General features: G+C 38.0%; 5 protein-coding genes and 1 pseudogene across 6 annotated transcripts; 5 read left to right on the forward strand and 1 right to left on the reverse strand.

Annotated features, from left to right (window-relative positions):
• The first annotated feature begins 13,065 nt into the window (after positions 1-13,065).
• LOC114236812 (DNA-directed primase/polymerase protein-like) lies at positions 13,066-13,964 on the forward strand. The gene has a single exon (XM_057531907.1). The coding sequence runs from the start codon at positions 13,066-13,068 to the stop codon at positions 13,906-13,908; it is 843 nt and encodes a 280-aa protein (XP_057387890.1). The 3' UTR covers positions 13,909-13,964.
• A 17,242-nt stretch (positions 13,965-31,206) lies between these two features.
• LOC103019681 (short transmembrane mitochondrial protein 1-like) lies at positions 31,207-32,214 on the forward strand. Its single transcript, XM_007164927.2, has one exon. The coding sequence runs from the start codon at positions 31,287-31,289 to the stop codon at positions 31,428-31,430; it is 144 nt and encodes a 47-aa protein (XP_007164989.1). The 5' UTR covers positions 31,207-31,286; the 3' UTR covers positions 31,431-32,214.
• A 13,543-nt stretch (positions 32,215-45,757) lies between these two features.
• Positions 45,758-106,481, forward strand: VIRMA (vir like m6A methyltransferase associated). Of its 2 annotated transcripts, XM_007164924.3 has the most exons (24): positions 45,758-46,010; positions 54,322-54,437; positions 58,154-58,240; positions 59,341-59,389; positions 60,912-61,080; positions 65,473-65,595; positions 66,166-66,438; positions 68,321-69,461; positions 72,914-73,405; positions 74,432-74,586; positions 77,375-77,457; positions 79,569-79,662; positions 79,806-80,350; positions 80,871-81,106; positions 81,606-81,858; positions 83,771-83,988; positions 89,814-89,946; positions 99,637-99,789; positions 100,565-100,725; positions 101,390-101,486; positions 103,156-103,322; positions 103,774-104,105; positions 105,005-105,148; positions 106,140-106,481. In XM_007164924.3, exons 1-24 carry the CDS (start codon positions 45,948-45,950, stop codon positions 106,292-106,294), a joined length of 5,439 nt encoding a protein of 1,812 aa, XP_007164986.2. In that variant the 5' UTR covers positions 45,758-45,947; the 3' UTR covers positions 106,295-106,481. The 2 variants fall into 2 exon arrangements, with proteins under 2 accessions (XP_007164986.2, XP_007164988.2); XM_007164926.2 differs by lacking the exon at positions 99,637-99,789.
• On the reverse strand, positions 91,642-92,338 carry LOC103018775 (nascent polypeptide-associated complex subunit alpha-like; annotated as a pseudogene).
• A 10,376-nt stretch (positions 106,482-116,857) lies between the features above and the next one.
• RAD54B (RAD54 homolog B) lies at positions 116,858-228,302 on the forward strand. The gene is given in 16 exon segments (XM_057532318.1): positions 116,858-116,968; positions 128,718-128,868; positions 140,387-140,555; positions 181,001-181,195; positions 184,335-184,616; positions 195,788-195,950; positions 199,079-199,304; positions 199,572-199,779; positions 205,592-205,731; positions 210,007-210,297; positions 213,321-213,415; positions 213,417-213,485; positions 221,020-221,281; positions 222,784-222,850; positions 223,040-223,237; positions 226,781-228,302. Coding segments are annotated over 15 exon segments (2,718 nt in total). The 5' UTR covers positions 116,858-116,968; positions 128,718-128,733; the 3' UTR covers positions 226,999-228,302.
• FSBP (fibrinogen silencer binding protein) lies at positions 158,071-164,008 on the forward strand. The gene is made up of 2 exons (XM_007164921.2): positions 158,071-158,491; positions 162,413-164,008. The coding sequence occupies exons 1-2, from the start codon at positions 158,118-158,120 to the stop codon at positions 162,936-162,938; spliced, it is 900 nt and encodes a 299-aa protein (XP_007164983.1). The 5' UTR covers positions 158,071-158,117; the 3' UTR covers positions 162,939-164,008.
• Positions 228,303-288,358: the final 60,056 nt, after the last annotated feature.

A 288,358-nucleotide genomic window follows, 5' to 3' on the forward strand; every position in this document is an offset into this window, starting at 1 on the left:
GCAGTGAAATCGCCAAGTCTTAACCACTGGACCGTCAGGGAATTCCCCGCGTCTTCCTCTTCTAATAAGGCCACCAATCCTGTTAAATTAGGACGCCCACCCTTATGACCTCATTTAATCTTAATTAGCTCCTAAAAGCCCTAGCTCCAAATACAATTACATTGGGAGTTAGGGCTTCAACATACAAATTTGTGGGGGGGACACATAGTTCAGCCCATAGCAGGCAGCGTATGAGCTGGATAGTTGTGTGCTGTGCACTCCGGAGATGGTGTAGATCACATTCTCAGCTGTATTTACTCTTTATTTCCCAACTGTTGTTCTTAAATCTTTGGTAAAGACTTTGTAGTGAATAGCAAACTTAACAACAGAGCAAACAAGTTGAAATTATGTAGGGGGTGCATTGTCTGTATTTTTAAAGCCAAAAATAACCTTTGGCTGGAGTTTTGTTATTACTATGTGCTAGTAATTCTAAACAATGTAAGCAATAACATACTCCTCTAAAAAATCTTTTGTTGCTCTAAATTCTAAAGACTTGCTGCAGTTACTGTTGAGAGCTTTAATAGCTTCAAACTGACTCATTACTATTAGTTATCTTTTAATAAACATGGTATTCTACATGGAAGTGATTTGGGAGAACTCCCAGTTAAACAGTTGGCTCCTGTCATGCATACACTCAACTATACGAATTCATTTCAACAGTAAGTTCATGGGAATTCCCTGGCAGTCCAGTGCTTAGGACTCGGCTCTTTCACTGCCACAACCCTGGTATCCCGCAAGCTCCTCGATGTGGCCAAAGGAAAAAAAAAGAGTAAGTTCATAAAGGATCAGAAAGATCTGAGCTCACTCTGAGCTTAGTTCGTGTCTCCACCCCTAGTGTTATTAGATATCTTTGTGTTTAAAAAATAGATTTAAAATAAATAACGATGGCACAGTAATTGTATGGATACACAGAATTTTAATGACTTCATTTCTGCCGTTCCCTGTGACCTCTTGAACTTGTTATTTGTGTTTAACATTTAAAACAGTAAAAAGGAGTATAAACTGCAAGTTGTGATATTTTGGTTTGGTAATGCAAGTTTTAGTTCACATATAAAATATTTTGCCAAATTTGAATAATATCTTTATAATTGAAATGTATTATTCTTTTGGACTTCCCTGGTGGTGCAGTGGTTAAGAATCCACCTGCCAATGCAGGGGACATGGGTTGGATCCCTGGTCCTGGAAGATCCCACATGCCGCAGACCAACTAAGCCCATGTGCCACAACTACTGAGCCTGCGCTCTAGAGCCCATGAGCCACAACTACTGAAGCCCGTACACCACAAATACTGAGCCCATGTGCTGCAAATACTGAAGCCCGTGTGCCTAGAGCCCATGCTGCGCAACAAGAGAAGCCACCACAATGAGAAGCCCATGCACCGCAACAAAGAGTAGCCCCCACTCACCGCAACTAGAGAAAGCCCCCGCTCAGCAACAGACCCAAAGCTGTCAAAAAAGAAAATACTATCTATATTTAAAAAAAATAAAAATAAAATAAAATTATTGTTTGTTTTAAACCTAGAAAAAGAATCAAGGAAACACAAAGTTATATCAGTGGTACAATTTAGTATAGTTGTCTAAATTGTATCTTTTGCAGGTGCTTTGATTTGTTTTAAATGTATTTATTAGTTACTGGATGATTATTTACAAAAATATTATTGTATCAGGATGTAACCAAAGGGTTAAAATTAAAACTAGTAGGTAGAGCCTGAACCAAGATGGTGGAGTAGAAGGACGTGCTCTCACTCCCTCTTCTGAGAACACCAGAATCACAACTGCTGCTGGACAATCATTGACAGGAAGACGCTGGAACTCACCAAAAAAGATACCTCACATCCAAAGACAAAGGAGAAGCCACAGTGAGACGGTAGGAGGGGTGCAATCACAGCAAAATCAAATCCCATAACTGCTGGGTGGGTGACTCACAGACTGGAGAACACTTATACCACAGAAGTCCACCCACTGGAGTGAAGGTTCTGAGCCCCAAGTCAGGCTTTCCAACCTGGGGGTCTGGCAACGTGAGGAGGAATTCCTACAGAATCAGACTTTGAAGGCTAGTGGGATTTAATTGCAGGACTTTGACAGGACTGGGGGAAACAGAGACTCCACTCTTGGAGGGCACACACAAAGTAGTGTGCACATTGGGACCCAGGGAAAGGAGCAGTGACCCCAGGGGAGACTGAACCAGACCTACCTGCTAGTGTTGGAGGGTCTCCTGCAGAGGCAGGGGGTGGCTGTGGCTCACCGTGAGGACAAGGACACAGGCAGCAGAAGTTCTGGGAAGTACTCCTTGGTGTGAGCCCTCCCAGAGTCTGCCATTAGCCCTACCAAAGAGCCCAGGTAGTCTCCACTGTTGGGTTGCCTCAGGCCAAACAACCAACAGGGAGGGAACCCAGCCCCACCCATCAGCAGTCAAGCCAATTAAACTTTTACTGAGCTCTGCCCACCAGAGCAACACCCAGCTCTACCCACCACCAGTCCCTCCCATCAGGAAACCTGCACAAGCCTCTTAGATAGCCTCATCCACCAGAGGGGCAGACAGCAGAAACAAGAAGAACTACAATCCTGCAGCCTGTGGAACAAAAACCACATTCACAGAAAGATAGACAAGATGAAAAGGCAGAGGGCTATGTACCAGATGAAGGAACAAGATAAAACCCCAGAAAAACAACTAAATTAAGTGGAGATAGGCAACCTTCCAGAAAAAGAATTCAGAATAATGATAGTGAAGATGATCCAGGACCTCAGAAAAAGAATGGAAGCAAAGATCGAGAAGATGCAAGAAATGTTTAACAAAGACCTAGAAGAATTAAAGAACAAACAAACAGAGATGAACAATACAATAACTGAAATGAAAACTACACTAGAAGGAATCAATAGCAGAATAATTGAGGCAGAAGAATGGATAAGTGACCTGGAAGACAGAATGGTGGAATTCACTGCTGCAGAACAGAATAAAGAAAAAAGAATGAAAAGAAATGAAGAGAGCCTAAGAGACCTCTGGGACAACATTAAATGCAACAACATTTGCATTATAGGGGTCCCAGAAGGAGAAGAGAGAGAGAAAGGAACAGAGAAAATATTTGAAGAGATTATAGTCGAAAACTTCCCTAACATGGGAAAGGAAATAGCCACCCAAGTCCAGGAAGCGCAGTGAGCCCCATACACGATAAACCCAAGGAGAAACATGCCAAGACACACAGTAATCAAACTGGCAAAAACTAAAGCCAAAGAAAAATTATTGAAAGCAGCAAGGGAAAAACGACAAATAACATACAAGGGAACTCCCATAAGGTTAACAGCTGATTTCTCAGCAGAAACGCTACAAGCCAGAAGGGAGTGGCATGATATACTTAAAGTGATGGAAGCGGAGAATCTACAACCAAGAGTACTCTACCCAGCAAGGATCTCATTCAGATTCGATGGAGAAATCAAAAGCTTTACAGACAAGCAAAAGCTAAGAGAATTCAGCACCACCAAACCAGCTCTACAACAAATGCTAAAGGAACTTCTCTAAGTGAGAAACACAAGAGAAGAAAAGGACCTACAAAAACAAACCCAAAACAATTAAGAAAATGGTCATAGGAACATACATATCGATAATTACCTTAAACGTGAATGGATTAAATGCTCCAACCAAAAGACACAGGCTTGCTGAATGGATACAAAAACAAGACCCATATATAGGCTGTCTACAAGAGACCCACTTCAGACCTAGGGACACATACAGACTGAAAGTGAGGGGATGGAAAAAGATATTTCATCCAAATGGAAATCAAAAGAAAGCTGGAGTAGCAATACTCATATCAGATAAAATAGACTTTAAAATAAAGAATGTTACAAGAGACAAGGAAGGACACTACATAATGATCAAGGGATCAATCCAAGAAGAAGATATATATATAACAATTATAAATATATATGCACCCAACATAGGAGCACCTCAATACATAAGGCAACTGCTAACAGCTGTAAAAGAGGATACCGACAGTAACACAGTAATAGTGGGGGACTTTAACACCTCACTTACACCAATGGACAGATCATCTAAAATGAAAATAAATAAGGAAACAGAAGCTTTAAATGACACAATAGACCAGATAGAATTAATTGATATTTATAGGACATTCCATCCAAAAACAGCAGATTACACTTTCTTCTCAAGTGTGCACGGAACATTCTGCAGGATAGATCACATCTTGGGTCACAAATCAAGCCTCAGTAAATTTAAGAAAATTGAAATCATATCAAGCATCTTTTCTGACCACAATGCTATGAGATTAGAAATGAATTACAGGTGAAAAAACGTAAAAAACACAAACACATGGAGGCTTAACACTACATTACTAAATAACCAAGAGATCACTGAAGAAATCAAAGAGGAAATCAAAAAATACCTAGAGACAAATGATAATGAAAACATGATGATCCAAAACCTATGGGATGCAGCAAAAGCAGTTTCCCTAAGAGGGGATTCCCTCCCTAAGAGGGAAGTTTATAGCTATACAAGCCTACCTCAAGAAACAAGAAAAATCTCAAATAAACAATTCAACCTTACACCTAAAGGAACTAGAGAAAGAAGAACAAACAAAACCCAAAATTAGCAGAAGGAAAGAAATCATAAAGATCAGAGCAGAAATAAATGAAATAGAAACAAAGAAAACAATAACAAAGATCAATAAAACTAAAAGCTGGTTCTTTGAGAAGATAAACTAAATTGATAAACCATTAGCCAGAGTCATCAAGAAAAAGACAGAGAGAACTCAAATCAATACAATTAGAAATAAAAAAGGAGAAGTTACAACAGACACCGCAGAAATACAAAGCATCCTAAGAGACTACTACAAGCAACCCTATGCCAATAAAATGGACAACCTGGAAGAAATGGACAAATTCTTAGAAAGGTATAATCTTCCAAGACTGAACCAGGAAGAAGTAGAAAATATGAACAGACCAATCACAAGTAATGAAATTGAAACTGTGATTAAAAATCTTCCAACAGGTTTCCCTGGTGGTGCAGTGGTTGAGAGTCTGCCTGCCAATGCAGGGGATGTGGGTTCGAGCCCTGGTCTGGGAAGATCCCACATGCCACGGAGCAACTAGGCCCGTGAGCCACAATTACTGAGCCTGTGCGTCTGGAGCCGGTGCTCCGCAACGGGAAAGGCCACGATAGTGAGAGGCCCGTGCACCGCGATGAAGAGTGGCCCCCACTTGCCGCAACTGGAGAAAGCCCTCGCACAGAAACGAAGACCCAACACAGCCATAACTAAATAAATAAATTAAAAAAAAAATCTTCCAACAAACAAAAGTCCAGTACCAGATGGCTTCACAGGTGAATTCTATCAAATATTTAGAGAAGAGCTAACACCCACCCTTCTCAAACTCTTCCAAAAAACTGCGGAGGAAGGAACACTCCCAAACTCATTGTATGAGACCACCATCACCCTGACACCAAAACCAGGCAAAGATCCTACAAAAAAAGAAAATTACAGACCAATATCCCTGATGAATATCGATGCAAAAATCCTCAACAAAATACTAGCAAACAGAATCCAGCAACATATTAAAAGGATCATACACCATGATCAAGTGGGATTTATCCCAGGAATGCAAGGATTCTTCAATATATGCAAATCAATCAATGTGATACACCATATTAACAAATTGAAGAATAAAAACCATATGATCATCTCAATAGATGCAGAAAAAGGTTTTGACAAAATTCAACACCGATTTATGATAAAAACTCTCTGGAAAGTGGGCATAGAGGGAACCTACCTCAACATAATAAAGGCCATATATGACAAACCCACAGCAAACATCATTCTCAATGGTGAAAAACTGAAAGCATTTCCTCTAAGATCAGGAACAAGACAAGGATGTCCACTCTCACCGCTATTATTCAACATAGTTTTGGAACGCCTAGCCTCGGCAATCAGAGAAGAAAAAGAAATAAAAGGAATACAAATTGGAAAAGAAGAAGTAAAACTGTCAGTGTTTGCAGATGACATGAAACTATACATAGAGAATCCTAAAGATGCTACCAGAAAACTACTAGCACTAATCAATGAATTTGGTAAAGTTGCAGGATACAAAATTAATGCACAGAAATCTCTTGCATTCCTATACACTAATGCTGAAAAATCTGAAAGAGAAATTAAGGAAACACTCCCATTTACCATTGCAACAAAAAGAATGAAATACCTAGGAATAAACCTACCTAGGGAGACAAAAGACCTGTATGCAGAAAACTATAAGACATTGATGAAAGAAATTAAAGATGATACCAACAGTTGGAGAGATATACCATGTTCTTGGATTTGAAGAATCAATATTGTGAAAATGACTATACTACCCAAAGCAATCTACAGATTCAATGCAATCCCTATCAAATTACCAATGGCATTTTTTATGGAACTAGAACAAAAAATCTTAAAATTTGTATGGAGACACAAAAGACCCCGAATAGCCAAACCAGTGTTGAGGGGAAAAAACGGAGCTGGAGGAATCAGACTCCCTGACTTCAGACTATACTACAAAGCTACAGTAATCAAGACAATATAGTACTAGCACAAAAACAGAAACATAGATCAATGGAACAAGATAGAAAGCCCAGAGGTAAACCCACGCACCTATGGTCAACTAATCTATGACAAAGGAGGCAAAGATATACAATGGAGGAAAGACAGTCTCTTCAATAAATGGTGCTGGGAAAACTGGACAGCTACATGTAAAAGAATGAAATTAGTACACTCCCTAACACCATACAGAAAAATAAACTCCAGATGGATTAGAGACCTAAATGTAAGACCGGACACTATAAAACTCTTAGAGGAAAACATAGGAAGAACAATCTTTGACATAAATCACAGCAAGATCCTTTTTGATCCACCTCCTAGAGTAATGGAAATAAAAACAAAAATAAACAAATGGGACCTAATGAAACTTCAAAGCTTTTGCACGACAAAGGAAACCATAAACAAGACGAAAAGACAACCCTCAGAATGGGAGAAAATATCTGCAAACGAATCAACAGACAAAGGATTAATCTCCAAAATATATAAATAGCTCATGCAGCTCAATATTAAAGAAACAAATAACCCAATCCAAAAATGGGCAGAAGACCTAAATAGACATTTCTCCAAAGAAGACATACAGATGGCCACGAAGCACATGAAAAGCTGCTCAACATCACTAATTATTAGAGAAATGCAAATCAAAATTACAATGAGGTGTCACCTCACACCAGTTAGAATGGGCTTCATCAGAAAATCTACAAACAACAAATGCTGGAGAGGGTGTGGAGAAAATGGAACCCTCTTGCACTGTTGGTGGGAATGTAAACTGATACAGCCACTATGGAGAACAGTATGGAGGTTCCTTAAAAAACTAAAAATAGATTTACCATATGATCCAGCAATCCCACTACTGGGCGTATACCCAGAGAAAACGATAATTCAAAAAGACACATGCACCCCAATGTTCACTGCAGCACTATTTATAATAGCCAGGTCATGGAAGCAACCTAAATGCCCATCAACACCGAATGGATAAAGAAGGTGTGGTGCATATATACAATGGAATATTACTCAGCCATAAAAAGGAACGAAATTGAGTCATTTGTTGAGATGTGGATGGATCTAGAGACTGTCATACAGAGTGATGTAAGTCAGAAAGAGAAAAAGAAATATCGTATATTAACGCATATATGTGGAACCTAGAAAAATGGTAAAGGTGAACCGGTTTGCAGGGCAGAAATTGAGACATGGCTGTAGAGAACAAACGTATGGACACCAAGCAGGGAAAGCCGCAGGGGGGTGGTCGTGGTGGTGTGATGAATTGGTCAATTGGGATTGACATGTATACACTTATGTGTATAAAATTGATGACTAATAAGAGCCTGCTGTATAAAAAAAAAATAGAAAAAACCTGTTTAGTAGGTTTATAGACATGTGCAATTAAAAAAAAAAACGAACACTACTGTTACCTTGGGAAAAAAAAAAACCGGTAGGTACTTTATTACTATTATTACGTTATTATTTAATTAATTATTATTATTATTTTTTAACTGACACACACACATATAAAGTTCAGTAGAAGAAATTTTTCATTGTCTCTATTTCTCTTCTGGTCATTGCTATCATTCATTTAATTTCTTTCTTTTTTCTTTTTCCTTTTTTACTTACAGTAAATGCAGCAGTAAATCAGCAGTTGAATTCCATTACAATTGTTATGTTGGAAGAGGAAGAAAGGGGGAAAAAGTCAAATGCTTTCTTAGTAGAAACACACACACACACACACACACACACACACACACAAACTGAGCAGAAGAAAGAAAATGAAGAGCTGGGAAATAAACACTAAGATTCCTCAAGCCCAGCAGAGCTCACCGGAAAGCAGAAGAGCTGGTAGGGAGCAGAAGGAAGGCAGCAGGGCTTCCCTGGTGGCGCAGTGGTTAATAATCTGCCTGCCAATGCAAGGGACATGGGTTCGAGCCCTGGCCTGGGAAGATCCTACATGCCGTGGAGCAACTAAGCCCGTGCGCTACAATTACTGAGCCTGAGCTCTAGAGCCCGTGAGCCACAACTACTGAAGCCTGCGCGCCTAGAGCCCATGCTCCACAACAAGAGAAGCCACGACAATGAGAAGCCCGTGCACCGCAACGAAGAGTAGCCCCCACTCACCACAACTAAAGAAGGCTTGTGCACAGCAACGAAGACCCAACACAGCCAAAAATAAATAAATAAATTTATTAAAAAAAAGAAAAAGAAAAAGAAGGAAGGCAGCAGATAGGTCCAGAAGCTAAGGCCAATCCTGTTCCTAAGGGGGGTGGGGGAGGGGACAAGAAGCCTGGAGAAATGGTTTCCCAGTCCCAAGGCAATGAAACATCTTCGCTCCTGCTCCACGGAGAAAGCAGCACAGAGAAAAACTTCATTTTTACGAAATTTGAGAGCTATCCTAGTTCTTCCACTTGTAAGGATGCACTCTGGGTGCCAGGAAAGGAAGGGGGAAATGTATGTGTGTTTCAGGGCCACGGGCACTAAGGCTGCCCCTGGAAAGGAAAGGAATTGAAGGCCTAAGTGGGGGAACCTAAGCTGGGTCCTTCAGAAGTTAAGCTTTATGGCTTTCTCAGCTGCTCTGGGACAGAAGGCAGTCTGTAGGCCAAGAAGGCAGAAAAGTTCCATCCTAAGTCACTGTGGTCCCTCCTATCTACTTCCCACAATTTTCTCAAAACTCTGGGCTGGAACAAAAGGAGTTGAGAGTTCTCTTTTGCCTTGATGGCTTCCCAAAGACATCCTAAAATACCTGATGAGGGATGTGAAGAGAGGCTAGAGATTTAGAAATCTCTAAATCTGCTGCTGTGAGACAGCTGTGGGGGACCTTCAGTGCCAGTTGTTCCCTGCCCACAGGAACACGTGTTATGATATAAGGGGCCACAGGTAGGCTTCTGTGGTGCTACCTGCAGTAGTACAAGGATTAAACCACTGGTTGCATGGTGGGTGGGTTTGGACATAAGCTGGCGGGACCAAACTAAAATTACTAACAAAGGAGGAAAGAAATAGGGCTCATGGGAGGTGGGGGACAGAACAGACTGTACAGTGGAACTGAAGATCATACCTATTTACAGGGAAGTAGAAAAAGCTTGGTAATCAGTGGATCAAACTGAATGTGAACCCTGGGAAAGGATAGAAAACCCTTCCCTCTTGCCTGACTCCTCTTCATTCCCCTACTATGGTCTACACTATCCTGAGATCCCTCTCCAGTTGCTCAGTTAATTCCCCAGGAAAGGCAAACCTCTACCCAAGAGCTGGTTTGGCAAGAATACAGGTGAAGTAAGAATCAGAATTGGAGAAAGCTGACAGTGGAGACTGGGTTGGAGTAGCTGCCGTCCGTACTGTTTTCTACAGCCCCTCCCCAAACCTCAAATACACCTTGGATTCCATTTAATTAAAAAGGTAAGGGACTTCCATGGTGGCGCAGTGGTTGAGAATCTGCCTGCCAATACAGGGGACACGGGTTCGAGCCCTGGTCTGGGAAGATCCCACATGCCGCGGAGTAACTGGGCCCGTGAGCCACAATTACTGAGCCTGCGCATCTGGAGCCCGTGCTCCGCAACAAGAGGCCGCGATAGTGAGAGGCCCGCGCACCGCGATGAAGAGTGGCCCCCACTTGCCACAACTAGAGAAAGCGCTCGCGCAGAAACAAAGACCCAACACAGCCATAAATAAATAAATAAATAAATAAAAATTAAAAAGGTAAGAAGGCAGGTAAATCAATCAGAACCCTCATAAAACAACTATCACAACTGAACTACCATTAAAGAACAAAGTGCAGGGGGATTTAGTGCCTGGGGCTAAGGCCATCTGCAGGTCAGAGGGGAAAAAATGCTTATGTATAAATCAGAGTATGGGTATCAGAAACTTGTCCCTCCTCCAATTAGATCACAGCAGCACCCAAGATTCAGGCAACCAATGAAGATTCTTTGGAGGACTCTGGGGTCCAGAGTCTCCCCCACTATGGGGGAAAAGCTATCTAAGAGGTTGGGTGAGGGGAAACTAGGTCTTGGAAGAGATCCAGAGGCACAGATGACACTGCATCTCCACCGCTTCCACCTCTGCCCAGTTACTAAAACATGACTCCCACCTGGTGCCCAAGATTTTTCTTCCCATTCTCACCTCTACTTAGAAACACCCTCCACATGGCCAGCTCATGAATACTGCAGTGTTTTCAAAGATGAGAAACTCCAACCAAATAAAAACAAAAACTCCCTCTTGCTCTGAGCTTTACCTTCCGCCAGGGCCTCTAATGTCATTGAACAGAAAACCTCCTTCCTCAGTTCCTGGGTTCACCACCTTCTCCATCCTGGGGAGAGGAGGAAAAGGGGATGCAGATTGACCAAAAGCAGAATGGGAAGGGGCAGGAGACAAAAAGTGTTTTCTGAAAAAATGGGGAGGAGGAGGAAAGATAAGTAGGTCACTGTCTTGTACCTATAATGCAAAGTAAAGAAAGTTTGTTTTAGAGGGTGAGTCTTGGGGGATCTGACCCCCAAGCCCCAGGGTAGGTAACAGCTGCCTGATGTTGGTTGCTAGAGTGGTAAAAAGTGCCATGATGGAGCTGTTAGGAGGCAGCCCTTGAGAGCCAGGGCTTAGTGTGCTTCTACCGTGGGGGCTGTGTGCTGAGCGGTGGGGATGGAGGTTACTTCTCAGTTCTCATGCTAACTCTACACTTGTTTGCTGCTAGCCACCTGCTCAGTTGCTACAACACTGGCTCTTATTCTGCTGGGACTGCTCTTGGAGATCCATACCCAGGCTTTGGCCCGAGGCGCCCCCAGATTCTAGGGTTCATTCTGGCAGCTTCTTAGCTGTTGCCAGGAAGGAATAATTCACGTTCATAGCTGTCTTGGCTGAAGTCTCCATAAACAATAAGCTGTTTTCATCTTCATACACCTGGGCCTCTCCATATTCTACCCTGTGCTTGCTGCCTGGGTCAGCTTTGGTCCCTGACAGGGCAATAACCATGCTAGGACTGGCCTGTCACTGTAGTTCCTTTATTCATAGTCTAGTGAAATATAAAGACAAACGTATGGAGTGGCACTCAGTAATTCAGGACAGATTTGTCATTTGTGGGTTTTATATGCTGGTAAGATAAAAATTTCAGTCTTAGGGAATTCCCTGGCCATACAGTGGTTAGGACACAACACTTTCACTGCTGGGACCCAGGTTCAATCCCTGGCTGGGGAATTAAGATCCTGCAAGCTGTGTGATACGACCAAAAACAAAAAATAAAACAAACAAAAAATATACATATATATATTTCAGCCTTAATAACCTTCTCAATTTTAAGACCATTTGTATAGAGATAAATATTCTGTGAACTTTTCTGGCCAAACTAGCCTGTTATCCTGGTGAAGACACAGCCATATCAGAAAAAAAAAAAAAAGTAATAATTTAATTTTAAAAAAGTCATGTTCTGGTTTTACTTGTAAATCAAAAAGAAAAAAGATTAGGACATGTTAATACATGTTTTGGAAGATATAGCTACTTTCATTCAGTTTGATAAGTCACTAAAAAATTCTTTAAAATTTGTAGTTTTAATCTTTCTTTGGATTTTCTGGGTTTTTTAAAAACAATTGGTGAATTTTTTAATTAACCAGAATTAATTATAGTTATTATATAAATTTATGCTTATGACACAAATGATAGTGACTGAGATGTATGCTGAGAGATTGTGTGCTTAAAAAAAACTAAATGAATTAAATAATCAAAATTTTAGTATCTGAAACTGTTCACTAACTGATAAATAAGCCAGTATTTTTCAAGCCTTTATATGTGTTCAAAATGTCAAATAGGTGGCAGGACTTTCTAGGCGTGTTAAACTTGTGATTGAAGTTATAAAATATTGTTAAAGGTGTTTTGTTTACAGTTATAAAATGCTTTAGAATGTTGTTATGGTTATTAAGTGTAGAAGGTTGGTTGTGTGTACAGTTATAAAATGTTGTAGAAGGTTGTTTTGCTGACTATATCGTTATTGGAAATAGTCTACTTTAAAAATACTCGAGGTTATTATATTAGACAAAACTCTTTTTGTTGCAAGTCATAGCAACTCAGTTTGATAGCCATTGACCTTCTTAGTTTCATGTGCTTGCAGCTTCTCTGCATCATAGGAGTGGGTAGTCATGGGAAGGGCTGTGGCTCTCCCAGGTTGAGTTGTGGACTCAGCTCTGAAGCAGTCACTGTTGCCATGTGGACAGGTTAATCCACAGGTATCCTTTAGGGCATGGGGTTCAATGATTGCACTCCCACCTGGACCATAAAGAGTGAGGAATGGGTGGTTCCCAAAGGAAGGCATATTGGGCAGATAAGTCACATCTGTCCACTCAGGTTTCCTTTCAAAATGATTCTTATCTGTGAACAGCCTTGTGGGGCCTAAGTTTGGATTGTCTTCATTTGGGAAATGACAATACTGCTGGATTTACTCATTATTTTTATGAAATCATAAAAAGAATAAAGTTGTAATTTGCATCGTTATGGATCTCAGGGTTTGTGGTGAAACTGAAGAGACTTTCTTACAGGATCATCAAAAATCATCAAAAATAGGAAAGTATGTGCCTTTGGAGGTTGCTGAAGATAACAAATTTTATCCTATACAATCAAAGAATATTTCCATAGAAAATCAATATTTCCTCTCTGCTTTGGTCAGCAATGTCAGATTCTCAGATACTTTACGAATTCTGACATGTGACATATCTCAAAATAAACAAAAACGAGTTGAGTATTTTAACCATACCAGTACTTCAGAAACCATTGAAGGTTTTCAGTGTTCACCTTACCCCGAAATTGATCAATTTGTTCTCTTGTTGGTGAATAAAAATGGCATTAAAGGAGGAATTCGGCGTTGGAACTACTTTTTCCTGGAAGAATTATTGGTTTATGATATTTGTAAATACCGCTGGTGTGAAAACATTGGAAGAGCCCACAAGAGTAATAATATCATGATTTTGGTTGACCTGAAAAATGAAGTTTGGTATCAAAAATGTCATGACCCTATATGTAAAGCAGAAAACTTCAAATCTGACTGTTTCCCATTACCTGCTGAAGTGCGTCTCCTATTTCTTCTCAAAGAGGAAGAGGAGTTTACAGCAGATAAAACAAGGAACAGTGAAACCAAGAATCCTCGTGAACCATCATCTAGTGTATCGTCAAAAGGTACATTTTCTGATGCTGACTGGGATAATGGCATTGATGATGCGTATATTTTGGAGGCTACAGAAGATGCTGAATTGGCAGAAGCTGCAGAGAACAGTCTTCTGGGTTATAATGGAATTGATGAAATTCCTGATGAACTAATTATAGAAGTATTACAAGAGTAGCTAATTATGGACACTTACATAAGTAGGCTGTAATTTGCTTGAAAACAGATTTAATAACAAACAAACATTTACGTTTGGTAGGAAAGGTATCTCCAAAATTAATTATGTTCGTTATCTTATTATTTAGAAATAGCATATCTGACTTTTTATTTTTTATTTATTTTATTTTTGGCTGTGTTGGGTCTTAGTTGTGGCACGCAGGATCTTCACTGTGGCACGTGGGATCTTTCGTTGTGGCACTCGGGCTCAGTAGTTGTGGTGCATGGGCTCCAGAGCACGTGCACTCTGTAGTTGCGGCATGTGGGCTCTCTAACTGTGGCTTGTGTGCTCAGTAGTTGCAGCACATGGGCTAAGTTGCCCCATGGCATGTGGGATCTTAGTTGTCTGACCAGGGATCGAACCTGCATCCCCTGCATTGGAAGGCGGATTCTTAACCATTGGACCACCAGGGAAGTCCCTTAACAGAAGAAAACCATAGTGAATTTATATAATGCTCCACTATTTAAAAATTCTTCTCTAGAGTTTGGTAGGTTGTGTTAGTTTGTATAAAAACTTACTTGCAAAATTTAATTTCATTTAGCAAATGTAAAATTTAAAACTTAAGATGATCAATTCAGTTGTATTTTATTCAATAAACAATAGTTGAGGGTAGACTACAGGCCAGGGACTGTGCTGAAAGCTGGGAGTACAAAGATGAACCAGGGCACAGGGCAGAGCCAGGGCACAGTCTCTGCCATCAAGGAGCCAATTGTGAGAGGGAAGAAACATACACATAAGTTTAATATAATATGCAGGGTGCCATGTTAGAAGATTGCCGAGACATAGGGCAGAACTTAGAGTACCCAGCACATTCAGGAAAGGCTTCATGGAGGAAATGAGCTGAACCTTGAAGAAAGAACAAAATTGATCTGGAAGAAGACCCTGAGAAAGGCAAGCCTGGCAGAGGCTCAAGCCTCGAGCAACGGCTCAGAGGTGTAAATTAATATGGCACGTGTGCAGAAAGCTCAAAGAGCTGGATACAGTTAGAACATAAATGTCAAGGTGAAGAGTGACAGGAGACAGAGAGAGGAGTGTCTTGACATTCTTGGCTATGATGCTAGAGAACTTGCGCTTAATGCAGGTTAGAGTTACATTTCAGATGGGCTACTGTGCTGCAGTGTAGCCGAAGGCTTAAAGAGGGGTAAGCCTGGAGGGAGGGAGTCTAGTCAAAATACTAACGTGACAGTCCGGTGAAAAGATGATGAGGGATTGAACTGGGTGAGACAAAAAATATTTTTTATTCATCTTTGAATCTCTAGTGCCTGGTATAATTCCTGGTACATGGAATGAACTCAAATAATATTTACAAGTTTAGCTACATTTATTTTTTCTCTTCTGCATTCCAATGAAATCTCCACCTTTTGGCTTTAGAACCACATTTCTAGTGACTATCATAATACAAACTGGAGTTCTAGAAGCTAACTCTACAAATACATCATGCAATATACAGCAAGAATATATATGCTGCTGAAGAAAATCTGCTTAACATGACCATAATTCATTCCACAAACATCACACTTTCCTTTGCTTTTCCTGGACCACAGGGTTGTGGATAAGAATATAGATTTAGAAGGATTGTTTAAATGATCATTGCAATAAAAAAAACTAAAGCCAAATGGCCTATCGACTAAGCAATGATTTGTGCAGAAATAAGCAAATCTGCAGCTGTGTTGCCTATAAAAGACCGTATACCTTGCTGGGCACTTGATTGATTTGTTGGAATATGTTTTAAAAAGTCTCTGAAACCAGCGTTTAGTCTGAAATTGGGCATTTCATATAAATATATTACCGAAGACTGAGGTATCAAGATGAGGAGAACTAAACAAAGCTAGTGGGTGAGGGCAGGAAAGGAGTAAAGAATCCTATGAGGCCTCAAGCAGGTTAGATTATTAACCACTGGGAATCTGACACCATTCAAGCCCTTCACTGGATATCAAAGGGAATTTCATCTGTGCCCACATTTCTTTTACTTTTTGATAAAGAATCATAGTTTTCACATTTCTTTTACATTACTCACTTTTGGACTTTTTTTCTCCAATGCCCTCTAAATCCGTGAGATATTTTGGGAGAAAATTTACTAATGGTAATGGCATATTTAGCATCTACCTTTTTTTTTAATAAAGGGAACATTCTCATAAGATATTTTACCAAGACATGTGTGAGATCTCTTCACTTTGTGAAATAGGGATGGGAGTGGAACAAGGACAGTTTTTTTTTTTTTTTAACATCTTTATTGGAGTATAACACACACAATGGTGTGTTAGTTTCTGCTTTATAACAAAGTGAATCAGTTACACATATACATATGTTCCCATATCTCTTCCCTCTTGCGTCTCCCTCCCTCCCACCCTCCCTATCCCACCCCTCTAGGTGGTCACAAAGCACTGAATTGATCTCCTTGTGCTATGCGGCTGCTTCCCACTAGCTATCTATTTTACGTTTGGTAGTGTATATATGTCCATGCCACTGTCTCACTTTGTCACAGCTTACCATTCCCCCTCCCCATATCCTCAAGTCCATTCTCTAGTAGGTCTGTGTCTTTATTCCTGTCTTGCCCCTAGGTTCTTCATGACAATTAAGGACAGTTTTTTTTTTTTTTTTCAAACATCTTTATTGAAGTATAATTGCCTTACAATAGTGTGTTAGCATCTGCTTTATAACAAAGTGAATCTGTTATACATATACAATATGTTCCCATTTCTCTTCCCTCCAGCATCTCCCTCCCTCCCACCCTCCCCATCCCACCCCTCTAGGTGGTCACAAAGCACCGAGCTGATCTCCCTGTGCTATGCGGCTGCTTCCCACTAGCTATCTATTTTACATTTGGTAGTGTATATATGTCCATGACACTCTCTTACCCTGTCACATCTCACCCCACCCCCTCCCCATATCCTCAAGTCCATTCTCTAGTAGGTCTGTGTCTTTATTCCCGTCTTGCCACTAGGTTCTTCATGGCCTTTTTTTTTTTTTTTTTTCCCTTAGATTCCATATATATGTGTTAGCATACTGTATTTGTTTTTCTCTTTCTGACTTACTTCACTCTGTATGACAGACTCTAACTCCATCCACCTCATTACAAATACCTCCATTTCATTTCTTTTTATGGCTGAGTAATATTCCATTGTATATATGTGCCACATCTTCTTTATCCATTCATCTGTCGATGGACATTTAGGTTGCTTCCATGTCCTGGCTATTGTAAATAGAGCTGCAATGAACATTTTGGTACATGACTCTTTTTGACCTATGGTTTTCTCAGGGTATATGCCCAGTAGTGGGATTGCTGGGTCGTATGGTAGTTCTATTTGTAGTTTTTTAAGGAACCTCCATACTGTTCTCCATAGTGGCTGTATCAATTTACATTCCCACCAACAGTGCAAGAGTGTTCCCTTTCCTCCACACCCTCTCCAGCATTTATTGTTTCTAGATTTTTTGATGATGGCCATTCTGACCGGTGTGAGATGATATCTCATTGTAGTTTTGATTTGCATTTCTCTAATGATTAATGATGCTGAGCATTCTTTCATGTGTCTGTAGGCCATCTGTATATCTTCTTTGGAGAAATGTCTATTTAGATCTTCTGCCCATTTTTGGATTGGGTTGTTCGTTTTTTTGTTATTGAGCTGCATGAGCTGCTTGTAAATCTTGGAGATTAATCCTTTGTCAGTTGCTTCATTTGCAAATATTTTCTCCCATTCTGAGGGTTGTCTTTTGGTCTTGTTTATGGTTTCCTTTGCTGTGCAAAAGCTTTTCAGTTTCATTAGGTCCCATTTGTTTATTTGTGTTCTTATTTCCATTTCTCTGGGAGCTGGGTCAGAAAGAATCTTGCTGTGATGTATGTCATAGAGTGTTCTGCCTATGTTTTCCTCTAAGAGTTTGATAGTGTCTGCCCTTACACTTAGGTCTTTAATCCATTTTGAGTTTATTTTTGTGCATGGTGTCAGGGAGTGTTCTAATTTCATACTTTTACATGTTCCTGTCCAATTTTCCCAGCACCACTTATTGAAGAGGCTGTCTTTTCTCCACTGTATATGCTTGCCTCCTTTATCAAAGATAAGTTGACCATATGTGTGTGGGTTTATCTCTGGGCTTTCTATCCTGTTCCATTGATCTATATTTCTGTTTTTGTGCCAATACCAAACTGTCTTGATTACTGAAGCTTTGTAATATAGTCTGAAGTCAGGGAGCCTGATTCCCCCAGCTCCATTTTTCGTTCTCAAGATTGCTTTGGCTATTCGGGGTCTTTTGTGTTTCCATACAAATTGTGAAATGTTTTGTTCTAGTTCTGTGAAAAATGCCAGTGGTAGTTTGATAGGGATTGCATTGAATCTGTAGATTGCTTTGGGTAGTAGAGACATTTTCACAATGTTGATTCTTCCAATCCAGGAACATGGTATATCTCTCCATCTATTTGTATCATCTTTAATTTCTTTCATCAGTGTCTTATAATTTTCTGCATACAGGTCTTTTGTCTCCTTAGGTAGGTTTATTCCTAGATATTTTATTCTTTTTGTTGCAATGGTAAATGGGAGTGTTTTCTTAATTTCACTTTCAGATTTTTCGTCATTAGTGTATAGAAATGCAAGAGATTTCTGTGCATTAATTTTGTATCCTGCTACTTTACCAAATTCATTGATTAGCTCTAGGAGTTTTCTGGTAGCATCTTTAGGATTCTCTATGTATAGTATCATGTCATCTGCAAATAGTGACAGCTTTACTTCTTCTTTTCCGATTTGGATTCCTTTTATTTCTTTGTCTTCTCTGATTGCTGTGGCTAGGACTTCCAGAACTATGTTGAATAATAGTGGTGAGAGTGGGCAACCCTGTCTTGTTCCTGATCTTAGTGGAAATGGTTTCAGTTTTTCACCATTGAGGACAATGTTGGCTGTGGGTTTGTCATATATGGCCTTTATTATGTTGAGGAAAGTTCCCTCTATGCCTACTTTCTGCAGGGCTTTTATCATAAATGGGTGTTGAATTTTGTCAAAAGCTTTCTCTGCATCTATTGAGATGATCATATGGTTTTTCTCCTTCAATTTGTTAATATGGTGTATCACATTGATTGATTTGCGTATATTGAAGAATCCTTGCATTCCTGGGATAAACCCCACTTGATCATGGTGTATGATCCTTTTAATGTGCTGTTGGATTCTGTTTGCTAGTATTTTGTTGAGGATTTTTGCATCTATGTTCATCAGTGATATTGGCCTGTAGTTTTCTTTCTTTGTGACATCTTTGTCTGGTTTTGGTATCAGGGTGATGGTGGCCTCGTAGAATGAGTTTGGGAGTGTTCCTCCCTCTGCAATATTTTGGAAGAGTTTGAGAAGGATAGGTGTTAGCTCTTCTCTAAATGTTTGATAGAATTCGCCTGTGAAGCCATCTGGTCCTGGGCTTTTGTTTGTTGGAAGGTTTTTAATCACAGTTTCAATTTCAGTGCTTGTGATTGGTCTGTTCATATTTTCTATTTCTTCCTGGTTCAGTCTCGGCAGTTTGTGCATTTCTAAGAATCTGTCCATTTCTTCCAGGTTGCCCATTTTATTGGCATATAGTTGCTTGTAGTAATCTCTCATGATCTTTTGTATTTCTGCAGTGTCAGTGGTTACTTCTCCTTTTTCATTTCTAATTCTATTGATCTGAGTCTTCTCCCTTTTTCTCTTGATGAGTCTGGCTAATGGTTTATCAATTTTGTTTATCTTCTCAAAGAACCAGCTTTTAGTTTCATTGATTTTTGCTATTGTTTCCTTCATTTCTTTTTCATTTATTTCTGACCTGATCTTTATAATTTCTTTCCTTCTGCTGGCTTTGGGGTTTTTTTGTTCTTCTTTCTCTAATTGCTTTAGGTGCAAGGTTAGGTTGTTTATTCGAGATGTTTCCTGTTTCTTGAGGTAGGCTTGTATTGCTATAAACTTCCCTCTTAGCACTGCTTTTGCTGTGTCCCATAGGTTTTGGGTCGTCGTGTCTCCATTGTCATTTGTTTCTAGGTATTTTTTGATTTCCCCTTTGATTTCTTCAGTAATCACTTCGTTATTAAGTAATGTATTGTGTAGCCTCCATGTGTTTGTATTTTTTACAGATCTTTTCCTGTAATTGATATCTAGTCTCATAGCGTTGTGGTCGGAAAAGATACTTGATACGATTTCAATTTTCTTAAATTTACCAAGGCTTGATTTGTGACCCAAGATATGATCTATCCTGGAGAATGTTCCATGAGCACTTGAGAAAAATGTGTATTCTGTTGTTTTGGGGTGGAATGTCCTATAAATATCAATTAAGTCCATATTGTTTAATGTATCATTTAAAGCTTGTGTTTCCTTATTTATTTTCATTTTGGATGATCTGTCCATTGGTGAAAGTGGGGTGTTAAAGTCCCCTACTATGATTGTGTTGCTGTCAATTTCCCCTTTCATGGCTGTTAGTATTTGCCTTATGTATTGAGGTGCTCCTATGTTGGGTGCATAAATATTTACAATTGTTATACCTTCCTCTTGGATCGATCCCTTGATCATTATATAGTGTCCTTCTTTGTCTCTTGTAATAGTCTTTATTTTAAAGTCTATTTTGTCTGATATGAGAATTGCTACTCCAGCTTTCTTTTGATTTCCATTTGCATGGAATATCTTTTTCCATCCCCTCACTTTCAGTCTGTATGTGTCCCTAGGTCTGAAGTGGGTCTCTTGTAGACAGCATATGTATGGGTCTTGTTTTTGTATCCATTCAGCCAGCCTGTGTCTTTTGGTGGGAGCATTTAATCCATTTACATTCAAGGTAATTATCGATATGTATGTTCCTATTCCCATTTTCTTAAATGTATTGGGTTTGTTATTGTAGGTGTTTTCCTTCTCTTGTGTTTCTTGCCTAGAGAATTTCCTTTAGCATTTGTTGTAAAGCTGGTTTGGTGGTGCTGAACTCTCTCAGCTTTTGCTTGTCTGTAAAGGTTTTAATTTCTCCATCGAATCTGAATGAGATCCTTGCTGGGTAGAGTAATCTTGGTTGTAGGTTTTTCTCCTTCATGACTTTAAGTATATCCTGCCACTCCCTTCTGGCTTGCAGAGTTTCTGCTGAGAGATCAGATGTTAACCTTATGGGGATTCCCTTGTGTGTTATTTGTTGTTTTTCCCTTGCTGCCTTTAATATGTTTTCCTTATATTTAATTTTTGACAGTTTGATTAATATGTGTCTTGGCGTGTTCCTCCTTGGGTTTATCCTGTATGGGACTCTCTGTGCTTCCAGGACTTGATTAACTATTTCCTTTCCCATATTAGGGAAGTTTTCAACTATAATCTCTTCAAAAATTTTCTCAGTCCCTTTCTTTTTCTCTTCTTCTTCTGGTACCCCTATAATTCGAATGTTGGCACGTTTAATGTTGTCCCAGAGGTCCCTGAGACTGTCCTCAGTTCTTTTCATTCTTTTTTCTTTATCCTGCTCTGTCGTGGTTATTTCCACCATTTTATCTTCCAGGTCACTTATCCTTTCTTCTGCCTCAGTTATTCTACTATTGATCCTATCTAGAGTATTTTTAATTTCATTTATTGTGTTTTTCATCATTGCTTGGTTCCTCTTTAGTTCTTCTACATCCTTGTTAAATGTTTCTTGCATTTTGTCTATTCTATTTCCAAGATTTTGGATCATCCTTACTATCATTATTCTGAATTCTTTTTCAGGTAGACTACCTATTTCCTCTTCATTTGTTAAGTCCAGTGTGTTTTGAGCCTGCTCCTTCATCTGCTGTGTGTTTTTCTGTCGTCTCATTTTGCCTATCTTACTGTGTTTGGGGTCTCCTTTTCACAGGCTGCAGGTTCGTAGTTCCCGTTGTTTTTGGTATCTGTCCCCAGCGGCTAAGGTTGGTTCAGTGGGTTGTGTAGGCTTCCTGGTGGAGGGAACTAGTGCCTGAGTTCTGGTGGATGAGGCTAGATCTTGTCTTTCTGGTGGGCACGTCCACGTCTGGTGGTGTATTTTGTGGTGTCTGTGGCCTTATTATGATTTTAGGCAGCCTCTCTGCCAATGGATGGGGTTGTGTTCCTGTCTAGCTAGTTGTTTGGCATAGGATGTCCAGCACTGTAGCTTGCTGGTCGTTGAGTGAAGCTGGGTCTTGATGTTGAGATGGAGATCTCTGGGAGATTTTTGCCGTTTGGTATTACGTGGAGCTGGGAGGTCTCTTGTGGACCAGTGTTCTGAAGTTGGCTCTCCCACCTCAGAGGCACGGCCCTGATGCCTGGCTGGAGCACCAAGAGCCTTTCGTCCACACGGCTCCAACCGGGCAGCCCTAAGGCCGAGGCTGGACCTACAAGCGACCTCATCCAACGGGAAAGATGAGAAGTGTGTAGCAGGCAGGGGTGCCTGTGTTTTGCTCGGCGTCCAGAGAAAGGGCAGCAGCGAGCGCCTGGTCCCGAAGACGCTGGAACGTGCTGGGCCGCGCCGGTACGCTCCTCCTAAGGACAGTTTTTAACAGGGAACATTTTCTGGGAATATTGGAAAGTCTGGGTGTCATTTTCTTGTAAACCTCTTGTGATTTTAGAGTCTACAATTTACCCTGTGACAGTGTCCTTAAAAGTTTGCCATTCCCAGAGATACCTATTTAATACTGTTTCATTTCTTTCTAACCACGGTGTCACAAACGAGATAGTAAAGATTAAGCATGGCAATTATTGGCAGACAAAAGGCTCGTGAAATTGTTGCACAATAATCTCATATTGCTAAAAAAATTGTAAAACAGCATTAAATCTTCTGGTTGCAAAACCACTCCTGGCTCTGTAATTTCTGTAATTGTTTGTTTGTTTTTATAGATTTATTTATTTATTTTTGGCTGCGTTGGGTCTTCGTTTCTGCGTGCGGGTTTTCTCTAGTTGTGGTGAGCAGGGGCTGCTCTTCATTGTGGTGCGTGGGCTTCGCATTGCAGTGCTTGTTGCAGAGCACGGGCTCTAGGTGCACAGGCTTCAGTAGTTGTGGCACACGGGCTCAGTAGTTGTGGCTCGCAGGCTCTAGAGCGCAGGCTCTAGAGCACAGGCTCAGTAGTTGTGGCGCACGGGCTTAGTTGCTCCGTGGCCTGTGGGATCTTCCCGGACCAGGGCTCGAACCCGTGTCCCCTGCATTGGCAGACGGATTCTTAACCGCTGCACCACCAGGGAAGCCCTCTGTAATTGTTGAGTTGGTGACTAAGTAGAAAGAATTTGCTGCCACCAAAGACAGAGCCGAGTCTGAAGACGTCAGACTTCTGCAATGACACAGTCTTTTTCAAAACATGTTCCATTGTTCCATGGCTGTTATTAGGTGTTGCTCAAAAAGAGGTTCCTTCAGTCAAAGAAGCTTGTGAAACAGTTGACTAAACAAAGTTCATCGGCCTCTCCGCCAAAGCATTTCTCAAAGCCTTCGCTAAACTAGTGAGCAAAGGGAACCTCTAAGAGGGGGTTACAGTATATGTTATTTGCCAGCTTTGTTTGATCAGAGGACTTTTTCTTTGAGGAGCATCCCACTGGACTAATATTAAGTATAACTGAGTTTGGGCTTTAGACCGTAAACGTGAGGTGGATTTTAAAATGTAGCTTTAAGATAGTTTATGTCGTGGACTTTTGTCAGTTGCCTTCCCAGCAGTATTCTCATCCTCTCCTTTCCTCCAATCCTCAGTTTCCTTTTTGGAATCCCAAGGTTCTGGGGAGACTGATTCTATCCTGAACCCAGGGATGAAACATATGACCTAGGCTAAGCCTGGGAGTGTTCCATGCAATAGGCTACAGTGCTTGGTTGGGGGTAGGCAGTTGACAGAACCAGTCCAATCAGAATTTTTCCTGAAAATGCTGATGGGAGAACTGTGTTGGCTTCCTCCTGCTGGATGTGAGAAAGCAAGCTATCCCAGGAACTTTACAAAAAAGGCAGTGTACAAACAGCAAGAAACTGGTCCTCAGGGTTAGGCTTGGAGTTAGCCCTACCTTTGGGCATTTTGTATGTAAATTCCCTTTACTGTTAAACCAGTTGAGTTTGGTTTTCCATTATTTGCGACAAAATTCCTGCTTCCTGGTAGAGTTTGCTTACTGTAGTAAGACATATACTATAAGGGGTTACCACTTCTTTTAAGAAACCAAATATTGATTTAACCATAAAAAAATTTACTCCTTTGTCCCTCCAGTTGAATTTGAGTCTCACTTTCCTTTGTGATCTGTAATTGTTTACTGTTGCTATGACAAGGATGTTCCAAAAAAAGTGTATTGTTCCCATTTTTACACTCCTACACAAGTGTAATCAAAACCTCCTGCTCTAATTTCATCAAATCAGCATTTCTAGAACCCACTATGTACCAGGCTAAAAGGGTTCAAAGATATGACAGTTCTTGACTTTCAAGAAACTCACAGCCTAAGATAGTTTCCCAAACTTTACAAATAATTTTACTTGAAATTGTGGGAAATAAACATAGAAACTGGAAGCATTATAAACAGTCTGTTTTACAAAGAAGTTTCCACATTTAGCACAGGTAATCTCTTCCCATTCTGCTTGCCCTTTTGAGATATTTTCAATCTAGCTCCAAAGAGTTGGCCCAAAGTAGACTGTCTGGGTCCCTCACCTCCTGGCTCTCCCTTTTCTCTCCATGGAAGAAGCCATCTTCATTTAATACCCAGAAGTAGCTTCCTAGGCATCTTGGTTTTATTTATTTTATTACTTTATTTTTTGAGGTAAAATTCAAATAACATAAAATTAATCATTTTAAAGTGAACAATTCAGTGACTTTTAGTTCATTTACAATGTTGTACAACCACTACATTTTCATCACCTCAAAACATTTTCATCATCCCCTATCTAGTTCCAAAACATTTTCATCACACCTCAATAAACTCTGTACCCGGGAATTCCCTGGTGGTCCAGTGGTTAGGACCCCTCTCTTCCACTGCAGGGGGCACAGGTTCGATCCCTGTTCGGGGAACTAAGATCCCACAAGCCAAGTGGTGTGGCCAAAAAAAGCAAAAAATCCAGAAAACACTCTGTACCCATTAAGCGGTCATTCCCCCTTCTCCCCTACCCTTAGTCCTTGGCAACTACCAGTCTGCTTTCTAACTCTGTGGATTTATCTACTCTGGATAGTTAATATAAATGGAATCATGTGAGGTCTTTTGTATGTGGCTTCTTTCACTTAGCATAACGTTGTCAGGATTCATTCATGTTGTGGCATGTAGTAGTACTTCATTCCTTTTTATGGCTGAGTCATATTCCCTTGTATATTATACCATAATTTTTTTTTTGGCCACGCTGCGCAGCTTGCAGGATCTCAGTTCCCTGACCAGGGATTGAACCCAGGCCACGGCAGTGAAAACGCAGAATCCTAACCACTAGACCACCAGGGAACTCCCCATAATTTGTTTATCAATACATCAATTGATAGATATTTGGATTGTTTCCACTTTTGAGCTATTGTAAACAGGGCTGCTATGATCATGTGTACACAAGTATTTGAGTCTCTGTTTTCATTTCTTTGGGTATATACCTAGGAGTGGAATTTCTGGGTCATATGGTAATTCAGTGTTTAACTTTTTGAGGAATTGCCAAAGTGTTTTCCACAGCAGATGCACCATTTTATATTCTTACCAGCAACATATAAAGGTTCTAATTTCTCCACATCCTCACTTCATCTTACACTTATTTTTGTTTTTTTGACTATAGACATATTATTGAGTACAAAGTGGTATTTCGTTGTCGTTTTATTTGCATTTCTTAAGGATCAGTGATGTTGAGTATGTTTTCATGTGCCTGTTGACCATTTGCAGATCTCCAAAGAAATGTCTTTGAAGTCTTTTGCTCACATTTTAATTGAACTGTTTGTTTTATGTTGTTGTTGTTGAGCTTTAAAAGTTCTTTATATATTCTGGATAGTAGACGCATATCAGATATATGATTTGCAAATTACTTTCTCCCATTCTGTAGGCTGCCCTTTCACTTTCTTGATGGTGTCCTTTGGTTTCTAGGCATTTGACCCTTCATTCAGCAAAACCACATTAACTATTTATCTTGGACTGCCCTCTTTGCTTCAAGCTTCTGACTGAAAAACAGACTTCTTTCTTCAGTATCTGACATCAGAAATGACCTCACCCTTCCTGGGAGACCTGCAAGAATGTAGCTTCATCCCTATAGTGTAATACTATCTGAATATAAGAAAGCACAATAATCATTCACATAAGAGGGAATTGCACATATATGGTAATAGAGAGGTACTTTTGTTTCTTGCAGACATCCTCAGGGAATAGCCATAGGGGGTTGTGGGAAACTATTGACCTGGAATTCTGTCACCTTAAAGCTAGAAATCTTGAAAACTGTAGTGGGTCATGAGGTGATATTGTATTAATCTAAGTTTCTAACACTTCGTGAAGGGTTTAGATAAGGAAAGTTAGAGAAAAATTGGTCATTGTGGACCTAGCCCTGCCTGGGGAATATGGTGTGCTAACCGACTGACAACAGTGTTATTACATCTGTTAAGATGTTTCAGTTCCAAATAACAGAAAACCTATCTCAGAAGGACTTAAACAAAAAGGATACCGTAGTGTCTTATAAAACAAGAAGTCTGGAAGAATAGCTGTACCAAGGATCATTAATTCAGGGACTTAAGCCTATCATCAAGAGCCCAGGTTCTGTCTTTATGCTCTGCTCCCCTCAGAGTATTGTGTAGTCCCCTCATGGCTGCAAGATGGTTACTGAAACTCCAGCAGCTCCAGGCATCACTCCACATTAAAAACTGGAGTTAGAAAAGGAACTGTTTCATTCTTGGGTCTCTCTCTTTTTAAAAATTGTGGCAAAATATATATAACATAAAATTCACCATCTTAACCACTTTTTTGAAGTACACTCACATTTTGTGCAACCATCATTACCATTCATCTCCAGAACTTTTTCATCTTGCAAAACTGAAACTCTGTACCCATTAAACAGTAACTCCTCGCTCCCCACTCCCCCCGAGTCCCTGGCAACCACCATTCTACTTTCTGTCTCTGTGAATTTTACTATTCTAGGTACCACATATAAGTGTAATCATACACTACTTGTACTTTTGTAATGGGCTTAGTATAATGTCCTCAAGATTCATCCACATTGTAGCATGTGTCAGAATTTCCTTCTTTTTTTAAGGCTGAATAATATTCTACTGCATGGATATTTGTTTATCCAGTCATCTATCTGTTAACGAACATTTATGTTGCTTCTACGTTTTGGCTATTGTAATAATGCTGCTGTGAACATGAGTGTATAAATTTATATTCGAGTCCCTGCTTTCAGTCTTTTTGGAAGTGGATTTGCTGGATCATATAGCAGTTCTATATTTAATGTTTTGAGGACCCACTATACTGTTTTCCATAGTCTCCACACCATTTTCATTCCTACAGTGTACAATGGTTCCAGTTTTTCTACATCCTTACCAACTCTGTTCTTTCTTCTTTTTTACACTATCCATCCTAATGAATGTGAGGTGATATCTCATTGTGATTTCAATTTGCATTTCTGTGATGATTAGTGGTATTGAGCATCTTTTCATGTGCTTATTGGTCATATTGTCTTTGGAGAAATGTCTAAGGCCCTATCCCTGTTTTTTTGTTTTGTTTTGTTTTTTTAAAATATTTTAAAAATTGAGATATAGCTGCTGTACAACATTATATAAGTTTCAGGAGGCTTCCCTGGTGGCTCAGTGGTTAAGAACCCGCCTGCCAATGCAGGGGACAGGGGTTCAAGCTTTGGTCCAGGAGGATCCCACATGTGGCGGAGCAACTAAGCCTGTGCACCACAACTACTGAGCCTGCGCTCTAAAGCCCGCGAGCCACAGCTACTGAAGCCCTCATGCCTAGAGCCCATGCTCCGCAACAAGAGAAGCCACCGCAATAAGAAGTCTGCACTCCGCAACAAAGAGTAGCCCCCGCTCGCCGCAACTAGAGAAAGCCCACACGCAGCAACGAAGACCCAACACAGCATAAATAAATAAATAAATAAATAAATAAATAAATTAAACAACAACAACAAAAAAGTTTCAGGTATACAACATAGTTATAATTTTTACAGGCTATACTCCATTTAGTTATTATAAAATATTGGTTATATTCCCTGTACTGTACAATATATCCATGTAGCTTATTTATTTTATACATAGTAGTTTGGACTTCTTGATCCCCTACCCCTATATTGCCCTCCCCTCTTGCCACTGGTAACCAGTAGATTATTCTCTTATATGTGTGTCCTTTTTGTTGTTGTTATACTCACTAGTTTGTTTTATTTTTATTTTTTTAATATAAATTTATTTATTTATTTATTTATTTATTTATTTATTTATTTATTTAATTTTGGCTGCGTTGGGTCTTTGTTGCTGCGTGCGGGTTTTCTCTAGTTGCAGCGAGCGGGGTCTACTCTTCATTGTGGTGTGCGGGCTTGTCATTGTTGTGGCTTCTCTTGCTATGGAGCACGGACTCTAGGCGTGCAGACTTCAGTAGTTGTGGCATGTGGGCTCAGTAGCTGTGGCTTGCGGGCTCTAGAGCTCAGACTCAGTAGTTGTGGTGCACGGACTTAGTTGCTCACAGCATGTGGGATCTTCCCGGACTAGGGCTCGAACCTGTGTCCCTTGCATTGGCAGGCAGATTCTTAATCACTGTGCCACCATGGAAGCCCTGTTTTATTTTTTAGATTCCACATATAAGTGATATCATATCTCTATCTGACTTACTTCACTAAGCATAATACCCTTCAAGTCCATCCATGTTGTTGCAAATGGCAAAATTTCATTCTTTTTTATGGCTGAGTAGTCGTCCATTGTATATATATATGTCACATTCTTCTTTACCCATTGATCTGTTGATGGACACTTATGTTGCTTCCACATCTTGGCTATTTTAGGTAATGCTGCTACAAACATTGGGGTGCATATATCTTTTTGAATTAGTGTTTTCATTTTCTTCAGATGTATATCCAAGAGTGGAATTGCCGGATCATATGGTAGTTCTATTTTTAGTTTTTTGAGGCACCTCCATGCTGTTTTCCACAGTGGCTGCACCAATTTACATTCCCACCAACAGTGTATGAGGGTTCCCTTTTCTCCACATCCCCACCAACATTTGTTACCTCTGGTCTTTTTTTTCTAATTTATTTTATTTTAAATGATTTTTTATTACGTAATTCTTTTTTCTTTTTTGGCCATGCCACGTGGCATGTGGGATCTTAGTTCCCTGACCAGGGATGGAACCCATGCCCCCTGCAGTGGAAGCACAGAGTCTTAACCACTGGATCACCATTGTGGTCTTTTTGATGATAGCCATTCTGACAGGTATGAGGTGGTATCTCATTGTGGTTTTGATTTGCATTCCTCTGATAATTAACAATGTTGAGCATCTTTTTTTTTAATTTTTATTTTATTATTTATTTGCTTATGGCTATGTTGGGTCTTCGTTGCTGCGGATGGGCTTTCTTCAGTTGTGGTGAGCGGGGGCTACTCTTCGTTGCGGTGTGAGGCTTCTCATTGTCATGGCTTCTCTTGTTGTGGAGCATGGGTTCTAGGTGCATGGGCTTCAGTAGTTGTGGCATGTGGGCTCAGTAGTTGTGGCTCACGGGCTCTAGGGCACAGGCTCAGTAGTTGTGGTGCACGGGCTTAGTTGCTCCGCAGCATGTGGGATCTTCCCAGACCAGGGCTTAAACTCCTGTCCCCTGCATTGGCAGGCAGATTCTTAACCACTGTGCCACCAGGGAAGCCCTGCCTATTTTTAAATTGTGGTTTTGGTGTTGTTGTTGTTCTTGAATTATATGTAGTTCCTTATATATTCTGGATATTAACTCCCAATCGGATATATTGATACACAGAAATTTTAAATTTTGATAGTCCAATTCATCTGGTTTTTTTCTTTAGTTGCTTCTGCTTTGATGTTTTATCCTAGAAATTATCGCCAAATTCAACATCATGAAGCTTTCCGCCCATGTTTTCTTCTAAGAGTTTTATAATTTTAGATTTAAGAGCTAAGAAGTCTCTTCTGGAAGCCCACTTAGTCACCTTCCCTGAATATCTCATTGGCCTAAGTGGAACCACATGCTTCTCCCTAAATCAATCACTAGCATGAAGAATATAGTAGCCAAAAAAAAAAAAAGAATGTAGTAGCCATGAAAGGAAATTAGGCCAAACAAGATGCGTTCTCTCAGGCTAGAACTGATGCCAGCTTTCCTAAAATTCATGGTTTTAGGGGAATGAGGAATGTGTATCCTAAACAAATTAGGATTCTCAGCATAAGAAGAAGCAATCATGGGAATTCCCTGGCAGTCCAGTGGTTAGAACTCTGTGATTCCATGGCAGGGGGCATGGGTTCGATCCCTGATTGGGGAACTAAGATCCCGAAAGCCACACAGTATGATCAAAAAAAAAAGAAGAAGCAATCATCTATTTCTACTACAGTTGTCATCTCCCTTATTAGATATATCCCAACGGAGGGAAAGGGCATTTGGAGCTAGCTCATTCATACTGGGCTTTGGAGTTTCCTGAGTCTATTAATCACCCCTACAACTGTGATTCCATAAGGTCTATCACAGTGAGTTAACATATGTTCTGGTTTTTCAATGAAAATTTAAAAATCGAAATTTGTTTGTAAGTTTATTTGTGTGATTTATTTTTAACTTAAATTAAAAATTTTTTTTTTAATTTATTTTTTTGGCTGCATTGGGTCTTTGTTGCTGCGCGAGGGCTTTCTCTAGTTGCGGCAAGCAGGGGCTACTCTTTGTAGTGGTGCGTGGGCTTCTCATTGTGGTGGCTTCTCTTGTTGCGGAGCACAGGCTCTAGGCGCACAGGCGGCAGTAGTTGCAGCACACGGGCTCAGTAGTTGTGGCTCTCGGGCTCTAGAGCACAGGCTCGGTAGTTGTGGTGCACGGGCTTAGTTGCTCCATGGCATGTGGGATTGAACCTGTGTCCCCTGCATTGGCAGGCGGATTCTTAACCACTGGACCACGAGGGAAGTCCCCTGTGAGTGTGATTAAAATGGCTCTATTCTGATCACTCCTGAGGAAACCAGTTAACAAGAGTTTCTAATCCTATGGGGTCAAAGACAAGCTCCTATATGCAGATCAAGTACCTAGACAATGATCATGCTAAGATGCTGCACCCCACCATGACTCTTGCCTCAGTCAGTCCGCCACACCTATTTACATTCTTATGGATTCATGGCTAATATTCTGACACAGATTCAGAATACATGGTCTCATTTGGGAATATCAAATAATGAAAAGATGAAAATATTCCATAAATTAGTAAGAATAAAAATATAAAGCAGCGCGGGCTCCGCCCGTCGCGCCGGGGGAGGCACTTTCGGACGGCCCACGGAGCTGCAGCCGACCTACGAGTCTTCCTTGCTGACATTATGCTCCAGTTCCTGCTTGGATTTACTCTTGGCAACGTGGTGGGAATGTACCTGGCTCAGAACTATGACATACCAAACCTGGCTAAAAAACTTGAAGAAATTAAAAAGGACGTGGACGTCAAGAAGAAACCCCCTAGTTCATGAGGCCGACCCCAGCACTGCCTCCTGGATAAACTGATTCTACTGTTCTTGAGGGCCTCATTTACCATCTGAACCAAAAACTTTTGTTTTCATCTCCAGCCTCAGCAATTTTCTTCTTTGCTAGACCCTGCATTGCCTTACAGCACAAATGGGGCCACAAGTTAAGAACAGCCCTTACTTTTCCAACATCCTCACTTCTTTCCTTCCTCCTTCCAGCCACTTGGGAGGTCCTGAGAATGGAATTATGGTGCTAGATTAGTAAACATGACCTTTAATTAGTAGTCTCTCCCTTATTCTTCGGGATTTCTACTACCGTTTTCAAAAGAAAAATTGATGAGTTTTGTATAGCTGATGAGATATAAATAATGCTGATTTCACAGTCTAGCAATTATATTGGGTGTTTAAACCTTTGGTACTAAATTATGTTGTTTCAAAGTAGTAATTAAAATGAAAATCTAGAAGCCAGTTTCTGGTGAATTATCCACTAATTTTATGTTGTTGTCAGGAAGCTCCATAGTTGCTAATTTAACCAATAAATCCATTTGCTGTTCATTAACCAAGAAACCCTGTTCTGAGAACCCTATCAGGAACTGGGGAATTAAAAAGTATTTAAAGTAATGGCCTTTGTCCTCAGTAGAATTCATAGTCTAGTATGCATGTTTTTTCCTAATGATGCATTTGATCTGGCTCTGTTCTCTCATAAGAATCATACTTATTTTATGGGATTACAGGCACATTTGACATTACATGGTAGATAAATGAGAAGTTGTCTATAAAGGAAATTTTATGCCTTTTTACATTTAAAAAATGTATTTAAATTATAACTTTATAGAGATTCTCATAAGAAGACTTATTGTGTTTTTCTTTCTGCAACCATAAATTACCCTTGTAATTTTTCAAGTGTATAATCAATCAGTCCATTAATTTTTCAAGTGTATAATCAATTAATTTTTTTTTAATTAAAAAAGAAGTTTAAATACCTAACTTTCCCCCTGGGTCAATACAAAGTGATTTGCGTTGTCCCTTATCTCCTAGTTCCTCTCCCTGGAGTCAGGCACTCACTAGTTTCCTGTATCCTTTTGCGAAAGATTTTGTGCCTGAACAAACACATGTACATGGGGGTTTTTATACAAATGATAACAAACTATATACAGTTTTTTACCCAGTGGAGGTTATTCCATATCAGTAGGTAAGGAACAAAGAACCTCTTTTCTTTTTTTGGCTACATAAGGTTCTACTGAATGAATATACCATAATTTATTTAATCTGCCCCTGAGGAACATTTAGGTTGTTTCCTATCTGTTGCTATTACAGTGATAACCTTGAACCTAATGTTATTATACATATCTGTGCAGGGGGATAGCTCCAAGCTCAAGTCCTGGAAGTGTATTTTGCACTAAATACAAATAAAGGCCCATTTCACTGGGTGTTTTGTTCCAGAGGGCTTGTTAGACAGCTTCACTGATGTTGCCATTTCTGAAGACATTTCTGAATGTCTGAAGACATTTTAGCAGAATTAGTAAACTGGAAGAATGGTTTAGAGACCTTTTTTTTCAGACAGTGATGCCACTGATACTAAATGTGATTATAAAATGAAGTGATCTACTTCTCTTTGGAAACATGGATCTTTCATACATGGAGATAAGTTTTGTCCCTGTCAGGTTGTACTGGTGCGTGAGACAGGTTAGGATCATATTATGGTTGGCTTCTCCCTTGCAGTGTGATCAGGGGCAAGCAGCTTATTTTTCTGAAACTGTTGTGTTCTCTGTAAGATGTGGATACAATACCTACCTCATAGGGCTTCCATGAGAAACAGTTGAAATAATGTATGTGATGTGTAGCACAGTGCTTAGCAATGTCCAATAAATAGTAGATATTAGTCCAAATATATATATATATATATATATATATATATATATATATATATATATAAATAAAGCAATACACATAATCTCTCACCACTCCCAGGAGTGGTTAGGTAGAAGAAAGAAATGAATATTTATTGAATATATAATATTTGTTAGGCACCCATATGGGATTTTAGTAATTCACCATGGAGAATGGTGAATTAGAATATAATAATTTTTTAAAATGTTATGTGTATTTTGGGACTTCCCTGGTGGTCCAGTGGTAAAGAATCTGCGTTACAATGCAGGGGACGAGGGTTCCACCCCTGGTAGGGGAACTAAGATCCCACATGCCTCGGGGCAACTAAGCCCGCGTGCCACAACTACTGAGCTCATGTGCCTCAAAGAGAGAGCCCACGTGCAGCAACAACAGAGCCCCCGTGCCATGGAGCCCTCGTGCCACAACTAGAGAGAGAAAACCCGCATGCCACAACTAGAGAGAAAGCTGAGCACTGCAACGAAAGATCCCACGTGCCTCAACAACCTGACGCAGCCAAAAAAAAAAAAAAAAAGTTATGTGTATTTTAACACAATTAAAAAAAGAAAAGAAAATGATATTCATAGTCAAATAACTCTGACCCTTGGTATATTGCTTTCTAGTTTTTTTATATGCATGAATTCTTAAAATTTTATTTTGTTTTATATACAATAGTTGCAACCATAACACGCATTTTTCCAAATAAAATAATTTTCACATGTAATTCTAAGTTATTTATGAATATCATTTTGATGGCTGTAAAATATTTTGTTTTATGATTATAGCACTGTTTACAATTACTATTTTATTGAATATTTACATTATTTCCAATTTCTTTTTATTATAAATGATGCAATACAAATTTTGTAAATAAAGCTATTTCACCATTTTGTGATTGCTTTCTTAAGTTTCCAAAATGAAAAGTATTGGATCAAAGGGCATGACTATTTTAAGGATACCTGTATGGATCCAGCATTATCAACACTAACATATCAATATTCATTTAAATGTAGTATCCCTCTACTAGATTTTAAAACATATTACTACAACATGGCGAAAATAAAAATGTTACGGTATTGAACAAAAATTAAAAAATAATCAATTTGTAGAACAAAACTGATGCCTGGTACAAACAAGAGTATCTTTACCTTTCAACATGTTTTTTCTCCATTCTTTCTTTCAATAACCTTGTAAAAGCAACCAGAAAAACTTCACCATTTCAAATCTTAGAAGTGAGGAAACTGTAAACCTAAGTAAATCCTAAACACAACATTGTAAATCAACTATACTCCAATAAAAATTAATTAAAAAAAAAACAACTAAGGAAATCCTACAACCGCTCAGTAATAGGGGTAAAATTAAAATGGGATAAGATACCAAGCTTGATCAGCCATTAGCAGGTTCCCAGGGTCTCTTGATCTGGTAGTGATACAGCAATTAGAGCATACAATAAAGAATAGAAACCCTTATACCATCTAGCTGCTTGACATTTCGATGACTGTATAACGTTAACCGTGACTTAAGTTTGTAGATTTGCAATTAGGAGATTATAGTCACTTCTCCTCTGCCAGCAGGTGGCAGTAGATATTGTAACAGCGCCTTGGAGTCCAAAATGTAAAACCTTTGCCTGAGATTTAAATTTTCCACATGGCTTTTTAAATTTAAGTAATAACAATAATAAACTTTATTAAAACAGCTGAATTTATTAACTCATTGTTTTGTACCATCTTTATTTCTGTCCTTAGTACTGACTAGAATTTTAGTGTCGAATAATCAGTAAACATTGAGTTCCATGCATTTATGCTACTCATTAAAGACCATTATTTTAACAAATTTTTACAATTTCTTTTTTTATATTTATTTATTTATTTGTTTTTTGGCTGCGTCGGGTCCTAGTTGAGGCACGCAGGATTTTTGTTGCAGCGTGAGGCTCTTCCTTACGGTGCGCAGGCTCCAGACCTCATGGGCTCTGTAGTTGCGGCACGCCGGCTTAGTTACCCTGCGACATATGGCATCTTAGTTCCCTGACCAGGGATCAAACCCCCAACCCCTGCATTGCAGGATCAATTCTTAACCACTGGACCACCATGGAAGTCCCTATAACTTCTTTCTTTTTAATGTCTCTTCTCATTCGTTTCCTTTCCATATCCACTGCAAACAATCCAAATCCAGACTTTTAACTCCCTCACATGAATTATTTTAAGAATTTTCTTAATGACCATTTTGCTTCTAGTCTTTTATTTCAATTCATTGTAAACATCCCAGGAAGAGTAATCTTCCCGACACATTATTATATAATTTCATTCTTCTTTCAAAAAGATCAAGGCTCAACCTCAACTCCTCAGTTCACTCCCAGTTTACAAAACAAATTCCAATATGGAATTCACGGCAATCTTCCATTGGACCTCAACTGACCTCTCCCATCTTTAGCTCCTACATTCAAACTCATCTACTCACTAATCACACTGGTCTTTCTGCATCTGCTCAATTTGTTAAACCAACCAGAAACTCTCTCCCCTCCTCTTTGGCCATCTCAATTTTATCTATTCTTCAGAAACCATTTAGCTCAAATTCCATTTCCATAAAGACTTAGCTGACCATCCCAATTCTCATTTATTCAACAACTCATTCAACTATATATAGAGGGTATATATATATGTGTGTGTGTGTATATGTATATATATGGTACTAATTGTGTTCAGGTACTATTAGGCAAGGAAATACAACCATAAAAACTGTGTAGTTCCTTCCTTCAAGGAGTTTGCAGTTTCTAAAAGGAAGTTTAATTACAATGCAGGAATAAGTGATGTAATAAAGTGTACAGTAAGAGCATTTAGGAGCCCCCTGCTTGTAGTGGGTGTGGTGGTCAGACAAATTACCCCAAGTTTTAAAAAATGAATAGGGTAGGGAGTTAGCTGACAAAGAAGGGGCACGGGCATTTCAAACAGAGGAAAAGAGCATGATTAGAAGCATAAGAAAACATTTATAACCTGAGGACCAAAACCAAAACAAAACGAAACCACTCGAGCATTCTAAACACTTAAGTAGTTTTAAATGCTCACTCTCAAATTCTGTACTTAAGCTAGGAAATTAGTTGGCCAAATCTGTATTTTAAAAGATCCCTCAGGGGACTTCCCTGGCGGTCCAGTGCTTAAGACTTCGCCTTCCAATACAGGGGGTGCAGGTTCATTCCCTGTTCGGGGAGCTAAGATCCCACATGCCTAGGGGGCCAAAAAACCAAAACATAAAAAAAAAAAGAAGCAATATTGTAACAAATTCAATAAAGACTTTAAAAATGGTCCACATCAAAAAAAATCTTTAAAAAAAATAAATGAAAGATCCCTCAGGTGTCATTCTGGAGGATGCATTGGAGGAGAGCAAGACCAGTCAGAAGGCTGCTGCAGCACAATGGACAAAGGCAGAGGAGCTCAGCTCAGGGAGGGCAGTAAGGATGGAGAGGAGGGGCCACGTGTGAATGTCATTATGGAGGTGAGATGCTCAGGACTGACTGGATGGGACCTGAATGACTGCCATGTCTCTGGCTTAAGCAAGTGAATGAAGCGTGGTGGAATAAGTGGCTGGTGGTCTAAGGATCCCCATTTTATGGGATGGGGGGAACTGAAGATCACTGAGACGAAGTAACTCTCCCAAGATCACAATGAGTGTGATGAGTGTCATCACACTGTGTTGAGTGTGATGAGTGTCATCACAGCGAATGAGTGTCACAGCCCAGAGCACAGTTAATTCACTGTTTGCTCCACCAGATCCATTTCCTGTCCTTCTCTGCCCTGCTCCATGACCTGGTTGGCTGTACACTGTATCACCTGGGCCTTTCTGCCGTCTGGCTTCTAATTGGGTTTGGCCCCAGGGAGAAACAGAGGTCAGAGTGTGGGAGGAAAGAGAGACTGAGGAATGCATTTTCCCTAGCTCTCTCCTGAAGCGAGGTAAAGCTGAAGTTTTATCAGAGGTTGAATTCCTCCAGACCAGTGTTTCTCAAACTATCAGTGGTGAATGATCTTTTTAAAAAATTACCACCCACTCGGTGGTTAAGAATCCGCCTGCCAATGCAGGGAACACGGGTTCGAGCCCTGGTCTGAGAAGATCCCACATGCCACAGAGCAACTAAGCCCGTGTGCCACAACTACTGACCCTGTGCTCTAGAGCCCGCGAGCCACAACTACTGAGCCCGCGCACCACAACTACTGAAGCCTGTGCGCTTAGAGCCTGTGCTCGGCAACAAGAGAAGCCGCCGCATTGAGAAGCCCACGCACCGCAACAAAGAGTAGTCCTCACTCGCTGCAACTAGAGAAAGCCTGCGCACAGCAACGAAGACCCAACACAGCCAAATAAATAAATAAAATAAAATAAAATAAAATAGACAGGATCCCAGAGTGTTATGCCTTTATGAGGTTGGAAAAGAGTTAGAAAATAGCTAGGGTCATTGAATCTTTCTGAACAACTGGCACTAATGGGTGTGCTTATTTCGAAATAGTTTGTGTAGATAATAGTTTACAATCTCTGCTTCTCAAATCTTTAGGTAATCTCCAGACTACATTCTGAAGAATGATGTGGAAGTTTCACAGCAAGCCCTTGGCTTGTAGGGAATTATCATAATAAAGTCTCATGGAGAAAGGGGACAGCTGTTACTTTTAATCAGTGTGCTCAGAGACAGAGGAAAATGAAGGCCCTTTGTGTTCCCACTGGTGAATGGGTGTCGTGCAGTTGGCAGTTTGCCAGACTCCCAACTCAGTTGTTCTTGATGTACTTGCTCTCTGGAGAGGCTGAAATGCTTGGCAGTTCACTCCAACCCTCCTCCCGCTCTGTGTACTGATATACATGTCAGTCACCTTGGAAAAGAGCTCATCTGTTACCAAACGAATGCAACATGGACTTATTGTGGACTGCTTAGCTCTCTCCCACCATCTCTGCCTTTTTGTCACGTTGCCCCTGGCAAGTGTTCAGATTTGCATAAGTTGCTTTTCACATTAGAGGCAATTCTTGTTTTTCTTCAAATGGCTCTTTTCACTGCAGGGTGGTGAAAATCAAAGAAGGAAAGACACTGCAGCTGGTAAAACAGCAATAGCTACTATGGGCTGTTTACAGAGCACTGTTACGGGGGAGTTTCTAATCTGATGAGCAAAAGAGACAGAAATGAAAGAAAAAGAATAGTACAGATCAAGCATTTGATATATAAAACATGCATAATACATAATTCTGTATCTGATTTGAAATAGTGAAAAAGAAATCAATTCATTCAATAAATATTTTTGAGTATTTAGTGTGTGCCAGGAACAGGGTATTATCACTACTTTGGAAGGAGGTCATAGGCTAGAAGGGGGACACTAACCTATGAAGAAATGGCAAAAGCTAGTTGGGCACTAGACCTTAATCTGTTGAATATACTCCAAAGTACAGATAAAAAAATATCAAATCTGAGGAGTCAGGGAGCCGTGTGGTACAGGAAGTATATATACACCACATTTTGTTTATCCATTTATTCATGGATGGATATTTGGCTTCTTTCCACCTTTTGGCCATTGTGAATAGTGCTGCTATGAGCATTCATATACAAGTATTTGAGTACTTTTTTCAGTTCTTTTGGTATATGCCTAGCAGTGGTAATATGGAAATTCTATGTCATATGGTAATTCTATACTTTTTTTCAGAAACTGCCAAACTGCTTTCCACAGTGACTGTACCAGTATACATTCCTAATGTACAAGGGTTCCAATTTCTTTACATCCTCACCAACTCTGATTTAAAAACAAAAACCAAAAAACCTGTAGCCATTCTAATGGGTGTGAAGTATCTTACTGTGGTTTTGAGTGGTCTTTCCCTAATGACTTAAGACGTTGAGCATCTTTTCATGTATGTATTGGTCATTTGAACTTCTTTGGAGAAATGTCTATTCAAGTTCTCTGCCCATTTTTTCATTGGGTGGTTTGTCTTTTCGTTGTTGAGCTGTAGAGTTTGTTATATATTCTGGAGAATAGACCATTAATATACATATAATTTGCAAATATTTTCTCACATTTTATAGATTGTCTTTTCAGTCTCTTGATAGTGTCATTTGATGCACAAAAGTTTTTAATTTTGATTAAGTCCAATTTATTTTTTCTTCTGCTCAAGTTTTTTGTGTCCTAAGAACCCATTGTCAAATCCCAGGAAATATAGATTTACCGATATGTTTTCTTCTAAGACTTCTATGGTTTTAGTTTTTATATTCAGGTTCTTGGTCCACTTTGAGTTCATTTTTGTATACGGTATGAGTTAAGGGTCCAATTTCACTTTTTTTCTTATAGACATCCAGTTATCCCAGCACCATTTGTTGCAGAGATTATTCTTTCCTCCATTGAATGGCCTTGGCACCCTTGTTGAAAATCAATTTACCATATATGTAAAGGTTTATTTCTGACTCATTTAAAAAACTTTATTGAAGTATAGCTGATTTACAATGTTGTGTTAATTTCTGCTGCACAGCAAAGCGACTCAGTTATACATACTTATATTCTTTTTCATATTCTTTTCCATTATGGTTTGTCACAGGATTTTGAATATAGTTCCTCGTGCTATACAGTGGGACCTTGTTGTTTATCCACACTATATATAAAAGTTTGCGAATTCCCTCGTGGTCCAGTGGTTAGGACTCCGCAATCTCACTGCCGATGGCCTGGGTTCAATCCCTTGTTGGGGAACTAAGATCCCACAAGCTGCGTGGCGTGGCCAAAAAAAAGTGCATTAATTAAAAAAATTAAAAAATACAAGTTTGCCTCTGCTAATCTCAAACTCCCAATCCTTTCCTCCCCTACCTCCCCCTTGGCAACCACAAGTCTTTTCTCTATATCAGTGAGTCTGTTTTTGTTTTGTAGATATGTTGATTTGTGTCGTATTTTAGATTCCACATATAAGTGATATCATATGATATTTTTCTCTTTCTGACTTACCTCACTTAGTATGATAATCTCTAAGTCCATCCATGTTGCTGCAAATGGCATAATTTCATTCTTTTTTCATGGCTGAGTAATATTCCATTGTATATATGTACCACATCTTCTTTATCCATTCATTGGTCGATGGACATTCAGGTTGTTTCCATGTCTTGGCTATTGTAAATAGTGCTGCTATGAACATAGGGGTGAATGTATCTTTTTGCATTATAGTTTTGTCTGGGTATATGCCCAGGAGTGGGATTGCTGGATCATATGGCAACTCTATTTTTAGCTTTTTGAGGAACCTCCATACTGTTTTCTATAGCGGCTGCACCAATTTACATTCCCACAGTGTAAGAGGGTTCCCTTATCTCCACACCCTCTCCAACGTTTGTTATTTGTAGACTTTTTAATCATGGCCATTCTGACCAGTGTGAGGTGGTACCTCATTGTAGTTTTGATTTGCATTTCTTTAATAATTAGTGATGTTGAAAATCTTTTTATTTCTGACTCACTTCTATTCTGTTGGTCTATATGTTTATCCTTATGCCATTACCACAGCTTTAATTACTGTAGTTTTGTAGTAAGTTTTGAAATAAGGAAGTGTGTATCCTCCAAATTTGTCCTTTTTTTCAAGATTGTTTTGGCTATTTGTGGCCCCTTGCCCATATGAATTTGAGGGGCAAATTTTCCATTTCAGGAAAAAAATAAAGGCTGTTAGACTTTTGATAGGGATTGCATTGAATTTGTAGATTGCTTTGGATAATGTTGTCATCTTAACAATATTAAGTCTTCCAATTCATGAACATGGAATGTCTTTCCATTTATTTAAGACTTCGTTAATTTTTTCAGCAATATTTTGTAGTTTTCAGTGTATAAGCTATTCACCTCATTGGTTAAACTCATTCTGTCATTCTTTAGGTATTTCATTCTTTTGGATACTATTGTAACTGTACGTAGGTTTTTGAAAGCCATATTGAGGGAGTCATATTCAAAGTAGAGGAAAACATGTAAGCAAGGGCACAGAGATGTGAAATACCTCTGGATTAAGGGAGCCATCTCTAAATGGGAATCGCTGAATCATCAGAGTGGGAAGAGGTGAAAGAGTGAGCAAGGAGAAGTAAATTTGGGGCTCTACACACTGTGAGAGGTGATGGATAGCCAATCAGGGATTCTCAGCTCTCCCAGAAGTCTGGCTAATACATCTCTCTTTTTTGACCTCCTCTACATCTTTCTGCCCTCTCAATGATAGCTGATGATCGCACAGAGACAATAGAAACCATCAAAAAGGAACTCCCTTATTTCCACATACTAAATCATTACTCCCACCTGCTGTGTACCCATGGACTCCTTCTTGCCCCTGGTTACTAGGCAGCCGGTGTTCTAGCAAAGGTCACTTTCTACCTGTCTACAAGATACCATCCCTCCCTCCACTCAATACATTGCTTCTTGAAATATCCCCCTTCTTTCTTCATCATCACTGTTTCTCCATTGCTTTATTCCCAGCAGTCTACATGCTCTATTACCCTCCATCTTAAAAATACTCTTTGATTCCATTTCCCCTCCAACAATTACCTCATTTCTTTTTTTTTTTAAACATCTTTATTGGAGTATAATTGTTTTACAATGGTGTGTTAGTTTCTGCTTTATAACAAAGTGAATCAGTTATACATATACATATGTCCCCATATCTCTTCCCTCTTGCGTCTCCCCCCCTCCCACCCTCCCTCTCCCACCCCTTTAGGTGGTCACAAAGCACCGAGCTGATCTCCCTGTGCTATGTGGCTGCTTCCCACTAGCTATCTATTTTACGTTTGGTAGTGTATATATGTCCATGCCACTGTCTCACTTTGTCCCAGCTTACCCTTCCCCCTCCCCGTATCTCAAGTCCATTCTCTAGTAGGTCTGTGTCTTTATTCCCTCTTGCCCCTGGGTTCTTCATGACCATTTTTCTTTTTTTTTTTTTAGATTCCATATATATGTGTTAGCATACGGTATTTGTTTTTCTCTTTCTGACTTACTTCACTCTGTATGACAGACTCTAGGTCCATCCACCTCACTACAAACAACTCAGTTTTATTTCTTTTTATGGCTGAGTAATATTCCATTGTATATATGTGCCACATCTTCTTTATCCATTCATCTGTTGATGGACACTTAGGTTGCTTCCATGTCCTGGTTATTGTAAATAGAGCTGCAATGAACATTTTGGTACATGACTCTTTTTGAATTATGGTTTTCTCAGGGTATATGCTCAGTAGTGGGATTGCTGGGTCATATGGTAGTTCTATTTTTAGTTTTTTAGGGAACCTCCATACTATTCTCCATAGTGGCTGTATCAATTTACATTCCCACCAACAGTGCAAGAGGGTTCCCTTTTCTCCACACCCTCTCCAGCATTTATTGTTTGTAGATTTTTTGATGATGGCCATTCTGACCGGTGTGAGATGATATCTCATTGTAGTGTTGTTTTTTTAAAAAATTATTAGCACCTTTAATTAATTAATTAATTAATTATTTGTCTGTGTTGGGTCTTCGTTTCTGTGCAAGGGCTTCCTCTAGTTGCGGCAAGCGGGGGTCACTCTTCATCGCGGTGTGCGGGCCTCTCACTATTGTGGCCTCTCTTGTTGCGGAGCACAGGCTCCAGACGCGCAGGCTCAGTAGTTGTGGCTCACGGGCCTAGCTGCTCCACGGCATGTGGGATCTTCCCGGACCAGGGCTCGAACCCGTGTCCCCTGCATTAGCAGGCGGATTCTTAACCACTGTGCCACCAGGGGAGCCCTCTCATTGTAGTTTTGATTTGCATTTCTCTAATGATTAATGATGTTGAGCATTCTGTCAACACTCCCTAACACCATACACAAAAATAAACTCAAAATGGATTAAAGACCTAAATGTAAGGCCAGACACTATCAAACTCTTAGGGGAAAACATAGGCAGAACACTCTATGACATAAATCACAGCAAGATCCTTTTTGACCCACCTCCTAGAGAAATGGAAATAAAAACAAAAACAAACAAATGGGACCTAATGAAACTTCAAAGCTTTTGCACAGCAAAGGAAACCATAAACAAGATAAGAAGACAACCCTCAGAATGGGAGAAAATATTTGCTAATGAAGCAACTGACAAAGGATTAATCTCCAAAATTTACAAGCAGCTCATGCAGCTCAATATCAAAAAAACAAACAACCCAGTCCAAAAATGGGCAGAAGACCTCAATAGACATTTCTCCAAAGAAGATATACAGATTGCCAACAAACACATGAAAGAATACCTCATTTATTTGTTCTATGCAACAAAAGTTCTCGAAAGAGTTGTTTATACACGTTTTTTATACTCAATTCTTATTCATCTTAAAAAGTTTTATTTTTTATTAGGTAATACATGTACATGGAAATAAATTCTATTTCTATACCTTAGCCATCAAGCTCCCATCACTGGAGGCAAAAATAACGATCAGTTTCTTGCACAATTATTTCAGAGATAGTCTATAAATTCAAATACACGCATGGTATGTATGTGCAACACAAACAGTGAAGCCTAATGTAATATATGGACTTTAATTAATAATAATGTATCAATACTGGCTCATCAATTGTAATAAATGTACCATCCTGGGAAATCCCTGGCAGTCCAGTGGTTAGGAATTGGCACTTTCACTGCTGTGGCAGCCCGGGTTCAACCCCTGGTTGGAAAACTAAGAGCGGCGCAGTGCGGCCAAAAAATAAATAAATAAATAGATAAAATAAATGTACCCCCCTAAATAACGCAAAATAATAATAATAGGGGAATCCTTGATAGAAAAAAGGGGATATATAGATAGGAACTCTGTACTATCTGCTCAATTTCCCATAAAACTAAAGCTGCTCTAAAAAATAGTTTATTATTACTATTATTAGGCCATGCCTCTTGCGGGATCTTAGTTTCCCCACCAGGGATTGAACCCGCACCCTCGTCAGTGAAAGCCTGGAGTCCTAACCACTGGACTGCCAGGGAATTCCCCCAATATTATTATTTTTTTAAATCTACCTCACACTACTCTTAGGTCAAAAAGAAAATCAAAGATAAGAAAATCAGACTATGTAAAAAAATACCAATAATAAACGCACTACATGGTATACTAGTTTCAGTTAAAGCAGAGTTTACGGAAGAGTTGGTAGACATAAATATACAGTAATAAATAAGAATATACGTAACTTAAGTATCACCATAGAAATTAAAGAACAGCATATAAGCCTAGAGAGCAGAAAGAAGGAATTAGCAAATTCAAAAGCAGAAACTAAAGAATCAGAAAACAGAAAAATGATAAAAGTAATAAAGATAAATGCAAGAAGTGGTTCTTTGAAAAAAACAAATAGAAAAAGAGATAAACTGTTAGCTAATAGAGGAAAGTGGATGGGAGATTTACTTAAAAAATTAAAAATTAATTTATTATTAAATATTTCAGACATACCGAAAGGTACAAACAATAATGTTAGGCACACCTGTGAAACAACCACCAACCTAAAAAATAAAACATTACCAAAGCATTTGAAGCCCATGTGCACTTCTCAATTACATCTCCCTCTGGTTCACCACTATCTTGAAATTTCAGTGTTTATCATTCCAGTGCATTTCTTTTTAATTTTATAACATTTATGTTCCTAAAAATTTGTTATTTTATATCTTTTGAACTATTTAAATGCTATATACTCTTCAATGTGTGAAGAATAAGTGTTTGCTTAACCATTTGTTAGATTATCCATGTTAGTAGATATAGCACTGGTTCATTCTTTCTACATGTTTTATACTAGTGCATTGCATAAATATACCAGAGTTTACTGATTATTTCTTATTAATGACAATTAAGTTTACAGCCTTTTAAAACTATAAACTGTTGCCATGAATATTCTTGTATCTGTAGGTATTTCTTTGGGCACATGTGCAAGAATTTTCCTAGAAGTGGGGTAGGCACATGTAATTTTACTAGATAATTCCTAATTGCTCTCCCAAGCACTTGTGCCAATGTAGACTACTAAATAATTCCAATTGCTGCAATGTTCATCAACAGGGAGCCAGGGAGGCTTACTTTTCACTCGACATTTTAACTGTTCATGGCATTTCACGTTTTACAATTTTTTGAATTTTATTTAAATAAATTTTCACAATAAGCCTGTGGATTAGGTATTATTATTGACAATGCACCGTCTCCAGATGAGGAAACAAAAAATCTCTTCGTTTCGAGACAGTTTCCTTTCTTTTTTTTAAAAAAAGTCTTACTTTCCAACCTCGCTGACTGCACCTTTTTCCTGCCAGCCTTGTAAAGGTTGCTTTTTGGCCGGTTCACTGGGCTGGGAGTCCTGAGTTGGCTGCGTTCCCCACCCCTCCTCCTCCTCTCCTAAACCTGCTCCACACTCCGCCCCCCCGCCCGCGGCTGTCGTGGCTCTAAAACGCGGTAGGACGACGCGGTTTGAACCACTGGAGACCCCGTAGTCCCTCCCCTTCTTCCTCTTCCCCTCTCGGCGCTCTGAGGGCGCCCTCCGCCGCGCTGGAGAAGGCTGGGCCGGCGACTTCCGGAGGCGCGACGCGTCGCGATAGGTTCAGGCGTGGGGCGCCAGCGCTCTGGTCAACGGAAGTACCGCCGTCTCTCCCTCTCCTGAGCCGCTGTCGCCGAGCTTGGAGGGCTGCCCCGGAAGTCCTCCCCTTTCCCCGGCCCGCGGCAAACATGGCGGTGGACTCGGCGATGGAGCTGCTATTTTTAGACACTTTTAAACACCCGAGCGCTGAGGTAAGCCTTCGCGACTTGATTCCGACCCTTTTTCTCGAATTGGGGACTCTTACAAAAAATCGTTAGGCGTGTCTCGACTGTTCCTCGTGCCGATTGCCGCTTTAATTCCTCACACACACCCTCCCTTCTCCTAGCTTGGGTGTGGGCGCCGCGTCTGGGGGGTGGGTGGCGGTTGCCACCCCCAACCCCCTACATTTCCCTGCAGTAGTTTCGGCCCCGCGTCGTCTTTGGTTGAGTTGGTTGCTCTACTTGCTTTGGTCCCCCACCCACCTCCCCAACCCCCTGGGTCCGCTTTGGGCCTTGAAAAGGATCATGGTTCTCAGGTTTACCTCAGGTGATGTTTTGGAAGTGGTCTCGGACACCTTGTGTTTGACAGTAGTGTTAGTGACCGAGCGGGTCACGTTGGCTTCCTGGTTCCCAAATCCCTTTTCCTAGGTCTCTTTTCTAACGGGAGTTATGCCACCCAGATGTGACACTCATTCGGTTTAGGACTGCGGTGTTCTCCAGTTTGTCCTGAAACTTTAATAGAACTTATCTCTTGGAAAGATTTCACACGTTAGGACAAGAAGAACTTACACAGAACGTCCTTTGTGTGCAGCATACTTGTGAAGAGGAGAGAATTGTAGTCAAACTGTAAAGGACAATTGTGTTGTCGTTTTGAGGGGCGAGAGTGGGCTGTTGTAGAGTAATCGTTCTGTATGAACTTGAGCGCCCCTGAATGCATGACTGTTTCTGCCATATGTAAATTGAATAGTCAACCGGCCAAGAACGTACAGCAATGAAGTTCATAGAGAAATTCAAAGAAACCCCAGAGCTCACATTTCTCTTTCAGTGTAAACTTAATTTAGAGAACTTTTAGTTGTTGTTGTTTAAATTTGGCTGCGCCGGGTCCGGGATCTTCTTTGCCGCATGCGGGGTCCTTTTTTAGTTGCGGCATGCGGGATCTAGTTCCCTGACCAGGGATCGAACCCGGGCCCCCCGCATTGGGAGCGCGGAGCCTCAACCACTGTGCCACCAGGGAAGTCCTCTAGAGAACTTTTTTTAAAAAATTGAGGTATAGTTGATTTACAATATTAGTTTCAAGTGTACAACATGGTGATTCACAATTTTTATAGATTATACTCCATTTAAAGTTATTATAAAATATTGGCTGCATTCCCTGTGCTGTACAATATATCCTTGTAGCTTATTTGTTCTATACATACAGTAGTTTGTACCTTAAGAGAGAACTTTTCTGTCTTCAAAGGTAGGGATGGTAGTGGGTAGCAGTTGTACTTTGGTACTTGTTAAATAAAAAGTTTGACAACCTTGGTCTTCTGATTATTTTAACGAATGGTTTATAGGTCTATAAAAATCAAATATTTGGAAACTTTAGCATATCTTACTAACAGTGAATTACCTTGTGGTCTCTCATTTCATGTGGGTCAATTAGCTCTGTTTGTTCAATGACCATACTTTTCTGACTGCAGTTCCAGCTAGGCTTTAGAAAACTCACAGTGGAGGCAGTAGTTGGATAAGAACAAACCTATCATGCGTACAGAGATAGAGAACAGTTAAAAACGAAAAAAAAGCATATGATGAATTAGTTTAGTAGTTTACTAGATCAGGAAAGTTAGCATTCATTCACTTACCATATATTTAGAAATCTAGTATCCATTCATTCTTAAGCAAGCATTGAGGACCATGGAGAGGATAGGACCGGTAGTAAATACCTTCTGGCATTGATGGAGGAAGGCTTAGTAGAGATCATATTTGAACTGAGTCTTGAAGTAGGAGTAGGGGTTTTTTGGGGATATGGAATATTGGGATGTTTGTTCTCAAGGAGTTTATAACTAGTATTGGACATGAGGTCCACAAAATTATGATTCAAGTTAGATTATGATGAGTGCATAGAGACAGAGTAGAAATTTCTTGAGGTTTGTCTCCTTTATTTCCAAAATGCTTATGAGTGTCTGATATATTAGGACCCCAGTCAATATTTATTTAGCTCCCTTTGGTGGTACAAAAAAAGGCTACGTGATTTCAGAGGAGGCACAGATCACTTTTCATTTGAGAGTATCAGGGAAGACTTCATCAAGGAAGGTGGCATATGAACTTGGTCTTTGGTGGAAGAGAATATGTTCCACAGTTATATATAGGAAAGGAGGGCATTCTCCTGGAGTAGTCAGTCCTTTGGAAGGGTATGCTGAAGTAGTAGTGTGAAGTGGCACCTGATAGGTAGTTTGAAGCCAAATCACAGAGTTCCTTAAATGGTCAGCAAAGGAGTATGGGCTTTATTTTGTAAGAAATAAGTAGTTTTTGAGCAGGCAAATGATATGATTAGTAAAATTAAGGTAGATTAGTACACCAGTACATTGGTACATCAGTAATGCCTAAAATGGTTCAGAATAATTAGAGGTGGCAAATTGAGAAGAAAAGGTGAGACATAATGAAAACTTGAGTTAGCAGATGGGCAGTAATCATTGATAGCATTTATTTTTTAATTTTTTAATTTTTTTAAATTTTTAAAAAATGTTTTGGCTGCGTTGGGTCTTCATTGCTGTGCGCGGGCTTTCTCTGGTTGTGGCGAGAGGGGGCTACTCTTCGTTGTGGTGCGCGGGCTTCTCATTGCAGTGGCTTCTCTTGTTGCGGAGCACGGGCTCTAGGTGCGCGGGCTTCAGTAGTTGTGGCTCGCGGGCTCTAGAGCGCAGGCTCAGTAGTTGTAGCGCGCACGGGCTTAGTTGCTCCGCGGCATGTGGGATCTTCCCGGGCCAGGGCTTGAACCCGTGCCCCCCGCATTGGCAGGCGGATTCTTAACCACTGCGCCACCAGGGAAGCCCGATAGCATTTATTGAATGCTTATTTTGTGCAAGACGCAGTGCTTTAGTAATTTAAATACATTATCTCTAATTCATGAATCAATTTTGAAAGATAGTTATCCCCATTTGATAGATAAGGAACTGAGCATGAGAAGTTAGGTGACTTTCCTAAAGTGGCATAGCTGAATTAAGACATACCAATGCACATTTCCTGGCTCTAAACCTGTGCAGTGCTGTGTCCCAGTGGGATTAAGGAGGAGGGAATAGGTACAATATAAATTTTGGTTGTAGAATTGACAGGATGGCAACTGATTGTGTGAGAGTAGTTAAAAATGATAGAATTCTAGTTATAGAGAACTGGTGGAACTAGCGAACTGGTGGGGCCATTGTTAGTCATAGAAGAGTCTGGAAGTGGGTTTGAAGTGGCTTTGATGGGAACAAAATATTTTAGTTTTTGATTTGTTTAGTCAGACACCAGATAGATTCTCACAGTAGGAAGTTGGGAATCTGTTTAACAATTATTTATGAAAAACACTTTTGAAGGTGAGGCATAGCTCTAGGAGGGGCAATACAGGTAGCAAAAAAACCCAAAATTTACTGCACTTGCTTTCAAAGGAATTTGTAACCTGGTAGGGAAGACAGGCATTTATTCAAGTTTCACAAGGGGAATATGTAAAGGGGTTTGAGTAGTGCTAAATGAATTATAAATTGTGTTGTGGTTTGTATGCCACTTTTAAAAAAATAAAAAATATGTTATTTTAGTAAATTTTAATTTTATTATAGAATAATTAGAATTTACAGAAAAGCAAAGGCTTTCATTCATAGTTCCATCTTTCGTAGTCTCATCTATCATTAACAACTTTCTTAAATTTTTCACAAGTCCTCTAGTAATTAAAAAAATATATATATACATACACACGTACACTTAAATGTATACACCAACCACACACATTAAGGTACTGATAACTATAATACTGTTTTCTGGTTTCTTTTCTCACCTAACAATGTGTTGTGCATCTTTATAAATGAAGAAGTACACCTATACAACATTTTAAAAGTAAGCTTCATTTTCAAACATTCTCTCTCTTTTTTGACTAGGTAACACACGTATGAGGTACCAATTCAAAAGTGTGTACAGTAAAAAGTAAATCTTTTATCCCTGTCCCAAGCCATCCTGTTTTCTTCCCAAGATATAATGTATAATATCTTTTTTTTGGTTGTGTAATAGTTCTTTAAGTGGTAATGCTATTATTTATATATTAAATTCTCATACATTTAGGCTTCTGACTTTTTACAGTGATATGATATTCTTGAGGCTAAATTGTTTTGTATGTCTTTAATTAGTCCTTTATTACTTTCCAGAGTGAAATTGCCGGCTTAAAATTCAGTCTTACGAGAGTGATTGATGTTAGAAAGTCCTACTTCATTTTAGAGTTTAGGAAGCCAATTTGGAACTCATGCAAACAGCAGTGATAATGGAAGTGGCAGGAATAGATGACATAGCCTTAGTTTACCCTTAGGAGAGGATAGGGAAGAGAAGATAGTTGCAGGAATAGGAAAGTAAGGAGAGACAGCTATACTGTGACCTTTAAACACACAATGACTTCTTCCTTAGATAGATGTGGCTGAGTCATGGAACCTGACCAGTCTGTCCTTCACTTTACAGGTACCTCTCTAATCATAAACCTTCCATTCCATGGTTTCCCACTGTCAGCCTGTCTTCCTAGGTTTAGGTACTCTAGATATTTTAAGCCCCTGCTTCATTGTAATATTTTTAACTTTGAAAACACAATTCAGTCAACTCTTATTAAGCACCTGTTAAAAGTCTTTCAGGCTTCCCTGGTGGCGCAGTGGTTAAGAATCCGCCTGCCAATGCAGGGGACACGGGTTCGAGCCCTGCTCCGGGAAGATCCCACATGCCGGCAGGGCAGCTAAGCCCGTGTGCCACAACTACTGAGCCTGCGCTCTAGAGCCCGTGAGCCACAACTACTGAAGCCCGCGCGCCTAGAACCCGTGCTCTGCAACAAAGAGAAGCCACCACAGTGAGAAGCCCGTGCACCACAATGAAGAGGAGCCCCTGCTTGCTGCAACTAGAGAAAGCCCGCGTGCAGCAAGGAAGACCCAACGCAGCCAAAAATAAATAAATAGATAGATAAATAAATAGATAGATAGATAAATAAATAAATAATTTAAAAAATTAAAAAAAAAGTCTTTCATTCATTAAATGAATATGCTCAGCACTATGAATATAACAGTAAACTGAGACTTGGTTCTTGTCTTCTTGAAATACCACTCCAACAGGAGAGTTAAAAGAAGCAATTAGAATTTAGTTTGATAAGCACTCATCTAGACTTGATCTGACTTAGCTTTTAAGAGAAAGTTGACATCTGAAAGGAGTTGGGAGAGGAGCGTGGAAGTGTTCTAAGCAGAGACAGTGGCATGAGTGACGGCATAAAGATGAGGAAAACCAGGGTATGTTGGGGCTATAAATTTGGAGTGGTGAGAAGAGACCATACTTGTTTATAAGACCAAGGAATTTGGCCTAGTGTCTAGAACTAGAGGAGTGACAGCGGAAGTGGAGGGAAATGCACAGATCTGAGAGCTGTTTAGAGGTTTAATCAGTAGGACTTGATGTTTGGGTGAAGGAATTATTTAGGTGAGAGAGAATGAGAAAGAATCCAAGGATGATAATGTTTTCTCTCTTGGCCATTGTCTGGATCGTGGTGCCATCACTGATGTAGGACAGTTTAGTTTTGGACTTGTTGAGTTTTTGGTGCCAGAGGGACATTCGAATGGAGATGTCTAGTTGACAGTTGGATATAGTGGTCTGGGGCTCAGGAGAGAGGTCCTAAATGGCGATACAAATTTTTGGAGTTGACTTCTGGCAGTGAATGAAAAACTTATTTCTTGTAATTCTATTGATTGTGTTTAGCTACTCTGCCCTATTTTCCTCCCACATTTTGCCCTCTAGGCTTGGTGAACTATGCTTGTAATTTCTTGAACCTTCCAAGTTCTTGTTTGCATTCCTTTTGCACATGCTTCTCCCTTTGCCTAGAAAGCTCTTTCTCCCTCTGTTCCACTGATTCTTGTTTTCCTTAAACACTTACTTAGATCAGGTGCTACTTCTTTTGGGAAGCCTTCCCTGACACTCTTCTTTTCTCCCCACAAATATTTGCCCACAGTCTGATTTAGGTAAGTACGCTTTTGAATTTTCATAGTTTCCTGTGTGAGTCTGTATCATAGCAATTTATCTATTCATCTGCTACAGTAGATTGTACCTTAATGGCAGGGATTATGTCTTGTCTTTATATTCTCAGGACCTAGCATACCTTGGAACATTATAGACATTTAGTAAGTGTTTCAAAATAAATGTTGAATAAAAGTGGTAGCAACTAATATAAAAACTCTTCTACTTACAAACAAAATAGATTTTGAAAGGCTATTTGTAAAACCTCAAGTTCATTTTTTTAGGTCCACAGTGACTACACCCTAACTACTACTAATACCATTCATTAATTAGCAGGGGGCAGGGTGGAAGGAGGTTAGAATAAATAAAGTTTTGTTCTAAGTTTCCTTTGTAAATATTAATGAGAATTTTTAACCATATAAGCAAAGGAGCTTCTGTATAGTAGACTTTTTAAGTAGAGGAGTTCTTTACAGGACGGAAACAGAACCAAAGTTTGAGGCAGAATGCTTATTTCTTCTATATAAATCTACTGTAATATTTATTGAATACCTACAGTATATTTGTAATAATTAGGATACAATTTCAGCTGCTTTCATAAAGTCAGGATAACAGTGGGTTAGATAAAATAGGGTTTTCTTTTTCAATCTGGTTTTAAGTATTCTAGGGCTAATGTGACAGCTCTGCATTGTCAGAGACAGGTTCCTCTCCCATTCTTAGGGAATTGCCTGCATTGTCCAAGACAGCTTACCATAACATGTGTTCTAGAAAGGCAGCAGAGTATAGAAGAAGAGGTGGCAGGAGTTTCTGAAGTCTGAATCTTCCCTTTAAGGACATGACCCAGAGTTGCCTACATCATTTCCATTTCCATCCCATTGATCAGAATCTAGCAATCACATGTTCACACTGGCTTCCCAGGATATGGGAAATTCAGTTTTTAGTTTACTTTTGCCCAACTCAAACTTCTCTAGAAGAAGAGTTGTATTGGAAAACAAACAGCAATCAGCCACACTTTGCATTCATCCTGTTTCTTTTATATCTTTGAGAGTATAAAGTGCACTTGAATAGTTAACATTATGTTAAGATTTCTATACCTCTATATTTAATGATATTTAATCTCTGAGCTAAAAATGCAAAATTGGAAAGTCATCCTCTGTCACATTTTAGGAAAGACTCATTTGACTAGTCTTTTGGTCTGTTGATAGGCACAGTATTCTTTGCAGCTTCAAGAGGCACTTAGGACTCAGTCTTTCTAGATGCAAATAATATGAACCATTCTTATTATAAACTTTGACCACTAGGTAATGATGTTTAGCTGAACTGCTAGGAAAAGTTGATATAAAACAGTCGTCCAAAAACAATGTAAAAAATTTCTTTTTAAATTATTGATTGCAAGAACTACATTTGTCTGATCTTGTGTCAAATGATACATAGAAATAAATGTACACTAAATTTATGCTATCCATTTATGTTATTATAATAAATTCTTAGTTTGTGGATTTTTTTTCCTTTTTTAAATTTGAGAGGGTTTACCTTAACTGTTCGGTGCCTAAATGGCTTCCCTTGATCTCTTGATATTAGTATGTAAGTTTGGTAAATTAAGTTAAATTAAGTAGAGATTCACAATCTCTCATCTATAATTCAGAAATTCAAAAATGGCAGAAAAATCTGCCCTAAATACATCTGGCCACATGCTCTGATTTGAACTGATATGATGCTAGTTATAATCTTTATTTAGTGTGACTGTTTATACGTGTTGCTGCAGAAGTATTAATGTTTTGGTTACAAGGTACTGCCCCAGAAGCCACTGGGGGTGTTAAGTAATATGTAGTGTTTGTATCATTTGCTTTCTAAAAATCTGAAAAGTCAGGATTCTGTTTTGTCTTTGGCTGGCGCTGCCTGGTGTGCGGGATCTTAATGCCCTGACCAGGGATCAAGACCGTGCCCCTTGCAGTGGAAGCGCGTAGTACTCATCACTGGACCGCCAAGAAATTCCAAAAGTCAGGATTCTGAACGGTGTCTGGCTCCAGAGGTTTCCAGTAAAGGATTGTAGGTCTATATTGGCCTAAGCAAAACATCAGCAGGGAAGCAGATGCAGGAAATGTTGTTATACAAATGGAGAAATTTAACTAGGTACATTTGATCGTCAGATATTTTTAGGAGTGATTTTTAATACCATTATAAATAATGTAATAGCACTGTTTCAATGATGTGGTGTTTATTTTAAAATTATTTGTGGCATTCTGAATGAAACAAATTGAAGTGAATAAATTTTGAATAGACAAAGTGTTTTGCTTACAGTATATTCCTCTCCCCCTTTTTCTTAAAGCAAAGTTCTCATATAGACGTGGTTCGTTTTCCATGTGTGGTTTATATCAATGAAGTCCGAGTCATACCCCCAGGAGTAAGAGCCCATAGCAGCTTGCCTGACAGTAGAGCATATGGGTAAGTCAGTTTTCTTTTTTAAAAGTACTTTTGACTAAAGTTGATCTAGAAACATACTCTTAAATGCAAAAATTTAAGGTAATATTTTGTAAGTAAAAAACAAAAAACCTAAAACTTTATTCAGTTATGGTTATGCTATGTTGCATTGTAATTGACTTTAGGTTTTCTGTATAATTCATATATTATTATAAACTTGAAAAGAGTTATTATTTGACCTGAGTACTAGATTAAGTTTTTCTTTCTTCATTTCTTTTTTTTTAATTGGTGGAAATAGGTTTATATTTTCCAAACCATTCTAGGGTGGCACAGTATAGTAGAAGAAGTATTTTTAACGTGACTTCTTCCTTGAAAGTAAATAAAAATGAGTCTGAATATTTAGAAATATATCTTTTATTATGTTGCTACATTTTTTATTATTTTATAGTATCAGTTTTCATGACTTATTGGTGATATCCTTAGCCTGATATGTCTTTTTATAAATATGTAGCTTCACATTAGCCATTAGTTGTACTCAGCACGTAGTTATTTGAGCATCATTTCTCTTTCTTAGGCTCTTTGTGAAATAAACCAAATGTAAGACATGGTTCCTGATGTAGAGGTTTTTTTTGTTTGTTTTTTTTTAATCTTTTTTTAATTTTTATTTTTTGGCCATGCAGTACGGCTTGTGGGATCTTAGTTTCCTGACCAGGGATTGAACCTGGGCCATGGCAGAGAAAGCACCAAGTCCTAACCACTGGACCTCCAGGGAATTCCCTGTTGTGGAGTTGTTGATAATTTTAACAACTGACATAAAACAGAGGAATTTGATCTTTGTTGTAACATGAATAATCATCTTCTTTTGATTTTAATTACATGAATTGGAGATGAAAGCTAAATTTTGGTTATAGAAACATGAATATATATAATAAATATATCTGTGGGTTTTTAGCTTATGGCCTATGTGTTACTCTTATGTATCAGTGCCACATTTTGTTATGTCCATGCTGTGATAGCTCAGTTTCTATTACCTGAAAGAGTTAAGCCAGCTACAGGGGTGACTGTTAATGGTACAGATTCAAAGTTAAGGGCTCATTTCTTCATAATTGTGAAAAGTAGTTGGTTATTCGTAGAGGTAGATATAAAAATCTTCAAATGTTTTCAGGTCATTAAAAGGTAAAACATACAAAACAAAACAGTGAGAATGATTACTATTTATAATGACAAATCATTGTAATTGACTTCATATCTTTTTTGCCATGTGTAAGGAAGTAAAAACTCCTGTTTTCCTGTATTTCTTTCTACTTTTCCTATGTGTGTAGAATGAGAAAGATGGAGTAATGATAGTGTATCCAGCAGTCTTCTCTAACTGTACTGCTTTTGGTCAAGAAAGGTCTATTAGTTATCTGTTGCTGTATAACAAACTGTAGCAAATTTAGCAACCTAATCCCCCCCTATTTCTGAGGGTCAGGAACCTGGGAGCTGCTTGATTGGCTCAAGTTCCCTCATAAGGTTATAACTAAGATATAGGCTTTGGGTTGCAGTCTCAGATTTGACTGAGGCTGGGGAATTTTAGAAGCCTGTTCACATGACTGTTGGCAGATCTTCAGTTCTTTGCCAGGAGATCCTTTCTATGGGTTGCTTATGTCACAGCATGTATTTTTGCAGGGTGAGTGATCCAAGAATGAAAGTGAGAGAGCATGCCCAAGAAGGAAGCCACAGTTGCTGTATTTTATAACTTAATATCAGAAATGGCATACTGTGACATACTTCAATATACTGCTTTTACTATATTCTGTTGATTACATATTCTACTGGTACAGTGTGGGAGGGAACTACACAGGGGTGTGAATACCAGGAAGCAGGGGTCTTTGGGGGCCATTTTGGAGGCTGGCTACCACAGCAGGCAATATGAATCTCTGCCATTAGCTGCAGTGGGTAAGAGTATTTGTTACATTTCCGCTCTTCTTATCTCTCTCCTTTTTCTTAGCTGGGCGTGAATGGCTGTTCATGTTTTAATAGTTCCAAATATGAAATTATTATCAGAAACAACTTGATACACAGTATGTTGTAGAACAGTAAAATAAGGTATTGATTCAGTAATACAAATATGTAAGATGTTGGGAAGCCTGAAATCTCAAGGTTGAAAGTAATGTTAGAGATGATATATTTGTGCAGCACACTTTATGATAGTATTTTTTCTCATTATGAAATTCAGAACTATGTCAGGTAAAATTAAAACCCCTGTTATCCCTCCATTCTGAGAGAATCTTAACATTTGAAGCCATGTGTTTTTAAATTTATATGTGTGCGTTTGTATATATATTTTGTTTTTTTGTGTTTTGTAAATGTGGTATCTTATGTGAGGTTAGGTTTTAGAGTCAACAAGTTTTAAGATGAAAGTCTAGTGGAGTCAAATTACCATTGATTCTTTAAATCGCTTTTCAGTGACCAGGACCTGAGTCTTTGGTGCTTCCAGAGGAAAGAATTTGCATTTCAGTCCTTTTTCCTTTCCTTGAGATATTGGAGGCCAGGGTCTGGTTTGAAGAGGAAGGATAGGACAGAGAGACTAGAGCTGTTGAGCACATATAGTTGAATTTGTGTAAGATAAAATGTATGATTCTGCTCTGATCCCACTGCATGCTATTCTGTGTATTCCTTTATTTCATTTAACATTATGTCAGGAGTACTTCACATCATTTAAATTTATTTGAAAATATGATTTCTAATGACTGCATAATCTAACAAATCAATGTACTCTTATTTATTTGGCTAGTTCTTAAAGTGGAGACCATAAGATGGTTTTTAGTTTTCAAATTATTTGTATAATGCACCTCCTCTTGAAAAAAAGTCTTTGTATATTAGTGTTTCCATAGAAACACTTAGTAGAGAAAAGTATTTTTGGATCAAATGGTGTGAACATTTTCTCAGTCTCCTGAATTTTATTGCCGTATTGTCTTTCAGAATGATTGTACCTGTTTGTACTTCTACCAGAAATACATAAGGGAATCTCTTTCAGAGTACTCTGGGCATTACGCTTTTTACCATTTGGATTTTTTATAAATAAACAACAAAGCATGCATTGTTTAAAAATCAAGGTTTTAGTTGAGCCTAAGGAATTTCACCAAGGGTGTAGCAAGGTTTCATTCTAATGCAAATTAAATAGGCTTTATCTTGATTATAGAAGTCTATAGAAAAATCAAAATATTTATGTAAATTAGTGCTATACAAATTTCAGTCTGGGCTTTAAGTCACAATTTAGGACTCTGATGCTCAAATTATTATTACAGTCCTGTATGAATGTGGGTTAAATTGAAATTAAATGGTAATTATTATTTACAACTTAAAGTTAGTTAACGCCTGATTCTTTTTGCTAATAGAATAATGATATAAGGAATTATAAAACTAGATATCATGATTAATTAGCATTTGCATTAAAATACATTAAAAAATTTAAATATCTGTGTGTTTTAAAATGGTCCAAGTAGCAGGCGAAAGATATTTTATGGCTAAAAATTTTTCAGTAATACTCAAAGTGAATAGTTGACTACTTGAGAATTGGATGTGAATAAAATTACAGGAAATATTGCAGTTAACTCCGTGTTTTTGTTATTTACATATTAGGAATATTTTATCTTAATTCTAGAATTGCTCTTAAATTTGTACTTACTTTGTTTTTTGTTTTAATTTAGGAACTGATTATTGTAAAGGCTGACGTTTCAACTTTGTTTCATTCACAGGGAGACATCACCGCACACATTTCAATTAGACTTATTCTTTAACAATGTAAGCAAACCAAGTGCCCCAGTTTTCGATAGGTTGGGAAGGTATGTACTTACTAGGTAATTTCACCAGAAACTCATAAGTTAGTAAGCAAAACCTTTTTATTCTTTAGATAGAAGAAAAGGCTATGTATGGTGGTAGACCCAAGAACTCAGGGTTTAATTTTCTCAATCGACAATATTAAGGAAATGTCAAGCTCCTAAGAACATGTTGAGTTTATTGATAAAATAAAATTTTAAATGTGTGAAACATTAACCATCTTTTGTTTGCTTTTTATTGATGTATGCATTATACATATCACATGATTTGATAATACCCTTCTAATTTGGAAAAGATTACTTTTTGATTCTTAAAAAAACCTATATAAACACATTGAGATTTTGTCTATGTTTTTTACATCACACTACTACGTAATTTAAAATTCCATAGTCACATTTTTGTAAAATGAGAATTTTGTTAATAGTTACTCCTATTTTGAATTACGTGATACATGCTAGATATGACTAACACTAGTTGTTTTGATGTCTACGAATGAATTAACCATCAGATGGGTTTACTCATTTATAAAAACTCATTTATAAAATAAAAATTTTTTAAAGGCAGCTTAAAAATGGAAAATTTTCTGTCCCTGTCAGGAATTAAGTTTTCTAGATTTTGCTTATTCTTTTATTGATTCTCCACTCATTTATTATTAAATTATATTGATAATTTAACCTCTTTTTAAAATGAAGGGAACCTAGGTAATCTGAAGCAGCTAATTTTTAATATTATAGAATCTTATTCTTATGTCAGTACCTGATAAAAATAGGTGCTTTTTAAAAATTTTGGTCCCAGTATACATTTTTTGGAAGACTATAATGCTATGGGTCTCTGCTCTGGCTGTACATTAGAATTACCTGGGATGCTTTTAAACAAACATTGATTCTCACACACACCTCAAAGCAATTGGACCAGAATCTCTGGGGGGTTTGTTTTATACTTTTTCTTGATATCATTTTGTGGAGAGTAAATTAAACCCAAACTTTGTAGTTCATTAAAACACAAATCTAGCATTTGATTGAAATATATGAATCTAGAAAAACTTCTTCATGAACTGTGATGTTCAGTGTTTGAGCCTATATATTTATTCCTACTCTTTTGGCAGCCTGGAATATGATGAGAATACTTCCATCATCTTTAGACCCAACTCAAAGGTAATTGTAGAAGTCAGTTTTCAACTTGTTACTACCGTTGTTCTCACCTCCATTCAGAGTTTTTGATCCAGATAAACCAGTGATGCAGAATGTGAACTTACTTGGTTCTAGTTCTGCAGAATATCATCATTTCTTGTCTGATTCCTCTTGTATTCCAGAAGCTATTTTAAAATGGAGCAAAGACGTTGTAATGCTATTATCTACCCATATAGCCGTTTATTCTAATTTTATACTTGGGTCAGGAAGAAGCCAGCATCTGTGCTTTTCCTTCTTTTCATTTAGGTGGGCAAATTCAGAAGATGACAGGCAGGTAAATTATTATTAAACACCATTGTACCTTAATTAAGTTTTCTTTAAAAATTCATATTTCATACTTCTTCCTTGTGTATCAAAAGTGTCTTTTTCTTGATACCAAATGCCATTCTAAAAGCATCTAAAAGATCTGAATCACGGAAGAGCCAAAATCCAAAAATAATGGTGATCTAATATGGAACTACTCAGCCTGCTGTTTGTTTTTGGTGGGGGATGGGTATTTAATCCTCTGCACCTTGTTTAGACTAAAAATTGTATTCTTTATCTATTTATCTTCCTTCCAGTGGTATTTCTGTTTAGAGTTTGTCAATCCGTGGGCATAGTCTTTGAGCCTTTCTTCTGGTCCCCGATTTCCCTTTGCTAGAGTTTGCTAAGGTTAGCAAGGAGAATAATAATTTTTTTCTTCCTCTAGAACCCTCTAGGGTTCCATTACCACTTATTATTTCATCTTTACCCAACACTGTAGAGTGGGAGGAGAACTCAGAAGTCAGGGGCTTTGGTTTCTAGCCAAATTTTTCTACTGACGCTCTCATTTTCTTATTTGTTGATAATGTTTGCTCTGATTACCTATCATAGTTATTGTGAAGATAGAGTGATTAATAGATAAGCTCTGAAAAACATAAAGTTATTTTATAAGGAAATATTGAGGGTTAATGGCATTGATAAAGTCTTTTGATCTTTTTAGGATAAAGTTTCTTAGCAAAAACAATTTGTTTAATGCCTCTGGTTACCCTTACTTTTTAAGTACAATGTAGATACATAGAATATACCTGCATGTCATGTAAAAAGAATGCTGTATAATTTTATAAGCTTTATAATTCTTGAGACTGGGCACAATTTGTACTTTTGTGTGTCTCCATGACCCCTGTAACTATTTGGGTTTAATTTATGAATTGGCAGTAGCTCCCTCGTAATTTCCTTCTCATTTCTCTTTTCTTGGTTGGGAATCTGGTTATGCTTTTTGAATAGGATTGGCCTAAAGTATAGAACTGGGGAGATGTAGTCCTGAGACAGTTTTAGGTATGGTAACTCTGGAGGGCCATGCAAAAGTTGTGCCTCTGGGTGAATTTCCACCAGTATTGACCTTTGCATTTCAGCATACTTTTATACTTTAGTTGAACCACAAACTAATTTGATATCAGTTTACTTCTGACATAGTAAAACATTCATTTGAAAGATATCTCTTCCCCTCCCCCTCCCCCCAAATCAGGTGAATACTGATGGTTTGGTGCTAAGAGGCTGGTACAACTGTCTGACACTGGCAATATATGGATCAGTGGATAGAGTCATAAGTCATGACAGAGACTCTCCACCACCTCCACCTCCACCTCCACCACCTCCCCAGCCACAGCCAAGTTTGAAAAGGAATCCAAAACATGGTGAGAATTTAATTTAATTTAATTTAATTTTTATTATTTACTTTTGGCTGTTGTGGGTCTTCGTTGCTGTGCACAGGCTTTCTTTAGTTGTGGCGAGCAGGGGCTACTCTTTGTTGCAGTGTGCGGGCTTCTCATTGCGGTGGCTTCTCTTGTTGCAGAGCATGGGCTCTAGGCGCGTGGGCTTCAGTAGTTGTGGTGCATGGGCCCAGTAGTTGAGGTGCATGGGCTCTAGGGCAAATGGGTTTCAGTAGTTGTGGCACACTGGCTCAGTAGTTGTGGCTCATGGGCTTAGTTGCTCCACGGCATGTGGGACCTTCCAGGACTGGGGATCAAACCCATGTCCCCCTGCATTGGCAGGTGGACTCTTAACCACTGCGCCACCAGGGATGTCCCCTTGGTGAGAATTTTAAATTTGCTTTTATCAGTGACACTTATGTTCATTATAGTAGGAAAAGGTAACTCAAAGGACTCTTATACTTTTTGAACCTTGTTTAAGGCTTGACAAGTTATCTGTCAGTCTCCCATTCTTTCCTATAAGAGTGTCTTTTATGTTGAAGTGGTTGCATTTTATTTTCTTCCTCTACTTTGCAAGAATGCTTTTTTAATTGACCCAAGGTGTTTTTTTTTCATTTAAAATATGTATATGATAATATAATCCATGGTTATTCATGGTTTACTATGAAAATGTCTTTCAAAGAATTGAAGAATAGGCAGTAAATTTGGTAGGTGTTTTTGGAATACTCATGTTAATGGCATTTGTTTTATCAGGACTGCATTTCAAATTTCCTTAGATGTCTAAATCTTAGCTAAGGCAGATTTTCCTGCTTTTGAGAACCTTTTGCTTATTAACTCAAGACAAGAAAAATAAAAACTCTAGGGACTTCCCTGGTGGTCCAGTGGTTAAGACTCCCGCTTCCAATGCAGGGGGCATGGGTTCATTCCCTGGTCAGTGAACTAAGATCCCATGTGCCTCATGGCGGGGAGAAAAAAAATAAAACAAACAGGGGCTTCCCTGGTGGTTCAGTGGGTAAGACTCTGCGCTCCCAATGCAGGGGGCCTGGGTTCAATCCCTGGTCGGGAAACTGATCCCTCATGCATGCCACAACTAAGGGTTCATGTGCCACAACTGAGAGTCCACATGCCACAACTAAGAGTCCACGTGCTGCAGCTAAGACCTGGCACAGCCTAAATAAATAAATAAATATTTAAAAAATAAAAATAAAGCACAAGCAACTTTATAAAAAAACAAACAAAAAACCTCTAATAAGCTTTAGTGACTTTCATTTTATAGACTCATGTTTTCCAGGGTCTCTTTTCCTCACTCTAGTATTACTCGTAAGCTGTTGAGCTAAGGAGATTTGGGAATAAATTTTGAAATTATAGTTGAGGTCATTGGGGAAAATATTTTGCTTTACAATTAGTATTTTATGAGCACAAATAAAATGACCATTGTTTCTCTTAAATCCTTATATAATAGTGTGGTCTGAGATCTTTGCTCTGATGGTGGTCACACACTGTAGTTTAATCTTTTTTCTTATATCTTACCTGCTAAGCACAGGTAAATTAATTGACCATATATGCATGGATTTATTTCTGGGCTCTCTGTTCTGTTCCATTGACCTTTGTGTCTCTTTTTATGCCAATACCATACTGTTTAAAGTACTACTGCTCTGTAACGTTGTTTGTAACATTGTGTGATACCTCCAGCTTTATTCTTCTTTTCTCAAGATTGCTTTGGCTCTTTGGGGTCTTTGATGGTTCTATACAAGTTTTAGGATTGTTGTTCTATTTCTGTGAAAAATGCCATTGGAATTTTGGTAGGGATTGCATTAAATTTGTATATTGCTTAGGGGAGTATGGACTTTTTTTTTTTGGCCACGCTGTGCGGCTTGCGGGATCTTGGTTCCCTGGCCAGGGATTGAACCCGGACCCCCTGCAGTGGAAGTGTGGAATTCTAACCACTGGACCCCCAGGGAAGTCCCCCTAGTATGGACATTTTAACAGTATTAATTCTTCCAATCCATGGGCACAGAATATCTTTTCATTTATTTGTGTCTCCTTCAGTCTCTTTCATCAATATCTTGTAGTTTTCAACATACATGTATTTCATGTCCTTGGTTAAATTTATTCCTAAGTGTTTTATACTTTTGGATACAGTTGTAAATGGGATTTTCTTAATTTCTCTTTCTCGTAGTTCATTATTAGTGTATAGAAATGCAACCTATTTTTGGGTATTGATCTTGTGTCCTACAGATTTACTGTATTTGTTTATTAGTTCTAATAGGTTTTTAAAAATTTTTTATCTATTTTTATTTTTGGCTGCATTGGGTCTTTGTTTTGGCATGCGGGATCTTCATTGCAGCATGCGGGATCTTTCATTGCAGCATGCGGGCTCTTCATTGCAGTGCATGGGCTTCTCTCTAGTTGTGGCAAGCCGGTTTTTCTCTCTCTAGTTGTGGTGCGTGGTCTCCAGAGAACGTGGGTTCTGTAGTTTGCAGCACGCGGCTCTCTAGTTGAGGTGCACGGGCTCAGTAGTTGTGGTGCGTGGGCTTAGTTGCCCCGCAGCATGTGGGATCTTAGTTCCCCGACCAGGGAATCAAACCAATGTCCCCTGCGTTAGAAGGTGGACTCTTTACCACTGGACCACCTGGGAAGCCCCTCTAATAGGTTTTTAATGGAGTCTTTAGGGTTTTCTTTATATTATACAGGTTTCCCCTGCTGTCTGAAATAGAGTGTTCCTATGAAACCTTTCATACACCAAAATGGTATAAAATGAAGAAACAATTACCTTAGGACACATCTTGCTAATGGACGCACAAAATAAATTGAGATAAAGCCCAGATGCTCACAGACATAGTTCAAAGCTATGGTGGCTAAATGCTGAGATGCTGAGTGTAGTTGCCAGGGAAGGAGCTTGGCAGTGCCACTCTCACTCTTTGGGGTTATGTTGCCTCTATAACAGCTCAGTGCAAAACAAATGCTTAACACTTATTTTCTCTTTTCACATTTTTTTGTAAAAGTGAAAATCCACTTTGGATTTCTTTTGGTTAGTGAAAACAGGTACTAAGATAGGTCTTTTGTAAAAGTGAAATGGCATAAAATGAACTTCCAAAAAGCAGGGTATACCTGTATCAGGTTATCTGCAAAGAGCGACAGTTTTACTTCTTCCTTTCCAATTTCGTTGCCTTTTATTTCTTTTTCTTGCCTAATTGCACTGGCTAGGACTTCCAACACTATGTTGAATAAAACTGGCAAGAGGTGGGTATCCTTGTTCTGTTCTTGATCATAGAGGAAAAGCTTTCAGTTTTTTACCATTGAGAATGATGTTAAAGCTATGGGCTTGTCACATATGGCCTGTTATGGTGTGGTACATTCCCTCTCTACCTGTTTTGTTGAGAGTGTTTATCATAAATGATTTTGAATTTTGAAAAATGATTTTACTGTATCTGTTGAGATGATCATATGATTTTTAGCCTTCATTTTGTTAATGTATCACATTGACTAATGTGCAGATGCAGAACCACTCTTGCATCCCTGGAATAAATGCCACTTGATCATGATGTATGATCCTTTTAATGTATTATAGAATTCGTCTTGCTAAAATTTTGTTGAGGATTTTTGCATGTATGTTCATCAGGGATATTGGCCTGTAACTTTCTTTTCTTGAGGCATCCTTGTCTAGTTTTGGTATTAGGGTAATGCTGGCCTTGTAAACGAGTTTGGAAGACTTTGAGAAGGACTGGTATTAATTCTTCTTGGAATATTTGGTAGAATTCAGCAGTAAAGACGTATGGTCCTGGACTTTTGTTTTTGGGAGGTTTTTGATTACTGATTCAATCTCCTTATAGTAGTTGGTCTGTTCAGATGTTCTATTGATTATGATTCAGTCTTGGTAGGTTGTATGTTTCTAGGGCTGTATCCATTTCTTCTAGGTTGTCCAGTTTGTTGGTGTATAATTGTTCATAGTAGCTTGGTATGATCCTTTGTTTTGGTGGTATCAGTTGTAGTATCTCCTCTTTCATTTCTGATTTCGAGTCCTCTTTTTTTCTTGGTGAGTCTAGCTAAAGGTTTGTTAATTTTATCTTTTCTAAGCTTGTAGTTTCATTGATCTTTTCTATTGTCTGTAGCCTTATCACAGCGTCTGACAAAGTCTCCATTTCTCTGGGATAATGCCCAAGAGTTACATACATTATATTTTGGTATATGGGACATCAGAAATTCTAACTTTCCCATTATAAACTAATTAGCAAAATTTCTGTTACATGTCAGGAAGGAAAAAGTTAATAAATTCTGAAGATGAAAACTCAAATGAGGAATAGCATTTTTGTCATGCATTTATTTCGCTATACTTAAGTCATTTGAAAGTTCTTTTTCTTTTTCTAATAAAATTAGCTGATGGGGAGAAAGAAGATCAGTTTAATGGAAGTCCTCCGAGACCACAGCCAAGGGGACCAAGAACTCCACCAGGACCCCCTCCACCTGATGATGATGAGGATGATCCCATGCCATTGCCAGGTAGAAATAATATCAGTGATAGTTTTTTTCCCCCTCTTGATTAATGTTAATAGTACTTTTTGATTAAAGAAAAAAAATTAGATGCTGGTAATCAAATCTTGATGAATATCCTCTGCCCCCATTCTGTGCAGTGTTTTCTTGTGTTTTTTTTGTTGGCAAGTGAATTTGTTAAAAGAAAAAAAATCAGTTAATTTAATTTGAAGCTGAAGCAACATTACTTTGAAAATAAAATGTTAATGTGCTATAGTGGTACGTACAGAACAGCACCAGTAAAAATAAACAGTAGGTATCGGAAGAGATAAAAATCTGTACGGTTACTTAATAGCTAAAAAAGAAGAGGATTATTGTATTAGAACATAACATAGCATACTTTATTAATTTTCACTGTATAAAGTTGTGTACTGTATACTCAATATTTTTTAAAAGCAAGTAATTCTACCACTTTTTCTTTTAAGGATGTTATGAGCTAAATCATCCAGAATGTCATTAAGTAGTTGCAGTATCCAATCCTTCTGCCTCATGTTATTTAAAAAGTCAAAATAATCTGTGCCTTAAACCTCAATTTTTCAGTGTCTGGTGACAAGGAAGAGGATGCTCCTCATAGAGAAGATTACTTTGAGCCCATTTCTCCTGATCGGAATTCTGTTCCCCAGGAAGGTCAATATTCTGATGAAGGAGAAGTAGAAGAGGAACAACAAGAAGAAGGAGAAGACGATGAAGATGATGTGGATGTCGAGGAAGAAGAGGATGAGGATGAGGATGATCGCCATACAGTAGATAGTATCCCTGAGGAGGAAGAGGAAGATGAAGAGGAAGAAGGTGAAGAAGATGAAGAAGGTGAAGGTGGGTTAAATTAGCTAGGACTTTTTGGTTTTAAGTGCTAGAAACTAGCTTGATGTAGCTTTTAGTAATGCAAAAGAATTTGTAGCAGAGATAAATGGCTTTCAAGAAACCTAAGAGTCAGACTGTAGCTGGGCCTTAAGACTCGACTAGAGCTGGGATTTCCATCTTTTCTTTGTTTTGTGTTTCTAATTTATATTCTGTTAACTAACTGTTATATCTCTATTTACCCCACATGTTTAATCTCTCTTTAACCAGCCAGTCTAAACTACCTGGCTGTGTCTCAGATCCAGATCCAGTTGTCTGGGAGAGAGATGCTGTTTGGCTTGCTGTGGTATCAGCTGCCCCTTGATACCATCAGCTTTGTCCAGGGAAGCAGGGATATGCAGCAAATACATGGTGATTAGGGATTTGGTGATCTGTTTTGAGAGTAAAGGAGTGGTGTTTTAAGCTGGGTGGAATTGCTAAAGATGTCTGCCACCTAGATATTTTGGCAAAATGCTACATTAGTTTTAGAAATTCAGAAGGAAAAATCTCAATTACGCAGGGACATATGGCAGCATTATGCAGTCCTTTAGTTAGGCTTTATTTTTCCTTTGAAAACAAAAAGAGATATTTAAGCTAATTGGCTCTTAATTTCTCCAATAAATGGAATGTAGTGTTAAAGTATTTATGTAAAATGACAGATTATCTGCCTTGTTCTTTTATAAGATAGTAAGGGTGAGCGTCATTCTACATGAGAGAGAGGACCATTCTAGTATCACAGGGGCTCTTTTACAAAATATAAATAATTGGGTTATTGAGTGATAACCTTTTTAGCTTAACCCCATTTCCATATTACCACAAAATCCTTTTTAGATTTATTGTATTTGACTGGCAAGTAGTAGTTAGATTTCATGCAGGCTTTGTTAATCAGATGACATTTTTATAGAGAAGGTGAGAGAATGAGGCTGGTTAATTTGATTTTTACCAGAAGACATCTGGTGGTTGTTCCAGAGTCAAGTCTCTATAGGCCCTTCCTTTTCAAATATGAGTGTATTGCTATGGCTAAATTGTTTTGAGCTAAAGAATGTCAAAAGAGGGCTGTTACTCGAGGAATACTGTGGAACCATTTCCTTTTCTTTCTTAGGCTGTAATTGCACATCTCTGTTTTACCACAGCCAGGTAATAGTAGTGTTAAAAAGTAAAACCAACAAGTTTTCTGTCTCTAGTCCTGTATTACTTCTAGTCCTGTATTAATAAATAGAGGAAAAAGCTGCACGTGTCATAATATGAAAACTCTTTGTTTTGGCAAAGCTGAGCACTTTATATGAACAAATTTTCCCTAAAAACATAATACAGAACTGGGGAAACTGTGTGACAGGTAAATACAGAGACGTGAAAGTGAAGGAATATGAAATTCGTGTTATAAAAAGAACATAGAATGTTCTTCCTGGAAATATTTGGTGTAGCTTGGCATTTATGGTACTAATTCTTAGTTAATTTAATAATTTTGGCCCATCAATTTATTTTTTCCATCTTAAAAATACTCTCTCATGAGGGCAAGCTTAATTTCTTTCCTCCTGAGAGAGGTATTTTTGGTTTGTTTTTTGAGGCATTTCTAATTTAATTTTGTGAGGAAAAAGATCTGTAGCAGAGTTAGTTGTAAAGCTGAACAGATATAATAGAAGACTTCACTTATGAAGTTTCTCCATAATTATTCTATTAGAAACTATAAAATGTTAGTAATTGTTGATAAGATATTGGGGCAGAAATTAATTTTGTTGAGGAAATCATTAATTTTTATTTTTTGCCACACTATTAAATGATTTTTTTGACAAACCAGATTGTTCTGCATTAAACAACAATGATGTAACAACTAAATATTATTCAAACTGATTTTCAGGGGATGATGGTTATGAACAAATTTCCAGTGATGAAGACGGAATTGCTGACTTGGAACGTGAAACATTTAAGTATCCAAACTTTGATGTCGAATACACTGCTGAAGACTTAGCTTCAGTTCCTCCTATGACGTATGATCCATATGACAGGGAGCTTGTACCACTTTTATACTTCAGCTGTCCATACAAGACTACTTTTGAAATTGAAATCAGTAGAATGAAGGATCAAGGTCCAGATAAAGAAAATTCAGGGGCAGTAGAAGCCTCAGTGAAGTTAACTGAACTGTTGGATTTGTATCAAGAAGATAGAGGTGCAAAATGGGTAACAGCTTTAGAAGAAATTCCAAGTTTAATAATAAAAGGATTAAGTTATTTGCAATTGAAAAACACAAAACAAGACGCCCTTGGCCAGTTGATAGACTGGACCATGCAAGCTTTAAATTTACAAGTAGCCCTTCGCCAACCCATTGCCTTAAATGTCCGACAGCTCAAAGCTGGGACCAAATTAGTATCCTCACTAGCAGAATGTGGGGCCCAAGGAGTCATGGGACTGCTGCAAGCAGGAGTGATCAGTGGATTATTTGAGCTCCTGTTTGCTGACCATGTCTCATCTTCCCTTAAGTTAAATGCATTTAAAGCTTTGGACAGTGTCATTAGTATGACAGAAGGAATGGAAGCATTTTTAAGAAGTAGGCAGAGTGAAAAAAGTGGCTATCAAAAACTGCTGGAGCTCATACTTTTAGATCAGACTGTGAGGGTTGTCACTGCTGGTTCAGCTATTCTTCAGAAATGCCATTTCTATGAAATTTTGTCAGAGATTAAAAGACTTGGTGACCATTTAGCAGAGAAGACTTCTTCTGTTCCTAACCACAGTGAACCTGATCATGATACAGATACTGGACTTGAGAGAACAAACCCAGAATATGAAAATGAGGTAGAGGCTTCATTGGATATGGATCTTTTGGAATCCTCAAATATAAGTGAAGGGGAAATAGAAAAGCTTATTAACCTCTTAGAGGAAGTTTTTCATTTAATGGAAACTGCACCTCATACAATGATCCAACCTCCTGTTAAGTCTTTCCCAACGATGGCACGTATTACTGGACCACCAGAGAGGGATGATCCGTACCCTGTTCTCTTTAGGTAAGACATTTTTGGCTTTGGGAAATATATTTTACCAGTCATTAGAGGCAATTTTATGTGGTTGGTTTTTTTTTTTACTCTGTCTGTAGGTCAAGGATACTTGATATTTTAAAATAAGTAGTAGTGGAACTGAGAAGTATGTTACTATGGGTGAGCTGTATTTAGTTAATACTTAAAGTTGTAATAGCAACTTAAGTTAAAGATAGTAATAATCAACAACAGTGCTTATATAAGCATGTCTGTGAGCAAGAATAAATGAGAAACCGCTGAGTGGCTTCTGGGAAGGTGGTACAAAGAGCATGGAACAGGAAGGAGAGAGCTTTTCAGTGTAAACCTCTTTGTACCTTATCACTGTAATACATTGTAGATTACCTGGTTAAAGATATATTAAAGGTTTAATTACCACTTGTTTCTGCCGTCTAACTCTCTAGTTATCTATTGGTACAGTTTTGCCATTATTAGGTACCCACAGTAGATTTTTAAAATTTTGTTTTAATTTTTGAGTTTCTTTTTTGGCATTTTGCCTGTAAATAATTTTTTAACTAAATGCAAAAATTGCATTTTTATTATTTTATTCCTTATTTCTGTGAGTATTTTTTGCCTTGCTTTGGAACATAGTGCATTAACAGAAAATCAGTACTTGTCCATTCTAAAATCTGTACCTATCCATTCCTATTTTTAGCTGAAAATATCAGATCTTGCCTTAGTTTGAGTTCTTACAGGAGTGTAAGATGGTAATTGCTAAAGCAAGGTCTGGTAGGAGATGAGGTCAAGAGTACAAAGTAGGAGTTTGGCTTTGAACAAGAGAAAGGAAACCTTATATGTATACAAATACAGATATCTTTGTAGTGTGGAGACAGTAGAGGAGACAAGGCACTTCTCACTGATCCTATTTTTGATAAAGTAGGAATTGAAGTCATGCACTGAGGATGACTGAGTGTCAGAAAAGGGTGATGCTCTCAAATAGTCATTGAGGGGAAACTAGTAATTAATGGCCTACTAAGTCTTGTTTTTCTCCCCATAATTGGAGGAGGTATGTTTGGGTATCAGACTTTAGGAAATAAAGGGCTTTGAATGCTGTGCACTAAGGAATTTGGATTTTTTTTTTTTAAATTTATTTGTTTTGGCTGCACTGTGTAGATTGTGGGATCTTAGTTCCCTGACCAGGGATCAAACCCGGGCCCCTGGCAGTGAGAGCACCGAGTCCTAATCACTGGACTGCCAGGGAATTCCCAGGGATTTTGTTTTTAGAATGTGGGAAGATCTCGAATATTTTGGAGTAGCAGATCTGGTATGATCAAAGTAGTGTTCTAAGATTATATTATAGTTACAAGATATATTGCAGTGGAAGAGAAATTGGAGTTATTAGGTAGATAAGCCTGTCTGAAGATTCTAGGTGGTAGGTGTTGTGCTAAGTACTTGGCCTGATATAGTGGCATTTACAGAAAATGGGAAGACAAATATTGTGCTAATATTGAGAGTTTGTGAAAAAGCATTACTAGGACTTGGCAACTGAACCTAGTAAGAGAAAGTAAGAAGGAGCTTTGATGTTTCTAGCCAAGGTAACTATTGGAACTGTGGTTTTATGGACAGAAACTGGTAAATTAGGAGGGAGAGTGAATTTTGAAAGGAGAAATAATTACATTTTGGAAGGATTAGTTTGAAGTGACAGCAAGGCTCTAATGTCCCATGTTGGGGTCTTCAAGATAACCCCCGAGATTTGCTAGATGGAGTCACAGGACTGTGTTGTAATCACGACCACGATTTATTATATCAAAAGGATACAAAACACGATCAGCAAAGGGAAGGGGTACATGAGACGAAGCCTGGGGAAACGAGTCATAAACTTCCAGAGTCCTTTCTTCATTTAGGCACACAGGACCCGCTTAAGTCCCCCAGCAACAAATTGTGACACGTGTGAAATGTTACGTACTGAGGAAGCTCATTGGAATCTCAGCATCCAAGCTTATTATTGGGGGATAGCCATGTAGGCACCCAGTACCTAGCATGTATCAGAATTCCAGACTCCCAGAAGGAAAGCAGGTGTTCAGCGTAAACCATATTATTTGCATAAACAGTTTAGGTGCAGTGAGTATTCTTTCCAGTTGGTGGGCGGAAACCCTCCCAAAATCCAAGTCCCCAGAGGCCAGCCAAGGGCCAACCTTGCCAGCAGGCCTTTCTAAGAATAAACATTCTGAGGCCTGCCATGTTAACTATTTTCTGAACGTTCCATGAGGTGCTTAAGGATGCTCTTAGAGCATAATAATGTTTACTTTTGTGGTAAGAAGTTAGTGGAGGTGTTTTTATCATGATACAGAAGCCTGAGTTTAGGCAGAAGTATGATTGAAGAGGCAATTTTATGCTATGTGATTACAACTATATGACATTCTGGAAAAGGCACAACTGTGGAGACAGTGATTGCCAGGGATTGGGAGGGAGGGAGGGATGAATAGATGGAGCACAGAGTATTTTTTTTTTTTTTTTTTTTAATGAGGATCTTGAATCAGATGCGTATGTTTTTGATTGATTGATTGATTGATTTTGGCTGTGTTGGGTCTTCGTTTCTGTGCGAGGGCTTTCTCCAGTTGTGGCAAGCGGGGGCCACTCTTCATCGCGATGCGCGGGCCTCTCACCGCCGCGGCCTCTCTCGCCGCGGAGCACAGGCTCCAGACGCGCAGGCTCAGCAGTTGTGGCTCACGGGCCCAGCCGCTCCGCGGCATGTGGGATCTTCCCAGGCCAGGGCTCGAACCCGTGTCCCCTGCATTAGCAGGCAGACTCTCAACCACTGCGCCACCAGGGAAGCCCAGCACAGAGTATTTTTAGGACAGTGAAAGTACTCTATCAGTAGCAGTTGGGTCTATTTAGGGGTGTTAGGTAAATTCAGACTTTTTCTACTAAAACTACGTGTACTAAAAACTGGTTCTTGGATTTGATTAAAGAGTCTATTGTATTAAATACTGAATATTGATAATTTGAGGTTTTTTTCCCCTAGAGGTACTAATTCAGATATACTACCTATAGTAAATCTGAATATACTATAAGTTTTTTATAGTATATGTACTATATTCTCCCTAGATATACTAATTCAGATATACTGATATGCCATGGGTCGAGTAGGACCATGGTTAAAAGGAAGGAGCATTTGATAAGTGGCCTGGAAGGAAGTCCCAGATCTTAAAGTCGTGGTTGATTCTGGAAAGAGAAAACTTGTCACAGTTACTTATTAAACATCCTTTGAATGCTAGGAAAAAGCCTTACAGAACTTTCACTTCTGTTTGGCCTAGTGTATAGAAGACTTGCTACTTACAGTACTATTTTAGTTAAAGCAGTATATTGCTGAAGATAAGGATTATTGCCATTAAATTTTTTACCTCTCTCCTGTCTAATGAATACTGAATAAATGAAGAATGTTTTACACTGACTTAACATATATTTTATTACTTCTTCTACAGGTATCTTCACAGTCATCACTTTTTGGAGTTGGTTACCTTGCTTTTGTCAATTCCAGTAACAAGTGCACACCCTGGTGTGCTGCAAGCCACAAAAGATGTTTTAAAGTTTCTTGCACAGTCACAAAAGGGTCTTCTTTTTTTTATGTCAGAATATGAAGCAACAAATTTGTTGATCCGAGCTCTGTGTCACCTTTATGATCAAGATGAAGAAGACGGTCTCCAGTCTGATGGTGTTATTGATGATGCATTTGCCTTGTGGCTACAGGACTCAACACAAACTTTGCAGTGTATTACAGAACTGTTCAGCCATTTTCAGCGTTGTACAGCCAGTGAAGAAACTGACCATTCAGATCTCTTGGGAACTCTTCACAATCTTTACTTGATTACTTTTAATCCTGTGGGAAGATCAGCTGTTGGCCATGTTTTCAGTCTTGAGAAAAATCTCCAAAGTCTTATTACTCTAATGGAGTACTATTCCAAAGAAGCCTTAGGGTAATTTTATGCTTAATCCTTAAATTTTCTATTTTATTGGAAAACTACATCACTAATGGGGTAGTTTCTTGAAAGAATGTGTTTTGAAAATAAAAACTGTAATTTTTTGACATAACACATAACTTCTTAATTAAGGATTAGAATGATGAAATCTCTAAGATGTGGCTATAAAGAAATGAAATAGCAGCTTCTTCCAGTTTCCCCACGGTGTTAACAAAGATTGCAGCTGTAGTACTCCTGCTAATTTTTGTGGAGGGAAATCCTAAGGTACAGGAATATACGTATACCTTAAGAGTCATGAGGACTATCTTGCTGTCTTCTGCGCTCACCTTCTAAGCTATTCATGGTGCTCGGATTTCAGAAGTGTTTTGACTGGATGAGGGGGATTGAGAATGACAGTAGTTTTCAAGAACTTGCCCTATAGGGCAGAGGGTTTTAGTGTATGAGAAGAGAAACATGCTCTTCCTGGTTCATGCCATGCAAAGCAGTGGCATCCTTTGCATCGGGGTCTTGATATGACTCCTTGAGTGATGGATCTTTTGGGGGGACCTATAAAAGGCAAACAACAGTGACTTCTATGCCTAGCTGTATATTAACAGCTCTGTAGTGGAAGTCTGAATAATCATGGTGGTATCATGAATTGATGAATCATGGTTGATTCATCACACTTGTTCCTATTTATCCAGAGTGAACAACCATTTTAAAGGAGACCGATGAAGTGTACTTCCTAATCTTTCATTGCTAACGAAGTACACTTATTAATATTTCATTGTTCTGATCTTATTTCTTAATAGAATTTCACTTTCCATTTTGATGCATGCGCTTTGTTATTACATACTTTTAAGTAGTGGTGTCAGGTGAATTGAAGGTGAAACTTTAAAATGCGATTTCCCGTTTTCAGGAAGTCAGTCATGTTTCATTGTGAAATTCCTTGATCCCTTTAAAACCAAGTAGAAAAAAATGTTAAAAATTGTTCCTAAAAATTTATTTTCATTTCAAAAACTTTAAAACCTTATTTTGTTTCAGTGATTCCAAGTCTAAGAAGTCAGTAGCTTATAATTATGCATGCATACTTATTTTGGTGGTGGTTCAGTCTTCCAGTGATGTCCAAATGCTAGAACAGCATGCAGCATCTCTCTTGAAGCTTTGTAAAGCAGATGAAAATAATGCTAAATTGCAAGGTATGGTACTTGAAGTTATTTTAAGCATTTATGATATGTGAAGAAAAAAAGCCTTTGAATGTCTGTTGTTAGTACTTTATCATGTTTTGATTATATACCTGGTAATACCCTGTTTTTAACTTTCTGAAAGTTAAGATACCTTTTATGGAGGTATTTTATATGGTGTTCTTAAAAAGATTTTTAGGAAATTGTTCAAAGTACCTTTTTCTGAAAAGCCATGGAAATTTGTGGGTGGTTGAAGTTCCTAATCAAAGTAGAATTAAAGATGAACTCAGAAGTTCAGTTTTGTGTATAGTTTGCATGTGTGTGTGTTTTCTATATATGTATTTCTAAGTACAACACTGTTCTAAGTACAACTTAGAAATCCATTTTTATGGCAAACCTTATGTGGGCAGTCTTGAAAAGTTTAAGGTATTTAATTACAATTTTTTATTATTTTATTTTGGTTCTTGGCTTTCTGACCTTGCCAAGTAGAAAATTTGGTAACATTGAGTAAATGTTATGATAGCATGTGGCCTCTTTTCTTTCCTTCTTTTTTGTTTTGGCCGCACTGCATGGCATGCGGGATCTTGGTTCCCCAACCAGGGATTGAACCTGTGCCCCCTGCAGTGGAAGTGCAGAGTTTTAACCACTGGCCCTGGACCGCCAGGGAAGTCCCAGGCCTCTTTTCTTTTTAATCCTAAATTTTATGTGCGATACCACCAGTAAAAGTTGGGTACTGCACTCAACTTTCTATATTGAAAATAGATTTTTTTCCCCCGAAGTATGCCTTTATAAAAGGAGGGTATGCAGCGTCTTCAAAGGTATTATTAATGCTTTACTACGTTTTCTGTGTGATGGGTACACTAGTATTTGTTTTATTATTCCTTATATCTTTCATTTGAGCACTGTATAGTCTACATATATGAAAGAGTTAATTTAAAAATGCGTAGGAAAATACTCAGATGTAAACAGTTGTAATCCTCAGTATTGTAGTACCAAGGAAGGGTGACTACTATTTGCAGTTTCCGTCAGTCATTCCTATAAAGTGTCTAGAACTTATTACGTGAGAATGCTTTTCTAAAAACATTTTTGGTGATAAAGTATAGGTTTTATGGCATAGCTTCTAGGAGAGTTTTGAGTTTGGTTACAGTAAATGGTATATTTCATGTGTTTCTTTTATAAACAAAGCTTGCTGTTATTAGTTTTGGGGCGATAGTGATTACTTTTAACTTTATAAAGGCAAATTAGGAAATTGATAAAATTTAAAATTCATGATAAGGGAAAAGGCACTCAGCAAATGTCCCCCCATGGGTTTGATCCTGTTAGAAATGAATACATTTTGGGTATACTTTTTTGGGGGTGTGGGAATCAGTGGCAGCATTAGGTGAATAAACATTATGTTATTATATTGGTTTATGAATGGTCAATTTTATAATTCTTTTTTAATGTAAGTTGATTGCTGCAAAAATATTCGGTATAGTTAGATGGTTTAACCATGTAAACGTTTAAGTTTTCAGAAACCAAAAAACTAAGGGCGGTAACCTCTTTTTTTTATATATATATATATATTTTTTAACATCTTTATTGGAGTATAATTGCTTTACAATGGTGTGTTAGTTTCTACTTTATAACAAAGTGAATCAGTTATACATATACACATGTCCCCATATCTCTTCCCTCTTGCGTCTCCCTCCCTCCCACCCTCCCTATCCCACCCCTCTAGGTGGTCACAAAGCACCGAGCTGATCTCCCTGTGCTATGCGGCTGCTTCCCACTAGCTATCTGTTTTACGTTTGGTAGTGTATATATGTCCATGCCACTGTCTCACTTTGTCCCAGCTTACCCTTCCCCCTCCCTGTATCCTCAAGTCCATTCTCTAGTAGGTCTGTGTCTTTATTCCTGTCTTGCCCCTACGTTCTTCATGACCATTTTTTTTTTTTTTTAGATTCCATATATATGTGTTAGCATACGGTATTTGTTTTTCTCTTTCTGACTTACTTCACTCTGTATGACAGACTCTAGGTCCATCCACCTCACTACAAATAACTCAATTTCATTTCTTTTTATGGCTGAGTAATATTCCATTGTATATATGTGCCACATCTTCTTTATCTATTCATCTGTTGATGGACACTTAGGTTGCTTCCATGTCCTGGCTATTGTAAATAGAGCTGCAATGAACATTGTGGTACATGACTCTTTTTGAATTATGGTTTTCTCAGGGTATATGCCCAGTAGTGGGATTGCTGGGTCATATGGTAGTTCTATTTTTAGGTTTTTAAGGAACCTCCATATTGTTCTCTATAGTGGCTGTATCAGTTTACATTCCCACCAACAGTGCAAGAGAGTTCCCTTTTCTCCACACCCTCTCCAGCATTTATTGTTTGTAGACTTTTTGATGATGGCCATTCTGACTGGTGTGAGGTGATACCTCATTGTAGTTTTGATTTGCATTTCTCTACTGATTAGTGATGTTGAGCATCCTTTCATGTGTTTATTGGCAATCTGTATATCTTCTTTGGAGAAATGTCTGTTTAGGTCTTCTGCCCATTTTTGGATTGGGTTGTTTTATTTCTCAGCCATTATAGTAGGACATTACATTTCATTTTGAAGCTTGTTTAAATTATTAGACATAAGTTCATTCCTGTATAAAATTTAGTTTATTGAAATGAACATGGATCTGATAATCTAAAACCATGGTTTTTCTCAGGAAAAGAATACCTTTACCTCCCTTGTTTTAAAGGCTTTGTTATAAAGGCTTTTATTTTAAAATATTATATTATGAATTACTGTTTTTGTTTTTAAGAACTTGGCAAGTGGCTTGAACCTCTGAAAAACCTTAGATTTGAGATTAACTGCATCCCAAACCTAATTGAATATGTTAAACAGGTAAGTAAAACTTAAAAGTGCCTTGATTTTATAGAACTGTGTGGTAGTATTTAGTAATACTGTTTTAAATCACTTGTATAGGTAATGCAGTTAAGTGTACTTGATTGATTTACTAGTCTTGTGGGTATAGATTGGTACTGGGTATAGATGGGTATGTAATTGTGTGTATACATGAACACAGATGTACACAACCTTATTGCTTTCTATTACCAGCTTCTGTCCTACTTTTTTCCCTCTCAAATAGGAATAATATCACCTACCATTTTGATCACATTTACAAAGTGTTTTAAAGTTAAATGCTATGATAATGTAACATATAATTATAGTTAAGCTTTAGTGGAAAAGAATTTCCCTCAAAATTTGTACTTGAAAATTGGTAGAGTCAGTACCAGATAATTGCAATGGGGACTAGTTCTGTTAATTTGGTACGGTTAAATCTGCAATTGACATAATTAATGAGAGTTGAAAATCATATAATTCATAATATTACAGTTGAAAAATTCATATACACTTCAAGTAATTCATAATGAAAAAATTCATTAAAATCATTGCATTGTTAGTTTTGGAAGTTTGAAAAGTTTTCTTTGCTCCTTAGCTGATCCAATGTGTATCATAGGAAGAAGGGCTAAAAGTGCTCATAGATGCATAAAAAGTTTTAAACTAGAGGGGCAGAATGGATCTTGAATTATCTCCTTTTTCATTTAACAGATGAGCTATATGTGTTGTGTATGTGTGTGTGTGTCTGTGTGTGTAAACCACCTTGGTCTTGGAGCTACAGTGTGTTATTGAAGTAATGTACGTGTATTATCTAATCTGTTGCTGTCTTGACCCACCAACAAAGAGCTATTTGGGTTTTATCTGCTTCAGATTTTTCTTCACTAACTTGTCTCTCTTCTCTTTTTCCTCCATCTCCCCTAAGAGTACTTTTTCCTCCTATAATGCCATCATATTCTTCTGTTCTTTATGCCTCAGATGATATCTAGAGTTTTTCATTATGTTCGGTCTTTTATTTAGCAGAAGTACAGTAGTGTCCTGTAAATTTAGATGGTCAGGTATTTAGGGTACTTGTGCATGGTTAGGAGAATATATAAAGTATCCAATAAATATCAGATGGTTTCACTTAAAGTATTTAACCAATAAAAAGTTCAGTACTAGAAATTTGAATTACATGCTGTAATTAAGAGTTTTAATTTTTATGTAAATCCTTGTCCCATTAATTATGGTTATTATAAATGACTCTCATTCTAAGATGTACTAAAGACAGTTGATCTAAGACTGAAACTTCACTCTGTGGCTCCCTGCTGCCTTATGTAATTTGTGAATTATTGAAAGGCAGCAAGGAAGAAATTAGAGGAAAAGATAACCTAAGATGGGAAACATATGAGGAAAAGGATTTTCTTATTTTTAGGTTTCTCCTCTGAGGTTTAGAAGCTGAAATAGTAACATTTTAAAGTGCTATTTCTTTTAAGTTTTTTTAACCATCTGTATGCTGCTCCTTGGAAACTACAAAAATAAAGCAACTTAAACATAACTATTTGTTGCCAGGAAGCATAGCGTGGGCAGGTGCTAAGGACATAGGCAACTGTATTTCTTTTTCCTCTAGCCATGCCCCAAATGGCCATCATAACTAGATTCTTGTGGTATCTGCATTTTTTAAAATGTATGTTATGTAGTGTTAAAACATTCCGTCATGCTTCCTCAGTTTTCAAAGAGCTTTAGTACCCACAGGGCTTTGTAAAATCAGAGTCATTTCTTCCTTTTTGGGAAAGAGGATGTATAGTAAGAGTATCCAAAAAGGAGCTATTTTAAATTCTTAATCCAGAGAGTTTCATACATAATCTGTATGTAGCCTTTGTTTTAGCCAGTACTTTTTAATATACTTGTGTTTGCAATTACTCATTTTATGTTCAAAATGTCATATATGGTACAACATATGCCAAAGATTATATAACCTTTATAAACTTCATTAGCCTTATTCATGTTTTAAATTTAGTTAAGAAGTTTAAAATGATGTAAGCACTTAACTTGAAACTCATATTTTTAACTAATACCTTCTCTGGGCCTGATAGGTACCAAGAAATTAAACTTTCTGTTCATTTTTATTTTTGAAGAATATTGATAACTTGATGACCCCAGAAGGAGTTGGCCTTACAACTGCCTTGCGTGTTCTCTGTAATGTGGCATGTCCACCACCTCCTGTTGAAGGTAATGTGGCTACTATACTTAAAAACTACTGTTTTTTAGGCCTGGTATAAATATCATTTATTAAATAAAATATTCAAAATCTTAACCAATGATTAATATGTAAGTAATTAGAGTTTTTTTTTTTCTCCCTTATTTATATAAAGGTCAACAGAAAGACCTGAAATGGAATCTTGCTGTCATTCAGCTTTTTTCTGCTGAAGGAATGGACACCTTTATTCGGGTGCTGCAAAAATTGAACAGTATTCTGACTCAGCCTTGGAGACTCCATGTCAACATGGGGACTACCCTTCACAGAGTTACTACTATTTCAATGGCTCGCTGCACACTTACTCTTCTTAAAACTATGTTAACGGAACTCCTGAGAGGTGGATCCTTTGAGTTTAAGGACATGCGTGTCCCTTCAGCACTTGTGACTTTACACATGCTCCTGTGCTCTATCCCTCTCTCAGGTCGTTTGGATAGTGATGAACAGAAAATTCAGAATGATATCATTGATATATTACTGACTTTTACACAAGGAGTTAATGAAAAGCTCACAATCTCAGAAGAGACTCTGGCCAACAATACTTGGTCTTTAATGTTAAAAGAAGTTCTTTCTTCGATCTTGAAGGTTCCTGAAGGATTTTTTTCTGGACTCATACTCCTTTCAGAGCTGCTGCCTCTACCATTACCCATGCAAACAACTCAGGTATCACTTCCATATAACATGCATCTTATAAATGACTGCAATAACACTTTTTAAAAAGCCAGTGATTTTGTTTAAAAAACCCTCATCTCCTTCCCCTAAGAAAGACATAAGATAACTGGATGAGGGTGAGATAAAACTGAAGCAAGTTGGTCATTAAGGAAATATGGGAGTAACATTTTAAATAAATTTTTGTTAATGTGAATTTTATTATGCTGTTATGTATACTTGTACTTTTGTTATTTTTAAATCCTTTCCCCCCACCTTTATCATGTGTTAGAATTTGCCATTAACTAGGTTGCTTCACCAATGGACTCTGCTCTACTGACTGCTAACCTGAGAACAATAAGATTTTTTAGATGCATTGAATTCAAGCAAATGTTTAATTGTAAACAGAAAATTAAATGTTTTAAGCATGCAGTAAAGATGTTCTTTTCATAACAGTTCTTCCTGAACAGTTTTTGTGACTATAAATAAATATTTTAAAAAATCTATGTACACACACATTATACTTTTTTAACAGGTTATTGAGTCACATGATATATCAGTGGCACTCAACACCCGAAAATTGTGGAGCATGCACCTTCATGTTCAAGCAAAGTTGCTCCAAGAAATAGTTCGCTCTTTCTCTGGCACAACCTGCCAGCCCATTCAACATATGTTACGGCGTATTTGTGTTCAATTGTGTGACCTTGCCTCACCAACTGCACTTCTGATTATGAGAACTGTGTTGGATTTGATTGTAGAAGACTTGCAAAGGTATTTTCATTTTGCATTAAAAATTTTTTTCCTCAAGTTATTTTTGACACATTCATTTTTTTTTAACTTAGAATTTGGAAACCAGGGTTTAGTGTGCTCAGATAATATGTGTACATATAAATATACACATATACATATATACAGACACACAGACACATGAATATATATAGATTAATTTTAATTAGGAAACTATTTCATTATTTCATGTGCAAGATATCTTGAAGTGTTTCAAGATTTGGGGTGTTTGAAAGGTGAGCTATGAAGTACTCTGATTTAAGAAAATACATTATTAAAAACCTGAAAAAAAAAAAACAAAAAAAAAAACCTGAATTTACAAAATTTTATAGTAATTGTAAAATTCCAGAGAAGTTGTCATACCCAAGGAATGAAGTTTTTTTATATAAGATTTGTGTAAGTTGATATGTGTTGAAAAACAAATTATTAAATAATGCCTTAAAATCAAGAATTTTGTTTACTAAATGTGTTGATTTTATTTCAGCACTTCAGAAGATAAAGAAAAACAGTATACTAGCCAAACCACCAGGTTGCTTGCTCTTCTTGATGCTCTGGCTTCACACAAAGCTTGTAAATTAGCTATTTTGCATCTAATTAATGGAACTATTAAAGGTGATGAAAGATATGCAGAAATATTCCAGGATCTGTTGGCTTTGGTGCGGTCTCCTGGAGACAGTGTTATTCGCCAACAGTGTGTTGAATTTATCACATCCATTTTGCAGTCTCTCTGTGATCAGGTATTTATAGTTATTTTTATAAATTCTTTGTGTGTGTATGTGTTTTTTAAAAGCTTCTCTTGATGTAAATCTTGGCTGTTAACAAAGAGATCACATCTGTTTCATTACTCTTACTGTTGTTTAGGGAGATAAATTTGACCAGTGAACCAACAATAAAATGATTTGGTGCTATATAACTTTCTTTGACTTTGTACTTCACAGGTTTCTCTGAATAGCTCTTTTCATTTTCTTTATGAGACACTGTCTTTGGATATTTACTTTACGTGCCCTTGTATTCTTTGGGGTTGGTTATGTCTAGTATGTTCATTTTCCTTCTATAATTATATTATACACCAATTCACTCTTGAATATTGTAGTTTTGTGATTGGTCGAATTAATACCATGATTTCTTGTTTGGACAATTTTTTAAAAAATCTTTTTTGGCTGCACCCCACGGCATGTGGGATCTTAGTTCCCTGACCAGGGATCAAACCCGTGCCCCCTGCATTGGAATCATGGAGTCTTAACCACTGGACCGCCAGGGAAGTCCCTGGACAACTTTTGAAGGCGTCACAGGCTGCTACTACATTTTAGTGTGTTTCAGACTACTGTGCTATAAACATCTATAAAGATGTTGACTAAAAGTAGTAGTATTTCTTCCTGCTGTTTATATTATTGACTTCCAGTTTATAGTTCCATGAGTTAATGAGAATTGTTTTAACTTTTAGAGCCCATTGTTATTGCGATATTTGGAGATTTCTATGTCTAATGGCATTTTAGCTTGTCAAAATGCTCCTACTATCTAAATCAATCAAATGTGATTTTTCCAGGCAGAATATTTTTAATAGGATCCCATCATAGAAGATTACCTTTTTCTAGCTAACCAAAATCCAGTTTGGTTACATTTGACATTCAAGAAGGAACATTTTTGGTGTGACTTGTTTTCACAAAAAGGGGATCTGGTAGAAAATAGTTTTGGACCTGGTAAAAAGGCTTATTTTAAGTCTTTATACCTCAGAATGTGCAGTCAACTGGTGTTTGTTAATATAATTCACGGTGGGTTGTATGACTGTGATGAGTTACGCTTTAGCATCCTAGCTGCCCTGATCACTTAAACCTCATTCTTGGCTGGCTTCACCTTACTATATTTCCATTTTGTTCAAGCTTTGTTTTATAGTTCTAACCCAAGTTGAATACTTGTTTCCAGTGTGTTGAAGTGATTAAAGGTGGTAACACATACTTAAAAATGTTTCTGTAATGTCTGCTTTACTTCTATAAAAAGAGTAGTGTGAGTTTTTAGTTATTTTTAGGTAAACTTGCTGACATTGAAAAACTTGAATTTTAAACATATATGAAAACTACAGGAAAATATTGGAAGACTGTGCCTGAATGTTTTTTTTTTGCTCCATCCATTTCTTTTTGTGATGTTTTAAATTCAAATATGGATATATTTATTAAAATGTATTTCTCTGATGCTTTCTTTATAAATTTAAAAATATTCAAATGAATGAATAATACAGTAATTTAAAATATTTTAGTACCAAAAGTACTAACCTAACCATCTGAAGATAGAAATTACACTCAGTGTAATCCAGAAGGAAAAATTTTTCAAAGAGATGTTCTTTTAAAATAAGAATACTGTGAGTCAGGTGCAGTTGCCAAGTGGTAAGGCATCGGTCTCATAAAGTAAAAATACTGTGAAACAACATATTTGTCTTTATTTCTTTAGGTGTGTATCCTTGTATTAACCTTTATAGAAGGACAAAACAACTCCTTTGTTCTTAATGTGTTTGAATCTATGTTTGGGATGGGACAGTAACCATAGTATTTTGATAATTACTAATTGCTGTGTATTTCAGAAATAAAAACGCTAAGTGATAGTGACAATCATTTAAAAAAATTGTTTTTTCCCAACTCCCCTCCTCCCTCACAGGACATTGCACTAATTTTGCCAAACTCTTCTGAAGGTTCTATTTCTGAACTGGAGCAGCTCTCCAATTCTCTACCAAACAAAGAATTGATGGCCTCAATCTGTGACTGTCTCCTGGCTGTGCTAGCTAACTCTGAGAGTAGTTACAACTGTTTACTGACATGTGTCAGAACAATGATGTTTCTTGCAGAGCATGATTATGGATTATTTCACTTAAAAAGGTAATGCTTTATCTAATTTTATATACTCTTGTATTTAAATCCCCCCATATTAATTAATTCATAGCTGTTGTAGAAGGTTGAAGGTATGATTTCTTTCATGTGCAGAAATTTCGTATTTATGGAAAAGATTCATTAGCAATGAAAAGTGCTAGTAATAAAATCTTTAGGATTAAAAATATAAATTGAATAGATAGACATATTAATGTGGGCATCTTGCAGTATTTAACAAGGAAATCTTATTGTTCCAGGGTCATTAATTCATGCTCTAAGATATTTGTTTTGTTGGTATATTCACTTGTAGTTCTTCAAAGATGACGGTAGTGTGATATTATGGACCCTAAAGCCGAAAGTGCTGATTCTGTGTTTTTTATTCTCTAGAGGAATGGCTGAGATGAAATTTGTTTGAAATGATGTAAATCTCATGCTGCTCAGTCTCTCCAGTGTAATTTCTGCTCCCGTCTCTCTGTCCATGCCCTCATCTTTTTCTTCACTAGGGAGATAGCTGGCTACTACATAGTTTTCCTTGGAATTTGTGGAAGTATGTAGAATTATGAGATAGAAAGGATTAGGAAACATGTATTTGTACCTCTCATTAATTCTTATAACATTGGTTGAAAACTTATGTTCCAGCTACTGTGCTTGGTGCTGGCTGCTACCTTTTCCACCTGCTTAGTCTGTCTGTTCTCCTGTATTCTCTCTCAGTTGATGGCGTCTGCTGAACATCCAAGTTCTCCCCCCCACCACCTCCCAGTCTCTCACCAAAAAGTCTTTAAATTTTACTTCTTGAATGTCCTTATTGCCTGGATATTTACTCTATATCCTTTACGACTCATACATTACACATACAAGAAAACCAAAAAGCTTTCCTTGATTCCTCCATTCCTAGCTGGGTTAGGTGCTCTCACAAATACCCTTTGCATACCTCTGCCATAGCATGATATGTGATGTCGTTGGCTCTGCTAGATTCATGTAAGTCATCATAACCTATTCCCTTTTCTTTCTTTAGCTCTGATCTTTCTGCTAAGCTCCAAGTAACCCATGTATCTGTTTGACATCTCTACTTGGCTATCTAATGGGCATCCAAACTGAACCTAAAGCAGAGCTCTTGATATTCTTGCTTCAAACATGTGTCTGTCCTGCTTGTCCTGGTAAATGTTAAACTTCAAGATTCTTGATTCTTCTCTTTTCCTCACTCCCTACATCCAGTCCATCAGTAAGTCCGGTTCATTATGTTTCCAAAATACCTCCTGAATCTGATGACCCTTCTCCACCTCCATAGTTACCACCCCTATCCAGTCCACTCTTTTCTTTCATGACCCATTGCAGTAGTCTCCAATCTTCTCTTCTTACTTCAACTATTGTCCCCCTAAAATACATTTTCTTAGCACTCAGACTGATCTTTTTAAACTTAAAACAATATACGTGTCATTGTTTTGCTTAAATCCTTCTTAGGGCTTCCTGTTGGCACTGCAAATAAAATTCAAACTCTATAATGATCTTTAAGCCTCTATACAGTCTGACCCTTGCTTATCTCTTTGACTTATCTCATAGCTCTTTTATCCTCAGTTTTGCTCCCTTTCAGGCTCGTTCCTACCTCCAGACTTTTTTTTTTTCCTAAATGCTTTTCCCCTAGATTCTTCTAGGACTTATTTCCTCACTTCACTCAGGTATCTGTATCAATATATTTCCTGTCTAAATGCCTGTCTAAAATAGCCTATCCTTTGTGTCCCCATTCCTTATTCCCCTTATATTTTTCACTGTATTTATACTGTTTGACATTACATTACGTAGACTTACTGCTTATTTGGTTGTCTCCCTCACTAGAATATAAGCTGCACAAGGACAGGGACTGTTTTCTTGACTGTACTCCCACCAGCACCTAGAACCTGGTTCATAGTAGACATTATGAAGGAATACAAGTCATTTAGTCCACAAATATTTATTGAATGCCCTCTTCTCTGGGCCAGACACTGTTCTAGGTGCTGGGGATTTAATTAAAAAGAAAAAAAAATCCCTGTCTTCTTGATGCTTTCATTCTATTAGAGGTAGACAGATGCTAAACCTGTAAATAAATACATAGTATGTTACAGAAAAACATAAAGTAGGGCAGAGGGATAGTGAGTGCCAAAGTGAGGGTGAGAGTTGTCATTTGAAGTATGGGGAGGTGATCAGGGAAGTCCTCACAGAGAAGGTAGCCCTTGAACAAAGAACTGAGGGAGGTGAGTGAAACATGTTAGTATCCTGGGGGAGAGCAATTGCAAATAGCATGCCTAACTTGTCTGAGAAAAGGCCTTGAGGCCATGGTGGTTGCTCCTAAAGTGAGTAAGCAAGGAGAAAAATGATAGGGCCTAGGGTCAGAGAAGTAATGGGTGGGTGTGGGGAGGGCAGATCATCAAGGGCCTCTAGAGTTATTTATAAGGGCCATTGTAAGGTTTTGAGCAGAGGTGTAGTATGATCTGGCTTTTTAAATAAACAGATCACTATATACTTTTCATCTAGTCCTGAAGAAGGCCCCACTCAAGAAAAAAAATTTTTTGAGATAATTTTAGACGTTAAGAAGAATTACAAAAATAATAGTACAGAGTTCAGATATACCCTTCATCCAACTTACCCTTATGTTTATGTCTTATATAACCATTGAATATTTACCAAAACTAAGAAACTAAGCTTGGCATAATACTATTAACTAAAATACAGAATTTATTTAGGTTTTACCAGTTTTTCTAGTAATGTTCTTTTTCTGTTTCAGGATCCAAGATAGGATCCTACATTGCTTTTAGTTTTAATGTATCCTTTGTCTCCTGTATCCTCATTTTTCATGACCTTGACATTTTTGGAGAGCGCTTGTAGAATGTCCCTCAATTTAGTTTTGTCTGATGTTTTCTCATTATTAGATTGAGATTATGCTTTATTGAGAAGGATACTACAGAGGCAATGTACCTTTCTGAGTACATCATATCAGGAAATACGTCATGTATTAGTGACGATATTAACCTCGATCACTTGACTGAGGTGCTGTCTGCCAGGATTCTGCACAGTAAACTTACTAATTTTCTGTTTTTAAGTACTAAACATTTTGAAGAATATACTTTGAGACTATGTAAATGTCCTATATCTACTTAAAACTTTCGTCCACTCATTTTACTATCCATCAGTGAATCTTGGCATGTGGCAGTTATTACTGTGGTGTTCTAATAGTGATTTCCTATTTTTCTCATTTAATTGTCCTTCTGTAAGAAAGAATTCATCACTTTTCCCTCATTTATTTACTTATTTGGGTATGTCAATATGGATTCGTGGACTATTTTTTCTTGTATAATTGAACACTATTGTTATTTTATTTTGTTGTTCAACTTAATGTTACTGATTTTGGTTCTTCTCGTTGGCTAGAGCTGGGAAATATATATGTGTCCTAAATCATGTGTATACACAAATCTACGTTTAGTTTTTCATCTACTTATTTTATGTATGTACTTTTAAAAAATATCTTTCCATTTATCTATCTATCTATCTGTCTGTCTGTCTGTCTGTCTGTCTGTCTTTCTGCCTGCCTGCCTGCCTGCCTGCCTGCGCTGGGTCTTAGTTGCAGCATCTTTAGTTGCGGGATCTTTAGTTGCGGCATGTGGAATCTTTTAGTTGAGGCATGTGGAGTCTAGTTGTGGGATTCGGGGTCTTTAGTTGCGGCATGTGAACTCTTAGTTGCAGTGTGTGGGATCTAGTTCCCTGACCAGGGATCGAACCTGGGCCCCCTGCATTGGGAGCGTGGAATCTTAGCCACTGGACCACCAGGGAAGTCCCTGTATGTATGTATTTTTTAAAATGAGTCCATACAGATACTTTGATTCTAATACAGTATCAGAAGGTTGATTCTAGCTTTCCCCCTTTCTTTGTAACCTCACCCATGTTTTATGATATACAGTTCTGTGGATTTTGACAAATGTGTAGAGTCATGTGTCTAGCATCTCATTTCCATGCAGAGCTATCTCCGTCACCCCAGCAGTCCAGTGTGCTACCCTTTTATAGACAACTTCTCTGTAAGTTGACCAACAAAATGCCAGATTTTGGTATTGCTAGTTTTTTTTTTTTTATTGTAGACATTCTAAAAGGTGTGTAGTGGACCCCAGTTTTTTTTTTTTTTTTTTTTTTAAAGAAATTCACGTTCTTTTATTTATTTATTTATGACTGTGTTGAGTCTTCGTTTCTGTGCGAGGGCTTATCTCCAGTTGCGGCGAGTGGGGACCACTCTTCATCGCGGTGTGCGGGCCTCTCACTGTCGCGGCCTCTCTTGTTGCGGAGCACAGGCTCCAGACGCGCAGGCTCAGTAATTGTGGCTCACGGGCCCAGTTGCTCCGTGGCATGTGGGATCTTCCCAGACTGGGGCTCGAACCCGTGTCCCCTGCATTGGCAGGCAGATTCTCAACCACTGCGCCACCAGGGAAGCCCCTGGACCCCAGTTTTTGATAGACCGTCTAAGTAAGGTTCACTTTCTTAAGGTTATAAGTAGAGGCTAGTAATTGGTGTAGTCCAATTTTGAACCTTTGCCTTTTCCATTAATTGTATTATCTCTGTATTTAATCTCATTCCTGTTGGTTGTGCCTTGTCCATTTCATTATTTTATAAAGTTCTCAAGAGCATGAGTCTTCTTTCTCTCTTTTGTATTGCTTTACCCAAGTCTTGAAATTTTCTTTTGATCAACTATGAACTGTGTAAATGCAGAGGATAATTTTAGCAGGACTGTATATTGTCATGATTTTGAATACATATCATGATTGTTTCTTATGCTGAAATCTCTTTATATCAGGGGTTGGTAAATTGTGGGCCACAGGCCAAATCCAGCCTTTCTTGGAACATAGCCAGTATTTATGTGTTGTCTGCAGCTGCTTTCCCACTACATCAGCAGTTGAGTAGTTGTGACTGAGACTGATGTTTTGTGTAGAGAGAAACAGATTGAGTTGTGTATAACCCCGTAAAGCCTAGAATATTTATCATCAGGCTCTTTACATAGAAAGTTTGCTGACGCCTACTCTGTACCCTTGATTTCTTTCTGTCAGATTACAATGTCATAAAGATAATTATTCTTTGTAGTTACATAAGTTAGGTTTTCTGGTCAGGCTTTTGAGACAGCTATAACCTCACGTTAGAGAAATCCTCAGGTTATAAAAAGTGTAAAAAAGGGAACCTGCAAGTTTATTTTGCTAAGTTTTATAGCTTTATTATTGGGGGAAATTTTTTCTTTCAGTGCTTTTGAAGTTTATCTTTTTTAAAAGGAGATATCAACTATAAAAAATGCTTTGTTAAATGGTTTGTGTGACAGATACACCAAAGTACTTTTTTACATTCTTGAAATGTAAAATTTTAATTTTACTAAATTTTAGGCTGTCTGAACTGATATAGTTCATTTTTTAAAAATTAATTAATTTATTGTTTATTTTTGGCTGCATTGGGTCTTTGTTGCTGTGCGTGGACTTTCTCTAGTTGCGGCAAATGGTGGCTACTCTGTTGCAGTGCACGAGCTTCTCATTGTGGTGGCTTCTCTTGTTGCGGAGCACGGGCTCTAGGTGTGCGGGCTTCAGTAGTTGTGGCACACGGGCTCAGTAGTTGTGGCTCGCGGGCTCTAGAGCGCAGACTCAGTAGTTGTGGCACACGAGCTCAGCTGCTCGATGGCATGTGGGATCTTCCCAGACGAGGGCTCGAACCCGCATTCCCTGCACTGGCAGGTGGATTCTTAACCACTGTGCCACCAGGGAAGTCCCGAGATAGTTCATTTCTTATACTAGATTTATATGCTCAAATTTTAAGAAATTGCCTATTTTCTTTATTTACAGTGCTTTAAGGAAAAACAGTAACGCTCTGCATAGTTTACTGAAACGAGTGGTCAGCACATTTAGTAAAGACACAGGTGAACTTGCATCTTCATTTTTGGAATTTATGAGACAAATTCTTAATTCTGATACGATGGTAAGTATATATATGTATTTGGTATTTCTTATAAACTTTTACATATGTTAAAAAAATCGCTTGGGTTCAAAAATATCTTGGAATAACGTTTTTTGGAACTTGGAACTAACAGTACTGTTTTTTTCTATGTCCTCACCCCACTATAAGTACGGGGTTTTGATTTATCAAAAAAGTAGATGTTTAAGAGTAAAATTTATTGAACTCTAATTTATTAGGCATCATTATTTGTGAATACTCTATGATTTGCATTTTCTTAAAAGAGTGAAAAATACTACCTATAGTGCATTTATTTTTTTACCTAATTCTTTACATTGAGTTACCTTGCTAGGGTCACTCAGAATAGTCAAGTTTTATCAGTCTCTTAATCAAGTATTTACTTACTGTCACTTAATTGTACATTTACTGGCTCTGTTGTGGATGTTGTGATTTTTGGGGTGAATGTAAAGTTTATTATACTGGAGTATTTCGGATCCATCATAGATACGAATTAAAGATTATTTCCCCAGCTTTGAAATCTTATTGTTAAAATCTAATTAAAAATTTCTCTCATTAGTATTTATCAAAATTGTGGTATATGTTGTGGACACAATTCTAGAAGCCACTTAATAGGCCTGCCTTTAAAAAGTGTCAAATAAGTTTGGAAATGTCTCCCCAGATGGAGCTCAGCTGCACAGTAGTATATTAAAAGCTCTAAAAGGCCCTGGATGAATAGAAACTTGCTTTACTGCAATTTAATCCAGTTTTGTCCAAATGTATTGCCTGCAGAATACTTGTGCGTCTGTGTGTATGTGTATGTGTGTGTGTGTGGCTGTTAACATCCTATGGGTTTGATATTCTATCAACATTGATTTAAGAAATGCAGCTCATAATTAAGATTTCTGTTTAGAAAGAGTTATAGAGGACCTGTTTAGTACAGTATTACCAAAATAAATGTATGTGATGATTTCATAAGAAAAAATTAAATTTACTGTTTAGTATATTTCTCTTAGGCATACAATTTATATTGAGAATATTTCCTCCAGTAAGCCCTTCTTGGCTGCCTGTTGTGTTTGTAGTTATTGTTGTGCCAATTTTATTGGCAAATTATTGTTTGTTCTGTGTCATATGTAGTTTATTAAAGTGATTAAATTTACCAGATGCTTTGATTCTGAAAGATTGGTATACTTAACAGTAGGACTGTAGCTACTCTAAAGAGATTTTAGTGTCTTACTTGATGGAAGACCACTTATTAGTTTTACCAGATGCTAAGTGACATGTTGTTAATAAATCAGTTTGACGGATTTTTTTTTCTTTTCTTTTTTTTCATCCAACAAGAAGCCATAACTTTATTTTTTATTTTTATTTTTTTTAAAGGCTTTTCTTTTTTTTTTTTTTTAATTTTATTTATTTATGGCTGTGTTGGGTCTTCGTTTCTGTGCGAGGGCTTTCTCTAGTTGCGGCAAGTGGGGGCCACTCTTCATCGCGGTGCGCAGGCCTCTCACCATCGCGGCCTCTCTTGTTGCGGAGCACAGGCTCCAGACGCGCAGGCTCAGTAGTTGTGGCTCACGGGCCTAGTTGCTCCGCGGCATGTGGGATCTTTCCAGACCAGGGCTCGAACCTGTGTCCCCTGCATTGGCAGGCAGATTCTCAACCACTGTGCCACCAGGGAAGCCCCATAACTTTATTAATGATAAAAACAGTACAGATTTCCAACCCAGCTGCAGTTACTCTTTTGAAACACCAAAAAAAGGCCCTCTTTTCAGATGGTTACATTGTTAATTTCATAATAGCATTTACAGTATCATTACTGTTGTTCTTCAGGGCTCGGACTGCCTTTGCTCTTGACACATTTGCTTGTGACATGACCAATTCTGTGTCCTTAACTTCCTCACCTGTTTCATCAGTCTCTTCCTCTTCACTCTCCTCTTGTACAGTTGGAGTCTGTGTGTTTTCTTGAATGTTTGAGACAGCTTCACCTTGAACTTTGAATTTCTCAGCAGCTGCTAACTGTGCTTGCTGAGGTAAATCCTCGATCTTGGCTTCCCCCAAAACTATGTAGGTATCTGAAGCTGGGCTCTTGTATACTTCTGGTTTTGTGATGACAAAAGGATATTCTTAGATTTCCGGATAGTGACTCTAGTAACCCCTGTAACCTGTCGAAGATTCAGTTTGGACATATCCTTCTGTGCCTTCTTTTCACTCTGGCTCTGTTTTGCTTTACTGACTGGTTCGTCATTGATTTCAGCTGCTGCTGCCAGCTGGGCTTGTTGTGTGGTTGCCTGTGTAGAATCCTGTTCCTCAAGCTCTGGTACTGATTCATCACTATCAGATTCTGTTCCAGACCCTGTCTCACCCTGGGACTGTGGCAACTCTGCTCTGTAGCAGGGATGGTTTCTGTGGCTTCACCAGGCATTTTGTGCGGGGAACGTGGAGCCAAGATGGTGGCAGAAAGAGAGCCAGTGAGAGCGTGACCCATGCCTGTTGCAGGACAGTTTTCTTAAACATGTCATCAGTTAAACAGTTTCTAATCAGAAACCACTAACCAGTGTTCATTCATGCTGTCCAGGTTCTTCTGGGCCCTCAGGACTGCTAATTAATGCTTTTATTCATCCCTCATCAATGCATTTGCTTTTCTTACTTCCTTCATTGAGAAGATCAATGCCACCCTGTTTAATTTCTAAATTCTTTCCCTCTCCCTTAGGTTCTTTCCCTGTTCTTTCTGCTCTGTTGTGTTCTTCCTTAATCAGAGGAAAATGTACCCCTGTATCACTTCATTTCTATCTATGAGGTAGATCTTACCCCTTTTAATAACCTGCCTGATTCCTTTTCCCTCTTCTGTGTTTCCCTCTCCTGTCTACCCTTGCGTTCTAGTGGATAGAATCTCTGAATATCAAAAATCAAATTTGTTACCTTTCCCCGTAAACTTGGCTCATCTTTCATGTGCCCTGCTTTTATACCATTGATCTTTCCTGACCTTCAAGTTAGCAACCATGAACACTGGCTAGCTTTCCCCCTTTTGTTCACCATCTTCAGCAGCTGCACATTCTTGTCAATTTCATTCACAAAACCTTTCATACTTCATTCCTTATGTTGTATTTCACTGCTGTTACCTTGGTTTCTCCTTTTTGCTCCTTTTTGTATAACATTTTCATAACATCCCATAAAATTCACCCTTTTAAACAATTTGGTGGTTTTTAGTATACTCATAGAATTGTGCAGCCATCACCACTATCTAATTTCAGAATGTTTTCATAACTCCACAAAGAAGCTCTGTGTGCCCATTAACAGAAACTCTCCATTCCTTCTTTCCCCTAGCTCCTGGCAACCACTAATCTCCTTTTCCATCTCTATGTCAATTTCTGCAAAAAGACTGCTGGGATTTTGATAGGGATTGTATTGAGTCTGTAGGTCAATTTTGGAAATATAACTGTCTTAGTACTATTAAGTTTTCATATTCATGAACATGGCATGGCTTTCCATTTATTTAGGTTGTCTATATTTCTATGATGTTTTGTAATTTTCAATGTATAAGTCTTGTACCTCTTTTGTTAAGTTTATGCCTCTAATTAAATTGGGAATTTAAAAAATGCTGTTGTAAATGGAATTGTTCCTTAATTTCATTTCTGAATGTTCTTTGCTAGTGTTTAGAAATGCAATTGATTTCCATATATTGATATTGTGTCCTGAAACCTTGCTGAACTTGTTTATTAGTTCTGAAAGTGTTTTTAGTGGTTTCCTTAGACTTTTCTAAATACAAGGATGTCATCTACAAATAGCCATAGTCTAACTTCTTCCTTTCCAATTTGGATACCTTTTATTTCTTTTTCTTGCTTTATTGTCCTAGCAGGAACCTCCATTGCATGTTGAATAAAAGTAGCAAGAGTTGACCTCTTTGTCTTGTTCCTAATCTTAGGGGGAAGGCTTTCAATCTTTTACCATTAAATACGATGTTAGCTATGGTTACTCATAGATATCCTTTATCAGGTCAAAGAAATTCCCTTCTATTCCTAGTTCACTGAGTGTTTTTATCATGAAAGGATGTTGGATATTGTTAAATACTTCCTCTGTGTTTATTGAAATAAATGATCATGTTGTTTTTCTCTGTATTATATTTTACATTGATTGCCTTTTACATGTTGAACTGACCTTGTATTGCTGGAATAAATACCACTTGTTCGTTGTGTACTATCTTTTTGATATGTTGCTAGATTCAGTTTGCTTTACTTTATTGAGGAATTTGGGGTCTATATTCAATAGGGATATAGGTATGTAGCTTTCTTGTGATCTCTTTGGCCTATGTAGAGTGAGATAGGAAGTATTCTCTCCTCTTTTATTTTTTGGAAGTTTGTGAAGGATTGTTGTTAATTCTTTAAACATTTGGTAGAAATCATCAATAAAGCCACCTGAGCTTTTCTTTGTGGAAAGTGTTTTTGATACTAATTAAATAGCTTTACTTATAAATCTGTTCAGATTTTCTGTATCTTCTTGAGTCAGTTTCAGTAGTTTGTGTCTTTTTAAGAATTTGTTTCTCTTCGTTCAACTACATGACTAATTTGATGGTACACAAATGTTTATAATATTTCCTTATAAACTTTTTTTATGTCTGTAAGGTTGTTAATGATGGCACTTTTTTCATTCTTGATTTTAATAATTTAAGTCTTCTCTCCTTTTTTCTCCCCTTTTGTTAGTCTAGCTGAAAGTTTGTCAGTTTTGTTGATCTTTCTAAATAACCACATTTTGATTTCTTTGGTTTTCTTCTATTTTCTAGTCTCTATTTTATTTATTTCTGCTTTAATCTTTATTGTTTCCTTCCTTTTACTTGCTTTGGGGTTAGTTTACTCTTCTTTTGCTAGTTTCTTAACTTGGAAGGTTAGGTTATTGATTTGAGATCTTTCTTCATTATTAATATAAGTATTTACAGCTATAAATTTCCCTCTGTGCACTGCCTTTGGTATGTCATGTTTTTGGTTTTGTTCATCTCCAAATATTTTCTAATTTTTCTTCTTCTTTGGCCCCTTCGTTATTTAAGAGTGTGTTTAATTTCCACATAATTGTGAATTTCCCAAATTTCCTTCTGTAATTGACTTCTGGTTTTATTCCGTTGTGGCCAAAGACCATACTTTGTATGATTTCAATCCATTTAAATTTATTGAGGCTACTTTTACAACCTAGGGGTATTTTCTATCCTGGAGAATGTTTCATGTGCAGTTGAGAGGAAGTTGTTTTCTGCTGCCATTTGGAGGAATGTTCTATACAGGTCTGTTAGGAGTATTGGTTTATAGTTGTTAAAGCCTTCTGTTTCCTTGTTGCTTTTCTGTCTAGTTGTCCTATCCACTGCTGAAAGTGAGGTACTGAAGTCTCCAACTATTGTTGAATTGTCTCTTTCTCCTTTAACTTCTGTCAGTTTTTGTTTCATGCATCTCCGGGCTCTGTTGTCAGGTGCATATATGTTCATAATTGTTATATCTTCCTGATGGATCAACCCTTTTGTTGTTATAAAATGTCCTTCTTTGTCTCTAGTAATAGCTTTCATCTAAACATTTATTTTGTATTATTGGTATAGCCACTCTAGCTTTATTTTGGTTATTGTTTGTATGGTATATTTTTTCATGCCCTTTTACGTACAGCCTATTTGTATTTTATAATCTAAAGTGTGTCTCTTATAGACAGCATAGTTGGATCATGTTTTGTTTTGTTTTTTTACATTCTGCCAATTTTTCCCTTTTGATTGGTATATTCAAACCATTTATGTTTAATTATTGATAGGTAGGATTTATGTCTGCTGTTTTGCTCTTTACTTCCTACATATCTTTTTGTTTTTCTTTATCTCTTTTTTTTTTTTTTGCTTTAAACAGATGTTTTCTACTGTGCTCTTTTAATTTCCTTTTTCTCTCTTTTACCTTTTGTAAAAAAGTTATTTTTTTAGTGGTTGCCCTGGATACTACATTTAACACCTTAATTTAATAGTCTCTTTCTGATTAATCCCAACATAATTTCAGTTGTATACAAAAACTGCTACAATATAGCTTTGTTCCCTTCCCTTGTGCTGTTATCATACTAATTAACATTTTTATACATTGTGAGCCCATCTTCACGGTTTTATTATTATTGCTTTATTCTGTTGTCTTTTAATTCAGATAGGAGAAGAAAAGAGTTACAAACAAAAATACGTTTATACTGCCTTTTACCTAGCCTTTACTGACACACTGTTTCTTCATGTGGGTTCAGGTTACTGTCTAATGTCCTTTCATGTCACCGAGCAGGACTCCCTTTAGTATTTTTTGTAGAGTAGGTTTGCTAGTGACGGATTCTCTCTCACTTAAAAAAAAGAATTGAGAATGTCTTTATTTCTCCCTCATTTTTGAAGGATAGTTTTGTCAGTTATAGAGTTCTTTGTTGATAGTGTTTTTCTTTCAGCACTTTGAATATGTTTTCCTACTGCATTCTGCCTTCCGTGGTTTCTGACAATAAATCAGTTGTTAATATTTTATTAGTTGAGTCACCTCTCTCTTACTGCTTTCAAGATTCTCTCTTTTTTTTTTTTGGCTTTTGACAGTTTGATTATGATGTGTCTAAGAGTGGATCTCTTTGAGTTCATTCTACTTGGAGTTTGTTGATCTTCTTGAAAGTGTAATGTTTTCATCATATTTGGGTAGTTTTCAGTCATTATTTCTTTTGATATTTTTTTCTGACTCTTTCTTCTTCTTCTGAGACTCTTTATTATGTGTGTGTTGGTGCTCTTGATGGTACCTCACAGGTCTCTGAGGCTATGCTTGTTCTTCATTCTTTTTTCTTTCTGCTCCTTAAAATGGATAATCTTAGTTGACCCTATTCAAGTTCGCTGATTCTTTTTTTTTTGCCAGCTCAAATCTGCTGTTGAGCCCCTCTAGTGTATTTTTTTTTTTTTAAGATTTTTTTTGGGAAAGGCACATCCTTGGTGGTCCAGTGGCTAAGACCCCATGCTCCCAGTGCAGGGGGCCAGAGTCTGATCCCTAGTCAGGGAACTAGATTCCACATGCTGCAACTAAGAGTTTGCATGCCGCAGCTAAAGATCTTGACACAGCCAAATTAATAAATAAATAAACGAATGAATGAATGAATGTATATTTTTAAAAAGATTTTTTTTTTGACGTGGACCAGTTTTCAAGTCTTTATTGAATTTGTTACAATAATGCTTCTGTTTTATGTTTTGGTTGTTTGGCCAAGAGGCATGTGGGATCTTAGCTCCCTAACCAGGGATCGAACCCACACCCCCTGCATTGGAAGGCAAAGTCTTAACCACTGAACTGCCAGGGAAGTCCCTCTAGTGAATTTTTTGTTTCATTCATTGTACTTTTCCACTCCAGAATTTATATTCAGTTTTTGTATAACTCTTAGCTGTTTATTGATATTTTCTTGCAGAGTACTGTATCAGCCTTCTTTCCAGTTTCCTTCCAAACATTTACTTCTTTGGTACATTCTGAATAGTTCTGTGTGAGTTCATAACTTCCTAAAGCAGACATCAGATCATATCACTCTACCCTACAATACCTTTTCATATCTGTAGAATAAATTCCAAACTTTTTAGCATGGCATTCAATACTATTCACTGTATGGCCAAAAAGCTACCTTTGCAAACACTTCTCCCTTACTGGGAGCCATCGTCCGTAAGTCTCATCTACTATATGTATCTCCTTGGCCATGCTTCTCTTAGTTTGTTGTTCTCTCTCTCTCTCTCTCTCACACTCTCTCTCTCTCTCTCTCTCTCTTCCCCTCCCTCCCTCTCTCCCCACCCCCCTCCCTCTCCCTCTCCCTGTCCCTCTCTCCCTCCCTCTCTCCCTGGTCAAACTATGCCTATTTATAGTGCCTATTTGTAGTGCCTATTTTAATGCATCCCAATTTGTGTGAAGCCTTTTGATATTACTTTTCTTTCTGTACACTTCACAGCATGTTATTGAATGATTTCTTTTTATAGATCATTTATATGCCTATTTACCATTTCCTACTCCACTATCTGACTGTTAGGTCACTTAGGTCAGAGACCATGTCTTACTAGCTTTTTCCCAGTGTAATTGTACAGTGTCTTGTATGGTTTAATAGTTGAAGCGTTTGACAAATGATTAAGGAGATTTGAAATGGTATCACAAACAAATTTGATAGAATTTTCATTTTTCTGAAATAACTTTGTAGCTTAAAAAATCTCCTTAAAAATTCTTTTATTACTTCTCACAGTAATGTATATATAGAAAACATCAAATTGTGCTAAATTTGACCTTAGATTTTCTAAGACTACTTTTAATAACAAGTAGGTAGATTAGAATTTAAAATGCGTTTTATGTTGTTTAAAACTGTTTTCTGTTTATAATAATGAAAAAGCAAGGTAGTAGAGAGAGATGAAAATTTTACATCATTCCAAATATTTTAATTAGTTTATAGTTTTTCCCCTCTCTTTTAAAAAACTGATTATTTTCTTCTGTTTTCCCTGACCTTTAAAAATAATAATCACTATAATACTTTATGATTCAGCTAAACTGAACTTACCACCTCTGGTTAAAGTGGTAAGAATAACTAAGAGTGAGGAAAGAAGTCAGATAGATGCCTTGATAATTTGTATTCAGGTTAATATACTTATTTCTATAAAATAAATTTAGTCTGTAATTCATACATTTTAACAACATGTAGGGGACAGTTCCTTTAAAGATAACTCTTCACAGTCTGTTAGTGCATTTTGATTGCTTTTAACCCATTTAACTTAATTTTTAAAAAATAAAACATGAAGTAGACCATCGTCAACCTAGTGTTCATTGCTACCTCCAAACAGAGCAGTTAAAACCCTTGTAGACATAATGGTTTATTGAATTTCTTATTAAAACTGTATGTCCTCTTCCTTAGTACAATGTAAAAATGACTTCCTCAGTCTAGTGTTTTCTGAAAGGAACAAGTGTGCTTCAAGCACAGTATCAGTTTGAGTGGGAATCTGTGAAGAACAATTTTCATTTAGTTTTCACCAAAATGTGTCCAGTTATAGGACAAATGGTAGGAGTTACAAACAAATTTTAATTGTTACTGTTAATTTAAAAATACTGACTCTTACATCTGTATTGGTAGGACCAATATTCATGTTGAGCCATTTAAAAGAGGGCTGTGTTCTGAAGATTTGAAACTAAAGTGTTCTTTCATATGTGACAATATGGATGGATTTATTGTCATGAACTGAGATTTGTTTTGCCTGGTGAATTTTTTTCACCATTCCCATATTCATTTTATTATGTGGCATACTTTTTAAAGCACAAAATGTTAACTTTCTGTATGACTGCACATAGTCTTAAATATGATAGTTACTGTTTTCTTTAGTTGTTTGCCTTATCTCCAGAAAAACAAATTCAGCTTCCATTAGTTCTCTGTTATAGCAGGCATTTTATTAACTTGAGTATCAATTAATGTATTAAGTTTCCTGCAAGTGCCAGTGTATTTGTCATTGGATATTTTTGTTGAGAAATCTTGGTGCCAGTAATTTGAATACAAGTGTTTACCTATTTATTTTGTGAGTCTTAACTCAAAGAAAACTTGTTTCAGCCTTGAGCTGACTAATTCTTAAAACTAGCCATTCATACTGATGTAAAAACAAAACATTGAGGGGAAGATTGTAGCAGTCTTAAATATCTGAGTAAGTTTGGAAGCATTTTGCAAATTTCTCTGCTCTCAAATTTAACTTGTGTGTGACATTTACAGGGATGTTGTGGAGATGATAGTGGTCTCATGGAAGTAGAGGGAGCTCATCCATCACGGACGATGAGTATTAATGCTGCAGAGTTAAAACAGCTTCTACAAAGCAAAGAAGAAAGTCCAGAAAATTTGTTCCTTGAACTAGAGAAGCTTGTTTTGGTAAAAAAACAAAACAAAACAAAATAAGAAGAGCTCATTCCCAAGACATATTTTCTTCTCAGTTTGACTTGTACAAGTTTTCTTAGTGACTTTTTAAAATAGTGAACTCTCAGTTGGGTATTTATACTCTGAATTAATAATTTGGAGTGAAGTCTTCCATACTATTATGAATTAAAAAAAAATTTTGTTATGTTTTATTTTTGGCTGCATTGGGTCTTCGTTGCTGTGCGCGGGCTTTCTCTAGTTGCGGCGAGCGGGGGCTACTCTTCGTTGTGGTGCGTGGGCTTCTCATTGTGGTGGTTTCTCTTGTTGGGCAGCACGGGCTCTAGGCACGCGGGCTTCAGTAGTTGCGGCGCATGGGCTCAGTAGTTGTGGCGCGTGGGCTTAGTTGCTCCACGGCATGTGGGATCTTCCCGGCCCAGGGATTGAATCCATGTTCCTTGCATTGGCAGGCGGATTCTTAACCTCTGTGCCACCAGGGAAGTCCCCATACTATTATGAATTTTAAGGAGTACATGAAGGCAGTACTTTTTGAATTATCTATTGTTTGAATGTAGGGTGCCCCCTGCTACCACTCTTTAGAAATAACAACAATCGTTTTTGGTGTTTGTTTTATTTTAATATGTTTAATGTTAAGTTGATAATTTCTTGATGGTGTTCCAAATTTCTTAGTAGTGAAATAATACCACCTTTTCTACTAAAGAGTCAGTAGATGATGGGCATAAATGTTCAGGTTTTACCTCCACCTTCTTATTCTGCTTTTGTTTGTATCTAGGAGCATTCAAAAGATGATGACAATCTGGATTCTTTGTTGGACAATGTGGTTGGACTTAAGCAGATGCTGGAGTCATCAGGTGATCCTTTACCTCTTGGTGACCAGGATGTAGAACCAGTACTTTCAGCTCCAGAATCTCTCCAGAATCTGTTTAACAATAGGTAAAACAAGCAATGTTTTGTGGTTGAATAGATATTGTATATTTAATGGCTGGGATCTAGAGAGGGCCAGCAACTTATTTTTCTCTAAGGGCTAGATAATAAAAAATCTAGACTTTGCAGGCCACATTCAGTCTCTGTTGCATATACTTCTATAGCTTTTTGCTTGTTTCTTTTGTTTTTTTAAAAAAGCTTTAAAAATGTGCAAACCATTCCTAGCTTGCAGGCTGTACAAAAACAGGCTGGCAGAATGGGGGTCATAGTTTACTGATCCCTGGTCTAGAGGATATGCCTCTTGATCTTTGGAGCACTGTCCTTTTAGAGCAGAATGAATATTTAGTATGATGGAATTATTCTCTAAATTTAGAAAAATTACACATTGGTACAGTGTTATAAACTTGGCTTTTTGGGAATAAAGCCAGGGCTCTGTTTTATTTTATTGAAAGATCAAAATTTGTCACAACAGGATTAATTTCCAAGTTACTGATTTTTAAGGATACTTAATTCTTAAATAGCTTCTCGAAGGAGTCTTTTTAAGTGCTAATCTTACTAATACTTTTAGAGGGTAATATTTTTAATTGTGCTGTTCACATGTTTTATTTAGAAGTTAAGCTAAAATATTTAATTTTGGAATTCTGCTTTTTAACAAATACTTTCTCTATTCTAGAACTGCATATGTGCTAGCTGATGTCATGGATGATCAGTTGAAATCTATGTGGTTCACTCCATTTCAGGCTGAAGAGATTGATACAGATCTGGATTTGGTATAAGTAATTTTATTACTAAATATTTAGAAAAAAATTCTGCTAATTTTTTGTTTCTTTGCATATTGTTAGGACTAAAATAGATTACATATTACATGACTGTTAAAAGTCTGTCTCGGGACTAGTACTGCATTATTTTTATGTCAGTTGCCCACTTAATGGTGTCCAGGACTCTTCGTTTTTTTATGCTACCTGTTTTGCGTCTTTCTAGTTAGTGATCTGTATATTTGAGAATGAGTGGAAAATCACATTTTTGCATAAGTACTCTGAAGCACTTTGGTTTCTTATATTTGTAGGGTATAGAATAGTATCCCACAAAATTATAATTAATTCCTATATTTGGGTTTAAGGGGAGGAATCTGCTCTGTTGTATCTGCTCTTAATTTGGGGAAATGTAAAAAATATATTTGTTAAAATAATATAGTATGAATCCAAATTGACATTCTTTAACGTAATACTGAATAGGTAAAAGTATAGTTAAAGATTTTAATGCAGTCTGTTTAATGATTCTCATAGGGAGGATGATTTCAGTCACATCTTATTGTACCATATATTGTTTTTTCTTGATTTAAAAAAATATATATATTTTTTGATAACATCAGATTTATTTGTAAATCAAGAGGAAGGGTACTCCAGAAGAAGAGTGGATACTCAAAGAAAGAAATATATTTGCATATTCCCTGGTCCAAAAAATGCTAGTATTCATTATGTACAATAAAGCTAAAAGAATGATTTGCTTCACATTTAAGGTGTATTTGGTGTATTGAGGACTCCTTTTCCTTCTTTAAAATATCACATGCAATTGAATTAAAATTGCATTAAACAAGTTTTTTTCTTTAGTGTAAGTTGTTCAGTGATTCTTTAGAACTGTAGTGAGAGAAATGTTCTGTAATCTGCCCTGTCCAGTTAGCCACTAGCCCCATGTGACTTTTGAGCAATGAAATAAATGTTGCTAATATGACTAAGGAACTGAATTTTATTTTGATTTAATTAATTTAAATTTAAGTAGGCACTCGTAATTAGTGGCTACCATATTTGGCATCACAGGTTGAAAATATTTGTGTTCTAACTATGTTGAATCACAGCTGTCTTGAGATGATAGTTATGACCTTTTGGGGTTTAGGGAAATTTTTGGTCTTTTAGGTTTGATTAATTTGAATAACACTTAAACATAATTTTCATTCTTCTGAAAGTTGACTTAGGTTGGAACCTCATTAAATTCATAGAACTAGGAGATCTGTGGCACAGAATCCTTTTATAATATGTAGTGACTATACAAGGCTTGTGGAGTATGTTATTTTCAGATTATTTTGGAAAAGTTCTGGAGATACTCCATTGTTACTTTATATAGAGAAATGCTGAGATCCTTGTCAGGCAGCAGAGGTCTCCCAGACTAATAGCCCTTCTGTGAGGAGGAGTGCTACCCACCCCACCCCCAAGTGAAAGCAGCTGAATTCCTAAGGTATTTTTTAAAAAACTACCAATGGTGTTGCTTTTTGAAATGATGAAGGACCTATAATTTATTTATTATGAGACTCAAATATAGTTTATAGGAGATAAGAATCCCTGTAATCAAATGATATATTAATAGTACATTTAAAGTGTAATGTCACATTAACAGTTACATTTAAGATATATCTTTCATTTTGTTTCATTTTTATGACTGCAGGTAAAGGTTGACTTGATTGAGCTCTCTGAAAAATGTTGTAGTGACTTTGACTTGCACTCGGAATTAGAGCGCTCGTTTTTGTCGGAACCATCATCTCCAGGAAGAACCAAGACTACTAAAGGGTTCAAACTTGGGAAGCACAAGAATGAGACCTTTATAACTTCAAGGTAAAATTTCTTTTAATAAAGATCTTGGTTGGGGTCGAGTAAGCTTATTTATTTTAATGTGTTTTCATAGACACATGACTATTAAAGGAGAAAGGAAGCTGACATAATACTTGAGTCATGAATATTGTTTTGAGTTTTTTAAAAGATAGTAATTTGGCCAGGACATACCTGGTACACTTATTATATTGTACTTAATGAGAGTTCAGAAGGTTTGAAAAAGAGCAAACTGGATTATTTAAAAAAATTGTTAGTCATATCAATAAAATGTGAGTACCATTCTTAGCTAGTTTTGTTGTATTTCCCTGGAAAGTCATAGAGATATTTGCAAATTTAACAAAATTGGGATAAGAAATAATTGATATGTAGTTTTCAGTATTGCAAAGATTGGCTTATATTTTCACTGGAAATGTGTAAAGGAGAAAGTTTTCATGCAGTATTTTTGTTTTCATAGTGGAAAATCTGAATACATTGAACCTGCCAAACGAGCTCATGTTGTGCCACCACCAAGAGGAAGGGGCAGAGGAGGATTTGGACAGGGTATACGACCCCATGATATTTTTCGTCAGAGAAAACAGAACACAAGCAGACCACCATCTATGCATGTGGATGACTTTGTTGCAGCCGAAAGTAAAGAAGTGGTCCCTCAAGATGGAATACCCCCACCAAAACGGCCACTCAAAGTATCTCAGAAGATTTCTTCTCGGGGTGGATTTTCAGGCAGTCGGGGAGGACGGGGTGCTTTTCACAGTCAGAATAGGTTTTTTACACCACCTGCTTCAAAAGGTAATGAATTATGTATGTTTTCTAATGAATTATTCTAATATTAGAATATTGAATAGACATGATTTGAATAGAAGCAATTCAGATAAAGTATTTTTCTGTTACTAGAGTTAATCTGGCTCTAGGCCAATGGTACTATTTGCAAAGTCCTTTATTGTATAGGAAAAAATCATTTTTTAATTTAACTTTTGATTAATTGCATATTTAGTGATGATTTTAAAAGAAGTATTGGCTAATTATTTTCCTTTTTACGTTGAGAATTGTGTTTATCCTTTCTGAATAATATGCATACTCCATACATTATTTTCACAGTTGTATTTATCAACAATTCCCTTAGGATTGTTCTGTGTAGTTCACCATTGATTCTCTTATCTACTTGCTTCCTAATGTTATATTTAATCTGTTTTAAATTTTTCAAGATTTTAGAATCTGAGTTCTAAAATATAAACTTACAGAAATTATATTTTACTAGTGGATTGATGACATGTTTTCATGCTTCTGAGTTAAGCGGGTGGGAGCAAAAGAGAAAAGGTGTTTACATTAATAATAAACACACAACTTTGTTAGGAACTGTTTTAAGCACTTTGCATGTAATACTCTTATCAACCCCATGAGATAGGTTCTTTTAGTAGCCCCACTTAATAGAAGAGAAAACTTGTCAGTTACCTGACCAGGACACATAAAATATAAGTGGCAGAACCAGTATTTGAACCCTGGCAGTCTGGCTCCAGAGCCTCTGCTTCTGACTACATACGGTGCTGCCCCTCTACCTTTATTCCATGTACAAAATTTCATAGTTTCTCTTCCGTTGCTTTTGAAAATTAAGAAAAACATGTCATATCTTCCTTAATCCAGTTGAAGTTGTGGAAAAAGTAGATTTTGATCATGTTGCCTATGTTTAGGAAACTACAGTCGTCGGGAGGGAACAAGAGGCTCCAGTTGGAGTGCTCAGAATACTCCTCGAGGAACTTACAATGAAAGTCGTGGAGGCCAGAGCAATTTTAACAGGGGCCCTCTTCCACCATTACGACCACTTAGTTCTACAGGTACACGTTCTTACTTGATAATTCTGAGAGAGAGGGAGGTGAATCCTTTTCAGATTGTTGAATGTCATATATTCTCATTTTGGGAGAGAATATTTTAGAATGTAGACATATAATTCTAAAGTCAATTTAATTTTATTTCTGTGAGTGAGTGCCCAGTGTACATCTTCTGTATAAATACTCAGAATTTTAGATTCTGAACAGTGTGTGTATAATGAGTAGTTCCATGTTGATGTGCTGTTTTTTTATAGTTCAATAAAGAAGGAAAATCATTCCTTAAGGTACCTTTTTGACCAAAGTAAACCGAGATGTCTTCATAGAGTATACAAGTTGACTCTTGAACAATGAAGGTGTGAACTGCAAGGGTTGTCCACTTATATGGGGATATTTTTAACAATAAATAGGATCCATGGTTGGTTGAAATCGAGGTTGCAGAGGAACCTCTGGATATGAGGGCCAATTATAAATTATACTTGGATTAACCCTTGAGTTGTTCAAGGGTCCACTGTATTCTGCTTTTGTTTACAGTATTGTCTTGTGCATGTAAGCATATAATCTTTTTTTCCCCCCTAAAACATTCCTATGTCAAGTCCAAAATTCTGGTCAGATGTAGCTTTTGGTTTCAAATGCAAATTTTTTGTTTTTTTGGCTGCACCACACACCATGTGGGATCTTAGTTCCCCTACCGGGGATCAAACCTGTGCCCCTGCAGTGAAAGTGCGGATTCTTAACCATTGGACTACCAGGGAAGTCCCAAATGGACATTTTTAAAGTAACAGCTTTATTTCAGATGTAATTCTTATGTTTAGACAATTTACCTATTTAAAGTGGACAACCCAGTGGTCTTCAGCACATTCACAGAACTTGCACTTGGGTTTTAAAGGAGCAAACAGTAATCCCTGTCTTGGTTTGAGCTCGGTGGTGTAGATTAGTATTTATGTAATGGGAAAGGAAAGGATGTTGCAACTGAAAATTATATTCTTTTCTTTTATAGGCTATCGCCCAAGTCCTCGTGACCGTGCTTCCAGAGGTCGTGGGGGACTGGGGCCTTCCTGGGCAAGTGCAAATAGCGGCAGTGGAGGCTCAAGAGGAAAGTTTGTTAGTGGAGGCAGTGGTAGAGGTCGTCATGTACGGTCCTTTACACGATAAAAATTTTTTTGGGAACGTCCTAAGTGTATATGAACATTTCATGAGGACAGTAAGAATAAAACAAGACATTGGAGGACCAATTTAGACTTAGCAGTTATCTGGATACATCTGAGAGAATATTTTTATCTGAAGAAAGCAAATATTGTTTGATACCTAACACAAGATTTCAATAAAAATCGAAACTTTGTATGTTTGTATATATTTTTTCCCCTTCTTACATGACTATTTAGAAAATCTCTTAGGTAGAAAATGAACAGTGAAATAACGTTTTTGTTTTAGTGTATTTCTTGCGTATACCACAGACATCCCCAATACTTTCTCAGCTCATGTTGCCCTTTACTGTTTCAGTAGTCTTTTCACAATACACCTAGGCCAAAAAAAATGCCTAATGATCCCATTTATTAAGCAATTAAGTCCAAACAACTTAATAAGAATTTAACAAGTAATGGTGGTTGCTGCACAACTTCTCAGACCTTGGAATCAGCTTGAACACTGCCAGTATTCCTGTTCCACTATGCTTTTTGCATAGTACTTACTTCAACTGCTGAAAATCCAGTTTTGCAAAGATACACTGCCATGGGAAGGAATATAATGCTATCTAATACTGAAAATGTAAACTACCTTGAGCTAGCATTTTGTGTTGTATCCAACAGATGTGTTCTCCTCAAAAATTTAAAATGTCATGTGGCACTCGTGTTAATTTACTAGGGTGACCTAGTGCACAATTTTGGGAACCTTTTAGCTGTTCAGAAAGAAACATGACACTCTTCTCCTTTATGCTAGAAAGAAATACATACGTGCTTTGTGCTTTAGCTTTATACCTACTTACACTATTTTATTATGCAGTTTTTTAAAGCCTAAAATGAGGCATATCCTAATACTGTTATTTTGGAAATCAGAAACATCTAATAAAATCTGTACTTCATATGCAGAAATGAAGTTTATACTTTGAGAAAATAGTCATGTTTTCCCCAAGAGATATCTTAACACACTGAGCCTATATAGAGTTCTCTTAAACAACAAAGGAGTATATGAGTCTCATTCCATCCCTTTATAATGCTGTTTTCTTGAACTGTTTGTGAGTGAATAGAAAGTTTGCTAGGAAAACCTTGAAGAAAAGCTCAGTTCTAAAGATTCTGGTATTTAAGTGAAAGGTAACGGAAATCTTTTCATAACTAACGGCCTCAAAAACCCAAGGTAACCTAAACCCCTTCTAATCCTGTAACTAATATGCTCATTTTCTCTAAATATGCATTTTTCACAGTAGATAGAATTTGAAGTTTGTCCTTAATGTCTGATACAATATATGTAAAAATAATTGTTTAAATAATTATATTTCTTAATAAGAATATATGGCGATATATAGATATGTTTTTTTTTAAGCTTTAGGTTGAATATAAGCTCAGAAATATCAGAGAGCCATTTCTGCTTGTTTGTTAGGTTAGTACCCAGTAATTCAGGCCAGCCAAAGTAATAAATTATTAATGTAGAAGCAAATTAATACCAGGCATATATCACTCAGTCCAGCAAAAGAGGTATTATCCTAACTTCACAGATGGAGAAAGTTGAGGAGCTTTACTCAAAAGCGATAGAAACAGGATTTAAAACCAGGTTGGCTAGCTCCTAATTCTTTAGTTCTCCTTTGCATCATGGAGAGCTAAGAAGCTACTTTTTAGGTTGAATGGTATTAGAGATCAGGTTAATCTATTCTATGGAAATGGAGTTCCAAAGACCTACCAGTCTGTTTTAGTCATTTCAGAGGTGAGCCAGATAGGTACTGGGGGGTGGTTGCTGTCATATGCATTTAGATGTGCATGTAAGACCACGCACCTTCAAAAATAAACATCAGTTGCATGAGTACTTTGGTAGAATAGGTATATGTATTATTTGCAAAACTTTTTTACACAAGAGATTTCAGGAAAAGTTTTAAGTGGTGTTTAGAGATTAATGTAAAACTCAGAATACCTTTGCGAATAAAACTTTATTTAATCTATAACACAAGGAGTTGATAGAATGATCTATTTTTTTTTAAATGATTGCTTTATTAATTAATTAATTAATTAATTTAATTTTTGGCTGTGTTGGGTCTTCCTTGCTGTGCGCGGGCTTTCTCTAGTTGCATTGAGTGGGGGCTAGTCTTCGTTGCGGTGCGTGGGCTTCTCATTGCGGTGGCTTCTCGTTGCAGAGCATGGGCTCTAGGCACACGGGCTACAGCAGTTGCGGCACGCGGGCTCTAGAGCGCAGGCTCAGTAGTTGTGGCGCACGGGCTTAGTTGCTCCGCGGCATGTGGGATCTTCCCGGACTAGGGATTGAACCCGTATCCCCTGCATTGGCAGACGGACTCTTAACCCCTGCGCCACCAGGGAAGTCCCAAAGAAAAAAATGCTCCGAAATATTGCTGTGCTTCATTTAAGAGCAATGGTAGTCATCAGGGTGTGTGAAGCAGTACCAGGTCCAGTTTAGTTTTATTGCTTAGTGCAAAAAAATTGCAAAAACAGAGAGACAGAGAATGTAGGAACGAGAGTAAGTCTTCTAAGTATTGTGTTCCGTATACCGTAGTACAGCCTTGGGAATATAAGGATGAATAAGATGCAATTTCTGCCCTCAAGAAGCTCATATCTAATAGAGAAAACAATCATGTAAACAAGTTTTTTTTTAAAGTAAATAGGTGAGTGTATGAATACGGAACAACTTGGAGTGCTTGATTAATCCAACTAGTACATTTCAAACTGATTTTATTGTGGAGTTTTTAAAGTAAGTGTATATTTAAAATAACCAAAGGAAAAAAAGAAAAGACTTGACATTATAATTATATTGTTAGACCATAAATAACATCTTTGAAAGGTTTTTTGTATAAAGGCTAGTTAGGATGGAAAAATATGCATGTGATTTGTATTTTTAAATTCAAAGGACAGGTTGGGAAGTAATGAGCAAGATCTTATAAACATTCTGTAAATTCATGAGCCAGAGAAAAGGATGCAAACTCAAGTACTAGCAATGGCCTTGAAAGTAACAGAAATGAGAGAATAGGCAGTGAAAACCGCGGAAGAGTTGGCCGTTGACACTTTGGCCTTGGTATGAGGGAGAAAACTTGGAGAGTTGGAGCTGGTGGCCCTGGAGAGGGCTTACAGTGTTAAACTACTCTTCTGCTTCAGCTGATTGATACGTTGGAAAACGGACAGATATAATGCTGATGCATCTTCTAAAAAAATTTGTTTTTACTGTTTTAAGTTTTAAAATTAAAAAAAATTTTATTTGTGGTTAAAAAACCACAAAATTTACCATCTTAACCATTTTTTAGTCTATAGTTCAGTAGTGTTTAGTATATTTACATTGTTGTGCAACCAACCTCATGAACTTTTTCATCTTGCACATCTGAAACTATACCCATTAAGCAACAACTTCCCCATCCCCTCTTCCTCCAGTCACTGGCACCCACCATTCTACTTTCTGTCTCTGAATTTGATGACATGATGTCCTCAAGATTCATCTATTATGTAACATATGTCAAAATTTCCTTCCTTATAAGGCTGAATAATATTCCATTGTATGTATATACCACATTTTGCTCATTCATCTGTCAATAGACATTTGAGTTGCTTCTACTTTTTGGCTATTATGAATAGTGCTGTTATGAGCTTGGATATACAAATATCTGCTCAAGACCCTACTTTGAATTCTTTTGGGAACATACACAGAAACAGGAATGCTGCATCATGTGGTAGTTCCTTTTATAAGTTTTTTAGGAATCGCCATAACTGTTTTCCATAGTGCCTGCACCATTTTGCATTTCTACCAACAAGAATTCTAATTTCTCCACATCCTCACCAACACTTATTTTCTTTTTGTTTATTTTAATAATATCCATCCTAATGGATGTGATTTCGACTCTTAAAAAGAAGCCAAAAATCTGGATTGTTGATGTGTAATCAGTTTTCAAGTATGGCAATTGAAATTAAATAATTTAAAACATTATATGAGCCAAGCAAATGTGCAGGGCAAAATGTGGCCAGAGGGTTCCAGCCCGAAGATAAGATCAGTTTTAGAAATTGGAACTTGATTACTATAAAAACTTATTTTCATTTGAGATGGTAAAATTTACCGAGTAAGTTTGTGATAGGACGTGATACTGTAGAGAAGTACTTTGGAGCCAAATCTCTCTGCTATGCCTACCTCACTGAATTTTGGAGATTAAAGTCTATATTTGATTTTTAAAAAAATATGTAGAGCAATATTGGTTCAAATGTTGGCCTGGAAAAATGTATACCATATATGACGTACTTGATAAATTATTTCTGAAGTCATTGGAATTAGTGCCTGCTTGAGAAATAACATGTAAGTTAGTAGAATTATACTAATTTATAGCTCTACCAGACAATTTAGATGTGTTTTTTTTAGGGAGATTTTTAGTTTGGGGGCACTATTTTATAATGGTCTTATAGACATAGATTGTAAGTGAAAATAGTCTACTTTCTAAGAATTTCCAGGATACTTTGGGGCATGTGGTAGTATTTTTAAAATATAGTATTTATACTTTAAAATATAAAAGGTTGTAGACGGTATGAAAATGCAGAGAACAGTGAGTAGTCTACTTTGGCCAGTGTAGAATGCAGGGGTGGGAGTAGAGGAAATGGAGGGAAGGTGTACTTGGAGATTAGGCCTAAATTATGAAAATTATTAAAGGTCTTATTATTTGCTATATAAGCCATAGGGAGTAACTAAAGTTTGGTTGTTAATTTGAATGACATTTTTAAATTTGGTACATTTTTATGAGGATCTACTACTAGCCAGTCACTATAAAAGGTGTTTTCCATAAATTAACTCGTAATCATCTGCTTTAGAAAGACTCTTCCTCTGGTGCAGCAGGGAGGACAGATTAGAGAGGGAAGAGTCTGAGTCAGGAAGAGCAATTAAGCAATTACAGCAAAGATCTGTTGATAAATCAGTGATCCTCAAAGAATGGTTCTCAGCCCAGCAGCCCAGCATCAGCTGGGAATATATTAGATGTGCATATTCTTAAGCACCACCCCAGATGTAAGAAACTGGAGGTGGGGCCTAGCAATGTGTGCTTTGACAAGTCCTGCAAGCGATTGTGCTAAAGTTTGATGCCCCCCAAAGTTTGTATATCAATGGATTTCAAATTTAGGAATCATCTGGGGAGGTCATTAAAAATTCAGGTTCTAGACAGAGGAATGGATAAAGAAGATGTGGTACATATATACAGTGGAATATTACTCAGCCATTAAAGAATGAAATAACGCCATTTTCAGCAACATGGATGGACCCTAGAGATTGTGATACTAAGTGAAGTAAGTCAGAGAAAGAGCAGTATCATATGATATGGCTTATACGCAAAAAAGAAATGATACAAATGAACTTATTTACAAAACAGAAAGAGAGACTTAGAGAATGAACTTATGCTTACAGGGGTTGGGGGGGAGGAATAGTGAGTGAGTTTGGGATTGATATGTACACACTGCTATATTTAAAATGGATAACCAACAAGGCTTACTGTATAACACAGGGAACTCTGCTCAATATTACATAACAACCTAAATGGGAAAAGATTTTGAAAAAGAATAGATACATGTATATGTATAACTGAATCACTTTGCTGTACACCTGAAACTAACACATTGTTAATCAGCTATACTCCAATATAGAATAAAAAGTTAAAAAATATCCAACTTCCAGGGGCTACAAATCTATTTTTAAAAACTTCTCAGCAGATTCATCAGCCAGGTTTGGATCCAGTGACCTAGATGAAAAGTAATGTCCTCAGCTAAGATAGTGGTGATGGAAATGGAAGGATCAAATAGAAAAGATATTTCTAAGACACTCTAATACCTCTAGAATTATATTAGGCCATGATGGCATAAAATTATACGAAGCAGTTACTGGTTTGAAAGTACTTTCTAGTGGGAAAAGAGACGGGCAGGTGCTTGAGCAGGATGAGGAATAAGTTAGCGTGTCAGTAAAGCAGAACTGAAGCAGCTCAAGAGACCTGAGGTTTAGGGGTGATAAGTAGTGCCACATGCTCCAAATGATCACAAAAGGTGAAGATGAAAAGATGCCCTAGATTTGGCAATTTGAAAGATTTTATAACTTTTGTCATGGCAATTATATTGGAGTGTGAATTTGTGGGAAGGTACGCAGAATTCATAATGCTATTTGTAGCATGATTGAGAAGTAAGAAATATGTTCAATTTGTGGGGAACAGAGAAGAGATTGCTAAAAGCTATGTGCGCCAAAGCCCTCCTCTTGCCAATAGTTTACATATAAAGATTGCCTTTGGGTTTGTGGTCCTAGACTGTAACTGCAGAATCTAGTTGTGTTTTTTGTGATTACCGACTGCTTTGGAAATTCCATTTCTGATTGTTGTGTTCTAAGTTCTTATATCTGCTTCTTTCATATCTAAGATGTTCTTAAATATGCTGCATTGTTTCATGCTGCCTAAGTATCCTCAAAGTGTAGTTTTTTAATGACCCTATTCTGGTTAGTATGTTTATCATATTATGTATTCTTGGGTTTTTGTTTTATTTTGTTTTGTTTTGTTTTTGGCCAAGCCACAAGCGGGATCTTAGTTCCCTGACCAGAGAGACTGAACCCCACACCACGGCAGTGAAAGCGCCAAGTCCTAAACACTGGACCACCAGGGAATTCCCTAAGGGTTTTAAATGGAATAATGTTTTGAGGTATTAATTTGGAAAAATATAATGCTGAATTGCAAGGAGAAGACTAAAATAGCAAAGCAAAGACTAAAGCAAAGGAGAAGACTAAAATAGCCAAAGAAAATTCTTAAAATTTTTTCAAGTTAGTAAATCTTTTTTTTTAATATTTATTTATTTATTTTTTTGGCTGTGCTGGGTCTTAGTTGTGGCACATAGGATCTTCAGTTGTGGCATGTGAACTTTTAGTTGCAGCATGTGGGATCTAGTTCCACCTGCATTGGGAGCGTGGAGTCTTAGGCACTGGACCACCAGGGAAGTCCTTCAAGTTAATAAATCTTAAAAAATGATTTGTGTTGACAAACTGTATATTATTCCTCAGTGAAGTTCTCTTTGTTTGCTAAAGAGAGGCTTTGGGAGTATTTTGGTAAAGGTTTGAACTAAAGCAGGCCTAATGGACCCCCTTAAGTCTGCAGCTGCTTTAAGTTGTTTAGGGATGAAGCTTTTCAATGTTCTGGTAAACCTGGAACAGTACAATTGCTACTTACTCTGACTAAACATTTCCACCTGGCTCTGCTAGAACAATTTAGGGTCCTCTGGAATCATTGTTTTCTTTAAGTTAAATAAGGAATCAGAAAGAATTCACTTGTAAGCCAAAGTCATGTAAAACAAATATCCAAAGCTGCTCCATAAGCATGTGAAATTTTAAAAAGCTGTTCAATAACTGTATCTCCAAAACTCATTTTGATGAAAAAGCATAAAAATTAGGAATGAAAAAGGCTAGGCACTAGTCCTGACTTTCCTATTCATTAACTTGCTATGTGATATGAACAAATTAAATTATCAGTGGGCCTCTGTTTTCTCATATATTCTTTTTTTTTTTTTTCCATCTGACTGTTCCTGAGTTACAACCTTTTTTTTTTTTTTTTTTTTTAACGTGATGATCCATTTATTTTATTTATTTATTTATGGCTGTGTTGGGTCTTCGTTTCTGTGAGAGGGCTTTCTCTAGTTACGGCAAGTGGGGGCCACTCTTCATCGCAGTGCGCGGGCCTCTTACTGTTGCGGCCTCTCTTGTTGCGGAGCACAAGCTCCAGACGCGCAGGCTCAGTAACTGCGGCTCACGGGCCTAGTTGCTCCGTGGCATGTGGGATCTTCCCAGACCAGGGCTCGAACCCGTGTCCCCTGCATCAGCAGGCAGACTCTCAACCACTGCGCCACCAGGGAAGCCCTCATATATTCTTAAGTATAAAATAGGATTCAGGTGATAAGCCATAATGGAAAATAATATGAAAAAGAATGTATATATGTAATATAACTGGGTCACTTTGCTGTACAGCAGTAATTAACACATAGTTGTAATTCAACTATACTTCAGTAAAAAATAAATTTAAAAAATAGGATTCAGAATGTGTGTACTGTAGAGTATGAATCATAAGAGATGTTATTACAGATATTTATTGAACAGTTGAAGTAATAAGTAGCAGTCCAAAATTGATGAAATGTAGTGGCTAAGAGACAAGTGGAATAAACACAACTGAAAAAAAAGAAGGGTAATCTCACGAAAAGGAGGAATTCAAATTCTTTTTCTCCTCTCCATTCCCCCTAGGAGAAACATTCAGCTCTGATGTTGGTGTTGGTTAATCAATTAGCCAACATTATCAAAATCCAATTAACAAATGTTAATTCAAAATTTAAAGTTACAGAAACTTTTACTTTCAGTAGTTCTAAAGTTAACTGAACCTGAGGACACAGTATAATGTCCTTATAAAAAGTATTTAATTGTGATAACACTTTAGTATTTAATTAATGATTAAAGGAAAGGAACTAAAGTTTACCAAAATGTTTTTTTTCCAAAGATATCTGTATCCATAGAATTGCCTAGATGAAGATTTTTTATTTTTTATTTATTTTTGGCTGCGCCTCATGGCTTGAGGTATCTTAGTTCCCCGAACAGGGTTTGAACCCAGGACACTGCAGTGAACGCTCTGAGTCCTAACCACTGGACCGCTAGGGAATTCCCCAGGATGAAGATTTTTTTTTTTTTTTTTTAAACTATATTCACTATCTTGTTCTCATTCAGAGTCATGGCTTTATTTGTCTGTTTTTAAAATTTTTTGTTCTTGGGGTCATGGCTTTAAATAGCACCTCTACATGCTGATTCCTCTAAATTTCCAACCTAGACCTCTCCTGTGATGCCCCAGATTTGCATCTTGACATCTCCACCATTGCCTAGTAAGCGCATCAAATTTGATGTACCCACACTGAGCTCTAGATATTCCCTTCATGGTAACTACTCCTCTGCTATTTTCTTTTTCTAATAAATGGCAACTCCATGGTTCTAGTTTCTCAGGCCAAAACCCTTAGTCATTCTTATCTGCTCTTTTTCTCTCACACTCTACCTCTGATCTGGCTTCTACCTTCAAAACATATCTTGACTCCAAATGTTACTGCCTCTGCTGCAGCCACCCGGGCTAAGCCACCATTGTTTCTCGTCTCAATTATGTAAACAGTCTCCTAACAGCTCAAAACCCTCCCATTTCAGAATAAAAGCTACAAGTTTCTACATGATTTTCCCCCTCCTTGTTATCTCTTTGACCTCATCTACTACTCTCTGAACTCACTCTGCTTCAGCTACCACTTCCTCACTGATTTTACCAAAATAAAGTCCAAAAAATTATAACAATTTATTATATAAAAAAGCTACTCTACTACAATTTGGTAAGATTTAATACTGTAATTCTTCACGTATTTTTAGAGTTAATGGCTTTTGAAAATCATGCTAAATGATGAAAATTATTGTATTCACACGTTTTTAAGTGTTTTGTTCAAACCGGAATATTTTTCTACATATTAACAGACGGTGACCTGGTTTGGGGATACTTTTACATTAAAGGGCCCACGACCTATGTATTTCTAACTAGTCACCATATTAAAAGGTGTTGGACCAATTTTAAAACGTCAGTTCACTTATTTCGGCTGGGTACCTAAAAGGTACATATTAACAAAATCGTTGAAATTACCTCATTCCTAAAATGCGGCATAATTTAGGAGCTATATGGTAAAAATCCATTATATTTTTATATTTTTACAATGCAGACGGACCATCAAACTGCACAAACATATCCATGTAGATGTTCTCAGATTTAAGAAATATGCCTCATCTGTCCTAGGATGTGGTCTGTAGCCTCAGCATGAACATCATGTCTGACCGTAGGCAGCAAATAAATATTTTTCGAATTGAACCATAATCCCGAAGCAAACTTGAAAGAGCTCAAGGAGAAACGCAAAAGCACTTGCGCAGTGATTCGATAAGGTCGTCCAATCAGAGTCGAGCTGGACGGGGATCTGCGGAAGGAAGGTAGTGCGCACGCGCGATGGGTTCGTCCGCAATTGGCAGCGCTGAGGCGGGAACCTTGAGCTGCTCTGGCGTTGAGGGAGCGCTGTCTCCCCCGGTTCCTCCTGGCTGGTGGCGCAGCTTCCTTCGGAACCTCTCTGGTGCGTCCCTGGAGGGGGAGGCTTGTGAGGCTGCGACAGCCTGTAGGCTTGTGTGGGGCAAAGAGGGGAGAGGCGCCGGAGCAGGCCTCCGACGGAGGGGGGAAGGAAGACGGCGGAGCTCCTGTGGCCGCCTCCTGCGGGTCTGGGAGCGCGGAGGGGTCTCAAGTGTGAGGGGCGCCTTCGCTGCTGGCCGTGGGGTGGCTGGTGGCGGAGGGCGCGCCGTGGGGACGTGTTTGTGGTGGGGAGGCCGACGCGAGAGGCGACTCCGGGCGGTGGTGCTTCCGCGCCCGCACTGCGGTCAGCCCGCTCGGCTTCTGTGGCGCTTGGGTTTCTTTCCCCAGGACTAATCTCCACTCTCCTGCACGGTATTAATTAATAGTAAGTAACGGAAGATTTTTGTAGGCCGGTTTAGCGGGGCCACAAAATCAAAGGAGCGACCTAAGCCACGAAGCGAAATAACTACTTCCTAATGTAGTTGGAAGGCGAAAAGCAGAAACAGCAGGGGGAGGTGCGTAGCTGGTTCTTGACTGTTTTATTTGCATTCTTGCATCCTAGAGATTTTTTTTTTTCATCCTAGAGGTTTGATGGTTGCACCCCATCCCCCCTTCAAAGCCAAACCGAATCCACAGATTCTGGTCATAATCCCCTTTGTCGAACTTCATCCTTTGCTATCCCCCCTCGCGGAAACTCTGCTCTCATAGGACCTTATGTATTAAACATCTAATAATGATTATCATAGATAGTAATATTACAGGTAACACTGAGTGCTTACTGTGTGTCAAATTTTGTTCTAAGTACTTTAAGTATTTCATTTAATCCTCCCAACAATCTTATGAGTAATTATTGTTGTACCGCCTGTCATAGATGAGGAAAGGGAGACACAAAGAGGTTATGTAAACTGTGCAAGATCACATGCTTGGAAGTGTCAGTCCAGATTTATGTTCAGGCATTTGCCTCCAAAACTGTCTTCTTAATTAGTACACAGTACAGTGTATTACATTGCCAAGTGCTGTAGGCCTTCTGATGTGTCATCAGCCTGGATTTGCCATTTTACTTGGGAGAACAGAAGCAGTAGGTGTTAAGAGTGTAACAGATGTTGGAGCATCACAGTAGGGCTGCCAGATGGGCGTTATTTTTAGGGCCTGGGAAGAGGGCTCAAATAGCACTAATTTAAGAAGTCATAAGGATCCAGAAGCATTTAGGGGGAAATATACTGATGTCTGCAGTTTACTTTGAAATGCATCAACAAGTTAAATGGCTTGATGGATGCCTAAGGTCATACATAAATGGCAGAGCTAGAAATCAAGCCAAGGCAGACTGGCTCCAGAGTGCCCTGTGCTGCTTCTCACATGCCTGCATACTCAAGTTCATTATTATTTTCTTTAGTTTACAGGTTAAATAGAAGGGTCGAAAAATTAGATATTGTGTATTAGATGTAGAAAAGTTTAAGGGTTTAAGGTAGTGATTCTTAGAATTCAGTGTTGAAAGAAGTTTTAGCAGCTAGTCTGTTCTCTTTATTTTATAAATGAGGAAGTTGATATACAGAGCGTTTAAATAGCTTGCCCAAAGTTTCTAGTTACTGTATTTTTCTAGTGTTCCTTTTAAAAAGGTGTCAGTCTGCAGGTGGGTCTGACTAAATGTAGAGAATGGAACCTATTACATTTCATGATGTGGACATCATTTTTTTTTTTTAAATTTTAATTAATATATTTTTATTTTTGGCTGTGTTGGGCCTTTGTTGCTGCGCGTGTTGCTAGGCACGCGGGCTTCAGTAGCTGTGGCACGCAGACTCAGTAGTTGTGGCTCGTGGGCTCTAGAGCGCAGGCTCAGTAGCTGTGGTGCACGGGCTTAGTTGCTCTGCGGCATGTGGGATCTTCCCGGACCAGGGCTTGAACCTGTGTACCCTGCATTGGCAGGCAGATTCTTAACCACTGCGCCACCAGGGAAATCCCTGGACATCATTTTTATTAATGATATCTAGAATTTATTACGTTAAGTGGACTCATCATTATTTTATTTCAGTTGAGCTGTGGTTGTCTAAAAGCCTTGAGTTTTTCATCTGAACTTCCCATTGTTCTGTTTCATTTGACTGAGTAACTGAGTCTAAATGCAAGGCCTAACATTTACCTGTTTTTAAATCATCTTGTTGCAGTTAGCTTTTGTCAATTTCAAACTTATTTCAGTTACATTTCTAGAGACATGTAATATTCTGCTGACCTATTATAAAAAGGAAATGAGGTTGATGAGGTTATTCTGGCATGACTTGTTTGGAAAGAATCTGTGTTGACTATTGCTACTAGTAAATACTGCTTCTAAAGTAAACAAATAATCACGAACCATCTATATAATAATTTGATGTAAGATTGTGCTAATAGAGATCTGTTTTGCCCTTTGTTGACCTTAAACAAATAGACTGCAAGTTAATTCTGTAGCAAAAATGGGTTTATTCAGGATAAGCAAAGAACTGTAATTCAGAGTCTGCAACGATGGTGAGCCACATGCAAGTCCTGCACAACAGAGAGAGAAGACTTCTTTTATAGCGGGGAAAGGAAATTTATTTATTTATTTATTTTCTATTTATTTGTTTATTTATTGGCTGCTTTGGGTCTTTGTTGCTGCGCGCGGACTTTCTCTAGTTGCGGCGAGCGGGAGCTACACTTCGTTGTGGTGCGTGGGCTTCTCATTGTGGTGGCTTCTCTTGTTGCAGGGCACGAGCCCTAGAGCATGCGGGCTTCAGTAGTTGCAGCACACGGGCTCAGTGGTTGTGGCTCACGGGCTCTAGAGCACAGGCTCAGTAGTTGTGGCACACGGGCTTAGTTGCCCCATGGCATGTGGGATCTTCCCGGACCAGGGCTCGAACCCATGTCCCTTGTATTGGCAGGCAGATTCTTAACCACTGTGCCACCAGGGAAGCCCAGGGAAAGGAAATTTAAAGGGCTATGGTAAACAAAGAGTTCAATGGAGGAATTGAGAATTTGAAGTATCATGGCTTTTTATTGGCTGAGCTCTTGCCAAGCAAGAAGAGGAGCTCTTTCTTCTTCCTGTTGGGCTCTGTTGTCTCATAGGGCATGAGAGCTCGCTCTTCTTGCCTCCTAACTCTGTTATAATTGAGGTTTCTGTTTATTAATTTTAACATTTTCCCCTTTTGATCAAGGTCTTTCTCTGAATGCATCACTGACCAAGAGTCAGGTTTTCCAGTTTCAGCAGCTTTCTGTCCCTTAATGCCAGGAAGGGCCTTTCCTGGGTGAAGTGTCCCTTGTTGGAGGGGAAAATGCACAGATTGGAAAACTATTGAGGTCACATTTGAGTAACAAGGAGGAGTAGGAGAAAGAACTCTCAGGCACTTTTTATCTAAAGTCCATATGTCATCAAGATCTTAGACATTGAAGATCATCTGAAGTGTTATGTCATCAACAAAAGTGTGGCAGACAAATTTCCAACAGGCCTGGTTTGGATATCCTTGGAAAGCTGTCTCATCAGATGTCATCTGCTTCAGTTCTGGGAAATCTTTACTTTTGGGTCACCAGATGATGTGCTGTCCAGTCAGGGTTTGGTGCTTTCTTTGGGTATGTCATGTGAATCCAAGTGTCCCCTGGAGTTTGGTGGCACATTGGTTGGGTAGTATTACCTGATGGGGGCTTTCCATTGAGGTTGAAGAGAGTTCTTCTGGAGGCGTATTTTCTAATAGATGAAATCTCCAGGTTACAAAGTGTGTGTGATGGTTAAGGTCTTCACTTCTTGAGAGTGCACTGTGGAAAGATTGCTCTACCAAAACATTGTTATTTTTAATAGAAGCAATTTGGCCTTTGCATTATTGGACTATCTCTTCATTTATTAGTTGTGGTTCAGAAGAGCCAAGTGCCTTGAGAGTCCTGTGACTCTCAAAGGGTGAGAGTTTATGAGTTCCAAAAGGGGTAGATGTGAGATTTAGAAGGACCAATGGCAATGCTTTTGGCCAAGGTATTTGGAGGGCCTCTACAAATTTTGTCAATTGAGTCTTAATAATGCCGTTAGTGTGTTCGACTAAACGAGAACATTGAGGGTGGTAAGTGCAATGAAAGTGCTGTAGAACTGGCCAGACAGTGCAGACTTGTTGAAGTCCCTGATGAGTAAAATGGGTTGCTCAAATATTTTGAAGTTTGAAGTTGGGGCAATCTTTTCCAAAAAGGCTTTAGCCACAGAAGAGGTGGTAACTTATCTGTAAGGGAAGACTTCAGTCTGGTGTGAAAATGTACAGACCATGACTAGAACATGTTCATATCCTTGAGATGAAGGAAGTTGTGTGAGATCCATTTGCCAGACCTCAAATGGTCCAGTGGCCAGTTTAAAATATCTGGGAGCAGTACCAACAGGTTCCCTGGGTTGTATTTTGGACAAGTGGGACAAGTGAGGTAGGCACTTTTTTGCAGCCTTGTTAATATTTCCCCACAAATATCGATTCATGAATGCCATCGTTTTGTCAGTAGACCAGTGGTTTAATGCATGTACAGTGGTTAGGAGTAGGAATTTTAGAGTCTCCAGTAGTCTGGGTTGTTATCTGGTCTAAACCAGAGCTTTCTCTTTTTATCAAGCCGTCAATTGTTGAATTTCCAATCTTGTTTTTCCTTTTCTGAGGCCCATTGTTGGGCTTGTCTAGCCAGTTTTTCTAAGTTGCCATTTGGGAGAATATCTGTTTGGACCATGAGAAACGTTTGGCTGCCATTGGTTCCTTTAAGGGCAGCATTCCTTGTGGAAATGTCAGCTGGGTGATTTCCCTTAGCTTCCAGAGAGTCAGGTTTAACAGAATCTTAATAATGGCTAATGTGGCAGGTAAAAATAATGCATCCAATAACTCCTGAACATAGGAGCCATTTAAAATTTTATTTCTGCTGGAAGTAAGGAAGCCACATTGCTTCCACAGCGTTCCAAAATCATGAGCTACTCTGAAAGCATATTGACTATCAGTATAAATATTTACAGTTTTCCCCTTGGCTAAAGTACAAGCCCATGTAAGAGTATATAATTCAGCTTGTTGGGCTGAAGTAGTAAAGGTGCTGCCCCAGCACTGTCAAAAGGAGTTGCAATGTTGTCACTCTTTCAACCATCAGTGAACCGTAAGATGTCAGTGTTACCCAAAGGAATTTCCTGCAGATCATTCACAAGGATTCAGGAGATGATCCTTCATCCTTAAGCAGTCATGAGGGACTTTGCTGACAGAGGGGAGAAGAGTAACGTGTGTCAGGTTATTACACTGTAAAAGTGTTATGTAAGGAGTGGTTAACAAAAGGAGGTGAGGCAGCTGACTGAGAAATGTTGAATGTGATGAGACTTCAGGAGGATTTCTACTGCATGAGGTACAAAAATGGTTAAAGGGGATCCCACAACTTTTTTCTTTGTGGTCCTAATCAAAAGGGCAGTGGCAGTAATGGCTGTAATACCCTATGGGTTGATGGTGGTCCCTGTGTTTTTGGGTGAGTACTGCAAGGGCGTTTCCTTCCTTTTCATATACAGAAAGGAAAAGAGGAATCTGATAATCGGGATGCCCAAGGGCAGGTGGGTTCATCAAACCCTTGTTTAAGACCTTAAAGACTCTCTTGTCTGGTTCTTCCCATGACATTGGTTCCGGGTTGTTCTTTAGTAAAACATACAGAGGATTGGCCATAAGAGAGAAATTTAGAGTGTTATCAGAGTGATAACCAACTAGCTTGAGAAAACCTCACAGTTGACACTTAGTTTTGGGTTTTGGGAAACTTTGGACACTGAAGGCTATCTGGATCTATGTGGAGCCCTTGTTCTGATATCAGATGCCCTAAATATTGAACCTGGGTTTGGGCAAGCTGCGATTTTTCCTTGGTGATCTTATGTCCCTTTAAGGCTAAAAGCTTTAGCAAGTGGTTGCTTTCTTCCAGTGAGGTGGCTTGAGAAGGAGAGCAAAGAAGCAAAGCATTCACATATTACAGCAAAGTAGAACCTGTAGGGAACTTTATATCATCCAGATCAGACTTTAGGATTTATGAGGAATAAGGAGGACCCTCAGTAAAACCCTGAGTTGTTGATTTCACCAGAAGCTAGCTAGCTATTTATTTATTTATTTATTGCTGCATTGGGTCTTTGTTGCTGCGCGCAGGCTTTCTCTACTTGCGGCGAGCAGGAGCTACTGTTCATTGCGGTGCACGGGCTTCTCATTGCTGTGGCTTCTCTTGTCGTGGAGCACAGGCTCTAGGCGTGTGGGCTTCAGTAGTTGTGGCACGCAGGCTCAGTAGTTGTGGCTCGTGGGCTCTAGAGCACAGGCTCAGTAGTTGTGGCACACGGGCTTAGTTGCTCTGCAGCCTGTGGGATCTTCCCAGACCAGGGCTTGAACCAGTGTCCTCTGCATTGGCAGGGGGATTCTTAACCACTGTGCCACCAGGGAAGTCCTTTCTGATGTTGATGTTGTTGCTTTTTTTTTTTTTTTTTTGATGTTGTTGCTTTTATCAGTGGCTCAGCCATGCAGGAGCCAAGCCAAAGGCAGCTCAGCAAAGCTCTAGTGAAACAGCCTAGTTCTGCAGGAATGAGCCCGAAGGTTTAACAGTGCAGTTCCACCAGAACAGCCCATTTCAAAAGGAATCTGGCCAAAGGCTGAACCGGCACATTTCCAGTGAAACAGCCCCTGTTCACAAGGAATCAGGCCGAAGGCTAGTGCAGTTATAGTTGAAACAGCCTGATTTTTAAAGGTGTCAGGCCAAGTGCCAAATGAGTACTCACAGACAGAACAAGGCCTTAAATAGAAAGAATGAGCCCTTAAAATAGATCCCGAATAAAACCTAGAGAGCTTCAAAACACAAAGAGGGTGGAAGCTCAGATCCAGGAGAAAGACTTACTCTTGAACCTCAGGGTTAGGAAGAAAAGCAGTGGGCATCAATGGACTCTGTGTGGGTACTGCATTTGTTTGCTCACCAGCCTTGAAGTCATCGGGGGTCTTCTCTGGATCCCAGTCTGGGCCACCAAAATGTTGACTTTAAGCAAATAGACTGCCAGTTATTTCTCCAGCAAAAATGGGTTTACTCGGGATGGGCAAAAAATTGCAATTTGCGGTCTGGAACCATGGTGAGCCAAGTGCAAATCCTGCACAACAAGGAGAGGAGAGCACTTTTATAGAGGGGGGAAAAGGAAGTTAAGAGGGCTATTGTAAACAGAGTCCATTGGAGGAATTGAGAGTTTGAGGTATAGTGACTTTTCTTTTTTGGGGGGAGGTGGGGTCACACCGTGCCCCCTGCAGTGGAAGTGGACCACCAGTGGACCACCGGGGAAGTCCCAGTAGTGGCTTTTCATTGGCTGACTTGTGACAGTCTTATTGGCTGAGCTCTTGCAGGCAAGAAGAGGACTCTTTCTTCTTCCTGTTGGGTCTCTGCTATCATCATATAGCATGAGAGCGTCCTTGTCTGGCCTCTGGTCTGTATTTTTTTTTTAATTAATTAATTAATTCTATTTATTTATTTATTTATTTTAATTTATTTTATTTTATTTTTTTGGCTGTGTTGGGTCTTCATTTCTGTGTGAGGGCTTTCTCTAGTTGCGGCAAGCGGGGGCCACTGTTCATCACGATGCACGAGCCTCTCACTATCGTGGCCTCTCTTGTTGCGGAGCACAGGCTCCAGACGCGCAGGCTCAGTAGTTGTGGCTCACGGGCCCAGTTGCTCCGCGGCATGTGGGATCTTCCCAGACCAGGGCACGAACCCGTGTCCCCTGCATTGGCAGGCAGATTCTCAGCCACTGCACCACCAGGGAAGCCCTAATTATATTTATTTTTATTTTTGGCTGTGTTGGGTCTTTGTTGCTGAGTGCGGGCTTTCTCTAGTTGTGGCCAGCAAGGGCTACTTTTCGTTTTGGTGTGTGGGGTTCTTATTGTGGTGGCTTCTCTCGTTGCAGAGCGCAGGCTCTAGGCGCGTGGGCTTCAGTAGTTGTGGCACATGGGCTCAGTAGTTGTGGCACATGGGCTTAGTTGCTCCATGGCATGTGGGATCTTCCCTGACTAGGGCTTGGACCTGTGTCCTCTGCATTGGCAGGCGGATTCTTAACCACTGCGGCACCAGGGAAGCCCTCTGGTCTGTATTTTAATTGAGGTTTCTGTTTATTAATTCTTACACCACTACTAATCCCTCAAACTATATAAAGCCTGGTTATTTATCGAATACTCATGTATGTCATCATTTTTAAGTTGCTGTAATTGGGAAATGTCTAACCATCAGTGATGGCGTGTCACAGCTTAATTGGCTGCAGTTCTTTTTTTTTTTGTAGAAAATTGGAAATACATAGGAAAGGACTCAGAAGAAATTTAAAAATTACTGGTAATTCTAACATCTAGACATAGTCAGTGTTAATGTTGTGGCATGTGTTTTTCTAGTCTTTTAAAAATCTTTATAGATGTGTAATTTACAGTTTATAATTCAATGCGTATACTTAGATGAGTTTTGATAAACTTGTAATCACACTACAATCTGATGCAGGTTATCTCAGTCACCCCGAAAAGTTCCTCATGCCCCCTTGCTTTCTAGACTTTTAAAAAGTACAAACACACATACTATTTTTTAGTCTTTTTTTTTGTTTTATAAAATTGGAATGATGCTGAACATGTTTGGTAGCCATTTGTGAAATTAAAACTTATTATTTTTAGAGCAGTTTTAGGTTTACAGCAAAGTTGAGGGGAAGGTGGAGATTTCCCATATACCCCTGCCTTCCCTCATTATCAGCATCCCTCACCAGAATGGTACATTTGTTACAGTTGACACACATAAGCACCCAAAGTCCATAGTTTACAATAGTATTCATTCTTGGTATTCTACATTCTGTGGATTTGGACAAATATATAATGACAGGTATCCATCATTAGGGCGTTATACAGAATATTTTCATTGCCTTAAAAAATTCTGTGCTCTGCCTTTGCATCCCTGCCCTTCCCCTAACCCTTGGCAACCACTGATCTTTTTACTGTCTCCATGGTTTTACCTCCATAGTTTTTCAGGATGTCACATTGTTGGAATCATACAGTATGTAGCCTTTTCAGATTGGCTTCTTTCATTTAGTAATATGCATTTTTGGTTCCTCCATGTCTTTTCATGGCTTGACAGCTTTTTTTTTTTTAAAGTGTGGAATAGCATTCCATGGTCTGGATACACCACAGTTTATTTATCCATTCACCTACTGAATGCTTGGTTGCTTTCAAGTTTGGCAATTATGAATAAAGTTGTTATAAACATTTGTATGCAAGTTTTTGTGTGGACATAAATTTTGAACTCTTTGTTGAAAGGAGTTATCCTACGTTAAAAGTATGTTCAGTTTTGCAAGAAAGTGCTAAAGTGTTTTCCAAAGTGGCTGTACCATTTTGCATTCCCACCAGCAATGAACAAAAATTCCTACTGCTCCACATCCTCAACAGCATTTGGTGTTGTCAGTGTTCTGGATTTTCTTCATTCTTGGTGACATATGATGTGGAGCATCTTTCCATGTGCTTATTTGCTATCTGTATATCTTTTGTGATACGTCTTTTAAGGTCTTTGGCCCACTTTTTAACTGGGTTGTTTTCTTATTGTTGAGTTTTAAAATTTCTTTGTACGTTTTGGATAATAGTCCTTTATCAGATGCACCTTTTGCAGATATTTTTTCCCAGTCTGTGGCTTGTCTTTTCATTCCCTTGACATTGCCTTTTTTAAGAGCAGAAGTTTTTAATTTTAATGAAGTCCAGCTTATCAATTATCGTCTTTCATGGATTGTGCCTTTGGTGTTGTAGTTAAAAAGTCATCACCATACCCAAGATCATCTGGATTTTCTTCTATATTATCTTCTAGGAGTTTTATAGCTTTGCCTTTTACATGTAAGCCTCTGATTCATTTTGAGTTAATTTTTGTAAAGGGTGTAAAGTCTGTTTCTAGATTCATTTTCTTTGATGTGAATGTCCAGTTGTCTCAGCACCATTTGTGGAAGACACTGTCTTTGCTCCATTGTATTGCCTTTGCTCCTTTGTCAAAGACTGTCTTTATGTGGGTCTGTTTCTGGCTCTCTGTTCTATTCTATTGATTCATTTGTCTATTTCACCAATACCACACTGTCTTGATTACTGTAGCTGTATGTTAAGTCTTAAAGTCAGGTAGTGTCAGTTCTCTTTGTTCTCTTCTTTCCATATTGTGTTGGCTATTCTGGGTCATTTGCCTCTCCATATAAACTTTAGAATCAGTGTGTTGATATCCACAAAATAACTTGCTGGGATTTTAGTTGGGATGGTATTGAATCTATAAAGTTGAGAAAAACTGACATCTTAACAATATTTAGTCTTTCTATCCATGAACATGGAATATCTCTCCATTTATTTAGTTCTTTGATTTTGCTCAGCGAAATCAAAAGATTTCACAGCCAAAATCTTTTGATTTTTTCCCCATATAGATCTTATACATGTTTTGTTAGATTACACTTAAGTGTTTCATTTTTATGAGGTGCTGATGTAAATGGTATTGTGTTTTTAATTTCAGATTCCACTTATTCATTGCTGGTATGTTGGAAGACAGTTGACTTTTGGATATTAACCTGGTATCTTGCAACCTTGCTAAAATAGCTTTTTGTAGCCATTTTTTATTTGATATATAAAAAACATTTCTCATTAAACATTCTTTTATTTTTTTTAATTTAAGGACTTATTTTTTATTATTAACTTGGAAGTATTTTTGATACCAGTTTTTAATTATTTTTTTAATGTTTATTTATTTGGTTGCACTGGGTCTTAGTTGCAGCAGGTGGGCTCCTAAGTTGTGGCATGCAAACTCTTAGTTGCAGCATGCATTTGGGATCTAGTTACCTGACCATTGATCGAACCTGGGCCCCCTGCATTGGGAGCGCAGAGTCTTATCTACTGTGCCACCAGGGAAGTCCCTAAACATTCTTTTAAAATGTGATTTTTTCCCCATTAATGGCTGTAGAATTATTTATATAACAAATACTGAATGCCTTCTTGTGTTGGTACTGGCAATATAGTGATGAATGGAATGTAAGACTTCATGCCTGATCCAGGAGTTTACAGCTTGGGGGAATTAATAGGTAGTTTCATTACAGTGTGAAAAGTGCTTGGGTAGTGCACACATAGGAAGGGTCTCTAATCCAGTCTTTGAGCAGAGATAAAGAGGGCTCATAGTTAAGAGTCCTAAAGGATAAATTGGAATTAATCAGGCAAAGGAAAATGCATAAAGGCATTCCCAGCACTGTATAGGGGAAAGTTTGTTCAAAGGCCTAGAGGAAAAGAGAACATGGCTTGCTTGGGAAACTGCAGTACTACTCACCATTTTAGTGGTGTATGAAGAGAGTGTGTTCCATTTTGTGGATGTGACATAACTTATTTATCTAGTACCTTCTTATGGATATTCAAATTTCCTTTTTTTCTCTTACTATAAGTAATATTGGCATGATTACCTTTATACATAATTCTTTGAGTATATCTTTGGTAATTCCTTAGGGTAAATTCCCAGAAGTGGAATTTCTGGATTAAACAAATAATTTTGGTAGCCATGTACGTCGTTGTTGATTCCATATCTTGTGTAGTGTTTTGTGAGATTACTTTGAATAAGAGTGCTTACTGCCATCCATTGCAGAAGCATGATGTGTGCATGTAATGTTCTTGCCTTTTTTATCTGTCTCACCTGTTCCTGGTGGAAATAATATTGAGCAAAAGTTTGGAAACCTGGTTCTAGTCTCATGATTTATATATTTAAAATATCCCACTGTTTTAAAAGGAAACTGAACTGTAAATGTGTTCTTTTAATTGCCAGGATTTTATTCATTCATTCAAAAATATTCTTTAGTGATTATAATGTATCTGGCTTTGTGGTCGAAGCTGCTTACAGAGTGGTGAAGAAAACAAGAATGATTGCTACCCTCATGCAGTTTATGGATTAATGGAATAGAAAAAAAGCAACATGCTCGATGTATGTCTGTGAATAATTATGTTTCTTTTGATTTTGAAACTACTATCTAAATTGAGTTTAAGGCTTTATAATCATTATCTAATCTATAGTTTTATCAAAATTGATACAATATATGCTCAGGTTTACACCATGTAATTTAAATCTTAAATATTTTTCAGAAGCCTTCTGTGATGGAAAACAAAATGTTACCAGCTGTTGAATTTGTTTCCTAAGGCTTTTTACAGGCTTATTCTCTTATATTTTTAAAGATGTCATGATTGTAGTGATGATATACTTGGAGGTGATTCTAATCTGACTTATGATTAAATCATTTTTGTTTTGGGTATTTTTCAGGTTAATACTGCTGAATATGAGACGATCGGCAGCACCAAGTCAGTTTCAAGGGAATCCCTTCAAAAAGCCAAAATTTATACCTCCAGCAAGAAGTAATCCAAGTCCTAATGAAGAGGTTACAAAGCTGAATTCAGATATAAAATTATTTGAGGTAAAAAAACAAAACAAAACAGTAAAGGAAGTATAATCTAGAGAAGCATGTATTTTTTTTTAAAAGTGCCATTTAAACAGGTAATAATATTTAATGCCTATAGGAATTTTCAGTATCTCTGATAAATTCTTCTAAAAACCTTAGAAATAATGACTAAATATATATATTTTAAAGGAACGACATAAAATAAACTTGGGTTAGGTCTGTAAAATAAACTTTTGGTAACAGTGAAAAATACCTCTGCAAGGGAAGGGGTGGAGATTCTTGTTAAAAAAGTTGTTCTGATCAGTGTTCTTTTTAAAGGTACCACATAAATAAGTGAAAACTTTACATAAGGCAATTTAAAGGGAAAACATATAAATAATGCTTTATATCACTGTTCTGGACACTTCCTTTCATTTATACTTGTAAAAAGTAAGTGCTTGAAACAGTCTTTTTTTTTTTTAACAAATCTACATTATTTATTTGTTTGTTTATTTATTTGGCTGCGTCAGGTCCTAATTGCGGCACGTGGGATCTTCTTTGTGGCCCGTGGGGTCCTTTGCTGGGGCGAGCAGGCGTCTCTCTAGTTGCGGCGTGAGGGCTCCAGGGTGCGCAGGCCCAGTAGTTGCGGCACGTGGGCCCAGTTACACCGTGGCATGTGGGATCCCAGTTCCCCAACCAGGGATCGAACCCACGCCCCCTGCATTGGAAGGCAGACTCCCAGCCACTGGACCACCAGGGAAGTCCCGAAGCAGTCTTTTTTTTTTTTTTTTAATTTTATTATTTTTTATAAATTTGTTTATTTTTAACTGCGCTGGGTCTTCGTTGCTGCGTGCAGGCTTTCTCTAGTTGTGGCGAGCAGGGACTACTCTTCATTGTGGTGTGTAGTCTTCTCATTGCGGTGGCTTCTCTTGTTGTGGAGTGCGGACTCTAGGCACACAGGCTTCAGTAGTTGTGGCTCATGGGCTCTAGAGCGCAGGCTCAGTAGTTGTGGTGCATGGGCTTAGTTGCTCCACGGCATGTGGGATCTTCCCAGACCAGGGATCGAACCTGTGTCCTCTGCATTGGTAGGTGGATTCTTAACCACTCTGCCACCAGGGAAGCCCCTGAAGCAGTCTTAATATATATTCTTTACTACTAGGATGAAGGATTGTTTTAGTCTTAGGTATATGGAAGTTATATAAAGGTTATATAGAGCATATATAAAATGGGCAATCCACACTTCTGCTACTCTACAGTTCTCTGATTCATTTATGTTATGGAGATTAAAGTCTACTAATATTCTATTTTTTTTATTATTGTAAGATATATATAACATAAAATTTGCCATTTTACCATTTTTAAGCATGCAGGTAAGTGGCATTAATTTCATTCACACTGTTGTGCAAAAATAACCACTGTGTTCAAAACTTTTTCATTACTCTAAACAGAAACTTTGTAACCATTAGGCAATAATTCCCTATTCTCCCCTTTGGTCATCACTATTCTACTTTCTGTCTCCATGGATTTGATTACCCTAGGTACCTCATATAAATGGAATCATAAATATTTGCCCTGTTGTCTCTGGCTTATTTCATTTAGCCTGACGTTTTCAGGATCATTCATGTTGTAGCAGGTATCAGAACATCAGTGCTTTGTATGGTTAAGTAATATTCAGTTGTATGTATATACCATATTTTGTTTATTCACTCATTTATTGATAGATACTTGAGTTGTTTCCACTTTTTGGCTATTATGAATAATGCTCATGTGAACACTGGCATACAAGTTTCTGTTTGGGTACCTGTTTTCAGTGCTCTTGTGTATATACTTAGGAGTGGAATTGCTAGATCATATGGTGATTCTGTGTTTAGTTTTTGAGGAACTACCAAATTGTTTCCATAGCTACTGAACCATTTTACATTCCCACCAACAATGTATGAGGGTTCCAGTTTCTCCACATCCTCAGCAACACTGGTTATTTTCTGTTTTCATTTCTGTTGTTTTGTTTTGTTTTGTTTTGATTATGGCCATTCTTGTTGGTGTGAAGTGGTATTTCATTGTGGTCTTGATTTGCATTTCCCTAATGACTAGTAATGCTGAGCATCTTTTCATGTGCTTGTTGACCATTTGCTTATCTTCTTTGGAGAAATATCTGTTCACGTCCTTGGCTTTTAACTGGTGTTTTGTCTTTTTGTTGTTGAAAACATCTATTGATTTTTGACTCTGTGTTTTTTGGCCTGCATCTGTTTATTTTATCCTACACTCCTTTAGAATTCTGGCCACAATGTAAGGAGAAAACTATGTAAGCATAGTTTTTAATTTTAAATAAGGTTTCTTTTTGTACAAGCAACTTTATTTTTTTTTTTCTTCTTTTTTTTTTTTTTAAATTTTATTTATTTATTTTTATTTTTGGCTGTGTTGGGTCTTCGTTTCTGTGTGAGGGCTTTCTCTAGTTGTGGCAAGCGGGGGCCACTCTTCATCGCGGTGCGCGGGCCTCTCACTATCGTGGCCTCTCTTTGTTGCGGAGCACAGGCTCCAGACGCGCAGGCTTAGTAATTGTGGCTCACGGGCTTAGTTGCTCCGCGGCATGTGGGATCTTCCCAGACCAGGGCTCGAACCCGTGTCCCCTGCATCGGCAGGCGGATTCTCAACCACTGCGCCACCAGGGAAGCCCCAAGCAACTTTATTTAAATAAAATTCACATACCTGTAATCTACCTACTACAATTCAGTTGTCTTTAGTATGTTCAGAGTTGTGCAGTGCTCACCAAAACCAATTTTAGAACATTTTTATCATTCCAGAAAGAGACCTCATACACATCAGCCCATCCAAATCCCCCAGCCCTTAGCAACCACTAATCTACTTTCTGTTTCTATATATTTACCTATTGTGAACATTTCATGTAAGTGGAATCACACATGTGGCCTTCTGTGACTCACTTTTTGCAGTTAGCATAGTGTTTTTCAAAAGGCTCATCCACACTGTAGCATGTATCAGTAATTCATTTCCTTTTATTGCTGAATGTATTAGTTTTCTATTGCTGCTGTAACAGATTACCAGAAATTTAGTGACTTAAAACAATGCAAATGTGGGACTTCCCTGGTGGTTTAGTGGTTAAGAATCTGCCTTCCAATGCAAGAGATGTGGGTTCGACCCCTGGTCAGGGAACTGAGATCCCACATGCTGCGGGGCAACTAAGCTCACACACCACAACTACTGAGCCCGCGCTCTCTTGAACCCACGCACCACAACTAGAGAGAAGCCCATGTGCTGCAACGAAGAGCCTGTGCACCACAACGAAAGATTCCGTGTGCTGCAACTAAGAACCGATGCAGCCAAATAAATAAATATTAAAAAAAAGGAAAACAATGCAAATGTATTATCTTACAAATCTGTAGGTCAGAAGCCCAACGTGGGTCTCACTGGGCTAAGATCAAGGTGTTGGCAGGGTTGCATTTATTTCTGGAGGTTTTAAGAATGTTTCCTTTGCCTTTTCTAGGTTCTACAGACCACCTACATTCCTTTGCTCATGGTCCCCTTCCTATGTTTTCAAAATTGGCAATGGCAGTTTGAGTTCTTATATTGCCATCTTTTTTTTTTCTTTTTTTAATCAGTTATCAATTTTATACACATCACTGTATACATGTCAATCCCAATCGCCCAATTCAGCACACCACCATCCCCACCCCACTGCAGTTTTCCCCCCTTGGTGTCCATACGTTTGTTCTCTACATCTGTGTCTCAACTTCTGCCCTGCAACCTGGTTCATCTGTACCATTTTTCTAGGTTCCACATACATGCGTTAATATACGATATTTGTTTTTCTCTTTCTGACTTACTTCATTCTGTATGACAGTCTCTAGATCCATCCACGTCTCAACAAATGACTCAATTTCGTTCCTTTTTATGGCTGAGTAATATTCCATTGTATATATGTACCATATCTTCTTTATCCATTCGTCTGTCGATGGGCATTTAGGTTGCTTCCATGACCTGGCTATTGTAAATAGTGCTGCAATGAACATTGGGGTGCATGTGTCTTTTTTTTTTTTTAATTTTTATTTATTTATTTATTTATTTATTTTTGGCTGTGTTGGGTCTTCGTTTCTGTGCGAGGGCTCTCTCTAGTTGCGGCGAGCGGGGGCCACTCTTCATCGCGGTGCGCGGGCCTCTCACTATCGTGGACTCTCTTGTTGCGGAGCACAGGCTCCAGACGCGCAGGCTCAGTAGTTGTGGCTCACGGGCCTAGTTGCTCCGCGGCATGTGGGATCTTCCCAGACCAGGGCTCGAACCCGTGTCCCCTGCATTGGCAGGCAGATTCTCAACCACTGCGCCACCAGGGAAGCCCTGCATGTGTCTTTTTGAATTACAGTCTTCTCTGGGTACATGCCCAGTAGTGGGATTGCTGGATCATATGGTAATTCTATTTTTAGTTTTTTAAGGAACCTCCATATTGTTCTCCATAGTGTCTGTATCAATTTACATTCCCACCAACAATGCAAGAGGGTTCCCTTTTCTCCACACCCTCTCCAGCATTTGTTGTTTGTAGATTTTCTGATGATGCCCATTCTAACTGGTGTGAGGTGATACCTCATTGTAGTTTTGATTTGCATTTCTCTAATAATTAGTGATGTTGAGCATCTTTTCATGTGCTTCTTGGCCATCTGTATGTCTTCTTTGGAGAAATGTCTATTTAGGTCTTCTGCCCATTTTTGGATTGGGTTGTTTGTTTCTTTAATATTGAGCTGAATGAGCTGTTTATGTGTTTTGGAGATTAATCCTTTGTCCACTGACTCGTTTGCAAATATTTTCTCCCATTCTGAGGGTTGTCTTTTCGTCTGGTTTATGGTTTCCTTTGCTGTGCAAAAGCTTTGAAGTTTCATTAGGTCCCATTGGTTTATTTTTGTTTTTATTTCCATTACTTTAGGAGGTGGATCAAAGAAGATCTTGCTGTGATTTATGTCAGAGTGTTCTTCCTATGTTTTCCTCTAAGAGTTTTATAGTGTCCAGTCTTACATTTAGGTCTCTAATCCATTTTGAGTTTATTTTTGTGTATGGTGTTAGGGAGTATTCTAATTTCATTCTTTTACGTGTAGCTGTCCGGTTTTCCCAGCACCACTTATTGAAGAGGCTGTCTTTTCTCCATTGTATGTTCTTGCATCCTTCGTCATAAATTAGGTGCCCATATGTACCTGGGTTTATCTCTGGGCATTCTATCCTGTACCATTGATCTATATTTCTGCTTTTTGCCACTACCATACTGACTTGATTACTGTAGCTTTGTGGTATAGTTTGAAGTTGGGGAGCCTGATTCCTCCAACTCCATTTTTCTTTCTCAAGATTGCTTTGGCTATTCGGGGTCTTTTGTGTTTCCATACAAATTGTAAGATTTTTTTGTTCTAATTCTGTGAAGAATGCCGTTGGTAGTTTGATAGGGATTGCACTGAATCTGTAGCTTGCTTTGGGTAGGATAGTTATTTTCACAATATTGATTCTTCCATTCCAAGAACATGGTATATTTCTCTACCTGTTTATGTCATCTTTGAGTTCTTTCATCAGTGTTTTATAGTTTTCTGAGTACAAGTCTTTCGCCTCCTTAGGCAGGTCTAGTCCTAGGTATTTTATTCTTTTTGTTGCAATGGTAAATGGGATTGTTTCCTTCATTTCTTTTTCTGATTTTTTGTTGTTGATGTATAGGAATGCAAGAGATTTCTGTGCATTAATTTGGTATCCTGCAACCTTACCAAATTCATTGATTAGTTCTAGTAGTTTTCTGGTCACATCTTTAGGATTTTCTATGTATAGTGTCATGTCATCTGCAAACAGTGACAGTTTTACTTTTTCCTTTCCAATTTGGATTCCTTTTATTTCTTTTTCTTTTTAGATTGCTGTGGCTAGGACTTCCAAGCTATGTTGAATAATAGTGGCGAGAGTGGACATACTGGTCTTCTTTCTGGTCTGAGAGGAAATGCTTTCAGTTTTTTACCATTGAGAATGATGTTAGCTGTGGGTTTGTTGTATATGGCCTTTATTATGTTGAGGTATGTTCCCTCTATGGCCACTTTCTGGAGAGTTTTTATCATAAATGGGTGTTGAATTTTGTCAAAAGCCTTTTCTGCATCTATTGAGATGATCATATGGTTTTTTTTTAAATTTTTATTTATTTATTTATTTATGGCTGTGTTGGGTCTTCGTTTCTGTGAGAGGGCTTTCTTCTAGTTGTGGCAAGCGGGGGCCACTCTTCATCGCGGTGCGCGGGCCTCTCACTATCGCGGTCTCTCTTGTTGCGGAGCACAGGCTCCAGACGCGCAGGCTCAGTAATTGTGGCTCACGGGCCCAGTTGCTTTGTGGCATGTGGGATCTTCCCAGACCAGGGCTCGAACCCGTGTCCCCTGCATTGGCAGGCAGATTCTCAACCACTGCGCCACCTGGGAAGCCCGATCATATGGTTTTTATTCTTCAGTTTGTTAATGTGGTGTATCACATTGATTGATTTGCGTATATTGAAGAATCCTTGCATCCCTGGGATAAATCCCACTTGATCATGGTGTATGATCCTTTTAATGTGCTGTTGGATTCTGTTTGCTAGTATTTTGTTGAGGATTTTTGCATCTATGTTCATCAGTGATATTGGCCTGTAGTTTTCTCTTTTGTGGCATCTTTGTCTGGTTTTGGTATCAGGGTGATGGTGGCTTTGTAGAATGAATTTGGGAGTTTCTCCCTCTGCAGTTTTTTGGAAGAGTTTAAGGAGGATGGGTGTTAGCTCTTCTCTAAATGTTTGATAGAATTTGCCTGTGAAGCCATCTGGTCCTGGACTTCTGTTTGTTGGAAGATTTTTAACACAGTTTAAATTTCATTACTTGTGATGGGTCTGTTTATATTTTCTAATTTTTCTTGGTTCAGTCTTGGAAAATTGTACCTTTCCAAGAATTTGTCCATTTCTTCTTGGTTGTCCATTTTACTGGCATATAGTTGTTTGTAGTAGTCTCTTATAATCCTTTGTATTTCTGCAGTGTCAGTTGTGATTTCTCCTTTTTCATTTCTAATTTTATTGATTTGCATTCTCTCCCTTTTTTTCTTGATGAGTCTGGCTAAAGGTTTATCAATTTTATCTTCTCAAAGAATCAACTTTTAGTTTTATTGATCTTTGCTATTGTTTTCTTTGTTTCTATTTCATTTATTTCTGTCTGATCTTTATGATTTCTTTCCTTCTACTGTCTTTGCGTGTTCTTTGTTCTTCCTTCTCTAGTTGCTTTAGGTGTAAGGTTACATTGTTTATTTGAGATTTTTCTTGTTTCTTGAGGTGAGATTGAATTGCTATAATCTTCCCTCTTAGAACTGCTTTGGCTGCGTCCCATAGGTTTTGGGTCGTCGTGTTTTTGTTGTCATTTGTTTCTATGTATTTTTGATTTCCTCTTTGATTTCTTCAGTTATCTCTTGGTTATTTAGTAGCGCACTGTTTAGCCTCCATGTATTTGTGTTTTTTACAGTTTTTTCCCTGTAATTGATTTCTAATCTCATAGCATTGTGGTCAGAAAAGATGCTTATTACGATTTCAGTTTTCTTAAATTTTCTGAGGCTTGATTTGTGACCCAAGATGTGATCTATCCTGGAGAATGTTCCATGTACACTTGAGAGGAAAGTGTATTCTGCCACTTTTGGGTGGAATGTTCTATAATTATCTATTAGATCTATCTGGTCTATTGTGTCATTTAAAGCTTCTGTTTCCTTATTTATTTTCTGTTTGGATGATTTGTCCATTGGTGTATGTGGGGTGTTAATGTCCCCTACTATTATTGTGTTACTGTCAATTTCTCCTTTCATGGTTGTTAGTATTTGCCTTATGTATTAAAGTGCTCCTATGTTGGGTGCATAAACATTTATAATTGTTATATCTTCTTCTTAGATTGATCCTTTGATCATTATGTAGGGTCCCTGCTTATCTCCTGTAACAGTCTTTATTTTAAGGTCTATTTTATCTGATATGAGTATTGCTACTCCAGCTTGCTTTTGATTTCTATTTGCATGGAATATCATTTTCCATCCCTTCGGTTTCAGTCTGTATGTGTCCCTAGGTCTGAAGTGGGTCTCTTGTAGACAGCATATATATGGGTCTTGTTTTTGTATCCATTCAGCCAGTCTGTGTCTTTTGGTTGGGGCATTTAATCCATTTACCTTCAGGGTTGTTATTGATATATATGTTGCTATTACCATTTTCTTAATTGTTTTGGATTTGTTTTTGTGGGTGTTTTTCTTCTCTTGTGTTTCCCACTTAGAAAAGTTTCTTTAGTGTTTGTTTTAAAGCTGGTTTGGTGGTGCTGAATTCTCTTTGCTTTTGTTTGTCTGAAAAACTTTAGACTTCTCCATCGAATCTGAATGAGATCTTTGCTGGGGAGAGTAATCTTGGTTGTAGATTTTTCTCTTTCATCACTTTAAGTATATCCTGCCATTCCCTTCTGGCCTGCAGAGTTTCCACTGAAAAATTAGCTGGTAACCTTATGGGAATTCCTTTGTATGTTATTTTTTGGTTTTTTCCTTGCTACTTTTAATATTTTTTCTTTGAATTTAATTTTTGTTAGTTTGATTAATATGTCTCTTGGTGTGTTTTTCATAAGGTTTATCCTGTATGGGACTCTCTGTGCTTCCTGGACTCAGGTGACTATTTCCTTTCCCACATTAGGGAAGTTTTCGACTATAATCTCTTCAAATATTTTCTCAGACCCTTTCTTTTTCTCTTCTTCTTCTGGGACCCCTATAATTCAAATGTTGGTGCATTTAGTGTTGTCTGAGAGGTTTCTGAGATTGTCTTCAATTCTTTTCATTCTTTTTCTTTATTCTGCTCCTTGGCAGTTATTTCCACCAGTTTGTCTTCCCGCTCACTTATTTGTTCTTCTGCCTCCATTATTCTGTTATTGCTTCCTTCTAGTGTATTTTTTATTTCAGTTATTGTGTTGTTCATCTCTCTTTGTTCTTTCGTTCTTCTAGATCTTTGTTAAACATTTCTTGTATTTTCTCAATCCATGCTTCCGTTCTATTTCTGAGATTCTGGATCACCTTTACTATCACTACTCTGAATTCTTTTTCAGGTAGATGGCCTATTTCCTCTTCATTTATTTGGTCTTGTAGGTTTTTACCTTGCTCCTTCATCTGTGACATGCTTTTTTGCCATCTCTCTCTTTTTTTTTTTTAATGAGTGGGATTGTGTTCCTGTTTTACTCGTTGTTTGGCCTGAGGCTTCCAACACTGGAGTTTGTAGGCTGTTGGGTGGAGCTGGGTATTGGTGCTGAGATGAGGAACTCTGTGAGACCTCACTCCAGTGAATATTCCCTGGGGTCAGAGGTTCTCTGTTAGTCCAGTGGTTCAGACTCAGAGCTCCCACCGCAGGAGCTTCCTCCGACCCCAGGCTCATGAATCAAGATCCCGCAATCCGTGTGTGGTGGCAAAAAAAAAAAAAGAGGAAAATAACAAAGTAGAAAATAAAATTAGACTAGGAGACTAACAGATATGTTAGAAACAATATAAAAATAAAAATATAGATGAATCAACATGTAGAAGGTACATCAGTACCCCAATAGTAAAAAAGAGGAGGAGGGAAAGGAAAAAAAAAGGGGGTGGGGGAGGCCTTGGCTGTGGAGAGCAGGGCCTAAGCAAGGGCGAAGTTTGGGTGGTGGGCCTGGCCAATGATGAGGACCCACAGGGCTGGAAAAGGCCCTGGGGGTGCGGATTAGGCTCAAGGAACAGAAGGGGCCCAGTTGTGCCCCCCACCCCAGTCTCAGAGGGCAGGGAACCTCACCTGGGAGCCCAGCAGGCTTCCTGGGGTTGAGTGGGTGGGGCAAACGCCCTCCTCTCCCCTCCTGCTCCTCTGGTCTGGAGTCTGGGAGGGCCCTTCCTGCCTGCCTCTCCTGATCTCCCTAGTCTTCCTCCTATGCCCCAGGACCAATGTGGCCAGTGGGGGGCAGGGGAGGAGGGGAGAAGGGGGGGCCTTGGAGGGCGGGGGACCAGCCTGGGAGCTCAGCAGGCTCCCCTGCCCAAGAGGGCCAGACGATCGCCCTCTGCTCCTCACCCGCTCTTCCCGCAGAGTCCCTCCTACCTGCCTCTCCTGATCTCCCTGGCCTCAGAGGCGCTGATCTTGTCTGGCCTCCACTTCTCCCCCCTCGGTACCCCTCCGTCCTACCGGTTCACCTTGGGGTTCCTCCCGTCTCCTTGGGAGTCAGAATTCCCCACCAGCGGCTGGCAGGCGCCCTAGTTGTGGGGAGACGCTAACTCCGCATCTTCCCAGACCGCCATCTTGACTCCTCCCTCACCTGACTTACTTTAAAATCTTATCAGATAGGTTTTTGAATGTCTCCGAAATTTATTATAATGAATATTTGTAGAGATATGACGACTGTGTCTGTTATTGTGAGTTGTTATTTAAAAAACATTTCGAACATACTCTGGTAGGCAGAAAAATGGCCTTCCAAAAATGTCCATGTCCTAATCCCTGGAACCTGTGAATATGTTACCTCACGTGGCAAAAGGGACTTTGACTAAGTGATTAATGTTAAGGACCTTGAGATGGGGTGGGGGGTGGTCATCCTGGCTTATCCAGATGTGCCCAATATAATCACAGAGGTCCTTAAAAGTAGAAGAGGGAGACAGATGAGAGGGGTAGAGAAAGAGATGTGATTAAGGAAGCAGGGGCAGAGAGATGCAGAGGAACTGGCTTTGAAGTAGAAGAATGGGGCCACAAGCCAAGGAATCTGGGTAGCTTTTAGAAGTTTGAAAAGTCAAGGAAATGTTTTCTCCCTTAGAACCTCCTGAAAGAAATGCTGCCCTGCTGATTACCTTGATTTTAGCCCGTTAAGAGCCAAGTGAGAGTTCAACTTACAAAATTATAAAATAAATTTGTGTTGTTTTAAGCCACGAAGTTTGTCGTAATTTGTTACAGCAGCAACAGAAAGCTAATATGTATACAAAAATAGAGAAAAGAGTATATGAAGAACCCCCGTGTACCCATCACCCAGCTTGAACAATTGTCAGTTTATGACCCATCTTGCTTCATTTTTACCTCTCCAGCTCCCTCCCCCCTTCTTCCCCTCTCATTATTTTGATTCAGATTCCAGGAATATCTTTTCATTTGTAAATATTTTAGTATTTGCCTTTAAAACATAAGGTACTGTTAAAACAACAACAGCAATACAGTGCAGGTATCATTATCACACTTAAATTAACAATATTTAAGTGTTTCTTTTAATATTGAGAAGTTTAGCAAGAAAAAAAACAGTTGACTGAGAATGGCATATTGTGACTTATTTAAAACCTCATTTGATATGTTGCTTAAAATACACTGTAATTGTAAGCATAATTTTCATTCTGTGATGTCTTTCAGCTTTTATAATGTAATAAAACTAGCTTAAAAAACAAACAATAAAAATTATAATTTTTATTTTTAAATATTACCCATTTAGGTATGAGAAACTAGTAGCTCACATCTTAAATTAGGAATCTATTATGTAAAAATAGGGGAAATTAAGTTTAATATCAGCATAAAATACATATTTTGTTCTTTTAGGTTGCTGCAAATAAGAATACTTTTCTGCAGTCACAAAATGATCCCAGAATATGCAGTTTTAATCTGCCTACTGAAGAAAGTTCTAGAGGAATTAATCATGAGGATAATTACAGGGAAAAATATTGCTTGGAAGCATCTGCAAAGACAACATCAGACCCACATCATACAGGTAAGACTGTTCAGGTTTATACTTGACCAGTCTTATTACAGTATTATTTAAATTGATTATTTACAAGAATGAATATGTTATATTTGAAAATAGTTGATGTAATACCACTAGATCGCTGGCAATTCGGATTTTTTTGTTGTCGTAATTTATCTTTAATGATGGATTGATAACCACATCATTCAAATCTTGCATTTTGTAATAGGCATATGTCTAAGGTTATTCATTGTAAACTTATTGGTCAAATAATGGTCTTTACCTCAAGTACCAAAATAAATTGTGTTTAAAGATTTTTTTTTTAATTTACTTACTTTGACTTATTTATTTTTGGCTGTGTTGGGTCTTCGTTGCTGCGTGTGGGCTTTCTCTAGTTGCGGTGAGTGGGGGCTACTGTTTGTTGTGGTGAACAGGCTTCTCATTGCGGGGGCTTCTCTTGTTGCGGAGCACGGGCTCTAGGCGTGTGGGCTACAGTAGTTGTGGCACGTGGGCTCAGTAGTTGTGGCGCATGGGCTTAATTGCTCCGTGGCATGTGAGATCTTCCCGGACCAGGGCTTGAACCCATGCCCCCTGTATTGGCAGGTGGATTCTTAACCACTGAGCCACAAGGGAAGTCCTAAGGATTTGATTTTTAAAAAAGTTTTAAAATGCATTAACAGCACTAAAAGGAGAGGTGAACTTTAAATGAGTAAAACTGTTGATTCATTTTAGTCCATTGGAGTAACTTCAAATCAGTTAGATTTGAATTATGAAAGTATATAATTGCAGGAAAACCAAGCATTTAACAAGTTGAATTGAGTTAAAATAATGACTGTGGTTCTTTTTGCATCTGTAAGAGATTAATATTTTTCAGGTAATTAAAAAAATTATCTAGGATGTTCATGGATGTTTATTTGGCCTGTGAAAGGCACCATTAAGACCACATTTTTCTAAATAACATTTTATTTTTTGGTTGAATAAAGAGTGTCAGGGAGAGAGCCTCATTTGCTGGTCTATAGAATATAGCTACTATTTTAAGATACCAGTGCAAATCAACAAAGTGCCTTAAGTGCTTAACCCTTTTGAAGGAAGTTTTTGAGCTTTGTGATAATTAATAAATTTTACATATAAATGGGTTCATTTCTTGTTGGGCAGAAGGGACTTCTGACTTTTCCCAACTGGCCAGGATCCTTAGTACCATTTACATGCTCTCAAATTTGTAACAAATGTCAGGATGAAGTTGACAAGGACTTCTGGTGGTATCAATTTAGGGAGATCCCTAGAGACAGTTCTGGGTTTGGCAGTTTAGCTTCTGCCCTGTTTCACTGATTTGCTCTCTCTTTATTACTTTCCTCCTTACCTTCCTCCTTTTCTCTTTTCTTCCTTCCATCTTCGTTAGGTGAATATCCTATTTTCCCAGGCTTTCTTCTCTACTGTCAAGCCTGTGATGGATAATGATCCATGTATGCCTGTTTCTTTTCTATCTTGGTAGCTAATCTCTTCACCAGAGAATGATATTTAGACTCTAGAATATAATACATTTCATGTTACTGATTTGGGGCTTTTTTTGCATTCTACTATAGTTTCTCATTCTGTTCCCTGTTAAATATGAGAAGGGAGTTAAGAGTTAAAATAAATTGAAGAGGGAGTTAATTTACTCAACCTTTAATCCCTTAATCCCGTCTCTTTTTTAGTACATTCACTGGACTGGGGAACGTGTGCCAACTTCCTGATACCCTCCTGCCTCTCATTTAGAGAGAGAGGTTAACTGGGGAAAAGAGCTTTGTGAGAAACATCTTGCTTTCTATGGTGATTGCTGGAGAGGAATGTTGTGTATAGAAAAGTATGGAGATGAAAGACCTGTATAGTATATATTCACCTTTTGACATTCTTTTAATTCCAGGTCTAATCCACCTTGAAGTCAGGTCCAAGCCTGCATGTCCCAGTTAAAATATGTCCTCATTTCCTGTTACCTTTTTATTTTGAAAAATTTCTTACATATAGAGAGGTTGAAAGAATAATCCAGTTATCATCATAAATTCAATAGTTGTTAACATTCTGCCTCATTTGTCCCTCCCCACCCAGCCCCGCCCTGTGTATGCAATTTTTTTTTTCTGGACCATTTGAAACTAAGTTGCAGATATCATGCCACTTCACCTCTAAATACTTCAGCATGTATATCTTAAAATAAATGTTTTCTCCTATATAACCACATTATTACACCAAACAAGATTAACAGTAATTCATAATATTTAATATCTAGTTCATCAGGAAAACCATTTTTACTTAAGCTAGTTTAAGTTTGGTTTCTTAACAACCAAAAGAGCCCTAATAAGTACATTTTCACTCTATTGAACTTTACTGCGCACTTCAAGTCTCATCAAGTCTGTTGAGGTCATACTGGATTAGGGTGGACCCTAAATCTGCTGCAGGAAGGGGGACGCCTTCCAAGGGCCCGAGAGTGGGCTCTTGTCTAACACTCGGAAATGAAATGTCCGAGGAGACACACGTGCTGACAAAGCAAGAGACTTTAGTGGGAAGGGGCGCCCGCGTGGAGAGCAGGAGGGAAAGGGAACCCAGGAGGACTGCTGTGCCACGTGGCTCACACTCCCGGGTTTTATGGTGATGAGATTAGTTTCTGGGTTAGTCTCTGCCAATCATTCTGACTCAGGGTCCTTCCTGGTGGTGCACGCATGGCTCAGCCAAGAAGGAGTCCAGCGAGGAGGATTCTGGGAGGTTGGTAGGCCATACGGGCTGGCATCTCCTTTTGACTTTTCCCGAATTCTTCCAGTTGGTGGTGGCTTGTTAGTTCCATGTTCCTTACCAGGACCTCCTTTTGTAAAACAGCTCTTGCAGATGGTTACTGTGGTGCCTGGCCAGGGTGGGCAGTTTCGGTCAGCGGTTCCTCTAACAAATCCAGGGGCTGGTTATGAGGAGAGAGACATAGAAATACAGAGGGGAAAAGGCCTTGTGACAGTGGAGACAGAGATCAGAGTAATCCAGCTGCAAGCCTAGGAGCACCAAGGATTGCTGGCAACCACCAGAAGCTAGAAAGAGGCACGGAAGGATTCTCCCGCAGATCCTTCAGAGAGAGCATGGCCCTGCTGACGTCTTGATTTTGAACTTCTGGTCTCCAGATTGTGAGACAATAAATTCTGTTGTTTTAAGTGTTTGCGGTACTTTGTTATAGCAGTCTTTGGAAATTAATAAAGGGAGCCCTAGACCTTCTGAAACTCACGGCTATACTTACATTCTTTAGAAAAACAAATAAATTTTTTCATTCTTTCTGATTCCTTTTCATTGTGATGAAGTGTAAGATGAGACCATTAATTCTCCCTCAGGCTGTTCATCTATACTCTTTATATTTTATCTATTTACCTGAGTCTCCTTCACTAAACTGTGGCATACAAAGGCAGGAACTTTCTCTTGTTCGGGTTTTAAGTCAAACAGTATGAATTCAAAAACACTTTATGACTGATTGAAGGGATCTTGAAAAACTTGTAGTTGAGTCCCTTGGCTAAGCCCTTTGGCTCTGAAGTACTTCAGGTAAGTCAAGAAGTTAAGAAGGAGCTGCTGGAACATTATAGTGTGCAAGTATTGGTAATACTTAAAAGAGAATAGTTTCTGAAAGTGTTTGGAACAAAAGCCATATTGTAATGGATATGTGATGAGTGGAGAGAGGAAAATGGAGGCAGTGAATGTAAATAAATAATGTATGTAAATCAATAAAGAAATTTGGTTTTTTTTTTTTTTTTTTTTATTTTTTTATTTATTTATTTATTTTTTTGGCTGTGCTGGGTCTTTGGTTCGTGCGAGGGCTTTCTCCAGTTGCGGCAAGTGGGGGCCACTCTTCATCGCGGTGCGGGGACCGCTCTTCATCGCGGTGCGCGGGCCTTTCACTATCGCGGCCCCTCCCGTCGCGGGGCACAGGCTCCAGAAGCGCAGGCTCAGCAGCCGTGGCTCACGGGCCCAGCCGCTCCGCGGCATGTGGGATCCTCCCAGACCAGGGCTCGAACCCGTGTCTCCTGCATTAGCAGGCAGATTCTCAACCACTGCGCCACCAGGGAAGCCCAAGAAATTTGGTTTTGAAGGGAAGGAGTAGTATCTTGAGGGATAGCAGGGAACCTCAGAGGTTTTTTGGTTGTTGTTTTTAAAGCTAATATGTTGTGGGTTGAGAAGAAAGAGGTATTGAAGAGGGGAAGATTAAAGGTATAAAAAGGGAGTGATAAAATCTCTGTTGGAGAGAGAAGTGTTTTTCTAATGATTTTTAGGTCCCTGGAGATGTTTGGACATATTTTCAGGGGTTTATAAATTCTCAGAGAAGCTTAGAATTCTGTGTTTTCTTTTAAATAATATGAATAAAAGTATATAAGCCTATGTTGGATCTTTCGGATGGCCACCATATAATTGAGTTTTTTTTTTAAGTGCTACTTGACTTTTTTTTTTTTTAATAAATTTATTTATTTATTTTTGGCTGTGTTGGGTCTTCGTTGCTGCGCACGGGCTTTCTTTAGTTGCGGTAAGCGAGGGCTACTCCTCGTGGTGTGCAGACTTCTCATTGTGGTTTCTCTTGTTGCGGAGCATGGGCTCTAGGCATGCGGGCTTCAGTAGTTGTGGCACATGGGCTCAGTAGTTGTGGCTTGCAGGCTCGAGAGCACAGGCTCAGTAGTTGTGGCACAAGGGCTTAGCTGCTCTGCGGCACATGGGATCTTCGTGGACCAGGGCTTGAACCCGTGTCCCCTGCATTGGCAGGTGGATTCTTAACCACTGCACCACCAGGGAAGCCCTATAATTGAGTATTATTACAAGATTTCATGTCTGCACATGAGAACAGAGGTAGACAGAATGGGGTATACTCCTACCAAATGAAGGTTTCGTATATTCAGATTAAGGATGGTCAAAAAAGAATTGAGCCCTCATATGCCGTATTGGAGAAGAAGCTTGTTGGACACAAAAGGACTTGTATGTGCCAAATCTTTTGGTGCCATACTTATATTGTGATTAGCAGTTTAATTTCAGTAAAATAACACTGTCATTAAATTAATGTGATTTTTGAATTTTATTGGTTTATAATTAATTTATAGATGTTTGATTTATCTTTGAAATCTTTTTTCAGTACATTTAGAACTCCTGCATTCTTTTTTTTTTCTTTCTCTTTCTTTTTTTTTTTTGGCCCCGCCGCATGGCTTGCAGGACCTCATAGTTCCGTGACCAGGGATTGAACCTAGGCCATGGCAGTGAAAGCCCGCAATCCTAACCACTAGGCCACCAGGGAACTCCCCTACCTCATTCTTTTTAAAAACTACATAATATTCCATTGTGTGAATTTGCCAAATGTACTTAACCAGTGCCATATTAATGGATATTTAGGTTGCTTGGTATCTTTTCTTATTACAAACAAAGCTACAATAAATATCTGTATATTATAATCATATCTGAGAATGTATTCATAGGATACCTTAGGGTATCAAAGGTCTCAAGGTATGTGCATTTACCTAAGTGTCCATCGACAGATGAATGGGTAAAGAAGATGTGGCACATATATACAATGGAATATTACTCAGCCATAAAAAGAAATGAAATTGAGTTATTTGTATTGAGGTGGATGGACCTAGAGTCTGTCATACAGAGTGAAGTAAGTCAGAAAGAGAAAAACAAATACCATATGCTAACACATATATATGGAATCTAAAAAAAAAATGGTTCTGATGAACCTAGGGGCAGGACAGGAATAAAGACGCAGACGTAGAGAATGGACTTGAGGACATGGGGAGAGGGAAGTGTAAGCTGGGATGAAGTGAGAGAGTAGCATTGGCATATATACACTACCAAATGTAAAATAGATAGCTCGTGAGAAGCAACTGCATAGCACAGGGAGATCAGCTCGGTGCTTTGTGACCACCTAGAGGGGTGGGATAGGGAGGGTGGGAGGGAGACGCAAGAGGGAGGGGATATGGGCATATATGTATACATACAGCGGATTCACTTTGTTATATAGCAGAAACTAACACAACATTGTAAAGCAATTATGCTCCAATAAAGATGTTAAAAAAAATAAAATAAAAACAAAATGTGCAGAAGTGGTGATTTAAGCAAGATAAAATGGGCAAACAGGATAAGCACAATGGAAAGAAAGGAAAAAATTTTTTTAATATCAGTTAATATGCTTTTGGTTCAAGTATTGTTAAAAATACTGGATTATAAAATTGAATTTTATTAGCATGTGTATCTGGAAATTGCAGGCTTTAGGATTGACTGATGTAGCAGTTTAAAGGATGTCATTATGATCCCAATTTCTGTCTTCTACTTCTGTCATCCACAAGATTGGCTTCATTCTTAGACTGGTTCCCCTCATGTTAAATGATAGATACCAGCAACCACTGGGACCACATACTTCCTTTTTCTCGTCAATCTGATGATATGTAGATGGTCCCTACTCATAATCATTAAATAAGGTTTCTTAACTTTGTGCTGATATTGAGTTACTTTCCTGTGTCCAGAGGGATTCCTAACTTTAGACCTATTGTACCGCAGTGAAGTGGAAGCCTAAAGTGCCTCTGAGAATCATCAGATACACACTCTCCATCCCTTCCTTGGACGTGGGAGCTATATCACCAAAATTTCCTTGCTGCTACATGCTGGGGGAACACCCATGTTAACTATACTGAAAAATGATTAAGTGAAAAAAATAGTTAAAATAAAGATGAGTAGCTTTAGCAACATTTTTAGTATACAAAATTTAACAAAAGGCTAGTTTCCTTTAGCTTACAATGTTTTTACCCCAAAGATAAGACTTGGTTAAACTGAGTTCCTTAATAGGTGGCTGGGAGCTATTTAAAGAAAATGTATGTAAATTTAGATTGTATAGAGTAGGTCTGTGATTCACATAGCATGGCTGGAGTAAGTTTTCATAATTTGACTCTGTGAGATAATAGAAAATGTCTATATTGGTCCCTACCCCCAGTTCCTGGCACAGAGGTCCTAAAACCCTTGTAATTTCCTCAGTGATAAGAGCTTTAGGAGCATCTTTTTTTCTTCTAATATTTGGTCTTTGACCTTAGTTCCTTACACAGAGTTCCTAAATCCCTTGGAATTTCCTGGGTGATAGAAATGTCTGTTTTTCTAATGAGGTGACTCTGGGTGGGCTCCTGGTTGAGGGCTGGTCACCAGAAAGACTTAAGCCGTGATTAGAAACTTGGAATTTTCAGCCCCATTCCCATTCTCCAGAGAGGGGAGGTGAGCTGGAAATGGAGTTGATGGTTGATCATGCCAATGTGATGAAACCTCCATAAAAATCCCAAAAGTACGGGGTTTGGAGACCTCCGCGTTGGTGAACATATGGAGGTGCTGAGGGAGTGGTGGTGCCCAGAGAGGGCATAGACACTCCGAGCCTTTTACCTGTGCCTTGCCTATGCATCTCTTCCGTGTGAATGTTCATCTTTTATCATATACTTTTTTTTAAAATTTTTTAATTTTATTTAATTTATTTTTTTATACAGCAGGTTCTTATTAGTTATCTATTTTATACATATTAGTGTATATATGTCAATTCCAATCTCCCAGTTTTATCATATACTTTTATAATTAACTCGTAAAAGTAAGTAAACTGTTTTCCTGAGTTTTGTGAGCTGCTCTAGCAAATTAATTGAACCTGAGGAGGGGGTCCTAGGAACCTCTGATTTATAGCCGATTGGTCAGAAGCACAGCTGACAACCTGGACTTGTGATTGGCATCTGAAGTGGGGTGGGAGCAGTCTTGTGGGACTGAGCCCTTAACCTGTGGGATGTGATGCTATCTCCAGATAGATAGTGTCAGAATTGAGTTGAATTGTAGAACACCCAGCTGGTGTCGGAGTGGTATGAAAGTAGAGGAGAAACATAGCAGGAGCACTGAGTTTTTCCTTCTTAGACTTCTTTCAGTTCTGTAAGGGTTTTCAAGATCCCTGTTAAAACCTAGGTTTTGATTGTCTTTTTTTTGGCTGCACCGCGTGGCTTGCAGGATCTTAATTCCCTGACCAGGGATTGAACCCAGGCCCGTGGCAGTGGAAGTGCTGAGTTCTAACCACTGGACCGCCAGGGAATTCCTGGTTTTGGTTGTCTTGAGTGCTTAACATTACAGGGTATCATCACCAAAGCACAGTGCTGAAGTATGAGATATAAATGCTATAACTGAGAATGATTCTTAGGGTTTGGATTCACCCTGGCTTTTAACCCTGTTTTTATGTGGCAGATTTTTAAAGTGTCATCTTCCTCACATATTGCAGTGTGATATATGCCTTCTCAGATTCTCTTGCCACCGTGTGTTTCCTAGACTGACTGCTTCCCTGTACCGCACTGCGCTGCCTCACTTGAGCCACCACCTCACGGTGGCCGCCACCCCACCGGGCCGATGAACCACGCCCTGAGAGGGGCTGGTGGATGACACACCACACCACAGGGCTTGGGGGTAGCACCCTGTGCCCGTGTGGAGGCTGGATGACACAGGCTGAAAGTGCGGTAGAGTTTATTCCTAGTGGGGTGAGCTTGGCCACTGGGAAATGGGAGACAGGAGGGAACCTGCCTGATAAATTCCACTTTTTCCTCCATGGACTACTCTGAGGAATGGTTTCTGTTTGTACTCTATCAGACGTTCCAGAGAGAGTGCCAAGTGGATGCATTTGCCAAGCGACCTACTCTGTGTTTTCATAGCTTGCTGGAAAGACGTAGCCAGCACTTTTAAAAATAGTATTTATTTATTTACTTATATTTTAGCCTCGTGGCCTTCCCAACCAGAGATCGAACCCGTGCCCCCTGCAGTGGAAGCACGGAGTCTTAACCACTGGACCGCCAGAGAAGTCCCCCAGCCACCATTTTACGTAGTTCCTTGCTTCAGTTTATTTTTTTTTCACTCTTGATGCCCTGTATATGCAACGCCCAAGTAAAGCCTCAGCATTCTAGTCATTGCTTCAGGCCCTGTTTGCCAGAGAACCTGGGCTAAGACAAAGATTAATAAAGCATAATATCCTTACCTTGGTGTTGTTTTTCTTTTATCTCCTAAAATATAGAAATAATCTCAGTAGTCATGGTGAGCTTTTTGCCTAGCAAGTAGTTCATAGAAAAAAAAAAATCACTCCTACCCACAGTTATTCCTTATTTATTAAGTTTAATAGATCTAATTATCTAAATTCTATTTTAGAAATTTAGCATTGTTCAGACTTCTCACATTTTTAATAGCTAAAGAGTTAAAATATATTAGCTGCTATTGTTTTATTTTTAAGGATACTTTTTTGAACATATTAGAATTCTCAAACATTAAGAAAAGTTGATCATTTTACATTGACTACCCATATACCAACCACCTAGATTCCAGAATTAAAATTTTACTGTATTTGCTTTATTGCATATATACTCATCCATTCATCCATCAGTCTATCTTACTTTTATTTTTTATTTATTTATTTATTTTAAAATATTTACTTATTATTTATTTTGGCCGCGCCAGGTCTTAGTTGCGGCATGCGGGATCTTTAGTTGTGGCATGCGGGCTTCTTAGTTGCAGCTTGCATGTGGGATCTAGTTTCCCGACCAGGGATCGAACCCGGCCCCCTTGCATTGGGAGTGCGGAGTCTTACCCACTGGACCACCAGGGAAGTCCCTATCTTATTTTTTAAAAATGAATTTTAAAGTTGCAGACATCAGTACATTTTCCTCAGAATACTTCATGCATTCATTAAGATTAATGTACCTAAATACGTTTCTCCCCATAAAATTATCTAAAATACTACAGGTAAAGCTAGGCTCTTACATATTTTACCTGTAGAAATTGGTATTATTGATGTGAGTGGTGTGTTTCAAATAAATGATACCATACAGTATACATATATCTACCTACAACTTGAGTTTTTCATTCACTAGTGTCAAAGATAAACAAAGCCAGACATTAGTTAAAGCAGTGGAAACAGATTTTATTCAATAACTCCTGACAGTGGGGTAAAGGCCTGAGCTCCATTCTGATTTGTGCAGCTTTTGAAGGGAGGATGAGGGAGTCAGAGAGGGAGCTCAAGGAGAGTCAGGGAAGTGAAAAATTACAAAAGGTAGGTCTGTGTAAATGAGATTAGGGCAGCTCTGTCTGCTAGCTAGCAGTTATCAAAGTTAGGATTCTCCCTTCTCACTAAGACTGGGAGGCCTTGGCTCTGTTCTTCCTGATAATTACATTTCAAAGGAATGACTTTCAGGTCCTTGAGAAAGACACTCCTGAGTTGTGGGAGATTTAGTAAATGTGCTACCAAAGGGAGGTCAGGGACCTAGGGTCAGGTGTTAGCTAGAACAAACAGTAAATTCTTTTGATAGCTCTGAGCTTTTCCAGAATGGGACTCACAAGGAGGCTAGGTTGGGGCCTTTAGGCTGCTAGAGGCCATCCTAGTGTTGGTCAAGTCTCTTCATGCAGGGGTTTGGATGGAGTTGTTCTGTGCTGAGAGTACTTTGTAGTTCTCACTAGTATGCTTTGGAGTCTTTTGTTTTCATTTTAGAACATATAGATGTACCTATTCTTTTAATTGCTGCAGGGTATACCACGGTATGAATATAACATGATTTATTTAGGATTTTTATTAAAAACAATCCTGCAATGAACATCCTTGTGCATGTGGTCTTATGAACTTATGCAAATATTTCTCAGTTGTCAGATCATAATGTGTTTACATTATATTTTAATATGGTTTGCTAATTGCCTTCTGAAATGGCTCTGCCATCATTACTGTATGAGAGAATTTATTTCCCCAAATTCCTTAACACATGCTATTAAACTTTTTAACTTTTGCCAGTTGAATGGGTAAAAACAACTATGGTCTTTTACTTTCCATCTCCCTGATTACTTGTTGAGCTCTTTATATATTGGACGTTTATATTTTATTCTTTAAATTCTGTTTGAATTCTGTATTTGTTTTTCTGTTGCATTGTTTTTCTTAGTTTGTAAGAATTGTTTATAATTTAATTTTGATTAAGTAATATGAATATATTTTTATAAATTTCATAATAATACAGTTAAGTTAAAGGTTCTTAACTGTTCCTGTCAATCTTAGTCTCCTTCCAGTAATAGCTGCTGTCATTAGTTTGGTGCCTATGCTTCTATACCAAAGCTGTCCAATAGAAATATAATATAAATCATATATAAATATTAAAAAATTTTCTAGTAACCATGTTAAAAAAGTAAAAAGAAGCAGGTGAAATTAATTTTAATTATACATTTTAATTAACTCAATATGTATATCATCTGAACATGTAATTAAAAGTTATTATTTATTTATTTATTTATTTATTTATTTATTTTTTGGCTGTGTTGGGTCTTCGTTGCTGCACGCGGGCTTTCTTTAGTTGCGGCGAGCGGGGGCTACTCTTCCTTTCAGTGCACGGGCTTCTCATTGCGGTGGCTTCTCTTGTTGCAGAGCACGGGCTCTAGGCGCACGGGCTTCAGTAGTTGTGGCTCGTGGGCTCAGTAGTTGTGGCTTGTGGGCTCTAGAGTGCAGGCTCAGTAGTTGTGGTGCACGGACTTAGTTGCTCCGCAGCATGTGGGATCTTCCCGGACCGGGGCTCGAACCGTGTCCCCTGCATTGGCAGGCGGATTCTTAACCACTGTGCCACCAGGGAAGCCCTAAAAGTTATTAATTATTATTATTCATATTAAGTCTTTGAAAGCTGGTGTATATTTTACATTTACAGCATATCTCAATTTGGATGCTGTATTTTTATTTTGAATTCTTGATTAGTATTTAGATTTCATAATATTTATGAAATAAATAGGTTCTAAACATACATAAAAGTTGTCCATTAGCTGAATTGAGTTTTAAAAAATTTCTGTTTATATTTGTATCTACATCAACAAAACTAGTTCATCTTTTTTAGAAGAATTGATGTGAATTGGAAACAAAAGCATGTCAGTTTCAAAAAAAAATGTCTGTCCAAGTTAAGCAAATTTACTAATTCTTGTGTCAACTCAGTATTATTAACATTGAATTCAAAAGAGCAATGTATAAATTTAAAAGCAGCTCTAAATTGATCAATATCAACAAAGTGTTTTTCAAATTTTTTTGTAGTTTTTTCATGCAATTTACATAAAACTTAATTATAATTAAAATTTTCTGTCGATTCATGTTAGAGGGATATATATGGTTAGTTACTGATTTGTATTTTTATGGAAATTTTTACTTTAAACATATATTCTTTTACCTATCTAACCAGGTCACAAATATGCCTTTCTTTTCCTTGGATTTTCAAATTTAGCTCACTCATATACAGTGTGATATTGATGAGAAAATGTAAATCACATTGCCATTTTTTTGTCTTTGATTATTGAATGTTTAGCAAGTATTCTTTTTGTTTTTAAAAAAATCTTGAGTTGGAGTTAACAGTACAATAATTATAAACAATAGTAATTATAAATTTTATAGACAATACAATAATTTATAAAACTCTCCATGACTCAACCAATGAGCACTGGCAAAGAACAAAAAATATCACTAAATAGTGTTCTATTTTTTTCTTTTTTAACCAGTTCCATAAACTGGTATTTGCATATGTATTCCAAATGGTTTTAACAACTATATTCTTGACATTTTTCATAGAGTCTGCTCTAGAAAGTTGAGCACAATATTTTCATAATGTGTGTGGAACAGAGTAATAAATGAAATATTAATTTCTTGTTTTAAAATTTCAATAAATCCAGATTTTTAAACTTAACCTAACAGAGCATCATCTATTGTAGTAGAACTATTATTTTTCCATGTCTAGCTGAAATTCTTTGACAGATATAGGTTAAAAAATATCTGTGTTATGAGTTCATATATCTATTTGGTCATGAATTGATAACATTTCTTTGTAAATTTTGAAGTCCTTTGAGATAAAATGTGACCCATGTGTTAATAGGGCAGTATCTCTTTTATTGTATAACTTTTATTGTATAACTTATTGTATAACTCATTTAAATCTAAAGAGAAGTACTTGCAATTTTAAAAATATTGTATCAATTGATGTTTGATATGTTAGGTCTTGTATTCTACAGGCAATTATTGGTTGCTTAATTGAAGATCTTTCATTTTTAAAACATCATTTAAAAACTTTTCCCCATAATTTTCTGACAAAATTTCCATAACTGAAATAGTATATATGTATTTTTACCATCTCTTTACTAAAAATGGTTTTCTTTTTTTGTGTGTGCAAGAAACCAAACTATTTTATAGCTGGCCAAAGTTACAAGGTCAGACCTTGTTACATATTATTTAAAAATATTTCTGGATATTTAATTCTGATTTGAGGCGACTAAACTTCATCAGTTCTTGTTTGTTGAGAGGAAACTGCTTGTCAGATTTACTATGTGTCTGTTGACAATGTCTCTCAGCGTTGTCTAGTTTATTTTCTTTAACTTTTTAAAATGCATTAAACAGCTTATTCCTGTTGTTCTGCTTTAGCAAATTGCATTTGGTATTCAGTGTGAAATATGTAATATGCTTTAGTTTGGTCTCTCATTTTTTTCTTTATTATTCCAGAAAGAGTACTAGCTTCTGCATCTGTACTTGATTCTGCATCAGTAGTATACTTTTTTATATTAAAAAGTTTGCCCATTATTTTTTTAGCTAGAAAAATAATTTAGTTATAATTAAGACAGAATAAGTAATTCAGATTAATAATCAATTACAGTTTACACAGGGTATCACTATAATTTGTGCTGTCTGCATAAAATATTCAAACAAATCCATTAAATGTTATATCAGTGCATCGAAAAAATTCATTCAAGCAGAATCAATTTAAAATTGACTACACTGCTGATGTGATTATGTGTAATGTCAAGAAAAATTCTACCAGACAAGTTAAACAGGCAAGAAGACTTTACTCAAGACTACTGCTGACTTCCCTAGTGGCACAGTGGTTAAGAATCTGCCTGCCAATGCAGGGGACACGGGTTTGAGCCCTGGTCCGGAAAGATCCCACATGCTGTGGAACAACTAAGCCCATGTGCCACAACTACTGAGCCTGCACTCTGGAGCCCATGAGCCACAATTACTGAAGCCTGTGTGCTCTAGGGCCCGTGTGCTGCAACTACTGAGCCCGTGTGCTGCAACTACTGAGCCCGTGTGCTGCAACTACTGAAGCCCATGCGCCTAGAGCCTGTGCTCTGCAACAAGAGAAACCACCGCAATGAGATGCCCATGCACTGCAACGAAGACCCAATGTAGCCAAAATAAATAAATTAAATAAATAAGTTAAAAGAATCCGCCTGCCAGTGCAGGGTACATGGGTTCGATCGCTGCTCCAGGAAGATCCCACATATCGCGGAGCAACTAAGCTTGTGCCCCACAACTCCTGAGCCTGTGCTCTAGAGCCTGCGAGCCACAACTACTGAGCCTGCATGCCACAACTACTGAAGCCCGCGCGCCTAGAGCCCGTGCTCTGCAACAAGAGAAGCCACCGCAATGAGAAGCCCACGCACCACAATGAAGAGTAGCCCCTGCTCACTGCAACTAGAGAAAGCCCATGCGCAGCATCAAAGACCCAATGCAGCCAAAATAAATAAATAAATAATTTATTAAAAAAAAAAAAAAAAGACTTGCAACAGGGGGGAGAGACTGGACTCAACTGCAATACAACAGGGATTTATAGCCAATGGGCAGGGTAAGGGAGTCAGTGGGTGGAAAATTACTGAGAGGAACTTGGTTAGGTATTAAGGGTGGGAGTATGAAGAATCTGGTTAGGTATCAAGGGTAGGGGGATTCTCTATAAACTGGTTTATTAGCAGGATTCTTGCTAAAGTCCTAGTTGAGAAGAAGGCTCAGAGGAGCCTGACTACGTTTGGTCAAGGAGGGAGCTCTTGTCCTTAATACTAGAAACAATAGTATCATTTGTGACAAAAGGGTTAAGTAAAATGTAATCCTACCCAAACAATGAAGTTGTGTTTAATGGAAAAATATGCTGCTTCAGGTAAAAAATTTTGTTTAAATTAATTAAAATTCAATAAAGTAAAAAGTTCAGTCCAGTTAACCGCATTTAAAATGCTCACTAACTGGACTTCCCTGGTGGTCCAGTGGGGCCAAAAAAAGAAAAAAAAAATGCTCCTTAGCTACCTGCAACTCATGGCTCCTGTAATTAGGCAGAAGAGTTCCAGACCTTCTTGGAGTACATTTTCATACCTATGTATGGACCTGCATTCTATACCTACACATATATTTTCTGTACCTACAGAAATATTTAGCTTTGGGTGTTTTGGGTAAGCATAATGGGATTATATTGTATGTGTTTTTGTTTTACTTGCTTTTTTCACTTACCATGTATTTTGGAGCTTGTTCTATGTCAATACACAGAAATCTACCTTTTGCATTTTAGTGCTGCCCAGAGTAGACCATAGTATGGGTATACTTTAGTGACTTTAACTTTTCCCCAACTGATGTGCTCTTAGATTGCTTCCAATACTATGCAACTACTAAGAAGGCTCTGCTGCTCCTTGTGTGTTTGAGTATTTTTCAAGGTAGATTCTGAGAAGTAAAATAACTGCAATTTTAGAAGTTTTTACACATGGAAACTATTAATACATACTCTGAGATTGCCATCACAAATGCCATTTTACACTCTCATGAACGGTACAGAAGAGTACTCTTTGCCCTGCACCCTCATCCACTCCTGACATTTTCAGTCGTTAAGAATTTTGCCAGTCTTATGGATGAAAATCATTTTTGGTATACATTTCCTTGATAGTGAGGTTGAACGTTTTTTCACATTTCCTTATGGATGTCTTATGGATGAAAATCGATTTTGGTATACATTTCCTTTATGGTGAGATTGAACGTTTTTTCACATCCTTATGGATGTCTTATGGATGAAAATCATTTTTGGTATACATTTCCTTGATAGTGAGATTGAACGTTTTTTCACATTTCCATTAGCACTTCATTTCTTAACACAATGCCTGTATTTCTTCCAAAAATAATAATATTGTTTAAAGACAGTATGTATCCTGTGTTCTTGCTTTCCTTTGAGTAACTGTGGTCAGGTTGTTGGAGCAGGTCAATTTTCAGTTTGCATCTCTAGGGGCAAGAATCATTTGCATTATTATTTTCTACAGTTTTACTCAGCAGTAAAACTGCTCAAAGACAGTGAAAGGCTAGGACTACTAAAGAATCAGATTACCCAGTAGAGTATGCCAGAAAACACCTAGCATCCTATAGTGCACCCAGCAATCTTTCACTTTTTTTCCTGACAAATAACACATTTCCTGACAAATAACACATTCTAGCACATTGTCTGGCTCAGAGTGAGAACTTAATAAATTTAATTTAATTCTCTTCTATTGAAAGAATGAAAAACAAAGTAATTGAAAATTGGTGACATTTCTGTAGAACTGTATTCTCTGGATAGGGGCTGTATCTAGATTTACCTTTGTTTTCTTTGGGCCTTTCTCAGTGCTTGAGAACATTGTTACAGGTGTTCAGTAATTGATTGAATGGAACTGTGTTCAAGTATGTTCTAATTCATTCTCCTATCTGGAGAAACATGTATATCAGGAGAAAATAGGCTTATTTGTTTACATTGTTATTTATCATGTTTCAGACAGAGATTAGAAAATATATCCTAAACACACAGATTGGTGGCCTTGCAAATGACTAGACTAGCTGTTTCCTTTCATAGTCCAAATTGTGTGAATATGGCTAAATAAAGATCGTACTCTATAATAATAGCAAATGCGATTTTGTTGTGTGCAGTCTTAAGGTGTTATTATGCTGTTCTCACTGTGAATGGTGTTTTTTACACATGGTAAAGCAGGCTAGCATATTCATGTGCGTTACAGCTGGAATAATGCATTGCTTTAAAAACATAATTTTTATCTGCTTTTTAGATTTAGTGTTCAACAAAAATTTCTTCTTAAGTAACTGAAAAAAAAAATACACGGTGGCTACTGTAGACTGTAAAATGAAGGAGAAGCTTAGCTTTACCGTGGAGTCTGAGCTGGGTGTAACCTAACTAGCTAGAGGATATGCAATTCCTGATTGACAGCAGGACCAGCATTATGCAGATTTTGTAAGGGAGAACAGCAGCTCAGAAACAGTGATTAGGGGCTCTGTTAGGAATCACTACATTCACCACTCATATCTTTAGTTTTTCATTTTTCTGTCTACTGGATTTGTAAACAAATAGTACAAAACAGTTCTTTTGTTCTTATTAAAGTGATACTGCAATGCAGTTTCAGTCTATCAGCTAGGCAAACGTGTCGGAATTCGATATTCTCCCTAAATTAGCTAATTTTTAGCTGTGTTCCATGCTTATCTCTAGACCTTTGTGTATTAAATCCTACCTCGAGCTGTTCTCTTTATACACAAGTGTGTTTTGCTTGTGCCTTCCTGTCTTCTTCAGTGAGAAGCTTTATGTAGGTCAGGCTTGGCTTAAGCAGATTTCCTGAACCTGCGTCAGCTTAAGCTGGAGGAATTTTAATAAACCCTCCCCTGTAGGCGTGGGCCTAAATGAGGCTAGCCTAGTTAAGCCTGATCTTTTTCTGTTTGTGAAAAGAGCTGAGCAGAGCTGAAGGCTGCATGGTGGTTTCAGAAACTGCCTACTTAATTTGAAAAGAACAATGGTAGGAAAAGCTAGATCTTCCAATTTTACCTTATCTGAAAAGCTTGATTTGTTAAAGCTTGTGAAGCCATATGTTAAAATTCTGGAAGAACACACTAACAAACATTCAGTAATAGTGGAAAAGAATAGATGTTGGGATATCATAGCAGTTAACTATAATGCAAGTGGAGTAGACCGCCCTCCTCGAACAGCGCAGGGCCTACGCACTCTTTACAAAAGGCTCAAAGAATATGCCAAACAGGAGCTATTGCAGCAAAAAGAGACCCAGTCAGATTTTAAAAGCAATATTTCTGAGCCAACCAAGAAAGTTATGGAGATGATTCCCCAGATTTCCAGTTTTTGCCTGATAAGAGACAGGAACCACATACAAAGGTAAGCTTTATTTTATTTTGTTGTGAAAATTATGGCGCCTCCTATCTATTGGGCTCTGGCTTAGTTGTGATAAAGATACGCATAGTAAGCATCCCCACTACGGGAGCAGTGAATAGTGTCTTTGTTTTGCCTTCTTAAAAAAGAAAAGTGAGGCCATAAGGAATTTTTCTGCTGCACTGGATTCAAGCCACTTTTTATTGTCTTCCCCTCCCCCTTCCCTCCTTCTGTAGTTTCTAAAAAGTAAAGGTTAGGGAGGAATAAATGGGATGTAATTTGTGACATTACCTCATAAACTTTTTAAGCTTTAAAATTAAATTGTTTAATTAGCTTCTGAGAGATACCTTTTTCTTATTTCATTTAAGATTACATTTCATTAGAATTTTCAATTTTGTATAAAGTTAGCAGTTTCAGGAAAACTGGAACCCTTGCTTTTTTTTTATGAATTATCAGTGTCTACACTTACTGAATATTAATTGAGCTAAAAACCTAAAATGAACAATTAAGTAAACTTGTTAATGGCATCATTGTATATATTAAAGTTTAAAGTATTTTTAAATGTACAGTTTAAAGTATTTTTCTAACTTACATTCAAAATAAAAAAGACAAGGAAACACAAGAAAAGGAGTTAATGCCTAATTAGGGATTCAGATTACTTAATAAAACTAAAAATTTTTGTTGTTTTTACACATTAATGGTCTAGTTTCACTTTGATTTGGGCTCATACAGGAAAGGGTAAGCTCTCCCATACTATTCTGCAAGGGTTTCAAACTATGAATTTTAATATATCAATAAGAGCAACTGGATTAGAAACAGTTTTTTTGGTTGAATTTGTGCTCTACATGACTACTTGCCTGGAAATCTTCAAAAACTATTATCCTGCTGCTGATTCAGATTTTAACCTCTGGCAAAAGATAAAAATGGCAGCTACAGGCTTCTTCTGAATCATTTAGAGTAATGTAAGCAAACGGTAAACTCCTTGTTAGTTGAGGAACCTTTCAAACAGAACTTTACAAGTCACTTTCCTATTGGTGGAAGAGTCATTATATAAGCAAAATTATTAATTACCTATGAAATCCCTTTGAAGTTAGGGAAGAAATGGAAAAACCTTTTTAGCCAAACATATTTGTTATTTTGATAATCTACTAGGATAATATTTTTGAGCCCAGCTTCTTACCATATACTTCTTATTTCTAGTTGATAGCATAGTAAAAAAAATAGCACCAGTGGGAATCCAAGACGTTGATACACAGTATATTAATTCATGGGGTCACTTCCTAAACTGTTCACTGTGATGACAAATGATTAAATCCTCCTAGTATGCTGAATGTCCAAAAAAAAAGAAACTCCACAGTAAGACTGTTTTATACTCATTAAAAATTTTCCCCTCTTTGAATCATAAAGAACAGTGGCTTTGCATTATAGGTATAAAACTACCTTTTGGGTATAGGTTTTTATAATTTGAAAACTACACATAGAAACTGTAGTTTTATCAAGTTGTGTATTTTAAAAATACACTGATACAGAAGAGAAATAATGTATAAGATACAAAGATATATTTACATTTTGACTGCTTTTGTGTGTGTGTGTGTATGTATGTATGGTATATATACACGTACATACATAGAATATATATACCTACACAGTCAATCTTTGGGACACCAACATTTCTCTGATAAAATGAGTTGATTTACACATTTCCATACCTACTGTTTAAACAATCAGTTTTTCAGATTTTAAAGGTAAGAATATCAGAAATATGCCATTTAAATGCTTATTTTTGTTAGCATGTCTGCTCTGCCACTTTCTCTATACTAGCATTTTAATTTATAATATATTTATGTATTTAATATACTTATACCTGTTTGACATCATCTCAAATCTTAATTACCTCAGAAGTTTATAATTACACTAAATTATGCTTCTATATAAATATGACTGTTAATCTCATCAAACTCTCTATACTTAATAAGGAAAATATTACTGCTTATATAATTTAACATATTTAAGTATATACAACTATTTTGTAAGGCTATTTATTTCTACAACTGACATTGATTTATGTCTTTATATTTACCTCTCTTTAACATCAGATTATATTTTGTGTTTTTATAACCAATTTGATCCTCAGAGTTCATATTCATAAATTTTAGAAGTCCTTTTCTGTTTTATCATTTTTTTTGTGACCTTCTCTAAATCATTTTTAGACTTTGTTATGCCTTATTTGTAATGTTTTAACTAAAGTGGAATGGAATATTCTAGATATAAGGCATATTTTTAATTTACATGGGAGTATATTGTCTATGTTTAATTGTGAATCTTATAGTCTATTATACATACTAATTTGGAGAAGTAATTATGTGGATTTAAAAAATTTAATTTATATCTGTCGTTTTAACTTTTTGCCAATCCAGGATTTAGAGATGTTAATAAAAGCAAATCTTACTAATTTGAATTACATTTATATTCCATTGTTTTGCTTTTGAAAATCATAAAATGACAAAAAAAGACAAGAATGAAAATGAAGGAATTTATATAATCTACAAATAGATTTTTCGTAACATACTAGATATCTTATTATTTCATTTGTACTTCTTAGACAAATATCTGATATTTCTGGCAATTTAATGTTATTAGTAAGTGACATATGGGGAGTTTAAATTCTTTTCCTTATGTTCTACTTAAACTTGTTCCAGCATTTTAATCATCCATGTAGAATGTATTCTAACCTATATTACTTATTTATAATTTATAAAATGTTATTTAAATAATGTGAAGTGTAGCATTTCCATTAATGCTCCAATAATCTCTTTCACCTCGATAACTTTTATTTTTAAGTTAGGCAGAAACATAAATTTAAGAAAAAAACCCTCAAGAAACATTATGTATTCTTAATTCACAACTTCATGTTATACATGAAATTATTTAAAAACCAACAGAATTTTAAGGAACATTGTGTTTATGTCATAACAAATATTATAATGTCAAAGTTTAAATTATGCTAAAACTGTAGTTGCCTCTAATAGGAATGCATATTTTATGGAAATTTCATGTAAATTTAATAAACTTTCAATATATCATATATAGGCCATTAAAAAAACATTGCATTAAAAAAACCATTTCATTTATTCAACCATTCAACATATGATGAGTACCTGTGAGGTTCCAAGTAGAGTATTATACTGGGTACTGATGATCCGGTGGTAGATCTAAACCCTTGCCCTTGTACACTTCACCTGACCACTGGTTAAAAGACTTAGAGATCACCTGAGTCATGTGGTTTAGGATAGGTAAAGGGGAAGAAACACCATTGCATCTGAAATTGGATAGTTAGGAGAACCCCCTGATAGTTGGGCATACCCAAAATCATACACAATCTTGTTTTTCCTGTGTGTGTGTGTGTGTGACAAATACAGAAATCAGTACGTCTCAGAGATTGCCTTCCACTGTCCTCTTGGAAGTCATAGACCCTCGTGATTTTTAGATCAGGACAGGAGAGGAGAAGCAGGAGGTCTAGGACTAAGGTGTCGGGATAGCAAGGCCCAGAATGAATTAAATGACACTACACCATTTAAGAACCTCAGGCTTATAGGGACAATTGGTATCTCTCTGAGAGTATCAAAAATGCCTTTTCTTTTGTAATTTACCTCAGTAGCCTTGTGTAGTATTTATAAGTTCCTGTTCTTTTAAGAGCCCAATTTTAAAGTTAAGGATGGAGAGAGCCATATATATATATATATATATAAAATTAAAATCCCAACCGTAGTCACTTTAATTTATTATTCCAAGGGTTAAAAATATTTTTTGTTTCATAATTTTCTTTATAGCTTGATAATTTAATGTATATTAAATATGAAATTATGCTTTAAAATGCTCTTGTATTCATTTGATTTACATTTTATAATGCTTTTTTGTGTGCTGTAGTGCAAACTTGGATGAGGAAGCACAGGCTGGTACAAGTTCACTACAGGTAATGTTGGACCACCATCCAGTTGCTATTACAGTGGAGGTGAAGCAAGAAGAAGACATTAAGCCCCCTCCTCCACTGGTTTTAAATTCTCAACAGAGTGATACTTTAGAGCAAAGAGAAGAACATGAATTAGTACATGTTATGGAAAGATCTTTGTCACCGTCACTTTCCTCTGTTGATATGAGAATGACATCGTCTCCATCTTCTATCCCAAGGAGAGATGATATTTTTCGGCATGAAAGTGGAGAAAATTTTAGGTCACAGTTAGGGTATGATCCTCAGATTCTGCAAATGCTGAAAGAGGAGCATCAGATAATTTTAGAAAATCAAAAAAATTTTGGATTATATGTTCAGGAGAAGAGGGATGGATTGAAAAGAAGGCAGCAGCTAGAGGAAGAGCTGCTAAGAGCAAAAATTGAAGTGGAGAAGCTGAAAGCAGTTCGCTTACGGCATGATCTATCTGAATATAATAGTCTCTAAGATTTTTTTTTGCAGTCTTGCAATTTGATAATTTTAATTTTGGCCAAATTACTTTCATTTGGGAATATCCTGAAGCAGAGTATATATTCTTTTTTTTTTTGGCCACGCCGCATGGCATGTATGATCTTAGTTCCCTGACCAGGGATCGAACCCACGCCCCCTGCAGTGGAAGCACAGAGTCTTAACCACTGGACCACCAGGGAAGTCCCAGAGTATATATTCTTAAAAAATATTGTTAATCTCTATTATGAAAAAGGCTTTTTGACATGATTTTCTAATTATTTAATTTTCCTTTGATACATATTAAAACGCTGATTGGTATGGTTATAAATTTTGTCTTCCTCTAATTTTTTTCCTAAGATGTTTTAATTGTTGGCCTTACAAAAGATGTTTTATTTTGATTAGTAACATATACATAAATAACATATATAAATACATCAGTATTCTTTCAAAGTTCTGAATCTTCAACATTTTTAATTAGCACTTTGAAAGCTGTATGTAGTTCAAAGTTTTTAAGTCAATCTAATTTAGAAGCAATACTAGCCTAATAGAAGCTTGTCTGTATGACACTGATTTTTATGCTTTCATTCTTTGACGGAGTAAGTCCTAGGATTTTAGGGATGGAAGGTATTTGGAGAACACTTTTTCCCACCTCAGTTTTGAGGTAATGAAACCGAGGTCCAGGGAGAACTCAATGATTTATTTGATGTAACAAAGCTCTTTATGGCAGAGCAATGACCAGCACTCAGTTTTTGTTTCTCTGTAATTTTTTTCCCCCTGCTATTCCGCAGAAGTAAAAATCCACAAAAATATCCTACATGTTAAAAAATTAGAAATATTTATTTCATTAAAATTGCTTTTAAAAATTGGTGGGTTATGAAATCAGGGGAATTGTGTCAATTACCCCCTTCCTCCTCCTCCTTTTTTTGTCCAGCAAAATAAGATATTCTATTGGAGATGTTATATATTTTGACTACAAGATTTAATACGTCAATTCATTTGGAATGTCTTAGTCTGAAAAAGATTTCTTTCACAGTAAAATCACAGTAAAAACTTTAATGAACAAAATTAAAATTTTATTTAGAATAAAAATAGCAAAAATTATATGTTTATAATTTATGATATCTATAGTCTTTTATGTTTTTGTAAATATTGCTATTTTAGTATTTGTGGAAATAAATAAAACCTTGATTCTTAAAGCACACATAGACATTTATGTTAAATCTTTAATATGTTTATTACTTAAGGATTTCTATTTTTGCTGGGGCTGTGTTGAGGAAGGATATTTAAGCCAAGCTTTAGAATGGGGTAGGTAGGATTTCAGCTGTATTGGGGAGAAAGGATGTTTATGTCAGAGTGAGCAGCATGAAAAAGGCATAGAGAATGGGAAAAAGTGGGTCAGAGTGTATAAGCACAAATACAGTGCTAAGCCAGGTGATTTTTAAGTGATTTTAAGTGAGCATAGAGAGGGCCACTTAGGGCTGTGATAATCTGGACAAGGACATATACCTTGACTAACTGGGGTAGCTACCCTTGAGCTCCAGCAGAATTTTTACATGCAGAAATGAGCCAGAAATCTGCATTTTTATGAGAAATGTTTATTTTTAAAACATTTGCAAATAATTAAAAATATTTAAAATAATAAATAGACGAAACATGTGAGTGGGCCTCATTCAGCCAGTGGGCTTTCGGCTCATGGCCTGTGGTGTAGAGCAGTGGTTCACCAAGAGTAGATCCTGACCAGCAGCATCAGCACCTCGAGAACTTGTGAGATATGTAAATCCATTCCTTTCGGATCAGCAACTTGAGGGGTAGAGTACAGCAATCTGTTTTAATAAGTTCTCTAGAGATTCTGATGCAAGCTAAAAAACCACTCAGAGAACCACTGGAATAGAGTATTTTGAAAGCTAACATGGTGCCTAAATCATGTTAGATTTTCAAAAATTTTTGTTGAAGAGTGGGTGAAGGTAAATTGAGGGATATCAATGTGGAAGTTGGAAGCTGGTTGGTGCCACATTATGGATTACATTAAATGCTGTTTTTAAGGAATCGAATGTGAATATATAATGGCAAGCCATGGAAGGCTTTTGACTAGGGACATATGACTAGAGCTCTGACTTAATGTCATAATAGCAGCATTTCAGGGTGGGCAATGTAGTGAGGGGAAATTAAATCTGAAATTTAGGTTATGACTCTAGGAATAGAAAGAATAAAAATAAAATGGACTCCTATGGTACCGTTTTAGCTTGTTGACTGCTTAATTTCATTGGCATTTTGTATCTGCTGTTAGAGTTAAATATTTTATTATAAAAATGCCTTGAATGTATGATACATCCTTTTGACAATTTCATCTTCTTTAATCTGTGCTGTGACTTTTCTTTCAGTCTAATGAATCTTATAATTCTTATTTGAGGTAATGTTTTTACAATATTATTCCAGTAAATCTTTACAGTAGTAAGCTCTAACTTTTTGAAATGATTGAAAACAAATTACCATACAAAATGTAATTTATGTTATAATCTTAGCATGGTACTACTCAGAATTGTTAATGAATGTTCAGTTTGAATGCTGACTTTGTACAGCTAAATCAGTTTTCCAGGTGTGTTCTGTGGAACATTAATTCTGTGAAATGTTTTTAGCCAAGTTATGTGTTCAAAAAAGTGCAATATACATCTTTTTTGGTGGTTAGATTCTAACGTAAGTGTGGAAGGTAAAAATGTATACTATATAAAATTGCCCTTGAAAATTTTTTTGCTACCCGGAAAGTAGTGTAAACATAGTCTCCTACAGTCGTATTTTTCTCCAGCAGTGTTCAAGATTGTTGTTTCGTTGCTTATGTCATGTGACAAATTTGTTAGCATGTAGGGACTGAGTAGAATAAAAACCTTATTTTACATATTTTTAAACAACAGAATTACACTCATTGCAGTGAGTTTACTGCAGCAGTTTTTCTGAGTCAATCTTGTTTAATTTTAATCTGCAAAAATTAAAGTGAATGTGGTTCTGCTCCATTTTCATTGCTCCATCTCCCCACCTATGCAATTATAATTAGCATAGTACAGTTTATGGGAATTTCTGTGTAAAGAAGACTTGTTTGATGACTGAACTCTTTTTAGAGGCTGTTTATTATTATCTTGCAGAGTATCTTAGGGAAATTCTGAGCTAAAGCTTTTTTCTTTTTCTTTCTATATTGAGACTTTTTTGAGTTTTTGACTACTTACCAACTTACATTAGCAGTTTTTGCTGAGGACAAGTTTCACTAAGGGGAATATATAATGGCAAATTCTGTTAGTACCAATGGAATACAATTGAAGCCACCAGACATCCTACTATAGAGAACTATTTGGGGCTGTGAGTTTACTTATGAAATGTAATGCTGGAAAAACATAGGAAAGAGTGTTTTTATTTTTAAAATGTAGACTTGGTTCTGTAGAAATACTATTTCATCCAATATATTAGTAATTTAGATCGTGCCTAGTTATTCTTGCCACCTTCTTGTCTTTTCTTATCCATTTGAACTTAAATGGATATGTTTGTTTTTTTACAAGTTATATTATAAACCTAGGTTTGATTTATAATGGCATTCTGAAAAAGTTAATGAAGCTCTTTCATTTCTAACAAATGCCAGATTTCTAAAAATATTCAAATTAAATATTTTCGTTTTTTGTATAATGCGACATCAACTTGGTGTTATTTTATTTTTGAAAGATTCACTCTACCCTATTGCCTCTTTACTTACATGAAAATGTTTGAAATATGAATTATTTTCCATGTGCCTTCTTTTAGAGTAATGTCACGTTTTAAATAGATATGTTTAAATAATTAAGTGTGGTAAATTGTAATTAATATATACTGTAGATGATAGTGGTTAAATGCGTTGTTAACACATGTTCTTTTAAATACATGGTAATACATTGTACTGATTTGTGTACTCTTTGTGTGCCATAAAACAAAGAATTCGGTACTATAGAGGTAAAGTTTTTTGTTGAGGCATAATTGAAATACATTTCTTTAGGTGATATAATAGATGTCAAATGTACCATGTCTAAATTTCATAATATATTTATTTTTTTCAAATGTTAAGATTCACAAATTCTCAAAATCAATTAAATATTTGATGGTGACTTTGATTGTAAATAGTTAAAAATAGATGAAATGTGGTTGCAATACTGAACAAATACAAAAGAGTAAATTCTTAAAATATGCAACCTAATTAAACATTAGCAGTCATGCTAGATCTTGTATATAATTTTGAGAAATTGGTTCCGTATTTTTTAATGTATCTTCTTAAAGTTTCATTAAAAGTAGCAGCTATAATGTGAATTTATATAATTTATTTTTAGTTTTCCATTCCTTTGTAAATAGTAGAAAGCAAAGTAAATAAATAAATAAAAATAAAAATACCACCCAAGTTAGCCCAAACAATTTAAACTAAAATGGATGTATCATTAGACTTACACTTTGTTAGTAGATCTTTCATGAGTGTGAGTTCACCTCTGTTACGAAGATTAAGAAATCCTTCAAATGTATAGAAACGAAAGAATTTTATAGTAAACATTCATATGCCTGCCACCTACATTCTACAATTAATGTTTTGCTATATTTGCTTTATCACATATTTATCTGTCTATCCATCCATAACTTTTTTTTTTTTAAGAAAACTTATTTTCAAATAAGTTGCAGAATTAGTTAGAATACTTTACCCATAAACACTTCAGCATGAGTATTATGAACTGGAGTTCAATATTTATTTGTGTGTGTATGATTTTTTAGGTAAGATTTGCAAACAGTGAAATGCACAAATATTAAATGCACCATTTGATGAGTTTTGACAAATGACTACACCTGTGTAGCTTAAACCCCCATCAAGATTTAAAAAGTTATCACCCCAGAAAGTTCTCTCCTGCCCTTCCTAACCAATACCCTGGTACCTCAGGCAACCACGGTTTTTAAAAAACCACTAATTTTTAATAAAACATAGATAAGTTTTGCTTGTTCTATGACACAATATAATTGAGATCATATAGTACAGACCCTTTGTTTCTGGTTTTTTCACCCGTCTTAATGTTTTTAATATTCATCCATCCTCTAATCAGTAGTTCATTGTTTTCTGTGGCTGAGTAGTATCCATTCTATAAATATACCACAGTTTGTTTATCCATTATCTTTTGACGGACTTCTGGGCTACTTCCGGATTTTGGCTATTATGTATATTATTGTATAAATGTGTCATGGACTTAATGCTGGATTAAGGAAGATATATGTTTAACTGTTTAAGAAACTGCCAGACCTTTTCTCAAAGTGATTGTACCATTTTACACTTCCCTCCATAGTGTATGGATTACTATTTTTTTAAATAAAGCTTTGCATGTTCATTGACTGGAATGTCAGAATCGAAATTGATGAATAACTTTTTTTGATATTTAAATGAGTTTAAAATGCTGGGCAGATAGTTTAGATATCTGGGAATATTATAGTTTTACTGATTTTTTTTCTATTTTAGCACTTATTGCCACTTATTGCATATATGCTTTGACATGAAGTACTGAGAAATATGATAAAATGTATATATAGTCCCTGCCATGCTCATGAAGTATCATTCTGAAAATGATCTTTAATGCAAAGAAATACCTTCTAGGTTTATTTTGTACGTAATGATACTTGTACTTAGTTGACCTTCATTCTGTTTTGTTAAAGAAAACTATGGATGATTACTAGTTTGAAGTAATTTGTATATTAATGTTTGTATATTCTTTAGTGTAATAAAAACTATATGTTTCAAATCTTATATTTATATTGCAGTTATATGTTAATGCATATTAAAAGTTCTGGTAGCTTTTGGTAATTTTGAAACTCAAAAAATACAGTCTGCAAGAGTATTTACATTTTTTATTGAATTTGATGATATATGAGACATTTAAAATTTTTTTTGCTCCGTTGAAAACAGTGTGTGTATTTAGAATTGTTAAAAAAAAAAAGAATATTAAAGGCTTGGGTTTATGGAATGTATAATTAAACCATGCAACCCTAAAGTTACTATGCTTAGGACTCATTCATTAAGATGATAATGTCTACTATTAATATTAAAATGACAGTGTCTCCCCCTTCCTCTTTTATCAAAGCATGGTTTTAAGCACTTCTTACCTTGTGAATCTTGCTGTAGGCATTCAAGCCTCTTCTTTATGAAGACCGTTTTTGGTGTTTATTTGCGAAGTAAATTACAGGGTCAAGGGGGAAATAGATCAGAACCAAGTTCAGAAACAAAAATTACAGGTAGAGTGGAATTGTTAGTGGTGCTTAGTCTGGGATGTAGCAAATTAGTCATTATTTTATATATTGCAAGTAGTCTAGATGAAGGCAGTTATGTTCCATATATGTTTAATTCCCAGTTATCTTCATTCTACTTTTTTGCAGTCATTCACCCTCTCCCTTCCCTGCCCTATAGCCTACATTTAAAATGGGGCTAAATGGGAAGGGACTAGTGCAAGATGATGATGACGGTAGTTAACATTTAGAGAGCACTTACTGCATGGCAAGTACTGTTCTAAGCATCTTATATATATTAGCTAATTAGATGAAATATGGTTGCAACAAGTCTGTGAGGTAGGTATTAGTATTACATTCTTTGGCAATTCATAAACTGGCAGAGGGGTAAGTAACTTGTCCAGGGTCACATAGCTAGTAAGGGGCAGACTCAAGATTCAAACTCAACCAGTCTTGGCTTCCGAGTTCATGCTTTTATCTTTCTTCTGTTCTGCAAAAGAAAGGATATATCTAATTCTGAGAATATTATGGTATTTCAAAGTGATTATAAGAAATTCTGGATTCTTAGAATTTAACTACTGTCTTTTGTTCTAGTCAGCTTTTTTTTTTTTTTTTTTTGTGGGGGAAGGTTTGGACATAACAGCATAACAGTCAGCTCCTGAGAATATAACAGGATATTTGACTCTAGGAATGTTTCTCCCAGCCATTTTTGATGAAGACTTTTTTTATCCTGAAGAGGGGACACTTTTTAATCCCCTCTTTAACAGCAATCCTGAGGAATTGCACTTTTCTCTTAGATAACCAAGTAAAGAATGGGAACAAATTTGAAAAATGCAGAAGGATATTGTCAGTCTTTTATTTAGTGCACAGAGACTGCTACTGGTAGAAATAGTGTAAAAAGCAAGCTAATTGAAATTGTCCAAAATTGCACATCACAAATTTTTTTAGAATTAAAAAACTGATCAAAGCATCCCGTCTTTTTTTTTTTTTTTTTTTTAATGAGGATCTTGAATCAGATGCGTATGTTTGATTGATTGATTGATTGATTGATTTTGGCTGTGTTGGGTCTTCGTTTCTGTGCAAGGGCTTTCTCCAGTTGCGGCAAGCGGGGGCCACTCTTCATCGCGATGCGCGGGCCTCTCTCGTTGCGGAGCACAGGCTCCAGACGCGCAGGCCCAGCAGCTGTGGCTCACGGGCCCAGCCGCTCCGCGGCATGTGGGATCCTCCCAGGCCAGGGCTCGAACCCGCGTCCCCTGCATTAGCAGGCAGATTCTCAACCACTGCGCCACCAGGGAAGCCCCCGTCTTTTTCGTTAATGCTAAAACCCTCAAAACTTTATCTGGAAAAATCAAGGTTCGTAAAACAACAAAAATAACACATGACAACTAACTTACCTAAAAACTGGTAACTTTTTTTTGACTAAAAACTAATGGAGTAATACAATCTTCATAATATTTAGGCAAAATCTGATTTAGCAAAACTGTATTTGGTAGAAATTATAGTTATAAAAGAAAATTCATGTTGGCAAAAGTTCTAATCAGGAAAATACTATATATAAAGAAGTGACCGATGAATCAAATCTTTGTAATAACATTTACTTGGAAAATAATCCTGAATGTACAGTATGTACAATGATGCAGCTGGGTTCAAAGTTAATTTCTAAGGCTACTTTCTCAATGAAAATTAATTTTAAGGTAGTTTTTTTTTTTAACATCTTTATTGGAGTATAATTGCTTTACAGTGTTGTGTTAGTTTCTGCTGTATAACAAAGTGAATCAGCTATACATATACATATAGCCCCATATCCCCTCCCTCTTGCGTCTCCCTCCCACCCTCACTATCTCACCCCTCTAGTGGTCACAAAGCACTGAGCTGATCTCCCTGTGCTATGCAGCTGCTTCCCACTAGCTAGCTATTTTACATTTGGTAGTGTGTGTGTCAATGCTACTCTCTCACTTTGTCCCAGCTTACCCTTCCCCCTCCCCGTGTCCTCAAGTCCATTTTCTACGTCTGCATCTTTATTCCTGTCCTGCCCCTAGGTTCATCAGAACCATTTTTTTTTTTTAGATTCCATATATATGTGTTAGCATGTAGTATTTGTTTTTCTCTTTGTGACTTACTTCACTCTGTATGACAGACTCTCGGTCCATCCACCTCACTATAGATAACTCAATTTCATTTCTTTTTATGGCTGAGTAATATTCCATTATATATATGTGCCACATCTTCTTTATCCATTCATCTGTCGATGGACACTTAGGTTGCTTCCATGTCCTGGCTATTGTAAATAGAGCTGCAATGAACATTCTGATACATGACTCTTTTTGAATTATGGTTTTCTCAGGATATATACCCAGTAGTGGGATTGCTGGGTCGTATGGTAGTTCTTTTTAAGGAACCTCCATCCTGTTCTCCATAGTGGCTGTATCAATTTACATTCCCACCAACAGTGCAAGAGAGTTCCCTTTTCTCCACACCCTCTCCAGCATTTATTGTTTGTAGATTTTTTGATGCTGGCCATTCTGACCGGTGTGAGGTGATACCTCATTGTAGTTTTGATTTGCATTTCTCTAATGAGGTAATTCTCCTTTAATTTAATATTTTTATAATCATGAAGGAAAAATGTACCTAGAATCAAAATGGCAGTTTTGAAAACTACCTGTTGTTATGGGAATATGGTGATGACCAAGATCAAAAGAGACCTTCCTCTCAACACTTTATAGTTTAGTGGGGAAGGCTTACATTAAATCATTTGTCACATAATTAATTGCTGAGTTAATGCTGAGATAATAATGCAACTTGACGTAGTTTGGCAGTCAGGGAAATTTAAACTGTATGGAAAACCGAGTAGAAGTTAATTTAGATCAGTGTGTTGGAGGAACAGAGGTAGAAGGCCCTTTGGCTGGAAGTAGTGTTTTCTTCAATACCTTTAAGACAAATGGATGATCAGATTTACATTTAAAAATAGATATAGTAAATATGGAAAATGGCTTTAGGGAGTAGAGGTGGCAAGAGAACACTTCAACAGAACTGTTTATAATAATGGTACAGTAGTCCAGACCAGAGATGATGACTTGGAAAGAGTAGAGACAATGCAGAAGGCAAACAGTACACAGCTTTGTGAACCATGAAGGCGATAGGATCATCTGGATTTTGTGGTTGATTGGCTCTGGAACTGAGAAAATGAAGAATGTCGTGGATGATTTCCAATTTTTGGCTTGAATAAGGGTGGTAGTACTTTCACTGAGAAATGGGAAAACTGAAGGAGGAGCAGTTTTTGGAGAGAAGAGAAGTGGACCTGGTGAGTTTGAGATGTTTATGAGACACTCATGTGGATCCAACTGGATATACTGGTATACTTACAGATGTAGAATCATGATCTGGGCTAGAGAAAAAAATTTAAGTTAGTACAGGGAAGGTATTGAAGCCATGGGAGTAGATGAGCTAATTTAAGGAGAAGTGGTGCACAGTGAGGGGAGGAGGGCCTAGAACTCAGGTCTGAAGAACTCCAATAAACAAAGGTTAGACAAAAAAGTAAGAACTGGCAAAGATGTTTAAGACACAGCAACCAAAGAAGGAGGAGGAAAATTTGAAGTGTGTTAGCAGGTATAAAAATGGAGTTCAATATTTCAAGATAGAAATGGTCAACATTGTCCAATGCTTTTTGAGAATTTTGGTCAGGACTAAAAAGTAACCTGTGGATTTATTGACAAAGAGCTCCTTAGTGGTCTTTAACAAGGCAGCTTTGGGGGAGGATCAGACTGGAAGCCAGATTGGAGAAGTTGAGGAGTGACTGGGAATTCGAAGAAACGGAGGGAGTTAAGTGGGTGTTTGGATGCTTGAAGTGGAAACATGGGGGCAGGCAGCTTTTTCAGGCAGTATAAGTTCCCTTTTTATGCATGTGTTCTAGTTTATCCCTGAACATAATGCATCACAGAATAACTTTAACTTTATTTTTCCGTGCTGTGGCCTTCTTCTGTGATTTATTGTGGGGAAAGGAGTTTAGCAAGTGGGAAGTCAAGAGTGATCTTTCTAAGAGCTCTTTATTACCCCTAAAATAATGCACTAATTATCCCTCCTCATTGTTTCTCTCATTAAGTTTATCTTAATGAGAAACTAATTATCATTAAGAAATAAAAAGAATCAACCTTTGGACCTGTTGCTAAAACATAATCATTTATTGAGTTACAGAATGATGTTTAATAATTTCTAGTGAGTGGGCTTATTTCCACCTGGCACATTTTAATCTGTTAAATGCTACATGTTGCCAAAACATAATAGTTTTTTTTTTTTAGGGGGGAGGGATAGGGAGGAGTGTTTAAATGACATGGACTTATTTAAAATTTCACAAGTTATTTAAAATTTTATTACAATAGAAGGTATAGTGAATTCCTTATATTAAAGAAGATGTAAATGGATTCTTGATTCTTCTAGCACAGTCAACACTTTTTAAGTATTAGCCTTTAACATACTAAAATTTAATAGTGTTTTATATTTTACTTTAATTTTGATATAATTTCTTATAATTCAGGTTCTCTTTAATGCCTGTTTTCTACTCATAGACTTCACTGAAATTTTGTAATAAGATAAGAGTTTGGGTTTAGACTACATTTTGGGCAATCTGTAAGTTGTTGGACGAATGAATGTTGAGGGTTTTCAGATCAGATTGAAAATTCAGTTTAAAGAAATGAAACTTATTTTAGGTGCATCCTTTATAATGTGAAATTAGAGGAGTCAAGCAAAGAGGAGAGGTAAATATATATATAAAAAACTCACCACTAATAATGAAATTCAAATTATAATGTTAAGTAAATGCCATTTCTGTCTATTAAATTGGTAAAGATGAATGTTTACACAAAAATCTGTACATAAATGTTCATAGCAGCTTTATTTGTGATAGGTAAGAGCCAGAAACACCTCAACTGTCTTTCAGTATTCCATACAATAATAAGGAACAAACTTGATACAGGCAGCAACTTGGGATGAATCTCAAAGACATTATGCTGAGTGGGAGAAACCAGCTTGAAATGTTGTATACTATATGATTTCCATTTATTCGACATTCTCAAAAAGACAAAACTATATTGGTAGAAAGCAGATCAGTAACTGAATAGGGTTAGGGTGTGACTAAAAAGGAATAGCATGAGAGAGTCTTTTGGAGTGATAGAACATCTATATCCTGATTGTGGTAGTGTGTAAGTAAATTTATACCTGTGTTAAAATTTGTAAAACTGTACACCAAGAGAAAAAGTCAGTTTTACTGTATGATAATTGTAACAAAAAATAAATACAGTTAGAGAAAAATTGGTAAGGTAATATATTATGCTGATATATAGTAGTGAAGTGGATCCTCTCGGTTGGTGGGAATATCATTGGTAATGTCATTATGCAGATATTAAACACCATTTTACTTTTTTTTTTTTTTTAATTACACTATACTAGGTGTGCTTTATTTATTTATTTATGGCTGTGTTGGATCTTCGTTTCTGTGCGAGGGCTTTCTCTAGTTGTGGCAAGCGGGGGCCACTCTTCATCGCGGTGCGCGGACCTCTCACTATCGCGGCCTCTCTTGTTGCAGAGCACAGGCTCCAGACGCGCAGGCTCAGTAATTGTGGCTCACGGACCCATTTGCTCCGTGGCATGTGGGATCTTCCCAGACCAGGGCTCGAACCCGCGTCTCCTGCATTGGCAGGCAGGTTCTCAACCACTGCGCCACCAGGGAAGCCCCATTTTACTTTTTAATTTAATGATATGGGAAATGTATTCACAATAATATATCAAAAGAGGAGGCTAAAAAACTCTACATCATAATTCCTGGTATATTAGAAACATGTTTTCACCCAAAGAAGTATATAAAATTACCCTTTGTTCAAACACCCTCATTATGAGAGGAAAGCCGGAAACTGGAGCCACTGCACTTAATTCCTTTGCCTGCTTGACTGTTGTGTTCAGGATTACAGCAGCCAGGGTCCTTTCTGGGGCTGATAAGAGGTCACTGGGCCAAACAATTCTGAACACAGCTGTCTCAGCTGTATATCAATCATTTGTTTTCTCAGAAAAAAACTTTGATGGTTCTGAGGATAATTTATTGTTTGGAGATAGTCAAGATTCACTTTCTAAATCCATGAATACCAATGATGAACATATGCATTATCTGAATTCTAGTAGTGACAGTGGTTTTTCAGGCTTTCAGGAGATTGGTTTACCTGGCTTGAAGTTGTACAAGTTTTTTTTTTTTTGTCATACGTTTTCTCTTTGGTAAATACCTTCCAGTGGAATGACTGGTTATAGGAGGCGTATGTTTACTTTCTAGGAGTCTGCCAAACTGTTTTCCAAAGTGATTGTACTACTTTACATTCCTTCCAGTAGTGTGTGATATTTCTAGGTGCTCTACATCTTTTTTTTTTTTAAGTTATAATTGACTCTACATCTTTGTTAACGCTTAATATAGTCAGTTTAAAAAATTTTAGTCAATTTAGTGAGTGTGTGGTGTTATCTCATGTTTTGAACAACTTTATTGATTTATAATTCACATACCATATAATTCACCCATATAAAATATATAATTAATAATTTTTAGTAGTTTATTCACAGTTACGTGCAACTATCACCACCATTGTAAGATGTTTTCAACACTTCAAAAATAAATCCTGGGGACTTTCCTGGTGGTGCAGTGGTTAAGAATCCACCTGCCAATGCAGGGGACATGGGTTCGAGCCCTGGTCCAGGAGTATCCCACGTGCCGCGGAGCAGCTAAGCCCATGTGCCACAACTACTGAGCCTGCGCTTTAGAGCCTGTGAGCCACAACTGCTGAGCCCACGAGCCACAACTACTGAAGACCTTGCGCCTAGAGCCCGTGCTCCACAACAAGAGAAGCCACTGCAATGAGAAGCCTGCGCACCATAACGAAGAGTAGCCCCCACTCGCCGCAACTAGAAAAAGCCTGCACACAACAACAAGACCCAACACAGCCATAAATAAACAAACAAATAAATACTTTAGCTTTCAACCCACTTCACCATGTCTCCCCCCCGCCCCCCCCGCCCCAACTCACCCTCACCTCCCAGCCCTAAGTAACCACTAAACTACTTTCTGTCTCTATAGATTTCCCTGTTCTGGACATTTCATATAAATGGAATCATGTAATGTGTAGTCCTTTGGTGACTGGCTTCTCTCACTTAGCATAATGTTTTCAAGGTTTATACATGTTGTAGCATGTATCGGTATTTTAATCCTTTTAATGGCTGAATAATATTACATTGTAGTGATGTACCACAATTTGTTTATTCATTTGTCAGTTGAATGGATATTTGGGATGTTTCTACCTTTGGGCTATTATGAATAGTCCTGCTATAAACATTCATGTACAAGTTTTTTGTGTGGATGTGTTTTTCTGTCTCTTGAGCATATACCTAGGAGTGGAATTGCTGGGTCATATGGTAACTCTAATCTTTTGAAGAATTGCAAATCTGTTTTCTAAAGTGGCTGTACTATTTTACATTCCACCAGCAGTGTGTGAAGATTCCAATTTCTCCACGTCTGCACCGCACTTTTTATTATCTTTTTGATACTTATCATCCTAGTGGATGTGAAGTGTATCTTGTAAATTTATTTATTTATTTATTTTTGGCTGCATTGGGTCTTCTTTGCTGCACGCAGGCTTTCTGTAGTTGCGGTGAGCGAGGGCTCCTCTTTGTTGTGGTGCGCGTGCTTCTCATTGCGGTGGCTTCTCGTTGCGGAGCACAGGCTCTAGGCGTGTGGGCTTCAGTAGTTGTGGCACGCAGGCTCAGTAGTTGTGGCGTGTGGGCTCCAGAGCACAGGTTCAGTAGTTGTGGTGCACGGGCTTAGTTGCTCCACGGCATGTGAGATCTTCCCGGACCAGGGCTTGAACCCATGTCCCCTGCACTGGAAGGAGGATTCTTAACCACTGTGCCACCAGGGATGTCCATATCTTGTGTCTTTAATTTGCATTTCCCGGATGACTAATGATGTTAAACATCTTTTTTTAAAAATATTTATTTATTAATTTATTTTTTGGCAGTGTCGGGTCTTAGTTGCGGTGTGTGGGCCTCTCTCTAGTTGTGGTGTGCGGGTTTTTCTCTTCTCTAGTTGTGATGCACAGGCTCCAGGGCAGGTGGGCTCTGTAATTGTGGCGCGTGGGTTCCAGAGCATGTGGGCTTTGTAGTTTGTGGCATTCCGCCTCTAGTTGAGGTGTACGAGCTCAGTAGTTGTGGCACGTGGGCTTAGTTGCCCTGTGGCATGTGAGATCTTAGTTCCCTGAACAGGGATTGAACGTGCGTCCCTTGCATTGTAAGGTGGATTCTTTACCACTGGACCACTAGGGAAGTCCCTAAACATCTTTTTATGTACTTACTGACTATTTGTATATATTCTTTTCTGAATTAGCTGTTCATGTTTTTTGTCCATTTTCTATTGATTTGTTTGCCTTATTTTTGAGCCATAAGAATTCTTTATCTAGTTTAGTGACGAGTCCTGTGTCTTATGTATGTATTGTGATTATTTTTATCCTCCTGTGGCTTACCTTTTTTTGTCTTCCTAATAGCATCTTTTAAAAAGCAAAATTTTTAAATTCTGATAAAATTCAACATATACTTTTTATTTTTTATGTTTTGTGCAATTGTATTCTAAGAAACCTTTGCCTACTTCAAGATTATGAGTATCTTCTCCTACATTTTCTTGTACAAATTTGTAGTTTTAAATTTTACATTTAGGTCTGTGATCCATTTTGTGTTAAATTTTGTGTACAGGGTGAGTTAATGGTTGATGTTCATCTTTTCCATGTGGATATCCAGTTGATTCAATAACATTTGTTTGAAAAGACTTTTCCCATTGAATTTGTTTGCCGGCTTTGTTGAAAATCAGTTGGTCATCCACGAGGCCACTATTTTGTTGCATTGATCTGTCTTTTTTTTTTTCCCCAGTACCAAAGTATCTTCATTCTTGTTACATGACAGTAAACCTTGAAATTAGATGGGATAAGTCCTTTCACTTTGTTCTTTCAAAAAATTAGTTTGATTATTTCAGGTTCTTTGTGTTTTCTTATAAATTTTAGAATCAACTTGTTAATTTCTACCAAAAGCATCCTGGGATTTGATTGGCATTGTGTTGTGTATAGAAATCATTTTGGAGAGAATTGCTGTCTTAAAATTGAAATTTCCAATCCATGAAATAGAGGCTTTGTTTATTTAGATCTTTGTTAATTTCTTTAGCACATCTTTAATTTTCAGTATAGAGGTCTTAGGTGCCGTTTGTTACATATTTTCCCAAGTATTTCATGAATTTTTTTTTTTTGGGTGCTACTGTGAACGTAGTTTAAAAAATTTTATTTTCCAATTATTTCTTGCTAGTCTATTATGAAAACAATTTATTTTTACATATGAACCTGGCATCCTGTGACTCTGCTAAATTTGTTTCATTAGTTCTAAGTCATTTGTTTTTAGGTTCCCTGTGGATTTCTATGTAAACAATTTTATCATCTGCATATAGGTACAGTTTTACTTCTTCCTTTCTGATCTTTATGCTTTTTGTTTTTATTGCCTTATTGCATTGGCTAGGACTTTCGAGGACAACATTGATTAGAATTGGTGAAAATGGGCATTCTTTTTTTTTATTCCTAATCTCAGGGTTTTTTCTTTTTCTTTTCCTGTTTAAGTAGATGGTGTAGTTTTTAAATTTATTTTTATTTATTTATTTTTTACATTATTTCTTTCTTTATTTTTGGCTGCATTGAGTCTTCTTTGCTGTGTACAGGCTTTCTCTAGTTGTGGCGAGTGGGGGCTACTCTTTGTTGTGGTGCGTGGGCTTCTCTTTGTGGTGGCTTCTCTTGTTGCAGAGCATTGGCTCTAGGCACGTGAGCTTCAGTAGTTGTGGCACGCTTGCTCAGTAGTTGTGGCTCGTGGGCTCTAGAGTGCAGGCTCAGTAGTTGTGGCACACTGGCTTAGTTGCTCCGTGGCATGTGAGATCTTCCTGGACCAGGGATCAAACCCATGTCCCCTGCATTGGCAGGTGGATTTTTTAGCCACTGTGCCACCAGGGAAGTCCCATTAAGTAGGTGGTGTATTTTAAAAGATAAAGTAATCATTTGGTTTTTGTTTTGTAAATTCTATTGTTTTGATAGCTTCCCGGGGTCAAGTGTGTATTTGGTAAAAGACATAGTGAATAGCTCTTCAGTAATGGGGGAATGAGATTTTCCTCTCTTCAGCCGGAATAACTTTTATCTAGCCATTGAAAATATAGTGTACAAGTTAGGTGAGAAGTAAGAGCTAGGGTTCAGTATGAGGGTGGTCTGTATCCCTCATGGAAGTGCTCATGTTTTAACTGTAACGGCCAAGGGGAAAAGAGAAAATAAGACAGAAATAAGGGGAGATTTTGTCTTTAGTGTCAAGTGTACTTTGAATTAATAGATAACTTTTAGTGTTTTTGCTTCAAAACACTAAAAGATACCATTATATAGAATATTATATACATGCCTTTCAACCTATACTGCTGTTATTCTTTGTCTTATTTTATTATGTTTTATCTTTTTTAAGTTGAACTATAATTTACATGCAATAAAATATATAGCTCTTAAATATCAGTGATGATTTTTGCTAAATGTATATATGCATGTACCTGTCACTCAGAACAAGTTCTTTTATTTATTTTTTAAAAATTTGTATTGGAGTATAGTTGATTTACAATGTTGTGTTAGTTTCAGGTGTACAGCAAAGTGAATCAGTTATATATATACATATATCCACTCTTTTTTAGATTCTTTTCCCATATAGGCCATTACAGAGTACTGAGTAGAGTTCCCTGTGCTATACAGTAAGTGCTTATTAGTTATCTGTCTTATATATAGTAGTGTATATGTGTCAATCCAATCTCCCAATTTATCCCTCCCCTCCCCCCCACCCCCGCCTTACCCCTGGTAAGGGTAAGTTTGTTTTCTACATCTGTAACTCTATTTCTGTTTTGTAGATAAGTTCATTTGTACCCCTTTTTTGGATTCCACATATAAGTGATATCATATGATATTTGTCTTTCTCTATCTGACTGACTTCACTCAGTATGACAATAGAGCAAGTTCTTCTCTCCTGCCTCTTTCCAGTCAATTTCCCAACTGTAGAGGCAGCAACCACTTTCTGGTTTCTCTCACCATAAATTAGTTTCCCCATTGCTGGAGAATTTTCTGTGTTAGATTGTTTGGATATGTTTTTGTAAGGTGATATTGGAAATGTTTTCAAGAGAAGTATAGACTTTTGTAAGAAACTTTTGATTTCCTGATTATATACTACTGAATTCTCAGAATCAGTGGTCCAACCTGATTGCTCCCTAACTAGGAGACAAGAGAATTTTAATGAAATTTAGTCTGATTGCTACTTTACTGTTAGGTTTTTCTCTGAGAGAACTCTGTGATCTTATATTACTTTTCCTTGATTTCGTCATGTCACTGTTAATTAAATCAGTTATTTATTCAAAATGTGATTATAGATCTTTTTCCATGGATGCTGAAATTTTATCTTTAATTAGTAGAGTTTAAAATGTTGCCAGTGATTTTTATGTTATTTTACTTCAACATAGTTTGTATGATGATAAGAAATTTACATTCATCGTACTCATGGTAATGTTAGCCCTTGACATTTGCAATTTCCCAGTTTATAAAATGCTAACATGTGTATGAAACAATACTTAATATAATCTAATTTACCTGTGCTTTTATTTGTTGAATGATCTTACTATTTAAATATTAAAGTCATCTTTAATAATGTGGTTTTTATTTTATTTTTTATTCTAGTTCATTTAGCCCCTAAAGAAATAACAGTGTCTAAGGGACAAGAAGAGGAACCTGATAGCCTAGTTAAATATTTCAGTGTTGTTTGGTGTAAGCCTTCAAAGAAAAAACACAAAAAGTGGGAAGGTGATGCTGTTCTTATTGTAAAAGGAAAGTCATTTACATTAAAGGATTTGGAAGGCAAAGACATTGGAAGAGGTATTGTGATATTACCTGATGTTTATGATTTGGTCTAAAATTAATATATATCTCTGGCTACAAAATTGAAATGTAATTGGGTTTTATAAAGTTGTTCCTTAGTTGACTTTCATGTCTAAATTATCTCATAAACATAAAATTATCTCTCAATCGTGAGTCTGACAGTCTTATGTATACTCAGTGAGATGAATCTCATCCCATGGTTTCATTTTCTCCAAAAATAAAATGGCCAGCCAGGTATATACAGTTACATTGGCATTTTTGTGAGATTAAGTAGTTTGTCTTGGTGTGTTTTACATTTTTTTTTTTTCCAGAATGCTGAGTGATTAAAAGTTAAAAAGATGTTGGTATTAGGAGTGGAATGATATTTAACTTCAATGATACCTAAAAAAAAATTTGAAGATAGCAAGGAGATAATGACTAGACATGACCTAGATTAATACATCCAAATTGGAGGTTACCATTATTTCCGTTATAAAATGTTGCCAGCATGATTTGTACAAGTTAGCCCACAAATTCAGAGTACCTAAAACCATTATGGTTTTTTTGCATTGTCTCTTACTGTTCAGTTCTGAATGTGGCCCACAATTATAAAATCTGTTCTACAAATTCACTCATTTATTTGAAAACACCATAGTTTATAGCTTTCAGTAACTGTTCTATGCTAAGCACTATGCTAGGTGTAAGCATTCAAAGATGGAGATAGTTTATAGTTTAGTGGGGACAGGGCAATGTAGTTGATAATTAGGAAGCACTAAGGTAATTGTTTCAATGAGAATTTTTGCTAAGCACAATACGAGCATATATAGAAGGGCCATTTAAGTTGACCTTCGAGGCTAACGGAAAGCTTCATAGGAGTTATTGTTTAAGGTAATATTTGAAGGATGGATAATTTTGTAGGGGATGAGAAGGGGGCACGGTATATGTACAGGTTCAAAGGCAAAACTACTTCAGTGTTTCAGGAATGTAGTATATGAAGGGCAGTGACAAAGAGGCAAGAGTTGAGGCTGAATGGAATTATCTGCAATAGAATTTTTTATTATAAAAATATTGAACAAATGCTATATATTCACTATTATGCTTAGTGTTTAGAGAAATTTAAAAAGAAAAATTGCAGTACACATTCCATGTTGTTGGTTAGGGTAGATTGAGGCAAAATTTTTGGAGAACTTGTTTATACCTATTTAGTGAAATTATATTCTAAAGCCACCTAGAGAGGTAAAAATTATCAAAATTACCCTGGAACATCTGTTACCCATAAGGTATAGAATATATGGTTTTGAGTATGTATAGTTTGTAATAAAATGATCTTTCAGTTGCAAGTAGTGATAAATGCAAATTAGGTTATAAACAGTGGGTTTTTGCTCTGACTACCCAAGTACAATCACCTACGGTGCTTTTAAAAAATGCCAGTGCTTAGGCCTTGACCTCTGAGGCTCTGATTATTTGGTATGGTTGGTGGGAAGAGGGGCTGGGCATCCATATATTTTAGGTTTCCAGATGATTCTCATATCCAGCAGGAGTTGAATCCACTGGTTTAAACATTAATGGAGGTTTTAATTGGCTTTCAAAGTGAAAACATCCAAACATAAGACTTGGTTGCTTAATTATAACATTAATAAATATATCAACCTGGAGTTAATCTTGCAAGTTATTGCCTATAATGCAAGCGGTTTTTCTTTTAAATAAACTGGATATACAGCATTTAAATATTGTTAATGTAGGAATAAACACTCTAAGAAAACTGAAGGCTGTAATGCTGAAATTGCTAATAGCTTGTGATAATGTAGTCAGATTCAATTGACTGTCATTACACAATACCCAGAAAAGAACAAGTGTGGGAAACAGAGTTCAAGAGTTTAAAGAAAGTCTTCTGGAGACTTAGAGATGTTTGAGACAGTCATCACTATGGATCAAAGTGAAATGAGAGATCTTGGAATTAGAGACTTTTGAAGATGCCTCAAAATTATGTTTATTCTTATCTCCCATTTTCATGTGATTAATAGGAATTGGATTAGTAGTGTTGGATTCTATATGAAGATAAAACTATTCTCTTCCTTAGTGTGGAGAGATCAAGACTGTTGTTGAATTGAGATAGTTTGGGAAATGGAGGGATGGGTCTTTAGCATTGAGGAACTCCAGCCAAATAACTTCTTCCTATATCAGACCTCTATCATAAATAATTGAAGAATGTGTATTATGTAGTTACCAATTGGCATGGATTGTAACTATTAGCCCAATCTTAATAGGGAATTGTAGCAATTTCCAGCTATTTTAAAAGGGTCATGTCATATTTTCTAAAATGTGATGATCTTTTATTTTTTGTTTTTAGAGACTTTAAAAAGTTTTTGTTATACACAGTTTTTGCCCCTCCTAGTGGCACAAAAACCACGCATTTAATGTAGACAAACATAGGAGTCTAAAATTCCCTCACTCTATCTGGTTAATGAGTTCATTTTAAACAGACTCTGACTAACTTACTCATATTTATATTGCATCAGCACCTTACACATGGCAGCACTTAATAAATGTCTGTTGAATTAATAATAACTCAAACAAGTTTGATATTATAAAATATCCCACTTTTTATTCAGGAGCTAGAACTTGGACTGTCAGTGGCCTCTATGACAAATGTATTTTTACTGTGCTATCTCAGGTGGAACAGTACAGTACTAGTTGTGGTAGAAATTATTTTTATTGCTAGTTCTGCACATTTCCAGCTGTTTCTAAGTGGAAATAGAGCTGCCCTGGTATTTCTCTAGTTTGTTCACAAGAAAGGAGGGTCCATATAGTATATCAAACTCTTTTCTTGGCTTGATTTTCTACAGACAGCAGATGGCAAACTATGAATACAATAGGCTGTATTTTCAGTAATTAAGAAAAGCCTTGCCTCTCTAAAACTTGCCTAATTTTTATAACTATATAATTATTTATGCCTTCTTATTTTTGCATGTATGTGTGTGTGTTTTTACTAAAATGGTAAATTATATTTTTGTTCTGGCTAATGGTTATATGAGGCTATTTGAATTCCAAGTAGTTTTTATTCTGTACAGTTATAGGAAGAAGACTCTGGTTACACTAATTAAGTCATTTTAGGGTGTCAATAAATTAAATTAATTTTTTTCTTCTCAATTTAAAGGCATTGGATATAAATTCAAAGAGCTTGAAAAGATTGAAGAGGGCCAAACAATGATGATTGGTGGAAAAGAAATAGAAGTCATGGGTATAATCTCTCCAGATGATTTCAACAGTGGCAGATGTTTTCAGCTTGGAGGAGGAAGTTCTGCTGCCTTACGTTCTTCTCAAGCTGTCAAGAAGTGTTTCTCTAACCCTTTCAAAAGTGTCTGTAAACTAAGTTCAAAGGAAAAGAGACAGAACAGTTTCCAAAATTGCAAACCACGCCATGACCCATATGCACCAAGTAAGATTTCAAAACTAATTTGAGTATTATGTTTTTACTGTCTAAAGATGTTTTGGTATGTGAATTTAAAGTTTAAATTTTGTTTTAAAGCTTTCAGGTAAAAGTATATATTATTGTTCAGACATACAGTCTGACATAAGGGATAATGTTGAAGTTGAGTAACAATATAGTGTGAGAATTATTTCATAAGTAAATGTACAATTGAAAGAATACAGTAATCAAAATACTATACATGTGTTAAAGGAAAATTGTGTAAATTGTAGATGTATACACACATACATACATGTATATGATTTTGAGTAAAAGCTGATATCTTTAGGAGGGAGAAAAATTAGTAAATTCATGAGTTAGGAATATTTTTGAGCTTCCGTTTTGAAGACCATATGCTTTGATCACGTATATTAGTGATTAGTGATTTAATTCAGTATTAAAATATTGAAAGGTCAGTTGTCATGTAAAGAATTCAAATTTTATTCACGAGAATTCAGTTCATCAAGTTAATTTTCACATTAATGAATTTAATTAAAAAATTACATAAAAAATAAAACCATGGCTGTATATGACTTTTTAAAATTTGATTGTTCAGTCAACAAGTATTTTTTGTGTGCCTTTTATACTTTGGGCCCAGAGGTGAAACTGTCATGACAGAGCTTCTCATTTGGTGAGGAAGACAGACAAGAAATTTGAATTCTGGTGTAGTAGATGTAGAAGTTGGAGAATAGGCTTTTTTCGTTAGCAGTAGTAAAATAAAAGTATTAAAATAACTATAAAAATAACTATTAAAATAATCATAAATAAAAGTATTAAAATAACTATTTTCCCCTCTTGCAAGTATTATGGAAACATAGAATTTTTGAAATAAAGGGACCTTTTAGGTAATTTAGACCAATCCCTTCACTTTGCATTTGAGGAAACTGAGTCCCAGAAGGATGAACTGACTTGCTTGAATTAAAATAACTATTGGCATAATTGAGATTAAAACCCCCAAATTAAAAATTCCTAGCTCTATTCTAGCTTGTTTGAGACTTAATTGAAATTTAGAGAGTGGAAGCTTATGCTTCTGATTTTTCTCTTTATCTAAATATTTTGTCTGTCCCGCTAGCTCTTTTTTTTTTTTTTTTTTTTTGGGAATTTAAAATTGTATATAGCTATATTACAGGTATAAAAACCATTTATAGATAGATTGATTGAAAGAGAACACAACATAAAATAGCATATTTTGGTGATAGGTTTATAAGTAGTTTACAAAAATTAAAAAATTTTAAATCTCAGTTCACTTTGCTCAGTTAAAGGTATTTCATCAAAACATTTTGAATTATATATTCCTCTTGTGATTATAAAAAGTGATGCTTCGTATATAAGTTCTGGAAGTTCAAAAAAAGTATAAGGAAAGGGAAAAATATTCAAATTCTACTGATCACAGGCAACCTATTTTAAGATTTTGGTCTTCTGGTCTTTTTTTTTTTTTTTTTTTTTAAACATCTTTATTGAAGTATAATTGCCTTACAATAGTGTGTTAGCTTCTGCTTTATAACAAAGTGAATCAGTTATACATATACAATATGTTCCCATTTCTCTTCCCTCTTGCATCTCCCTCCCTCCCACCCTCCCCATCCCACCCCTCTAGGTGGTCACAAAGCACCGAGCTGATCTCCCTGTGCTATGCGGCTGCTTCCCACTAGTTATCTATTTTACATTTGGTAGTGTATATATGTCCATGACACTCTCTCACTTTGTCACAGTTTACCCTTCCCCCTCCCCATATCCTCAAGTCCATTCTCTAGTAGGTCTGTGTCTTTATTCCCGTCTTGCCACTAGGTTCTTCATGGCCTTTTTTTTTTTTCCCTTAGATTCCGTATATATGTGTTAGCATACTGTATTTGTTTTTCTCTTTCTGACTTACTTCACTCTGTATGACAGACTCTAACTCCATCCACCTCATTACAAATACCTCCATTTCATTTCTTTTTATGGCTGAGTAATATTCCATTGTATATATTTGCCACATCTTCTTTATCCATTCATCTGTCGATGGACATTTAGGTTGCTTCCATGTCCTGGCTATTGTAAATAGAGCTGCAATGAACATTTTGGTACATGACTCTTTTTGACCTATGGTTTTCTCAGGGTATATGCCCAGTAGTGGGATTGCTGGGTCGTATGGTAGTTCTATTTGTAGTTTTTTAAGGAACCTCCATACTGTTCTCCATAGTGGCTGTATCAATTGACATTCCCACCAACAGTGCAAGAGTGTTCCCTTTCCTCCACACCCTCTCCAGCATTTATTGTTTCTAGATTTTTTGATGATGGCCATTCTGACCGGTGTGAGATGATATCTCATTGTAGTTTTGATTTGCATTTCTCTAATGATTAATGATGTTGAGCATTCTTTCATGTGTCTGTAGGCCATCTGTATATCTTCTTTGGAGAAATGTCTATTTAGATCTTCTGCCCATTTTTGGATTGGGTTGTTCGTTTTTTTGTTATTGAGCTGCATGAGCTGCTTGTAAATCTTGGAGATTAATCCTTTGTCAGTTGCTTCATTTGCAAATATTTTCTCCCATTCTGAGGGTTGTCTTTTGGTCTTGTTTATGGTTTCCTTTGCTGTGCAAAAGCTTTTCAGTTTCATTAGGTCCCATTTGTTTTTTTGTGTTCTTATTTCCATTTCTCTGGGAGCTGGGTCAAAAAGAATCTTGCTGTGATGTATGTCATAGAGTGTTCTGCCTATGTTTTCCTCTAAGAGTTTGATAGTGTCTGCCCTTACACTTAGGTCTTTAATCCATTTTGAGTTTATTTTTGTGCATGGTGTCAGGGAGTGTTCTAATTTCATACTTTTACATGTTCCTGTCCAATTTTCCCAGCACCACTTATTGAAGAGGCTGTCTTTTCTCCACTGTATATGCTTGCCTCCTTTATCAAAGATAAGTTGACCATATGTGTGTGGGTTTATCTCTGGGCTTTCTATCCTGTTCCATTGATCTATATTTCTGTTTTTGTGCCAGTACCAAACTGTCTTGATTACTGAAGCTTTGTAATATAGTCTGAAGTCAGGGAGCCTGATTCCCCCAGCTCCATTTTTCGTTCTCAAGATTGCTTTGGCTATTCGGGGTCTTTTGTGTTTCCATACAAATTGTGAAATTTTTTGTTCTAGTTCTGCGAAAAATGCCAGTGGTAGTTTGATAGGGATTGCATTGAATCTGTAGATTGCTTTGGGTAGTAGAGTCATTTTCACAATGTTGATTCTTCCAATCCAGGAACATGGTATATCTCCCCATCTATTTGTATCATCTTTAATTTCTTTCATCAGTGTCTTATAATTTTCTGCATACAGGTCTTTTGTCTCCTTAGGTAGGTTTATTCCTAGATATTTTATTCTTTTTGTTGCAATGGTAAATGGGAGTGTTTTCTTAATTTCACTTTCAGATTTTTCGTCATTAGTGTATAGAAATGCAAGAGATTTCTGTGCATTAATTTTGTATCCTGCTACTTTACCAAATTCATTGATTAGCTCTAGGAGTTTTCTGGTAGCATCTTTAGGATTCTCTATGTATAGTATCATGTCATCTGCAAATAGTGACAGCTTTACTTCTTCTTTTCCGATTTGGATTCCTTTTATTTCTTTGTCTTCTCTGATTGCTGTGGCTAACACTTCCAAAACTATGTTGAATAATAGTGGTGAGAGTGGGCAACCTTGTCTTGTTCCTGATCTTAGTGGAAATGGTTTCAATTTTTCACCATTGAGGACAATGTTGGCTGTGGGTTTGTCATATATGGCCTTTATTATGTTGAGGAAAGTTCCCTCTATGCCTACTTTCTGCAGGGCTTTTATCATAAATGGGTGTTGAATTTTGTCAAAAGCTTTCTCTGCATCTATTGAGATGATCATGTGGTTTTCCTCCTTCAATTTGTTAATATGGTGTATCACATTGATTGATTTGCGTATATTGAAGAATCCTTGCATTCCTGGGATAAACCCCACTTGATCATGGTGTATGATCCTTTTAATGTGCTGTTGGATTCTGTTTGCTAGTATTTTGTTGAGGATTTTTGCATCTATGTTCATCAGTGATATTGGCCTGTAGTTTTCTTTCTTTGTGACATCTTTGTCTGGTTTTGGTATCAGGGTGATGGTGGCCTCGTAGAATGAGTTTGGGAGTGTTCCTCCCTCTGCAATATTTTGGAAGAGTTTGAGAAGGATAGGTGTTAGCTCTTCTCTAAATGTTTGATAGAATTCACCTGTGAAGCCATCTGGTCCTGGGCTTTTGTTTGTTGGAAGGTTTTTAATCACAGTTTCAATTTCAGTGCTTGTGATTGGTCTGTTCATATTTTCTATTTCTTCCTGGTTCAGTCTCGGCAGTTTGTGCATTTCTAAGAATCTGTCCATTTCTTCCAGGTTGTCCATTTTATTGGCATATAGTTGCTTGTAGTAATCTCTCATGATCTTTTGTATTTCTGCAGTGTCAGTGGTTACTTCTCCTTTTTCATTTCTAATTCTATTGATCTGAGTCTTCTCCCTTTTTCTCTTGATGAGTCTGGCTAATGGTTTATCAATTTTGTTTATCCTCTCAAAGAACCAGCTTTTAGTTTCATTGATTTTTGCTATTGTTTTCTTCATTTCTTTTTCATTTATTTCTGACCTGATCTTTATAATTTCTTTCCTTCTGCTGGCTTTGGGGTTTTTTTGTTCTTCTTTCTCTAATTGCTTTAGGTGCAAGGTTAGGTTGTTTATTCGAGATGTTTCCTGTTTCTTGAGGTAGGCTTGTATTGCTATAAACTTCCCTCTTAGCACTGCTTTTGCTGCGTCCCATAGGTTTTGGGTCGTTGTGTCTCCATTGTCATTTGTTTCTAGGTATTTTTTGATTTCCCCTTTGATTTCTTCAGTAATCACTTCGTTATTAAGTAATGTATTGTGTAGCCTCCATGTGTTTGTATTTTTTACAGATCTTTTCCTGTAATTGATATCTAGTCTCATAGCGTTGTGGTCGGAAAAGATACTTGATAACGATTTCAATTTTCTTAAATTTACCAAGGCTTGATTTGTGACCCAAGATATGATCTATCCTGGAGAATGTTCCATGAGCACTTGAGAAAAATGTGTATTCTGTTGTTTTTGGGTGGAATGTCCTATAAATATCAATTAAGTCCATATTGTTTAATGTATCATTTAAAGCTTGTGTTTCCTTATTTATTTTCATTTTGGATGATCTGTCCATTGGTGAAAGTGGGGTGTTAAAGTCCCCTACTATGATTGTGTTGCTGTCAATTTCCCCTTTTATGGCTGCTAGTATTTGCCTTATGTATTGAGGTGCTCCTATGTTGGGTGCATAAATATTTACAATTGTTATACCTTCCTCTTGGATCGATCCCTTGATCATTATATAGTGTCCTTCTTTGTCTCTTGTAATAGTCTTTATTTTAAAGTCTATTTTGTCTGATATGAGAATTGCTACTCCAGCTTTCTTTTGATTTCCATTTGCATGGAATATCTTTTTCCATCCCCTCACTTTCAGTCTGTATGTGTCTCTAGGTCTGAAGTGGGTCTCTTGTAGACAGCATATGTATGGGTCTTGTTTTTGTATCCATTCAGCCAGCCTGTGTCTTTTGGTGGGAGCATTTAATCCATTTACATTCAAGGTAATTATCGATATGTATGTTCCTATTCCCATTTTCTTAAATGTATTGGGTTTGTTATTGTAGGTGTTTTCCTTCTCTTGTGTTTCTTGCCTAGAGAAGTTCCTTTAGCATTTGTTGTAAAGCTGGTTTGGTGGTGCTGAACTCTCTCAGCTTTTGCTTGTCTGTAAAGGTTTTAATTTCTCTATTTCTCCATCGAATCTGAATGAGATCCTTGCTGGGTAGAGTAATCTTGGTTGTAGGTTTTTCTCCTTCATGACTTTAAGTATATCCTGCCACTCCCTTCTGGCTTGCAGAGTTTCTGCTGAGAGATCAGATGTTAACCTTATGGGGATTCCCTTGTGTGTTATTTGTTTTTTTTCCCTTGCTGCCTTTAATATGTTTTCCTTATATTTAATTTTTGACAGTTTGATTAATATGTGTCTTGGCGTGTTCCTCCTTGGGTTTATCCTGTATGGGACTCTCTGTGCTTCCAGGACTTGATTAACTATTTCCTTTCCCATATTAGGGAAGTTTTCAACTATAATCTCTTCAAAAATTTTCTCAGTCCCTTTCTTTTTCTCTTCTTCTTCTGGTACCCCTATAATTCGAATGTTGGCATGTTTAATGTTGTCCCAGAGGTCCCTGAGACTGTCCTCAGTTCTTTTCATTCTTTTTTCTTTATCCTGCTCTGTAGTAGTTATTTCCACCATTTTATCTTCCAGGTCACTTATCCTTTCTTCTGCCTCAGTTATTCTACTATTGATCCCATCTAGAGTATTTTTAATTTCATTTATTGTGTTTTTCATCATTGCTTGGTTCCTCTTTAGTTCTTCTACGTCCTTGTTAAATGTTTCTTGCATTTTGTCTATTCTATTTCCAAGATTTTGGATCATCCTTACTATCATTATTCTGAATTCTTTTTCAGGTAGACTACCTATTTCCTCTTCATTTGTTAAGTCCAGTGTGTTTTGAGCCTGCTCCTTCATCTGCTGTGTGTTTTTCTGTCGTCTCATTTTGCCTATCTTACTGTGTTTGGGGTCTCCTTTTCACAGGCTGCAGGTTCGTAGTTCCCGTTGTTTTTGGTATCTGTCCCCAGTGGCTAAGGTTGGTTCAGTGGGTTGTGTAGGCTTCCTGGTGGAGGGAACTAGTGCCTGAGTTCTGGTGGATGAGGCTAGATCTTGTCTTTCTGGTGGGCACGTCCACGTCTGGTGGTGTATTTTGGGGTGTCTGTGGCCTTATTATGATTTTAGGCAGCCTCTCTGCTAATGGATGGGGTTGTGTTCCTGTCTAGCTAGTTGTTTGGCATAGGGTGTCCCGCACTGTAGCTTGCTGGTCGTTGAGTGAAGCTGGGTCTTGATGTTGAGATGGAGATCTCTGGGAGATTTTTGCCTTTTGGTATTACGTGGAGCTGGGAGGTCTCTTGTGGACCAGTGTTCTGAAGTTGGCTCTCCCCCCTCAGAGGCACGGCCCTGATGCCTGGCTGGAGCACCAAGAGCCTTTCGTCCACACGGCTCAGAGTAAAAGGGAGAAAAAATAGAAAGAAAGAAAGAAAGAGGCTATAATATAGTGAAGTAAAATAAAGCTATTGTAAAGCAAAGCTATACAGACCAAATCTCACCCAGAAGCATATACATATACACTCACAAAAAAAGGAAAAGGGGAAAAATTAATATCTCCTGCTCCCAGAGTCCACCTCCTGAATTTGGGATGATTCGTTGTCTATTCAGGTATTCAACAGATGCAGGCACATCAAGGTGTTTGTGGAGCTTTAATCCGCTGCTTCTGAGGCTGCTGGGAGAGATTTCCCCTTCTCTTCCCTGTTCGCACAGCTCCTGGGGTTCAGCTTTGGATTTGGACCCGCCTCTGCGTGTAGGTCGCCTGAGGGCGTCTGTTCCCCGCCCAGACAGGACGGGGTTAAAGGAGCAGCTGCTTCGGGGGCTCTGGCTCACCCAGGCCGCGGGGAGGGAGGGGTACAGAGGAGGCGGGGCGAGCCTGCGGCGGCCGAGGCCGACGTGACGTTGCACCAGCCTGAGGCGCGCAGTGCGTTCTCCCGGGGATGTTGTCCCCGGATCCCGGGACCCTGGCAGTGGCAGGCTGCACAGGCTACCGGGAGGGGCGGTGTGGAGAGTGACCTGTGCTCACACACAGGCTTTTTGGAGGCGGCAGCAGCAGCCCCAGCGTCTCACGCCCGTCTCTGGGGTCCGCGCTGATCGCCGCGGCTCGCGCCCTTCTCTGGAGTTCGTTTAGGCGGCGCTCTGAATCCCCTCTCCTTGCGCGCAGCGAAACAAAGAGGCAAGAAAAAGTCTCTTGCCTCTTCGGCAGCTGCAGACCTTTTCCCGGTCTCCCTCCCGGCTAGCTGTGGTGCGCCAACCCCTTCAGGCTGTGTTCACGCTGCCAGCCCCAGTCCTCTCCCTGCGATCCGACTGAAGCCGAGCCTCAGCTCCCAGCCCCGCCCGCCCCGGCGGTGGAGCAGACAAGCCTCTCGGGCTGCTGAGTGCTACTCGGCGCCGAGCCTCTGTGCGGGAATCTCTCCGTTTTTTCCTCTGCGCCCCTGTTGCTGTGGGGTCCGCGCTGATAGCCGCGGCTCGCGCCCGTCTCTGGAGTTCGTTTAGGTGGCGCTCTGAATCCCCTCTCCTTGCGCGCAGCGAAACAAAGAGGCAAGAAAAAGTCTCTTGCCTCTTCGGCAGCTGCAGACTTTTTCCCCCGGACTCCCTCCCGGCTAGCTGTGGTGCGCTATCCCCTTCAGGCTGTGTTCACGCTGCCAGCCCCAGTCCTCTCCCTGCGATCCGACCGAAGCCGAGCCTCAGCTCCCAGCCCCGCCCACCCCGGCGGGTGAGCAGACAAGCCTCTCGGGCTGGTGAGTGCTGGTCGGCACTGCTCCTCCGTGCGGGAACCTCTCCGCTTTGCCCTCCGCACCTCTGTGGCTGCGCTCTCCTCCGTGGCTCCAAAGCTTCCCCCCCTCTGCCACCTGCAGTCTCCGCCCGCGAAGGGGCTTCCTAGTGCGTGGAAACCTTTCCTCCTTCACAGCTCCCTCCCACTGGTGCAGGTGCCGTCCCTATTCTTTTGTCTCTGTTATTTCTTTTTTCTTTTGCCCTACCCAAGTACGGGGGGAGTTTCTTGCCTTTTTGGAGGTCGGACGTTTTCTGCCAGCGTTCAGTGGGTGTTCTGTAGGAGCAGTTCCACGTGTAGATGTATTTCTACTGTATCTGTGGGAAGGAAGGTGATCTCCGCGTCTTACTCTTCCGCCATCTTCTCCAATCCCCCCGCTAGCTCTTTTAACAAGCCTCCTTCTCTCCTTTATTCTTATTTCTCTTTGCCTTCCTGTCATGTAATAATAGAGGGCTGTGGGGAACTGAAAAGAATACTGTACTTAGTCAAAGACCTGAGTTAGGGTCCTGGTTTTACCCCTGAACTAACTGGTTCTTCAACCTGTTGGGGGAGTCACTTCATTAACGTTTTTGCCTCCTCATGTGTGAAATGTGGGTTCTAATAACTACCATAGAGACTTAGAGTGCCTGGTATATGTCGTGTATGATAAATATTTATTGACTGAGTGAATGAAAAATTTTATTGTGATAATTTATATATATGTGTATATGTGTGTGTGTGTGTGTGTGTGTAAGCAAGCCCTTTTTGTAAATGGTAAATAGTTGATTATTCTCTCTTTTTTTTATCTTGCTAAGGTTAGGACTGAGAGTGGTACACTTAAAACTAAAGCATGGCAGATTTTGTTAGCATTGAATGATGCCTCATCATTGTGAAGGTAGAGGAGCATCTTAAGATTTGAATTGGTGTCCTATTGCTGTGGGTGGTGCTTTAGGTTTTATTTTTCTTGAAGCTGGGTACTTTGTTAGATGACTTATGATTCTATGGTCCTCTTGCTTGAGCTGTGTATCATCTTTACCTCTATCTTCTTTTCTTCCGTTTGTCCTTTTTAAAAGATAGAAAAAAATGGGGCCATTTCTTGGTTGGAAATCGACAAGGCATACACTCTTGCTTTGTTACTGGGATATAGAGGAAACCCAAGGGCCAAGTTTTCCATTTTTTAAAAAAAAATTAATTAATTTATTAATTAATTTTTTATTTTTGGCTGTGTTGGGTCTTCATTTCTGTGCGAAGGCTTTCTCTAGTTGGGGCAAGCGGGGGCCCCTCTTCATCGCGGTGCGCGGGCCTCTCACTATCGCGGCTTCTCTTGTTGCAGAGCACAGGCTCCAGACGCGCAGGCTCAGTAGTTGTGGCTCACGGGCCCAGTTGCTCCGCGGCATGTGAGATCTTCCCAGACCAGGGCTCGAACCCATGTCCCCTGCATTGGCAGGCAGATTCTCAACCACTGCGCCACCAGGGAAGCCCCAAGTTTTCCATTTTTCACTCCCTAGGCCCCTACCTGCCAGGAATTCAACTCAAAAATGAGAGGTGAATTCCTGGTTGCTCAGAAACGTGGGAAGATCACAGAAAATTTTCCTCTGGGTAATTGCTATCAGTAAACACAACCAGACTCTCATTCCTGTGACTATGTGTTTCCACATTGATGGTTATTTATTTAATCTCCTTTTTTTTTTTCGGCCACGCCATGCGGCTTGTGGCATTTTAGTCCCCTGACCAGGGATTGAACCCGCGTCCTCGGCAGTGAAAGCGCAGAGTCTTGAGCACTGGACCGCCAGGGAATTCCCATATTTGATCTCCTGGAACCCATTTTTTAAAAATCTCCTTTTCTCATCTTTGTTCTTCTCTTTTTATCTTTTTGTTTATTTTTTAAAATTTATTTTGTTTAACCATGATGTAGACATACAAATATATCCAAAAAATTATTTTGATGAGTTTATTTTCTGATTTCAGATTTATCAATTGAGACTGGCTGTCTAGTTATGTTTGATTTTGTTTTTTGGGGTGACTTTTAATCTTTTAAATTGTATTAGCATATTTCTAAAGAATTACATTGTTATTTGATGGTTACTTCATGATGCTTTGCAAAGATTCATGAATTTTACATTTATGAATGAATTAATTAACTTTAAGCAAATAATGGTGGTGAAGTCAATGGAAAATTTGTCATTCTTTCTCAGTTCTTCTGAACAACAGGAGTAATGGTCATTGTTAGTGGGTACAAGAATGAAAAAAGGGAGCCTTTATATTAAATTTGGAAAGCCTTTCCAGAATAAGAAGCTGTGAGCATTAGCAAGAGCATCTTGGCAAAATTCCAACCTGTGCTTTCAGTTGGAAATAGTTCTCTTTGCTCTGAATACTGAACTATTAAGTGTTGTGGCTGAATTCTTTATTAGACAACAGTGAATTTCAGTGGTTTCAAAGCACTTTTGGGCATGAAGTTTGGAAAGCTCTTCGCAATTCTTTGCATGAAATCTGACATCAATAAGGCAAGAGATTTTATTTTTTTAATTTTGTACCTTTGCTTAGCATTGATGTTACTGAATTTCAAAGTTTTTTTGCCACAAATGATGGCAAATAGTTCTATCTTCTGAGTAATTAGAGCAAGATAATGTAGTTACTGACAGAGTGAAATTGGAATACATTTATAATTATACTTTTCTCTTTTTCTTAAGATTCCCTTGTTATGCTACGACCAGATAATAATCACCAGTGGATGTTCAATAAGAACTGTTTCCCTGTTGTGGATGTAGTGATAGATCCTCACCTTGTATTTCACCTTCGACCACATCAGAAAGAAGGGATCATATTCCTTTATGAATGTGTCATGGGAATGAGGTAGGAAAATAATTTGTTTAATCTGAGCTTTGATTTAACCTGTAACATAATGGTTTTCTAGGACAAGCCAGATATATGATGTGTCTCAGTGGGTACAGCATATATTTTAGTTGGTAGGAATGGCAAATGGTACTTAATGTGTATGTTTATTCGTAGGTAGTTCTTGATGGATGCTGTGTGCCAGACATCTTTCTAGGAACTGGGCATACAGCTTATGAGGATTTTGCAAAAAGGTTTTCTTCTTATCTCACCTCTACTTACACACACAAAGAAAGAGTCCCTCCTTCCCCCCCAACTTTTTTTAAGCAGATTTTTTTTTAAATTTATTTTTTAAATTTATTTTTGGCTGCATTGGGTCTTCGTTGCAGTGCACGGGCTTTCTCTATTTGCGGCAAGTGGGGGCTACTCTTCATTATGGTGCGCAGGCTTCTCATTGCGGTGGCCTCTCTTGTTGCAGAGCACGGGCTCTAGGCGCGTGGGCTTCAGTAGTTGTGGCATGTGGGCTCAGTAGTTGTGGCTTGCAGGCTCGAGAGTGCAGGCTCGAGAGTGCAGGCTCAGTAGTTGTGGCTCACTGACTTAGTTGTTCCGCGGCATGTAGGATCTTCCCGGGCCAGGAATCGAACCCGTGTCCCCTGCATTGGCAGGCGGATTCCTAAGCACTGCACCACCAGGGAAGTCCCCCTCCTCCCCTTTTAAAATTGAGTGTTCTTAAAGAATTGTAGTCGAAGTACAGTTGAAGTATCAATAGAAGACACACACATACATAGAAACCAGACAAAGGGGGTAAAAAAAAATCAAAGGTCTCTGCTAACATGTTAGTTAACATGTTTCCTTCCAGTCCTTTTTTGTTTTGTTTTTAATGCATAGGACCTTGATTTTTACATTGGTCATTTACTAGGGAGTTGGGAATGTAAATTCCCCCAAACTCTAAGAACCCCTTGAATGATGACAAGTTAAGGGAAAACTCTTTCCTAGAAACTTTCTAGATTCATGTTCTTTCTCAAATCTGTTCTTCCTTTTGGAGATCTTATCTCACTTGGCCTGAGAATCATCTTTGATTTCTTCTCTCTCACCTTCTCTGTCTAATCAAACCTAAACTTTTGATTATTTTGACCTCCCAAATATCATTTGGGTCCTAATTGTTTCTGGCACCTCACTGTAGCAGCTCTAGTAACTGGTGTCATAAAATTATATTTTATCTGGACTATTGCAATGTTTTCTAACTTGTGTATCTGCTTTTGATACTTCTCAGATTCATTCTCCTTATCACCACCAGCTTGATTTTTCTGAAAACAATTCTGAACATGGCATTTCCTTGCTTAAAATTATTACAATTCTCAGAACTTAGAGCAGTGTTTCCTAATCTGTGATATGCACTTTACTGGGTTGTGTATGGAATCATTTTAGGTATACATGGACAAACTTTATTTTTTACTTTTAATAGTAGCATATTGAATTAATGAATAATTAGAAAGAAATAACACATTAAACTTTTTGTTTCACAGATAAATTATGCTTAGAAAGAGTTTTCAAATAAATCTAAGAAAAAGTGAGTTGATTTAGAGAAAAATAATAAATAATAACATACAGTAGCACATGTATGGCAAAAATTTGTAATGGTAGTCATGAAAGACTGATGTTTGCGAGATGCTGACCTACAAGATACAGTCTGAGCTTTCAAGGATAAGTATCCTCATCTTCTGTCTTCTTCCTGTCTTGCCAGCTTCCTAGCTTATAGTTTCTTGCTTGGAATTCATTCAGTTAAAGCTCCAGCTATACTGATCTACCTGATTAATGTAGTGAATTCCTATTTACCTTTAAAACTCTGCTCAAGTTTCGTCTTCTTCAAGGGAAGTCTTCCTGTTCTCTTCCCTATACCATGATGATGGATGATGGATGGTGGTTGATGGATCACTATTTTCTCTCTGCCACTCACTATGTCTCAGCTGGCATCTTGCAGTGGCAAATTGTTGATCTAAAATAATAATAGTGGCTATGATTCATGTTTGTAATTTTTTCTCTACCCTTTGGAATGGAGAATATATATAAAATTGTGTGTTGTTTTTTTTTTTTGGCTGTGTCAGGTCTTAGTTGAGGCATGCGGGATCTTTCATTGCGGCGTGTGGGCTCTTCATTGCAGTGCGCAGGCTTCTCTCTAGTTGTGGTGTGCAGGCTCCAGAGCTCGTGGGCTCAGTAGTTGCGGCGTGTGGGCTTAGTTGCCCAGTGGCATGTGGGATCTTAGTTCCCTGACCAGGGATCGAACCCGCGTCCCGTCCCCTGCATTGGAAGGCAGATTCTTAACCGCAGGACCACCAGGGAAGTCCCCTATAAAATTGTTTTTGGTTATTATTTCTACTAGTAAGAAATATAATGGATTAACAAACTACACTTATATTTTTGGTAATATCCTTAATTCCTTTGGATTTTGTAACTTTTAAAATGTATATCTAATACCTTCAAAGAGCTTTAAAAACTATGAAGTGGTATAAAATACCACTTACTTATATTATTATATTCCTTAGAATATTTAATTTTAAATTGCATTAACCAAGTAGGTTTGTTGGATGAGAGTTTTACTAAATTACATGTATTAGATCAAATAGTTAGTGTTTAATTTTTCTTACAGCTCAAGGAGCTATTTTGGTTGAGGACTTCATTTACTGCCAGAGAATCATAAATACAGACCAATAGATCTTTCTGGTTTACATTTCAATATATTTTAAACTGTTTTGATATCTAATACTGAAACTGATAAAAACTGCTCAACTGTTGGTGATGAGAAGCATGGTTATAGTTAAATTATTCAAAGGTAGATATAAAATTGGGATTCATTTCTAATCTCTAAATATAGATACATGATAGTAACAGATGATTTAGATTCAACTCTAATTTCAAGTTGTTTTAGTAATTTAGTTGACAAATATGTAATGAATATAATTAGCAAAGATGCAAAAGAGAGATATGTCATAAATCAGCTGATTGAACAGCTAGAAAAAGTGTTTAGTGGGGGCTAGAATTCATCCTACGTACAAAATATCAGCTTCTGGTTCTTGACTAATAGGTGATGATGTTAGGGACATAAAATATTTTCCTTTTGTAATTGAAGGAAGTATAATTGTTTCTAACAGGGTGAATGGCAGATGTGGAGCTATTCTTGCTGATGCAATGGGTTTAGGGAAAACACTGCAATGTATTTCGCTCCTGTGGACTCTACAGTGTCAGGGACCCTACGGTGGCAAGCCAGTAATAAAGAAGACACTTATTGTCTCACCTGGAAGCTTGGTGAATAATTGGAGGAAAGAATTTCAAAAATGGCTAGGAAGTGAAAGGATCAAGATATTTACTGTTGATCAGGTAAGAGACTTTTAAAAGTTTATCCCTGGTCATTTACTAAATCTCTAGCTTTTCAAATCAATACTGCAGTTTTCACTCTCTACGTAGCAGTTTTTCAAGTGTAAGTAACTCTGACCCTTTGCAGATAAATGGAATCTTGCCCTACAATTTGGTCATGGGTTAACATATTCTAATACCTAGTTAATGGTTGTCAGGAATACGCTGGTTAAATTTGATTTCACACAGGTTTTGCCTGTGATTTGTTAAATATTATCTTTTTTTTTTTAGGACCACAAAGTAGAAGAATTCACCAAATCTCCATTTTATTCTGTTCTTATCATCAGTTATGAAATGTTACTTCGTTCCCTGGATCAAATTAAGAATATAAAATTTGATCTTCTAATTTGTGATGAAGGGCATCGTTTGAAGAACAGTACCATTAAGACAGCTACAGCCCTCATTAGCCTCCCCTGTGAGAAAAGGATAATTCTAACTGGTCCGTATTTACTTTTGGGGAGATATGATGGTATTTTTGCCTAGTGAATATGCAAAACTTGTAATATGATGTTTGGCATCCAAAGAATTGATGGTATTGAGTGGAATTCATACTAATAAACCTATGTTAGTTGAGTCTTGGTAGGATTCTGAATTATTTAAATCCTATGTAATGTTCTGCAATCCAGATTTTGGATTCTTTGAGGAATAAACACAACGGTATGGTAAAGAAGGTAGGAGATGGGACTAGACTGCTTGTGCTCGGTTTCCAAGTCTGATATTTACAGCTGTGCAACTTTTGGCAAGTTACACTTCTCTGTACCTCAATTTCCTTATGTGTGAAATAGGGATAGTAAGACCATCTACTTCATAGAGTTGTTGTGAGGGTCAAATGAGTTAATCCATGTAAAGGTCTTGGAAGACTACCCTGTACATGGTAAGTGTTTAATATAAATATCCTTTATTTTTCTATGTTTGTGCTGTATGCATATGGTTTTTTGCTGGCCAAAGCTTCTGGCCCAGATTGTCTGGAAAGATGAGATAGACTGTGTGTAAATACAAGAATCCTTTCCTACCCAGTCCTTTTTAGCTTAAGGCCTAGACTAGAATTATGCCTGAATAACTCAGTGTAGCTTTTCTCCCACACCTCACTTTGGTCTTATGTGGTAGCAGAGGAAAGAAGAGAGTTGTATTCATTACTAAGGTTTACGACCCTTCCGTTTTCTACTTAAGGCTCTATTTCCCTATCATCTTTAATCCTTTTGGAAGGGATGGGCAGGGCATGATTATCCTTATTACATCATATCTCATTGTGTCCTTCATGTGTCCTATATGCATGTCAGAGCTCTCCTCTGAAGTTTAAATGAGGAGGGAGAAAGGGTGTGACCAACAGCTTATTCCTCCATTCCACATCTTTAGGGTAGAAGTGTGCCCTGGAGCAACAGAGAAAACTCCCCCTGTTGTGCTCTCATTGAGTTGGGGTGTGGAGGGTACCCATCTTTAAGTAATTTATGATCATTTGACTTCCAATTTGTGAAGAAGGATTGTATTAACCATTACCAAATGTGATTTTTAAAACTATATGTGCTTTTTAGAAATGATTTTGGGAACTGTTAAATGACCTTTACATTCTTCACATTTAGTCACTTAAAGATAATAAAGATAAAAAGGACAGGGATCAAATCTTACAGTTATATCTACCCCAAAATGTAGTAGATGGTCAACAAATGTTTGTCAGTTAATACTGGTGATAGGGAAACCAGAGAATAGAAAAACGGACTTTGAACATTTAGTAGAGGCTGTTTTTTAAAGAAAAAAATAAGTTGGGGAAATGGAAAACTTAATCTAGGTAATTTCTGTATCTTTGGCTATTTGAGAAACTAAGTGGATTCCTTATACTTCTTGACTAGCTTTTGATTTTGAGATCCTTGGGGCCAGAAAAGCAATGGAAAAAAAGATTTAGCTGAATTTAGTTACACTGTGTTGGAAGAAAAAAGCAGAGACTGTTTCTTTTTACTGCTCAATGTGGGGTCAATATTGCTTATTTAAAGAGTAGTAACAGCTATGGAGTTAAAAAGATTGGCATTCGAAGGGGAAAGAAAAAGAAATAAAAGGGAGAGTGAGAAACTAAGATTACTTTTAGGTAATAATAATAGAATAATAAAAAAATAATAGATTCTCCTCTATTTGAAAAACAGATAATGTCCTTTAGCAAAAACGGACAGTTTTACTAATAGTCTCAGTTATAAGCAAATACCAATTCAACTAGCGTTACAAATTAAGTTTAATATTTTCAGTAGAAAATGATTCTGGGACTTCATTCAGAAGGACTGTCCTGATGATGACCAGTGAGATTGTTTCCTTTGAGGAATTAGCATTGCCCCCTTTATTCATACTTTGTCTTCTTTATCTTGTTTCTGCTTTCCCGTCCTTGTCTCTGTTGCTCCTGAGCTGTGAATGTAGGTGAAAACTAGCACTAACTAACCTCTTACATTTAGAAATACTTATAGTTGGTTTTATCTCCTTAGAATTGCCTGAATAAATTCTTTTTTATAATGAATGGCAGGATATCTTACTCCCAAGGTGATTTGTGTCCTATTAGGAAGTAACATTTGTATACGAGTATGTACAGTGCTACATACATAATAGGTGCTCAGAAGCTATCTAAGAATCAAATGAAAGTAATTTTGATTTTGTTTCCTGCTGCTATCTAGCCCAGTGCTGTGAAGAATATTTAGTTAATATTTACTGGAAATTTTAATATTAAAATTAAATTAAATTAAATTAAAATTTAATAGAGGTGTATTAGACTTCTAGGGGTGCCATAACAAAATACCACAGACTAGGTGGTAAATTTCTTCACTGACAGAAATGTATTTTCTCACGGTTCTGGAAGCTGGAAGTCCAGTGTCAAGATGTCAGCAGGTTTGGTTTCTCCTGAGGCCTCTCTCCTCGCCTTGCAGATGACCATCTGCTCACTGGGTCCTCTCATGGCCTGTTCTCTGAGTGTGTGCATCCCTATGTCTTTCTCTCTTCTTGAAAGGATACAAGTCATATTGGATTAGAGCTCCACCCTTATGAGCTTCTTTAACCTTAATTACCTCCTAAAAGGCCCTGTTTCCAAATATAGTCACATTGGGAATTAGGGCTTCAACATATGAATTTTGAGGGGACACAGTTCAATCCACAATATCTTATTATGTTAGATATCCTTCATTAGATGTTAGATATCCTTTCTTTATATTATAAAAAAGAAAAATCTGAGATTTGAAGCAAAGTTCTCATTAAAAAGTGAGAGTTAAAAATATATACCAGACACAGACACACGCAGATACATACACATATTGCTATATTATAGCATGCTTAGAAACTAGAGAATGGAAATCATCCTTCAATCTCAATTTCTTAATGAGCCATTAGCATTTTGTCATTTTTCGTTATTCACACACACACGCATGCACACATGCACACAGAGAACATACATACATATTTCTTTTTTACATATACATACAAAATCCATCTTTATTCATTGACACACATTCACATCAAAATACACTTAATGTAAACATTTTCCTATGATAGTGCATAATTTTGAAATGTGGTGATGGATATCTACAAGCACATACTTTTCTATATAGATTCTTAGAAGTGGAATTATAGGACCTGAAGGAAAGATACATGTATGAATATGTATAAAGATCTCTTAGAGCTTTTTATGGAGATAATAGATGCGGATATAGCTGTAGGTTATTAGCAATGTTCCAGTACTTAGGTTGGGTGGTAGATTTATGTCTCCTTAAAAAGTAAACAATAAAACAAAGAAAAAGCTTTTATTGCTGGGATAGAGGTAGGGAAAGAGAAAGAGTTCTCTCAATTTCCCTAGAAGTTTCACTTCCATAGCCCTGAAAATAGTTTTAGTAAACATACAAACTTTACTTGAAAATCTTTAGTGTTTCCTTTTTTCTTGTCACAGGACTTTGCTGCTTGACTTTTATTAATGTTATATTATTTAGCTTCTTCTACAGGTTCTGCATAGTCTAGAATTAGAAAAGAATACTAAAAGCAGCGAACTGGGGACTAAACTACTTCTAGACAACATTTGTGACAACTCAGAATGATACTATACTAGTGTATTGGCTATCTTGTAGGCCCTTCTTTTCTTTTCTTTTTCTTCTTTACTCTTTTTCCTTATTATTTTCTGCCCTAAATCCTTTTTCTGATCCCCTTCTTATGTTCTGCCTTTCTTTTTTCCAGTTTTGCTTTTGCCTCTTTCCCTTGTGTATCAGTTGGTGTGATTTCAGGTGTAAGTAACAGATATGTGGATCAAATGTGCTTATTCTCCCACATAACTGCAGGTCTAGAGCTAGGGCATGTTCCAGAGGTGGGGATACATCAGCTCAACAGTGTTGTCAAGGATTCTGATTCTTTTTGTTCTCTGCTGTGCCATGTTTGGTGTTGACTTCATATTCATGCTTGTAACAAGTGGCCAGAGCAGTTGCAGACATCACATCTAGATGTGGTGATATTTAAAGGAGAACAGGGGCTGGCTCTGCCTTTATCTCCATCTTTAAGGGTGAGGAGACTACCCCAGGCTCCTCCCTGACTCCTTTTATATCTCATTGGACAGGATGGGTCACATACTGTTGGTGGAAACTGTCGGTGCCCCACGAGCTCCCCTTTTCTGGGCCGTTGGACCCACCCCATAGCTGCTGGGACTGTTGATTAAACAACCCATGTCTCCTGCCTTTTCTGGAGAATTATCATTGGTTGAGTGAGAGGTCCTTCTCTCCCCTGCAGCTTGGTCAATGATTGACTCGTATAGAGGAGCAAGTAAAATGCCAGCTCCTTTGCCTCAGGATAATTTCAGGAGCAACTTTATAATGCAGTTTATGCTCTAAGGCTCCCTGTAATTTTGCTCAAGCTAAATTGTTAGTTTCTTCCCCTGCATTTTCTGATTCCATTATTCCCTTTCTCCTGAGAATAATTGCTCCATAAATCATGTGTAGCCTAATCCTTATCTCAGGCTCTGCTTCTGAGAACCCAGTCTAAGACAAACCCTTTCTTACATCAGTCATTGGCGAAGGGGTAGAACTACCATGATTAGCTTGGATTCATCATTTGGATGACTGTCTGGAAGCCAACCACAATGATCCTTGTACCTTTCGTTCCCTTCTTCTTGCTTTTCCCATTCCCCCTATTTTTATTAATCATTGTCATGGATATTCTTTTAAAGGTTTAACAAAATGCATACCAATATAAATATATTTTCTCTAATTCAGTGATGTGTCTAAAAAAATTTAAAACTAACTAGGTGTATTAAAAAAATTAGTAAGCATTGGTCCAACCTCGAGTCTATGTATTTACTTTCAAAAGAAGTGATCATGATACTCCTTAACATTGTAAAAATTCGTGTTGTCTGTTACTGAAATAAGTGGATTTTTATTTACTTCTATTATTTATATCTTTGGACAGCTTTTTGTAGTCTGTTATTTGAAACTCATCTGAAATTATGCTGTTTTACTATGCTGATATATGTTCACTTGCTATTATTATAATTATTGAAACATGCTAGTGTCTCTTTGAAAATTAGTTAGCCAAATATTATTGAGTATGTAGTATGTGCAGGGTATATCAATCTGTTACAGTCTGCGTCAGTCTTTAGGATCAATGAAGATCCCAGTTTTATCCAATAACTTTGTAAGGTATTAATAATAGGTACCATTCACTGTGTCTACTAAATGTCAGGCACTTCACATCCATTGTCTTTACTTTTCATTGTAATACCACTGGGAAATTATTATCTTCCCACTTTTATAAGTGAAAAAAATCCCGAGTTTAACTTAAAAGAGCTTAAGCAACTTTGTCCAGAGTCACACAATTATAATAATAACAACTAACAGTTATGGAACGTTTATTGTGCTGCAGGCACAATAGTATATGAATTAACTCATTTGATCCTCACAACCCTAGGAGCTGCTATTATTATCCTAATTTTACAGCAAATAAAATTGGGGTAAGTAACTTTTCAGGGTTACTCAGAGAATAAGTGATGCAGGTAGGATTTGAACCCAAGCAGTCAGACTCTAGAGCCTATACTCAGCCAAAATGCTGTACTAAATAGACTTCAGTTCACAGTTAAAACCAGAGTTAAAATTTTGTACGATTATTAATTTTTTAAAACATGATTTAGCTGGTCTTTCTTAGTTTGAGACTTTGCTTGTATTTAGTGTTCTTAGTGAAGAGAGTACAAATTTCTATAAAGACCTGATACTGTAAAACACAAACTTGACCTCTCATCACTTTTATCTCTTTAGGTACCCCAGTTCAGAATGATCTCCAAGAATTTTTTGCATTAATTGATTTTGTAAATCCAGGAATATTAGGCTCTTTGCCATCTTATAGAAAAATATATGAAGAACCAATTATTAAATCGAGACAACCTTCTGCTTCTGAGGTATAATTTACTTCAATAAGAAGTTTAAAAATGAGCAGTTTGGGAAAATCATTCATAACTTGTGTATTATTTTAATTTAGGAAAAACTAAATTAGTAGAGTGATTTTTAAAATTTTACCCACAATCGTTCAACTCCTTTTGCATTTCTTACTCTAGAAAATGACCCTATCACTTTAAAAAGATTCATAAATAGTCACTTCACAGAAAATTATAAATGACAGTAAAACACATAAAAGCGTTCATCTTTACTAGTATTGAAAAAGGTAAACCAAATAACCATGAAGTAACTTTCGTACTTTTCTACTGATGTTTTAGTTGGTTAGATTTACATTGTAATAGCAAGTGTGCATAGGAGTACTATTATCTACTGACTGGAATATAAATTGGTACTACTGGAGGATAGTTTGGCAATATGTATCAAAAGCCTTAAAATTGGGTATAAATATTTACTGAGCATTTTCCATGAACTAGGAACTATATAAAAAATAATGATTGGGCTTTCCTGGTGCCACAGTGGTTAAGAATCCACCTGCCAATGCAGGGGACATGGGTTCGAGTCCTGGTCCAGGAAGATCCCACATGCCGCAGAGCAACTAAGCCCGTGCACCACAACTACTGAGCCTGCGCTCTAGAGCCCGCGAGCCACAACTACTGACGCCCACGCGCCTAGAGCCCGTGCTCTGCAACAAGAGAAGCCACTGCAGTGAGAAGCCTGCGCACCTTGCGCACCACAATGAAGAGTAGTCCCTGCTCGCCACAAATAAAGCCCACGTGCAGCAACGAAAACCCAACACAGCCAAAAAAAATAAATAAAATTAAAATTATATATATAAAAGAAAATATAATGATTTATGCATATATTTAATAGGATGGGAAATGTTTATGATACATTATTTAAAAATAAAATCACATTCATTTATTTACCCAACACTTACATATTAAATACCTAAAGTGGGCCTTTAAATGCTAAGTGCCAGACACTGGGGAATATGGTGATAAGCCAAACTGGTTGGTTGTTCCCATGAAGCTTTGTAGTTTGAGATCCTGTTTTTGTTACAAATAAAAATTAAAAAAACCATCTAATATATTTACATATTTATGCAAACAGAATGGTTTTGAAGATATACATAAAAAGTCTTGGCAGCATTGGCTGTTTCTGGTTGATGAAATTTGGCTTTAATTTTCTTATTTTTGCATAGCTATATTTTCTGACCTTTCTCCAGTGAACCAATTATTTTGTAATAAAAATTGAGAATAGTTTTAAAATATAAGGGAAATTTTCTGTGATTTATATAAAAACAAATATGTACATATGGGATTTATTTTAAGCTTCCCTGTGAAGTTCTATACACTCAAAAGATTCTATGTAGAGAATTTATTTATTTATTTATTTATATTTTTTGGCTGTGTTGGGTCTTCACTGCTGCGCGCGGGCTTTCTCTAGTTGCGGCGAGTGGGGGCTACTCTTTGTTGTGGTGCGTGGGCTTTTCATTGCGGTGGCTTCTCTTGTTGTGGAGCATGGGCTCTAGGTGCGTGGGCTTCAGTAGTTGTGGCACGTTGCCTCAGTAGTTGTGGCTCGTGGGCTCTAGAGCTCAGTCTCAGTAGTTGTGGCGCACGGGCTTAGTTGCTCTGTGGCATGTGGGATCTTACCGGACCAGGGATCGAACCCATGTCCCCTGCATTGAAAGGCAGATTCTTAACCAGTGCACTACCAGGGAAGTCCCCTATGTAGAGAACTTAAACATAAATTTCATTCATACTGTATTTTGACTTTAAAAATGTACTATTGGGCTTCCCTGGTGACGCAGTGGTTGAGAATCTGCCTGCCAATGCAGGGGACACGGGTTCGAGCCCTGGTCTGGGAAGATCCCACATGCCGCGGAGCAACTAAACCTGTGAGCCACAATTACTGAGCCTGCGCATGTGGAGCTTGTGCTCCGCAACAAGAGAGGCTGCGATAGTGAGAGGCCCGCACACCGCGATGAAGAGTGGCCCCCGCTTGCCGCAACTAGAGAAAGCCCTTGCACAGAAACGAAGACCCAACACAGCCAAAAAAAAAAAAAAATAAATAAATAATAAAAATAAACGAATTCCTTTAAAAAAATATACTATTATTTAACGAACAATGTGTAATGATTTTGAAAGAGTCAGCAGTGCCTTGTGCCATTAATTTCTTTTTTCTTTTCTTTTTTTTTTTTTTTTTAAAAGGATTTTCTTTTTATTTATTTATTTATTTATTTTATTTATTTATTTTTGGCTGTGTTGGGTCTTCGGTTCGTGCGAGGGCTTTCTCCAGTTGTGGCAAGCGGGGGCCACTCTTCATCGCGGTGCGGGGACCGCTCTTCATCGCGGTGCGCGGGCCTTTCTCTATCGCGGCCCCTCCCGCTGCGGGGCACAGGCTCCAGACGCGCAGGCTCAGCAATTGTGGCTCACGGGCCCAGCTGCTCCGTGGCATGTGGGATCTTCCCAGACCAGGGCTCGAACCCGTGTCCCCTGCATTAGCAGGCAGATTCTCAACCACTGCGCCACCAGGGAAGCCCAACCATTAATTTCTTGTAAGCTTAGTTTTAGGATCAATTACTTGTCAAAATATTTTCTTCCAAGAATTTGCTCTGTTAGTGCTTTGATAATGATTTTAAGACTATGTACTGTTACAGTCTTCTCATAAAAGCTTAGTTTCAGACAATTGGGTTTGTGGATTATTGATTTCCAGTGGTTCTCAATGGTGGCAGTAGCCAAATAAACAAGGATTTGGAGACTGTGGCTTCACTTAATTAAATGATTATACTAAACATTTAAAGAGATGATTGTTGATTTTTCTATTCTAAACTGTATTTCATTTATTTAAAAAAAATCTGAAGGGAAGCAATTAGTAAATGGTTAATCATTAAAAAATGTTTAATGTTCATTTAACTGCATGTTCTGGGTTGGCCAAAAGGTTCGTTTGATTTTTTCTGTAAGATTTGGCTCTAGTAGCGCTTAGTTGTCTTTAACTTCATTTGAAACAATTTTGTTAGATTGTATTGTGACAGCTGTCATATCAGTGTGCATTAAAAAAAAACTTACCAGAATTGGTGATTGTTTGTGTAGCCATTTTAATATTGAAAATGAAAGAAAAAAGCAACATTTTTGGCATATTATGCTTTCTTATTTCAAGAAAGGTAAAAACACAACTGAAATACAAAAAAAGATTTGTGCAGTGTGTGGAGAAGGTGCTGTGACTAATCAAACGTGTCAAAAGTGGTTTGCGAAGTTTTGTGCTGGAGATTTCTTGCTGGACGATGCTCCATGGTCGGGTAGACCAGTTGAAGTTGACAGCGATCAAATCAAGACATTAATTGAGAACAATTAATCAACATTAAACCACATGGGAGATAGCCGACATACTCAAAATATCCAAATTAAGCATTGAAAATCATTTGCACCAGCTTGGTTTTGTTAATCGCTTTGATGTTTGTGTTCCACATAAGTTAAGCAAAAAAAAAAAAAAAAAAACCTTGACCGTATTTCCACATGCAATTATCTACTTAAATGTAATGAAAACGTTCCAGTTTTAAAACAAATCGTGACAGGCGATGAAAAGTAGATACTGTACAATAACGTGGAACGGAAGAGATCACGGGGCAAGTGAAATGAACCACCACCAACCACACCAAAGGCCAGTCTTCATCCAAAGAAGGTGATGTTGTGTATACGGTGGGATTGGGAGTCCTCTATTATAAGCTCCTTCCGGAAAACCAAACGATTAATTCCAACAAGTACTGCTACCAATTAGACCAACCAAAAGCAGCACTCGACGAAAAGCATACGGAATTGTCAACAGAAAACGCATAATCCTCCATCAGGATATCTCAAGAACATATGTTTCTTTGATAACCAGGCAAAAACTGTTACAGCTTGGCTGGGAAGTTCTGATTCATCTGCCACGTTCACCAGACATTGAACCTTAGGATTTCCATTTATTTCAGTCTTACAGAATTCTCTTAGTGGAAAAAAATTTCACTTCCCTAGAAGACTGTAAAAGGCACCTGGAACAGTTATTTGCTCAAAAAGACAGAAAGTTTTGGGAAGATGGAATTATGAAGTTGCCTGAAAAATAGCAGAAGGTAGTGGAACAAAATGGTGAATATGTTGTTCAATAAAGATCTTGGTGAGAATGAAAAATGTGTCTTCTATTTTTACTTTAAAACTGAAGGAACTTTTTGGCCAGCCCAGTGGGGGTTTTTTTTTTTTTTTTTTGTCTAAAACACTTTTAAGTCTGCTGTTTTTCCATAGGAAGAAAAGGAGTTAGGAGAGAGAAGAGCAGCTGAACTTACTTGCCTCACTGGGCTCTTTGTCCTTAGAAGAACCCAAGAAGTCATAAATAAATATCTCCCACCTAAGACAGAGAATGTAGTCTTTTGCCGACCAGGAGCCCTACAGATTGAACTTTATCGAAAACTGTTGAATTCTCAGGCTGTCAGATTCTGTCTTCAAGGATTGTTGGAAAATAGTTCTCATCTAATATGTATTGGAGCTCTTAAAAAACTGTGCAATCACCCCTGCCTTTTGTTCAGTTCAGTAAAGGTAAATAGTGCATGAACCTGTGTCAGGAATATGAGCTGAGAGTTCTATGTCATGTGAACCTAAGAGGGCAGATGGGACTAATCCCTGGGGTTGCATCTGTGGGTTTTCCAAAAGCTATGCAGCCTCTCCAGTGTGTTTCTTCTTTAGAGTTTATCCAGCCTTCTACTTGTTCTTCAGAGCATGCCCATATTCATAGAGCTGAATGAGGGATGAAATGGGCTTGAGGCTCTGCCTTCTAGAGTTGGTGCCCCCTGCCCTTTGGCGCCTCATCTAATGCTCAGTCCTGGTTTCCCTTCCTGTTTTATATTAATATAGCCAGTCAGTTTGTTTGGAGCTAACAAATACAAAATTTACCATTAAGAAATAATTTATTTTTTCCTCATTATAAAAGTAATACATGGTTGTTGTATGAAATCTATAAAATTCAAAAAATCACAAAGAAGAAAATAAAGATCATCTACTGGTTACAATGTAAATTGGTACAACTGGGAGACAGTTTGGCGATATGTATCAAAAACCTTAAAATTTTATGTATCTTGTGACCTGGCAATACCACTTTGAATAATTTGTTATAAAGAGATAAAGCTCTCCAGCCACAGAAAACCGCATTTGGTATTAATAATCTTAATTAATACTTATTAAACACCATGTACCAAACACTAAGTACTTTTCCAGTATTATTTTATTTATTCTTTACAAAATTCTATGGAGTAAGTACTATTATTACCATCCCCATTTTTTGGTGAGGAAACAGACTCAAAGATATGCATAAGTAGTCTTTTCTAAAGGAACTTAATTCTAATGATGCTATGCTTATTATTTAAAAATCTATTATTATTATTACTAAATAAATTGTGGACATTTCCCCAAATTAGATGCCTTCTACAAGTATGATTTTTAATGGCTACATAGTTGAGCTGACCATTTGGATATTAATGAAAATAAGGCAGTTTGGGGTATAGTGAGAGTTTTCTGTTTTGGTGTTAGAACTAGGTATCAGTCCCTACTCTACTACTTGTTTAACTAAAGGCAAGTTTAACCATGGCCAGGTTGTGTCTGTGAGGCTTAGTTTGTCTTAACTGAAAGACAGAGACAATAATAACTTCCTGATAATGTTATTGTGGCAATTTGATGAATCTTTATTACAACTATAACTGAATATTACAAGTCATAACTGAAGAGTATTAGGTTGCAGAGAGTCAGAGAAGAGTTTGCCCTGTCTAGTTGATGTGAGAAATCTAACTGGTAAATCTCTGTGATGCACCTCCATGCATCAGGCTGTCTTAGCATAAAGATATTATCTGTTAGTTGATTCTTAATTAGGATTATACATTACAGTCTTCAGGGAAGCTTTTAAGACTACATTTGTCCAGCCTAGGCACATATGAGCCGATTCAGATTCTCTGAGAGTAGGACCCAGTCATGAAGATTTTAAAAAAGCTCTCCCAAGTGATTCTGATTATGTGTTCCTGGCTAAGAACTTGTGCATTAAGATCATTCATCTCCCTTGTATTTTGATTTAATATTCACCAGACAACTTTCTGCTAATGATTTGGCTTCCCCATGGACCTTTCATAGGACAGAATGCATAGACCAGTTGGTTTAAACAGGCAGGTCTCATTTATAGGTCAATAAATTTATATTCTGATTTATTCAGTCTCTTAATTTGGTTAGATGGCTAACCAAACGGCTCTTAAATGGCTCATTTCCCTAGAGCTTAAGCATATGCAAGTTTCTGAACATGAAAAGCTGTGGATTAGACCCTGGGTCTATGGTCCTTTGATAACCTCGCCAAGGTGTAGGCATTTTAGGAAACCTAACCCAAAGCAGCCAGCAACCATCTCTCCTCTCATGTATATCCCAGTTATGTAAATATCTTAGGGTTCCAAGTATTTTTAATCAAGTGACTTTACCCAAACATTGCTATGTTTTGGGAATAAGCCAGATTAAAAATAGTACTTTGTGCCCAGCATTTTATACTACTTGATTCACTGCCCTTAAGATGTTTCTAGTATTATTAAAGAAGGATTACAACACACATTAAAACATTAGGGAATTATTTAAAAAATATATAGTTAATTGAACAATTAAATAAATTCAAAGTTGAAATGTACTGTGTAACCATAAAATTTAAAAGTCAATGCCCCCCAAAAGGGGGCATGTGAGTAATCAGGTGGAATTTGCATTGGGTCCTCAAGTATTTATAGGATTGGGATAATTGGGCAAAAAAAAGATGGCGCATTCCAGGCAGGAGTAGTAGGTTGAACAAAGTTTCAAGAACAATGATAAATCTGGTAAATGTGGGAGAGAGTGAGGAGAACGGCCAATCCCAGAAATTTTATCTAAAAAAGTGAGGCAGTCATTAACAAATGTATTCTCCAGTATGTGTTCACATGTCAGCTAGGCAGTTTGAGGGGGAATTTCAGAGGTGGTGATAATCTCTTTGGAATAAAATTATATAAAAACTATTGGTAAAATAAACAAAATATTATAAATAACAATAGATTTCTCTGTTAACTTCTTGGCAGAATTGTTCCTTCTTTTAGAAGAAATTGATAAGATTGAGCGGACTGTTGTGCTTGATTTTGAGTATCACCTAGGAGGTGCTGTGTGAGCCTGCAAACTGGAAGAGAAAAGTAATAGCAGGGAGGGAAGGAGGGAAGAAGAGAGAAAAAGAGGTAGCAATGATGAGAAGTCTCAGGGTTTTGGAGAGGATAGATTTCCTAGAACTGTTTGCCCTCTATTTTCCTCCTGTTTATTTCTCTGCTACCCACCTCCCCATCAGTCACACATCGGCAATGATACTGTGCTTGTGGGGTTCAGGGAGCAGGCATTTGGAGACAGCATTAGAACTGCTCTGTAATAAAAAATGACCAAATTGTGACCTATGGAGATTTACATAACAATTAGATTGGGCTTTTCAGGTAGCTGTTAATCTTCAGCTTTTTCCCCATAATTTTAGCATTTTTTCCCTCCTGATTAAAAAAACATGAACCGGTGTTGACAGTCATCCTTTTGAACAGGAAAAAGAATGCAGCTCAACTTGGGATGAGAATGAAGAAAGGAATCTATATGAAGGCTTGATAAATGTGTTTCCCGCTGATTACAACCCGCTCATAAGAGTCAGGAAAACTACAGGTGCTGTCAAAGCTCTTAGCTGTTATCCACGAACTTCGTCCTGGTGAAAAGTAAGAAGTCAATTTAATAAACCACTTGTAAGTGCTTATGGAATTTCAGCTTAGACTCTGTCCTTATTCCCTCCCCTCACTGCCTCTTTTTGAAAAGAAGAAAACATTAAAAATAAGTTGTTTTCTTCTTTGGGGGCATGGTTAGCTCCCAGTCTTTTGTAAACTTATCATTAACAGTGTGTCTGTAAGTTTTTATTTAAGAAAAACTAAATGTAAATACATATATTTTAAAAACCCTAGAGATGTCTTTTGATATTATAACACCTAACTCGTTTGTTTATCACTTTCAGAATCCTTTGTTCTTTTTCTGTCCTGAAATGTTGATACTCCTGAGGACTTTCTCTTCAGCCTCCTTCTCACTCTGAACACCCTTCCTGGTTTAGCTCTACTCCTCAGTTTCAGCTATCATCCACATAGTGTTGATTCAAAATCTGTATCTCTAGTCCAAGCCTCTCTTCTAGTTTCCACATCCTTCTTTCTATTTAATGGACATCTAAATCTGTCTGGACCTCAACTTCTCATGTACCAAACCAGCTTTATCATTTTGCCATTGCAAGACTGATCCTTTTTCATTATTCCTTGGCTTGATGAATGGTACCATAATGTAAGCAAAAAACACTCGTCATTCTAGACTTACTTTTCTCCTTCATTTTCCCAGTGTCATCAGTCACTACATTCTATTCTATTGATTTTATTTCTTTTTTTTTTAACATCTTTATTGGAGTATAATTGCTTTACAATGGTGTGTTAGTTTCTGCTTTATAACAAAGTGAATCAGTTATACATATACATATGTTCCCATATCTCTTCCCTCTTGCATCTCCCTCCCTCCCACCCTCCCTATCCCACCCCTCTAGGTGGTCACAAACCACCTAGCTGATCTCCCTGTGCTATGCGGCTGCTTCTCACTAGCTATCTATTTTACGTTTGGTAGTGTATATATCTCCATGCCACTCTCTCACTTTGTCACAGTTTACCCTTCCCCCTCCCCATATCCTCAAGTCCATTCTCTAGTAGGTCTGTGTCTTTATTCCTGTCTTACCCCTAGGTTCTTCATGACCTTTTTTTTTTTTTTTTTTATTCTTAGATTCCATATATATGTGTTAGCATACGGTATTTGTTTTTCTCTTTCTGACTTACTTCACTCTGTATGACAGACTCTAGGTCCATCCACCTCACTACAAATAACTCAATTTCGTTTCTTTTTATGGCTGAGTAATATTCCATTGTATATATGTGCCACATCTTCTTTATCCATTCATCCTATGATGGACACTTAGGTTGCTTCCATGTCCTGGCTATTGTAAATAGTGCTGCAATGAATATTGTGGTACATGTCTCTTTTTGAATTATGATTTTCTCAGGGTATATGCCCAGTAGTGGGATTGCTGGGTTGTATGGTAGTTCTATTTTTAGTTTTTTAAGGAACCTCCATACTGTTCTCCATAGTGGCTGTATCAATTTACATTCCCACCAACAGTGCAAGAGGATTCCCTTTTCACAACACCCTCTCCAGCATTTATTGTTTGTAGATTTTTTGATGATGGCCATTCTGACTGGTGTGAGATGATATCTCATTGTAGTTTTGATTTGCATTTCTCTAATGATTAATGATGTTGAGCATTCTTTCAACACTCCCTAACACCATACACCATTCCTTAATCTCAGGAATCCATTTCCTTTCAGGTACCAAGATTTTTTTTTAATAACTTTTAAATTTTATTTAAAAAATTTAATTTTAAAATTTTTAAAAATTTTTTATTGACGTAGAGTTGAATTATAATTTTGTGTTAATTACCACTGTACAGCACCAAGATTTTTGTTTTGATTCTTGTAATTACTGATTGGATTGTGGTGGTCTCTTATAAACTATGTCCCTCTTACTTTCAATCCCATTGCATATCAATATTGCCCTAAATTATATTAAATACAAATGTGAACATGTTACTCCTTTTCTTAAAAATCATTCAAAGATTCCTAGTTGCCTTCCAGAAATTTCTAAACTATAGCACATTGAGCAAGACTCTTCATGACCTGGGTGGTGCCTCCTTTTCCAACCTCATACCTCTTGACTCCTTGACACTTACCATATGGTCCAATCATACCATACTATTTGCAAAACCTGTAATTTGCTCTACTTCTCACTCTCTGTTCTTACCTGTTTCAGGTTCCTATGCCTGGTGTACCTCCACTTCTCATTCTTCTGGACAACTTTCTCTTCTTTAAGACTCAGCTTGGATGCTTTCTCCTCTTAGAAGCCCCTGGCCTCATATTGAGTTAGATGCCCCTCTTCTGTACTCCCTTAGCATCCTGTACCTCCCTCTAATGGAGCTCTTCTCACGTTATATTGTAATCATTAGTTCTCTTCTGTGTCAGCACCTATAGTGCAGGGACTATGTCTTAATTATTCTTGTAGGAAGTATTCAAACTGTTTTTGAATTAAGGCAAAAATACAGAGAAAAGATTGCAAAATAATAATTATATTTAATTGTCAAGGAAGCTACTTAACCTCTTTGGAGCATTAATAGTATCATTTGACTTGTGAAAATTTTTAGATTTATTTTTCATAATAATGAAGTGACTAAAATAAGGAAACTTTCTATGAACTCTTTAATACAGTTGATTAAAATGTTTTATTAGATAATATTTTATATATACAAGAGTGTGTAATGTATGTATATATATGCAGATTGTGACCCAGTTTGAACTTAGAGTATGAACTTTTAGTTAGATTTTTATTTGCATCTTGTCTTCACTGGATTCTGTTTTTCCTTTTTTTCTGAACATGGGATAGGTGGTTATTGTTGGACAAGGAATATGAGTGAACAGAATTTTAGAGGAAATGAGAAGAGATCAAGTGTGACTGTAGGTGTGAGAATTTATCCTTGAAGATGTTCTAGAGGAAAGTTCCCCTCTTGTGGTGGGAAGGAAGGAATGAGGAAGAAAAATATAATTTGGGGGTAGGGGTTGGGTTGGAGTCATTTTGACTGCTTGTGGATCCTAAGAAAACTGAATCCTGCCTTGTCCGATGAAAGAAGTAGCACTTCCATCAGTGGCACAGACTGTTCTGTTGCTTCACATTATCTGAAGAGATGGACCTTTCTTTTTAAATTGTGATAAAATACACATAACATGAATTTACTATCTTAATTATTTCTAAGTGTATTGTTCATTAGTGTTAGGTACACTCACACTGTTGTGCAACCAATCTCCAGTACTCTTTTCATCTTGCAAAACTGAGCTGTACCCATTAAATAACAACTCCCCATTCCTGCTTTTTCCCAGCCCTTGGCAACCACCCGTCTACTTTCTGTCTCCATGAATCTGACTACTGTAGGTACCTTATATAAGTGAAATCATATGATGTTTTGTCTTTTTATGACTAGCTTATTCTACTTAGCATAGTGTCCTCAAAGTTCATCCATGTTGTAGCATGTCAGAATTTCTTTCCTTTTTAAGGCTGAGTAATGTTCCACTGCATGTATATAACATTTTGTTTACCCATTCATCTGTCGATGGATAGTTGGGTTGCTTCTGCCTTTTGACTATTATGAATAATGTTGCTGTGAACATGGGTGTACCAACACCTTTTTGAGACCCTGTTTTCAATTCCTTTGGATATATGTCCAGAAGTAGGATTGTTGGATCATATGATAATTCTCTTTTTATTTTTTTGAGGAACCTCCATAATCTTTTTCGTAGCAGCCACAACATTTTACATTCTCACCAACAGTGGACAAAGGTTCCAATTTCTCAACAACCTCGCCAGCATTGCTATTTTCTGTTCTGTTTTGTTTTGTTTTTGACAGTAGCCATCCTAACGGGTGTGAGATGATATCTCATTGTGGTTTTGATTTGCATTTCCCTAGTAATTAGTAATGTTGGGCATCTTTTGATGTACTTGTTGACTATTTGTATATTTTCTTTCAAAGATGTCTATTCAAGTCCTTTGCCCATTTTTTTTAATTGGGTTGTTTTTTGTTGTTGTTGTTGTTAAATTGTAGCCCCCCCTTTTTTTTTATGGCCAGTTGGGTATAGAGGCCAGGTTTTCCACATCTGAGCTGCCTATGCACAAACATCTCCTAACCCTTTAAAATATGTAGCTAGAAGTTGCTCACAGTGTTTTACTTCAGGGATAGTATTACTGTCTACACCTGACCTATTGTGTTATTGTTAACTAGAACTGGATAGTTCTATTTTAGGTCTATAGGCAGAACTCTTCTACAGTGCTTTTGTGCATATTGAGATGAATTAGAATTGGGTGGAGGTATATCTGAGAACTCCTGGCTTGTCTGGCTGGTGGCCCTTTTATGGAATTTTTAAAAAGAATACTTCAAAATTTAAAAAGTTCCTCTTCCCTCCTGGCTGTTGCATTCACGCACTAGGCTTCATGGCTTGGAGAGTAGAGTTCATGCCAAATTCCACCCCCCGTGCATCTCTTGGTTGGACACTCTTGTGCTGGGTGCAGCTTGCACTCTACCTGACATGGCAGCCTTGCCTACAGATTACAACTCTTTTCAGGGACAGTATTGTGACCATAAAAATAATAGCCTTGTTTGAAAGTGGTATGTATGTGGGGGGGGGGCTCTAGACCTCTGGAAGGGGATTGTCCAAGACTCTTTACCAAGATAGTCACCTATCCCATCAATCTACATCTAGCCTTGTAAGAACTTGTTGGGGGAAAATATTCTAAAGCCAGATTTCCTCCAGTCCAGTAAAGTTGTATCAGAAAAACTATGTTTAGATAATGTTATTCATCCCTGTAATAGTATAGAAAAGGAAGGAAAAAATGACTGAATTATTAGTATAGGAATTTTGGCAGATTGCATAAATGGTCTTAAATTCTCCCTCCCTATATCCATGCTCCTTTGCTGGGTAACTTTGGGTGATCTACCATTCTGACTCTGAGCTCAGCCACGTGACTTGAATTGGTCCATGAGGTGCTGGCAAACATGGCACAAGAAGAGGCTTGAAAAGATCTTGTGCAGTGGGGCTTGTCCTCCTTTGTGCTTCCTGGAAACTTTCTGTTACCATGTGAATAAGCCTGGGCTAGCCTGCTAGAGGGTAAGAGACCTGAGAAACTCAGATGAGGCTTCCCAGCCGAGGCCCCTCACCAGTCAGCCAGTTCCCAGTCCACTTGGCAGCTGACTGCAGATGCTTGAGTCAGCACAGCCACGACCAGCAGAGGGACCTCTTAGCTGAGCCCAGCCCAAGTTGCCAACCTACGGAATTGTGAGCTAAATATAAAATAAATGGTTGTTGTTTTAAGCCACTGAGTTTTGGTTTGGTTTGTTATGTAGCCAAAGGTAACTGATACAGGAATACAAATATACATTATCTTTACCTTGTTAGCATAGATAATTAAGAGAATTCTAACTGTTAAACATTTGCCTTATTTTTAAAATTTCTAGTGCTAATAATTATCCCACTAGTTATAAAACTTGGAGGAAATATTCCTGATCTGTTTTTTATTTTTTGCTTCATTATCAAACTTTAGCTATTAGATAAATTCTGGTTTTACTTTTTACCATATTTTATTGTTTAAAATTTTTATTTTATCAAAATGTTAAAGGGCTTATCATTAAAAAAACAGGAGTTCATAGTTCCATCTCTCCTGTTTCTCAGAGGCAATCACCAGCTCCCATAGTATGTTGCCAGACCATGTACTTATACGGCTATCTCTTGTCTTTTCCATATTTTCTTCATGAAAACTCTAGCAATTTTTCTTCATTCTTTATACATTGAGTTATAATCTTTTTTTAAGTATGATAATGCTTTTTAATAGCTTCCCATGGCTTTTATTTTATTTTATTTTATTTATTTTTTGGTGGCACGCAGAACTTCCCTGACCAGGGATTGAACCCTTGCCCCCTGCAGTGGAAGCGCAGAGTCTTAAACACTGGACCACTAGGGAAGTCCTGAGTTATAATCTTGATGTGCCTTAATATGGATCATGTTTTCATTTATTGAGCTGAAAACTCTATAGTAAGTCGTTTTAATCTGAAGACTCCATGTCTGGGAAGCAGTCTCTTTCTCAAAACAATTTTCTTTTGTTTTATCTGGAATTTCTGTCAGTCATATATTGAACCTCATGGATTGATTCTATAATTCTTTTATCTTTCCTCTCCTATTGGTCATAACTTTTCCTTTTTAATCTATTTCCTGGAAGATTCTCTTTTTTTCTTCTAAATCTCCTATTAAATTTTTATTTTGGCTGTCATTTTAAATTTCCAAGATAATTTTCTTATTCTTGATTGTTCTTTTTTATTGCCACCTCTTCTTGTGAATGCTATCTCTTATATGAGAGTATTAATTATTTCCTTAAAATTGTCTTCTGTTTTCTCCGTTGCTCTGTTTTATTCATGTTTCTTTTTTTCTGTTTATTTGTTTTGGTTTCTATTTTTCGTGTTGGAGGCTGGCTTCAAGTAGCTGGTGGCCCTTGGTGTCCATTTATATTTAAGAGTAAGGCAGTAAAACACTAACTGAATGCTCTGTGTGCATGGGCAGGGCTTGTGGACTGCTGACCTGCATTAGGTAACAGGTAGGGAGCTGGCTTTTTTATTTGGGAATTCCCTATCTGTGGACCTTTTCTCTGGGGTCATTCCAATAAGTCATTCCAGAGATGAATCTTCCAATAATATCTTTCTTGGGGTGTGGAATGTGAGAGGAATGCTTGGCTGCTGGTGTCCTGGGAGTTGGCAGAAAAAGCGGACTGGGATCTTAACCATCCATTATGCAGACTTTCATTTTGGTTTGTCACTATATCCCTGCCTTCTAGAGTTCCCTGGTCTAAGTTTCTTTGGTTTACTTTCTCCAGAGAATAAACATTCTAGTTGAGAAAGAAAAGCCAACTAGTTACATGGGATGAGGGCCTGGGTTCTACTTACCAGTGCTCTTGTAATAGCTCCAGTCTAAACTCCTTTCTTCTGAGCTGCCTTTATGAGATTCTGTGGTGTGAATGAACTTGTACCTGTTTCTTATTGGAATCCCTCTCTTTGAGCACTTTAGTTTCACTTTCTCTGTACTCCTAAGCAGGTCACCATTCCACTATTCTCTGTTTTCATATATAAATGTCTCCTGTTTCATTAAAGATAGAGTTTGTATTTCTGTTTCTTATTCTCCTGCTGTTCTTAGGGTGACTTAAGAGAGGTAAAGAAAGCAGAAAGGTCTTTACTCCACTATCTTGATGCTGGAAGTCTCTTAGATATTGACTTTTATTTTTTGGCCACGTGGCTTGTGGGAATCCCAGCTCCCCAACCAGGGATTGAACCTGTGCCCTTGGCAGTGAAAGTGCAGAGTCCTAACCACTGGATGGCCAGGGAATTCCCTCTTAGATACTGATTTTAAAATTGAATTTGAAGGAGAATCTGTGTTTTAATTGTACAAGGTCATTGTTGGATGTTCTATAAATATCAGTGATAGTATTATCATGGTATTTTCCTTCAATTAAAAAAATCTAATATTGCTTTTAAATTGTGTATAAAGATTCTCTCTCTCTTTTTTTTTTTAAAGATTCTTTCTTTTTGATTGACAGGGTGGTGTTGGTATCCAACTATACACAAACCTTGAATATTTTACAAGAAGTATGCAAGCGTCATGGATATGCTTATACAAGACTTGATGGACAAACACAAGTCTCTCAAAGGCAACAAATTGTTGATGGCTTTAATAGTAAATACTCTTCTGATTTTATTTTTTTGTTAAGTTCAAAAGCTGGTGGTGTGGGACTTAACCTTATTGGAGGATCTCACTTAATTCTCTATGACATTGATTGGAATCCAGCCACTGATATCCAGGTAGGACTGTTTATGCATTAAACAAACATTATAGAATGCCTATGGGGGATACGAGGATGATGATGATGTATAATAACTGCTGCATATTGAACCCTTATTTTATATCAGGCACTCTGCTAAGTGCTTTACATCTGTTTAATCTTCACAATAATCCTACAAGTGTGGATATTCTAAGCCCTGTTTTACAGATGAAGATATGGAAGCTTGTTCTCAGTCACATAGCTTACAAGAGGCAGAGCCAGGATTCACACCCAAACCTGTATGTCTCCAGGCTCTTATATACTGTGTAGTTGGGCCTTCAGGATCCTCATGACCATCAGGGGAAGACAATAAAGTGTTACAGGTGCTATGATCAGTGTTTGTGCAGAGTATGGTAAAGATATAAAATTAGCTTATCTAGGGAAATACTTCAGAAGCAGCCTTTGGTTTTCTTCAGAATACAGTCCATTTTCATGTATTTTGAGATTTCTACCTATGGATTTGCACCTCATATGGTATCTGTGTTAGGAGACCTGGAGACAACCCTCGGGTTCAGTGATTCACTAGAAGGACTCACAGAATCAAGAAAAACAGCTATATTCATAGTTAAGTTTTATTACAGTGAAAGGATACAGACTAAAATCAACACAGGTAGAAGGTGCATAGGGTAGAGTCCAGGAGAGACCAGGCACAAGCTTCCAGTTGTCCTTTCCCACTAGATTTGTATGGAACAACACTTAATTTTCCCAACATTAATGAGTGACAACACATATGGAATATTGTCAACCAGAGAAGTTCACTTGAGCCTTGGTGTCCAGAATTTTTGTTGGAGGTCAGTCATGTAGGCATGGATACCTGTGTGACTGACCTTCGTTGCTCAGTCTCCAATCCCTGCAGAGGTCAATTGGCCCAAGTCCCCACCTAAATCACACTGTTAGCATAAACTACTTGGTGTGGCCCAAGGCTCCAGGTAAACTAAGATGCTCTTATCAGGCAGGATATTCCAGGGCTTCCAGGAGCTGGTTGAAGGCCAGACTTTTCTTTGGAATGTGCAAGGTTTCAACATCAACCTTTTACTGTACAGTATCACTGATAAATCCTAAAACCACAGAGATCTATCTAGAGCCTGAGCTGATTGCAGGTATCCTAGGGATTCCTTAGGGGTGAATCATTAGCCTCTTGGACTGAGAATAAACCCTCCATGCTATGCTATACTTGATGCTTTGCATTCTTACTGCCCAAACTCGCTGTCCCGTTTTTTGATGCAGATAGACCCTCTCACTGTTGCATGGCACCTGTAATTATTTTACAGTACCACAGTGAGTGTTCATTCATCCCTTTCTTTATCCCAGCAAAAAAATTTGAAGTGGAGAATGCTTAGGTATGCCTGGGCTTTGCTTTTTGAAGCTGTAAGTGAAATCTAGAATTCCTAATCTTAAATGTATTAACGCAAGTTGCTTATGTGGAAAGGGTTATTATTAGTTTCTACTTGTACTCTCAGAATTCTCATTAATTTTCTATAGGCAATGTCTAGAGTGTGGAGAGATGGTCAGAAACATCCTGTACATATTTACAGACTCCTAACCACAGGTAATAACCCTTCAGTATGACAAAAATGTATTCCCTTTGAGTAATTAAAGATTTTTTTTTTGTTAATCTGTGCTTCAGTATCAGGAGTACTGTTATTTTGTTAGCTAGTGTACTAATAAACATGCTTTACCCTACAAAAATAACAGATGTAAAGATCTGAAGGAAATCTAATGAATGTTTTCTCTTCAGGTACAATAGAAGAAAAGATCTATCAAAGGCAGATCAGTAAGCAAGGTCTTTCTGGGGCAGTTGTAGACCTAACCAAGACATGTGATCATATTCAGTTTTCAGTAGAAGAACTTAAAAATTTGTTCACATTACATGAAAGTTCACGTTGTGTTACTCATGACCTGCTTGACTGTGAATGTACAGGAGAAAATCATACAGGTTAGTTGTATTTTAATTGTTATGATGGTAAAGTTAATTAGTCTCTCTTTAGTAGTTGAAAATATTTAAATACAGAATAACTAAAATATTTACCCCTTGCATATGTTAGTTTTCTTTTTTTCTCATGTCACAGGGCAGCTGCCACATGGGTATTTGAGAAAATTTTAGTTAGAACCTTATTAGTTCTCTCAATTTAGCTTATTTCCGAATCAGTTGTGAAAAATTTGGCCTATTGGTAAAATCTTTCAAATCCTGATACTAATGACTTCAGAATTAGGGAAATGTTTTTAATCCTTATTTCTGTTTCACAAAAAACATAACACTTGACAGAATAATCCTCCTGTTTATTTTGTGTAGAACTTATTCCTAATGAGGTCATATTTTCTGGGGCAGTAAGCATGGGCTGCCATACTTCTTGCTTCTTGCTTCATGCACTGCTTGTGCTGCTTAAATGAGGCTGAAAGCGTCAACCCTCCAGAATTAATACCATTCAGATAGGTACTGGATCAGGAGTAGGACTTGAGCAAGCAATGTCCAGTAGTTGGAAGTCACTTCATTGTGTTGAGTTGGGTTTAAGAAGTAAAACTGTATAAGACTAACATGGAAAAATTTACATTTTATATAATCCACACTCATCTTCTCTATAGTATGTTTTTTCCATTTTAGTAATTTCTTCTCTTATTATTTCTCTTTTCCCTTGTATTTATCTAATTTTTTTTTTCCTTATTTTCTAAAGTTGAATCCTTAGCTTAATGGTTCTCAGTCCTCTTTTCTGAAATGGGAATTTAAGGCTGTAAATTTTCCTCTAAGCTGAATCTCATAATTTTGATATGCAGTCTTTCTATTATTCAGTTCTAAATATTTTTTTTCCATTATAATTTATTCTTTGGCTCATGAGGTATTTAAAAGTATGTTTTAAAATGTATTTTAGTTTTTGTTATTGAATTTTGGCTACTGCACTGTAGTCACAAATATGGTCTGCATATTGATTCTTTGGAAACTATAGAGACTTGGTGTGTGGCCTGGTGTGTTTACTTTGTAAATGTTTTTGTACATGAAAAGCATGTGTATTCTCTTAATTACTTAGTTTAGAGTTCGCCATATTAGTCAAATTTTCTGTTACTGAATTAGTTTTTTCTTATTTTACAGATTTAAAAATTTACTAATTTAACTGAAAAATTGGTAATATATTCACCTATCTCAACTATTTAAAAATATAAAATGTCTTTGGTGAGAACTCTTCCTCCCATAATGCTGTCATCTGCCTAGTTTCTAGTCCTGCTACCCTTTGCGAAACCAGTATTATTAGTTTTTTGTGTATCCTTCTAGATACATTTTTATGCATATGCAAGGAACTCTTGCCCAGTTTTCCCCCCAATAAAGGGTAGTGTAATATGTGTATAGTTCTGTACCTGTTTCATTGAATAGTATCTTGAGATCTTCCCATATCATTAAAGAGTTTCCTCATTCTTTTTTTCTCTCAGCTATATAATCCTCCCTTGTATGAAGAGACCATAATTTATTCATCTGACCTTACAGCTGTATAATTAGGTTATTTCCAGTCAGTATATATCTTTATTCGTACATCTTTTTCCATATATTCAAATATCTCTATAAGGTAAATTATCAGTGTTGCTGTGTCAGAGAATATGTGCATTTGTAATTTTGATAGATCTTGCTAAGGTGCCCTCCACTGGGGGTTGTATCATTTATACCCCACCAACAATATACTATTTCCCCACAGCTGTACCAGTTTAGGATTATCAATTGTTTGGATTTTTGCCAATCTGATAGTAAAAAAATGGTATATTGGTCTAGTTTTAATTTAATTTAACTTTATTATGAGTGAAGTTGAGTGTATTTTCCTATGGTTAAGAGCTGTATTTCCTTTATGTGAACCACCTACTCATATCTTTTGCCCATTTTTCTATTGATGACCTAATTCTTTGTTAGGCATATCTGTTATTGAAAGAGATATGTTAAAATCTGACAGTATGACAGTGGATTTGTCAGCTTCTTGTTATTCTGTCAATTTTTTTTTTTTTTTTTTTAATATTTTGATGACTCCAATTTTTTTTTTTTTTTTTTTTATAGCTACTTTATTTATTTATTTATTTTAATTTTTTGACTGTGTTGGGTCTTCGTTTCGTGCGAGGGCTCTCTCTAGTTGCGGCAAGCGGGGGCCACTCCTCATCGCGGTGCGGGGACCGCTCTTCATCGCGGTGCGCGGGCCTTTCACTATCGCGGCCCCTCCCGTTGCGCGGCACAGGCTCCAGACGCGCAGGCTCAGTAGCTGTGGCTCACGGGCCTAGTTGCTCCGCGGCATGTGGGATCTTCCCAGACCAGGGCTCGAACCCGTGTCCCCTGCATTAGCAGGCAGATTCTCAACCACTGCGCCACCAGGGAAGCCCAGTTCTGTCAATTTTTGCTTTATACATTTTGTATCTTCTTTGTAAAAATTTTTTCATTATTATTTATTTATTTTATTATTATGTAGTGATTGCTTTATCCCTGATGTCTTTTGCTTTCATTTTGTCTTTAGTTAATATATTACACTGACTTTTTAAAATTTTTATTGGAGTATAGTTGATTTACTATGTGTTAGTTTCAGGTGTACAGCAAATACACTGACTTTCTTATTGTTAGTATTTGTCTGGTATATCTTTTTCTATTCTTTTACCTTGAATCTTTCTGTGTCCTTATGTTTTAGGTATCTTTCATGTAAATAGCATGAGGCTGGATTTTCTTTTTTATCTGGTCTGATGTTCTCTTTTTTAAAGATTTAATTTTATTTATTTTTGACTGTGTTGGGTCTTCATTGATGCACGCGGGCTTTCTCTAGTTGCGGCGAGCGGGGGCTACTCTCTGTTGCAGTGCGTGGGCTTCTCATTGCGGTGGCTTCTCTTGTTGCGGAGCACAGGCTCTAGGCACGCGGGCTTCAGTAGTTGTGGCACGAGGGCTCTGTAGTTGTGTCTCACGGGCTCTATAGTGCAGCCTCAGTAGTTGTGGCGCAGGGGCTTAGTTGCTCCGCGGCATATGGGATCTTCCTGGACCAGGGCTCGAACCCGTGTCCCCTGCATTGGCAGACGGATTCTTAACCACTGCGCCACCAGGAAAGCCCTTGCTGCAGAATATTAATGAGTTTGATTATGGAGTGTTAAACCCACATTGTTACAGTTATATTCTGAATTTGGAAACGTATCTGGCCCCACAGGCTTTTAGATAGGAATTGCGGACCTGTAATACATCTCTTTGGATGATTATTTGTTTAATGTGTATTCCTCCTGCTAGACCATAAAGTCCTTGAAAACAGAGACCATGTCTATTTTTGTTCACCATTTTGGCCCCCATTGCTCAAATCAGCACATTGTAAACAATTTGTAAATATTTGTAGAAGGAATGAATTAATTGAATTTGCTTATTTTAGCATAAACCATGGTGATCAAATGTAACAAGTCATATAAACTCATTATATATTAAAGTATTGTATGTAATAGGATATCGATTGACCTAAGGATTTTCTCATTGTTTTACTTACTTCAGGTGATTCATTGGAAAAATTCCCTGTCTTTAGAAATTATCAGCTTGGTACACATCAACAGAAGTCTGACTCCCTGAAACCTGTCTCCATGTCACAGCTGAAGCAATGGAAACATTTTTCTGGAGATCATTTAAATCTTACAGATCCTTTTCTTGAAAGAATAAGAGAAAATGTGTCATTCTTTTTTCAGAATATAACCAATCAAACTACTGCTATATAACCCCCTTTAAAAAATTAATCTAGTAAGTAAACGTAATTTTGGAAAACAAATAGAATTATTTTAATTATAATAATATATTTTATTGCAAAGTATATTATAGTTTTGATATAATAATCAAAACTGAGTTTAATTTTTGTATATATTCTTAAATATTGAAACATTAAAGACATACTTCTATCATCCTATAATTGTTTATTAATAATTCCATAATTCATGCAGTTTCGTTAAGTAATTTCTAAGGAATTTTCATAAGGAATATTAAAAGGTAAAACGCACAGTTTCTATCTTTGGGAAATCTAAACTGATTAGGAATATTAGACGTAGATGTGGGAGACAACTGAAAAATTTGATAAATTTAAGCTATAGCTCAAAGGAGAAAGAGAATCAGAAACTAGGATTGCTAATGCTGAAGATTCAGTTGGATATAATAGTTGCTGCCGGGCAGTTTGGGTGAGAATGGTCTGTGGGTTGTGGCAGGACGGGGAGGAGTATTGGACACTTCAAAGCACCGGTTTCTAATCTGGGACTTCAGACTGTAAAGCCATGTCCACCAAGCATTGTTTGTACACTGGATAATGGTACAGTTACCATCATCTCAAGGGGTTTCTGTAGTAATTTTTGACATTAAATAGAAAGTTTTAATGTACAAAGCAAGCTTTAGACGACTGAAGTCTGCAAGAAGAAAGGAGTTACTCATTTAATCTTCAGTTGGGGTTTCTGTAATCAGCTTTTGCTTCCTTTTAGGGAAATTTCTTTTAGACTGAATATTGTCTTGAGGTGTTGAATAAAGACTCAATTGTGTATCACCAGATCTGAGTTCTTTAGATCTGTAGTGCCATGCCTGGGCATTTGTACATCTAGGACTCATGAACTGGCAGTTTGGGGATCAAGTTTGTTGGTAAGGAAGTAGTCAACTAATAAAAAGCAAAAAGGATGTTTCTTGGCCCTATGTATATGCCTCTTATATGAGGCTTTGCATATAAAACGTCTTTCAATATGTATCTTGCATCACATATTCTCAGGTGTAAAATCTTAAAAAAAAAATGATAAGAGACTAGCAACTTTATTGTCTATCTTAACTGTAGTGGATACTAGGGTGTATTGCCCAGATTGCCCCCTTCAGGACCAATGTGCTCATTTACCCAGCTATTGGGAGTGCTGCCTCTGACCACTCATAGCCAAATCTCTGCCTAAGAATATCCCACAGCTGAAAGGAGCTGCCTCGCTCAAGGTTACCCTCCCTCCCCTGGGTGGCTGGCATCCAGTGATTTGTTGATGCAGGGTAGAAAGGCCCAGCCTCCTCGCCTCAATTTGGGACAACCCTTCAGGATCATTCCAGCCCCAGAGCTCCTCAGTTGAGGCCGGTGTTGCAGCTTCATTGCAGTTCAGCTTGTCTGTCTTTCCAGGCCTCCTTCCTTCAGTGCCTTACAGATATCGTGTGTTATAAGTTTTGCTTTATACCACATTTGAAAAATAGACCACGACAAAATGAATTACTATTTGTACATTCACAGTGTTGTACAATCATCACTACTATCCATTTCCAGAAGAGAGTTCTCGTCTTAATGTGTCCCTTCCCAACACTCAAGGCCTCTATCCCAGCAACTCCCTGGTTGACAAATGCAGTGAACTCTTTGCAGTCTTTATCTTGACTTCTGTTCACATTAGGTATTGGTAAACTTCTTGAAATTCCTGCCTTTCTTAATTTTGATTAAATGATTAAACTTATTTGTCATTCCACAGATATTTATTGAGTACCTAGTACATGCTGGACATTGTCTTAGGGGTTATGCATATAACAATTAAATAGGCAAAGTCTCTGCTTTCATTCTAGCACTGTGAGAATAATACACATATATAATATTGCACATGGTGGTAAGTGCTATGAAAAGAAATAAGCAGAATAAGGGAGATACTAAACAAGGTGGGGATGGGGATTGCTATTTATATAGGGTGGATTTATGCAGAGACCTGAAAAAAGTGAGGGATTGAGAACCATGACATTCTCTGGAAAAAAGTGTTCCAGACAGAAGGAACCACAAGTGCAGAGGTCCTGAGACAGGTGAAGGAATGTTCGACATATCTGAGAAACAGCCAGAGGCCGTGTGGAGAAAGTAAGAAGCAAGTAAGAGCTGAGGTGAAAGAGGTAATTGCAATGGGGGATCAAATGTTACAGGGCATTGAAGACCACTTTGAGGGCTTTAGTTTTACTCTCAGGGAGATGGAAAACCTCTGGAGATTGAGCCAAGGAAAGTCATGATCTGAGTTGCTCTGTGATGAGAACAGACTGTGGTAGAAACAATGAGATGAGTTAGGAGGCTCTTGCCATAATCCAGTCAAGAAGTGCTGATGATCTAGACCAAGTGGTAGCAGGGAAGTGTTGAATTCTGGATATTTTAGAAGGCAAGGCCAACAAGATACCTGAATGGATTGAATGAAAAGTATAAGAAAAAGAGAAAAATCACGAGTGATCTTGGAATCATTTGGAATGATCCAAGGTTTCTGGTCTGAGCCAAAGGAGAAATGGAGTTGCCAGTTACTGAGATAAGACTGGGAGAGGAGAGGTTTGTGGGGGAAAAGTACAAGTTCACATTTGATTATGTCAAGTTTGATAGGCCTATTAGATATCCAGTGGAGATGTCAGATAAGCAGGTTGGTACATGAGTTGAATTCAGAAACATTGGTCAAGGCTGGAGATAAATTTAGGATTTGTCAGCATGTAGATGGTATTTAATAAAGTCATGAGATTGGAGGATATTACCTAGGTAGTAAGTGTAGCTACAAAAGAGATGGAACGAATATTATAGTGATAAAAATTATAATGGCTAATATTTATTAAGTGTTTATTACTGTGTTCTAAATGCTAAGTGCTTTCCATGCATTAGCAACCTATGACATAGGGTTAGTATTGTCTTAGATGAATTGAGTTTTCCTATCTGTTCAATGATATGTCCAAGGGTAGTTGTGAAGCTTAAATGAAATAATATATGGCCAGCCAGGTAGAGAAATATTATCTTTTTATGTTTTATTTTTTTATTGAAGTATAGTTGGTTTACAATGTTATGTTAATTTCAGGTGTACAACAGAGTGATTCAGTTATACATATATATCTATTCTTTTTCAGATTCTTTACCATTATAGACTATTACAGGATACAGAATATAGTTCCCTGTGCTATACAGTAGGTCTTTTGTTGTTTATCTATTTTATATATAGTCATGTGTATCTGTTGATCCCAAACTCCTAATTTATCCCTCCCCACTCCCTTTCCCCTTTGGTAACCATAAAGGTGTTTTCTGTGTCTGTGGAGAAATATTATCTTGACTGCATTTGGAAAAACACGTGTTAATATTTGGGTGAGCCTTTCCAGACCGTGGGTTTTGGTTGCTGTCAAAGTGTAATGGAGGAAGAAAAATGTGGAATTTTGGAGACCATATTCGAGGGAAGGGTGAGGGGAGAATACGGAGGGACTCTGGGACTGGGTTAGATAAGGGAAACTCTCTGTGATGAGAACCAGGGAGGATATTTGAATTACAGTTGTTCTCCAGTTGGTTGTTTGCTAAGTAGTGTGGAAACTAACGTTCCCTTCTTCTCTGCCCCATCCTGAAATCTTGCCAGAATTTCAGAAGAGAGGCTGAGTTTGGTGAGGGAATCCACGTGACATGGGACAAAGGCAGCGTGCATGACACAGGAGCCCAGAGCCTGAGAAGCACAGTGCCCAGCCCTTGGGAATCGAGGAAGCCTTTGGGACTCTGGCAGGCCGGAGGTTTGCGGGGGTTCAAACTCATTGAACGCAGGTGGTAAAGAGTACGTGCTAACATCTGGATTACACATACAAAGCACCTCTTCTGTGGTAGATACTCAATTTATAAAAAATTCTCTTCTTTTGTCCATCATCTACTCCTAGTCCGTTCCTCTGCTATGTAGCATTTAACATAGTTTATAACTGTTTATTTACCTTTCTCCCTCTCATGCTAAGCTGAATTCTTTGAGGACAGGGATTTTATCTTATTCATCCTAGTATCTCAGTACCTTGTATAGTCCCTGGTACAAGACAGCTACTTTTAAGTAAGAAATGAATGAATGAATGAATGAATACTTCATTGTTTTTCCCCCTTAGCCGCCATGATCGGGTTCCTTGCTCAGAGATCTCAGTTCCAGGGTATTTTTTAAGCCAATCTCTGAGCATGGAGCTGTGCTTGACACTGAAGAAGGCAGAGGCAGCGATTTTTTTTTTCCCTTCTGGCAGCATAGAGATGTCCCTTTTTGATTCCATGATTTCCATCAATCTGCTGCACGAGCTGACAAAAGCTGTCAGCACAGTGGGTATTATTTGAGTCACATACGTGATTCATTTCTAATTACACAAATACACCTTTGACACATATTCATGTGAAAATCTTCTTGCTCTAAATGACAACATAAATACATTTTAATCACGTTCTCATTAGGACTGAATCACTAATGATGAATTAAAACGTGAGCAGCTCTGATCTGTAGAATTCAACTTCCCAACAGCCTATCCATCCATTGAACAGGGTGTATGATAAAGGAACAGGTCAAAAAATCCTGCTGTCATTTTGTTTCTGAGTATTGCAATCAAGGCGTGCATCACATTGCCTGGCAACTTTATTTATTTATGTTTAAAAAAATATTACCGACTAATAATACAGTATAATTCTATTTCCAGTATCGCTGTTCATTTTATTTATTTATTTATTTATTTATTTACTTACTTACTTACTTAGGCTGCGCCGGGTCTTAGTTGTGGCATGCGGGATCTTCGTTGTGGCATGCAGAATCTTTAGTTGCTATATGCGGGCTTCTGAGCTGTGGCACGCGTGCAGGATCTAGTTCCCAATGCAGGGGTCCCGGGATCGAACCCAGGACCCCTGCGTTGGGAGTGCGGAGTCTTCCCCACTGGACCCCCAGGGAAGTCCCTTGCCTGGCAACTTTAGTGTTTGTCATATTAATGTTGGCAAGATTGAAATTCTGTGACTTGCAGCAAACAGCATGTATAATCAGCAGATGGCACTGTTTCTCTGAGTTGGTTCCGAATTAGTATATTGGGCCTTAGAGGGGTTTGTAGACATGCTATTTTTGTTATTGAAGGAAGGACGCAACAAAGGGATATTATTTTCTCTTACCTTGTGTGGCACAAGGGTTGTTTTTTTTTTTGGTTTAGAATAGCTTCCTGTGGCCCTCTTCTATAGCCGGCCTGTGTTCTTTGCTTCAGGCCATTACAGACTTTCATCCCCTGAGAGCCCTTGTTGTCCACAAAATCAAAACCAGTTCAGCATACAGCTTTTATGGTAAAAAAAACTGTGGGAAAAAATCTTTATTGATGCAGACAGAATGGTTTGTTGGAGTTTGTTACACTTAACTTGAAAACCTAAAGTGTTAAATGTAATTTAATCTTTATTAAAAAAATTATAAATCTCTTTGAGTAAGAGATAATGAAAATCCAACAAAGCAGACCAAACAATTCCTTTATTTTTATTTTTTGAGGAAATATCAGCAAATACTTAAGACATTTTTGAGTAGTTTTAAATATGTTTAATGTCATAGGTAGGGACGTAGCATGGAGTGGGAGGGAAGCTCACTTCAACATCTTATCCCTCATCCTTGCTGTTATCTTTATTTTTATCTTGATGGAAATATTTGGTCCACATAGATGTTCATACTGTCACAGAACAGTATAGAAATGATATTTTACCATCGATGCAATTGATTTGATTGTACTACCTATTCTGCTCAGGTCGTTCAGATTGACAAACTCACAAGACACAGTAGGCTGCATCCAGCTTTAGGGTTACTTATATTCAGGATGGGGAAAAAGAAAGCACGTATTGTAAAAGCAGAGCAGAAGTTTCCTGACTCCAGGTAAGGCTTCCAAATGTCCCAGCCACTCTGTACTTGGGGTACACGTGGTCATGGGAGATAAGACTGAGTTGGTGTGGACAACCTCAGTTACTGGGAGCCATCAGCCCTGGCATCCTTCAGCCTTTATGCCTTGTTAAGGTTGGGGAATAAAGAGTCAATATGGAGGCCAAGATATCCCTTTCATTATCGACAACAGCTTAGTTGGTGGACTTGGCTTGAGGTCTGTTACCAAGTGAGTGTGATACTGAACTCTATCCTGCCTATGAGGAAATGCTTCCCTGGGAAAGCTATGACATGGAGGCACTAGGAGAGCTTGAGCTTTCTATGTCTTGTCAAGGAGGAAGGAGGTGGAAATTTTTTTATTGAGGTAAAATTCGCATCACATAAAATTCATCATTGAAAATTTATTGGGGATGTCCCTGGTGGTCCAGTGGTTAAGACTCTGTGCTTCCACTGCAGGGGGCACGGGTTTGATCCCTGGTCAGGGAACTAAGATCCCTCATGCTGCAAGGCACAGCCAAAAAAAAAAAAGAAAAGAATTTATTGAAGTGAGGTTCACATAACATAAAATCAATCATTTTGAAGTGAATAATTCACTTCCATTTATTATATTCGAAATGTTGCTTAGCCATCACCACTCTCTTATTCTAGAACATTTTCATCACCCCAAAAAGAAACACTGTGCCTATAAAGCTTTACTCCCAGTGCTGGGGTAGACTGTTACCATTATGGGCCCTCTCATCTTCTGCTCTAAATCAGTGGCAAGGAAAGGAGGGTGACTGAACATTTGGGGTCCTGGAGAGGTTATTCCTCGGGGCGGCTGTGAGAGGAGAGGAGGTATGGGGAATGATGGATGGTGTGTTGAACAAGGCTTCCAGTCTGACTACTCTGGTCCCTCAACCCACCTCCCAGCTGTCAACAAATTCCAGTGGCTTCTAGTACACGTTTATGTTAACTTTCTATTTGTATTAGCGTTCTCTAGAGAAACATAATCAGTACAGGGTCAGTCTACTTTACTTATAGTCATCTGATTGTAATCTTTAATCATACCTAAAATATACCTTCACCACAGACTCTAGACCAGTGCTTTACTAAGCAACTGGGCACCATAGCCTAGCCAACTTGACACAAAATTAACCACCACACCATTCATTCTTATTTATTTATTTTTAGTTAGTAGCACTTTTGTAATATTTACTGTGTGCTAGGAACTTTTCTAAGTGCTTTATAAATATTAACTCATTTAGTGTATTTATGCTTATTAATGAGAATCCATTATATGTGCACGTGAATACAAATCTTGTGTATGAATATAGATCATGACTTGTTAGATTGTTCCCCAAATATGTTCCCCACCCCCCACCACCATTCATCTACTTTCTGTTCACCCTTAATCACTTTACTCTTTCATTTGGACTTATTGACTGAGTTTCCTTTCCCTGGGCTGCATCTCCCCCTGTCCCTGCATTCCTAGACTCTCCGCTGCAATTCTGTGGCTATAATTGTCAGAGAATCCAAAATAACAGGAGCAAAAATGAGGCAGAAGTTTATTTCTTAACTTAAAAGTCTGGGTTGGTAGTCCAGGCTGGTGTGGTAATTTCAGTCATCAGGGACCCAGGCTCCCAGCTTGCTGCTACCCCTCTGTTCTTATTATGCAGCTTCTGCCTTGTGGTCCAGACTGGCTCTAGCAATCATCTCTATATTACAGCAGACAGGAAGGAGAAGGACAAGCTCTTCACTTGAGGGCCCATTCTTGAAATTGCATGCTCCACTTTCACTTATATTGGCCAGAACTCGTCACATGCCAAGGTGGAATTATTCTTGACAAATGTGCCAGATAAGTCAGTCCTTCTCCCAGGGGTTATGGAATAAAGGAGCAAAGAGAGGCAGGAGTTATATTAATCGAGCTCTCTTTACTGGAATGTTGGGAAAGAAGCACATCCCCCTAATAATGCTCAGTCTGCACAATCTTAATGAACATCAACATATGGAGGACCATTCACTAGACAACTGGGGATGATGGGGAGTGTGGTATCCAATAAGATTTGAAAAAGTAGCTTGTAAGAGGGCTTTGTAAAGAAGACTGATGTACATATAGGCTACTATTTTTTTAGGCATTGTTGAATTTATTTTCAAGTTTTGGACAGAGTGTGATTATTTATATGATTGCTATTTAATCTGTCATAATGAGAACGCAGTAATGCTAATAGCCTGTGGCTTATATCAGCACTTGGAAATGTTAACACAGTAATGACTATTTTCTACTGTTAGCAATAACCATCACAGTAGGGTGTCACATTAACCTTTATTCTCTGAATCCTGTTTATATTTTAAAATTCAGTCACTGCAATAGCAGACACTGCCAGCTTTATTATAGGAAACCAGTTGCTGTTATCTGTCTCCCTTTATTCATTCACACCTTCTCAACCATAGGAGGAAATCATCAAGGAGAAACTTCTTGTTTTCTTCATGAGGCCTCATTAAACATGGTCAGGATGGAAATGTAGCCGTAATTTCCCCCAGGGTTGGCTTTGAAAATCAGTTTCTAATTAGGGGCCAGCAAAAAATGTAGCACTAAGGCCATTGCGGGTGACACTTTTTTCTTTCTTCCTGACCTTTATGCTCTCTTCTGCTTAGGGGCAAAGCTAAGTTAAGACAGCTCACGGTACACCAGAGTCCATAAGCTGTGAGGAGGGGCCCACGGCTCTGTCATCTCAGCTAGAACAAGGGACTTTGCTCATCCCACAGAACAGCTGCTAATGTGCTTACTCTTATAGTTGATGAGGAGTTCCTGGAGAGGAGATTAGGGAAAGTAGGAAGGGTAGGCAAGTGTCAGAGAGCAAGAGGGAGGTGACTGATGGAGCCAAAGCCCCTGTTCAGGTCCCAGTCCATGGGCTACTTTGTAAGACCGAGCAATAGTCCACTCTGAACATTTGGTTCAATCCTGCAGTGCCTGGGGGTATCTGTGGAAGCCCCTGTGACAATGCCCAGGGTGATGGGGACATGGTACCTAATACTGGGGCATCCATTTTTAATAATTTGGTAATTTTGCTCTTACCAACAAAGGAAAAAAATTTCTACTTTCCCCCCCCAAACCTCATTCTTCTCACAGTGAGAGTCTAAGTCCTAGCAATGGCCTCAGGCAGACATGATCTGCCTGCATTACCTTTATGACCTCATCTTCCCTCAGCAGCTCCACTCCATGCCCACCATCCTCCTCACTGTTCCTTGAATGTCAAGCAGGCTCCCGTCCAGGTGCCCTGGGGCCTGGCCCATAGTGAGTAGATTCTCAGCAACTGATTGGGAACTTGAAGGAAGGAGTGTCCAATGGTATCTAACCTTTTCTATGGAAACAGGAAGGAATGGGAGACAGGAAAAAGCCGTCAGATGAGTACCAAGACTTTCCTTGTAGTGAAGGCACTTTTAAAAATGGGTTTTATGGTCCGTTACACATATTGACATATTGTTGCCGGAGACAAAATTCTTAGGTGTTGCTGTACCCTTGAAAGGTAATTAAGAAAGAACTGCATGATTGAGAAGGTTGACCGGATGCCGGAGAGCATTGATGTTTACTTTTCTTACACACTAAGACCCACTATCAGTCGTGGAGAGCTAGAGCCTTAAGAAAACACAGTAAGTGGCAGGGGTGTGAGTGGGTGGGGAGTCAGGATGGTGGAATAGGAGGCTGCAGAATTCGTTGCTCCTCACAAGAACATCAAGAATTCATCTACAGATGGAACAGTTCCCACAGAGCATCTACTGAACATTAGCAGAAGACTTCGGACACCTAAAAGAATGAAAGAAAGAAGAAAAAAAGAAAAGAGGAATCAAAAAAGGGACCAGCTAGGAGATGAAAACATCATAGAGATTTGTAGATGTATTCATGCTTTGTGTAGGTACTTTAAAAAACATTTTTAATAGTAAAAAATGAGTTATGTGCTTTAAAAAAAGTTACAAACTTCTAGTTGTAAGATAAATAAGCACCAGGGATGTAATGCACAAAATGATAAGTATAATTACCACTGCTGCATGTTACGTATAAAAGTTGTTAAGAGAGCAAATCCCAAGAGCTCTCATCACAGGAAAAATATTTTTTTTCTATTTCTTTAATGTTGTATCTATATAAGATGATGAATGTTCACTAAATTTATTGTGATAATCATTTCATGATGTATGTAAGTCAAATCATTGTGCTGTACACCTTAAACTTATACAGCACTGCATGTCAATTATATCTCAATAAAACTAGACAACAAAAATTAAAAAAGGAAAGGAACCAGCAACCCTGGCGGGAAGCTGAAGGTGAGCAGAAGTCCCCACACTCAGGAAAACTCCCTCACGGTGGGGAAGTCAGCTGGGACAGAAAAGGACCTTCAGGGGATCAAAGGAGAATGCAGCAGATGTTCTGTGGAAGGCAGGACAAAGTAAGAACTGCACGCAAGGTCTACACCACAGCTCTGCACATTCCAGCCTGAATCATGAGTTGCCTGTTGCGAAAGGGGGCTGGGTGCTGGAAAGTGGGGTTTTCAGCACAGACCCAGGGAGGGGACAGCCTGTGGAAAGACAGCCTGAAGGGACAGGAGTAAGGAGCTCCACAACCGGGAAAGTCTGCAGAAAAGCCTGAGATACCATAAAAGTAAGGTGTCATTGTTGCGTGGTGCACAAGGGGCGGAGCTGCCATATAACCCCTCTCCCCAACTGCCAGCTGCTTCGGCCACCACGGGTGCTGGGAGGGGCTCCCACCTGAGCGGGCCCGCTCCCCCCTCGGGCCGGGGTCTCCTACATCTGTGTGGGCTTCAGGGCCCCGAGCGCCGCCAATCCCAAAGCCTCCTTGGGAATCAGCCCTGGGTGCCCCTGCCTGGGATGAGAGTCTGTCAGTGCTGGTGGAGGCTGAGTGCTAAAGCGTGGGGTTGGGAGGATGGATCCGGGGAGAGGAATGCTGTTGGCTGTGTGGATACAGCAGAGGGGATGGGAGTGAGGGGACGCGTGGCCAGGAATGCCCCCAGGGGAAGCGTGGTCTGCCTGGAAAGTGAGGCGCCATGGTTGATAAGTGCGGTGGGGGCAGGGCCATCGCCACTGCCCTCATTCTCCAGTTCCTGCCTCTGTGGGCACTGGGAGGGACACCACCAGAGCGAGCATGCCACAGTCTGTTGCAGCTGCCTGTCAGTCCCGCTGCCGCCGGCAACTTGTAGATACTTCAACTGTGGCCGCAGTAACCCTGCCCTGGCTTGAGTGAGTAAACATGCCCCAAGCAGCCGCTGCTTTCACTCCCTCTTGCCTGGGCAAGGAGCAGACACCTGAGGGCGGCACACACGCAGAGGTGGGGTCAAAATCAAAGCTGAGCCCCAGGGGCGGTGCGACTAAGGAAGAGAAACGGAAATCCTTCTGTGCAGCTACCCAAGCTGTGGATTAAATCCCCAATATCTGCTGGGTAAGTCCTGCATCTGTGGAAACCTGAATAGACAATGAGTGTTTCAACAATTGAGACCGGTCTAGCCTTCACAGCAGTGGACTCTAGGGACAAGTACATGTGATACTTGGGCCAGGTCAGAGTCTAGGCTGGCTCCACAGTGCCCACAGTAGGTGCAGACACCTACCTAGAGGTATTGGAAGGCCTCCTGGGGAGGCAAGGATAGGCTCAGGCTCACTGTGGGAGCAAGGACACTGACAGAGGAGGCCCCAGGAAAATATTCTTGGTACTATTCTTCTTCTTTTGTTTGTTTCATTTTGCTCAGTTGTTAGTGTTGTAGCTTTTATTATCTTTTATTTTTAATTTTTACGTTTATTTTTAAATCTTTTTTCAATATATACAATTTTTTATTTTTCTATTTTCAATTTTTTGTTGCTTTGTGGGTTTTTTCTTGTTTTTGTTCTTTGTTTTTTACTTTTTTTCTAACATCTTTATTGGAGTATAATTGCTGTTTTTTACTTTCATTTTCTTTTTTTCATTGTTTTTATGTGTATATTTTATATTTTCTTTGCTTTTTTTGTTGTTTGTTTGCTTTCTGTTATTGTGTTATTTTTCATTCTTTGTTTTTGTTAGTTTAGTCCTCATTGACTGTTCTAATATTAGAATTCTTTTCCTTGCTTGTCTGTTCCCTTGTTTTCTTTGTTTTTTGTTTTTGTCTGTTTGCTTTTTTTTTCTTTTTTCTGTGTGTGTGTGTTTGTGTGTGTGTATTGTTGCTGCTGTTTGTTTGCTGTTGTTTTTGCTATTTGTCTTGAGTTTTGTTTGTTTTCTTTTCATTTTTTTCTTTCCTTTTCTTTCTTTTGTCTGGCTGCACTGTGAGACTTGTGGGCTCTTGGTTCCCTGGGTCTCTGGGGTGGGAGCATAGTGTCCAGGATGGTGGACCACCAGAGAATTCCCGGGTCCAGGGAATATTAATTGGCGTGTGCACTCCCAGGGGTATCCATATCAACACCAAGACCCACGCCACACAATTGCCTGCAGGCTCCAGTGCTGGACCCCTCATGACAAACAACCAGCAAGACAGGAACACAGACCCACCCATCAGGAGACAGGCTGCCTAAAGTACTAAGCTCACAGACACCCCAAAACACACCACCTGACAAGGTCCTCCCCTTCAGAGGGAAAAGACTACTCCACCCATCAGAGTGCAGGCACCAGTCCCTCCGACCAGGAAACCTACACAAGCCCCTGGACCAACCTCACTCACCAGGGGCCAGACAACAGAAGCAAGAGGAACTACGACCCTGCCACCTGCAGAAAGAAGACCATAAACACAGTAGGTTAGACAAAATGAAATGACAGAGTAATATGTTGCAGACAGAGGACCAAGGTAAAATCCCACGAGACCAAATAAATGAAGAGTAAATAGGCAATCTACCTGAAAAAGAATAAAGAGTAATGATAGTAAAGATGATCCAAGATCTTGGAAATAGAATGGAGGCAGAGATTGAAATGATTCAAGAAATGTTTAACAAGGACCTAGAAGAACTAAAGAACAAACAATCAGTGATGGACAACACAATAACTGAAATGAAAAATACACTAGAAGGAATCAACAGCAGAATAACTGAGGCAGAAGAACGAATAAGTGAGCTGGAAGATAGAATGGTGAAAATAACTGCCGAAGAGCAGAATAAAGAAAAAAGAATGAGAAGAATTGAGGACAGTCTCAGAGACCTCTGGAACAACATTAAATGCACCAACATTCAAATTAAAGGGGTCCCAGAAGAAGAAGAGAAAGGGAAAGGACCTGAGAAAATATTTGAAGAGATTATAGTCGAAAACTTCCCTAATATGGGAAAGGAAATAGTCAATCAAGTCTAGGAAGCACATGGAGTTCCACACAGGATAAACCCAAGGAGAAACATACCTAGACACATATTAATGAAACTAACAAAAATTAAATACAAAGAAAAAATATTAAAAGCAGCAAGGGAAAAGCAAAAAATAACCTACAAGGGAATTCCCATGAAGTTATCAGCTGATTTTTCAGCAGAAACTCTGCAGGCCAGAAGGGAGTGGCAGAACATATTTAAAGTGATGAAAGGGAAAAACCTACAACCTAGATTACTCTACCCGGCAAGGATCTCATTCAGATTTGACAGAGAAATCAAAAGTTTTACAGACAAGCAAAAGCTAAGAGAATTCAGCACCCCAAACCAGCTTTACAACAAATGCTAAAGGAACTTCTCTAGGTGGGAGACACAAGAAAAGAAAGAGACCTACAAGAACAAACCCAAAACAATTGAGGAAATTGTAATAGGAACATACATATCGATAATTACTTTCAATGTAAATGGATTAAATGCTCCAACCAAAAGATACAGACTAGCTGAATGTATACAAAAACAAAATCCGTACATATGCTGTCTATAAGAGACCCACTTCAGACCTAGGGACACATACAGACTGAAAGTAAGGGGATGGAAAAAGATATTCCATGCAAATGGGAATCAAAAGAAAGCTGGAGGGGCTTCCCTGGTGGCGCAGTGGTTGAGAATCTGCCTGCTAATGTAGGGGACACAGGTTCGAGCCCTGGTCTGGGAAGATCCCACGTGCCGTGGAGCAACTGGGCCCATGAGCCACAACTACTGAGCCTGCGCGTCTGGAGCCTGTGCTCCGCAACAAGAGAGGCTGCGATAGTGAAGAGGCCCACGCACTGCGATGAAGAGTGGCCCCCGCTCGCCGCAACTAGAGGAAGCCCTCACACAGAAACGAAGACCCAACACAGCCAAATAAAGAAAGAAAGAAAGAAAGAAAGAAAGCTGGAGTAGCAATACTCATATCAGACAAGATAGACATTAAAATAAAGACTATTGCAAGAGACAAGGAAGGACACTACATACTGATCAAGGGATCAATCCAAGAAGAAGGTATAACAATTGTAAATATCTATGCATCCAATATAGGAGCACCTCAACACCTAAGGCAAATGCTAACAGCCATAAAAGAAGAAATCAGCAGTAACACAATAATAGTGGGGGATTTTAACACACCACTTACACCAATGGACATGTCATCCAGACAGAAAATAAATAAGGAAACACAAGCATTAAATGACACAATAGACAAAGTAGACTTACTTGATATTTATAGGACATTCCATCCAAAAGCAGCAGAATACACTTTCTTCTAAAGTGGTCGTGGAATATTCCTCAGGATAGACCACATCTTGGGTCACAAATCAAGCCTCAGTAAATTTAAGAAAATTGAGATCGTATCAAACATCTATTCTGACCACAACACTATGAGATTATAAATCAATTACAGGAAAAGAAAACTGTAAAAAATACAAACACATGGAGGCTAAAAAACACGCTACTAAATAACCAAGAACTCACTGCAGAAATCAAAGAGGAAATCAAAAAATACCTAGAGACAAATGACAACAAAAACACGATGACTCAAAAGCTATGGCATGCAGCAAAAACTGTTCTAAGAGGGAAGTTTATAGCAATACAATCCTACCTCAAGAAACAAGAAACATCTCAAATAAACAACCTAACCTTACACCTAAAGCAACTAGAGAAAGAAGAACAAACAAAACCCAAAGTTAGTAGAAGGAAAGAAATCATAAAGATCAGAGCAGAAATAAATGAAATAGAAACAAAGAAAACAATAGCAGGGACTTCCCCGGTGGTCCAGTGGTGAAGAATCTGCCTTCCAATGCAGGGGACTTGGGTTTCATCCCTGGTCAGGGAGCTAAGATCCCACATGCTGCAGGGCAACTAAGCCTGCACACTGCAACTATGGAGCCCGTGCACTCTAGAGCCCGTGTGCCACAACTAGAGAGCCCACATGCTACAACTACTGAGCCTGCGCACTCTGGGGCCCATGCATCACAACTAGAGAGCCTGCACACTGCAACTGCTGAGCCCGCAGGCTCTGGAACCCATGCGCCACAACTAGATAGAAGCCCGCACACCACAACAAAAGATCCTGCATGCCGAAACTAAGATCCGGTGCGCTGCAACTAAGATCCGACGCAGCCGAAATAAATAAAATAAATTAAAAAGAAAAGAAAGCAACCAGTAAAGTTTAAAAAAAAAGAAGAAAGCAATACTAAAGATCAATAAAACTAAAAGCTTGTTCTTTGAGAAGATAAAACTGATAAACCTTTGGCCAGACTCATCAAGAGAAAGGGGAGAGGACTGAAATCAATAAAATTAGAAATGAAAAAGGAGAGGTTACAACTGACACCACAGAAATACAAAGGATCATAAGAGAGTACTATAAGCAACTATATGCCAATAAAATGGACACCCTGGAAGAAGTGGAAAAATTCTTAGAAAAGTACCACCTTCCAAGACTGAACGAGGAAGAAACAGAAAATGTGAACAGACCGATCACAAGTAATGAAATTGAAACTGTGATTAAGAATCTTCCAACAAACAAAAGTCCAGGACCAGGTGGCTTCACAGGTGAATTCTATCAAACATTTAGAGAAGAGCTAACACATGTCCTCAAACTCTTCCAAAAAACTGCAGAGAGAAGAACACTCTCAAATTCGTTTTACAAGGCCACCATCACCCCGATATCAAAACCAGACAAAGATATCACAAAAAAAAAAGAAAATTACAGACCAATATCACTGATGAACATAGACACAAAAATCCTCAACAAAATACTGGCAAACCAAATCCAACAGCACATTAAAAGGATCATACACCACGATCAAGTGGGACTTATCCCAGGGATGCAAGGATTTTTCAATATATGCAAATCAATCAGTGTGATACATCACATTAAGAAATTGAAGAACAAAAACCATATGATCATCTCAATAGATGCAGAAAAAGCTTTTGACAAAATTCAACACCCACTTATGATAAAAACTCTCCAGAAAGTGGGCATAGAGGGAACCTACCTTAGCATAATAAAGGCCATATACCACAGACCCACAGCAAACATCATTCTCAAGGGTGAAAAACTGAAAGAATTTCCTCTAAGATCAGGAACAAGACAAGGGTGTCCAGTCTCGCCACTATTATTAAACATAGTTTGGAAGTCCTAGCCATGGCAATCAGAGAAGAAAAAGAAATAAAAGGAATCCAAATTGGAAAAGAAGTAAAACTGTCACTGTTTACAGATGACATGATACTATACATAGAAAATCCTAAAGATGCTGTCAGAAAACTACTAGAGCTCATCAATGATTTTAGTAAAGTTGCAGGACATAAAATTAATGCACAGAAATCTCTTGCATTCCTATACACTAACAATGAAAGATCAGAAAGAGAAATTAAGGAAACAATCCCATTTACCACTGCAACAAAAAGAAAAAAATACCTAGGAATAAACCCACCTAAGGAGGCAAAAGACCCGTACACAGAAAACTATAAGATACTGATGAAAGAAATCAAAGACCACAAAAACAGATGGAGAGATATACCATGTTCCTGGATCGGAAGAATCAATACTGTTAAAATGACTATACTACCCAAAGCAATCTACAGATTCAATGCAACCCCTATCAAATTACCAATGGCATTTTTCACATAACTAGAACAAAAAATTTTACAATTTTTATGGAAACACAAAAGACCCCGAATAGCCAAAGCAATCTTGAGAAAGAAAAACGGAGCTGGAGGAATCAGGCTCCCTGACTTCAGACTATACAACAAAGCTACAGTAGTCAAGACAATATGGTACTGGCACAAAAACAGATATATAGATCAATGGAACAGGATAGAAAGCCCAGAGATAAACCCATGCACCTATGGTCACCTAATTTTTGACAAAGGAGGCAAAAATATACAATGGAGAAAAGACAGCCTCTTCAATAAGTGTTGCTGGGAAAACTGGACAGCTACATGTAGAAGAATGAAATTAGAACACTCCCTAACACCATACACAAAAATAAACTCAAAATGGATTAAAGACCTAAATGTAAGGCTAGACACAATAAAACTCTTAGAGGAAAACATAGGCAGAACACTCTGTGACATAAATTGCAGCAAGATCTTTTTTGACCCACCTTCTAGAGTAATGAAAATAAAAACAAAAATAAACAAATGGGGCCTGATTAAACTTAAAAGCTTTTGCACAGCAAAAGAAACCATCAACAAGACGAAAGACAACCCTCAGAATGGGAGAAAATATTTGCAAACGAAGCAATGGACAAAGGATTAATCTCCAAAATATACAAGCAGCTTATGCAGCTCAACATCAAAAAAAAACAAACAACCCAATCCAAAAATGGGTGGAAGACCTGAATAGACATTTCTCCAAAGAAGACATACAGATGGCCAACAAACATATGAAAAGATGCTCAACATCACTAATTATTAGAGAAATGCAAATCAACACTACAATGAAGTATCACCTCACTCCCATCAGGATGGCCACCATCAAAAAATCTACAAACAATAAATGCTGGAGAGGGTGTGGAGAAAAGGGAACCCTCTTACCTTGTTGGTGGGAATGTAAATTGATACAGCCACTATAGAAAACAGTTTGGAGGTTCCTTATAAGACTAAAAATAGAGCTACCATATGACCCAGCAATCCCACTACTGGGCATATACCCAGAGAAAAGCATAATTCAAAAAAACACATGTACCCCAATGTTCATAGCAGCACTGTTCACAGTAGCTAAGACATGGAAGCAACCTAAATGTCCATCAGCAGATGAATGGATAAAGAAGATGTGGTACATATATACAATCGAATATTACTCAGCCATAAAAAGGAACAAAATTGGGTCATTTGTAGAGACGTGGAGGGACCTAGAGAGTGTCATACAGAGTCTGTCATACAGACTGAAGTAAGTCAGAAAGAGAAAAACAAATATCATGTATTAACGCATGTATGTGGAATCTAGAAAAATTGTATAGATGACCTTAATTGCCAAGCAGAAATAGAGACACAGACGTAGAGAAGAAATGTATGGTTGCCAGGGGGGAAAGGGGTAGGGTGGGAGGGATTGGGAGGTTGGGATTGACACATATACACTATTGATACTATATATAGAATAGACAACAGATGTGAACATACTGTATAACACAGGGAACTCTACTTAATGCACTGTAGTGTCCTAAATGGAGGGGATATGTGCATGTGTATGGCTGATTCATTTTGCTGTGCAGTAGAAGCTAGCATGGCATTGTGAAGCAACTATACTCCAATAAAAATTAATAAAAAAAAAATAAAGGTTAGTTCTGATCCAGAAACCTGTCAATTTGAAAATCAATTGGATCCTGTTGATAACAAAAAATACAATTATTAAGATTGATAATAACTTCCATTTATTAAGCACTTATTATACTCCACACTTAACCATTCTTATCTCACTAAAACTTCACAACAGTGTTGTAAAATAGGTACTATTACTGTGTTTGAGATGAGGACCCTGAAGTTAACAACATGGTCAAAACAGACAGGTGGTAAACAAAACCTCCTTTCAGATGGCTCTTTTTTCTTTTTTCCTCTTGGCATTTCTTTTTTGTTTGTTTTTTAACACCTTTATTGGAGTATAATTGCTTTACAATGGTGTGTTAGTTTCTGCTTTATAACAAAGTGAATCAGCTATACATATACATATATCCCCATATCCCCTCCCTCTTGTGTCTCCCTCCCACCCTCCCTATCCCACCCCTCTAGGTGGTCACAAAGCACCGAGCTGATCTCCCTGTGCTATGTGGCTGCTTCCCACTAGCTATTTATTTTACATTTGGTAGTGTATATATAAGTCCATGCCACTCTCTCACTTCGTCCCAGCTTACCTTTCCCCCTCCCCGTGTCCTGAAGTCCATTCTCTCTGTCTGCGTCTTTATTCCTGTCCTGCCCCTAGGTTCTTCATGACCATTTTTTTTTTAGATCTCATATATACGTGTTAGCATACAGTATTTGTTCTTCTCTTTCTGACTTACTTCACTCTGTATGACAGACTCTAGGTCCATCCATCAGATGGCTCTTTTGATGGATCTTCCTGTGATCTAACAGTCATCTAAATTCAACAGCAACATTCACAAAACAGAATAAGCAATAAAGAAGGCTCTGATGCCTGTGCACGGAGATGAGATTAATAGCCAGAGTTTTCTATCACTTGCTAATGATCCATGACCCTTTATAAACTCTCTAGTCTAATAGAGTTAGTTTAAGAAGCAAACCCTGTAAATTCTCTCCCTCGTCCTGGAATTCACTCACCTCCAACATTTAGTTTCTATGCAGCAAGTTAATCTCCAGAGTGTGGAAAAGCCTTTGGAAATCCTTGGTTAGAATGCATTTGCAGATAGGAATAATTAACATATAATTTAACATTTGATGAGACAGCAAATCCAGAATAGCTACTGTTCAAGTAGGAAGGGAGGTATAATGAGAATCTAATTGCAGGATAATATTTTAAGACCTTCTCTGACATCTCTGGTCTTTCCCAGCTCCTGACTCCATGATATTTTAGAGCAAGGCTAGATGGGAATTCATGTTGTCCTGTCTTGTACTGCACGGAAGCTCCTCAGCGAGACATCCATGGAATCGGTCTCAACCAGTGTCAGGCAAGGAAGCTCTGTGGCGTTGGTTACTGTCTTGGCCTAGACTAGAAATCATTTCCACTAATTGCACTGGGGAGCAACCCTCTTAGTTACACCCCACCATGCATATATTTAATGGTGTCGCTTGACAGAAACAAATAATGGATAGGTGCTTTATTTCTCTGAAACTCCTCAAAAGAAGGAAATTTCGGGGCTTCCCTGGTGGCGCAGTGGTTGAGAATCTGCCTGCCAATGCAGGGGACACGGGTTCGAGCACTGGTCTGGGAGGATCCCACATACCGCGGAGCAACTGGGCCCGTGAGCCACAACTACTGAGCCTGTGCGTCTGGAGCCTGTGCTCTGCAACAAGAGAGGCCGCGACAGTGAGAGGCCCGCGCACCACGATGAAGAGTGGCCCCCACTTGCCACAACTAGAGAAAGCCCTCACACAAAAACAAAGACCCAACACAGCCATAAATAAAATAAATAAATAAAATTAAAAAGAAAAAAAAGAAAAGAAGGAAATTTCAAAGCTTAGAGAGAAATCACGTGTATTTTATAAGAAATATTACCATGGAAACACCACTTCTGTCATCCACTGGAAGGAAAGCTGTTATCAGGTGTTAGTGGGACGTCCAGTGAACCTAATGGTTTATATGATTCTGGGCCTATCAAAGACTTCATTTTTTAAAAATGATGCTTGCAGCACTTTTATGCCTATCTCAAGGGAACCAGAGCCTTAAAATTAAAGGGACAAATATAAAGTCAGCATCAGAGCAGTGTGATGGTCAGAGCTCTGGCTTGGGAGTCTGCCATCTGGAGGTCTAGGCAGAACTGTCTCATTTGGCTTCTGATCATATAGAAGTCACTTAATTTTTGCCCTTTCAGGTAATAATAATTATAAATCATTTCTTGATTGCTTACTATGTGCTAGACATTTTGCTAAATGCTTTATAGTCATTATTTCATTTATTCATCTTGACAGTCCTGAGATGTACATATTATTATCTTCATTTTAAAGAGGAAGAAACTTAGACCTAGAAAAGTTAAATACTTCCCTGGAGCACAATGCTAGTTAGTGGTATTAGCTGGATATAATCCCAGGATGACGTGGCTTTGGAACTCACTTGTATTCTCCAGCCTTAAACTTGCAAGCTAAATGAAAATTTAAGGAATGTCTTGTAGCAGTCAGATCACTTGTTCTCAAATTAAGATACATTTACCAGAAAGATGATCTCAAAAAAGCAAGAACTTGGGAGCTTGTGAAGAAAAATGAAAGTAGGAATAGAAGACAAGGGAAAGGATTAGACCTATTTCTAAAAGAAAAAAAAATGTTATATACAGTAGATTTTAAAAATTTAATTGTTACTGAGGGTACCCATGAAAGAGATTCGTTATTAGGTAATAATTATCCTGACTAAAGAATCTGGTATTCAAGAAATATCTGTAGATGAGCTGGAAACAAAGCCAAGAGTAAAGGGGAAAATACCGTTTTGTGAGAATGACCTGCTGGTGGCAGCAATAGATCACAATTTTCCCTCCTCGCATTAGGAATTCCAGGCACATCTTAAAGCACGAGCTTCCTGTTTTTTATAAGATTTCAAATCACAGGCTGCTGTTGTGATAGCTATAAAAATTGGCAAATCATTCTAGCTATCAATATGACTGGCAGGATTATTTTCCAGAACATTTTCTATTACCAGAGTTTACATTCCCTTCTTTCGTGGTAGGCTGTGGGGGTAGAAGAGGGTGGGTAGGAAATTATTAAGTGAAAAGTGTGCAGACATTTAAAAAACTGATGGACTAGACCATTGAAATCAGTAGCACCTTCGTTATTAACCTCCGATTTTGCTGTAAGATGAATAAAGGTTTAATAAACTGACCTCTGCACAGAATGAAAGATTTGTTGTTTTACTGAGAATGTTTTGAGAGAGCTCCAGTAATGGATTTCCAGTTCTCCTTCATAAAAATTATTAAGGAATTCTTTGACTGTCAGATGGCTTTGAAAACTTGGAAACATTAATGTTTATTCCATAAATAGTAGAAGATAAATATGTGTTTTGGGTGTTGTGTTTATGCCTGAGGAATTGCTCATGAAGAGAAATTGAAAATGTCTGCAGTTTCTGAGCTTTGATGAAGGCTAGCCTTGGATCTTACTCCCATCAGTGTCCCTGACGGCCCAGATGTGGAAGGTTCTCATGGTCAGACAGTGATGCTTTGACCTGGACATTGCTTTCTCTCTGAATGGCTTAGCTCCACAGGCCTCGCTACCTCTGAGCCTGGTTCTGATTCTAGAGTACTGCTGAGGAGGAGGAGATAGAAGAGCCAGGCTTTTTATTAGTAAAGTGTCAACAGACCACAACCAGCCTCCTCTAATGGAAGGGACAAATACTGAGGCTTAGAGGATGCTGACTGAGGACCTTGTAGATAAAAGGAGGCCTGCCCAAAAGTTGGACCTGGGTGGAGCCCTTTAACAGGAGAAATATGATCAACGTGGAAGGACACGTTGAGCTTTCAATCATTCCTATACCCTGAGATATAGATGGCACCAAGCAAGTGAGCAATACATGTGAGTTAAATGAAGAAATGAATGAATAAGACAATATAATGTAAGAGAACTTCTTTCATTTCTTCAGTAAGGAGCTCTAGGTCTATCTCATTCATTTATTCATTCATCTGCCATACATTATTTGTACATATGATATTCTAGGTTTTTTGTTAAACACCTAGATTCAGAGATGCTGACTTTCATTTCTGCTGGTTTTGTCATCTGCAATTTTGAAGTGAGGAGTGAGTCAGGAATCTAAGTTTTATACAAAACTTGGATATTTTTTTTTAGTTGGCTGGTTGTAATAACAACACTTAAATAATCCGTTTTCCCCTGTTGATGTCATATATCACCCATATCCTACAGGTTTATTTCTGGACTTTTTATGTTTTCTATTGATTTGTCTGCTTTTTTTTTTTTTTAACATCTTTATTGGAGTATAATTGCTTTACAATGTTGTGTTAGTTTCTGCTGTATAACAAAGTGAATCTGCTATATGTATACATATATCCCCATATCCCCTCCCTCTTGCATCTCCCTCCCACCCTCACTATCCCACCCCTCTAGGTGGTCACAAAGCACCGAGCTGATCTCCCTGTGCTATGCAGTTGCTTCTCACTAGCTATCTATTTTACATTTGGTAGTGTATATATGTCAATGCCACTCTCTCACTTTGTCCCAGCTTACCCTTCCCCCTCCCTATGATTTGCCTGCTCTTGAACTTAGACACAGTATTTTAATTACTGTGGATTTACAAGGTTTATTAATATTTAGTAAATCAAACGTCCCTTTAGCACGCTTCTTTTTCAATATTTCATTTGTTATTCTATATCAATTTTTCTGGATGAGTCTTAAAATTATTTTGCCAATTGATTTTGGGGAAAAATGATATATTTACAGTATTTGTCCAGGAATATGGGATGTCTCTCTAGGTATTCATGTCTTCTTTTATGCTCCTAGGAAATGTATTGTTTTCTTTATGTGAAAGGAAACACTAAATATTGCTGGCTCCTTTAATTAGTTCACTTCTCTGCTGAGAAGTCACCTCCTTAGAGCGGCTTTCTAACCTCGCTTTTTAAAAACATTTTTTAAAAACATTTTTGTATATTTTATAGCGACCACACAAATTTTATTTTTTTCTTTTAAATTTTGGCTGTGCTGTGTGGCATGTGGTGTCTTAGTTCCCCTACCAGGGATCGAAACTGTGCCCCCTGCAATGGAAGTGCGGAGTCTTAACCACTGGACCACCAGGGAAATCCCACGCTTTTTTTAAAAAAATTATTTATTTTATTCATTTTTTTTGGCTGTGTCGGGTCTTAGTTGCGGCACGTGGGGTCTTCGTTGAGGCATGTGGGATCTTTTGTTGTGGCGTGGGCTCTTTGCTGTGGTGCTGGGTTTCTCTCTAGTGTGGTGTGTGGGTTTTCTCTCTCTAGCTGTGGTGTGCAGGCTACAGGTCGTGTGGGCTCTGTAGTTTGTAGCACGTGGGCTCTAGTTGAGGCATGCGAGCTCAGTAGCTGTGGCACGCGGGCTTTGTTGCCCTGCAGCATGTGGGATCTTAGTTCCCTGACCAGGGATCGAACCTGCGTCCCCTGGATTGGAAGGCAGATTTTCTACCACTGGACCACCAGGGAAGTCCCTCATGCTTTTTTTTTTTTTAATTGAAGTATAGTTGATTTACAATGTTGTGTTAGTTTCTGGTGTACAGCAAAGTGATTCAGGTATATATATATATATTTATTTATTCTTTTTTTTGTTTGTTTTTTGTTTTTGTTTTTAAATTATTTTATTTATTTATCTATTTATTTTTGACTGTGTTGGGTCCTCATTGCTGTGTGCGGGCTTTCTCTAGTTGCAGTGAGTGGGGGCTACTCTTCTTTGCGGTGCGTGGGCTTCTCATTGCGGTGGCTTCTTTTGTTGCGGAGCACGGGCTCTAGGCACGTGGGCTTCAGTAGTTGTGGCACGTGGGCTCAGTAGTTGTGGCTCGCGGGCTCTAGAGCGCAGGCTCAGTAGTTGTGGCACACGGGCTTAGTTGCTCCACGGCATGTGGGATCTTCCCAGAGCAGGGCTCGAACCCGTGTCCCCTGCATTGGCAGGCGGATTCTTAACCACTGCGCCACCAGGGAAGCCCTATTTATTCTTTTTCAGACTCTTTTCCATTGTAGTTTATTACAAGATATTGAATATAGTTCCCTGTGCTGTACATTAGGTCCTTGTTGTTTATCTATTTTATTTTTAGTAGTTTGTATCTGCTAATCCCAAACTCCTAAAATGAAAAATTGTATAATGGAATACATATATATATATATATATATATATATACTCCTAAAATGAAAAATTGTATAATGGAATACATATATATATATATATATATATATATATATATACACACACACACACACACACACACACACACACAGTGGGACTGCTGGATCATATGGTAACTCTATTTTTAGTTTTTTAAGGAACCTCCATACTGTTCTCCATAGTGGCTGCACTAATTTACATTCCCACCAACAGTGTAGGAGGGTTCCCATTTCTCCACACCCTCCCCAGCATTTGTTATTTGTAGACTTTTTGATGATGGCCATTCTGACTGATGTGAAGTGATACCTCACTGTAGTTTGATTTGCATTTCTCTAATAATTAATGATGTTGAGCATCTTTTCTTGTGCCTATTGGCCATCTGTATGTCTTCTTTGGAGAAATGTCTGTTTAGATCTTCTGCCCATTTTTTGATTGGGTTGTTTGTTTTTTTTGTTACTGAGTTGTATGAGCTGTTTGTATATCTTGGAAATTAAGCTCTCGTCAGGCACGTCATTTGGAAATATTTTCCCCCATTTTGTAAGTTATCGTTTCATTTTGTTTATAGTTTCTTTTGCTGTGCAAAACTTATAAGTTTGATTAGGTCCCGTTTGTTTATTTTTACTTTTATTTCTATTGCCTTGGGAGACTGACCTAAGAAAACATTGCTATGATTTATGTCAGAAAATGTTTTGCCTATGATCTCTTCTAGGAGTTTTATGGTATGATGTCTCATATTTAAGTCTTTAAGACATTTTGTGTTTATTTTTGTGTAGGGTGTGAGGGAGTGTTCTAACTTTACTGATTTACATGCAGCTATCTAGTTTTCCCAGCACCACTTACTGAGACTGGCTTTTCTCCGTTGTATATTCTTGCCTCCTTTGTTGAAGAGTAATTGACCGTAGGTGTGTATAACCTCACTTCTTAAATAGTACCCCACCCCCATAACTTTTTATTTTGCTTTATTTTTCTTTATAGCACTTACTCTCTGACATAAATATTTATTTTATATTTACGTGGTCTGTTTCCTGCTATGGATTGTAAGTTATGTGTTGGGGGGAGACTTGGCTGTCTGGTTCATGCTGCTCCCTCACCGGCAGCAGTGCCCAGCACGTTCTATATGAATATTTGTTAGATGAATTGTACCCACTGCCTATCTCTTTCAAATCTTAGCATTTTGCCATATTTGTTGCACATTTTTGTAGAAGAAAGAAAACAGTACAGATACTGTTGAAGCCTGCTCTCTGTCTCTAACCCTATTCCCCTTTTTCTCTCTTTGAGTCAAAATTTGAAGTTTAACATTTTTATAAACGTTCATATGCTTTTACTTTATATTTATGTAACATAAACACTATATTTTCTAAGAGAACTATTTTCTCTTATTTTAAAATTTCATGGAAAATATGTATATATAAGAATAGGTAAATGTATGTATGTGTATATACATATATGTGAGTGTGTGTATATATATGTTTGCAAATTGTCTTTTTTCACTCAAAAATATGTTTTAGGGATTTACCCATGCTGACAGATGTAGCTCTTGTTCTTTCATCTTAACTTTGGGTTAACAAATCTATTCTCTTGTTGAAGAACATTTAAGTTGTTTCTAATTCTTCTGCAATTACATACATTTCTGCACTGAAAATACTAGTACATACTAGAAGTGGATTGGCTGCACATCTTCATCTTTATTAGATGTTTCCAGATTGCTCTGGAGAGTAGGTGTACTCCAGCAGGGTACTAGAACTCTTGTTTCTCCACATCCTTGTCAACACTTGGCACTGGCAGTCTTCGTCGTTCAGGCTGCTGTAACAAACTACCATAGACTGTGTGGCTTATAAACAACAGACATTTATTTCTCACAGTTCTGGAGGCTAGAAGTCTGAGATCAGGGTGCCAGCATAGTCGATTTGGGTGAGGGGCCTCTTTGGGATTGTGGACTACTGACTTCTCATTGTACTCTCATGTAGTGTAGAGCAGAGAACTCTCTGTGGTCTCTGATAAGGGCACTAATCCAATTTGTAGGGGCTTCATCCTCATGACCTAATCACTCCCAAAGGCTCCACCTCCTAATATGGGGGTTAGAATTTCAACATATGAATTTTGGAGGATACAAACATTCAGACCATAGCACAGACTTTGAAGTTTCTAGTCTAATGAATGTTAACTGAAATCTTGTTTCATTTCTGAATTTCCTTATTACCAATAAGGATAGATATATTTTCATATGTTTAATAGGACATTTGGATTTCCTCTTCTGTACATTGCCTGTTCATTATATTGTCCATTTCCTTATTGTTTTTCTTTCTCTTACTGATATGTAAGATTGAAAATACTCAGGTTGATTTAATTGTTTAATATTAACATTGACTTAATATTTAATATTAGTTTAATATTTTGGTTTGTTACTAATCTTTTGTCAGTTGAATGAGTTACAAGTAGATCTTCTAGCAATCTTTGTTTCTCTATGTATAGAATTCTTAAGTTTTAAAGTAGCCAAATTTATCCATATTTTCTTTTAGAGTATGTGGGTTTTGTTTGCTTATTTGTTAATTTATTGAAGAAATTCTTTCTTGTCCTGAAGTCATAAGAGATTCTATAATTTCTCCTAAAGTTTCAGGTTCCATGTTTTCTATTTAGGTCTTTAATTCACCTGGAATTTATTTTTGCAAGTGATGTGAGATAGGAGTCTATGTTTTTTTTTTTCTGATTGCATAATTAATTGTCCTAATAATATTTGTTGAACAAATTTCTCCCTTCAATACTAGAATGTAATGTCACCTCAGTCATAGTTCAAGTTTCCACAGTTGCATGGATAAGTTCTGCATTTTGTGTTCTTTTATGTTGGTTCCTTAGCCTAACCCTGAAGAAATATTACATTCTTTTAAATAACATAACCGTGTAATAAACCTTGACATATGAATGGAAAGTTCACCCATTTGGCTTAAAATTTGTACTTGACTTGTTTTTGATCTTTTGCTCTTTTCCATTAATTTTAGTTTCAGCTTTTAAAGCTACATAGAGCCATTGATATTGTTTTCTAGTTACTCATTCTCTATTTAGTCCATTTTAATAGTAATACAAATGTATTTTAAAAAATTGAAAAGAAGATCTTATCACTCCAGAAAACCACTATAATTTTTTAATAACAAGCCTGGTTATGTCTTCTCAACTAGGACAGTTTCTTCTCCCTGTCCCCCTCCCTCTGTACTCTTGTCCCTGACCCTCTTCCTTTTCTTCTTTTTGCACCAGTCAATCTTTGAACACCTTCTAACAACTCAGCCCCTTTCTAAATTATATTTAGAAACCCCAGTTTGCAGCTACTTAAATACAGTCTTTCTAAAAAATGGCCAACGTCCATCTTCATCCCCAAATCTTAGTTGTAATGTTTTGTTTCTTGAGCTGACATCTTTAGGCTTAGTTTTGTGCTCAAGTCTTTCCAAATCTTTTTTAAAAATAAATTTATTTATTTTTGGCTGCATCAGGTGTTCGCTGCTGTGCATGGGCTTTCTTTAGTCGCGGTGAGTGGGGGCTACTCCTCGCTGCGGTGCATGGGCCTCTCATTGTGGTGGCTTCTCTTATTGCAGAGCATGGGCTCCAGGCGCATGGGCTTCAGTAGTTGTGGCACATGGGCTCAGTAGTTGTGGCTTGCAGGCTCTAGAGCGCAGGCTCAGCAGTTGTGGCACACAGGCTTAGTTGCTCCGTGGCATGTGGGATCCTCCCGGACCAAGGATGGAACCCCTATCCCCTGCAATGGCAGGAGGATTCTTAACCACTGCGCCATCAGGAAAGTCCTTTTCCAAATCTTAAGTAAAACAATGTCAATGGTTCTGAGATTTCTTACTTCTTGGAGGAATGTTTATTTGTTTTCTCTAGGGAGTAAGGTAAGTTTCTTATCTGAGGTGCTATAATTCTATTGTTTCTTTGGCTGTTAGTAGGCCTGCTGGTTGGACACACCCATAAAATGCCATAAAACAGCTTAAGATTTCTACTTTGCTAAAAGTGCCAGTGGGGTCATTTTGTGTTCTAGGTTTTCTGTACAGTTCAGTGTTAGTATTTTCTACCTCCAGTAAATAAAAAATGTAGTTTTAACTGATGTTTGGAGTACACTTTATAATGTAGATAATATCCATGGAAACCTGGAAACATAAACAAATCCTGGCAAGATGTTTTTAGACAATACGAAATTTGAATTTTGTGTGGGGGGGGTGTGTTGTGGGGAGGGGGGTGCTCTCTGTAGGAGATAAGCTCTTCTCCTGGGATTCAGAGCTTCACTTGCTTCTACTGAGAATTCTAAGTGCTCTGATAATTAGATTGGCTCAGGTTCATTCCGTCTCAGAGAGGATTTCGGTGTCTCCCTTGGAACGAATCCCCTAACAGCCAGAACAGAATCCAATTTTCTCCTTCTTGCAGCACTGCCACAATGTATTCCTTCACCACTGACTCAGAAATTTCAGTGTGCTGTGCCATCAACCACAGTTTGAGAAACACTGTCATGCCCCATGGTCATGAGCAGAAATCTTGGTCAACAGAGATCTTTTTATTTGAGCCCCGAGCTAGCAGATCTGGTTAACTAATACCTATGTAAAGAACTCTGATGGTTCCTGCACTGGGGAAACCGCTCCTATGAGTAAAAAGAATGGGATTTAAATTTAATGTTGATAAATAGGCTGCTTGCTCCTTCTTCCATCCCAGACCCTGTGAAAGACATGCTGTTAGACGATGGTGCCTGATAGCCCTCTCTGTTGCTTTCACCCACCCTTCCTTGTTACATGTATGCATTCACATGTCTTCATTCATTAATGACTTGATCACCTTGGTTACTGTCTTTTTCCTCAACATTACTCTGTCACCAGACTATTATTCAGTATCTGTTTATACAATCTTTTTCTTTTTAAAATTATGAAATACTTTAAACATACAAAAAGGTATATAGTACAATATCGTAATAACTACCTCTGTATATATCACAGAACTTTACATTATTATAACATCTTGCTGTGTTTACTTTAGATGTGTTTTAATTAAGAAATAAAATCTAAATTTAAAAAAATAAAAATAAATGAAATAAAGAAAGAAATAAAATCTAACAAATACAATGAACCCTACTCTGACCTCATTCCTCTTCCCAGAAATAATTAATATTCTGAATTTGTCCATAAGGTTTTTATAGTATTGTTTTGTGGGCTGTAAAACTTTATGTAAATGTTATAGTCCTGTGAGTATTCTTTCAACCTACTCTTTCTACTCTACATATCTTTTACAAATTATCCATGCTGATACAAGTAGCTCTGGTTTTTTATTTTAATTGCTGAGTAGTATTCATAGAATGAACATACCACAATTCACTTTTTCTCCTATTGATGAACATTTAGGTTGTTTTCAATTTTTTTCCACTATAAACAATGCTCCCAAATTTATTCTTGTGCATGTCTCTTTGTACATGTGAGCAAGACTTTGTCTAGAAGTGGAATTGTTCAGCCATAAGCTATTCCATCCTTATGGGAAAATTACTCTCCAGGTGGTTTTTGCCAATCTCTGAGGGAGTGAAATTGTATGTTAGTGAAATTGTATTTAACTGCAAGTGGAACTGAGTATATTGTCATATTTTTATTGACTATTTGGACTTTTTTCTCTGAGATTTGTCCACTTTAAACATTGGACTTTCTGCTTTACTTATTTTTTTGGTATGAACTCTTTACATATTCTGAACACTAATCTTTTCAGCTGCATGGCAAGTATCTTCTTTGAAGTAGTTTGTATTGTCATTTTGTTACTAGTATGCTTTGATGTACAGTTTTTGAAAAATGTTGTATCATTTTGCTGAATAAATATTTTAAAATTTTATTTTATTTTTTTAACTTTATTGGAGTATAGTTGATCTACAATGTTGTGTGAGTTTCAGGTGTACAACAAAGTGATTCAGTTGTACAGAGGTTTTTAAATTCAGTCTTTCCTTATGGTTTACTTAACGTTTTGGTTAAAAAATCCTTCCTTACCCTAAAGTCATAAGCACATTTTTCTATATTTTAGTTTAAAAGTTTTAATGTTTTCCTTTTCACATTTAAGTGTTTAATCTACCTGAAATTTATTTTTGTATATGCTGTTTAATTGGGATCTAATTTTACTTTTCTTTCCCTTATGGATCACTATTTATTCCAACACTATTTACTGACTAGTTGATACTCTCCCCATGATTTTTAGTGCTGTCTTTGAAAATATCAAGTTTTTATATTTATGGTTCTGTTTCTGGGCTCTCTGAGATCTCTCATGGATATACTTGGCTGTCTCTGTACCAGTCCTAAGCTGTATTACTCACTATAGCTTAATAGCCAAATGTGTTCTTCTTTAAAATGCTTTGGCTATTTCTGGCCCTTTGCTTTTCCTATAAATTTCAGAATTAGCTTGTCAAGATGAACAAAGAACAGTCTTGGTATTTTGATTGGATTTGCACTGACTTATCTGGATTCATTTTGGGAGACTTGCTCTCTTGATGATATGGGGGCTTCCCATCTATGAATATCACGTCTTTTTACATTTATTTAACCCTTCAATTGTCTTTTGTGTCCTTCAGTATTGTTTTATGACCTTTTCCACAAAAATAGTGCACATAAATTGTAGATTTAGTCCTTGGCATAGGTGGTATTTATTTTTTGTGAAAAACATGCTATTTATTAAAAATTACTATGGCTACTTGTTTGTTGCTGGTGCATAGGAAAGTAATTGATTTGTGCTTGTTGATCTTGTATCCTAATAACTTGCTGAACTCTAATAGTTTGTAAGTTCTTTTGGCTTGTCTGTTGGCATATCATCTGTGAGTAATGACAGTTTTGTTATTCATTTGTAACACTTATATTATTTTTTCTTATTTTACAAGCTCTTCCAGTACACTGTAGGGTAGAATCAGTGATAATAGGCATCCTTTACTTTTTTCTACTTTAAAAGGAATAGATCTATCATTTACCATCAAATAAGATGTTTGAATTTGGTTGATTCCTATTCTCAGATTAAGGATATTCCTTTCTATTCTTATTTTTCTATGATTTTAAAAAATTATGAATGGATTTTCAGTTATATCAATGCATGTTCTGCAACTCTTGAAAGACTCATAACTTTTTTTGCTTTGTTAATGAGGTAAAGTACACTAATAAATTTTTTAATATTAAACCATATTTGTATTCCTAGAATAAACACAGTTCAGTAAAGAGGAATTTTTAATATACTCAGAATTTAAGAAGCATTTTATTTAGGACTTTTGCATTTATATTCATAAATGTTATTAGCCCATAATTTCCCTTTTTCATAATCTCTTTAGTTTGTTTTAGTGTAATGGTCATATTAGTTTTGTTAAATGAACTGCAGAATTTGTCTTTTCTATTCTCTGGAACATAAGAATGAGATTGTCTGTTCTTTGAGTATTTGCTAGAACTTGCCTGTGAAACTCTTTGGGTTTGGCATTTGTGATGTGTGTGTGTGTGCCTGTGTGTGTATGTGTTCAAGAGGTGTAGATTTTTAAAACACTGAAACACTTTCTTTAATGGTTGTTAGTTTATTTAGGTTTAAAAAAATTTCTCCTTAAGTCAATTTTGGGAAGTAAAATTTTTCTAAAAGTGTCATTTTCAAATATATTGGCATAAAGTTGTATATTTCTTATGATTTTTGATATCTACTTTCTTTATACTTCTGCCCCCTTTTTCATTCGTAGTGTATTTATTTTTTACTTTACTTCTTTTTCTTGATAAATCTTGCCATATTCTGTTTACTTTATCACTTATTTTGTCAGGTATATTATTGAAGTCATTGTTTTAACTATTGCTGAGCTAATTATTAAGGTGTAGTCCACATACAGTAAACTGCACATATATAAAATGTACAATTTTTGAGTTTTGACATATGTATATAACCAAGAAATCATTACCACAATCAAAATGATGAATCTATCACTGCCAAAAGTTTTCTCATGTCCCTTGGTAATCCCTCCTTCCCTACCCTCTTCCCCATTCCAATGCCCCATCTTCAGGCAGCCAATGATCTACCTTCTATCACTGAAAACTGGTTTGCATTTTCTAGAATTTTATTTAAACGAAAGGATGAAAGTATTTACTCTTTTTGTCTGGGTTCTTTCACTCAGCATAGTTATTTTAAGACTCATCTATGTTGTTGCATATGTCGGTAGTTCACTCCTTTTTATTTTTTATTCTTATTTTTTTAACATCTTTATTGGAGTATAATTGCTTTACAATGGTGTGTTAGTTTCTGCTTTATAACAAAGTGAATCAGCTATACATATACATATATCCCCATATCTCCTCCCTCTTGCGTCTCCTTCCCATCCTCCCTATCTCACCCTTCTAGGTGGTCACAAAGCACCAAGCTGATCTCCCTGTGCTATGCAGCTGCTTACCACTAGCTATCTATTTTACATTTGGTAGTGTATATATGTCCATGCCACTCTCTCACTCTGTCCCAGCTTACCCTTCCCCCTCCCCGTGTCCTCAAGTCCATTCTCTACGTCTGCGTCTTTACTCCTGTCTTGCCCCTAGGTTCTTCAGAACCTTTTATTATTATTATTATTTAGATTCCATATATATGTGTTAGCATACAGTATTTGTTTTTCTTTCTGATTTACTTCACTCTGTGTGACAGACTCTAGGTCCATCCACCTCACTACAAATAACTCAATTTCGTTTCTTTTTATGGCTGAGTAATATTCCATTGTATATATGTGCCACATCTTCTTTATCCATTCATCTGTTGATGGACACTTAGGTTGCTTCCATGTCCTGGCTATTGTAAATAGAGCTGCAATGAACATTGTGGTACATGACTCTTTTTGAATTATGGTTTTCTCAGGGTATATGCCCAGTAGTGGGATTGCTGGGTCGTATGGTAGTTCTATTTTTAGTTTTTTAAGGAACCTCCATACTGTTCTCCATAGTGGCTGTATCAATTTACATTCCCACCAACAGTGCAAGAGGGTTCCCTTTTCTCCACACCCTCTCCAGCATTTACTGTTTCTAGATTTTTTGATGATGGCCATTCTGACTGGTGTGAGGTGATACCTCATTGTAGTTTTGATTTGCATTTCTCTAATGATTAGTGATGTTGACCATCCTTTCATGTGTTTCTTGGTAATCGGTATATCTTCTTTGGAGAAATGTCTGTTTAGGTCTTCTGCCCACTTTTGGATTGGGTTGTTTGTTTTTTTGATATTGAGGTGCATGAGCTGCTTGTAAATTTTGGAGAGTAATCCTTTGTCAGTTGCTTCATTTGCATATATTTTCTCCCATTCTGAGGGTTGCCTTTTTGTCTTGTTTATTATGTTTTCCTTTGCTGTGCAAAAGCTTTTAAGTTTCATTAGGTCCCATTTGTTTATTTTTGTTTTTATTTCCATTTCTCTAGGAGATGGGTCAAAAAGGACCTTGCTGTGATTTATGTCACAGAGTGTTCTGCCTTTGTTTTCCTGTAAGAGTTTTATAGTGTCTGGCCTTACATTTTGGGTCTTTAAAACTAAGTAGTACTCCACTGTGTATATATATCCACAATTTGTTTATCCATTCACCTATTGATAGACATTTGGATTGTTTCCAGTTTTTGGCTCTTACAAATAAAACTGCTATGAACGTTCATGTAAAAGTCTTTGTGTGTACATATACTTTTATTCCTCTTTGGCAAATATCTAGGAGTGGAATAGTTGGATCCTATACTAGGTATGTGTTTAAAAATATTTTGCCTTGTTGTTCTTAAGAGGACAGTCAATTGAATTACTTAAGTTACTATTACAAGAAGTAGAAGTTCCCTATATTTTTTCTTGGACTTTTGTGGTTTCTTTTCTTTTCTTTTGTTTTTTCTATTTAAGTGTATGGTTCTACTGGAATTTATTTTGGTGTAAGGAGTGAGGTATCTATTAAATTTTCTCAGATGGTCAGTTAATTATCCCAACACATACATTTGACAGCAATGTAAATAAATTGATATTGGAAGTATACTCTTAAGTCTCATCACAATACTGGCTGAAGATTTGGAAATCTTGTTAACCAAAATAAACAGAAACAGAGACTTGTGGGATGCTTGGAAAGTCAACAGGCAAGTGAACCATGCCCAATGAAACATTAATAATGGTTACTCTGAGGATATTTTTTGCCATACTTAATAGAAGAACAGAAAACAAAAGACATTTTAACCTCAAATATTTACCTCACACAATAACTTCATATAGTCTGTAATTTTTCCTCAGTAACAATTATGTAATTTAAGAGAACAAGTTTGTTATTTTGAATTTTAATCATTTTAGTTAAATGTGAAATGAAGATAAAAAATGAAATAGTCAAGTAGGCCAGTGTGAAAAGATATAAAGCACAGAGTTTCTGCAATTTTCTCATATGATTCATAGTCTAGAAACGAACATCTCTCCTTATTTTGATTTCCTGATGATTTGTTAGGATAAATCATCCATGAAGGGGCAAAATTGACATTTCTCCACTGGAAAAAGAAGCTACTACTGCTAGTTCTTTTAGATGTCTGTTGATTCCCAAAATATATGTGGTGTGACTTTTTGATTACCGTGTTAATAAAGATAATTCTCAAATATTTTTATTTTAGATTGCAAACTTATTATAATTACTATAGAGGAAGGATAATAACCCTTGCTCAAGAACTGTGGATCACACCTGGGATTTGAAATATTGAACATTTTGATAGAAAATGAGTTTAATATAATGCATGATTTGTGCAAAGCATGAATGTGCTTTTAAGAAGATTATGTGAACTCATTGTTTCAGAAACTACAAACCGTTACAAACCTTTTTCTGTATGACTTCTCTAAGCTTTGAGCTATTGTAATCCAAAAGAATTTTGATTTGTTTATTCAGCTAATATTTATTTACTCATTTATTCGACAGATGTTTATTTATACTATGAATGAGGCCTAGGCACCATCCTAGATGTTGGGGATACAGTGTGGAAGAAAGATGGACAAGGTCCCTGATCTCATGGAGTTTATGTTCTAGTGGAACAAGCAGCCAGTAGACATAGGAATACACAAATAAGATAGCTGTTGGTAATAGTAGATACTGTGAAGAAAATGTACTGAGCACCTGTGCCAGGCCCTCTGGACTATCTGAATCCAAAATGGTGCCTGAGATCTGGGCTTTGGAGAAGAATAGACCAGATTAAGCCCCATCTCTGCCCAGAGGTAGACATCATGAGCTAATGCTGGTTCAACCTCAGAGCCCCTCCCTATTACAGCCCCTGTGAGTGAAGGGAGTTACAGAGTGTTCTAGATGGTGAGGGGAAGCCAGGTGGCAACCAGGGAGCATTTTCTATGTGAGCTTCTCAGGGAAATTTTCCAAAGCCATCTCAGAAGAAAGAGACTTGCATACCTGGGACTCAAGTAATTAGTTGTGGTTTCTATTTTCATTTTGCATATTCACTCTCATACCTAATTTTGTATTTGTATATTTGAATTCTTTTTCTTTAAGAGATCCTCCCTATTCCAGCTTGTATAAGCCTCAAGCCCTGAAGAACTTGGATTTGTTTCTGTTTTGGCCTTTGTCTATCTGTATGACTCTGGGTAAGCTATTTAAATTTACAGTTTCCTCATTTCTAAAATGGGAATAGTACCTCAATCATCAGTTTGTGTGAGGATTAAATGAAATTAAATAGTATTTCAAATGTTATGCACAGCACCTGGCACATAGTAAGTACTTAATAAGTTGTAGCTATTATTATTATTATTATTAATAGCATTGTAATTATAAACCCTCAAAGGATTTATAATTCTGGTGAAGAAACAAAATCAACAGACATAGAGCCATAGGATACTTTTATACAGAACACCATAGAAGTTGAGGATGTAGGCTCTGGAGTCAGATAAACCCAACAAAATCCTAGTTCTATAACTTATTTGCTATGTAAACTTAAGCCAGTTAACTTTTCTGAGCCTCAGATTCTTCATTTGTAAAGTGGGGATAATATTGGCTACCTAAAAGATTTGTTTTAGTAATACAGTGCTCAGTACATGGAAAATCTTCAATAACACTTAGATATTTAAACTAGAAAAATTCTCAAACATAAGTACAAGGAGACCTACATAAGAATGCCCATTACTTCTTTGTCTGTGATAGAGAAAAACTGAAAACAACCCAATTTTCAAAACAAATTGTGTTGCTTATAAAATGGAATGTACAGCATTAAAATGAATGAACTAGATCTATGGATTTAATATTAATAAACCTAAAAGCATAATGTTGACTAAGAAAAAGCAAATTTCACAATGTTATGTACACTGATAACACTCATGTTAAAAAAAGCCACATAAAATAATATCGTTTATGAACACATATGTTCTGATTATCTATTGCTTTATAACAAACCACCCTAAAACTTAGTAGCTTAAATCAATAAACATATTATTTGGCTACAGTTCTGCAATCTGGGCTCAGCTCAGCTGGGCAGTTCTGCTGGCCAGTCATTTGGTGGCTGGCAGGTCTGCTGGAGCTGAGTCAGCAGGGGCTCAGGACAGCTGGGCTTTCTCTCTCCATGTCATTTTGGGACTTCACCATCTCCATGTAGCTACTACACATGGTATGTACATGTGGTCTCTCAGATAGGCCGGGTTTCTTACATGGTGGGTCAGGACTCCCAAGAGTGCAAAAGAGGAAGCAGCCGGACATTCTTAAAGCTTAGACATGGAAATGACCCAGCATCATTTCTACTACTTACAGGCCAGATCAGACTCAAGGGAGGGGTCTACTGAATGGTGTGAATTCTGAAAGGTGTTTTTCATTAGAGGCAACTAATGTAACAGAGATCCATTGTGTGTGTGTGTGCGTAAAATAAAATAAACAACACAATCAGGATACACACAAATTCATGATATTAGTTGCCAATGGCTAGGGAGGGAGAGTAATGGGACTAGGGAAAAAGAATTTCCGATATACCTGTAACATTATTTTCTCTAAAAATTCGATCTGAAATAGATATGACAAGTATTATAACATTGTCCTTTATACTTTTCTTTTTTTTTAATTAAAAAACTCAATAAACAGTAGCTATCATATCATTAATATGTAGGAAGGTTTAGGTTAATAACCCAATAATCTGGCATGTATTGTTTCTAGGAACACTGTTTCCTTCCTACCAAGGATCTTCCTGGCACGGGGGCACACCTCCTCTGATTAACACAGAAACAGGCAGCCTCCAGGTCAAAATTCTAAATATGCTGATTGAATGTAGCTCCATAAATACTTAGTGTGACATTGAATATTGAGTTTGGTGGTGTGGTGAAAGCAAATATGCTCATAATTATTAAACTCATGCAAGATTTCCTTGCATCATTGGAGAAGAGCAGAAAGTGGCATAAATTGACTGAAGCTGTTACAAATATGTGGAGAAGGGGGAGATCAGTATGGGTTGCAAATATCAGTAAAAGCTCTAGGAGAATGTGTGATGTGAATTAGACCTTGATAGGGTAGGTTTGGACAGCTGGATCAGATGGCTCCAGATTCAAGGTGTCAGAGGGGAAGGGAAATATTCTGGAAGCATGAAATACAAGTATAAGAGGTTGGGTGGGGGAAGAGAACCCCACGTATAAGAGGTTGGGTGGGGAAAACATGGAGGTTCTTAAAAAGAGCCTTAATGAAGTGTTGAAGAGTCATAAAAGCATTTTAACAATAACCAAAATTTGAAATTTCATTTAAATGAAAAGTCTGATTTGTATTGAAAAATTATTGAAAATTTTGCCTCTGTTACTAGTTCAGTTTGTATTCCAGCTGGCTAAACTTTTGGCCCTAAGACCACAAAGAAGAGAAAGCAACTCCTCCACGTTGGCACCAAACCCTTGGGTCACAAGTCTGAGAGGAGACTTAGTCAGTGATGACTTGTCCAAACAATTAAGACCAGGGTTGACTCATTAGTGGCCTTTTATTAATAATGGTTATTCAGCTAACAGAAAGGGAATCCTTCCCAGATGATGAGCATGTCCAGAAACCAGCTTTAATGGGCCTTGGGCAGCCTTGAACGTGGGGATAAGAGCTGCCCATGGGAGTGGGCATATCTGCCACACTCTAGGCAGTTGTAGACAATCGACACTGCACCTCAATTTGTGCCTGGATGGCTAGACAGTGGAATGAGAAGCTTCAATAATGAAGTGAAGGAGATTTTAAAAATATATAATATTTAAGAAAAAGCATTCCTCTAAGAAGATCTCACGTAACTGCTCTGTTTGGGCAATTTGAATTAATGACCTATGGCCCAACACAAGCCTGGGGCATCCTTGGGGTCCCCAGTCATGACTTAACACCTCTTTAAGGAAGAGACAAACCATCTGCAGCAACATGGATGGACCTAGAGAATATTATGCTTAGTGAAATAAGTCAGACAGAGAAAGACAAATAGTGTATGATATCACTTAAATGTAGAATCTAAAAAATAGTACAAATAAATGTATATGCAAAACAGAAACAGACTCACAGATATAGAAAATAAACTAGTGGTTACCAGAAGTGAGAGGAAAGGAGCAGGGACAAAATAGGGGTGTGGGATTAAGAGGTACAAGCTACTATGTATAAAACAGATAAGCAATAAGGATATATTGTACAGCACAGGGAATTACAGCCATTATCTTGTAATAACTTTTAATGGAGTATAATCTGTAAAAATACTGAATCAGTGTGCTGTACACCTGAAACTAATGTAATATTTTAACTCAACTATACTTTAATAAAAACAAAAAACAATGGAGAAGCAAAGGGTAGCAGAACATGATTACAAACAACCTCAGGAGCTAAGAGCCAAGGACCATGTGCAGGTCAGAGTCAAGGATGAGGAGAGCAGGTAAAGAGAGCAGCAAAACAGACACCTGGCCAGGGCCACACTGAGCGTTGTGTTCCTGGGGAGAAAGCTGGTCTCTGTTGACTCAGGTTGGACCTAGTGTTTGTGTATTGTTCTATACTGGCTGACAAAACTCAAGTTTTCACAAGTATTCTTCTACTTTGGCCAGCACTTGGGGTGTTAGTCATAGAAATGTTAGCAGGATACATGAGATGATGAAGTTATTCTCTTCAGATTTAAACAATTTTAATCCCCTGGTTCCCTTCCTACCCCTCCCCTCCCCTCATAACTGTAATAAAGGTATCGGACCTTCTAAGGCTGTATATGTAGCTTTTATGTGAGGAACTCTAATTACAGATCCATAGTAATGAAGTTGAAATGTCATGATAAGCTTTGGATATAAGAATAATGGGAAATTGTGACATTAAATACGCAATTTAAGTCAATGATCTCCAAACACTTTTGATTATGTAAATTGTAATTGCATCACAATTTTTGGGTATGCACCCCCTGTATATAGAATTTATTTATTTATACACTATATACATTTACTATTGTACTAATTGAATTGAAGTTCCAATATTTTTTTCCCACACCCTCATGGATCAACTTGTGTACTTTTTGAGATGCATGAATCACTCCTACCTCTCCTAATCACATTAACTTCACATAATGGTTTAAATAGTGACTTCAATAGTTTAAAGAAAGAGGTTAAAAAAAATTTCTCTTAATCTAATCACAGGAAAGGAAATGATCTATAATTTTCAGAATTTAATCTTTGTTGTCAGTATTGTACTTTCTGAGCCTACCCTTTACTTCATCAAAGCAATAAATAAGATCTCAGGAAACAGTATGAGATGGAGTTGGGGGCTGCTGGGAGGTGGTGCAGGGCTAGAAGTCAGAGACAGAGGAGAAATTCTTTTACAGTTTAATTTTTTATTTTATTGTGTATCTATGTAAGCCAGGTATGAGGGACACCAAATTATAGGAGAAATTGTCTCACTCCTTAAGTTGCTTATAAAAGCCTTAGTAACTTAGAGAGATTTATCTGTTTGGAAGAAAGAGCCAGACAGTCCCAACTATGCAAGCATCGGCTTAATCCACACAAGAGGAGACAATGGGTAGAAACAAAAAAGCTGTTCCCTCTGATCAATGAATATTAGTTGAATGCCCATTCTGGGCCAGGCTCTTTTATATAGGTTATCTCATTTAATGTTCTCAAGAATTCTGTAAGATAGGCATTGTTATCATTCTTTTACAGAGGAGAAAATGGAAGCTCGGATAGATGGGTAGTTTGTACAAGGGCAACATCTGGTAAATGGTATAGCTAGGATTCTAACCTGATATAGTTACCATTTATTGAGTGTTTCAAGCAGTGATAAGCATTTTATTTATATTATCTCATTCAATTTCCATTAAATTAAACAACCCTATCAATTACTGTTATTTTGCCCAGTTTACAGATGAGGAATTTGGGACTTGAAGAGTTGCTCATGGCGTAAAAGTACCAAGTGACAGGAGAGTTACTTGACACCTTTCTTTGACTGTGCTTCTCGTGGCACTGAGACAAGGTGTCAGGGCAAGGGAGACGCAGACCAGGATGCTGAGGAGAAGCCTGTGACATGAAGTGAAAGATTCCAGTGGTCAAAATTGCTTGCTTACAGGTTAATGTAGAAGCATAACAATACAGGATATATGTAAATAGCTGGGCATGCTTTAGCTAAATGTTCAGTAAATTTGCTTTTAGTCTTATCCACAGATCCTGAGTATTACATCTCCCCTGTAATAAACTCCTAGGTATAAAAGCCCAATTTAAGAACAATGGCAAGAGACTTGATTGTGTCTGGCATAAATCCTACTGGCTATCTCAGCCCTGGTGCCCTCATCACAGGTGCCCTGGCTGACAGACACCCAGACTGGATCTTCTCTTTCTCCTTAGAAGGATGATATTAATAGAATTTTTTCCTAGCCTGTTCTTGAAACTTGCCATCACCATTCATCCTCATTATCCTCCCTACGGTCTTCTGAGTCATCTCACCTAAAGGTCTTAGAGCTCTGCTTTATTTCAGGAGCTGTGGGCAACCACTTAGCTAAATAATGGTTTTATTCTTCCCCAATCTCATAAACATGGATTTGTGACTCAGTTACATTCTCCAGAGAGCCAAAGTTATACTCATATGTGTCCAGACAAGGAGTTAGACACACAAACAGTGCAGGTTGCTAAGCAATATAATACACATTTTATTAGTTGCAGCAATGGCGTTGTTTGCTCTCAGTGTCATGATTTGTGCGGGATTCCAGCTAAAGTCCTGAGGACATAGGTACAGTGAGGTACGGAGGGGTCATATGTGGTATTACTTGGTTGAATCCCATATTCTCCTTTCTCCTTTCCAAATCCCTTTGGATCGATTTCACACTTTGTAATTAGAAGTAGAGTAAGACATGTCAGAGTGGGAGAGGGGGCTGATGAACTGTTTAGTGCTGAGTATGTCAGTTAGCTGAGATATCAGCATATCTGGGCTTTACCTCGGGGGGGTGTGTATGTGTATGTGTGCATGTGCGTGTGTATACATGTGAAACACTTCAACTCTACAAACACCGACAGCTAACTTCTACTGGCTCTTTAGGTTTCAGCTTAAATATCACTTTTTCCCAAAAGCCACCCAAGGCTGGATTAGGTGTCTCCTGGTATGTTGTTGTTTCTGCTTATTAACATCCAAAACTCCTACTGAATTTGGGGAAGAATTCCCTTATGTGTAGTATTTGTGGGAACTCTTATTCCTCTTCCCACTGAGGAATATGAATGGGGGGAGATTTCTCTCCTGTTCGCTGGCAATTTGATCAGATTCTACTTTCTGAAAATTTGGACCATGAATGAACGATAGACATAAAGACAAAAGAGATGGCTAGAATTCATTTCTTGTTTCCAATGGCAGGGGCAGCTGTCTCCTAGGAGGATAGTTCCTCCTCCTTGGCATTTGAAACCTTCTGGGGTCCTTCCCATTTTCTGAGCTTGCTGCTCCAGCCCTTCTAGATTCTATAAGTCTCCTACAAAAGCCCCCCCAACCCCCCATAGCCTTCCAGGAAACCTTTTTGCTTAAACCAGCCAGAATTAGTTCCCAAGCTTGACCCAGGAACCCTGAATGAACTACGCTCCCTTGAGCTCACAGAACATCTGTATTAGTTTCTTATGGCTATCCTAACAAACTATCACAAATTTTGTGGAATAGAACAACAGAAATTTATTCCCTCACAGTTCTAGAAGCCCAAAGTCCAAAACCAGTATCGTTGGGCCAAAATCAAAGTGTTGGCAGGGCCATGCTCCCTCCAGAGGCTGTAAGGGAGAAGAATCTTGCTGTTTCTTGCTTCTTCCAGCTTCCAGCTTCTGCTGACTGCCATCATTCCTTGGCTTGTGGTCTGTGGTTGCATCACTCCATTCTTGCCTCTGGGATCACACTGTCTTCTCCTCTTCTGTGTGTGTCAAATCTCCCTCTCTCCCCCTTTTATAAGGATACATGCGATTGCAGTTAGGGCCCATCTGGATAATCTAGAATAATCTCCCCATCTCAAGATCCTTAACTTAATTACATCTGCAAAGAGCCTTTTTTGCCGTATAAGTTAACATGCACAGGTTCCAGAAATTGGGTCGTGGATATCTTTGGGCCACTGTCAGCCAATCACAGTTTCCTCAGTTTACTCCTCTGTGGTTCTTGTGGTCAGTTTACTTGTCCATCTCCCTTACTAGACTGTGAACTCCTGGAGCTCAGGAGCATTTTTCTTGCCTATCATTTATTTCTAGTGCCAAGCTTCTTGTAGGCACACAAAGATATCCGTTGAATGAATGAATAAACAAGTTAAATCCAAGATACAATTATTATTCCACCTTCTTCTCAGCACAAGGTTTGAAATTTAAAAATTTAGTGGCAAATTTTATCTCGTAATAGGCTTGACATGAGCACTATCTCTCTGTTTAATCAAGTTAGTTTTGCTTTCAAACCTCTAATGGTGCTCCTTACTTTAGGACTAAGCCAATGAAACTTGCATCACCATTCAACGCCCAGGACAAGACATTGCTAATCAATCACAGCTCTTTCATAAAAGCCCAAACACTGACTTAGAATCCTTGACACCGTGTTCCGGGCAGCTGCTCCCTATTGAGCAAAGTTGGCCTGCAAGATAAAAATTTTCACGTCATCATAGTTATAGGATAAACAACCAACCTCTTCAGTCTGGTCTCACTTTCACATTATTTCCAACATTAACTCTGTACTTCAACCAGAATCAAACATACCATATTCATTCTCTAAGTTCATAATGTTCTCCTCTCTCTCCTACCCAGGTAGTAACTCCCCTTCAGATTCCAAAGTAAGTCCCCACTTCAAACAGAAGAGATTTTTCTTTAACCTAATAATTTCTTTTCATGCTGCCAGATGCAATTTGTTTTCTCCAATTATAATTAGCACCTACTTACCCCAGTAAGCTTCCTTTACTTACTCCATCAAACTGATGTTTAATTTATTATCTCTCCCCAAAATACAATATGTTAAACACTTTGCTTCTTTTCTGGATTTCTCCGAGGAGACTCTCGACCTGCCAAATGGCTCTATCAGTTGTCAAGTGGTGCTGATATGGCCCCCAGCTACATTATATCTGGTTAGAGGACTGTTCCAGATGTGTGTGGTTCTGAGCAGCTGGAACCTGAACTCTATTTCTGGGCCAAGTTGGGAGGATCCACAAGACTTTACCTTCCCTAGCTGGTGATTTCAATGGCAAAGCAAATAACACTTCCAATACAAACAGTGTAATCACTAATCAATACACTCCTTCCTTGTCCTCAGCATGGAGAATACAGCAGATGTTTTCCCACAGTGTTTTCTAGTGCATTATGTGCCATGAAACCCACTTAACATTGAAGAAACAACAATGTGCATATAAATTATCAAGCTGTTGTCTTTCTTCAGTTATAGGTTCTAGTCATCAGATATATAATATTAAACACCCACAGACTGTAATGTACTGTCTTTCATACAGAAAGATAAACCTAAAGTGAGACATATCACCTAAACCCGCTTTATGAAACAAACATGTATTTTTTTGTTTCTTTTTTAAACATCTTTATTGGAGAATAATTGCTTTACAATGGTGTGTTAGTTTCTGCTTTATAACAAAGTGAATCAGCTATACATATACATATATCCCCATATCTCTTCCCTCTTGCATCTCCCTCCCTCCCACTCTCCGTATCTCACCCCTCTAGGTGGTCACAAAGCACGGAGCTAATCTCCTTGTGCTACGCGGCTGCTTCCCACTAGCTAGCTGTTTTACATTTGGTAGTGTATATATGTCCATGCCACTCTCTCACTTTGTCCCAGCTTACCCTTCCCCCTCCCCGTATCCTCAAGTCCATTCTCTAAGAGGTCTGCATCTTTATTCACATGTTGCCCCTAGGTTCTTCATGACCATTATTTTTTTTTAGATTCCATATATAAGTGTTAGCATACGGTATTTGTTTTTCTCTTTCTGACTTACTTCACTCTGTATGACAGACTCTAGGTCCATCCACCTCACTACAATAACTCAGTTTCGTTCATTTTTATGGCTGAGTAATATTCCATTGTGTATATGTGCCACATCTTCTTTATCCATTCATCTGTCGATGGACACTTAGGTTGCTTCCATGTCCTGGCTATTGTAAATAGAGCTGCAATGAACATTTTGGTACATGACTCTTCTTGAATTATGGTTTTCTCAGGGTATATGCCTAGTAGTGAGATTGCTGGGTCGTATGGTAGTTCTATTTTTAGTTTTTTAAGGAACCTCCATACTGTTCTCCATAGTGGCTGTATCAATTTACATTCCCACCAACAGTGCAAGAGGGTTCCCTTTTCTCCACACCCTCTCCAGCATTTATTGTTTGTAGATTTTTTGATGATGGTCATTTTGGTGTGATCATGTGATGGTCATTTGGTGTGATGAAGGTGTGAGATGATATCTCATTGTAGTTTTGATTTGCATTTCTCTAATGATTAATGATGTTGAGCATTCTTTCATGTGTCTGTTGGCAATCCGTATATCTTCTTTGGAGAAATGTCTATTTAAGTCTTCTGCCCATTTTTGGATTGGGTTGTTTGTTTTTTTGATTTTGAGGTGCATGAGCTGCTTGTAAATTTTGGAGATTAATCCTTTGTCAGTTGCTTCATTTGCAAATATCTTCTCCCATTCTGAGGGTTGCCTTTTCGTCTTGTTTATGTTTTCCTTTGCTGTGCAAAAGCTTTTAAGTTTCATTAGGTCCCATTTGTTTATTTTCATTTGTATTTCCATTTCTCTAGGAGGTGAGTCAAAAAGATCTTGCTGTGATGTATGTCGCAGAGTGTTCTGCCTATGTTTTCTTCTAAGAGTTTGATGGTGTCTGGCCTTACATTTAGGTCTTTAATCCATTTTGAGTTTATTTTTGTGTATGGTGTTAGGGAGTGTTCTAATTTCATTCTTTTACATGTAGCTGTCCAGTTTTCCCAGCACCACTTATTGAAGAGGCTGTCTTTTCTCTACTGTATATACTTGCCTTCTTTATCAAAGATAAGGTGACCATATGTGCATGGGTTTATCTCTGGGCTTTTAATCCTGTTCCATTTATCTATGTTTCTGTTTCTGTGCCAGTACCATACTGTCTTGATTACTGTAGCTTTGTAGTATAGTCTGAAGCCAGGGAGCCTGATTCCTCCAGCTCTGTTTTTCTTTCTCAAGATTGCTTTGGCTATTCAGGGTCTTTTGTGTTTCCATACAAATTGTGAAATTTTTTGTTCTCGTTCTGTGAAAAATGCCAGTGATAATTTGATAGGGATTGCATTGAATCTGTAGATTGCTTTGGGTAGTAGAGTCATTTTCACAGTGTTGATTCTTCTTCACAGTGTTGATTCTTCCAATCCAAGAACATGGTATATCTCTCCATCTATTTGTATCATCTTTAATTTCTTTCATCAGTGTCTTATAGTTTTCTGCATACAGGTCTTTTGTCTCCTTAAGTAGGTTTACTCCTAGATATTTTATTCTTTTTGTTGCAGTGGTAAATGGGAGTGTTTTCTTAATTTCACTTTCAGATTTTGCATCATTAGTGTATAGGAATGCAAGAGATTTCTGTGCATTAATTTTGTATCCTGCTACTTTACCAAATTCATTGATTAGCTCTAGTAGTTTTCTGGTAGCATCTTTAGGATTCTCTATGTGTAGTATCTTGTCATCTGCAAACAGTGACAGCTTTACTTCCTCTTTTCTGATTCGTTTTCCTTTTATTTCTTTTTCTTCCCTGATGGCTGTGGCTAAAACTTCCAAAACTATGTTGAATAATAGTGGTGAGAGTGGGCAACCTTGTCTTGTTCCTGATCTTAGTGGAAATGGTTTCAGTTTAACACCATTGAGAACGATGTTGGCTGTGGGTTTGTCACATATGGCCCTTATTATGTTGAGGTAAGTTCCCTCATGCCTACTTTCTGGAGGGTTTTTATCATAAATGGGTGTTGAATTTTGTCAAAAGCTTTTTCTGCGTCTATTGAGATAATCGTATAGTTTTTATCCTTCAGTTTGTTAATATGGTGTATCACATTGATTGATTTGCATATATTGAAGAATCCTTGCATTCCTGAGATAAATTGCTCTTGATCATGGTGTATGATCCTTTTAATGTGCTGTTGGATTCTGTTTGCTAGTATTTTGTTGAGGATTTTTGCATCTATGTTCATCAGTGATATTGGCCTATTGTTTTTTGTTCTTTGGGACCTCTTTGTCTGGTTTTGGTATCAGGGTGATGGTGGCCTCATAGAATGAGTTTGGGAGTGTTCCTCCCTCTGCTGTATTTTGGAAGAGTTTGAGAAGGATAGGTATTAGCTCTTCTCTAAATGCTTGATAGAATTCGCCTGTGAAGCCATCTGGTCCTGGGCTTTTGTTTGTTGGAAGATTTTTAATCACAGTTTCAATTTCAGTGCTTGTGATTGGTCTGTTCATATTTTCTATTTCTTCCTGGTTCAGTCTCGGAAGGTTGTGCATTTCTAAGAATCTGTCCATTTCTTCCAGGTTGTCCATTTTATCGGCATAGAGTTGCTTGTAGTAATCTCTCATCCTTTTTATTTCTGCAGTGTCAGTTGTTACTTCTCCTTTTTCATTTCTAATTCTATTGATTTGGGTCTTCTCCCTTTATTTCTTGATAAGTCTGGCTAATGGTTTATCAATTTTGTTTATCTTCTCAAAAAACCAGCTTTTAGTTTTATTGATCTTTGCTATTGTTTCCTTCATTTCTTTTTCATTTATTTCTGATCTGATCTTTATGATTTCTTTCCTTCTGCTAACTTTGGGGGTTTTTTGTTCTTCTTCCTCTAATTGCTTTAGGTGTAAGGTTAGGTTGTTTATTTGAGATGTTTCTTGTTTCTTAAGGTAAGACTGTATTGCTATAAACTTCCCTCTTAGAACTGCTTTTGCTGCATCCCATAGGTTTTGGGTTGTTGTGTTTTCATTGTCATTTGTTTCTAGGTATTTTTTGATTTCCTCTTTGATTTCGTCAATGACCTCTTGGTTATTAGGTAGTGTGTTGTTTAACATCCATGTGTTTGTATTTCTTACAGTTTTTTCCTGTAATTGATATCTAGTCTCATAGCGTTGTGGTCAGAAAAGATACTTGATATGATTTCAATTTTCTTAAATTTACCAAGGCTTGACTTGTGACCCAAGCTATGATCTATCTTGGAGAATGTTCCATGAGCACTTGAGAAGAATGTGTATTCTGTTGTTTTTGGATGGAATGTCCTATAAATATCATTAAGTCCATCTTGTTTAATGTATCATTTAAAGCGTGTGTTTCCTTATTTATTTTCATTTTGGATGATCTGTCCATTGGTGAAAGTGGGGTGTTAAAGTCCCCTACTATGATTGTGTTACTGTTGATTTCCCCTTTTATGGCTGTTAACAATTGCCTTATATATTGAGGTGCTCCTATGTTGGGTGCATAAATATTTACAATTGTTATATCTTCTTCTTGGATTGATCCCTTGATCATTATGTAGTGTCCTTCTTTGTCTCTTGTAGTAGTCTTTGTTTTAAAGTCTATTTTGTCTGAAATGAGAATTGCTACTGCAGCTTTCTTTTGATTTCCATTTGCATGTAATATCTTTTTCCATCCCCTCACTTTCAGTCTGTATGTGTCCCTAGGTCTGAAGTGGGTCTCTTGTAGACAGCATATATACGGGTCTTGTTTTTGTATCCATTCAGCCAATCTATGTCTTTTGGTTGGAGCATTTAATCCATTTACATTTAAGGTAATTATTGATATGTATGTTCCTATTACCATTTTCTCAATTGTTTTGGGTTTATTGTTGTAGGTCTTTTCCTTCTCTTGTGTTACCTGCCTAGAGAAGTTCCTTTAGCATTTGTTGTAAAGCTGGTTTGGTGGTGTTGAATTCTCTTAGCTTTTGCTTGTCTGTAAAGGTTTTAATTTCTCCATCAAATCTGAATGAGATCCTTGCTGGGTAGAATAATCTTGGTAGTAGGTTTTTCTCCTTCATCACTTTAAATATGTCCTGCCACTCCCTTCTGGGTTGCAGAGTTTCTGCTGAAAGATCAGCTGTTAACCTTATGGGGATTCCCTTATGTGTTATTTGTTGTTTTTCCCTTGCTGCTTTTAATATTGTTCTCTGTATTTAATTTTTGACAGTTTGATTAATATGTGTCTTGGTGTGTTACTCCTTCGATTTATCCTGTATGGGACTCTCTGTGCTTCCTGGACTTGATTAACTATTTCCTTTCCTATATTAGGGAAGTTTTCAACTATAATCTCTTCAAATATTTTCTCAGTCCCTTTCTTTTTCTCTTCTTCTTCTGGGACCCCTATAATTCGAATGTTGGTGCGTTTAATGTTGTCCCAGAGGTCTCTGAGACTGTTCTCAATCCTTTTCATTCTTTTTTTCTTTATTCTGCTCTGCAGTAGTTATTTCCACTATTTTATCTTCCAGGTCACTTATCCGTTCTTCTGCCTCAGTTATTCTGCTATTGATCCCAACTAGAGAATTTTTAATTTCATTTATTGTGTTCTTCATCAATGTTTGTTTTCTCTTTAGTTCTTCTAGGTCCTTGTTGAACATGTCTTGTATTTTCTCCATTCTATATTTCCAAGATTTTGGATCATTTTTACTATCATTATTTTGAATTCTTTTTCAGGTAGACTGCCTATTTCCTCTTCATTTGTTAGGTCTGGTGGGTTTTTGCCTAGCTCCTTCATCTGCTGTGTGTTTCTCTGTCTTCTCATTTTGCTTAACTTACTGTGTTTGGGGTCTCCTTTTTGCAGGCTGCAGGTTCGTAGTTTCCGTTGTTTTTGGTGTCTGTCCCCAGTGGCTAAGGTTGGTTCAGTGGGCTGTGTAGACTTCCTGGTGGAAGAGACTAGTGCCTGTGTTCTGGTGGATGAGGCTGGATCTTGTCTTTCTGGAGGGCAGATCCATGTCTGGTGGTGTGTTTTGGGGCGTCTGTGGCCTTATTATGATTTTAGACAGCCTGTGTGCTAATGGATGGGGTTGTGTTCCTGTTTTGCTAGTTGTTTGGCATAGGGTGTCCAGCACTGTAGCTTGCTGGTCGTTGAGTGGAGCTGGGTCTTGGCGTTGAGATGGAGATCTCTGGGAGATTTTCGCTGTTTGATATTACGTGGAGCTGGGAGGTTTCTTGTGGACCAGTGTCCTGAACTTGGCTGTCCCACCTCAGTGGCAGAGCCCTGATGCCTGGCTGGAGCACTGAGAGCCTGTCCTCTACACGGCTCAGAAGAAAAGGGTGAAAAGAAAGAAAGAAAGAAAGAAGAAGATAAAATAAAATAAAGTAAAATAAAATAAAATAAAGTTATTAAAATTAAAAATAAAAAATAATTATTAAGAAAAAAAAATTTTTAAGTAATAATAAAAAAAAACCAAAAACGGACAGACAGAATCCTAGGACAAATGGTAAAAGCAAAGCTATACTGACAAAATCACACACAGAAGCATACACATACACACTCACAAAAAGAGAAAAAGGGGGAAAAATATATATATTGTTGCTCCCAAAGTCCACCTCCTCAATTTGGGATGATTCGTTGTCTATTCAGTTATTCCACAGATGCAGGGTACATGAAGTTGATTGTGGAGCTTTAATCTGCTGCTTCTGAGGCTGCTGGGAGAAATTTCCCTTTCTCCTCTTTGTTTGTACAGCTCCCGGGGTTCAGCTTTGGATTTGCCCCGCCTCTGCATGTAGGTCGCCTGAGGGCGTCTGTTCTTTGCTCACACAGGACAGGGTTAAAGGAGCAGCTGATTCGGGGGCTCTGGCTCACTCAGGCCGGGGGGAGGGAAGGGTATGGATGTGGGACAAGCCTGCGGCGGCAGAGGCCAGCATGACGTTGCAGCAGCCTGAGGCGCGCCGTGCGTTCTCCCGGGGAAGTTGTCCCTGGATCACGGGACCCTGGCAGTGGCGGGCTGCACAGGCTCCTGGGAGGGGAAGAGTGGAGAGTGACCTGTGCTTGCACACAGGCTTCTTGGTGGCCGCAGCAGCAGCCTTAGCATTTCATGCCCGTCTCTGGGGTCTGCGCTGATAGCCGCGTCTCGCGCCCATCTCTGGAGCTCTTTTAGGCGGCGCTCTTAATCCCCTCTCCTCGCGCACCAGGAAACAAAGAGGGAAGAAAAAGTCTCTTGCCTCTTCTGCAGCTCCAGACCTTTTCCCGGACTCCCTCCTGGCTAGCTGTGGTGCACTAGCCCCTTCAGGCTGTGTTCACATCGCCAACCCCAGTCCTCTCCTTGGGATCTGACCTCCGAAGCCCGAGCCTCAGCTCCCAGCCCCCGCCTGCCCTGGCGGGTGAGCAGACAAGCCTCTCGGGCTGGTGAGTGCTGGTCCACACTGATCCTCTGTGCGGGAATCTCTCCGCGTTGTGTTCCGCACCCCTGTGGCTGCGCTCTCCTCCGTGGCTCCGAAGCTTCCCCCCCTGCCACGCGCAGTCTCCGCCCGCGAAGGGGCTTCCTAGTGTGTGGAAACCTTTCCTCCTTCACAGCTCCCTCCCACTGGTGTAGGTGCCGTCCCTATTCTTTGGTCTCTGTTTTTCCTTTTTTCTTTTGCCCTACCCAGGTACGTGGGGAGTTTCTTGCCTTTTGGGAAGTCTGAGGTCTTCTGCCAGTGTTCAGTAGGTGTTCTGTAGGAGTTGTTCCACATGTAGATGCATTTCTGATGTATTTGTGGGGAGGAAGGTGATCTCCGCTTCTTACTCTTCCGCCATCTTGAAGCTCCTCCAACAAACATGTTTTGAAGGTACATCGTTAAACATTTTTTAATCACCCAAGGCTGCTCTGGTTTGGATGTAGTTATTCTTTTCTTTTTCTTTTATTTATAATTATAGTATAGTTGATTTATAATATGTTAGTTTCAGGTATACTGAAACTAATCAGTATACTGATTCAGTTTTTTTTTAATGTAAATTTATTTATTTAGTTTTGGCTGAGTTGGGTCTTTTTTGCTGCATGTGGGCTTCTCATTGTGGTGGCTTCTCTTGTTGCAGAGCACGGGCTCTAGGCACACGGGCTTCAGTAGCTGTGGCATGTGGGCTCAGTAGCTGTGGCTCGTGTGCTGTAGAGCGCAGGCTCAGTAGTTGTGGTGCATGGGCTTAGTTGCTCCACGGCATGTAGGATCTTCCCGGGCCACGGATCGAACCTGCGTCCCCTGCAATTGTAGATGGATTCTTAACCACTGCGCCAACAGGGAAGTCCCAGTGATTCAGTTTTATATATATATTATTATATATAAATATTCTTTTTCAGATTCTTTTCCCTTATAGGTTATTACAAAATATTGAATATAGTTCCTAGTTATTCTTTTCTTTTTGGTAATTGTTGGGATATCTGGGATCAATTTCATAGGTTAATATGGCTATTCATAATGACACATAGATGGAGGTAGCATCAGACTCTGCTCTTGCGGCTGTTGATGGGAATCTAGGCTGCAAGAATTGTCCCTCATCCAATGTCATAGTTTGAGTGTATATTTCTTCAAATCTTGGGAAGTAAAACTAGGGCCCTGAGAGGCACATCATGTCATTTTTATGGTGTGTGGAAGACATCACAAGGACCTCATACCATCAAGCTGGTCTCTGGCTGCTGTATTTGGAGCAGCCGCATCTGATATCCACAGATGGTCAACCACAGCTAACCTGTCCCAGCTCCAGACTGTCTTCTCCCTTTTTCCCCTTTCCAGCTTTTGTCTCTACATCTTTGGCTCGAGAGCCCCAGAAGTCATGAATTCATTCTTTATCCACCCACAACAACCATAAGTAAGGCAATAAATGAAAAAAGCTTTTTACATTTTTGCAGAGTTTATAAAACTTTATACTTCTCACTGTTGGAAAGAGTGAATGAATGTACTTTTGTATCAATTTCTACAGTTTTTTTTTTAAACTTGGCTCAGAATTCATCTGCCATCTTATGTTGAATCCCCTTGTGAGTTTGACTTCTCTGACTCAGGGAGGAGCATCACATAAAAAATAAAAATATTGGGCTTCTCTGGTGGCGCAGTGGTTGAGAATCTGCCTGCCAATGCAGGGGACACGGGTTCGAGCCTTGGTCTGGGAAGATCCCACATGCCACGGAGCAACTGGACCCGTGAGCCACAATTACTGAGCCTACACGTCTGGAGCCTGTGCTCCGCAACGGGAGAGGCCACGACAGTGAGAGGCCAGCGCACAGCAATGAAGAATGGCCCCCGCTCGCCACAACTAGAGAAAGCCCTCGCACAGAAACGAAGACCCAACACAGTCAAAAAAAAAGAACAGTTTAAAAAATAAATAAAAATAAAAAAATTGTCCACTATTGTCCCCAGACCTCCGGAGGAATAGAGACTTGGCTAACCCAGCTTTGGCAACCTTTCCTTTCTCTTGCACCTCGTTTGGAGGTAGTGGTGATGAAGGAAAAAATGATCAAGATGAAGATACCTATGGGACCAAAGAAAGGCAGGTGTGAACCCTGGGCTGGATTGCCACATTGAGTAACAGAGCAGGACAGGACTCTTTAAATGCCTTGCCTAACACTGTGGGATTGTGCTAAAACAACATAATGCTTTCTAAACAGTTTTGTGGTTTAGAGATAGTCAAAATTTCTAAGGCAATTGAGATAATGTCTCTTAAGAGTAAAGTAAGAATTTTACAGTAAACGTTGCAAGGAAAAGCCTCTATTATGTAGCTATCTGAGGTTAACTCCAATGCCCGTACCTTCTCTGGGGATGGGGCAGACTTTAGCTCCTGCAACTAACAGTCCCCAAAGCAGTTTCCAAATACAATTTCTGCTTGTCCTCCAGGCCAGAAGTGGAGCAATTAGGAACCAGGCCCCTGCTGTATCACTCACTTTGCAGCAACAAAATATGGAAGAGTTGCTCACATTTAGGTTGTTTTCTAGCGCACAAGTCCAACCAGCTGATATTTGTGTTAAGTGGGATTCCTGAGAGAAGCATCAGTAGGGGCAGCTTACCAACATGACAGACTGTGGGGTGGCCTCTCAGCTACAGTAAATGGGCTGCATTCCTTGGATGCCTGGTATTTCACTGCCGGTTGCAAACTCACATAAACATCTTCTGGTCAAGGCTTTGAGGCAGGCCGGCAACACTGATTAGTGTTTATAATCAATAAACCTTAATTTGCAGAAAAGCTTTTTTTTTTTTTTTTTTCCTATTACCTGGTTTCAGAAAGGCAGGAATGTTCTCAGAGAAAGGCCTTTTCCTAGCAAATGTTGGCTACATAAAGGATGAAGGCAGGGCAAGAGGTAAGACCTTGTGAGGTCAGGAGACTCATTGTTTGCAGACTGTTCTAGATTCGTGCTTCTCAAGCTTCGATATTCTCACCAATTGCAAACCGCAATCACAGTTCTGTGGTGGGGCCTCAGATTCTGATTTTTCAGCCAGCTTTCTGGGGACAGCCGATGATGCTGGCCCCATGGACTGCTCTTTGAGGACCACAGGCTTGTGTCAGTGATTCTCATGGGGAGGCAGGGAAGGTGTATGTAAGAACCAGTCGAAAGAAATTCTTTCAGAATACACATTCCCCTCTTTCCCCCACAAGGACTTTCAAATTGGGGGTAACAAGGGACATGTATATTTTTACAAAGCATTATTGAGACATAATTTACATGCCATAAAATTCATACATTTTAAGTGTACAACTCAAAGGTTATTAGTATCAGTTGTGCAACCATCACCACAATCTTATTTTAAATAATTTCCATCCCCCCCAAAAGAAACCTCAACCCCATTTGCCATCATTCCCCATTCCCACCTCCCAGCTCTAGGCAACTACTAATCTACTCCTTGTCTCTATAGATTTGCCGTCTCTCATCCTTTCATATAAATGGCATCATCCACTATGTGGTCTTTCGTGTCTGGCTTCATGTTTTTGAGATTTGTCCATGTTGTGGCCTGTGTCAGTACTTTGTTACTTTTTATGGACATGTGTGCTTACAGAAAGCTCAGGGTGATTCGGTGGTCTCATGGTTGAGGACCACCATATATATACTGTATTCTTTCAGAAATTATCATCTATTTTTCAAAATGAGGGAGGAGAGAGGCCAAACTCCTTTAGGCAATTAATAATTGAAACCAATATCTTTTGACTTCAAACCCCAGGCTCTTTCCCTGATGCACACTCTATGAACCCAGTAAATAACAGATCTGAGGTCACCTCTGGCACAAAGTGCTCTTCCAAAGTGTACCAGGATGCAACCGGGGTGCCTTTGCAACAGGCTTAGCAAAGGGTGGCATTCAAAGAAACACTTCCAGAAACACTTCAGTAAAACCTTGGAAAGGGATATAAATCTTATTGAACTCCCTGGATGGAGCGTGATACCATGCGTGATACATAGCGAAACAACAATCCTCTTGGAGCGTCACATCTTCTCCAAATTGCACCAAATACCCAAGTACGCCCACTGTGCCCTCCCCCTGTCTTCGCTCTCCCTCGGCCTTCTCCTCTCTCAGACTCCAGCTCGTGATGCCTGGCTTGCCTTCTGCTTCCTCCTCCAGGAAAGAATTATTTTCTTTGGTCCATAGTCTTTGCCCTTTTAATGCAAGTCCACTTAGTCATTCTGGGCTATTCTCTCCTCCATTTCTCTCCGAGTGGCACTAAGAATACGTGAGGACAGAGAAGGTCATGACTACTTTGGAATATTTTCCGTCCTTCTGTACAAGCGTTGGGGGTGGCTGTGTTCTGGGCTACCCAGCCCTCCTTTTGAAGAGGCTTCCAGGGTGCCAGGCATCAATGCTGCCTGGTTGACATCCAGTCAAAGGAGGGATAAAAGGCCATCCTCTTCTTGCCTGCTCCTACTTGACTTGCTGCCATCCCAGGCTCCTATCCCCAATTTCAGGCCAGAATCAACCTTCTTGGTAAAGACCTAGTGACAAAAGAGCTCCCTAAAGAACATTGAGCCTTTTATCAGTTAATGTTTCCTCCTTCACCCCAATCTAACAGTTTTCCTCCTGTTTTGGACATGTGCAGAGTGTCTCTTGCAATTCAGGCCATTACATGCTGGGCATGGAGCAGAGCAACTCAACCATTTTAGCGTCTCTGATCTCTACTTTGCCCATGACCTGAGTGCTTCTCCCTGCCTTGAGTTCCTTCCCTTATTTAAAAATGAAGGCCTTCCTATTTAGAACCTCAGTGTCCCAGAAAGACAGAATTGGAAGGGTCCTTAGAACTTACCTTCTTTAACATACATCCTCATTTTTCAGGTGAGGAAACAGATCCTCAGGGGTGAAGTGTCTTGAAATTGTCAGCATTTTAATTCCATGTATGTGTGTGTTTAGTTTGTGTGAGGAATGGAAAGGAAGAAGTAAAAGAGAATAGATTCTATAGAAAGCTGAGAGCAGAAAAAGATAGAATTGGAAACTAGGAAAACGATAGCATTTGACACAGAGGTAAATTTCCAACTGTCTCTGTTGCCCTCACCACCTGGATCAAAGCAGTGACGAGAATACTAACATGCAGTGCTGTTGTTGGATGAGGAATGCGTTAGAATTTTAAGGAAGGGAAAGATTTTGCATAGTTTCTGGAAGCCACTTGTCCAGCACAGTCTTGGCACAGAGCAGGTGCTGAATAAATATTTGTTGATAGATTCAAGTGGGATTGTAACAAGTAGTCACACTCCAGCGTATAAAGGCAACCTTGAAAGGTGTGTGCAAAATTACCAGGCTGTCACTTCTGCCTTTGGTTTGCAGGTCTCAATGGGTACAGCTCCGGGCATGAATGTCACTCTTCCTTCTCCTGTCCCTTGTACTAGTCTTTGAAGCTTCCCACTAGCGAAGAGACTAAAAATGTCTACCTGCAACAAATCCAGTTGAACTCAATTCCACAATCATGACATTCTGAGAGCTCCCTTCTTATTCTTTCCTGGAGAATGGAAGTCAAAGGGAATAGAAAGGATAGACAGGGAACACTACGTCCTGTAGGTCTGATGTCTAGTTTTTGTTTAGCCACAGCAACTAGTAGTAACAGTACTTTACAGCTTGAGGAACAATCTCCCATGGTCCATGCCTGGTTTTCTGCTGGCTCTTGAGTTCTTTCAGCCCTGGCCACCCAGTGAGGTTTCCATGGCACCCTGCACGATTTATCGCAGCATCTCTGACAGGGCCTTTCCTGGGTGCTTCTTCTGGGTCAGCGCACCCTTGGGCAGAGCTTCCCTTAGGGCGTGGGGGCCCCACAGCCCTCACTTTCCTAGGGAGATGTTCTGTGCCCAGAGACCATGACTCACAAGTGACAGGAAGTTCTTGGCATGCTCCCTGCATGCTGAAAGAAAATTAATGGCTCAGGAGTTGCGTTTGGGTAAGGAGAAGGGCACGGGCAATGACAGTAGAGTTAGTGGCTGGAAAACACCTGCTGGTGCCTGGAGAGGTTGGGCGCTGGTTTGGAAGAACTGGTGAGTCCTATACCGTGCCGTGGACCAGGCAGAGTCTGCATGGGCTTTTCAGATGCTCCTCCACCTCATGTGCTTGCATCTCTCCATCGGAGGCAGGTGCTCTGGACTTTTCTACATCCACTGAGCTTCTCGCCTCAGCCAGCCCTCCTCAAAACGCTATTGTGGATTTGTTTCCTTTCTTCCTCATCATATCATTAACAGTCCTCTTTCCTCCATGAGCCTTGACTCAGCAGCATTGAGGAGGAAAGTAGCTGCTTACACTGAGCCTCATGTAAACTTACAAAGGCCGTTCTCTTAGGAGGTGGTTTCCATCCATTCATTCATTCATTTTCTCAAATGATGAATATTTATTAAGAGCCCTCGTGTGCTAGATCCTGGGATACAATGGCAAGCTTTTTACCCTGATGGAGCTTTCAAGAGGGTCTATCTAGAGGGCAGGACAGGCAATTAAATAAACAATAACAATACAGCATGAAAGGGGAGGGAGAGTGTGCCTTAGAGCATATGGCAGGAATGTCTAATCGCTTATATGCGGATTCAGGGCTTATTAATTCAGAAGAGGAAATTCTGATGGTGGAATCTCAGGCAGTACAACAGACCACCGGGGGAAAGGTTAGTGCTCTGAGCTCTGGGTCCCTGTCCCAGCCTTGTTCCCCACTAGCTGAGTGGCATTAGCAAGTCAGTGTACTTCTTGACTTTGTTTTCCTTCACAGTGCAAGGGCATTGGTCCTGATGGCCTCTAAGGTCCTTTTGAATGGTAAAAAACTTGGTGGGGCCTGGCTGATATTTCTTTAGGAGGCTGATTTTTTTAAAAAAACTTTATCTCATTTTTTAACTTTAATGAGGAATAATTGACAAATATCATTGCATATATTTAAAGTGTGCAACATGATGATTTGATATATATGTTCACTGTGGAATGATTACTAACATCAAGAAAATGGACACATCCATCACCTCATATAGTTAACATTTTTTTGTGGTGAGAATGCTTAAGCTCTACTCTCAGCAACTTTCAAGTATATAATACTGTATTATATTACCTATAGTCACTGTGCTGTATATTAGATCCTCAGAACTTATTCTTTTTATAACTGAAAATTTGTACCCTTTGACCTGCATCACCCAGTTTCCCCTATACCCCAGCCCCTGGCTATACCACATATTCTCTGTATCTATGAAATTAGTTGGAATTTTTTTCCTTTACATTCCACATGTAAGTGATACCATACAGTATTTCTTTTCCTGTCTGACTTATTTCACTTAGAATAATACCCTCCAGGCTCATCCCTATTGTAGAAAATGGCAGGAGTTCCTTCTTTTTTATGGCTGAATAATATTCTATTACATAAGTATATCACATTTTCTTTATCCATTCATTTGTCCAAGGACATTTAGGTTGTTTCCATATCCTGGCTATTGTGAGTAATGCTGCAATAAACACGGGTGAGAGGAGGCAGATCCTTAACCTTTTTTGCGTCACAGATCTCTTTGAAAACTGTTGAGTTTCTCCAACGAAAACGTCCTTAAGCCACACAACATTTTGCATATGATTTTAGGAAACTCTCTCAGCTTTGGGCAAACCCTGGCAAATTTCCAGGGACTTTGACACAAGGGCAGTGAAAGTCAGTAAATTTGACTGTGTTTATGGAACGTTGACACCAACCCTTAAAGCAGAGAGGGGAATAGAAGCCTCTCTGGGCTGGTTATCGGAGCTGGATGGGATTAACCATGACCTGGTCTCCTCCATCCACCTTCTCAGGGGTCCTTGGACATTGGCTCGTTTGTGAGCCTGTCTTTTCGGGGTCAGAAAATGGCTGCTGCTGCCTTAGGCTCCTAGTGTGGAGGGTCACCTGGCTAAAGAAGAGGACATTTCCTCCCATGGATCTCATTTTATTTGGAAGGAAACACCCTCCCCTGAAGCCCCTTGACTGCTGCTTCCCCCAGCAGACTTCCCCATAGGATCCTCTGGCCAGAACTGGGTCACGGGCCAGTGCTTGATCTCCAAGGAAGGTGGCGATGGTATCTGGAAACCTCAGCTGCGGCCCTGGGGTTGGAGCAGGGTTGTTTGGGGGCCCTCCGCACCATCTGCCTTACAAACATCAGGTGACCTCGGCCCAGACTTCTCTCACATCAGCATCCCAGCCCCATCCCTCCATGACTCTTCCACAACAAGTCTTTCTTTATAGAGTAAAATGTATTAAATTAATACTATGCAGTGAAATTGACGCTTTGAGAACACATGCCTGGTGTAGCCTGTAGCTTCCATGTCAGTAGGTCCAGCTGCCCCAGTTTGAGAGACCCAGAGATAATAAATACATTGCAGCATTCACTGAAAAGCTTTTTGAGAAACAGAGGGGCTCCAACAAAAAACTGTGAACCCCCAGATTTTCGGGTTCCAAGCTCCTTGGATGGAGATGGTGGTGGAAAACGTGGAATGGCGGCAGGCAGGACTTTATCAGGATGGAGAGAGTTATGCGCTTGGTCAGTCCTTGACTGGGATGGGATTTGCAGTGAACCACCATCCCCTGCCCCTGCTCCCTGCCCCAGGTGATGAACAGAGATGATTCCTCTCACATAATCTCTGCGGAAGAAGACTCTGTACTCTGAAGCCAACTGGGTAGCCATCTGGTGATAGTCAGCTGAGGCAGATTTAAAAATCACTGTCTCTCACTGAGCCCATACCGTTCCCCAAGCTCTGTACCGACCACTCCTCATGCACTTGAGCCTCACAACAGCCTTGTAAGATACTATTAATATACTTTCCTCATTTCACATAAGGAGGAAATTTGAAACTAACTGAGGTAAGCAACCTGACCCAGGCCATTCAGCTCATGAGTGGAGAGCTAGATCTGGACCCCAGGTCTGGCTTGAGGGCCCTCTGAGACAGAGTGAGGTGTCTCCTCATTAGCTGTGTGAAGTGGGGCCCACACTCCCACCCTCACAGCCTCCCACCTCTTCCTCAGCTTCCCACCGTGGGGTCGTGGTCTCCATGTTGGAATGGCCACCACGTGCTCTCTCCTGATTTGGTTGTCTTTTGCTTCTGTTCCCACCACACCCAACACATACACACTAGGACAGCCTGTGGTATTACTCTGGTTTCACAAAGCAGGCAAGAGGCCTTGTACGAGGTCTTTCCCGTTTGGGAGTGTGGGAGGCAGGTGGCGTGCCCCTCCTTCCCCGCCCCTACTCCTGCTGTGGTGGCCGCCAGTGTGTGTCTGCACCTGGCTTTCCCTCTCACTGAACCTCAGTAGAGAAGGGAGGAGAGTGAATGCTCCAGATTTGCAGTTCTTCATGCACAAAACCACAGGCTAGGTCCGCTCCCCATCAATACATTTTGTAGTATCTAATACTACTGGTTTTGAGACTTCTCTGGTGGTCCAGTGGTGAAGAATACACGTTGCAATGCAAGGGACGCTGGTTTGATCCCTGGTCGGGGAACTAAGATCCAACATGCTGTGGGGCAACTAAGCCCGCGCGCCACAACTGCTGAGACCGTGCACCTCAATGAGAGAGCCCACGTTGCCGCAAACTACAGAGCCCACGTGCTCTGGAGCCCTTGCGCCCTGGAGCCCACGTGCCACAACTAGAGAGAGAAAACCCCCACACCACAACTAGAGAGAAGCCCATAGGCAGCAACGAAGAACCCACGCACCACAAGGAAAGATCCAGTGTGCCACAACTAAGACCCGATGCAGCCAAAAACAAACAAACAAACAAACAAACAAATAAATAAAATAATACTACTGGTTTTCAGCACCTTGACTTTTAAAAGAAAGGGTGCTTTCCAGGTAGGTGAGAGGTGAAGATTTGTCAGAGTTTTGCAGTGAGCCAGCTCTTCTCCCAAGTGACCATGGTTAGGTGTGGGCAGGATGAGAGCTGGGATGCAGCCCCCAGATCCTGCCAGAGCTTCAGGGTGACTGCTC

This window comes from Balaenoptera acutorostrata, chromosome 17 (genome assembly GCF_949987535.1).
Source record: "Balaenoptera acutorostrata chromosome 17, mBalAcu1.1, whole genome shotgun sequence".
Taxonomy (NCBI): domain Eukaryota; kingdom Metazoa; phylum Chordata; class Mammalia; order Artiodactyla; family Balaenopteridae; genus Balaenoptera; species Balaenoptera acutorostrata.

Coding starts and splice junctions, on each gene's coding strand:
- LOC114236812 (XM_057531907.1), top strand. CDS start 13,066: ATGGATCTCAGGGTTTGTGGTGAAACTGAAGAGACTTTCTTACAGGAT.
- LOC103019681 (XM_007164927.2), top strand. CDS start 31,287: ATGCTCCAGTTCCTGCTTGGATTTACTCTTGGCAACGTGGTGGGAATG.
- VIRMA (XM_007164924.3), top strand. CDS start 45,948: ATGGCGGTGGACTCGGCGATGGAGCTGCTATTTTTAGACACTTTTAAA. Junction 73,406..74,431: donor TATTCCAAAGAAGCCTTAGG/GTAATTTTATGC, acceptor ATTTTGTTTCAG/TGATTCCAAGTCTAAGAAGT. Junction 79,663..79,805: donor TCCACCACCTCCTGTTGAAG/GTAATGTGGCTA, acceptor ATTTATATAAAG/GTCAACAGAAAGACCTGAAA.
- FSBP (XM_007164921.2), top strand. CDS start 158,118: ATGGTAGGAAAAGCTAGATCTTCCAATTTTACCTTATCTGAAAAGCTT. Junction 158,492..162,412: donor GACAGGAACCACATACAAAG/GTAAGCTTTATT, acceptor TGTGTGCTGTAG/TGCAAACTTGGATGAGGAAG.